Source organism: Sinohyriopsis cumingii, chromosome 11 (genome assembly GCF_028554795.1).
Source record: "Sinohyriopsis cumingii isolate HCF-2022 chromosome 11, ASM2855479v2, whole genome shotgun sequence".
Taxonomy (NCBI): domain Eukaryota; kingdom Metazoa; phylum Mollusca; class Bivalvia; order Unionida; family Unionidae; genus Sinohyriopsis; species Sinohyriopsis cumingii.
Window position 1 is genome coordinate 33,423,907 of NC_142971.1, and position 288,358 is coordinate 33,712,264.

A 288,358-nucleotide genomic window follows, 5' to 3' on the forward strand; every position below is an offset into this window, starting at 1 on the left:
ATTGGACATGACCCACGTTTCTCCTACTCAAGGGACCGGACGCAAAAAGATGTTATTGGTGAACGAGCTTCGCAGCATTAAGCGTAGCCTTGTCCAAATTCACAATCCTCAAGACCAGATGTGTTTAGCTCGAGCCATCGTGGTGGGACGAACCTATGTCAACAAGAACGACACGGTAGAATGGAAAAGAGCCTGGAAAACTATTCAACGATCCGATCGAGCCAAACAGCGAAACGAAGCAGAACTCCTGTTACAACAAGCCGGACTGTCCAAAGACACACCCTGTGGCATTCCTGAGATGCAAAAATTGCAAGATACCCTAGCTCCACGATACACCTTGAAAGTGCACCCTCAAGAAGTGCGCGGACCTCTGTTGTTTCGAGGCCAAGACTTTAAGGACGGAAAATACATTCATGTCTATTATCACGATGAACATTTCGATACCATTACCAGTATCACCGGATTCCTGGGATACAGTTATTACTGTGAGAAATGTGACCATGGTTATAATAATCGAGAGCAACACAAGCATTGCGGATTGAAATGCTCAGGATGTTTGGCCTCTTCACCCTGTCTGAGCGAAGGACCAGTGCCTTGTTCAACTTGTCTGCGCACGTTTGTCAGCCCTACCTGTTACCAACAACATCTGAAGACGCAAGGTTCACAGCAGAAATGCGCTTGTCAACTCCTGAGATTGTGCCCTACGTGTGGACAAGGCATATGTAAAATGCTGCCAAGGCACACGTATGTCGAGGAAAGAATAAATGTAACATTTGTCACCACATCGTGGACTTGGAACACCAATGCTACGTGCAAAAATACCAACCCCCACCAGAGAAAGAGGACGGTCACAAGAAGAAAGACAATTTCATCTTTTTTGATTTCGAATGCATGCAAGAGACCGGTATTCACATTCCTAATTTCTGCGTGGTTCATCGAGCGTGCGAGAAGTGCATTCAAGGACCTATCTTCAGTCATTGCCCTCACTGCAGCAAGATTCCCGGAGGGCGTGAAAAAATCTTTCGGGGACCGAACACGTTAGTCGATTTTGCCCAATGGGTTTTAGACCCCGTCGACAAGACGTGGAGCCAAGAGGACATCGAACGTTACGGAGATTGTCATCGTCATGCCACGGTGATGGCTCACAATTTCTCCGGATACGATGGACAGTTTCTTTTGAGATACTATACGGAACAAGGCACTGAACGTCCTAAAGTCACTTTGAACGGAGCCAAAATCATTTTCATGCAAGTGGGACAAGTACAGTTTAAAGATTCGATGAGTTACTTGGCCATGCCTTTGAGCCGAATGCCTAAAACGTTTGGAATGACAGAAATGGCTAAAGGGTTCTTTCCACACTTTTTCAATACGGAAGCCAATCAACACGCCGTTCTACCCCATTTACCTGAGGCTCACTATTACGACCCCGACAACATGCGTACCGAACAACGAGAAGCTTTCTACGCTTGGTACCAGGCTCACGCCTCGGACCCTTTCGACTTTCAGGAAGAAATGCTAAAGTATTGTCGTTCCGACGTGGACATTTTACGGCGTTGCTGTGGAAAATTTCGAGAACTGTTCATGGAACACGGAGGGGTCGATCCTTTGAAAGAGGCTTGCACCATTGCCAAAGCGTGTTCCTTTGTGTATCGACAACGATTCATGCCTGAAAACACCGTGGCTGTCATCAGCCCTCAAACGACCAACTTTGTCAAACGTCAATACTCGGTCAAAGCCCTACGTTGGTTACATTACTTGTGCGACAAGGAAGATAAGTGGATTCAGCATGCTCGCAACGGAGGGGGCGAAAAGACCATCGGAACGTATTCGGTCGATGGCTGAGACTTAAAAAACCCAAAGATCGTGTACGAGTTTAACGGTTGCTTATTTCACGGATGTCCCGTCTGTTACCTGATCGTAGCACTAAAAATCAGTTTTTACAACGAACCATGGAAGACTTGTACCAGGACACTTGTCAGCGTCGCCTAAAGTTGGAACAGCAAGGATACCAAGTGGTGGAAATGTGGGAACACGAGTACGATCACCGTATGAAAACTGATCCCGAGTTTAAACGCCTCGTGGAAAGTTACCAGTTCATGGACCCGCTGAACCCGAGGGATAGTTTGTACGGAGGAAGGACCAATGCCACCTGTTTGCTGTACCAAGCCGACGAAGAGAAAGGAGAAGAAATCAAATACTTGGACGTGTGTTCGCTGTATCCCTACGTGTGCAAATATTGTCGCTTTCCTGTAGGGCACCCGCAATTGTTGACGGAACACATCGACCTGAAAAACATTCGACAATACGAAGGCTTGATCAAGTGCAAAGTTTTGCCTCCCACGAACCTATACCATCCCGTCTTACCTCACCATTGTCAAGGCAAACTGATGTTTCCATTGTGCCGTACTTGTGCCGAAACGTGCAACCAAGATCAGCCTTGTCAGCACACCCAGGAAGAACGTGCCTTGACAGGAACCTGGGTCAGCGTAGAATTGTTCAAAGCTCTGGACATGGGATACCAACTGTTAGAAGTGTACGAAATTTGCCACTTTCCCAAGACACAACAATACCACAAGGGTAACCCCAGTCAGAAAGGCATTTTCGCTGACTACGTGGATGCCTTTTTGAAACTGAAGCAAGAAGCCAGCGGCTATCCTTCCTGGTGTCACACTCCCGAACACCAAATACAATTCAAAGAGAAATACTATGAACAAGAAGGCATCTCTTTAGACCACATCGAGAAAAACGAAGGCAGGCGATCGTTTGCCAAAGTGATGTTAAATTGCTTGTGGGGTAAAATGGCACAACGATCGTGTTTACCCAAGACGGAGTATTTGACAGAACCTTCCCGCTACTTCCAGATGATTCACGACAAAACCAAATACATGAAACACGTGGACGTCGTTCGCGAGGATTTGATATTGGTCAATTACGAAGAAGATCTGGACTTTGTACAAGACGACCCTTTTGGAAATGTCATCATTGCGGCGTACGTGACAGCCCCTGCTCGCTTAAAATTGTACGAAGCTTTAGAACTCTTAGGGGAACGCGTCCTGTACTTTGACACGGACAGTTGCATTTACATTCATCACCCGAGTCAACAGCACCCTGACATCGAAGGAGACCGTTTAGGAGCCTGGACAGACGAGCATCCCGACGACAAGATTCTAAGTTTCGCGAGTGGCGGTCCTAAAAATTACGGCTACCAATACCGGGACAAACAAGGAGAAGTGCACACGGAGTGCAAAGTGAAAGGACTGACTCTGAATTATCGTACCAGTCGAGTGGTCAACTTTGGGGTATTGAAAGAAGCCTTGCAATCGGGAGAGGATGGAAACTTTAAAGTGACCACTCACCAACCGAACAAGATTGTACGTTTACCCACTCATCACATCGTCAGTCGGCCCTTGGAAAAAGTCTATCAAATCGTGTACCAGAAGCGAGTGCGACTTCCCAATCATTTCACCTTACCGTATGGACACGTCGGTATTGGTCTGTATATAAAAAGGAACCCTAGGCAAGATCGATAGTTCATTGTGACTACCAAGACCGAGCGAACAAGATGAATTCTTTCAGAGAAACACAAAACAAGTTTTTTAGAAATGCTCAATTCAAGTGTGAGGCTTCCGAAGTGGAATGCGATTGTGAGCCTTGCGATGGGTACGATGCTGTACGCTGTGACCTTAGCGATGCCGTAAAGCATGATGGGAACTTTGTTCTCACTACCCCTATCATGGAAAGTGATGCTGTGCGTGTCAAACCTGAGGGATGCGAAAGTGATGCCGCTCGTCCTCTTGGACATTTTACTGGGTTTCGTTTTAAAGGGGAATGTTCACCTTCACGTCTACCCCCCTACGGATGTCATCCAGCCCTGAGCAAACTCCTGTTCATGTCACCCAACCCTCATCGAAACGAAGATGTGAAAGACGAATATTCGTTTCCTGTGCGTTTGTCGGAATACTGCGACTTTGAAAATCGTCTTCAATCGTTCAAAGGAAAATGGCCTAAGTATCTGGGAGGACCGACCCCCGAAGAATTAGCCAGAGCCGGATTTTTCTACTTGGGCGAAGGGGATAAAGTCAAGTGCTTCAGTTGGGGTGTGTCACTTCACCACTGGGATCCGCAAGATTCGGCCTACGTAGAACATGCTCGATGGTCACCGAATTGTCATTACTTACCCTCAGTGGGACCGAGACATTGAAGTAACTTACCATAATCTGTTCATGGATACTTTACAAGAGAACATTCGTGCTTTGCCTGTGGAGTTGAGAGAACGCATTTACCGAGAACTGATCAAAATACAAGTGAAACGCAAACGCAAAGTTATTCAACCGTTTTTAAATTATGCTCTGTTCCAAAGTACAAGAAGACTAATTATGAGTGGATATTACATTAGGCACAAAGGTAAACGAGGCTATTGGCTACCACCCAAGGATTCCAAAAACAGTGTATATACTTATGGATACTTTACAAGAGAACATTTTGGGCTTGCCTGAGGAGTTGAGAGAAAGGATTTACCGAGAGCTGGTGAAATACAAGTGAAACGTAAAGAACAATTGCATCCGTTAGGTCACCAGATCTTTAACCACTGGTACCCGAATGGTATAAGAGGACTGATTCGTCAGAAATTGTTTCAGTGGTCAGACCTTGTTAGTGAGTTAGTGAATGAACGAAATGTTCATCATTTTGGTTACTTCGAGATTCACCTAGAGCAACGCATTGAGGAAGACGAGTTAAAGGATTACCAACATATGTTACGTGGAATCTACTTAGTGGAAGAGAAAACTTCTAATCGAAGTTTGAACTGTAGGTTACAGTATTCTAGATTTCCTACTGGAGAACGAAGATGTGTGGGTAGAATGTACGTATATTGCTTCCGAAACAAAGAGAGTACAAAAACAGGAATCCATGCCACGGCTTATGTCACAAGTGATTGAACACATTCCGTGGAAGGAACTCAATGACCATATTCAAACCGTGGATCATTACCATCGATTATTACAAGAACTGTATCCATTCAATTTGGGTCGACAAGTGGTGTGTCTCTTAGTGACTTGTTTTCTGGGATTTCGTTTACCAGCCGATTCCTTGTGGACTCTTTACGATCAGTACTTACCATACCCCCATGGCCTTAAATGGTCACGAAAAACTCCTTTTGCTCAAAGCCTTGCGTTTTCATCTGGATACTTCTCGACCTCAACAGGAAAAAAAGATTCGTCAACTTTTAGCTACCCAAGACGTGTATGACGATGTGTGTGTAGCTTGTGACTTACATCCCCATTGGACAGATGTCCGTGCCTGGAAAGAATGGGATTTTGAGGTTTGGACCCAAGAAGTGGCCCAGTATGCACGAGAGTTGTTCAAGGAAAAAAGTTACTTTTCAACCCGTGTTAGTGACGGTACCAGAAGAAGAACCCGTCACCCAGGACGGGACTGTCGTGGACAGGCCTGAAAGACCCTTTCGGGAGGACACTTGTGTGAACTTACCCCCTACTATAGAACTGGTTAGAACATTACCCAAAACATGTTGTACAGACACTTGTGTTTATTCCACGTTAATGGTTATCATGTGCCTTTTATCCTTGTACTTAAGCCTTTGGCTTTTATGTATTTTTGTCTTTCGTATTCATGTTTGAAACATTCAATAAACGTGTTCTGAAAAAAGTATATAAACTCTTGTCTTGTTTGTTTTCGTGTCACAAGTGACATTTCTCACACTATGGCTACCTCTGCTGTCTCTGCTCCCTCTTCCTCTACTGTCAAAGTCATCGACGAACACTTAGATCGTGCCAGTTGGGAGGCTTTGTATCTTCGCCATCCCTTTAACATGCTCATTGCTGGACCTAGCGGTTCAGGCAAAACCGAATTCGTCAAACGTTTGATCGAACATAAACATCATTTGATCGATCGGCCACCTCAGCGGATCGTGTGGTGTTACAAAGAGTGGCAATCGGCGTACACCCTCTTGCGAGAAAGTCAAGGCGATTCCATCGTGTTTGTGGAAGGCATTCCTAAAGAAGACGACGGCATCGTCTCTGACTACCGTCAAACCCATCTGGTCATTTTCGACGACATGTTAGGAGAAGACGAAGAAGAAATTAAACTGTGGTTCACGCGCAAAGGGCATCACCGTAATGCCAGTGTCGTTTACATCACCCAAAATTTGTCTCAACAAAGTAAAGCCCATCGCACCATCAGTCTCAATGCGCATTACGTGGTCTTGTTTAAAAGCCCTCGAGATAAATCGCAAGTGCAAGTCTTAGCCAAACAGTTAGGAACGCCTTGGCTGACTCAGGCGTACGACGATGCCACTCAAACGCCACACGCCTATTTACTCGTCGATTTGAAACCTACAACCCCCGAGGATTTGCGATTTCGTACCCACTTGTTTCACCACTGGTGCCAAGACGGAGGGCCTGTCCTGTACACGTCTCCGTCCTCGACTTAATTTCACTCCACATAAAAAATCTATAAAAACCTCAGACCCTTTTTCGTCTGTCTCACACAACGTCAACATGACGTCCCTTCAGTCGCATCTTCCCGTCAAATTGATTCGTGCCTTGTATGGCATCAGTCGAGAAAAAAATCCACAAATACGAGCTCGTGTCTTAGAAGCTAGTCTCAAAGAAGTCTTACGATGGTTCACGGTGACGGCACGTCAAATACTCCAAGGAATCATTCAGATTCCTCATCAAACCAAACGCTTTTTCGATCGAAACAAAGTCGCTTTGGTCCAACTGGCCGATCCCCGCATCGACACTCAAACCAAAAAACAAATCATTTTGAAACCTGGAGGGAGCGGTACTCTAGGAGGGGTCATCATTCGCTCTCTCTTAAGATGGGATCCTAATGCCCCCAAAGTTATACCCAAGAAAAAAGTCCAACGAAGCCCCAAGAAGAAAAAGAAAAAGACCAGGTCCCCAAGGAGAACTTCTCCAGTAGCAGGACCCTCCTCTTACCAGACACCACCCCGGAAAAAGAAAAGAAGCCCTCAGAAAAAGAAACAGAGAAAAAGTCCCCAGAAAAAGAAAAGCCCACAGAAGAAAACTAGTCACAAGAGAGGCACTTCGGCCAGGACGCAACCTTACACTCGCAAACCAGTGACTGCGTCTCCGGCATCCTCACGTTCATCCACTTCTCCGTTGATGACACCAAGAACTGAAGAGTACTTGGAGACGTTGATTACACCAAGAACTTCTCCGTTGATGACCCCAAAAAGAACCTCCCCAGTGGCAGGACCCTCCAATTTAGTGGCAGTGGCTGCTGCTCACAAAGTACCTTCTCCCAAAATCAAAGTCCAAGAAAGATCGGGCATGTTACAAAGTTTACTGGATTTGTCCAAGCAAGATTTAGTCCGTTACGTACCCCTGCACGACGTGTCATGCCTGTCCTCAAACTAATACGACGTAAAGACAATCAGTGGCGACGCGTTCCAGTATAAAAAAGGCCTGTGACCAAGTCGGGGTATCAGTGTTTTTGGTGCTCCTGAAGACTCAAAGATGTCACCCTCCAGAAAACCCCAAGGAAAGAAAAGGAAAGGACTACCACCACGTTTAGTCAAACATGGGGACATGTTATCTGTCCTGTCCAAAGCTTCTCCACCTCTACGAAAAAAATTCATTCAATCGGCCTCCAAAGAGGTCATCGATACCGTGTGCGAATGTTGTTTGAACGTCTTGAAAGGCACGATCCCTTTGTCCAAACACCAGAAACAATGCTTAGGCAAACATCGTCACGTTCTTCGCCAAATGGTTCAAAAGAAAATTCCCATTCGTCAAAAAAAGAAGATGTTGGTCCAACGTGGAGGTATTTTACCCCTCTTGTTAGGTCCCATACTGAAAGGAGTCTTGGGAACCATGTTGGGAGGACTGGTGGGAGCAAGATAAAAAGGCCCTCGGAAGTCCCAAGATCTCAGAATCGACCCCTGACAACCCCATGGAAGGACGAAAACTGGCTTTACTGCCTTACAAACGATGGATGGAATACCATCGGTGGCAAGAACAACGCACCCCACATTTACCTCCCAATCCCCATTTGAGCGAGATGTCCCAGTTACAACACGAATTGCAGTCCTTGATGGATCGCCAAGATTTGTCCGAAACAGAAAAATCGCAAAAGTACGGTCAACTCTTGCAACGACTGCAACTCTTTCACCAGAAAGCTTTAGACGAAACAGCTCTACCCACTCTGAAAGATTTTAAGACCTTGATGAAAAGTCCAGCACCAGTACCAGTACCAGTACCAGTACCACCACTACCAGTGACCAAGACAGAAAAAGGAGAAGAAGAAGAAGAAGGGTTTCAAACTCCACCCGAAAAAGTACGCAAGTTAACAACACCACCTACCTCCAGAATTGGATGGATTAAAAAGATGATGGCCACCCTTTCTTCATCACAAGAGAAAAAGAAAGTGAAGACAGAAGTGAAGACAGAAGTGAAACAAGAACCGATATCCCCCGCTCAGACATCCTCCTCTTCAACACCTATTGCCGGTCGCACACGCAAAGCATTGCAATCCAAGAAAATACCCCAAGAGAAAAAGAGTAGCATCCTCCAAGAGTGGGTGTCTTATTAACACACCAACCAACACAAAAAAATGGAAAAAGTCTTAGCCAGCATTTACTACGATCCGTCGCATCCTGCAGCTTACGCAGGAGTTCAAAAATTGTATCGTGCTGCCAAAACTCGACTGAAAAGTCTCCGTTTACCTCAAGTGCAACGATGGTTACAAGAACAAGCTACCTACACTTTACACAAACCCATTCGACGCAAGTTTGCCAGAAGTTGCACCCGAGTGGAAGGCATCGATCATCAATGGCAAGCCGATTTAGCCGATGTCTCTCATTTGGCCAGTTACAATCGTGGCTACAAATATTTGTTTTGTGTCATCGACGTCTTTTCCAAATTTGCCTGGGTCGTGCCCTTGACTTCCAAATTGAGCAGCGAGTTAGTGCGAGCCCTGCAACGAGTGTTGAAACAAAGTGGCCGTCACCCTCTTCGATGGCAAACGGACAAAGGCACCGAATTTCTGAAACAAGCTTTCCAAAAAGAATTAAAGAAACGTGACATTCATTTTTTTACCACCGAGAATCCCGAAACCAAAGCCAGCATCGTGGAACGTTTTCAACGCACTTTGAAAGAACGCATGTGGAAATATTTTACGCATCACCACACTCTGAAGTACATCGACATCTTACCGCACCTGGTGCAAGCGTACAACCAATCTTACCATCGAAGCATCGGACGTGCCCCGCAAGACGTGACTCCCGACAACGAAGTGTTGGTGTTTGAGCGCCTATTTGGTACGTCCCCGACGAGGGCTGTCCCCAAGGAAAGTGGAATGTTGGCCGTAGGAGATTGGGTGCGCATTGGCAAAACCAAACGCACTTTCGACAAAGGTTACTTACCTAACTGGACGACCGAATTGTTTCGCGTCACTGGACGAGTGCATGGCCGTCATCCTACCGTCTATAAATTGGAAGACATGAACGGAGAAGTGCTCAAAGGAACGTTTTATTTGCCCGAGTTACAAAGTGTCACCAAAAAAGAAGACGACGTGTACGACATCGAAAGCATTCTCGAACGCAGAACCCGTAAAGTGAGCAAACGACGTGTCAAAGAAGTCAAAGTGCGTTGGAAAGGATATCCACCCAGTTTTGATTCTTGGATCGACGCTTCGCAAGTCATCGACTATAAAAAGAAGTGACCATCATGCCCTTTCACACAGACGCAGCTACGTCGACCACTCCTTCACCTAGTTCTTCTGTGCAAGATTTACAAAAACAACCTTTGTGTGTGTGGTGTGGAGAACGTGTGCCTAAAACGCAAATCGTCTTTTTCTGCCAAATCTTCGTGGTGTATTGTGTCATCGGGGCAGCCATTGCCAATTTGAGTTTGCAACAAGGAGACAAACAATTGTGGACCATTTTATTGAGCAGTTGCATCGGTTACCTGCTTCCTAATCCCTCCCTGAAATTCTCCTCGAACGGGAACCACGGGAACCTTGTGTCCAGTGCCAGTGCCAGTCACCACTCCAATAACAACCACAATCAGAACCCCATTTTGGGCGGAGATACGCCTCTGACGTCCAGTAACCCCTCAGACAGCCACAGAACTCTGGAATTATGAGTCACCAAAACCAATTTTATTTAACCTTACCCAGTGACAGTTTCATGGAGGTGTTTCCCCACAACACGTTGTGTTGTTACACAGCCAAATTACCTCAGGCCATCCCCTTAGATCACGAAGCCCATTGGGAAGTGGCTTTAGAGGAAATCATTCACCCGACCCAAGTCCTCAATGTCCTTCCCAATCAAAATAAATTTGATGTAGAAGTTCATGACGAACAAATGCAACAGTGGTTGGATGGCAATGTCAAATATGACAAGAAAACCCGTTCACAAAATCAAAAGTACACCACCTATCACTTGTTCATTTCCCCAGGCTATTATTTTAGCGGTCAACATTTGGTCAACACCATAGCCACCAGGTTTAATGGCGTGTTTCTGAAAGCTTTGGAGATTGCCAAAAAAAGTGTCACCCTGGAATACCACAAAACAGCTCGTCGCTTCCTGATAAAATTTCCTGAGGGGGGGTAAAATCATGTCTTTCTTATTTTGTCCAGAATTGTTTGACATGTTGGGCGGAGACATGAACATGAGAATGACCATGATGAAGAAAAACGAATTACCCATCGTTTATGACAACGAGTCTTTTAGCAAGTCATTTCGTACCCCAGTAGAACTGAATCAAGGACTGAATTTGATGTTCGTGTATTCCGATGTGGTGGAGTACAACGTGGTGGGACACACCTCCGTACCGTTACTGCGTGTCATTCCTTTCAAAGTGGATTCTGCCACGAACGCTGACGAGGAAGGTGGAAACACTTACCACGTCCACCGCGAATTTGTACATCTTCACTATTTGCCTGTCAGCAAGTCGTATTTGGACACGGTCAACATTACTATAAAAGGAGATTTGGGACAAAATATTTCATTCACCAAAGGAAAAGTCACGGTGAAACTCCATTTTCGAAAACGGTTCTCTCACGATTCGTAAGTCATGTATCCAGTGTACCGAGGGGTTGCTCGACAGCGAGGACACGGTTTAGGAGATATGCTGAAATCGGCCTTTCGTTCGGTGGCTCCGGTGTTGAAACCGATGGTGACACGCGGATTGCACGCCTTGAAAGATGCGGCACTGACGCAAGGTAAAGAAAAGAATTTCTCCAAAATGTCATCATCGACAAGCAAAACCCTAAAGTAGCTTTCATGAGGGCAGGCAAAAATGTCTTGCTGCAAACAGGCAAAGACATTTTAGGCCGACGAGACACACCTATAAATGCCCTGCACGCTACCGAGTCAGGCATTCAGCAAGGACAAGGCAGAAAGAGACGACGAAGAAAACACCCTTTCACCAGACTTCAAGCTAGAAAGGCCAAGAAAAGAAGAACCGTTCGAGACTTAGACGTTTTCGATTATTGAGAAAGAGATAAAAATGATTCACCGAGAGTCTTGCGCCTGTTCCAAGTCGGAACTGGATCTGTTTGCCATGCCACCCACCATGATGACCATGCAAGAATCCCAATGGTGGAATTTCATCCCGTCTCCTCATTGACCGATTCCGCTCCCATCGAGTTTGAAATTAAAGGACAGCCCGAAGATTACATTGATCTGAATAGCAGTTACTTGTACCTGAAAGTCAAAGTTCAAGATAAGGATGGAAATGCTATAGACGATGAAGCAGTAGCTCCCGTCAACAATTTCATGCATTCCTTGTTCAGTGGAGTGGACTTGTAGTTGAATAACAAACTAGTCAGTAGCAGCATGGATACTTACCCTTATCGTGCCTACCTGGAAAATCTCTTGACGTACGGAATAGACGCCAAGAACACTCATCTCAATGCCTGTGTGGTATGGGAAGCTGACGATGCAAACCAGTTTGAAGAATTCGAAATTAATACAACCAAAGACCACAATGCGGGATTTGTAGAACGAAGAGACAGAATCAAAGACGGACAGAGTTTAGAACTGATGGATCGTTTGCATTTGGACATGTGGTTGCAAGAAAAGTATTTGCTGAACGGGGTGGATGTCCGCCTGAGACTGAATCGGAGCAGTACCGCTTTCCATTTATTGGCTAATGCTGACAACTACAAAACCAAAATCCAAGAAGCCAGACTCTACGTACGCCGTGTGGAAGTGTTACCTAAAGTGGGAAACGACATCAGTCAGACGTTGAGCAGAACGACCGCCAAGTATCCGATCCGACGCGTGGAAGTGAAAACCTTCACCATTCCCAAGGGACAGCGATCCATGATCCAAGATCATCTGTTCCAAAGACAGCTACCCAAACGTTTAATCCTTGGTATGGTCGCGAATGAAGCCTTCAACGGAGCTATCGCTAAAAATCCTTTCAACTTTCGAAACTTCAACGTGTCCAAGATTGAAGTCAGTCGCGATGGCAAGACCTTGTGTACCCGACCTTTTGAGCCTGACTTTGAGAAGAAGAATTACTTGAGATCGTACTTGTCCCTGTACGACGCCACTGGACAGTTAGGAACCAACACCAGTCACGGCATTACGTACGAAGATTACGCAGGAGGCTACGCTTTGTGCGCTTTCGATTTCACTCCAGACCAAGGCAGCGACGAGGGACATTTCCACCCTATAAAATCCGGCCAGATTCGTGTGGAAATGATGATGATGTAACGTTGAACGTCATCCTGTATGCCGAATTCGATAATACCATAGAAATCAACAGTTTGAGAGAAGTTATTCTAGATTACTAGAAACCATGGAAGACTATTATCCCTCTTTACCTAGTGGAGAAACTTTGGACATGGAATGTGAGGAGACCGTGGAAAAAGAAGAATCCCAAGACAAAGACGAAGAAGTTATCATGATGAAGTCAAGATGGCCAGAACAAGAAGCCCATTTATTCTTCTGTTTTGCCAAACACTTGGCCGAAAAAATGACGGAATTGATCAAAGAAGAGTGTTATGGATGTCAAAACGATCATCCCAGTCAAATTCAACACGATAAATGCCTAATGCTGAGTCAAGAAGAAAAATTGGACGAGTATCTGGACGAAGCTTGGAGTCTCATCTCGGACGAAGTCGTGTTGCATCAGTGGTATAAAGACTTGCGTGAACATTCTTGTCCACCATTAACCACTCAAGAGATCCATCGTATCGAAGCTCTCCTGAATCAAAGTGAGGAGACGAAACGAAGAAACGGTTATTTGTCAGACATTTTCAAGCAAAAAGTCAGGATCGAATTGACGACTGATTATTACCTGTGAAGAAGAAAAAAAACACACAAAACATGGATACCTGGGAACTTTATTACCTTTTGAACCACAGTTCGTATACGGCTTCTTGGAATCCTGTCGTCTGTGCTAAAGATGAACTCCCTCATCGCAAACCTCAAGACCATCAAGCTTACGTGATCAACACGGACGACAGTCATCTCCCAGGAACCCACTAGGTAGCCGTCTACTTTCCTCAAGAAGGATGTGTGGAATATTTCGATTCGTACGGATTGCCCCCTTTGGAAGACGATATCATCGACTTTATGAGAAGAAATGCTCAGACCACCCGATTCAATAATGTGAAATTACAAGGCACAGATTCCTTGGTGTGTGGACAATATTGTGTGTATTTTCTGCATCATCGCAGCCTGGGTTATTCCTTAGAACATTTAGTGACTCATTTTGATCCTCGTTCTTCTTCAAGAAACGATGTGAAAGTAGATCGATGGTTTTGTGACCATTATGCTTATCTTTTGTCTCAAGCTAGGAAACGTAGTGTCCATCAATGGCCTAATGACTTCCAACAGTGGAAATCACAATTTCATTCACAACGTTGTCAGCCCTGTTTAAAGTAGACTGTAAATTGAAAAAAATGTGTTTTGAAAAAATGTTTGATGTTATAGGGTTGGATTATTGTTAAAAAATGTTAGAGTTGTTGTTGGTTAGTGTTAAGTGATTTTTGAATAAAAAATGTTGTGTTTTGAAAAAAATGTTTGATGTTATAGGGTTGGATTATTGTTAAAAAATGTTAGAGTTGTTGTTGGTTAGTGTTAAGTGATTTTTGAATAAAAAAATGTTGTGTTTTGAAAAAAAATGCCTTTGTCTTTTGTTGAACTATAAGAATGTTTGATTCATGCTCTTTAATTTCTTACTATCCCTCTCATGACACTCATTGAACGTTCCGGCTCGAAAACCGTGGAGGGATGTTTTGCTTCACGTCCGCGCTTTGACTTTAAGAACCGGGGTTGTTTCCAGTCTAACCATCCACTGTCGACTCATCCTCCTACGAAGATGTGCTCCAAACTAGCTAAGCTAAACGAAGCCTACGTGAATTTGCATAGGGTCAGACACAGTCTGATACCGAAGCCAGAAGAGATAGAGAATGTGAGAATGTTAAAAGTCACTGAAGACCTGATAGAAGAGCTCTTCAGAGAAGAAGTGAACAGGGAGAAAGAAGAATGGACAGAGAAGTACAGACTTCAGAGACAGCAGCAGCAACAGCAACAACAACAACAGCAGCAACAGCAGCAGCAGCAGCAACCTGAAGCTGACAGAGGCTTTGTCGATTGTCGTATCTTCTTCTCTTTCCGAAGAAGCAGACCTATCGCCAGAAAGTCTATCCTCAGAGGACATCGCATTCTTAGAAACTAAAAGATTGCCATAGCAAACAAAAAAAAAACAGCCCTTTTCAGGGCTACCCAATACTCTAGAAAAGAAATAACCATCGATTTGCCAATGTGTGTAGGTAGAGTAGTGTGAATATAAACACTCTTTTTTTAATAGTGCGAGTGTATGTGTTTGTGTGTTTGTATTTGTAACCGCTCACGTACGTTGGTGTGGATAGTAGATTAAGATGATGTTTTTTTTTGGTGTTTGAGGTGTGGGGAGAGTAGATTTGGGGGGTTTGATTGGATTGCTTTGCGTATGTGGATAGTATATTGAAGTGATTAATGAAAAAAAATTTTTAGAATAGTGATGGGTAGTATAAAAAAGTGAGTGAGTGTTTCTTTTAGGTCCGCGTGTTGTTTGGTCATGATCTAGGTAAGATCAATTTTATGTTTTAGGGGGATGTTTTCCTTCACGTCCGCACTTTTAGTATAAATTGAAACTCGTTCGGCAGTCCAGCTACCCTTGTTGATTGATCAACACCAGAATGAACACAAGACTAGCGAAACTGTTGGAACTTCATGTGCATCTGGAATATGCCAGGCACCTGTTGAACGAACTGGCCGCGGAGGCCATTGTCGAAGAGGGAAGGATGAGAGAGGAGGAGGAAAGAAGAAACAAAGAAGAGGAGGAGAGAAGATACAAAGAAGAGGCGGAGAGAAGATACAAAGAAGAGGAGGAGGAGAGAAGAAACAAAGAAGAGGAGGAAAAGGAGAGAAGAAGAAGAAATTTCAGAATCCCAGAGACAGAAAATTGGGATTCTGAAGCTATTTATCCTGCCTCTGCTCTCTCCCCAAAAAAAGTAAAAAGCAACTGGGGAACAAGATGTGTATGTGGCGCCAGGTCTGGAAGGTGCCACCATTAACCAGGTGTCCATGAAGTTCCAAAAAAAACCAAAAAAAAACCAGCCCTTTTCAGGGCTACTCAATACTCAAGAAAAGAAATAACTATCCATTTGCCAATGTGTGTAGGTAGAGTAGTGTGAATATAAACACTAACTCTTTTTAAATAGTGTGAGTGTATGTGTTTGTGTGTTAGTGTTTGTGTTTGTAAAAGTTCACGTAAGTTAGTGTGAATAGTAGATTATGGGTTTCTTTATTGTTTCTTAGCGTATGTGGAGAGTATAGGTAGGGTTTTATTATATGAAATGAGAAAGTAGGGGATGTTTTCCTTCACGTCCGCGCGTTGTTTTTTGGTCACGATCTAGGTAAGATCAATTTTATGTTTTTAGGGGGGATGTTTTCCAACACGTCCGTGCTTTAACTATAAAACTAACAGTGTTTGCCATTGGAGCCCATTCTACGGAATAAGCAAACAAGAAGATGCCAGCAGCTTCAGCTTTGTATAACAACCTTATGGGAAGTTGGTATTGGATGGTGGATGGATTGAATGTAGCAGAAAGGCTTGAACAGGAATGGAGGCATGCAATGACAAAAGACTTCGTCTCAAGACAAGTAACCAGCCTCCACTTAGCCATCAATATTGTAAAAGAAATGATAGAGGATGAGGAGAAGAGAATCAGAGGTTTAATTAACCCACCGTATGTTAAAGTGGGTAGGTTGAAAGAAGCCATAGTTTATGTGACGAGTGTAAGGTGTTTTTTAGAAGACATTGTAGAATGGACAGATTGGTCTTTTGTGAAGTGGGGCTTAGACAAGCTTAAGAAAGCGGAAGAAGTAATGAGAAATGTGCTGACCGAAGAGGTCAAGAAGATCAAAGAAAAGTGGTCAAAGGAAAGAAAAGAAGAAGAAAATAGAAAGAAAAAGGAAGAACTAGAGAAACTAAACTCAAACTGGATGAAAATCCAAGAGAAGTTCCGAGCCGTGGGTCACCCGGACTGGATGCCGGAAACAGAAAAGAAGAAGAAAGGAATGATGGAAAAAATAAGAGGATGGTGGAAGAAGTTAAGGAGTTAGAAGAAGAAGAAGAAAAAACCCAAAGGCCCTTTTCAGGGCCACCCACATTTCTCGAAAAAAGAATGACTTTCATTTGCCTACCCCTTTTTTTTTTAAAAAAAATTTTTTATTTTTATTTTTTTATTTTTAACAAAATAAAAAATCCCATGTTCAATTCCCCTTGTCCCTAGACAGACCCACACTTTATTCCCCCATGTTTAATTCCCCTTGTCGCTAAAGTGACCCACGATTTTTCTCCATGTTCAATTCCCCTTGTCGCTAGAGTTGCCCACGATTTTTCTCCATGTTCAATTTCCCTTGTCGCTATATTTGCCCACGATTTTTCTCCATGTTAAATTTCCATTGTCGCTATATTTGCCCGGGGGGGGGGGGGGTCTGTAATGCTAATTCCCATTGTCGCTCTAGTGCCCCTATTTACTACTAGTGTTGACCAAGCTGAATGGGATTGCGAGTGTTGACTAAACTGAGTGGGATTGCGAGTGTTGACCAAGATGAGTGGCATTGCGAGTGTTGACCAAGCTTAAATAATATTAATAATAAAAACAAGGCATGTCACTTGATACCTTTAAAATAAGAAGAGTAACGTTTATACCAATCTTGAAGAATGTAAAAACAAAGTAGTTTTTATACAAACCTAGCATCGTTTGATGTTGAGTACATTATGACGTTATAATCTAAAAACACATTTTTCTTCAAATGGATGAGACCATTATGTATCGCTATTATGGAAACAAACTGCATGAGAGTGTAGTTTTTTAATGGTTTTGTTATTTTTACAAATATTTTCTGGGGGTTCAAATTTTCTATTCACATACAATTGTAGGCATCATGTTCACATTCTGTTAAACCAAGCAGGTTTGATGATATTTAAAACAAACAACTGTAAAACTATTTCAGTGAGATTTTAAATCAGTTGTTTCACGATTTTTTTTTAGCCACGACATCGGTTTTTGTGTGTTGCTAATGACTCTGTGTGGTTTATTTTGAACTAGTAGAAAACAAGATCAACAATTAATGAACAAATATGTGTTTGTCTGCAGCTACCAAAGATACTGTTTAAGAATCTAAAACAATTCCCCTGTAGTAGTGCTTCCTGATGCCGATTCTATATGGCATATTAATTTCGGGAAATAATAATACTGACACAGCAATCAGTCTTTCACTTCTAAGTGATGTTAGTGAAACATCTCGCTGACCTATCATCCGATACCCTTCTAAGTGATGTTAGTGAAACATCTCGCTGACCTATCATCCGATACCCTTAGCTTGTTGGAGCAATACTATAACAATTAACTTAACCAATCATACATATTAACATACTTTTAATATAGCTGGTTATAAAAAACATGCAGTTGTGATAATAATACATACCGACCTACTCCCATCGTATATTATAATGATCTTACATGTGTTACCTTTATCTTTTATTTATATATATAGTTAACAGAATTTTAGCATTATTAAGCTTGATATTTTACCTTGTTCTATTAATGTTTACATTTATTTGGAAGGTTTTATCTTCCCAAATTTTGTGGGAATTAGGTTTTCCATTTATCGAACATTTGCTCATACATACATACATCCATAATACATACATACATGCACGTAAGTCAGTTTACACTAAAAGATTCTACTGTACAATTATTGGCAGTGTTTACATATAAAACACATAATGGCTGACCACTACACACTTATGATACCATTTTACATGCATATATATTTTAAATATGCAAAGACAACGAGTTGGACAGACTAAGTACCCGCTTACTGAATGCACACATACACGATTAGTGTTAATCCAGTGAAATTATACGCATCACACCTCAGCTAAATTACGAGCAACACCGAGAACAGTATGCAAGAATCAAATGCAAGCTACAAGCCAACTGCAGAACTAAAAGCAGCTATAAGTTGTAAGTAAACCAAATCGTGATGTCTTGGGGTTTAACCCCATTTCTTTGCGCAAGATAGGCTGTATATGGCGGCCAGTATAACTGGTCGAGGAAGCACACAGGAAAAAACGCTAAGAACCACCCACCCACGGGAAGCTATTAACAGCTTTCCCACACTGGCCTAGGCCTACACTCGTCCATCTTCGCTAGCCAAGGTTCCGTTAACCCTATCTACACATTGGCGTATCGAGCAGATGTTTCTGTGCTTTGGGTCTGTGAATTTCACTGGATGCGGCGGCAACCCACCGCATCCAATCAAAATTACGTTGTTCAAGTTAGAACACTGTTCCTACATGATTGAGACAAGGTGAGCACACAACTTGAATAGACTGATAAATAAGCAATTTTCCACTGCAGGTCCGTGTTTGCATAAGTACATTTCACTCAGATACACATGTAATGGCATCCCACTGGTATATGGTCAGACTTTCGATGTTAAAGTTACAAAGTATCCATTTTAGGTCAACTGCCCCATCGTTTTCGGCCGATGTACAATGCACCATGCTACTGATTACTTGACATTACATACATCATGAAATCCAATAGATGTCGCTAGGACAAAGCACCGATATATCTGTTCGCTCCGCCAAGGTGTAGATAGGGTTATCACGACGGAACCTTGGCTAGCGAAGATAGTACCCATACGGATAGATGTGAAATGGCAGTGATCGGCAAAGACGAGCGCTTTAATTGTTACATAAGTTGTTATATAAAAACTGTAGTGGGTAGAATGCCAACGTACGGGCAAAATATTTATCAGAAAGGGCAAACACATATAAAACACACTTACTCAAAAAAAAAAAAAAAATAGAAAATATTCAGGGGACTCGAAAATTACGTAAAACCCAAACAGAAGTCAACTGCTCTCCTGAAAATATAATTATGAATCGTAGTCTTAGAAAGGAATACAGGTAGTTAAAACATTAGCATAGGCTAGTAAATAACTTTAAAAAATGACTTAATCAAAAGCAATTGTCCAAAAGTCGTATTTGGCTCTCATATCTTTCATAACGCCCCCGTTTGATCACAACATTGGCACACGTGACACGTGTAAAACATGCGATTAAAGGATAATAATACAATATAATTATATTTCTAACTCTCAGAACTGTTTGTTAACAAAATTGTTTATCTTGAAACATAACAACACGCTATTAATATCATTAACTTTGCAACAAGATTACTTGGAAATTTCTGTACATTCATTACCGATGCAAACTACCGAAGTATAGTGAAAAGTACCGTGGTATGTACCGGCATAAAAAATATACAGCGGTAAATCGGTATACCAATAATAACGCACACCTCTGTTAGCTTTACGTGATATCTTAATAAAACGAATAAGATAATCTATATAATATTTACACACACACACACACACACACACACACACAAAGAGAGAAAGAGTTTTACCTTATAAACCCTGTTCAATTATCTAATAAACCTTTCCCTCAGTTTGTAAGGTACACATATGCAAAGTGCACCTTATAATCTTTCGAAAATATATTAATAGATCGCAGTGTATAGAATATCTTGTTAAAAAAGATAAGTAAATAAGTAAATAAATAAATATTTAACGATACCGGAAACTATTATAGATCCAGCTTAGTACTGAAAAAATGTAGACAAAAGCCACACATTTGATAGATTCATTTAAGCATCTAACCATTAGTCGAATCAAATGTACCATAACTGACTGGTTTGCGGAAGTGGTTAATTTCACTGTGGGATATTTTGTTACCATTTTTGAAGCCAATGGTGATAGTTACCGGAAACGGAAGCAAGCGGTTTATATCGATCATAAGACAGTTTTAGGAAGGACTGAAAGGGCTTAAACGAAGATGAAGGGGATAATTGCTTTACTTTTGTTCTTTACCTCAACACTTGCAGAGAACACACCGGTGCTGATATGGTCGCCTTCAAGGTTGTTATAAGCACGCTGAATCTACTATTACTCTTTAAACGCTTCATGTTTCGTTCGTGTATGACAGTTGAATTTTTAATCACATGTACTTGTTTCTATCAGCAAGATGGGTACTGTAGTCCTACATGCAATATCTCTTGCTAATTTGTTTGTATCGTCTATGCATTTAGTTGGTCAGAATGTTAGCCACTGTAAAGAAGACAATTTACCCTGTAGGACTAAATTTATCCCGGCTTGGGGTGAATAGAATCACGGGACAGACCGAAACTGACTTGGAATTCTGTATATGAGCAGGATTTTTGTACTGTATTATAATTTGTGTACTATACTGCACTGTCGTATATGTAATATATATAAGGAAATAAATTTGGAGTATACGTATGCAAACAAGTTTATTATTTTTATATGGTTATGAAGTTGTATTTAAAATCAGTCGACTTGTTTTATTGATTTTCTTTGTACAGCAAGTATGTATTTGGGTTTAAGATTTGTTTCATCTTTTTAATATTTTAGATAGTTGGGTTAGCAGATATCTGCATGTATGAAAACATAATGTATGAACACAATTACTATTATGTATGATAGTCAAGACATTATAACTCACATGGTTTTTAGATAACTTGATGCATCACAGTGGGGATGGAGAGAGAGAGAGAGTAGTGAGGATTAAGAAAAGAAACCCTTCAAATATTTTTCTGTGCATACTGATAGATTTACCGCAGTAGCTCACAGAAAAGGGCTCTGCACACCACACTTTATGTTTGCAGATAACCACCACAGAGTGGATGTGATCTTAAAAAAATGGGTATGTTTAACCATATATGACCCCCCCCCCCGCAAGCATGCTGTAAAGAGGGTCACAGAGAGAATGAGAGATAAGCACAGATTTATCTGTATCGTTATCTTATTTAGGAGCAATTTGCTTACTTTCTGATACTGAAAAATTGTGATAATTCAGCTGATTATAAACATTTTATAGTTCTTACAAGGATAATGTAATAGACACAATGCCAAGTCAGATTTGAGATAATATTAACACAGTGACAATGTCTTGCAAAACTTTGTTAGCATTAAATGTTTCACAGTGAATCTTTTTTTCCACAATGCCATGTTCTCGTAATGTATACACATTAATTTCCTTATTTCTATTCTAGTTTTCACAAAATACTTTGATAATTATCATGAAAGTCAGTGATATAGCACTCACTGCAGTGAAAGAACAATAACAAAAACAAATGTAAAGAAAAATATTTAAAAATTTGCATTCAAACTTGACTGAAGTGAAGCAAGTTCAGATAACTACCCCATGCATGAATTGTCATTAACATAATGTACAACTTCTGATGACTTTTAATCACAAGGTTATAGAGGGTGAGTAAATTTAGAACCATAGTTTCCACACTTGATGCATAAATGTAAACAGATCGTATACTATTCAGGCAATATAAACATAAACTAAGTTAAGTTCATTCTCATGTTGTGAAGAAAAGAAAATGCGTTCATGGACTTAATAACAGATCAGTTGACAGGGACACAACATAAATGTATTTTAGTCTCAATTTCATATACATGGTTTGTTTCCTTTGCCAGTGACGAGTTAATTTCATGTTCAAACTGATGACCTAAAATCACAACAGCAGATGTTGTGCAGCTTTCTTTTCTTTGCTGTTATGTTGACAATAAATAACTTTCTGGTTTCATTGAACAGTGCTGTTTTTTATTACATAAGGATTTGTTAATCAAACTGTATAACACACAGGCCATTTAATTGTTTGGTTCTTGTAAAAGAAAAATCAGTGATATAAAGAAGTAGTTGTGAACTAATCAAAACAGCTAGTATGAAATCTTCATTTAGCATGTTGTTGGTTGCAAGGAGACTTGCAGAATTCAATACATTTGGACCTATTAACATATCTAATTAGTTGGCAGTATCTTGGTTGTACATGGATAAACTCTGCATGACATATGACTTGCTTAACAGTAGCATTGCTAATATTAGTGTCAGAGCCCTGTCGGCATCTGTATTAGAACTGCTAGCATCATTACTCAATATATCTTGAGTATTTTGATTGCTATTACTATTATGTTGAATCACATGCATGCATTAATAAGGTCGTAACATTGCACTGATATCAAAATTTTCTATCTGGTACTGCTTAATATGGGATTTCACATCTGCCCATAATGATTAATCAGTTGCACCTAACATTAGAAAGGCTTTTTTTTTGTAATGCTTCAGTAACAGTTTAGGTATTTCCAGATTGCCAGGCTTTCTGCAATTTGCAGCCTTATCATTTACACCAAGCCAAAAGATGTTTTGGCAGTGAAAGTTTTTCATGATTTTGATAATGGTTTGAAAAATTTTTCACCAATGTTTAAAAAAATAAGGCTAAAATCTTATAAATGCTAAAAAAATAAGGCTAAAATCTTATGTTTAATTTTTCAATGCATGGCATTGACATTTTTAGACAATCATCAGAATTAAAATAAAAAAATTAGATGAACTATAAATAGACATATACAAAATCATAAATTTGGAAAATTTCATAAGTGGTAAGAAAATTAAGACAGTAGTAGACATAATGGAGGAAAAACAAAGAATCAAATTTCCCATCAGTGGGCACAAACTCACAACTTTGTGTTCTAAAGTCAAGTGAGTGTGCATTGGTGTAACACTATCCACTCAGCCACAGTAACTAGCTGCAAACATACAGAAACACGCCAGATGCTATTCAGAGAAATTAGTTTACTTGTTTTTATTTTGTGTTAATAGCCAAATTGCATTCTTTAATATCTGTATTGAAATAAATATACAAATTGGATTGATGTTATGATTAGGTTATAGACAAATCATTTTCAATATGATTGTTAATTTTTTCTATGATGATAAAATTTTTGTCTTTATATGTTCCACATACAAAAACAAGCAAATAATAGGATGCATATGGAGACATCCATTCAGAATGCCTAAAATTTAATGGAACTTAAAATCTCTAAACATCTAACATTTGATAATTTACCATATTATTAAACACATTTCACCAGTTTGTTCAGGTACAATTAATTAGGGAACAATTGACAAATTTCAGTATTTAATGACCATAATTGCACCTAAGTAAAATGTGCCAAGTCAGATGGCTTAGTGTGATATAAATGTGTCTTTCCCAAGCTGAAATTGACGTCATCATTTGATGTTAATATTTCATGACAATGGTGATATTGCTTTGATTTCTGCATAACATAATGAAGTCAAGTTTTTAGTAGGTTGAGGCCATTGAAGTTTCTAAGGGTGGAAGGAATAAATGCTTGAATACTGTTGTCTTGCTATGATTTGTTGTATAAAATGGACACTCTACCTTTCCTTTTCTAAGTTGAAATAAATTTGTCATGTAATGAAGGAAACTACAAAAATATTAAAGTCATAAAGAACAATCTAGGCCCGTAAATTAAATAGCCAATCCCTTACTCTACGCATGTAGTCAAAATTTAACTAGTTCAAAGTTGTGTACATGTATATTTAGCCTCGTGTCTGGGTCAATATGTGGTTTGCATTTAAGTGTAAATTCAGTGTTTTTTTTGTATTTTTTTAAAGCAGCTGTCATTCATTCCTCAGGATTACTTTTCATGTTTAAACAGCTGGATAAATTTACACTGTTCAAAAGAAGCTTAACCAGACATGTGTCTCGTCAAGTCAGTGTGCAAGTTTGCTCAGAGTTCTTTGAATAACCAACAGCATAAACATATAGCAAAATACTTTTTAAATTATTTTTTATTGTCCAAATAAATCAGATTGAAATCACATGGTCAGTATGAGTATTTATAAAAGTTTGTCTATGTTTATTGTGAGATGATATTGCATGGAGGGATGTCCTTCCTAAAAGCCTGTGGCATGATGCCTGCTGTCTTACTAAAAATAGTTTTGTTACTCTTAAGGCACTTTAAATATTTAGCTCCTCTAGTCTTTGACCTTTGAAAGATGAGTCAAAGTTTGTACCTAAAATTCTAATCATGAAAGGAAATGATTAATCAAACTAGTTACCTTCCTTGATACAGATTAAGTTTCTAGGCAGGACTAGAACAAGACGGAATCATTTCAATAAAAACTACTTATGAAATGTAATTGAATATTTTCTCAAAATATGTTATGAATATTTGTAATCAATTCTCAATTAAGAGATAAAGAGAAGATAAGATTTAAAAAATTTGTTATTAAAATTATAAGTATTTAGAGAGGTAATGGTGTTGGAGATAATAATGAGGAACATGATTTTTATTGTCCTGCAGGTTACATTTCTCTCGGTGATTTTGTGTATTATTTTTTTTGTTTTAGTACCTGAATCATATAGTCAGTCATTTAACTCCATACTTGGAATTGAAGCTGGCAGGGCATAGCAAATCCACTTTCCTGACACATGGGACATACTAAAATTTAGCTACGGGAAGCTCAGGTTTGAAAGGTTCTTGCCTAAGGGCAAGCTCACCCAGCCCTTTTTGAGACATCATGTTTAATTGGTAAAGCTTCATATTTTGCAAGTTTTATTTTGCCAATCTTGCCACAGTACATGTATCAGCACCTTTATTTAAATGCCTGCAGTTCATGTATTGCTTCACAAAATACAGTCAGAATCCGTGAATTTTGTCTTGTCACTGTTAAAGACCAGTCTTGCACTTTGTTGTGCAGACATGTACTTGTAAAAGCAAGTTTAGACAGAAAGGAAATCGTTATATTTAACATACCTGTTGCATTTTAATCTCAATATTTATAAGCAGCATGTCCTAACCTAGTCACAGGTAGTTTCTGAATACGTTCTGTGCTGAGTCAACTACAAAATTCAGCCTGCCATCATCAGTGATCACAAATATGTTTCATAATCCTTCATCACCCGTGGCTGCTTTTGCCAAGATTTCCTTATTTTCATGAGTATGTATAAACAAAAATATCATAAAAAACACTGTGTAACAGTCTCACGCACATCAATAAAAAACAGTGTAACAGTCTCACACACATCAATCAAAAATAGTGTGTAACAGTCTCACACACATCAATCAAAAATAAGTGTGTAACAGTCTCACACACATCAATCAAAAACAGTGTAACAGTCTCACACACATCAATCAAAAATAGTGTGTAACAGTCTCACACACATCAATCAAAAATAGTGTGTAACAGTTTTTACCTATATCTGATTTAATTCATATTTATTTTAATTTAATTGTCAGTTTTAAATTTTTTTATTCTATTATATGCTATTATAATGTAAATTTATTCACTGGAGATGATATTTTTCCAGAAAATTGGTTGACCCGAATCATTCTTTTCATAAGGTGTTGGCCTGGATGCTGACCTTGATTCAAAATTAGTAAACAAAGTTCTGTTTTTATTTTAAAATGATTGTTTGTCAAGGTCATGATGAGGCTTTGGGTTTAAGATGTAAACAACTTTTTTTTATTTCTTAGAGAAAATTATTGGTCTAATCAAGGTCATATTCTTTCTACATGATATAAACATGATCATGTGACCCCCCTTCTGATTTTGCAACTTGGGGGAATTTCGAAACTGCATCTTATAATACAATATACCCTTTGTTTCAGAGAGAGAGAGATCTCAGTTTGGGGCTTTTTATACTGATGTCAGGTTATTTTGTTGTAGCCAGATTTTGAGTTATAATTTTCTTCAGAACAGTTGGATTTCAAAATGATTCTTTTTTCTCAGGAAATATTTTGAGGATTGCTCACACAAAAATTTTGGAAAGACATTGCTTACAAATTTAATTTGGATTTCCAACACTGGAGTGCCATTATTTGTATTTCTACAAGGAACTGTAGATCAGCACAGTACTGACTACAGTATACATCATCGTCATCCATCTTGGATTTTCCATCAGGATTTGAACTTGAAAAAATTAGAACATTTGTTACTAGGACTTCTGCAAAACAATTTGTAGATTATTCTTAGATTATTTTTGGATTTGATTCTTGAAACCATAAGTTCTTCTCTTGTTTTCATTTTTACAGAATTTTTCCAGCAAAATAAATTATTTGTTAAATTTTAATTTTTTTGCTGTTGTCACTCTTTCTGTGTTACTGTTTATTCGAGCCTAAACATGTAACAGTCTCCTACATATCAATCAAAAACTGTGTAACAACCTCCTACACATCAGTTAAAAACAGTTGTGTAACAGTCTCCTACACGTCAGTCAAAATGCTCATTTTATTGATTAGTGGCTGTGCTTGGAAGATAAATTTTGATTGGCTCCTTTAGACATTGTGAAAGTCATGTTGGGTCAGAATGGTGAGAAAATTTACTCTAATTCAGCTATTTCATAAACAGGTTTATGCATATTCATGAGAAATGAAGAAATCTTTGATAAGTGGATTATTACCAGTGGCTTGCAGCAATGAAGATTGTTTTGGAGTATGTCATTGATTTTAAAGTGACTTGGGGATAGTTTTATTAATAAAAGGTCTATTATATAAAACACCTAGGCACAGCAATATAAATATTTGTACAAATTATCATGGACTACAATCATCGTAGTATGGTTAATATATGTGCAGAGACAATAAAGACTTTAAAGTAGCCCGTATACAGTGTTGCCCGTTGACCTTGCAAACCTGTGTAATTCTTGTGAGGATTATAGGGCTATATATCAAGGGGAGATAATTTTGTGACCAGACTAGGATTTTATAGTGACTGTTTCTAATATCCAAGGATTGGGGTACATGATAAAAAAAAAAACGAATACATTATTCTCATGAGTCTATGTGCACTTTACACTCGTTAAGTTATACATACATAATAAGAAAAGAATACAGATGTGCATTTCAAATTATAAGAATGATGGCAAAATTACACCATTGAATTTTATGTCTTGGTAATGAAAATCTGTTCATTTTATATTGCAGCTCTCTGAGGGATTTACCTCCAAGTTTTCTTGGTGGCATTATTAATACAGACGACTTCACTTCAAAGTACTTGTCACCTTTGACTTCTAATCGGCAAAACAACTTGATTGTCTTTTTGCAGGATAAAGTAAGAAAATTTCACTTTTATTTATATCATAACATTGCAGTTGAAGAATTAACCAAATGTCAAATTATTGTTTTGATAACTTGTATCAAGTGCAGATTCAGGATTGAAATAAATTTGTCAAGAATATTGCCAGTTTTATGTATTACAAAGTTCATGCTGGAAGTTTGATTTAATTGAGACCATACAGGTTCAAAAATATACTGGTCTCTGTAATTACATACAGCTCAGAGGTCTTGGAAACGCTTAATCATGCGTATTAGGATGCCAGTTTTTTAATCTGTTATGCAGAAAATCACTTAGGTGGGAGTCCTTCATATGCATGTAATAAATGGGAAAAAATTCAAAGACTTTCCAGTCCTGTTTCAGCCACATGCTTTGTGGGAAAATGTGTTGATCAGTTAGCTGTGCTGATATTTACAGTGACAGAACTCAGTGGCTGAAAGACCCTTTGATGTACATACACCCCCACCACTGCAAATAGGAGCATCCTTTTAAGTCTTTTTCTCAATCTCAAACTGAAAAATGTCTGGTAGATTGGCAGTTCCTAAGGGGAGGTAATTAGCATCTCAAAAATATTTACTTCCCTGAGATGTTTTTTTTTAAATATAAAAAGTCTTTATGATATATGCTCTGTGTTTTCTGGTATTGCTGAATTCTGATGGTAGCAGACATTATTCTCCTAAAAATAATGCGATTGTGTAAGTTTTATTTGGAAACACATGATTAAAATGTTCTTTTCTAGAAACCCTTGTATTATTAGCTGCAAATATATTTATGCTGGATGATAAAGTGTTTTGATAATTAGACAAACTCTTCTAAAATTGTAAAAATACACTATACTCAGATGATTGTCTAGATTTTGGTAATTGAATCTGCTACACGTGCAGGCCATGTTTCAAGTCGGGGTTGTCTTGCATCAATAGTTCATGAGAGCATGTGATGTCTTCACTTTGTCTTGCAACCTGTTAAACTAATTATGGTTAGGCTTAGTTTTGGATATCGCACAGTGACCAAGCTGCTAGTTTGTTGACATTTTGTTGCAAAGTACATGATGAACATTGTACTCTCACAGCATACCTTCTGTACTCACTTATAAGTTGAGTCAAACTTCAGACAACAATGATCCTGATCTGCTGTAGCATAACACACTTGCAGAACAATGTCTATGTTGTTTGTTCTACTGGTTACTCCTGACAAACTGCACAGACCCAAATCTGCCAGATCATTATGAATGGCAGATTATGGATGTGTTCAGTATTCAGTTTTACTCATCTTATACGCGAGTATATAAGGTAATTTAATGCTAAATTATGGCCCAACAGTTAGGGCCCTGTCAAAGATTTCCACAATGTTTTATTACCTGGTGTATTCTTTGAAAGAACCACAAATGAGATATGTTTTTATTTCAGTATTCAATCTTTTAAATGGAATGCAGCTTTAAACAAAGGATAGATATAAAAATTAGCTTTCGTGGTACTTTTCTTTCAGAATTTGTATGCTTTCAGCTAGATTTTCATGGTTGCATTGGGAGCTTAAACCCAAATCAAATTTCTGTAGAAATGGGAGCCGGTTCTAAAAAAAGGTCTGAAGTATGAAAAATAGGATGAATTCTGAGTTGTGCACAATTTTCATCTTATAATGTCTCCTTTCAGCTTAGTCTTGAGGACTTTACCAACCATGCTGATGTGTATAACCCTGATGGTGACGGTGGTGCATTTAGGAATATCAAGGTACAAATACTAGTGATTTTGCCATAGTTACCAATATAAAACATGTTATACCTGACACACACTTGACAGAGACCTCCTGTAGACTCAGGGATGTAGAATAGACTTATTGTATACTCCTCTTGTTGCAGGTGGTGACTAATGGAGTCATCTTCTTTTGCTGTTGGGTACATCCTATGATGATGTTTTTTTGGAGAAGGTTTTTTACTTTTTAACCAAATGTGGTTTATATAAAAATTGGTATTTTAAGCAAGTCTTTTTGAGGAGGCATAAACTTGCTTGATACTGTATAGCTGTAACTATACTGATGTGCAGCTAAAACTTATATGTAATATTTAATATATGCCCTTGCAGACCTGCCAACCTTTATGATTTTGCCATCTTACAGGAGTGTTTTAAGATGGCATCTCACAAATGACATGTTGGGACGAAACGGACATAAACATCTTACTGAGACAGTTTTCATAGGGTTTGCAGGTCTGTCTTTGATGGCCAGAAAATAAATACTTACATGTATGATTAAAACTTAAAATTTTGGGAAAAATATTTATTCATTAGCTCATTGACACTGATATAGTGAATAACATTTGTTCAGAAGGATAGTGCTCACCTGTAAATACAAATTTCAGTGGGAAAAAGAAAAACATATGCCAGCACTTATTAATGAAAGAAACTGTTAAAGTCATTATCTCAACAACTTTTGAACACCTCCATCAAGTTAGAACAAAAACCTTGTTACATGGCCAATCCAGTTTTTGTCGTGTTCCAGTATTGAAACTTTTATACTAAAGAATATTTATTTTAAAAAATATAAAAGACATGAGAAAAGAATTTTAGTATTGCTATTTCTTTTAAATATACTGTTATTTACAGTTAAGAATCTAGGTCTTAAACTATATAATGCAAAGAAGGAAAACCAACAAGTTTGGTAAAATCAGTCAAACAATGCATTTCTTTATTTTATTTATTTGCATAGTGAAAATGTAAGAAACACTTAGACAGTATTGTGAATTAAATCCAAAATAATACTAAATGTCCTATCAAAAGTCCAAAAGGTGAGAATGTGTTGCATGAATTCCAATAGTCTTGAATGTTCTGATGTACCAAAATGATGCAATCCAGAATGTCTTTGAATGGGTTTCCAGTAATTCAAAATTAATGTGTTAATCCAAGGTCAATGGGCACTTAACAATTTCAATAAATAATTTAAATAAATAGTTCTCTTGAATTATATCTGAACATAACTTTAAACTCAAAAAGCAAATGGATTCCATGGACTGATCTTAAAAACAGGAATTATTTGTTTATCAGCATGGCAAGAAATTTTGTCAGTTGAAGCCTATCATCCTTAAACTGTCTGAGGACATAAAGAAAATAGAGTACCATACATACAAACAAACACACACACAAACACACACACACACACACCAAAAGAGTTGAATAATTTATAATTTCTCCCCGTGAAATCTTTACAGGGAGTACACCAATTCTGTGTACTTGAAGGTGGATAAATTGTAAATTGAAAAGCTTTTTATGAGCATATATTTTAACTTTAAAAAGGTCAGTATGAAAGTTTACTTGAACCAGTTATTTTCTGTTACCTATATTATGTGACCTCCTGTTTTGGCATTATTTATATAATTTTGGTAAGAATATATTTAAACTGTCAGCAATTTTTGTATGTTTGATCTTTGAACTGTTTCCAGGGGAGGATAACAAAAATTATACCCCTCACACACAAATGGTTACCAAATAGGTATCCTACCTTGCAATAATACTGAAATACAGCTGAACAGATTAATGGATTGTATTGCAGTATTCCAAAACTAGTCAAATGTTTTTTTATTTTTTACTTTAACAGAGCCAAATGGACACGCACTCTTCTATTCACCTGCCAGCAGTCAGAATGCCAGCCAATGCAATCTACACTTTGATGAACTCTTTGAAAGACAAAGTCCACCAAATCAAGGACATTGCAGGCATGCAGCAACTTGATCTTGCTAGTGGACAGGATGGTCACCTGATCTTGGTTTCACTGAAACCCATTCTTGGGAAGGATGAAGCCAGAGCTTTGTCAGAAAATGGTAAATACATTCTGCAAGATTTTTTTTGTAAAGGCAGTTTAGAAATGGATTTGTGTTTATTCCCTGCAAGCAAAATTGCAAGAGTCATCAGCCATAGTTAGTGTCATGCATGCAGCTTCGACATTTTGTTAATTTTTCTAACAGTGATTCAGCAGTATGTAGCATTTTAAAGAAGCTGTAATCTGAATGAAAGGTAATTTAGTAGTCTGCCTTCTTTAGTATATAGTGTCACTCATTATTTCACTAGTAGTGGCAGCATAATATTTTTGTAGTGTTTCTGTTTGGTCCTAAGCTGCAAGCCCCTTACGTATCTATGAATCTTGGTCCTTAGACTCAGTGAGCATAGCCCTTTTAATTATATACACCCCAACCCTTCCATGTCCCAGTAGTTATGATAAAGGACATTAAAATCATTGTAAAGATCATTAATTGTCTCTGTCATGCCAAGTGAGACATGTAAATAAATAGAATTAGTATTTGAATTTATTAACCAATTTCATGACTTGGTTTTATTGGAAAGATTTCACGCTTTCACATTCCCTAGTAAGATAATTACTTTTGGTTAAGCAAATTGGGGGGGGGGGGGGTAAATTCTTTGTATTGTTGGAGTAATTCTTGGCTGGACTGCTAGATAATTTTTGCTTCTTGATTTATGATGTCTGTCTTGACATCTGCCAATCTGTTTCCAAAATTGATGTTATTGTTTTTGTTTAGATCATTTTCTCAGACATTGTTGCTGATATAGTCACACAATTTGGTATGTGAATATTAAAAAGATGAGAACTACAGCTATCACTAAAAACTAGGTCATTGTGACCTATATTTCATGGTTTGCACTCCAGCCATTCTACCATTGGCAGTTTTCTTGTTCTGAGGTGATATTTTGATGATATATTGCAGACAAAATGATAGCATCAGTACTGGCAGAAGCAGACAAGAAAGGAGTTAAGTACACAGCAATGTATACAGCTGACTCCTCATCTGGAGCACCCCAGGTTTGTATGTTTATATCAATCATCCTATTCATGGATTTCTCATATCATAAGCATTCTTACAAGGTTCCCTGGAATTTGTTGACATCTGTATGGAGTCAACACTGCTTTGTAACAGTAATTTATGGAAAGGAAATATTATCAATTTACAACAGTTGAGACACTGCCATCATGTTAAAATTGAAGTTCAGGACCGATTTTCCTCCAAAACTAAGTGTCCACTATAAAAAGGAGTATTGAATACATAAAAACTGAGATTTCAGGACCATCACTGGAAATTCACTGCTTTTGAGTGGCATGATATACAGATAAATACATTAATGAACTTCCACTGTTTTATACAGATACAATCAGCCTTCAGCAGGCCGATACAACTAACTATGGTTTAAGAAGGAGCACGGCAACTCAAGTAGGTTGCCTGAGGACATAATACCACAGTAGCCAACCCAGGCTGATCTGATGGTAGGATTTGAATGCTAACCTTTTTGGTTGTGAGTTCAGCAGACTAATCACTGAGCCACCATGCCTTCACTCAGTAGTATAGGGGAACACTGCACAACATATAACGAACTGTTTATGTGAGCCTGCAGTTGTATGCTTTAGCAAGGTACCACTGTATTCAAGTTTATTATCTTCTTATTAGTTGTACCTTGACAGAGATGTGTGCAGTTGACATGATTTATGAGTTCTTCCTGGCTAGTATTTGATTTCCTTCTAATGGTGAAAACTTGTTTACATATACACAGTGTCTTAATATTGTTTAATGCATCATGTGGAGCTAGTGTGCAAGGAAATCTATATCAGATCAGTTAGAGGAATCTTTAAGGCTGAAAGGGATACTGTGAATTCAGTTATGCTGCTGTCAGTTTTTAGAAGGATCATTATTGATTGGGACAATTAATTTTGTAACAACCATGAAATCAGTGAAAATTGTTACCCTACAATTTTTTTACATTCCAATATTTTTAATTGCATAGTGATTGTTGGAAACTATTTCCAGCTTCTACACATGATCTTCTGAATTAAACTCGGTTGTATTATTACTTATAGCATCCTATCAATTCTATCAGTTCTGTAAAAACAGTGTTACAACTCTGTGCTCTAAAATTAAGTAACAGAAAAGAGCAAAAACCATGTGCTCTAAAATTAAGTAACAGAAAAGAGCAAAAACCAACAAGTTCTGAAAAATTCAACATATAAATAATTTTCTTAAAATACAAAGAAAAGATTTAAAAGGAACTTACAGTATTTTCAATTAAATCCAAAATAGTCCTAAAAGTTCCATCACAAGTCCAAAAATAAAAAAGAGTGCTCCAAATGAATTCCAATGGTGTTCTGAATAAACTCCAATATTTTGTGCTGATATTCCAGTAGCCTCGATTGTGTTAATGTTCCAACGGCCTTTATGTATTGCAATTATATAATTCAAAATACCATTGAATGACTTCACAACAATCTCAAAATGGTGATTTAGTCTGAAAATATTGAGCAATTTTTAATTCCATTGAATAATTTTTTTTAAAAATCCTTGCAAATTATTTACTGACCACACAACTAAAATTGATTTCAATAAGACTGATGTTGTTGAATAAGGAATTCTATTTATCACTACCTTTATATAATAAAAAAACTAAGACATAATAACAGAACCAGGGTGAGGGTCAAAAGTTAATTTCCGGAACAGTTAGGTTGTAAAGAAGTTCAGGTCTCTTACTTGAATCGTAGTAAAGAACATAATAAACATGATGTACTGCAGGTTTTTCCAAGGGGAAAACCAATATCCTCAGCTCATATCTTAGTAAACATGTTTACCTCCAGGTAATAATGATCTTAAGAAATAATCTAAATTCACAGACAATAATTAGCTTTGTTACTTGTTTTTAACAAAAACCTCACATTAGTCAAGTAGCCCCAAATGCCTACCCTCCATTATGGACAAAGATCAATCACACAATACAAATTAAATATATCTAACATTACGATTTGAAATTTGAGTAACTTCTGTGTTCTCTTGGCCTTCATTTGCCTTCAGAGTAAGTTTGGAGTGTGTCGTGTGTGCCCTGGGTTCACAAATGCACTGACCAGAAGGAGAAAATAATCACAGCCAGTTACATTATTACATGAAGATATCATTTGATGGTTTAATAAATATATCCATTTAATAATTAAATGAATGATAAATTACATGTAGCAATTACATTTATTCCATGGATAACATCAGTACTGTTTTGAGATCCACCTTTTTGGAAGATATGATTAGCATTGATGCAAGTTCCATTGTCAATTCTAGGTAAGATATTATAAATATAAATATGTAAAATGAAATGCTTTTAGTAAAATAAACAAATCACACATCATAAAAATATTTTTAGTGTCATAAATGTTAGCACATATTAACTTTAGTTCAGTCAGGTTAGAAGGCCTCCAGGTGGCTAAGGGGTGTATAGTGCTCACCTTTACCTGTCACTGCCATCTCATCTCTGTCCACATGGGTTCAAATCATTTGCTCAGCCAGCATGGTTACATGAGAAAGCTTGCTAGTCTGTTTCTGTTACAGAATGTTTTCATAACAGTTGGCAGATAACTTGATAGTCCATTCTGTTACAGAATGTTTTCATGGCATTTGGCAGATATCTTGATAGTCCATTCTGTTACAGAATGTTTTCATAACAGTTGGCAGATAACTTCATTCTGTTACAGAAAGTTTTCATGGCAGTTGGCAGATAACTTGATAGTTCATTCTGTTACAGAATATTTTCATGGCAGTTGGCAGATATCTTGATAGTTCATTCTGTTAAAGAATGTTTTCATAACAGTTGGCAGGTAACTTGATAGTCCATTTTGTTACAGAATGTTTTCATGGCATTTGGCAGATATCTTGATAGTTCATTCTGTTACAGAATGTTTTCATGGCAGTTGGCAGATATCTTGATAGTCCATTCTGTTAAAGAATGTTTTCATAACAGTTGGCAGATAACTTCATTCTGTTACAGAATGTTTTTATGGCAGTTGGCAGATAACTTGATAGTCCATTCTGTTACATAATATTTTCATGGCAGTTGTCAGATATCTTGATAGTCCATTCTGTTACAGAATGTTTTCATGGCAGTTGGCAGATAACTAGATAGTCCATTCTGTTACAGAATGTTTTCATGGCATTTGGCAGATATCTTGATAGTCCATTCTGTTACAGAATGTTTTCGTAACAGTTGGCAGATAACTTCATTCTGTTACAGAATGTTTTCATGGCATTTAGCAGATAACTTGACAGTCCATTCTGTTACATAATATTTTCATGGCAGTTGGCAGATAACTAGATAGTCCATTCTGTTACAGAATGTTTTCATAACAGTTGGCAGATAACTTGATAGTCCATTCTGCTACAGAATGTTTTCATGGCATTTGGCAGATAACTTGATAGTCCATTCTGTTACAAAATGTTTTCATGGCATTTGGCAGATAACTTCGTAGTCCATTCTGTGACAGAATGTTTTCATGGCATTTGGCAGATAACTTGATGGTACATTCTGTTACAGAATGTTTTCATAACAGTTGGCAGATAACTTCATTCTATTACAGAATGTTTTCATGGCATTTGGCAGATTTCTTCTTGGCAGTTGGCAGATAAATTAAGCACAATTATGCATGATAAATAGTGACTTAGTTGACTTGCCAACAGAAACTCTCCAGATCAGATTAATTATATTTTCTCTAATTTCCTACTGTCCATATAATTGACAATTTTATATTGATTATCAAAATAAATGTAGAGACATTTAAAAGGTTTTAAAATCCTACTCCTTTTACTCTGCCTTCTCATCATCATCAGTGCTTCTGTAATTATAATAATGATAAAAATAATTAATGTTGTTATTATTATTACCATTCCGGTTGCCTAGTGGTTAGAGCATCTGCCTCAGATACAGGAGATCGTGGGTTTGATCCCGGCCGAGTCATACCAGAGACTTACAAAAATGGTACTAACAGCTGCCTTGCTTTGTGCTCAGGATTAAGAGGTTAGTGTTAGGACTGGTCGACCTGGTGTCAGGATAATGTGACTGGGTGGGACATCATGCTACATGTTTGCAGCATGATGCCCCAGGGCTAGACATCACTATAAACTGACACATTGCAGACATCATAGCGATATGACTGAAAAATTGTTAAAGCTACATTAAAAATCAAAATCACATCACATTATTATTATTTTTTATGCATTTGACAGGTAAATCTAGTGAAAAGATCTGTAGATCGTCACCTCTTGGACACAGGGGACAATTCCAGCATTAATGGGACTTTCTACAATGCCACTTGTATCTACTTGTATATGAGGCAAATCAACATCTCTGTGATAACAAATAATACTGCTTTAACCCTGCTGCCATATCTGCCCCCAGGTATAATAAATGCAACAGGAAGTTCCTTTTGTAACTATAGTACAGGAGGAAATGAAACTTACATTGGCAGGTAAGTAGAAGAATAGGGTACAAAAAGTTAAGTTCTCTTTTGCAGGTTTTTCAGAAATGCATGTTTTAGTTTTCATAAATTGAAAGAAGTTTTTAATACATTTACCATAAGGCAGAGTGTATTACATTGTAGTGTCTGTCCATCTGTGTCCATCATCTGTTCTCCATTTCATTTATAGACAATAACTTCAGTTCTCCTCCATCTTTTGTTTGCCAGATTTTTTAAGTAGCTTACCTTTTTGGCAAGCAAGAAAGATTTTGATCTTGGGTTCAAAGGGCATAGGTCAAGGTCACAGGGTTGCAAGATCCATGCAATAACAACTTATGTACTAGATAACATTAACCAAACTTTGTAAATGGTTTAGATTTGAGATCAAAAATACATCCATTGATTTAGAGGTGAAAAGGTCGGGATCACAGTGACTGTAAGAAGAAAATGGTTTCAGCAGGATAGATTGAATTCTTTATCACCTACTGTGACTACATTTTGTGGACTGCTTGTATGTGAGAATAAAAAGCCATGCAAAGGTAGTAAGTCAAGATCACAGAGATTGAGAGAAGGAAACATAATATTTCCACAAAAACTATGCATTTTCTGTACCACATGGTAAGGGGAGGGGGGTCAAATTCTGTCATAGTAACTCCAAGAGGAAAAGCAGTTTCCACAAAAGAACTTAAGTTCCATGCCATAAACCGTGACTGAACTGTCATAAATGGCGTTGGCATGCATTTCATGCGAGAAAGGCATGAGACAGAAGAAAACTTGTCTTGAAAAAGTAATTTGAATTCAGTTTTTTACATTAACCAGATTTTGAGGATGGTCTGCATTTTAGACAAGGAAGACTGTTGATTTTGGATTAAAAAGGTCAAAAGTTAAGGTCACAGTGAGTCCAAGAAGAGTAACTTCCATTGCTAATCCAATATATATTAGTAGCTTGCTTGTTTGGCAGATTTTTGTCTGGTTTGCACACAAAACAAGGAAGAAACCTATTGATTTGGGGATTAAAACTCAGAGGTCAAGATCGCATCAACAATGGCACAGTACAGAAATTAAATGGGTTTTAGATCAGTTATTACCTGAGCAAAATCTGGTTTCATTATCAGCCAATGCTTTGCACTCTGTTAGCTGAATCAGGTTAGCATATATATAGAATTATGGAAATTGTTAGTTAATACCTGTCATCGATTTGGGTTTTGCCAGAATCATGTTAATTTTGTTAAAATTCCAAGTTTTATGTCTTGAAGTTTAAAACAATTGATTTTAAAATCTTAAAGCTGTTTGCTAAACTAACCTGTTTTGCTTTTTTTCTTCACATGCTATTGAGAAAATGGGCATAACTCCACGAGAGCATACTATTGCCATGTTTGCTTCCTTTGTTTTATTGACAGCTATTTGTAAAATTGAGACCTTCCATTAGGCATATATCATTTTGGTGGAATTAGGTTAAAAGTATAAGAATGTTGGACAATGAAAAAAAAATTCGGCAGTCAGATATGGCCATGTGTAAAGCCAAGATGAAAATCAAACATAAATACAATGAGGAATATATGTAGACTTACCCTGATGTATTTGGTAAATAGCACATGGGTGAAACCTATTGTTTATGCAAAATTTGTTGGATCGACATTATTATAAGCTATAGAGACCTCATTGATATGAAGAGAGATGTTTCTACAAAGAAGCACATTACCATGGCAAAAGCTGTGAAATCCAGTAGTAAAATGAGTTCATATTTCATGACTCCTGCACACTACAGTGCAATAAACACTGAAGTATTGTTTGCAGAATTTATTGCTGAACATGGAGTTCCAATATCTGTGGCAGATCATGCTGGGAAGCTCTTCCAAAAAATGTTTCCATATTATCAGATTGCCAGAAAGTATGGATCTGCCAGAACAACTAGCATCATGGGAAATAAGAGTACTAGTCATATGTTAGACTGTATAAACAATGGACCATTCAGACCTCACCACTAAGTAGTATCATGACCAGAAAATGTATGATGGTGGTAACTGATAGTGGTTATGATGTGGAGTCTAGTCAAGAGTTGCTAAATAAATGTAAAAGTGCAACTAGAGACAAAGGGACTGATAATAATATCATAGTAGAACAATTCCTGCTGTGTGAAGTGGTTTATTGTTTAAACTTGTTGGAATTTTTCCTAATACTTTTAAAAATGATATTTTATTTACATGTGATTAGTAGGTATGTACTTTCATTATTTGTGCTACACTTCATCTTGTTTGATTATGCTATAACTGTTCCTTAATTAATCTACTAAATAAAATCAGTCTCACTTAGTTACGAAAATGTTAATGATAAGTCACCCTGTGAATAAAACTGATAACCTGTTCCATGAGTCGGTTGTGTGGTTCCTTTTTTTATCTCAAAAAGTGTCAGGTATGTATCTTTCTGTCATCAGAAAATATTTTGGGTTTGAAGCATTTGATAAATTCTTAACTCTTATGTTTTTAAATCTCTCTTCAGCATAACCTTGAATTTGCATGATGATGGAACAGCTGGAAACAGGACTGGAGTAAATTTAGATGTCATCCTTAAGTAAGTATATTACCATATTTTGGTTAGACTATCAGAAATACGCAATTTTGGCATAAAGACTAAAGACAAATGTCTGAAAATATATATATATATATGTGTGTGTGTGTGTGTGTGTCTTTTAATAACTAACTACATCTCATAACCAACTGTATGTCTCATAACACCCAACTGTATGTCTGTGTTGTTCTGTATGGGTGCATTTAAACACTCTACAACTGCATAAAAAGTGGAGTTGGTGAGTACATGGAAATCCCGTCATAACATGCTCAGTTTTAATACAGATTTAGAGATGCCATGGTCTTGACAAGGGTTGTGATTTTATTGTCTTTTATGTTCCTTATATCTTGATATGACTCAAACATCAGCCAAACTTACTAGCAGATATAAATAATTTAGTTAAATATAAAAACTATAGGTTTTATAATAGTAATTTATATTCTCACACAAAAATTATTTTAATTTTCATCTAGCATGGAGTGATCTGAATTCCAATTGTTATATAAATTGGCAGGTACCAATAATATTACTATACACATTTCGGGTGTTTTTATTTCTCCCGCCCCCCCCCCCCCCCCCCCGATTTTTCTGTAATTTTTGCTGTACTTCAATGCAGTATATGATGCAGTCAGTAATTATGGATGCAAACTAGCACAGTATAGCAAAATTTCAGTGTGCCAGTATATGAGAAGGAAGATGATGTTAATTTGAAGTTATCAGTACTTCACATTTTCATAAAAAAATCAAAATTATAAAAATACTGTACAGTAGTTTAAACCAGGAAAGCCAAATCTGGAAACAGATTAATGATTTTCCTTGCAAAAAATATTACTATTTCGAAAAGAAAGCAATAACCATAGTACATTCATACATTTAACCCTGTCAGTGAAAATTTTGAAAATTTTAGTAAAAATCTCAACAGTACCCATCAATCATAATGATTGGTTACTAAGGTACCCGATCAAAGGGAAATTGCATTAAATGTGTACAGATCTGAACTGCTTTGTAGTAGGTTGACAGAGACATGCGAAAGGATATTTTGTTTCGGTGGTTGAAGTGTACAAGTTGGGGATATTTTTTGCAAGTCAGATCTATCTGAACAGGTCGTCAGTGAGTCAGAGTTGCAGTTTGGAAAAAATAGATAAGTCAAACTGGATCAATAGATCAGTCTATTGATTGATTGATTGATGGATTGATCAATATATAGATTAACAACAAATCTGCAAAATGTAGAGTATATCACAGAATTATTATTTATTGTAATTAAATCCACTAAAATCCACAGTGCTTGACAGTTAAATCCATTTAAATGATAAATACATGAATTCAGTTATAGGTCACTTAGTTGTATAAAAATCATTCAGAATGATCCTATTCATAATATCCTGTAATATGTTAATTCCACACATCTTTCAAAAAAAAAGTTCAAAGTTTTAAAAATTTACAGTATCTAATAAATGTCACCTTCTGATGCCATCCAGTAGAAAGTCCAAGAATTCATCCTAATTATCTGATAAAGTTCTCCAATTCTCCATTGTCATCTAGTAAATTGTCATCATTAATTATCATCCAACTTCATTTCCTTGTCCGCACAATTATATGCAGGTGCTTATGTAGAGACTGAGCTTGTGCTATGTAAGTAATACTTTGATCATACAGTTTGTGAAACCTGTTAAAGGTTGCAACTGAACATGCATCCGATGTGTGGCAGATCAAATAACAATCCTCTGTTACTTGCCACTGAGCAAGTATCACTCATATCTCTGTCAAAGGTCATCACATGATAGAACATGCTAAGAGTACACGTATTAGCGGCTTCATCAAAAGAATTTTGAACTTGAAAACAAGGTGAGTGTTGCCTGTGACTTGTTTTATTACCTGTGTTATTATCATCAGGTAGGTTGCCAAGTACCTGGGTACCCATTCACAGCTTCAGATGTTTTACACTTCTTCTACGGGTTGTGATGTGACTACATTTTGTCATTAATCCATATGGAAGGTCTTCCTGGGGCTGTGATGTCACTACATTTATCATTAATCTATCATGAAACCCTGATCTGCTATCAATAATATGCTGGCAGATCAGGGTCTGTGTTGTTTGTTCTACTGATCAATCCTAACAAACTGCATAGACCAAGATCTGCTAGTGCATTATGTGATGGTAGATTTGGTTTTGTCAGTTTGCAGCAGGATTCAATTTATAAGTGAGTATATATGGTGGAACATGTACAAGTCTTTTGGGGTAAAATAATGTAGTGGACATAATTATTAATTGTATTTCTCTTGGACATTCATTTCTCCACATACATCCTTTCAACACTGCTTGAACAGAATTGTCCTACCAAGTTAGTTTTTTGACATACTGATTTAACTTAAAAGATACAGAGTAAAATATGGATTTAATTTTGTATGTGCATAAAACAAGAAAAATTAGAAGCATGCAAGACTTGTCTAGTTTATATTTTCCTCATGTTATCTGATATACATTATTCTCATTTTTATCTAGTTTGCATTTTTCATATGTAGTGTAGATTATCTTCATGTTACCTAGTTTGTTTTCCTCATGTAATATATGTTATCCTCCTGTTATCTAGTTACATTATCCTCATGTTATGTAATATACATGTTATCTAGTTACATTATCCTCATGTTATGTAATATACATGTTATCTAGTTACATTATCCTCATGTTATGTAATGTACATGTTATCTATTTACATTATCCTCGTTATATAATATACATGTTATCTAGTTACATTATCCTCATGTTATGTAATATACATGTTATCTAGTTACATTTCTTTGTGTGTTTCAGATTATCATTTAACTTAAACAACTCCTATGACTGGCAAGTAAAGGAAGCAGACATTAATATCAGTGGTTCTGTGAATAATACAAGTGTGACCTGGAGTTCCAGATTGAATTTTGAGAGTGTTGTTGTCCCATTGACGTTCTCATACCATTGTTCCAGTGCAGGACCGTATGTCACCTATAAGCAAGATAACACAAGTACTAACAACTTGACTGTTGAAATGTACATCACTGGATTCCAGGTACTACTGCTTATAAAAAACCTGAAATGTTGATTGCCATATTTCTCCTTTGATTGCGTTCTCCAATCACATTATGTTAGGAATATTAGCCTGCTGCCTTGTGAAACCAACCCTGCTAAAGACGAAAAACGTCTTATCCTGTCTATTTTTAGATAGACAAAGAGCAGTAATTCTTGCCCATTACCTTCCCAATGATACCCTGGGGAGATAACAGTCCTCTTTCAGTACGATAATCTTATGATGGTGACCTATCTCCTCATTCAGTGTGTTCTGACTTGACATTTTCTGCAAATCAGACACCTCCTGGCTGCCTCATTGGCTTGGCCAAGAATCTATCCAGAGGTGGTCATGTCCTTCACACAGAATGGCCCCTCCATCAATTGGTCTTCACTCAGATTTACACACTTCAAGGGCGTCAGATGACTGACCTCTTGGTGACGAGGTGGCATTAAAAGCTACCCATCTTTGTCTCCCCTGTTCCAGAGAAAATAGCTTGAGTCATAGGATGCACTGTCAGCCATTTGGGAGGGGGTTATGAGTCTCTGCCACCTTTCCTATGGTGCTGAAGTTACAGGGTCAGAATGGCAGGATGATTCCGACATCCCTTCTTTGCAGAGACAAGCCCTGTATATCCAATCTACTTGTCCAAACAATAATACACCCAGGAAGATTCCGGCCAACCTGAAATGACTGTCCTTTTCTTCTACACACTCAGCTCTTACCAGGACAGCCTTACAGTCAAACAATTCAAACCTTAAAACCTTAATTTGTGGAGACTCTTGAGAGTAACCATCTGCATGCCTCTATTCCTCAACTGGGCAACTTTCTCTGGCTTTTTTTTGTTGAGGAGAAACAGTCTGACCCCAATTGCAACCAAAAGCTACCGCCCCATGATATTGGACATATTTGGGCAACATGTTTGGGCAGTTTAGAGATCTATCAGATATTTTAGACAATATTGGTCTCCTCTTAGGGATTTATTTGTCTACAAAGATATCCAATTGGGGGGTTTTAACATGGCTTGTTTTGAACCCCTTAGAGCCATTTCTGCGAGCCTCGCTTTCAAACACACCACTTCGATCCAATATATAGAAGCTGCTCCCTCCTCCTATTACTTATTCTCCTAACATAATGTGATTGAGGAACGTATTTGATGGAGAATTTTTAAGTAAATTATGTTTCTTTGAGAATACTTACCCAATCACATTACTTAAAAACTCTACCAACCTCCCCACCATTTGAGCATCCATTTTAGTGTCTCGCTCAGCTAGAAAATGAATTTGTTTCATTATTAGAACCACTGGATAGAAGGCATATACCCAGATTCCCTCCCAATTTTCTTGAAAAGGCATTGATGGACCTTGCCTTTCGGAATGGAGAGATGAAGGTGGGCATTTTGTTGTTCAACCTATCATGAATAGGTCTACCATGGTCAGTACCAAAAAACATGTAATCCATGGTAAATGGTTGGATGGAGAGACCACCATATGAAGCATTTGGCCTGTCTTTGATAATGAGTCAACCAGGACATTGAATCTGCCCCGGATGTGTCTGACTTGTACGATGTAAAATAATAATAATAATAAACTTAAATTGCACACTTACACCAAAGTCTAGTTGGTCCTAAATAAAAGATGGAGCCCCTCAGACATCCAGCGTGGCCACCATAATGACCCTCTTGAAAATCTTATTATTGTTACTTCTGAATTGATAGTCAAAGTGTCATGTGGTTTTCAATTATATGTTGTTGGTCAAAGTGAAAATGGTGCTGATCAGACCTTGAATATAACCACTATGGCAGCCATCTTGAAAATTTTGTTCTAGCAACTTCTGAAGAGATTCTCATATAGGTATAGGATTTTCAAAGAAATCTGTATTCTTGTTTGTCTTAAATAAAAATGGCGTGAACAGTTGTGGCCATCTTAAAAATCTTCTTGTTACTTCTGCTGATGATTGGATGGATGGCCACATTAATATTGGGTGTTAAAACATCTCACAAAATGTAGTTGGTCCACAATAAAAATAATGACCTAAACTTTTTTAAAACAAATCTCTTAACAGCTACACATAGCCATTCTAATATTTTTTTCTAGCAATATATTGTTATTCCTAAGTTAAAATAATGCTGATCTAGGCTGCTGATCCTAAAAATCTTTACATGGCTACATTTCCTGATTGTTTGATCTTATCAACGTGGGTTTTTTACTGAAACACTTTAGAAGTATGTAACCTCTTCTGGTTGAAAATAGTGTTCATCTGACTTTAGACATAGCACCATAGTTGCCATCTCAAAAAATCTTATTATCACAGCTTTTCTTGTATGAATTGTGGCATTGATATGGGATATTCACTAAATCACTTTTTTCAGTGTTTAATTGGTTCTGAATGAAAATGGTAAAAATCAGTATATCAATTCGTTCAGAGAGTTTTGAGAATCACACCTAATTGAACTTGGGGTCAATTTTCAGCATTCAGTCACATTTAGACATGGACTCCGAATACGCCATCTCATTTTTACATGATAACTTTAAACAAATTGTTGAAGGACTGTTCCTATGGCCTAGTGGTTACAGCATCTGCCTCGATGCGGGAGGTCATGTGTTCAAACCCCAGCTAAGTCATACCAAAGACTTACAAAAATGATACTAACAGCTGCTTCGCTAGGTGCTCTGTATTAAGAGGTTAGTGTTAGGACTGGTTAACCTGGTGTCAGGATAATGTGACTGGGTGGGACATAATGCTACATGTCTGTGGCATGATGCCCCAGTGCCACACTGCAGACATCTTAGTGATATGATTGAAAAATTGTTAAAACTACTTAAAAAATTCCAATCACACACACACACATTGTTGAAACTTAACAAAATTTTGCATTTTTGCACTTTCTTTTGTTGCCTCTATGCCCATTATAGCTGGATGTAACCAATTTTGTATCCACAAAATTACCCCATCTAAAGTCTTCAAGAGCAAACTTTAGCAAACAGGTCCTTATGATGTACATAATATTAATAATTCTATTTCAAAGTTTAATCTAACATTGCTGTTTTTAACTTGGGTTAAAAGTTAAATTTTGTAAGGTCTATAATATTTTTTGTAATATTTTCATTACTGAGCGTCTTTTAACTTTTGGTTTTAAGGCCAAAAAAATAATGTTTGTGGTTGGCATCCTAGCACTTTACCCCCATGGTTAAATAACAATGTTTTAAAAAGTCACATTAAATATACACATTTAATAAAAGAACTACCTCCCCAATGTTTAAAGCCAGTACAATAGGAAACTTCCTTTACTCACAGTAGATGCTCACATCGGTATCATGGATACTTGGATCTCTTTACAATTCATTCAGCAACATTCTTGTTTGACACTTTTACCTTGCGGTCAAGGTCCCATCAGGGAAAAATTTGTGTTAAGGTTTTATTTATTGTTTTTATTATTTTCATTGACTAATATTTCTTAAACCTTTGATAAGTCTCATCCTACTTTGCATTAATCATTATGAAGCCATGGCTTACTAAGACAGTTCATTCTGTGACATGTCTTGTCCCTATCACCTTTGGGTCAGTGTCACATAGAAACTTTGTGCTAAAGTTTTGGCTGTTGGTGGATTTTCTACACTCTTGGGACGGATCATTTTGAAGCTAAACCATTTTATTCAGTGACATAAATGCTTGCCCTTTGACCTTTTTAGTCTAGGTCATATTCATAGACGATTCTTGTTCAGGATTTGGTGCAAATTTTTTTTATTTGCTTGCAGTTCATAATTCCCTTGATGGGTTTTCTTCTTGCTTGGAATGAATCGTGAAGCTAAGTTGATCATTCATTTGGTGACAGGCATGCTTGCCCCTTGAGCCAATGAGAAAAGTTTTGTTATGGTTGAAGATTTTTTTTTTTTTAGTTTGTTTATATTTACTAAACCCCTTAATGGACTTTCATGTTTGGAATAAAGCATTAGCAGCTAAGAGAAATCAGTCATTGACATTTACTTTCACCCTCTTTGATCCCTGGGTGAAGGTCACAGAAATTTGCATTATGGTCTGTGTTCAACTTTCTTTTTCATTTCCTTACATTTTCTAAATTCCTTGATGGAGATTGTTCATGCATTGGATGAGTTATTATGAAGCTAAAACAATTCATTCTATTACATGCCCACTCTCCCATTTTGATCATGGGTCAAGGTGACAAATTTTACATATATGCTTTTATCATGGGCTTGATATGTAAACCGTGGTCTTATTATAGAAACTACCTGTATACAAAGGACATGTCTTACAGTTCTGAGCATGAATGTACATACAGAACACACTTTTAGCTTCATCTGCATTTTCTTGTTTCACAAAATAGCCTTTTCTTTTCCGTCACAGGTTCAAGCCTTTAACATTACATTGTACAAGTTTGGAGATGGATGGGATTGCATAGGATTCTTCACAACTGGAATTTGGATGGGAATCTTCAGTGCAGTCATATTGCTCATGATCCTGTTCTTTGGAGTGAATATGATCGCCAACATCAAGACCTTCGATCGATTTGATGATCCAAAAGGAAAGACCATTACTGTTAATGTCAATGATTAATCCGATTGATGTCCATGCAGAAAACTAATGAAATTGCAGGCCTCCAAAATCCCTTTATTACAAAAGCATTCAGTTGTTTTCATTGAAAAAAATTCTTTCTGGATGCTAATTTTTTTTCAATTACTCTGCACAGTGCTTCATTATAGACAACTGCTCTTCTGTTTTGGAAAAATTGCCTGTGTTAGCTCAAATATTGGAATGTAAAACTGAATTGGACATATTGTTTTGCATTAAGGTCCAATTTACTGTATACTGGCCTATGAAATAGGAAACTACCACATGTATTTGACAAACATGGAAAACTTCAGGAAAAGAACAACAGTATAAAAAGTATGTCAAAGTAATTGTGTTAAAGTCCAATATACTGTTTAAATTGGCCTATGAAAAAGAATAGTAACTTGCCAAGCTACTCTTTATAATTGTAGACACTTTTTGCTACAAAAGACCTGGAGAATAAGCTTTCAGATCTCATTTGAAATCATATTAAAGGTTTTGCTTATAAATCTATCATCAACACCAGCCATGCATGGATATTGGGATATTTTACTGGATAAACTTAAATATGAACTAAAAGTAATACATTTCATTGTTTTGTTTCCTTCTGGTTAATTTTTTTCTTCAGTTTATAACTACTGTCAACATCAAAACCAGCAATACTGATGACTAGCAGTGTTATCAGTCAACTGTACAAGTACAACTTCTGCATTACAGAGTAGAGGCTAATAGAAATTTTCATATGCATCAGTGTAGGATAGGAAAATTCCACTGGAGCATCAGAAAACCTGTTGATACATAACACTATGAGAATTGTGTTTCTACCACATATTAATGGGCATATTAACCTCACAAATAACATAAACAGAACTTTTTTCTTTTTATTAATGTTTATGAAGTCAAGAATTTTTATTTTTAATGATTAATGTTAGAGATATTGAGATTTTTTGTTGTTGAAATTTCCATGTATATTTTGGGCTTTAAGAATCGTTTTTGTGAACAATATGATTGTCACATTGATTGATGAATATAATATTATAACCAGGATGAAATATATATATTTAAATTTAGTGCATATAGGGTTTAATGGCATGATACAAAATTGACTATACAATGCCAATTAAAAGTTTAGTTCCAGAAAGTTAAAGGAAGAATTTGTGAAGACCTTTAGATAAAAGATGTTATAAAGGATGAGGAACATAAAGATGTTATAAAGATAGATGTTATTAAGGATGAGGAAGTTAAACCCTTCAAAATAAATATTTTTTCTTACAAGACCAAAGGTAAAAGATGCTAAGTTTTGAAATGTTGAAATAGGAATGTTTAGTAAAATGATATATGAATGTACTTTAAAAAATTAAAGTATACCTTCTAGGTGGGTGATGAACCTGGTTTCATTAGACTGGGGGGATGTTGATAACTTTGGCGTAGGAACTGAATATCTGCTAAATTTTATTTTTTTCATCCAAATGTTGATACTTGATTCTCAGAGATATTTTATTTTGTTGCAAAATATATATTCAAGAAAGCAGTTTGCCAACCATTTGGTAATTCAGATACAATATTTTCTCCTGTATAATGCACTTGATATTTTATTTTGTTGCAAAATATATATTCAGGAAAGTATAGTTTGCTGACCATTTGATAATTTGGATACAATATTTTCTCCTGCATAATGCACTTGCAAACATTTCACAGATTTGACCCATATCTACAGTTGGATAATGTACAGGTAGATTGGGGTTGTCTATTGATTTCAAGCAAGCAATGCTAAAATTGTTGGTAGTTTCTTTGTATGTTAGACTTGTGCAAATATTGTACATGTTGTTTAAGACGTTTAGTGAGATTTGTCTGATTTGGTTGTTTAGGCTCAGTATCTTCAGAAAGTCAGAGGTCACACTATGCTTTTGTTTACAATTTGGAGGCTCTGTGCTTTATTATTAGAGCTGTATGCTTGCAATCATAGTTTTGGTGTATCTTGTAGAAGAACCTCTATTGATAAACCACCCCTTCTGCCAAAAAATAATGGTCTTTCAAGACAGGTGGTTTCTCATGACAGGTCATAACACATATATAATCAATAAATCTGCATGGAGATTCTGGTCTCTCAAAACAGGTGGTCTCTCTGGACAGGTTTTACTGCATAGCTGCCAACCTTTCAGGCTTACAGTTAGTGAAAATATGGATAAATAGTTGTGAATTTGGACATGAATTGGTGAAAAATACCATGACAATAACTCCATCCACTCTGACCATCAATACTACACTATATCAAGTTCGCAATATAAAACTAAAACAAAACACATATGCAGAAATATTTATCAAGACATGATACTGTGGCAGACGTGAACTTCCTCAACTGCTTGAATGTAAATTTGTTTTCTAAACAGTTCAGACTTCTTGCCTGCTGGCCAACTGTACTAATTGGCTGTAGATCTACTAATATCGTGACTAGCAGTACTGGACCATTTTGGCAAATGCAGATAGCACGACTAGTGCTTAACAGGAAATCAGTTATTTTATTAAAGATTTAAAATAATTGAGGATTGGAAAATTCATGAATTTTTGGCTTGCAGCATAAATCCGTGAATTGCTGAAAAAGTCCTTAAATTCACAACAAATTTGTGAGGGTTGGCAGCTGTGTTACTGTACTAATAAAGTAGCATGTATCAAGGAGTATACTGATTGTGAACTGGCCTTTAGGATTCTGCATCCATTTCTATTCAATTTTAGACAGCCCTTTGCAATAGATTTTGTACTGAATATTTCAACTCACTTCTAAGTACGAAATTTAATTTGTGTTCCCTTGTCCAGGTTACACAGGTTCCATTTTATGGTAAGCATTTCATTGAGCAGGTATCCTTTATATCTCGATTACACCTAGAAAGGGCTGGCCAAGCCAAATAGGTAAAACTCAGGGTCAGCTCTGTACCTAGAACAGCATCTCATGAATTTTTGATTCAGTGGTTGTAATATTATGCACCTTAAGTAACCAGTGTATTCAGAATTACATACTTTTTGTATGAATGAACAGTTTAATTGCAAAATTTGTGTTCTTTTCTCATTTATATCAAATAAAAAATTTATGTCTGAAATAAAAAATTTATGTCTGAAATAAAGAATTTGTTTTTGAAGTAAAGAGCAGGGATGGTCCTGGCTTTTAAAAAGCTGTCGCCAAAATAATCGCCAACCTCAATATTTTGTCGCCAATTTTCAAAAAGTGTCGCCAAAAAAAGTAGTGTACATTTTTCCAAGTGTTAATTTAGTCTATTAATGTAACAGGCAATGAAAATTACAAAAGATGGATTAGTTAATACTTTAATTACAACAAGCATTAACAAAATGTTACAAAGTGTTACATGAAGATCCGTCGCGATTTTAGAGCTGCCCACTTGTTGAATGCAGTTTCAAAGTCTAATTTTTCACATCTGTACATGCTGATTCTCATTAAATTCTCGAGAGATGAGATGCAGAGCTTATTTCTGATGTCAGTTTTCATGAGGTTCATCTTACTGAATCCACGTTCACAGTCCTCAGTGCTGGCAGGTGACACCAGTAGTCTCTCAGCAGCCCCCCCCCCCCCCTTTATGGATAGCTTCACAAAGCTTGTAGCGAATTGCTTCCTAAATCCCAAGAATGATCACTGAATGCTGTATAAATTTTCTCGACAAGAAAAATAGGATCTCCATTGCCACGAATGAAACTTACACGAGTCAACACCTGGCAATATTGGACCGTATATATAAGCGTAAATTCACACCCAATTTAGGGATTCTTTCACTCCTGTATTTTGAGAAATAAATAATTATTATTAATTATGCAAAACTGTTTTTTTTTTTTTTTTTGCTATTTCTTGTTGCGGAGTTTAAGTCTCTGCAGCCGTAACACGGGACTGATGGCAAAAGGAAAAGATCAATGAGTAAAATGCTGCACTGGCGACAGATGTAATTGTGATTGAGATTTTTTCCATTTGCTTTGTATTTATACACAGTAGTCGGTACTTCAAAGGTTATCAGTTTTCTATGAAGGTTCAGCAAAACTATTGTATTGGTATATGTATAAAAAAAAAAACACAGAAGGATTAGCCATACAATTAATTGTATCTGTTTTATTCGCGTCTTCAGAAGTGGGTCAGTTGTAGGTATAGTGCGGTAGCATGATTGACTGTATCGCAGCATACAGTACTCAGCCCAGATGTCAGCATAAGCAGATTATGATGTAACAATGCACTGTAAAGATAGGGTTGTCAATAAGAACAAAGGATCGTTTGTGTAACAGATTGATTCCAATGCATTGCTTAGTCAAGTTTATGGCTTCCTTTCGTTCTGGCTTTAAATTTATTCAGTCCAAATCCATGATTGTATGTACAAATTAAATAACCAAAACGTATGTCGCCAAAAAAAATCGCCAGATGGGATATTTTTGTCGCCAATAAGGAAAAAAAATCGCAATTTGCGACATTGGCGAAGCCCAGGACGATCCCTGTAAAGAGCATCTTTTTTTTTCTTCCTAACATACTATACAGAGAGGTTATCGTTCTGTATGATTTGAAACCAAATATGGTTTCTGGCTTAACATCAAGAAGACGTGGGTCGGGTTTGTACTTACATTACAATTGTTGTTTCAACTTAAAAACTTTTGAACAGAGTTATTAATTCACTCCTATTATTTGGATGTATTTTGTTATCCGTTCTCTGCATTCAAGATTCCTATTAGATGTAGCCATTATAATTACAGTATCTGTAAACTACATTTTTGATGCATTTAAGCTCAGAGAAACATATACGAGCAAAAAGATCTCAATGCAAGAAGTATTTAATAGCTGCTGAGGCCCAAAAAACAGAATTAAAAATCTTGTTCATGAAAAAGGGCCTTGTGAGGTAACAGAAAATGATATGTTCAAATGCAACACTGCCATGTTTTAGGGTAAGACAAAAATGTATATGTAACATTGCAGATTATTTCCTTATTTTGCCCCGCATTTTAATTTCTTTGTAAATTGTTGACTTACTAAAGACTTTATAGGATGCTAACAAGCATCATGTACTGAGGTAAGTAAGATATTTCCTCCAAATTAGTTAGTATTGAAAGATAAAACAGGAAATTGTTAGAATCACTTTCAGATCACTGCGTGCCTTGGTGGTACTAACCTCCTAATGCTGAGCGCCTAGCGAGGCAGCTGTTAGTACAATTTTTGTAAGTAGTATGACTTGGCAGGGGTTTGAACCCAAGACCTCCCACATCTGAGGCAGATGCTCTAACCACTAGGCCACTGGAGCGGTCTTATTACCAAAAGTACAAACCAGCCACAAATTTACTTATTCCAGAATAAAAGTTTTTCTGCAAAACCCATTATTCTTGAGCTGGTGACCTTGATATTTGACCAAAAATATAATATATGATCAGTGACCTTGATCCTTGATATTTTGACCCCAAAATAAACACTTCTTTTTACCAAATGTGCAAGTCATCAAGAGACTTTGACATCTTAAACAAATTATTCTCCATGACCTTGAATTGTGACTTTTTCACTGCAAAATCTAAAGGTTTCTTCCTTGACCCAAATCCAAGCCATACACAAAATTTGGCCCAGGCCTGTTATGGAGAATTAATACCATTGTGTAGGAACCATTTGTCTTCTTTCAGTCAGTGATCGTGACCTTTGACCTTTTTGCCCCAATTCTATCGGCTTTTTCCCTGCTGAAGAACAAGCCATTCCTAATAATAATATAATAACAATAATGCTTTATTTATAGAGGGTGACTCATTAGTCAAGGACTATTCTCCCTTGAGGCCCTCTTAAGGAGAGTATAACAATGCACATTATATGAAGATGGCAATAATTACTGTTTATTTTAACATGTTTAGTATTAAAATACTAAATTCCATTATCTGTTAGAAACACATACATGCTCATGATATCTTTTCTTAAATACTCTAATATTTTCAGCAGATTTTACATGTAGTGGAAGCTTATTCCACAGAACTGTACCAGAGTATTGAAAACTCTTTTTAAATTGCTCTGTTCTTGGTTTTGATATTAGAAGGTTTCCATGTGATATTGATCTCAACTGGTATTGTGCTCAAAAAGGGCTGAATAAGTCTTGAAGATACTCTGGTGCAGTTCCATGTAGACATTTATATAAAAGAACTGCCTTGTGAAAATCTATCCTGTCATATATTGTGAACCATTTGAATTCTGTAACTAATGCTTTTGAGGGATGATCAACAGATGCATCTAAAATTACACGTGCTGCTCGTTTCTGAAGTTTATAAATCCTGTCAAGCTCAGATTTGGCACAGTTTCCCCATACATTAGAACAATAATCCATTGTTGGAAGAATATATGACTTGTAGTATAGATTGCGAGTTTCCATAGGTAAATATTTCTTGATTCTGCTGAGAAGGGCAATTTTGGATGACAGTGTTTTATGAAGCTTATCAATATGGTCATTCCATAATAAATTATTATCTACAGACACACCTACAAGCCTTTCATGTTTGACATATTCTAATGGATGATTATTTATTGCAAGAGACAGTTTTGGGTTCCCTGACTTGTGTAGCTTTTGTGATGTCCCCAAAATCATACATTTTGTTTTACCTTCATTAATTACCATCCTATTTTGTTGTGCCCAGTTTTGGACTCTGATAAGGTCTGAGTTTAATTTCATTTGGATAACTTCAGTATCAGAACTAGATGTATACAAGGTTGCATCATCTGCAAACAAATCTTTGTTTGTGGATTCATTATTTAATGGTAGATCATTGGTATAGATAAGGAAGAGGAGAGGGCCCAAAACTGAGCCTTGAGGGACTCCTGAATGAATAGTGCGAGTTTGAGAGCTAATATTGCCAATGCTTACTTGTTGAGACCTTTGGTTTAGGTATGATCTAAACCAGTTTAAAGAAGGATTGTCAAACCTGTAACAGTTCAACTTTTGCAGCAGAATTTCATGATCAACAAGATCAAAGGCTTTCTTAAGTCAAGGAAAACAATCCCAGTCTTATGTCCATTATCCATTTCCTTCAGCCAAAGATCAATTAATTTGATAAGTTCTGTTTGGCACGAGTGGTACTTTCTAAATCCTGATTGAGCTTTATGAAATAGAGAGTATGTTTCAAAAAATTTATAGACCTGAATGGCTACATGCTTTTCAAATAGTTTTGACAACACAGGTAGAATTGATATTGGTCTGTAATTTCCTGGATCCTCCTTTTCTCCTTTCTTAAAGATAGGTGTAACCTTTGCACGTTTCAGTGTTTCTGGAAAATTACCACTCATTATACTTAAATTTATGATACGCGTTAGTGACTTTGTTATTACTGGTGCAGCAATTTTAAGAATTCGTGGACAAATACCATCCAATCCAGAGGATTTATTAATATTAACCTTAATTAGCATATCAAAAACATCAGCTTCACTAACATTAGCTATTGAAAAATAATTATCATCAGGAATTTTAGCTCTTATAAATAATAGAAGAGCATCAAGTTCAATTGGGATATTAGTCTGGTTCTGAATACTCTTACTGGAGATGCTTATGAAGAAATTGTTGAACATTTCCACAATGTCTTGTACAGATGTTGCTATATCATCATTTTGCTTAAGTCTAGGGGGAAGACAACTGTTCTTGCGTGGGTTCAGCTCTTTTAGATGCTTCCACAATGTTTTGGTACTCTTACTTTCATTAATAGCCTGTTTATAGTAGTTCTCTTTTGCCTTATCTATCAGGTGCTTAGTTTTATTTCTCCACTTTCTATAGCTTTTCATGTCTTTTTTCTTGTGGAAATTATCTCTTAGGTGCCTAGCCTCATTGATCTCAGGTTGTAATCCACTTGGGTGTAATTTGGTGTTTAACCCTTTTTGTTTTAATTGGGGCATGCTTGTCTAAGGCTGCATTGAACATCTGATACCATTTGTCCAAGGCAGTGTTGACATCAGCTATAGTGCAGACTGATTGGAAAGGTTTGCAAACTAAATCATTTAAGAACATTTCCTCATCAAACTGTTTGATGTCCCTGTATTGAATTTCAATGTGTTGGCCATTTTTAGATGATTTCGGAACATGTCTAGTTATACAGACTGGGTAGTGGTCACTCAGTGCATACACTGGTACCTTAATTTCACTTACGTTTTCAGGTTTATTAGTATAGACATGATAATGATAGTAGCACTTTTATCCGTTACTCTAGTTGGGGTGTTAATTAATTGAGTAAAGTTGTAAGTTTCAAAGCTACTTATCCATGTTAATGGTGGAGTTTTCATATAGTCAATGTTAAAATCACCTAATATGATAATTTCCTACCTGAAATATTCTCAGCATCTTTTTTTTATTTTTAATGTTTTTCTAATTTCATGTTTGTTTTTGTAATAATATTATTATGTTTCTTATCTTATAGGTGTTGTCTAATGTTGTAAAGCGCTTAGAGCTTTTAAAGATTAGGCGCTATACAAAGTCCTCATTATTATTATTATTCACAAAGTTTGGTTCAGCCATGTTATGTGGAACTAATATTATTGTGTGGAAACCATTTATCTTCTTTCAGTCACAAAAACATTTGACCCTGAAACAAGCTTCTTAAATTTCCCCCAAGTGCAAGTCACCTGACGAGTTTAGTAGCTGTATATACAGTGGAGAATTTAAGTTATTGTGCAGAAATTAAATAGGTAACAAACATGGATGGATAGGCAGACTGACAGATATCATAACATAATGTGCTCTGCCGTATGATGGGTGTCTAAACAAATCCTGTATCTAATGCTGTCTGAGGATAAGTTATTTGTAACTTATACAAAATGTTCTTGCTGATTGTGGTTTCATTTTGTTTTTGTCAGTATTGATTTTCATGGTTTTGTAAAAGGATATTGTCATGGGTACTTAAATTTATTTATTAGCCTCTATCAAAGTTTGTATATTTGTAGATATTTAATTTCATGCATTAACTTTTACAAATACCCAAAATAAAAATTTTCAAAAGAACAAAACCATACTGATGAGAACAGTGGTCGCTTGAATGGTAGTTAAAACAATACTAGAACCAGTATAAACACACATCAGACACCTGCCAGGATCAATTATTTGCAATTAAGAGCATCTGTATAATCTTTTACTTGAACCAATGTCCACATAACTGCTTCTGGCAGCATTAGTATTAATGCAATGAAGGAAAAACTGAAATCACACTTCCAATGATATGTAAAACAGGTTATAGAGATAATGTGTGGGGAAAAGGACGACATCACAGGTGAAAATCAATACACTGAATCAGTGGACTTCCAAACATTAAAACTTGAGCCAATTCATGTGAATTAATTGGATATATGCAGTTCATGGGAAATTTTTTTGCAATATTGGATCTAATTACCCAAGGCTTTGAGAAAGCTGTACATGTGTTATTCTACTATTTTGGGATTATGTACACGACAAACCCATGTGTGTATCAGATGACTGGATTGACATCTTTATTATGTGGTTTTGTCCAGATGTCAGTGAACAGTGTGCTTAAGGACTGTGTTTTAATTAGTGCAATAACAGTCCTTGTGTTTCAAGCAATAGTTTTGATATTTTACTGTCTTGTTTTTCAATTGGTTCAAAACATGCTTTCAGGCAGATTTAAATTCAATTAGGAAAGTTTGCTAACTATAATAAGAACCAAAATTCTTGGCATTTATTTTTGTGTGTTGATTCTTCATTAGATGGATCATGTGAAAGAGAATAAAGTGTTTACTTCATAAATGTGTTCTTCGACAGCAATTTCACCTGAATGAAAGAAAGATATAAATAAGCATTAAACAGAAATGTCACAGATCATTCATTATTTATTCTTTCACAATACTAGTACTTAAAATAGTTTTCTCTTCCTCTCTCTACCCTTACTCATCTCACAATACAATGATTTAGGCTGAGTACAAGCAACAATTAATGGATACTCAATAGATAATGTGGACTGGAACAATTTAAAATTCTTTATAATTTGTTTATATTTTTTCAAATGGGTTAAAGTAAAACAAGCACATTTAAAAAATAACACTTTATGATGGTGATAAAGATGAATTAACAAAAAGCTGAAATTTTTTATTGCTTGGAATGAATTACTGTAGTTGGAAAATGAAGGGAGGTGATTCCTGTATCACATGAGACTCATTCTTCATTGGGGCTTTAAATTTGTGTTCTAGATCTAGCATCACTATATCCATGAAAATTAGTATACAGTGAAAAAGAAAACCCTACAGTAAAATAAAAAATGCTGCTTAAAAAACTCAATGTCAACAGAGTATAATTAACTGTGAGGTTTATCCATTTTCAAAATTTTTCATTATAAAATGGAGTTGAGCAGGTGGTCACAGGTTACCTTGGCTTCTCTGGCAGGAGTCATTATATTGTAATAATGCTATACAAGTCCTGAATAGAAAGACTATGACAACCTACTTTTAGTAAGAAACACCTTTATCACAAGATATACCCAAACTAAAAATGCAGACAACAGTTAAAAAGGTACAGCAATTACAACCTTGATAAACTTTTAAAGCAATATTTTAAAGACATTAGAGAACATGTCAAAGTGCCCAAAAGTCTGTATGAGACATCATTATCACCAATATGTATATACACTGCATATTTAGTCTCCAATCTTATTAACATCAGATCTCCATTGTCCTACATGAAGATCTGACAGTGGCTGCTTTGGGATCTTGCTCTGTTGACCTTTGAATTAGCCAATGGAAATGCAGCTTTCAGAAATCTGAAAGTGAATCAAATTACTCAGCACACATTGATCTCTCTGTCATAATGCTCAGTCTCCCAAATGCAAAGATATAAGACTTAATCTGACTGGCTAATAAAAATAGCAATTATGGAAATAACATAAGGTTACCAGAACAAGACCCCTAGGTAGTCAGTGTCAGATCTTCAAGTAGAACAGTGAAGATCTGATATTAATCTGATTTAGTCTCTGATACAAGAGTTATACCCTTGAGAGAGAAGACAGACTAAAGCATATAAATAAAGAAAAATGTAATTCCATGTAAGGCATACCCCTTTTTGAATATAGGGTACAACTAGGTATGTACCAGTCCCCTTGCCAACATAAGTATGCTTTGACTAGACTGCAATGTAGAGAACTGATTTGGGGGGGTGGGATAAAATATGGTAGATGTATGAAAACATGTGAATGGTAGCAGTTTATAAGCATTAGTGAAAGTGAATTACAGAGTAAAATGTGAGCAAGCATGAGAATTAGTGTGGTGAAAAATATGGAATGAGGAAAGAACTTAGCTGTATGCCGATTTGGTCATGTTATGACAGGATTCCTGAAGTATATTTCTTGATGTAATGCAGTGTACTACTTGTACTGTATTTCCATTTTTTCATAAGATCTGGGATATTAACATGTCAAATTTTAAGGATTTGCAAGGCTTTCAGTGTGGAAAGGGAATTCTTTTTTTGGAGGGATATGATTCAATATAGTTCAAGGATCTGAGTGATTTCTGCAGTCAAAATGGAGGCTTTTGGTAACCATCTTGTATGTTTGAATTTTTAACATAGCTTTATCAATTTGAATCATATCACTATGTGGTCTGCAGTGGGGCAGGTTAATGTGATGTCTAGCACTGGGGCAATATACAGCAGACAGGGGGTATCATGTCCCATCCAGTCACATTATCCTGATACCTGACTGAACAGTCCTAGCACTAACTTCTTAATGCTGAGTGACAAGCAAGTACCATTTCTAAAGGTCTTTGGTATGATTCGGCCATGGTTTGAACTCTTGACCTCCTACAGGTAACCATCTTGAAATTGTGACAGGATGCTGCAGTAGCAGCTTCAACCTGGTCTCCATATTGTGAACCATCAGTATCCTATCTACAGATCTATATATGATGTATGGCCTGATTTCATTACAGCTACACTGAGACACAAGGATTGGCAGAGGACGATTTTTAATGGCAAAAATCCATCATTTTCTAGAGTTTAGATGACCATGGGGGTAATTTGAGACATGAGAATTTTTCAGTATTGGCAATATTAATGTTTGCTTCTTCAAGATGAGACTGAATTCATATGCCAAAGATGGAATGAAATTTAGTTTCTGATCAAACACAGATTGGTATTTAGGCCTAAAGATGACATTGTATTCATGATTAAATAGATTAGAATAGTACAGTTTTGAGCCAATTTAATTGGAGAAAAAGTAATGGTTCATTTGCCTCAGCAGAAAGACTAATGAAAGGGAAATTTTAAATGCTCCAATAGTCTCTGACTTGTATAATGAATCAAGCACCTGCAGGTAAGATTTGCAAGCTGATACATACACAATGGAACACAGTCAAGTTTAGGTCTTACTAAAGTCCCGTACAGCAGAGTAAAACCATTTGGTCTGCTTACCAATCTGCAATTTGCATCTGGCAAGATTCACATTTGATTCAGGACTTTTCAGACTTGTCCCTGAGATATATAATATAAAAAATGAAAAATGGGTTTACTATAGAAATTATGTCTTTAAAATTTGGTCTCTTCTATGACTGACATTACAGAACCATCAAGACTGAGTTTTAGGTCATAATGAATTGTATATAACTGGTTGAAACATAATTTTTAGAAAAGAAAACTTTAAAATATTTTCTTTTGACCATTTTTTAATTCTGTCGAGGCATATCTGCCACTGACATTCAACAATATGCATGCTTTTTATTTGTAACAGAATAAATAGCTATCAATGAAAACTGATCAAACAGTTCCAAGATGGAGGTATTTCACTACACTATTTACTTTGATGCTGAAATGAATGACAGCTAATATGACCACTCTGAAATACACCCATATTTAAGGAAAAGTTTCAGAAAGGTTGGGACCTACCTTAAATCCTGAAATTCCTATCTTTTAAGCAGTTTGACACAAAGGTTGGGAAGCAGCCCCTTTGACCATGGCCATATTCAATAAACCAACTCCATGTAAAAAAATATGGCAACTACATGTTCATATCAATGCTTCCTTTAATAATGGTTTCAAGTCCAACTAGAAGGTCAATCATATTTCCCTGTTACATGATTTCTGTTATGCATACATGTTCAAAGTTTCATTAGTAATAGATGAATCAGGGTCCAAAAAGGTATGGAAGTCAAAATGACAAAATATTGGGGGGGGGGATCACTAAATTTTTAATCTACAGACAATAGTGATCTACTTTTGGTAAGGCAGGGTAGTGCTTATGCATTCATATACAATGCTTGATGAGTGTGCATTTAACAGGACCTGTGATGGGGTCCTCGATATGAAGAATGTACTCAACGAATACCTACAAACACAAAAGTCATCCAAGCATAATAAACAGGTCAAAGTAAAAATAATGGATGACTTACACTCCCAAAGATACATATATATGAAACGTTTGAGGAGTCCAAATGCAACTGTATCTAAGCTATGGATGATGTGATGTAATGTACAAGCGAGTAAAATGCTATTTACTCATTTAACTCTGTTGGCAAGGGGATAATAAAATGTATGCATTTAGCTGTATGCAGATATCAACTGACCAATACTGTAAAAATCTCCTGCTTTTACTCTCGCACCAACTTTCTACGAGACTATTCTTAATGTGAAGAACATATCAAAACATACAGACATTTAAAATGATCCAAATAAAATAAATATATAGACAATAAAAGTGGAATGCCCTGAAACTGAGGATACAATCAGGTATCGAGTATACAACTTTTGATCTGAAACAACATTATATTTTAAAGTAATATATCAAGCAATAGTGTAAAAATAAAATAAAAATTTATATCACAATTTACATGAAATTTCATCATGGAAATGAAAACGGATGCAAATACTGTTCAAACCTTCATTGTTTTAGAGTGAAGATTAAACTTCTGCCATCCAAGAATCTACTACCAATACTGTAATGTTGTCCAACTTCAGTCAACTAATTCTGACACTTCAATCAAGGGATTATTTTCTTCAATAAAATCAACCGCATGTAAAAAATAATATCAATGAAGAGAAAAATGACAATATTATGTGGATGCTGAATGTTACAGCTGTTATTCTGATTATTCAATCTTTTATACTGGGCTTAAAAAAAGGACCAAAGTAACTTTTGCATAGTCAGCTGTACAAAGGCAGGAAGACAGGCAAAGTAAAAAATCCCCCAAATGGCAATGTGTGAATGCAGTTCTAGAAGAATTCTTTTCCATCTGAAACTCCGATAATGAAAGAGAAGGTGCAGACCAAATCTCTTCCAACCAGCCAAATGCAGGCACTGCATTGGTTTGTAGAAGTACACTTTGACATAAAATTCACCCAATAATAATGGGACTGGGTAATGTATTCAACTGAGACATTATCACTGTTGCTGCATGCACTTTGAAAGAAACAGCTGTGTCACACCTTTGCATTAATGTGGGCTCAACAAAAGTAAGAAATGGACACGTACATTCTAAGAGAACAACAATTTGATGATTTACTTTACAAAAATGCCTTGTGTGTACTTAGAATTCATGTGGTTTTGAAAATAATTAAAAGTCTTTTTCACTGCCACTTACATTTCTAGATAGATCACTTCCGTCCGATCCTGGTGTCATTTTTCTTTCAATCTTAGATCATTTTACATTAGTACTGTGCAACTGTGGATTGTAATGAAATCCATAAAAAAGTAATTGTGGCAGTTGCTCATTAGTTATCATCCAAGATTTACAATAAAGAGGGCATGTTTTTGAATTCTACCATTGGATCAGCCTGGGTCAGTTACTGCGGTGTTTCCTTGGGCAAGGCACTTTACTTCCATCAGTCTCAACAACAGATAACCTACTTATGTTGCTGTGCACAAAACAACAAACACTACAGAAATAAACTGAAGGCATAAATTGAAGGCATAAAATCATCTTACTATACAGTGGATTTTTTTTAAAGTAGAGAAATCTAAGTGATTTTTATGGCCTCAAAGAGATATTAAGAAAATAAATCCTACATAATTTACTACACTAACTATGTCACTAACTGCTTACATTTTTATATCAATGCAAAATACATGCTTCAAGATATTAAAACGAACTAAAAAATTCTGCATACATATATGTATATATATGTATATATTATAAATTCAACAACCAGAAAAGAGATTATCCCTTTATTTTTGGATGTTTCACAGGACTCAGAGTGATATATTATTAATAAAGATCCCATCTTGTAGTAATAAAATATTATACAATGTGAGGGAAAACATTTCCTTTTTCTAATAGTATAATGTACATTTTTAACCTCCAGTATATCTACCAATTCAAATAAAATTCTCATTTTTACTTGAGATTCTACTCAGACTAGGACTGAAATCTAAAGCAGAAAGGTCTTAGGTGAAACAAATACACTGAGCATGACTATCATTGGTGTAATTTGTTGTGAAGAGTGCAGATAAATTATACAATATTTCATCTTGCATATTTCTAAGTAAATTATATTTGTGAAGACATGATTGGACATGTACAAAACTGAAGTCAAAACCTAAAATTAAGAACTTTCAGTGTACAATAATTACCCAATTACTTGTAGAAAAAATTAAAATTGAAGAATGCAAAATAAAAATGTTACTTCCATACACATGCAAAAGATACTAACCCCGTAAAAAAGTAATTTTTAGAAATGATTTTAAATGTATCGCCTCAATCTTTTTTTATGCATAGAAATATCTGAAATACAATAAAAAAAATTTGTTTAGGATACTTCATTCAACATGGCAGTTTAATCTAAAACTAGAAAACTTTTTGAACAGATGTCTTAAAACTGACTGGCCTTGACCCCAAAGATTTGAAGAAGCTACCAAATTATATGTGTAAGCTTTTGTTCTGCCAAATCTCTAGAGCAGTGTTGCATCTTGAGTGTGGAATTATGGGAGTCACACAACTTTCTGTCCTATGTAACCCTAACAAATCTGGACTCTTATTCACTCACTGAGTGTACTTTTTTGTCATGGAAAAATATGACAACTAATATTCTTTAGTGCACATCTGTCTACATATGCTGACTCTTGCAAAGACAAAATTGAAAGAAAAAAAAACAAAAGGTAATAAAACTGTCAGATGACAGTTTATTTCTATTTTAGAAAACCATTTTTCTCAATCATAACATTTGGGGTTTGTAGAAATCTGTAGAGTTACAGTTCCTATAATGAAATCAAAGAATTACTGACATCCATGAGACAAAAAATGAATATTAGAACTTCTCGAAATTAGGATGTTTTCAAAGAACTCAATTTTTCTCATACTTAGTATGACAAATAAATCTGCAAAAATTCAAATGACTTTTGCTGCAAGATGTGTATGAATTTGGCAAGAAGCAAAGACAAAATATACTTAATCTGTTCAAGTTTCTTAAGTATTAAAATTTTTCAGTATTAGCTTCTTTCTTCATGTCACTTTCCACATTTACCACAAGTCTCACTTTCCAAAGACATGATCATTTCTCTGAATCCACTGATAGCCTTTATCAAGGATCCTGGTCTGTCTGTGGTTATTGAATGCCCACAATGTGGAATTATATCCACTTTAACACAATTGGGGAGCTTTTCTTTTAACAAAGAGACACCAGATACATCTATCACCTGAAAAATATTAAAATAGGATGATATTATAACTTTCAACTTGAAAAATGATTTTTGTTTTAAAATAAAGTTATTTATATTCTCTGGTACAGGTAAGATAAAGTACATGTACCCTTACATGGTCAGACTTATTAAGACTGGTTTCAGGCATGTTCAGGGTTGGCACTGGCTTTAAAAAAGTTGTCAACCAAAAAATTGGCAACTTCAATATTTTGTCATCGATTTTCAAAAAATGTAGCCATTTTCATAATACAGAACAACCCATTTATCTTGACATCATTGGGACCAAGGTAATATTGTCGACATAAGCGGATGTTTTGACAAGTGTTGGGGTGGGAGCTGAAAAAAAATGAAATTTCACATACAGTTTAAATTTTTAAGAGGTGACCTATCGTTAGTGACTAGGATTTTCAAAGAACAAAAATAACCAATGGAAATTTTGATTAAATGAAGTAAAAACTAGGAAGAAGTATATTTGTATATTGACAACTTACATTTGTGTAGCACATTCCACAATGTTTTAAGTATGTGCATGTATATGAAAAATGCATGATTTCGAGTATTAGATCATATGTTACAAAATTCATGTACAGTCATATCCCTTTAAAAAAAACACATGTATACCAAAAAAATGGTAGTCCTCGTTTGATCTATACCCCATTGTCGATAAACACGTCACTAAACAATTCACTCCGATATTCATTGTCCGCCAGTAGCACATGGCTTTATAGTTGGTTCACATGCTACATGTACATGTACTTAACTTGGCCTGGATTTTGGTAAGCCAAAGACAACTATCATCTTGCCCAGGCTACCAACTGGATGAGGCTATTCAAAGGGAAATGAAAAAACGTGAACAAATTAAGAAGTTTGAGAAATATCCTTGCAAGATGTCCCACCCTCAGTTCCCCTGCCAGCCAGATATCTATAGTTTCAAAAGATTGTTAATGTAATATGCGTCTTATGCCACCATTGGTAGTGATTGTAAGCATAAACTTTTTTCTTGCAAACAGGAAACTGTCATGGCACAATACATGTGTGCCAATCACTATGGAAAATGGAACAATTGATCAGATTCCATTGCTTTTATTTGAGTTTGGTGTTGACATACTTTGATGAAAGGTCCTCTGTATTTATTTAACATTGTAGTCCACTTGCTTTGCATGTATTATTGAAGCCACCACTAAAAGGCCATCTTTGGAGGACCAAACAAACGCCCAGTTGTTATTGCGACAGCAACATGAAATAACTGTAGAACATTGATTGGGACATAATTTTGTTTTTCAGAACAATCAGTGCTTCATATGTAACCAGTTTTCCTTTAAGTTTCAGCAAAACTACTTGTTCTGCTACATTTATTGAAACAAAGAATTAGCCGTTGTTGGGTCAATTGTAGTCTTTCCTGTTCCTCCCTTCACAAATGGTCGATTGTAGATTGTAGCATGGCTATTTGAGTTATAACACAGCATACAGTACTAAGGCCAGACATCAACATAAGTGGATTACGATATAACAAATCACTGTTAAGATCATTTGTCAATATCAACAAAGGATTGGTGCATGTAACAATAGATTCCAGTGCATTTTATATCAAAGTTTGTGTCCTTTCATGGTGCCTTTGAATTTCTCCATTCCAAATCCAAGATTGTATATACAAGTTTTACCAGCCAAAAATGTTGTCACCAAAAAAATCGTCAGATGGTATTATTTTATCACCAGTAAGGGAAAAAAATCACAATCTGTGACACTGTCGAAGCCCAGGGAGATCCCTGTAGTGTTCTTTTGCCACGAATGGTTTTCAGATATCAGACTTTCATTGCCACTTTAATTTTCTGTTTATTTCAGGAATGCTGGTTCAGGGACATGTCATGTGAATGGAAGATAAGTCTAGGTAAAGATGATGGTGAGTCAAGGTGTAGTCACTTATGTACATTACAATGCTGCCCAAAATAGTATATTTGTACAAGACTTAGATTTGTACCACACAAGACTGCAAGTTTTTATTGTAGTATTTTGTAATAGAAAAGGCTGAATCTGTTTTAAAATTAACTGATATAGGATCAGTAATGTAAAAGCAACAATTCAGTATGGTTTGTACAATTAAAATAATTTACAAGCAATAAAAAGAGCTTTCATGCATAACGATGCATTAACCTTCTTTGCTACTGCACTTTTTTGTTGGATAAGGCTTGACCAATCTTGGATAATCAATTAATGTGCCACATGACATTATGATATCTTGACAAAACCAAGATATTTTAAATCAGCAAAAACAGATTTCAACCAGTTAATTGGTCATTTTACTGAAAGTCACCAATACTTGACCAAAGTATTAATCAGAACAGTACTAGCAAATACAGACATTTTTGTCCAGCCTAGGAACTTCATATGCATGTATTTTTTTTGGTATTTTATTGTAGCATATCTATTATCTGAATTACTTACCACAATGCAAAATGGGTGGCATATTAGAATGTTTAAAAGTCTGTAGTGTAAAGGAATCAGTTTAACATAGATAATATATGATTAAGTCACCTTCCCTGCACCTTATTTGTTTTATTGCTGATATCTAAACTTACAAGGATCCTCATGAGACTCTTCCACGTACAGTGATTTTTTGTTTGTTCTACTGATAACTTCTAACAAACTTAACCAATCCAGATCTGCCAGCAAAGTATTTAAGAGAATGTGAAATCAATATACCTATATGCTAGAAAAAAACTGGATTATCCCTTCTGGGCCTGAAAAATAATTTTATGTTTCAGGGAAAAATTAATAGAGATAAACAAGAAGCAACTTGCCTGATCATTTTCTCCCCAAATGACTTGAGTAGGTGCTTTGATTTTATGAGCAAAGCTTTCCAGGAGGCAGTGGTTATCTGGATCCACAAGCGTTTTGAACACTGGAATGAACAAAAAGTTTCAGAAAAAAAGATTAAAATGGTGTAATTAGTACGACTCTATTAAGCAAATCCAGTCCAGCCACTTCCTCATTTTTGTATGACATTCCATTATGAAGTAGCAATAAACAAGCTTTTCAAGATGGCCAACATGGTGGCCATGCTGGATGTAAGATCAGCACCTTTTTCATTTAGGACCAGCTTGATATCATATGAAGTGTTTAGGAGAACCCCCCTCCACCGATATGACTATCTATTCAGGAGTACCATAATCACAAGACTTTCAAGATGGCCATTGTGGTGGCCATCTTGGACATAAGATTGGAACCATTTTCAACTAAGACCAACTACGTGTGTGTGTGATTTGGATTTTTAATGTAGCTTTAAAAAAAATTCAGTCATATCGCTACGATGTTAGCAGTGTAGCAGTTTATAGTGATGTCTAGCACTGGGCATCATGCCGAGGACATGTAGCATGATGTCCCACCCAGTCACATTATCCTGACACCAGGCTGACCAGTCCTAAATCTAACCTCTTAATGCTGAAAGCCAAGCGAGGCAGCTGTTAGTACAATTTTTTATAAGTCTTTGGTATGACTCGACCAGAGTTGAACCCGTGACCTCCCGCATCTGAGGCAGATGGTCTAACCACTAGGCCACCGGAGTGGTCAAGACCAACTAGATATCATAAAAAATCTTTTGGTGACAACCCCTTGTCAGTAAGACCATCTATCCAGGAGGAGTAGTTCTAAAATGCTTTTCAAGCACTGAAGATCAGAATGGTACTATTTTCATTTAGGACCAACTAGACGTCATTAAAAGTCTTTGGTGAAATCACCATGTCAATATGACTGTACAGGAGCAGCAATAACAATACTTTCAACATGGCTGCCATAGCGGCCATACTGACTAGCAATGAAATGATTCATCAATATATTGATGCACTGATACTTTTGCTGATACAAAAGACAGAAAATCGATACAAACAATAATTACCAGGACCCTGAGTGGCCAAGTGGTCTAAAGCACTCACTGTTACTGATCACTGTCATCTCAAGTCTTTTCTGCGTGGGTTTGAGTCTCAGGCTCAGCAAACGTGGGTACATGAGAAAGCTTGCCAGTAGCTTCTCATGGGTCGGTGGTTCTTCACGGGGTTTTCCAGTGTTCTTCCTCCACCAGTTATACTGGCCACCAGGTATAGCCTATCTTGTGCTGAAAAATGGCGTTAAAACACACAACAACAACAATACCTACCATGTGGAAGATATTTTAGCCATCACCAGTTGTCAATAATTATTATTAGTTTGCCTTATTATTCTTTAAAATTAGAATTCCTCTGAAACAGCATCTGCAGTAACAGGCACTCAGTTTTAATAGTAAAAATGAAAAGGACTATTGAGAATACTCGCTCGCTGTCAATAAATTAAAACAATGTGGCATGGTTCAGAATTTGACCCCCTCCATTCCATGCTAATTATCTTAACCCAGAAGCATGTTCAGCATATACTATACATTCCAAATGTGTTCCACATGTATAATGAAATACTTTGCTCATAATTTAATAACCACTATTACATGAAGTTACTATATTGACATACTTTTGTTGATTTGAAAGCTACACTACTGTGTGTCACACTGTAAAATGTTACACTGAATTCTCATTGGTTATTGCTTATTCCAGTCCAGGTTAAACAATAACCACCAAACAGAAATTAATGTAGCTTATTCCCTGCATGACAAACAGGAAGTATTGGCAAAGCCATAGAGAAACTTTGTGCAGAAGTCATAAATTGATATGTAAAGTACTTAAACAGAGATGTTGTCAAGGTGTGCAACTGCATGAATTGTGCAAAATTTGTACGAATTCACGCACTTGGTGAACAATGATGCACAAGAACTCCACAATTTTGTTAAAAGACCCACATATGAAAATGTACTTGGTGAAGCATACAATTTTTATTTAACCATTCTTGTCATGACATTTGTTTACTTTACACATCTGGGTACTTCATGCATATCATGACTGGTTGTTAAACTAAATCTGATTGGCACATGGTGCCCAGGAATAAGCATTATGATGGCATAGTTTAAACTTCCATGAAGGAAGTCTAACAAATGCGTGTTTAAAATATGGGCTACCTAGAAAACCCAAAATGTCTGATTTCTGGTGTGGTTTATTACAATTTTGTTCAGCAAAAACTGGCTGATGGTAGCGATGACGACAGTAATTTTTAAAGTTATGAAGTACATCGGATTACTGCAGCTGGGAATGTGTTAATGGAGATACCAGTGAGTGTTTTTGAGCTGTAAATGATGTTAAATACGAGTCAGATGTACATGTTTGATAGACAAAAATATACGGCATGACAGTCAGTCTCCCTTTCCATGGTATTTCGAAATTAAATGTAGAAAGGGCAGAATTCTGAGCCTAATTAAAATAGTTAATTTAAAAGTATACTGCAATTTTCATTCTTTTCATTTAATTTAGCCTGGCTGATCATATGCTACAAAACCATATATCCATATTAGGGTTATGATAAACTGAATAAATAAGGGTAAAAAAAAATGAAATTAAGTAAAGATGTTTATTTGAACACCCTGTCTGTACACGCAGACTATGGCATTGATGATTAAAAACTCCAATATAGCATTATGGAAGAGATAAGAAATCTGGCACAGTAGTCAGTAAATCACCAAGTCAACAAAGTTTATTTTAATGAAAATTCCTATTTTGGACCAGATGTATCCAAATGATAATATCTGTGAGCTCTGGAAAATTGTACATAACAGTCATAAAGATCAGTTTCCCAACATATTCAAGCTGCCAAAGCTAGCTATGTATATTGCCCCTTCAGAACGAAGCAGAGAACAATAATCATACACAGATAAGGAACAGAGTATGCACATAAATAATTAACAGATTATACAACCAGAGGTGACATTTTTTAAAGATGTTGATTTCAGTGGAGCTGGAAAAAAGCGAGACAGGTATTGAAGTGTTAGGTAAATATTGAGCTATGGCTGTTTCTTCCTCTTCCTCCTCTGCTGCCACTCCCCCATTATTTTGTTGACAAAGGGAGAGGTCTGCCTAAAGATAAAATCCTGTCAGTATCTCTCCTTAAAAATGTATACATGGAGAACACATTTGGAATTTTTCTTTTTATGCAGATATATTTAACCAGCAAATGAAGATGGCCTAAAACACTGAATAACACTCACTGTCAACCAACAGGTAGTCTGTTTGAAAGTATTTTTTTAATCTTGTCATCAGTGAGAATAGCATATAAATATATGATAACTATATGTCTGTCTGTAATCTGCATACTGGAAATAAAACCAGGAATGTCAACATACATAAAAGGGTTCCATTTACCCTCCAAAGATAGAAAGACCATCAAGTTCATATGTGTATCGAAATGTATCATATCACAGGCTGTTTATCATGAATCATATCGACATGAGGCACAGATATTGACTCAGATTGATACCATTTTCATATAAGACCATTATGATGTCATAAAAAGTCTTTCTGTGAAAACCATATGCTGATATTACCATCTGCTCAGAAGAAGTATTGATAACAAAATATTTCAAGAAAGCCATTGTGGTGGGCATATTGCACTTCTGAGTGGTACCATTTTCCTTAGGACCAACTAGAGATTGGCAAAAATGTATACATATAGTTTCAAGGCAATCCTCTGAGTAGTTTCTTCAAAACAGCAATAACAAAAGGCCAAATGAACAACAGATGGACAATGGAAAACAGATCCTCCTATAAGCTATTCTGGTCTAAGACCGATAGAGCTTATGAATATTCCAAACTAATGTATTGTAATTAGTTAATAGGCATGAATGGAAGTTGGATATATGAGACTGGAAAGCTTGTATTCCTTGATATTAACTGTATATTTTGGGACCAATGAATGTTATCATCCTGTGTCAATCAAATAATAATGAACGCATCCCAAAGTATACTATGAAAACTTCATTACTATTTTTAGGCATATTTTACATAAACTTTTATGAGTATTTGATCAAGGATCTATCTTTGAGAATGATCTTTGTGTAGGCTACATTCTGTGACCAACCATGTAATCATTTAGTAAAAAGTAACATAAGAAAAACTTGCTAGATTTTTTTTTATTAAGACAAAGTAAATCCAAATGTAATTATAACTTACATCTTTTGTAGAAAGGATAGTATTTCTTCCTCACATCTACAACACCTTGAAGAATCTGAAAATAATTGTATTTACTATACGAAAATTTAGCTTTTGCAGACATATATCCTTTCTCTCTCTCTCCCTCTCATCAAGTGCTTCTTCTTTATCCAAAAGTCTCGTTCTAAACTCCCATCCCAATAAATTTTCCATTCATTGTTAAATTGTTAAGTGACTTCACTGTGAGATCCAATAACCTATGTTACTTATGAAAAAGGCAACATATTTGCTTCTTTAAGAGTCCATGAAACTCACTTTCGTTTTAATTTTTGATTATCAAAAATAATCACTTCTTCAAATGACAGGTAAAAATTGTCCTGTCTCTTTGATATGCAATCAAAGCTATCTACATCCATTTATGGTGCTTAAAAAGTTATGGGACATCAGGTGCAAATGCAAGCAAGAATTCGTCAACATACTGTATTGAAAAATCCTACAGTATCAACACCACAATGTTGATGACCCAACACCATCACTGGCACCAAGGATTCTTGCATCTTACTAGGAGCTGCAATAACTCTGTTGGCAGAGTGCTGGTCTCATAAACAAAGGGTTGATGGTTTGATACCTACCCAGGTTAGCCTTGGTAGGCTGGATTTGTATATCAATGGGAAAGGCACTTAATTCCCATTCTGTCGGCACTAATGTGCTAAAAGTGCCACTAAAACTAACAAAAACACAATTAAAAAAAGTCAATACTCACTTAATGCTTAAGACAGGCTGGGCTGAAACAATACCCTTGACTCTAAATAATATATGCATGTATATAGTAGAGTTTTATGGCACTCCAGTACAATAGTGTCTACATGATGCCAACTAAAGGTAAACTAAAATGAATTGCACAAAAACTTTAGAAAGATAAACCCATTCAAATAAATGTAAACATAATGCACATCAAGATAAAATATAAAATGTACAGATGTAAAAGTTTTGAAAAATGTATATAGCTTAACATAAAAATAACAAATGTAAAATCCTTAAACATATGGTCAGGTGGTACATCATCATACAATTTTCTTCATCAAGTTCATATCAAAGTACTTCTGTCTAACTGGGTGGAAGTCAACATGGATATTTTGCATTGTCAATGGACAATGGCATGATATCAACTCTGGTTGAAGTTCACCCTTCATCAGGCATACATGAGTCGGATATGTGTGGCCAATACACAACTGACACAATACTAACTTATCTCGGCATTTTCTTCCACATATTTTGCCAGGCATTATGAAAATGCTGATTCATAAATATCTGAAGTTTGTGTAGACTTGTGGAGAGACAAATAATGTAATCCTTGACTGGAATTTCCTTGTCTCAGTCCAAACCACTAACATAGATTCACCTTGGAAGCTGGGCTCTTCTACATATTATAAAACTTCAACACTTTAACACAAAATTTTAATATTTACAAACATACTGCTGCCATGGAGAGGACACCTGTCTGTTAATAGGTCAATACTAAAACTCAGTACCTGTGTTGGCACAAACATCTTATGATACTGGACAAAGTCCAGCATGCCCTGCACTTCATCTGAAGTCTGTGGGAATAGGAGGCTGCATGCATCATGAATGTCCTCTACTCCACTCTCCAAGGCCTTCATCATATTTGACCAAAAAGGACTTTCATCTGGGGTCTGCACTATTAACAAGAAACAAAAACATGACTGGACTAGTGTAAATTCATTTTCTCATGAGTATCATTGGTCCTGGTTTTGTAAAAATGTAATGGTTGGGGGTAGGTAAAATAATTTTAATTATGTATACTGGTTCAGGACATGCATTTTCTTATGTCAAAAACAGAATTTTACTTGCTGATCAAATGCAATTACTGTATACCTACCTAATCATGAATTGAGCCAAGCCATGCAAGCATTCTTAATCATTTTGCTATGCACACATCATTCAAATTTAGCATAATTAAATGTGTGTAATTAAATAAATTCCATAAATATTTCCTTCATTTTATACATTTATGACGAGACACAGTGCATTAGTTACAGGCCTAGATACACAAAGACTATGTTACTTATGTTGGGTACTCACTTAAACACACCATACCAATAAACTGGCTTAGGTCATGTTGCATCTTCCAGAAACAAATTTTTCCTAGTAAAATGTTTCTTCGAGAATACTTACCCAATCATAATACCTAAAGATATAACTACAAAAAGTTTCAGTAAAGGCTCACTGACTCAATAAACATAGTGACACCATCAAACAAAATAGAAAAAAACTCCATTTTTGACTCAATAATTTAAAAAAAAAATTTAATAAAATATTGTGTCAGAATATTAGTCATACCTCTGTTGATAGGTACAAATTTTGACAGAATACTTAGGAAAAGCATCTAACTTTCAAACACTCCCCTTTTGTTGTTGCAAGTGACTGAAAATAGCCAATTATATAATCACTAAACAGTCTACCCAACTTAATCTCAACCCTATTTAAGCAATGATCGCAACAATAAAATAAAACAGGTTCTTTTCTTTAAAACTATATGTTGAACTGTCTCATGTTCCCACTGCAATGTCCAACTCTGGATACAATAATATATATATATATCCCAGGCATAAATGTTCTGTGACTCGCTTTGAGCTCATGATAATAAATAGCTGATAAATCAACCCAAGTGTTGTTACGGTTACCTTTTATCTTCTAAGGCTGATTAGCAATTGGTAAATAAAAGCAGAAATGTCAAACATTGAACTTTGTCTTAAGGTAATAATTATCTGACAATTTGAAATGCAAAGGAATTTGCTGGATAAACAAGAACAAACTGTAATGTACATTCTACTTACTGGCAGGACAAATAAGGGTCAATGCTTTGACAGAGTTATACTGGGAGGCATACAGCCCTGCCAAAGCCCCACCCACAGACATCCCCACAAGGTGAAAAGGCTCCTCAGTTAGACCAACCACCTGGATGAACTGATAAAAAGAAAATAATTTGAATAAAAAATGAATAATTAAGGAACAAGATTTACATTATGTAAAACTTTATGTATATTTGACAAAAAGCTTTGTCCATTTGTGTGTATATGGTATGATGTATTTTTGACAAAAAGCTTTGTCCATTTGTGTGTATATGGTATGATGTATTTTTGACAAAAAGCTTTGTCCATTTGTGTGCATATGGTATGATGTATATTTTTAACCTTTGAGTAACCTGAACTGATGAACTTTCCATTGCAATTAAAATAATGAAAAAAAAGTTTTAATGTTTGAAGGTGTAAATTCAATGAGAACATACATGTATGTGCAAAAGAAACAACTCAATTTTCAGGAGTACAAGTCTAAAAACATCAAATACAGTAAAGAACAAGCAAATTCCAGTAACTGATGTCTTCACTTTTCATTGAAAGCACGGGAGTGTAGTTTGTTCACAAAAAAGGTAAGTGATTGTGGTGATATAGTAAATGACTTACTGGTAAGTTACATTTGTAAAGGAAGCCAGTTCTAATGACACAGAACACTGACAATGGAAGCAAGGTGAGGTCTCATCAATATAAAACTGCATACAAAATGTGGATTGAAGATGAGTGGCCATAACAAAGCTATAGGAAACGATAATCAAACCACACAAAAGATAAATCCTTCTACAGTTATTTATAAAACTTTATTGAAAACTTACTGTGCTAGTCAGGAAATCAGTGTGTGGAAACAAAAGTGCCCCAATAATCAGGGAATGTGTGTGTGGAAACAAAAGTGCCCCAGTAATCAGGGAATGAGTGTGTGGAAACAAAAGTGCCCCAGTAATCAGGGAATGAGAGTGTGGAAACAAAAATGCCCCAGTAATCAGGAGCTATGCCAACTAATGATACTGAAGAATAACAAAAAACAAGGTATTGCCAACATGAAGTTACATACCAAGGAAGTTATTGTGCACAAAAGGAAAGTTGTTGAGTCTGACAACACAATGCCATAATTCTAAAAAATATTAAGGCTGCATGCTCAGCATGTACCTATACCATAGCGCCAAACTCAGATGAGGTTTCAGTAACATCAAGCTGCTAACTAAAATTCAATAGGATCAGTCATGTGCAGAAACAAAAGTAGCTTGGTCTGACAGTCAGCCTCAATAACTGCTAAATGACATCAAATACTGATAAGTGAACACAGCTTGGTCTGAGAGTCAGCCTTAATAAGTGCTACATAATGTCAAATACTGACAACTGAACTCAGCTGGGTCTGATAGTCAGCCTCGATAACTGCTACATGATGTCAGATACTGACAACTGAACTCAGCTGAGGTTTCATAAGATCAAGCAGCATAACATTTGTAGATGAAATTCAATGAAAATTTTTAGAGTTTATTGTGCCGAAATAAAAAAGTGAATGGGTCTGACAACCAGGGGTACATTTCTACTAAACATTAAACAGAATGATTATAACTTCAGCCGAGATCCTATCAATATCAAGTTATTGAAATTCAATCATAAATAAAGATCTGATGAGAATTTATGAAAAAAGGTCGGTCTGACAATCAGTGGCTATGACCACAAAAAATGATCATAATGATGTAGAATGCCAATAATAAAACTAAGCCAAGGCTGCATATCAAGCTATCTGCAAAATCTGGTTAAAATTAAATAATAATTCAGGGAGTTATTGTGCAGAAATGAAAGTGGATGGGTCTGGCAATCAGGGACTATAACTCTGTTAAATGATCATGCAAAACATGAACAAAGTCACCTAAGATCTCAACAATATTAAGCCAAATTTGGCTGAAATCAAATAATATGAGAGTTACTGTGTAATGAATGAACAGAAAAATGAATGGACATGTCCAATTTAATTCTCCATCAGTTACATGAAAGTCCTAGAAGAAAAAGAACATCTTCTGAATATGAAATACATGTACAACCCTTTCTGCTTTTAGCAATGACAGGACAAATTTCTTGACAGAACAGAATTCCATACCAATATTTAAATTTTACCCAAGAAATTGTATTCCTCCATGTATGTTGAAACCAAGACTACCTAAAATCATTATACCTGTTTCTTGGAGTTGTTTATAATAATCAAGGTTTAATAGTCCCATGAGTGATTATTCTTCAAAAGTCTGTGTCATTTCAGAAATTTTTAAAATGAATTACTTTATGCAGTTTTTCCACAGTTGTCATATGACTTCGGATGTCTTCATGTTCAGCTGGTGTGTCACTATCCCCATGACCAGGTAGGTCAATTGCTATCACATGGACATCACCCTTCATGCTCTGTATATAAAAAAAAGTAATAACTGTTTCACTTCTTTACTCATCTCACATTTTTCTAGATGTATCATTTATGATGTCATAATGTGATGTCTCTGTATGTGTGTAATGTCAAATTTTTACCAAGCATTTGTAACAATTATTTGGATTAGTTACAATCACATCAAGTGATGCACAAAACTTGAAATTTTTTTGTAATACCAGAAAGGGAAAAATACTTTCACTACTGGTTTTCCAGATTTCTACATTTACCCAGACAGTCACATAGAGATTAACAGTAAATGATTCTGTCAAGCACAGCTAAATGTATGGGAAGTTAATGAAGACTGCTGGTTTTTAAACTCTCTTAAATGATGTATTAGTTTAAACATTTAATGTGCAAATCTGTGTAGATCCAGATTCCTCTAGAGCAGGCCTAATATTGCTCTCCTGGCATATTTAAGTTAGCAGTGAAGTATTTCACTGAGTAGGCTTACGTTGTATATTGTATTGTAAAACACCAACTCTCAAACTGTATATCATGTCAAATTTACATTTTATTAACTATAGTCTGGTAAAGCAAATTTTTTAAGTAAACTATTTTTCTCCGAGAATACTTACCCCATCACATTACATTAGGAATATTAGCCTGCTACTGAGTGAATCCAGCCTTACTAATAGATGAAAATTGTTTTACCCTGTCTATTTCAAGTAGACAAAGGACAAAAACTCTTACTCATTACCTCCACTTGTCAACACTAGGTGTCGCTGGTATTTTGTTGAGTAAGATACTAATGAGGATGCTCGCAGGGCGGTTGGGAGGGATTTTAAGTAATGTGATTGGGTCAGTATTCTCAAAGAAATGTAATTTACTTAAAAATTTGCTTTCTCCTTCAAATACGTTTCCATACCACATAATTTTAGGATAAGTAATGAGCAGAGGGGATGCTGAGCATCTGACCTCAACCTTGGGTATTGTTCTGGAGAAGAATAGCTGGATTCTCCATGTGAACGATAACCCATTCTCCTAATTACATAAGCAACACAGCCTGGGGTCCCTTGACCTGTGACTCTTACCTATGGTTAAGAAGATGATTTTGAAATCACCTTACCTAAAAAATTTCACTGGCGAAACCAGGTGGTGTTGATTGATTTAGTTGGGTCTAGTGTCCATCTGTGCTGCTGCCACTGGTCCAACCAGATCCAAGGTTTGCCTCTGCAATGCTAAATCTCTGGGATAGAAACCTGAGAAGGTCGACTGCATGCCAGCCAACAGCAGCCACTATATCTAGGATCAAAATGTTATGTTCTAATGTGAGGCTCGCAGAGATGGGTAGAATCTCATGAACTATAATCTTCATGAGGTGGTTCTGGTCTTGTGAGACCTCGGTGAATGCAAAGCATATAACTCTCTTCAGCCACGAAGCAAGGGCTTGATGGCTGATGTCATGTTTCCCAGCTTTCACCAGAAGGAAGAGGCATTTGTGCATGCTATTACTTGTCTCTTTGCGTTTTTCTGAAAAGTGAGACTTCTGGACTTGTGATGTCAAAGGCCATCTGATAGCTCCGGTTTCATATCATATGAAAGCTTTATTTCTTTTCTAATACAAATCAAGTTTGTAGTTTTCAGTAAGATGAATTAAAATAGGAAATGACAAAATCTGAATCATACTGGATGCTTACAATAAATTAAAATGAAAGCAGGATTCCCTATCATGATTCATGAAAAGCTATTTGGCAAAAATGTTAATAACAAGCCATACCTTGACAAGCGGCACCCACATAAACTTATCAGCAGTGAAACCATGTACTAGCAGCATACTTAAAACTCCCTTCTTTGGTTTTCCCTTCTCACCATAGCAAATGGTATAACCATCTTGTTTTATGTATTTTATCCTCATTCCACAGGCAAGAACTGAAAATCTAAAAAGATGAACAGTTATTTTCAAAATTACAGACCTTGGTCAAGTCAAGTTTGCCACTTTCAGTAGTACAGTCCTAAATTTGGTACCCATTTCAGCCAACATTTCATAGACAACCTTGTTCCCACTGTACCGCTACTATGCCCTACCCATCCTAGACAACCTTGTACCCATTGCAGGTCCACCTATCTGCATCTTAGACAATCTGGTACCCAATGCACCCCCACCCATCTGCATCTGGTACCTATTACAGCCCTACCTATGTGTATCTTTGACAAGATCAGCACTGGCTACCAAAATTTGTCACTAAATATATTTTTAGAATAAATGCCCATGGGTAATTTTAATAACCATTTTCTTGTAAACATCTATTATTACTAATCTTTCAATATGTGCCTGTATAGACCATAAAAAAAGGGAACACATTTTAATAAATTACCATTAACCAAGGAATTACAAATCCACTTGCTTGATTCCAGGGACATGATCAAATTCAGTTTGGGCAAGTTCAAGTTTGCAAGGCACTTGTCTGTGGGTAAGTCCAAAAATATTTAGAGAGTAATACAAGAAATTTTATTTAATAGTGTTCAGTAAAATACACAAAAACACTAACTCTGTGCAAGCTATTTTACTAACAAAGGGGCCATGTTCAGTTCCAAATGCATTATATTCAAATTTTTCAAGAGCAAGTTTAATTTTACAGTTATCTTACATTAATGTAAATAAATTCTGGATTGAATGAGACAAGTTACAAGTATAGTAATCAATGAAACAAAGTAAAATGGATGAAGAAGAGTGTCACAAAATGAATTCATTTGATTTCATCATGATTTATACCATATATGCAAAAATCCATCCAGAGGTTTAGAAAATCTAACCAAACAAAAAGCTTTAAACAAAATCTTAAATTGCTGAAAATGACAGCTTTGATGGAAAGTGACTGTAACTAATGTTAGTTGGACAATAACAATTATAAATATATATTTTGAAACAGATTTTCACACAATCTGCAAGAAATTCTATGCTTAAGTCTGAATAATGGTGAAATCATTTTTAAAAGTAAAATTACCAATTAGATGATCTAGTTGAACAACCATTTTTTTCTCTCAGTCCAACTGACCTGTGAACTGGACAACCATGTTTTTTGAAACTTTCTGAATTCCAGACTTAACACTGTTCACAAGATTGACCAGCTTTCTTTTTATGCCAGAATTCATAGCATAGTATGGCATATAAGGGTACAAGCTTGCATCAACTGCATTTTTAATAAAAATAAACTCAGTTAAAAATACTGACTGATGAAAATGAGAGGTAATGTACTAAAAAAAAAAGCAGACACCACTACTGGATCCACAAGCAAACAAAAATTGGCAAAGCCCATAAGTTTTGCATAAGGATGGAATGTTTTAATGGGTCAGTGTATATATGCAATGAGAATACAAATTGCTGTCTAATGGTAAAAGCAGTTCTGACTGACTTTAGTTTGTTGCTTATGCACTAACTGTGTGAGATCCAATGTTATCATGAAACAAAGTTACAAGCTAATCTCTATGAGCCATATTCTTTTTCATTTTCAATGCAAGATTTCCAAATGTTTTTACTATTTAAATTCATTGTGGGTAAACAGATAAAAATGAACAATGATTTTAGGTACCACCAATAATAAAATTTAACAGAACTAAATTTTCATATATGCATATTAGTTCAGAACATTTGGATTTTTGTGATACAGTGACTTCTTCATGTAGAAAACAATCCAATTTCTTCTTTCAGGCACCTCCATCAAATGGCCATCACCAATATATTCAGTGGTACAGTATTGTCATTTTAAATTTGTGAACATAATTAGCATACTGTTTTATTTGTGATAGCCTGAAAATTATAGAACAAGGCAAAGATCTTTGAGATAGAAGATAATTATCATTGTCTTGTTTGACTGTGTACTGAAGAGAAAGAAGTAAAGATAATTCAGGGTATGGGAAGAGATTATCAAATCCAGTTAATAAAAAAACGAACAATGCCATGAGCAGGACATTATTTATCCTTTATTTGGAATGAAAAGGTACATAAACTATGCTTACTTGACAGTACACTTCTTCAGCTGGCTGCTCATACAAAAATCACTATACATCTTTTGATATGGATCGTAACCAAAAATTAACATCAGTCAGATTCAAGTTTTAGATATTTGACAAGTAATATTCATGTAGCCACACAACATCCAGGAACAAAGTATGCTTACTGCATGGCTGCTACAGTGTAATACTTTTACAATTTAACCAGTTCTCATTTCTTTTTTAGTTCTGAGAACTTTGAGAAACCTCTACCATCTTTAGCAAAGGCATTTGATGTTTTTGAATCACAGCAAACTTTGTGCAACTTCATCAAGTCATTATCAATTTCCAGCCAATCAAAGTATTCTAACCATTTGCCTTGAATTCCCAATTTCGAACTTTGCTGGGGAATTCATATCATCCAAATATAGTTATTATTTTATTTTAGATTAATGAGAATTCACCTTACAGCCGATAATGATCAAGTCTCACCAATTACATTTAGCCATGACTGGCTGATATTTAAAGTATATCCTTACCACTTTCTGCTCAAGTTAAACTTCGTGGATTTAACAAACAACTAATCAATATCACAAAAATGCAACAGAATTAGCAGTTATCTTAGAGTAATCATAAATAAGGCTTGAATGGTACTGACTGATGCATAAAAAATTGGTCATGTTAACAACTATTGATGAGCAATTAACTGCTAATTGAGAGGATTTGTTGAGATTTGTCTGATTGTGTACAGGCACCACCTTTGGAAGTAATTAAGAAATCCACCTTAACAATCTGAGGTGACCTGAAGAGAAACTGAGAACTATCTTATGTTGGGACCTTCATTAGCTGAATCCCTGGGCAATAATATTTTAAATGTCAATGAAATAAGCTGTCTCTCATAATTTGCCCAAAAATGTTAAGCTCATAAAAATGTAGTATATTATGACAGGTTTGCTGAGGAAGTGATGCGCCAAAATAATTAATAAATTAAACAAGTACGTTTACATACATCTGACTTTGGTTGGAATATAATTCCCATGGGGTTTCTAATGTCTTAGAAACAGTCAGACTGGGACAGTCATAGCAGCACCAAATATTTGGTAAATTATTAATTTAGATGTGTATGGTTACCCTATGACTGCCCAGTTCTTTGATTAAATTTCCCACAATCCCATTCCAAAAGAACTGTCCACTTGAAAAGTTAAAATGTTTTGATGCCTCTGATTAAATTTACTTACCTAAAATAAAACTGGAGTAACAGCACTGGGTACTTGAGATATATAATAAGAGAAGCTGCTGTCACTGTGGTTGCCAGTGCAATCAAGGGATAGAGCAAAACACTTGGGAGTGTCATCATAAAGTTGCTGAAAAAAGAGGAAAGAACTATAGATCATTTTCAGATACTATTTTCAGCTGGCCAAACCTATCCCACAGCCGCATCCAGTATGGTCATATGCATTTTACGTCGGGCAACTTGAGTGATCTAAACATCTTATTTTTTAACAATAAATGACTATCTATTGCTTTATGTTACTGCATCGTGACTCTCTTCAAAACTGCGCCCCCCCCCATGACTGCATGGTAATGAATAATCCAAAAATAAACAAGTTAACTTGTCTAATTAGCAGCAAACAATGAACACCAAAGGTGGCACATCACATATTAAGCAGATTCCTCAAAGGCTTGCCGTTTAGTTAATAAATTAAATGGGAATGAATGTGAATCCCAGAACTGCTTATGATACATCGGATTGGCTAAGAAATTTATTCTCTCTCTCTCTCTCCTTAGTTTGCTAACTCCACGCAAAAATATGGATAATAATTATGAGTTAACTCATCCTGAGATACATATGCAATGGCCAGTTGCTACAGTACTATCAGCTATGTGTAACTCGTGTGGCTTTTCTGACTGGGCTTGGGATCTGATACGCTGGCATTGATAATGCTGTGTTCACCTGTATGCATCCATCCACTATGAAATTAATCATATGCAACAAAGAGATTTGTATGTCCTCATATTTTCACAAGTATATAGTATTGAAGAATCATCTAAATAGATGTTGATTTATATAAATTGTAATTCTGGTTACATACGAAAATTGTCCACCCACCCCTTTCCTTTCAGAAATGGATCATACAACTTTGTAAGTGATATCCAGGACTGCGGACTGAGTAAGACAAATTCCTTGGGACCACAACGGTCAGGGGTCCACCGTTGTTTCAATTTATGATTCACTGGGACCTATTGGATAATTTTTCCTAGGGTCCACAAATCCTGTCTGCTCTCCTGGTCCTTTCTCATGCTTTCTGTGCTCATATCTACTTTTCTGTTTTAGGCAGGTTATTGAACTATTTACTCATGATTTTTAAACGTACTATTTCTGTGAAGGCTGTACAGATGTCAAACCTAAAAAAAATTTGAAACTTTCTTCACGAACATACACTATGTTCATGACAATCGCTTAAAAGTTGCGCTACGCTGATTGCATTTAATATTGGAGTGGAAAAACCCAGATCTGACTTCCTGAAAAAGGTCTATACCATACATCTTAATGCTTAGAAAACTGATATTTTCATTTGTACTAGTTTAAAAAAAGGGAAAAGCTCCATTAATTCACACAAATGTACCTCCCACCATCTTTAACAAATATATGGTCATTTCTTAAACTTTGGCTGAAAACCATCATTTAGGACTAAAGCTGTTATTGTTACTGGTCATGAACAAGCTTGTCTTTAAAAATGTTCAAGAGACTCTTCCAGTATATAACTATAAATTTCAAGTGTTTGGCATTTAATACACCAATGTTAAGTCAAAAGCATAACAAATGTACACTGTAGTTGGATAATAAACAAGCTGCCTTAAGTAGGCAGAACAGAATTCAGATCATGGAATAACAAGATTATCATAAATAGCATATTACCTGCCGACAATGTGTTTAATAGTCTTCTATGAAAGCAGTAGTTGTGAATGGTCACTCTGGAGATTTACTGACCAATGGGTCTTAATTACCAAGGCCTTGGATAAGATACAATGTCTTCAACTAAACTTAAATGTGCAGAAACCATTACTTTCTTATTACACTTAAACAATATCATGACCTGTAACTTTTAGTGCATAAAATGTAGTCTTTTTTATTATACTTAGTGCAAGATATCCACAAAGTTTGGTGAAGGAACTTACTCTAGAACAAATGTTATTCTTCAAAACCCATTTCTCTTTGTACCTTAACTGTTGACCTCCAATTAACAGGTCTCTTTCTTACCTTAAGGAATTATTTTATAATTTACAGAAGGAAATTCAATTAGTAATAACCCTTCCCCTTGAGGCCCCCAACTGTCCTAGATGTAACTGAAACAATGTGCAGCATTCCCATGACTGACACACAAATAAACAAACTGGTACATATGATTCACAGCACTGTCATGTACATTGGATGCCTGCAAACTCAGTAATTATTATGTCAGCATAATTGATACCAGTAAAGACCTTTATATACCAGTAAAGACCTTTATACCAGTAAAGACCTTTATACCAGTAAAGACCTATAATTCAACATACTAAATAAAATCAAAGTATATAAACAGAAACAAAGTTTGGTTCAATTGGTCATAAATAGGTACCTAATTATCCAAGAAAATACTTGATCTTACTTAGCCAGAAATATTTTATATGATTTAAGATTACCAATAACTAAAATAATTTAAATTCCTTTTGTCACTTGTGTAGTATGTCAGCAAAAATCTGGCAAATCTTGACCCCCCCCCATACATATGCATATTTTTTTACACCCCCATCTGCGTACAGATGCTTGACGCACCCCCTGATTTCAATAGAACAGCATATATTTAATCCATGCAGAAACCATAAAGGATTAATAATATTAACGTGTTTAATAAAACAGATAGTCCACCGACACTGAATGTCTGGCTGCATCAAAGAAATAAGCTGCGTAACTTTAAACAGTCTGTCTACTGTCCGCTAAAATTCAAACGCTCACTGAACCCAGTTGAACAGGTTACATACTGGACAAATTATTATCGAGGTTTCACCCCACCCCACCCCATTTCCTATGTGTATGTACATTATCAGTAGACCCCTCCATATGCAAGTATATGCATTTGGGTTACCCTCCTGCCCCTTCCATGCATACGTATTAAATGGACGGCCCTTAGAAGCCATGGTTTTCTATTTTAATGCATCAGGCAAAATATCACTGAGTGGATTTTAGGAGGTTATAGTTATGTAAGTATGCAAGTTAAATTAATAAATGTTTTTTACCTGTTTATTAGAATAATTATCAGATAACACTGCATGTATGAAATCATGAACAAGAATCTACCTGGATTGTAATATAAGAGTAAGATTTTAAATATGCGGCTTTTAATACCCAAAATCCATGCCTTAGTCGGTTGGTTTTTTTCATCTGGGCATTGAATATGTCAAATTTTATTAATCTTACAGTTCCAGCTGGGATTTATTAAGTCCTTCCATTAAGTGGTCAAGTAAGTATCTCTCTGGTTATAACACAGTGGTCTGGTTTAATTACCCATGACCATGTTATATATGGGACAGTGCTATATTGAGAAACACAATACGTATGGAACATGATACAGTATATCGAGCAAAAGCTTAATTAATATACCAATTGGCAGTATGTCTTAATATACCAATCTACAGTATGTCAGGCATTATCAAAATATGATAAATAATGGCATGTTGAAAAGGAAATTAAGATATAAGAATAAGCTTCACCTTGTTTTTGTTTCAACTCATTTTATTATACATTGGTAGCATTTTGGCCATGGGGTCCATAGTGATACTGTGTTATATCTGGAGTTACTTTACAATGATGCATGTTATAATGACGTAAAGCTTTCCAAATATCTGCCATACTACAAAAGCAGTGTTAGATGACAGGATGTCATATGTGTCAAATTAACTTAAAAGCCTGTAAGCCAGTGGTAACTGTAGGGGTCCAGGAAGGAAGTTGGACATTTCAAGTGGAGAAGTGGTCACAAATCACATAGTCACACTAGTTAAGTCCCCAAGTGGTCATGCAACCCAAAGAGTCTTACAGATAGTAGGGACAATGCAACTCTTAGTTTGGAAACATAGTAACTTCTCCTCCTTTCCCCAAGCTGAGTTGACCAATAGGAACTTTAATTACAGCAATAAGTCAAGATCAGTCAGTCACTGAATGTGATGACAAAAATTGCAATAAAAATAGCTGCATGCCTTATAGAGAGAGAGAGAGAGAGAATGTAAGTGAGTTCAATGACCAAGACAGTGTATTATTAATACAGCTCAATCCAGTTTGGTGTAAAGTTATTAGTTCAGTGGAGCAATGACCATATTTGAAATCTTCATTTGTATAAAGTGGATATGAAGGAGTTTTAAATATGCTACTCAATGTAGACAAAAGATATAGTGAAGTTCTGTGGAGTTTGTGTTCACCAAGAGAAACTTCATTTTTAATTGGTCATTGACAAGATGAGGCTGATGTGTAGTCATAATTATGCAATGTCTGTGAATAAATATTTCATAAACTTAAATAAGTGTTGGTAACTAATTCCCCAGTATACATGCATACATATATTCTCATTCACCTGTGATAGATACTATGAGTAGGTGTTGATTAATAAATTAAAAGAAATTTTTAAATGACAACAAATTTTCTTGTTAGCAATATTATTGACAATGGATGTGGTAACCAAAACTAGAAGAAATTGTTTACCTAGTGGTTGGTATTAACTGATCATGAAATATGGTACTGCACTTGTACATGAGTAAGATCACAGTCATCAGGTAAGTGAACAATAAAGATTATGATCGTCAAGACATCTCTCTCATAATGGGGCATAATATTCACTTGATCATGAGGTGCAAGAAGAAAATTGTGATGGAATATCTGTCTTTGTCATGGTTATTCATCTTCTAACTTGTCAATTCTAACACACATATATATGTAATCAAATTTAAACAACATACATTACAAATAACATATTATAAGTGCATGTTTCTTTTGTGCTGCATCTGATGTACATTAATTTTTAATACTGATAATCATGCAATTGTTGAAAATCCTCCTCAATGTCAGGTCCTATATTTTTTCATGCATGATCTCTTCCCCAAAAGGAAATACATAAATATATTGAATGATGATATTTCAGTATTATTCATGTTACTTTCAAGCGATGAAACTCCAGTTATAACAAATACATACTTAAGCAACTGCAATTGCCCTCCTTTGTAAATCTAACTACTATTTGTTGCAAATGCCCCTCTATACCACAATAAGTACTCACAAGCACCTCCACTATGAGATCCCGAGATGTAAAATCAATCATATAAAGAATGTGTCTTACTGCTATTACTGCATATAAGTTTGGTAATGGTAATCAAATATTGGAAAATACCAATGTAATTGAAATTTGTCTACATTTGACCTTTTAACTCCCTCAGGACCCAAGGTATGGGAGACAGTTACCCCAATTGTAATGTAACAACAAAAATTCATGAATGTTACCTCAGCAGTTTAGAAGATGACAGACAGATGGACAAATGATGGCCAATAGAACAAACAATTTACTTTTGTTAATTTGCACCCAGCAGTTAGGAGAAGATGACAGATGAGCTGGTGATGGCCAACTGATCAATTTAATTTTGTTTGTTTATGAAACTTCACACAAAAATGAGAAACCAAAAAGCAACAAGTATACGTAAGAGCAAGTGCAAAAATGTCTTCTCACAACAGCGGTTGTGTATTCAACATTACAACTCCGTATTTTAAGGTTCAAATAAAATATAAACGCAAATGTTTCGGACAATATTTTGCTAAGAAATTATAAAAGGCCATAGTGGGTCTGATATTACTTATGTAACTTACATAACTTAACGCTCCGGTGGCCTAGTGGTTAGAGTGTCCGTCTCGGATGCGCGAGGTCGTGGGTTCGATCCCTGGCCAAGTCATACCAAAGACTTCCAAAAATGGTACTAACAGCTGCCTCGCTTGGTGTTCAGCATTAAAAAGTTAGTGTTAGGACTGGTTGGCCTGGTGTCAGGATAATGTGACTGGGTGGGGCATCATGCTACATGTCTGCGGCATGATGCCCCAGTGCTAGACATCACTATAAACTGCCACACTGCAGAAATATTCACTCAATAGAATTTAACCTAGTTTGACAGTTTTTGCTGCAGAATTATGCCATTAGTTAATGAAATCATATGAAATCAAGAGTTAGATATCTTATGATATTATGTCATTGATGTTTCTTTCTTACATCAAGATAACATACTGATTTCAGATTGATGAACGGTTATAGCGTCAGCCCTGGATATGGCTGAGTCATACCAAAGACTTATAAAAATGGTACTAACAGCTGCCTTGCTAGGTGATCAGCATTAAGAGGTTAGTGTTAGAACTGCTCAGCCTGGTGTAAGGGTAATGTGACTTGGTCATGCTACAGTTTGTGGCATGATGCCCCAGTGATAAATAATAAACTGCCACATTGCAGACATTGTAGCAATATGACTGAAAAACTGTTAAAGCTGCGTTAAAAATCCAAATCACATCACACATATAACTTAACCATTTCATTAAGAAGTCCTGTGTAGTACAGCTTATTTAAATTATTTCCCAAACATTATATCATGTCCATTTGAACTACTTTACTATTGTTGGATAAAACTTCTTTGTAAAGATTATTATTAATTTGGATAGTCTCTCATAATTGAAACCATCTAAGATCTTTAAAAATTATGTTAAGCAAGCTATTAAGATGTTTTGAGTAGGGACATTATTCAGTTTTTCTTTGACAATGCGAGTCAAGTGTCCTGCCTATTTACAAAACATGGCAAAAAACCAGGTCTGATCTGGGATTTGAACCCAGTACTCCTGTCTTATTATTAATGTATCATTATGACAGTGTCTTGAGACTAATAGTTCCTTGGTCTCAAACTCGTATTAAAGGCAAGTAGTCTATCTGCTTAGACCACAACTTCTTGTACCTCTATTTTATATATTTTCTTTAATTATAAATAAAAAAATGTAATCTTAATCACTAAGGTTTATTATTTTGCTAATATCTATTCTACTGAAATGCAAACCTCTTGCAGACTGAACATTTCCAGGTTTGTATTGTTTTGCAAAGGGAAGAACTCAACTTGTGATTCTCAAAAGCCAGTATCATGGGTTACTTCCCTTGCTTTTCTTTTGAAAGAAAAGGAAAATGCTCTGTGTGTGTAATTTGGGTTTTTATTGTAGCGATAACAATTTTTTCAATCATAATGCTACGACAGCTGCAGTGTGGTAGTTTATAGTGATGTTTAGCACGAAGGGCATCATGCCACAGACATGTAGCATGATGTCCCACCCAGACACAGTATCTTGACACCAAGCCGACCAGTTCTAACACTAACCTCTTAATGCTGAGCGCCAGGCAAGGCAGCTGTTAGTACCATTTTTTATAAGCCTTTAGTATGACTCAGCCGGGGTTTGAACCCGCGACCTCCCTCATCCGATGTGGATGATCTGACCACTAGGCCACTGGAGTGGTGGAAAATACTGTAAAATGAGATCTCATTACATAGTAATCTCCCATTCATATAAAAAATCTTAGAAAAGCTTGTTCTATCCCAGCTTGTATCTCATCTAAATTCAAACAGTCTTTTTAGCAATGTACAATCTGCATATCGCCCTTGCCACATTACTAAAACTACTCTTCTAAATGTAGTTAATGTCATTCTCTCTGTGTTGGATAGCGGAAAGATAACAGTCCTCACCCTCCTTGATCTGTCTGCAGCATTTGACACAATGGACTATGATATATTACTTCACCATCTCCAGCATGTATTTGGCATTCATGATACAGCCTTACTGTGGTTCAAGTCCTACTTGGTCAACAGGACACAAATTGTATCTGCAAATGGAATACACTCCAGCCCAGTTGATCTATGTTGTGGTGTTCCACAGAGGTCTGTTCTTGGACCTGTTCTATTCATTCTGTACACTCAGTCACTCTCAAGTGTCATAGATCATCATCCAGTGTCTCACCAATTGTACGCTGATGACACCCAAATACATAAATCTAGCCACCCAACTGAAGTTGATGCTACCATCCAAGGTGTACAGAGGTGCATTTCTGATGTGAAATCATGGATGATATGTAACAAGCTGCAGATGAATGATGATAAAGCTGAGTCCATTCTGATCACAACACAAAGACTTTCTCATTCACATCCTTTACCTCAAACAATAAATATCAGCAACACCAACATTAAATTCACACAATCAGTACGAAACCTAGGTGTTACTCTGGACAGTACTCTCACATTGCACCAACATTTCATGAACATATGCAAGGCTGCATATCTTGAGCTGAGACGCATCAGCTCAATTTGCAAATATCTTTCAGTTGATGCCAATGAAACACTTGTGTGTTCATTAGTACTTTCAAGACTGGACTATCGTAACTCAATTCTGCCTGGTTCATCTCAATATCTGCTCCAGAAACTTCAAAAAGTTCAAAACACAGCTGCTCGGATCATACTTTGAGTACCACGATCAGAGCACACCTCCCCGCTGTACTGTACCCTACACTGGCTATCCATTTGATCCAGAATCAAACACAAAATTTGTTCTCTGTGCTACGTTTCACTGTTGGACTCTAGTCCAACATACCTATCCGACCTCACCTATGTATACACACCAGCAAGATACTTACGCTCCTCTTCTGACAATCGTATACTCATTATTCCCACTATGAAAACAAAGTCATATGGACAGTGTTCTTTTGCCAGGGCCGAGCAACGTGGAATGAATTGCCCACTGAACTTAGACACAAAGACAAAGTGAACTACGCCATCATAATGTTCATTAGTACTTTCAAGACTGGACTATTGTAACTGAATTCTGTCTGGTTCATCTCAATATCTGCTTCAAAAAGTTCAAAACACAGCTGCTCGGATCATACTTAGAGTACCACGATCAGAGCACACCTCCCCGCTGCTCTGTACCCTACACTGGCTATCCATTCAATCCAGAATCAAACAAAAAATTTGTTCTCTGTGCTACGTTTCACTGTCGGACTCTAGTCCAACATACCTATCTGACCTCAGCCATGTGTACACTCCAGCAAGATACTTACGCTCCTCTTCTGACAATCGTATACTCATTATTCACACTATGAAAACAAAGTCATATGGACAGCGTTCTTTTGCATACCAGGGCCCAGCAACGTGGAATGAATTGCCCACTGAACTTAGACACGAAGACACAGTGATCACGTTCAAGAGGGCTCTCAAAACTCACTTATTTCGACTGCAAGAACAAACTTAAAGACCTAATAATGTTTTCTACCTTAAATATTCTCAGCATGTTTTTTTAATGTTTTCTAATTTCATGGTGTTTGTTTCTGTAATCATATCATTATATGTTTATTATCTTATAGGTGTTGTCTAATGTTGTAAAGTGCTTAGAGCTTCTAAAGATTAGGTGCTATACAGAGTCCTCATTATTATTATTATTATTATATGTACTAATTTCTAACTGTGCTGAATCTGTATTTATATGCAATAATCAATATAATCTGTTTAGAATAAAACTCATTGGATATCTTTGATGATATAAGCCTGTTAACTAAATTTTACAGTAAATCTATCAGAACTTGTTACTAAAGTGCTGACAAGATCAGCCAAATCCGATGCAAGATTGCCACATTAATAGACAATTTCACTCATATTTTAACTCATCTGACATACTGATGATATGAACCCATATTCCATGTTTGATCAGTGTGGTACGAAGCAAATGGTGATGGATGTACAAATTATGAAACACACCATCGATGCAGAGCCATACCATATACTTACTTGGCATAAGGACCAGGTGATCTAACAAAAATCTAGGGGAAAGTGATTAAATATGTGAACCTCTAATCAATTACAATAATGTAATCTAGGTACTACCAGTTAGAATTAATTACAATGTATAGTTTCTGTTGTTCATATTGAAATTAATATATATGGTCAACATAAAAAGTGCAGTCAGGGGGGCCTCAGTTGGCTGTGTGATCTAAAGCACTTGCATTTACCGATCACTGCTATCTCACCTCTGTCCACATGGGTTTGAGTCATGGACTCATTCAATGTGGAAATGTGAAAAAAATTGGCAGCAGCATAGATTCCTTTAGGTCAGTTGTTGTTACCAGTCTTTTTTTCCAGGTTCTTCTCTACCAGTTATATTAGCCACCATGTATAGCCTATCTTGCACTGAGAAATGACAATAAACACAAAATGACAAAAACAACAGAGCAGTGACTAAAGTTTGAACATAAGCCTTAAGTCCAGTAAATGACCTCATATTGTACTTTAGGTATCTAGCAACAGATGTAAAACTGCCTAAGGACTTTTGTAAACCTTTCAATATAATCTCTACATGGAACCAGCTTAAACAAAAGCTTGAATCATTCAATCTCACAGAAAAAATCTGGATTACAAACATAATTTATAGGTGGTATTATAATAAGATGGTATACTCCATGGTTGCCATGGACTGTAAATAATGGGATGATAATAATAATAATAATAAGAAGAAGAAGAAGAAGAAGAAGAAGGAGGAGGAGGAGAACAACAACAACAACAACAACAACAGTAGCAGTTCAAGTATTACTTCTGGGTTGACCCTGTCATCATCACGATAGGATGGCGTGACACAGACGTGACTCTTTAACGTCGAATAGCTGAAACATTACTTTTTTCCCCGCCGAGTTAGGAAACGTCTAGTCCTACAATGTTAGACATGGCACATGTTGTTTGTGTTTTAGTGCTATCACCCCCACCCCCAAACAAAACTATCAGGTGATGTGTCTTACGTTGTAGGACTAGAAGACGTACAGTTTTCACTGGTTATCATTTATAAATGCAACGGCATATATTTGCAATTAACAAAAATAATAGAAATTTTTGATACTTTATCACTATACTCATCACACCTCCGTACAAATTCCGTCAAAAGATCACATACGAACAAGCAATATTAAAGTGCCTCATTTATTTCTTTTAACCTTCGTGCATTTTTTTCTACCGTTAAGCAGAATGTACCCTAATAATCTTACCTCAATTCTGAACATAGGTCACATAGTCCATTCAGAAAATGAAAATCCACAGTCACACAAACGGTAAACAATGATTACCTACCTCAAAAATCGTACAAAGGCTTTTGCACTGGACTGGAGCTGCTATATTTAGACATTAACCATCCGTAGTTTAGCCATGTCCAGTTTATGAATCTTCAGACGGGAGGATTATTTAAACCATCTGGTGATCAAACGCTTGGTGATCAGTAAATAGCTATTTGGATAATAAGCGTTTATTTCATGCCAGGGTTGATGTTGAATATTTTAGATTAGCTGTGTGACACCGACGTGTGTGGCAATTTAATTAATTGTATTTCACCATGACAGCAGTTGTGTTTCTACCACCGGCGCCGGAAGAATTTACAACATGTATTACAGGAAAGATTTCAGGTTGTAAACTTATAACTAAGGAACACATGGTAACATGTTTCCGATAATCACATATTTTCGATGATTCATCTGCATGGTTTTAAACATGGTCTTTATATCGGCAGATGTAAATTATAGGACATGATGATTTACTTACAGTAATCAAGAGGTAAAACACATACATTTTGATATTTCTTCGAAGCTGTTCATCCATTATTTAATATAATATGCAAGTATACCGGATAGTCCTTCAGGGTAAGATGTATCACATTGTATTTATGTTTTGGCGCTACTTCTTACTGCCTAAATAACGGCATTGTATAGCGTGTTCCACCGTCAACGGACAGGTGAACGAGAGCTAACATTTTTAGGAATATCTGACACACTTGGCAGGACATATAGACAATCTTCCCCAAATTTAAATCCAATTGATTATACTTACTTTGCTGTCTTTATCCTGATGAAATCAAAATCTGATAGTACCAAACGGACTCATTTTCTTGTTCCATTCAGCTGGTTGGAATGCAATATAAGCCGGGAAGGCTGAAATTGGATTAGGTTGAAGAAAGCGTCTGTAACAAAACAAATACAAATATACTAATAATGAAGAAAGTGTTTAGATAGTTTTGTTTCATTCAAGATATTTTAAAAACCTTTTTAACCAATTTTGGCATTCTCAGCTTTCATCACTCTCCAACCAACTGAAATTTAAGTCTATGAAACTTTAAAACACATCCATTTGCTTGTGTGAGAATTTGAATTTATTTGAAGAAAGACACCAGAGTAAATAAAATTGGACTAAATCAATATAACTTTCATTTGTGGAAAAGCTTCAGTATGTGCTGCCAGGTGTGAGAGATATTCTTGAAAATTTGTTCTCTCTTTCTGATGTCAGTCAACCTCAAAATGTGCTGCATAATGCTGTTATTAGGCAGTAAGACATTGTACCAAAACAAAAATAGGATGTGATATGTCTTAAGTGGTAGGAATAGTATTCCAGAGTGCTATAGTATCATGGGTCCTAAAGTTTGTGATCTGTAAATAAACAAATAAAAACACATACCTTCAAGATATTATATGTCTATTTATGTTTGATCTTTGCTCTATATTAAAATGCATTTAACTTCCAGTTTAAATCAGATGACTGCGGGAAATGATTGATAAACAGACACCATGTAGATTCCAGATAATGGAAAGGGAAGTTACTCTGATATCATGGTAATACCCAAAAAATATTTTTATGATGGCATATACTTGTCTATTGTTGGGAACTTGATGTATATCTTGCACAAAGTGTAAACCAACTTGAAAAATGGATGCTACTTCTATGGCACTCATTCTGCCACATGTGCTGTTCAACAGAATCTTATAAGAGAGATTAAAGAATTAAACAACTGCATTTGTAGTCACTTGTGATGGGGAGAGTAGTGCCAGGATTGTCTCTGAGAATGGACCACCAATGTGAGGCTGAAAGTACATGTTGACCTCAGACTGTTTAAACAACTCCCAATGAAAAATAAAAAATCATGTGCAAGAAGGTTTGAAAATTAACGCCTGTCAAACAACAACTGTCCATAATTCACATTTTGACTCTTATTTGATACCACAGATTCATTCACTTGGTTCATGTGATATAACTCTATGATAACATCATTGGACATTATGAGACAGCAGACTGGTCAACTAATTTATTACAGTGATAGTGATTTTAAGAAGATATAGATTCTATTTGAGAACATCGGGTATAGTCATTATCTGGAAATAGTGATATTCATGGGTATATTTTTTTTACTCGTCAGCAATCCTGAGGTTTTCCCAAAATCAGCTGGTGATGCAGAACTAGTAACTTATGGTCGTGTAGTGTATATAAGATGAATTTACGATTGGTGGTGCTATGCAGAAAAAAATACTGAAAACTTTGAATACTACTATACCATAGAACCCACAATATCATAGGAAGCTACCATACACTCCACATATTAAATTCCCCCGTATTCTTTGTAATTGGGATAAGGACATCTTTTTATGTAATACTTGTATTCCACCCATTGAATTCCCACTTAGTAATTTACAGAACACTTAGATAACCTAGAACAAGAAATAGTCCAATTGTACATGGGTATATCATTATCATTGGTAACATTCGGTTAGGTTCCCATGATATCATGGGTTCTATAGTATTTGGATTTTATAGCAACACCTATTGTTTGCTTATCTTATATACACTATATGACCATAATTTACTAGTTTTGCATCACCAGTTGATTTCAGGAAAATATCGGGATTGCTGGCAAGAAGACCGTTTAAAAAAATGCACCCATGAATATCACTGTTTCCAAACATGGTCATATCCAATGTTCTAAAATGGAATCAATATCTTCTTAAAATCTATATCACTGTAATAAATCGATTAACCAGTTTGTCATTTGATAATGTCCAAAAATGTTATGCAAGAATCAGATCACATGATTACCGTATTTGTCCAGAACAAAGAAATCAAAACTATATTAGCAAATATGAGTCAGGTTGTTAAGTATGGACAATTGTTGTTTTCTTGTTGATTTTGAAATTGACAGGTATTGATTTAATACTTTGTTTTACATGATTTACTTTTCATTGGAACAGGCGGTTGGTTTAAACAGTCTGTGGTCAACACTTTCATGCTCATGTTGGTGGTCCATTCTCACAGACAATCCCAGCACTACTTCTCTATCACAGATGGTTACAGATGCATTTCTTTAATTCTCTGACAAGTTTCTGTTGTTGGAGGATACATGTGGCAGAATAAAGGCCATGGAGGTATCATCCGTTTTTTTAAAAATATTTACACTTTGTGCAGCATATACATCTAGTTTCCAACATTATTACAAGTATATGCTATTGTAAAAATATATTTTCGTTATTACCACGATATCAGATTAATGCCCTTTTGATAACCTGGAATCTACATGGCATCTCTTCATCAATCATTTCCTTCAATCATCTGAATTAAACTTGAAATCAAATACATTTTAATACAGAGCTAAATACAACAACTAGACTGTCTAGAAGGTAAGTGTTTTTATTTACTTATTTGCGAATCACAAACTTTAAGACCCTTGATACCATAGCCACCTGGTATAACTAAAAAACAATACAATTAGGATTGACCTTTTTTCAATTTTGTCAAATGACTCACCACCCAGTACATTACACTATAAACTTTACCCTCAGTCTAATGGCTGTCAGTATAGAAACTCATCTGACATAAGAAAATAAACATGGTAAAAACAATCTACTGGTATTTGCATTAGAGTAAGGAAATGATGATGTACTCCATGTGATTACTGAGGAAAGTTAATATGTCACTTTCCTAATGGATCAAGAATGGTTGATTATGTACTCTTTATTGAAGATTTTATACCCAGTTTCTTATCACTTGATGTGCAAAACCTAAATTATACTCTGTCTGTTGCCCAATAGCCAATGTATTAAAATGTAAAATGACATTCAAAGTGAGTGATGCTTTTTACTTTATGGTTATCAAAGGATTAAAGTAAATGTGAATAAAGATGTGTGTTGAAGAACTCCATCAAACTATACATAGTATCAGAGATTTCATGGGTACCAGTTCTGACTTTATAGAACTGCATACGTAGACTGATATTCACATTCTGACCAGTAATTTCAAATAACATTTTCTTAGAGTCTTTTCTGAAGGTTGTACATGCAACACTAACTCATAAAGCCATATGAAGATAAAATGGGACAGTAAACCATAAATAATATTGCTTCAAACAATGACTAGTCCATTTGATTAAGGGACTTAAAAATCCAGCCTCATTTCAAAGAAAGATAAAAATGAGCCAATTTAAGTGGTAAATTCTTCATATTATGTAAGCAAAGAAAGGAAGTAAATAATAAAAAAAGACAGAACAGAGCTTTTCCATGGCTCAGATTCAAATTATTTTGGTCTTGCTTTTTTGTGTGGTGAGTATAGGAAATATTAACTTGTAAAATACTGTTATAACTGGTAATTAGTTTTATTAACCTATACTGAAGCCAGTTTTTTTTTGGAGTAAGAAGGAACTACGATACTTTTTATCAGTTACAACTATTATTGTTATTATCATTTTGAATACAAAAAGCAGCACTTGAGCAGGTTTTAAGAATAATGGTTTTAAAAAGACCCAAAAATAACAATTATCAACAAGATTTATGTGAACTTTTATGTTGTACAAGAGAGTGTTCTTTTTATTATCTTATGCCAGAGAGGTAGGTTTTGCTGCTGAAAAGTCAGAATTTTGTGAAAAGTGCAAAAAGCTCAAATGTCAAGACAAAAAAGTTTGCAAAAAAAACTACTTAGAAAAGAGGCCAAGAACTACTTGAAGTAGAGGTAAGTGTTGATCACACCCTTGTTGATTACGCTCATAAACAGCAAGTTGTATAAAGATTATTAATTTTTCAAATGTATTTATTTTGTCTTTAGCTCCAGTGAAAGTAGAATTTGAGCCAGTGGGACGGTTTTATGAAGCACTATGTATGCGTCTGCATCATAAAAACACCTTATCCCAGGGATCTGTGTCCAGTTCCAGCTCCTCAGAAAGTGAAGAAGAGGACGACGATGATGAAGAAAATGAATCCTTACTTCTTAGTTTGGACCCCAAGGAATGGAAAGTAAATTAAGATGGATGATGATATTGATAATGATAACAAAACATTTTGAAGCTGATGAATATGGCAATGATAGTTGGGACGACACCTTTCCTTGTGATTTAAAATAACCTCAGATATGCTAGTATAGTTTTACTAGCCATTTGCAATTTTGAACACCATTCAAAAGCTGCCATCTTTTTCAGACATACATTTAGTGAAAACTCAAGGACTTAATATTAATTAATTTTTAAAATAATGAGCTTAGTAATTTTGTTTTATTTTTGTTTTTCTTTTGTAAGCAAGAGAATGAATTTGCTGTATATATCACAGACTGCTTTATCAAAAGTGTTTATTCTGGTAATACCCTGATTCTCCATAAAAATATTTTCAACTTTTTTTCTTTAACCCACTCCTATATTAAAAAGAAAAATCAGTCACACTCTGTATACTTTTTGTTATAGAGTCAGGATCATTATGAAGTTCTGGGCCTGAGCAAATTGCGTCACAAGGCGACAGAGGACCAGATAAAAAGAGCATGTATGATTTTTAACAAAAATAGTTTATTTTGTAACTATCTGTCTGTCTAAATCTTATTGAACTTATATGTGTCTGTGTGTGTGTTTGAGTTTGTATATATATATATATATATATATATATATATATATATATATAAATGCAATAACCTGACAATGAACAGTGCAAAACTAGTATCTAACTAGCTTGAGTGCTTTCGACTCTTTAATGAGTCTTTTTCAAAATCAAATACAAAAAATAGACAAGACAAACAAATAAAACAGAAAAATGGTTATGTTTGCAAAACTTTACATGGCTGTTTCTACAGGAATTAATCCTTTAACTTTATTATGTTTCAACTAGTTTTTTCAAATTGTTGCTGATACTGGAAAATATATGTATTGCCCTAGAAATCGATGAGCCATAAAGACATCTGTTATTTTATGTAAATTTATGTAAGAGCAAATTATATCCCAGATATTTCATTGTTATGGTAGTCATTATAGGCTATTAAGCAAATTTAGAGAATTATTTAAAAGAAAATGTGTTGGCTGCAAAAAACAATTTTATTTATTAGAAAAAGACAGTCATGCACAAATAAAAGCATCTTTTGCAGCTGACATATTTTCTTTTAAAATAATTCTTTTAATCCCTTTTAATCAATCCCTGACACATGTGATCCCTTGCTGGATCCATTGCACTTGAAATGATTGTTATATGCCATATGATTTGTGTTCCTTATATATATATATATATATATATATATATATATATATATATATATCTGCTTTCACTTTCTCTTATTCTTCCTAATGTATGCTATGCATGTCTGATGGTAATATGGCACATGTAGGGATATTTTGTCTGACTGCTAAATACATTGTCAAACATTTGTAATTATGATTTTTAAATCTTTTTCTTTTTCTTTAATATATTTAATTTTTTGTCTGTAAAATCAAATAATTTAAACTCCATATCTAACAAAATAAGTACAGGATGATATATCGCTGTAAGTCAGGTGTCAGATTGCTGTGAGTGTTGATCTTAATTGCTCCAAATTGCCCCTGATCCTACCAACAAAACAGCTGAAGGTATACATTGCCGTGCCCTAGGGATCCTGTCCTGTATGTACTGCTGTGTATACTGTTAAGTATCAAACTGAATCATCACTTTGACAATGTTGACATTGTTATAGCAATAAATGCCATTGTGGCTTTGTTGCAGGTAAAAGAACGGACATAGAAAAATAGGAAAATAAAGCAAACAGAACTTATTGATTGTTCATTGTAACAACAGTCAATTCAGTAAATTTGTTTGCATAGTTTGCAGCAGATTAAGTTCTTTAGAATGAAAAAGATCATATGAAAGACACAGTACTAATGTTTTTCTCTGAGTTATCATAGATCATAAAGCATTAACCATAATGAAGTAGAGTTTGTGAGGCAGATGGGATGAAGATTTTAATCTTGAATAGACAAGAAGTTTCAAAAGTTTTTGGATCATTTCTCGTGGCCAAGATGTGAAAAAAAACATGGAGTACAATGTTTCATGAGTTATGTCAAACACACAAGCAGAAGAACAATTATTTTGGTCCAGGTGTTTCAGATTTTATAAAGTGAGCTTTTTTCAGACCTGTGTGATTTAGTGAACATGCAGATTGCTTTGAAACTGAAAATAAGCAAAAAGCAACTCTTTTGTTATGGCATTTGAAAGACTGGGAAAATGAAACTATGGCAACACTATTTTGAGACACATATTTCATTGTGAAGGAAAATCTGATGATAGATAATGTAACAGTCTCTGGATGAGCTCAGTTAGCTAAATGAATTTTATATTAGACTGTGTTCTATCACCACTTGATTAACCACAAGAAGGGGTCAAAATAGTTATTCTTGCTTTTAAAAAAAAACATTTGAACACTCATATCTTTCAAATATCACAAAATCTGATTTTGAGAAATTCATTTTTATCCTTTACAACATAATCATAAATCTCCTGAATGGATGGTCAAGTTGGCATAACATTTTCAACAAAGCTGTCAAATGGTGTCTGCTTTGACATAAATGAAAATGGTGCCAATCTTACATTCAGTATGGCTGCCTCAGTAGCTAACTTAAAAATATTTTGGTTATCAAAATTGGTTTCAGCACTCAGCAGTTAATAAGACTAAATGGTTTTATTTTAGTTGACTGTAGAGCATCAATCCCTTAGAGGGATTCTTGATTTTACTTTCTCCTAGCTCTTAGATCAGGATGTAAACATTTTTTTCATTGTTGATCTTTCAAATTTTATAGTGGTGCAGTAAATGATGTATGCACCAGTAGTTGACTCAATTATCACATTTGAGGAAAGGAGAACATCACCATCAACAGAATATAAGTCTTGCGGCTATGAAGACTAATTATAAATTACCCTGGATACTGAGATTGCCACTGACTTTTGTACTGTTTTCATATGTTGAGTCTTAAATTTATGATATTTAGCTGCTGTTTTGTTACAGACAAAAAAAAGGTGTTGAAGCACCACCCTGACAAGAGGAGAGCCAGAGGCTTGCAAGTCAAGGATGGAGAAGACGATTACTTTACTTGTATAACCAGAGGTAAGCAAAAAGAACTATAAAGAATAAAATTCTTAGGGAACTATGATCCATGCTATTTTCAGATTTATGGGAAAGTGACAGCCCTAGCATGGGGTGGTATTATGGAAAATATAAGGTGAAGTGAGTTTAGAGAGGTCATAGTTTAGATTGTAATTATAATGTAAAAAACCTCCAAAATTTTAATTTGTTGGTGGGGTGGAGTGAAGAAGAGGTGACCAAGCAATTCTCTCATTATTTTGTTTTGAACAATAGGAACAAAAGTGTATTCTGTTAATGGTTTTATTGTGCAATGCTGTTGTTATAATAATGGAGTGACCTCACAGTAACCAACAGTCTCACAAAATGAGGTCGGTTATAGGAGGAGCATGGCTTTTCCAAGAGAGCTATAAATTCCAGCAGATAATAATGGGGCCTTTACATCTTGGTTTTATTGCTTAACACACCAACATTTAATCATGCACGGCAACACCAGACGGAGAGTCATCTTATCTCTTTGATGGCTTCAGGAGTTGCTTTGACAGCAACTATGAATGATGAGAATGGCTTCTAGACACCCTCACTTGTTAAACTACAGCAGCTATTCAATACTCTGTTTCATTAATTTCATATCTGTGTGAACTCCAGCCCTAACTGCAAGTTGTCCATTTTAACATACCAAGAAGGCAGAATTGTATCGCATATATATTCCATTTCAACACCTGAATCCATCAAAGAGATAAGCAGACTCTTCATCTGGTGCTTTGTTTCTGTTCAAAGTCAGTTGGGATATGGGACTACAGTTGAATGAAAGGAATAGGTCAGCTTCTGGCCAACTCTCATGTTGAGATAGTCAATTTTCAGGATTTAAAACATAGTATATAGTTTGTTTGAACTCAAATAACGACAGACTTATTTTGTTTCCAGTGCAGGGACAGATTTTTAGCAAATACAGGTGTAACAGAATCTCTGCAATTGATAAATTCTAGTGCATTTTATATTCATGTTTGTGGTTTCCTTTTATGGTGCCTTTCAGTTTCTCACTACAAACCCAAGATTGTATATACAAGTTTTAACAGCCAAAAATGTTGTTGCCCAAAAAGTTACATATTAAATTTGATTGCCAATAAGAATAAGAAAAACACAGTTTGTGACATTGGTACATCCCAGTATAATCCCTGATTAAAATATAATGCCTAGACTTCAATTTAAAGATTGATAGTATAATGTCATTGTGTTATTGGTGTATCCAAAAATATCCAATTATAAGCTTGACAGTGCTACAAAAATCCTGAATGAAAGGAGGAAGCCTATTCATTCTGTTATCAAAAGGTCAAAGATCAAGGTCACTTTAACTGAAAGAAGAAAAATTGTTACTGCACAAAATTTAAGTTATCTACATCAAAGACTATTAAACATGGGGTGGGCATATACTGTGCCATTGGTGTTAATCTTCTTGAAGCATATTTAGATTTTAAATGAACCTTGTATGATTTGCTGCATTTATATTTCAAAGAGCATAAATTGTATTGCTTACATTTTGTGTATTTCATTTGTCACTCATGTTACTCATAATTCATAGTATTTAGCGCACCCATCAAAAGGCTGAGTTAACCTATGATGCTGCATCTGTGATGAATCCAATAAGTGCTTTTTTAAAATTCTTCAGAAATGTACTCGACAACCTTTACTAAAAGTTGTTAAATTTTGTAAAACAACTTATTCTAAAAAGCTGCAGAATTTAATAAAATTGAACAGAAAGTGTCCTAGCATGTAGACATTTTAAATTCATACAGTTGATGCTGATCAACCTTCAGACATAGCCCTTATTACTTGCAGATACAAAAAGCCACCATTACTAAAATTAGAGAAAACCTTAATATGACTTCATGACCAGATCCACTGAAAAGAATTTGATCAATATGACGGAAGCTTTAAGGCATGAAAACCTTAAAAGTTTGTTCCAGTGATGATGACCTACCATGAAATATAGCCACAATTACTAAAAATTAAAAATTATTAATTTCCTTTCCCAAACTTCTGTTCAGAATACTTGACAGAAAACATCCTGGAAAGAAAACCTATCAGATCTATCCAGATATAGACAATTTGCCATTAAATATGGCTGTCATGACTAAATATTTAAAAACACTTCAAACGACTTCAAATATTTTCAAAAACAAATTAATAGAATTTGACCAAACTTCACATAATGCATACTGACATGAAGTCCTTTTAAGTTTATGCAAATAATGCAAAGCCACCATCAGATATGGCCAACATTACTAAAAGTGTAAGAATTTTTAACAATTTCTCCAAAACTGCTGAACAAAATTTGATCATATTTGACAAAAAGCTTCCTTGCATGAAGACCATTAAGTATTTTACAAATGATGCCGATTTGCCACTCAGATATGGCTGACTACTAAAAGTAGACAGACTTTTTAAGCCAGCTTATCTAAAGAAACATTCACAATAATTTGACCAAATTTTAGCAGGTTAGGGTTAGGGTTTTCAGTCTTTTGCTGATCAGTCATCAAATATGGCTCCATTACTTTAAAAGATGGGGGCCCTGAGTGGCCGAGTGGTCTAAAGCACTCTTCGTTATGGATCACTGCCATCTCACCTCTGTCTGCGTAGGTTCGAGTCTCGGATTTGGCCAATGTATATGAGAAAGCTTGCCATTAGCTTCTTGAGGGTCGGTGGTTCTTTCCGGGGATTTCCCAGGTTCTTCCTCCACCATTAATACTGGCCACCATGTATAGCCTATCGTTTGCTGAAAAATGGCATTAAACCCTACAACAACAACAACTTAAAAAATGACTTATTCTCAAAAACAGATGAACAGAATATGACCTTATTTGAAGAACCTTCCTTGAAAGAAGACCTTTCAAATTTGTACAATTTTATGATGTGCCATCAAATATGGCCACCATTATTAAATGGAAAAAAAACCTTTAAATTACTTCTTCGTAGCTGATGAATGGAATTTAACCAAATGTGACAAAACATTCAGGCATGAAGACTTTTCATTTTGGTACAAATGATGCTTATTCACCATAACTAAGCATAGTAAGAAATTAAGTGACTTATTCTCCAAATTCACTGACGAAAATTTGATCATATTGGACAGAAAGCTCTCTTGGAATGAAGACCTTCTGGTTTTTGTGGTATTTTACAAATGGTGATAATCTGCACACAAAACATATGGCCACGATTGCTAAAAATAGAAAATCCTTTGACAGCTTCTTCTTTACAACCATTGAATAGAATCTGATCAAGTTTGACATGCATTCTGGCATGAAGACCTTTCAAAATTATACAAATGATATTGAACCACTATCAAATATGGCTACTGTTACTAAAAATAGATAACTGTTAAAAGAAAGGAAATGTTAGAATTTGACCAAACTTGGTAGAAAACATCCTGACCTGAAGACCATTCAATTTTGTTTTTTAAATGATGCTGATCTGCCATCAGATATGGCCACCATTACTAAAAGCAGACAAACCTATACCAGGAAGGTGTTCTGAAACAGAAAATATAATAATGATAATAAATCCTTTGATGTTACTTTTTTTACAGCTTATGAAATCCTTGGTAATCCCTTGAAGCGAAGAGCTTATGACAGTGCAGACCCTCTGTTTGATGACTCAGTACCACCAGTAAATGCACAATCCAAGGAGAACTTCTTAAGTGTATTTGGTCCAGTTTTTGTCCAAAATTCCAGGTTTATTCCCGTTTTTTCTCTTCTTCATAATTAGTAAATATGCATACAGATATTATGATGATATCATGTCATCCATTATGTACCATATGTTAGGCAACATGTACATCATTAGTGTTATTTGTGTTTATGTTTAAAAAAATGATAGAATTCATTTCAAGAGTTCTCAATTAATGGGAGCACATGGTTTGTCTTCATTTAGAAAGGAAAGGCCTGATTTGTCAAGTACAAAATATTTGTACATTTAAATTCAGGAAACTTGCCTTCATACATGCAAGTGAAATTCAAATCATATTTCATGTCAGATTGGAAAGATTTCCTCAGGTAAATTATTGTTTTGATATAGGACAAAAAATAGTAATAATTAAACAAATTTCATATAAATATATAAAAGATTGTTTATTACATTCTTGGGTAGAATGTTTCCTCTGTTATAAAGTCTGAGTTCAAATTCCCTTGCCAGATTCCTAACTGTATAATCCAAAGGCTTTGTTATAATGTTCTTTTGTTACGGTAATTGATTTGTGGGATTTGCCAGAGAAAATTAGCTCAATTATAATGTTTTTATTACCGATGTGCTGATATGTTTGTAAACAGAAACATGGCCACAATAGCTTAGCAAGTTTGAGGCAGCTACTCTGGATGTTTTTGCATTTTTCGTTATATACGTTTGTTGTAAGTATATTACCTGTTGGAATGTGAGAGCTGTTAGATTTTTCTCAGTCATCTTGACCCAGTGCTGCAACAGTCTTTTGTTTTGAACATGACATACTTGCCAATCGACCAGTTTGGGCTATGATGGACCTTCATTAATTGCATTAAATAGCCACTTCTTGGTACTTCATGCTATACTTTGCAATAGACTTAGTAATTGTATTCATCTTCAGTTAAATGAAATAAGTAATGAAAAAAAGAAATATTGTTTTAATTCCAGCTGGCATAGAACAGAACGAAACTTAGTTATCTCCCTTTTGCCATTTCCTTAACATTAATTTGCATATTTGACTATTAATTTGGATACCACAATTAAAATTCCTCTTAAATCATAAATCTTGATGACTGAGTAACCACTGCACATTGAATTATTCAACACTCAGAAAGTAGAACCACTAGAAAGGCGCATTGAAATAGTTTCTATCTTTGGTCAGGGTATTGATGTCTTTTTCTCCAAACAGAAACTTGGCTAGATGCAATGAAATCTGATTGACTGTTGCATTTTCCAAAGTTATCTGTGATTGGAACAACTGTATTGTGTCACGCAAGTTTCATTTTCTACAAGAAAAAGGTAACTTTATTTATGCTGATGATGGCTACCAATGACAGCATAAAATACAAATTAAATCTACAATCTCTTGAAACTAATTATCTATGCATGAAGGAAACTGAAGGTATTGTGTAAAATATGTGTGAAAAATGTTCACTTAATTATAACACACTGTCAAGATTGCTAAAAGCTGCAAAGTCAATAAAAAATACTATTGAAGATATGGAGGAGGCCACAGCAAAATGGTTTAATGAAACATGCACTGCATATTTCTGTCTAATCCATGTATCATAATATTATTTTTTTTAAAGTGAAAGAATTAGTTTTAAAAAAAACTAGGTGTGGTGAGTGTCATTGCTGAAGTGGTTGGTTCAGTCACAGCATTGGTTACAAAAGGATTTGTGGAGAAGCCAAGTCAGCAGATACATCACAGCTTGATAACTGGAAAGCCAGACTTAAAGATATCATACAGAATTATATGTCTGAGGACATATACAATGCGAATGAAGCAGCTTTATTCTGTACATGTACTCCAGACAAGATTTAACTGTTGAAAGGTCAACCATGCACTGGTGGGAAGCATCTGAAAGACAACATCTCAGTTCAGGTCACATCAAACATGACTGGCCATGATAAAATGCCACTTCCTGTTATTGGCAAGTCTAAGAGACCTTGCTGTTTTAAGAATGTACACCATCTTCCTGAGGATTACCGCGTGAACACAATAGCTTGAATGATCTCTTACATTTTTATTAGAGTGAATAAGGAAACTTGACAGAAAGATGAAAGTACAAGGAAGAAAAATTGCCTTGCTTGTGGATAATTATGTCAAAAATCTTAGAAAAAATTGTTCTCTCAATTTGTATCTTATCTGAATTAAATTTGTCTTTTTACAGTCAGCATATCATCCTTGCCATAGTACTGAAACTGCCCTTCTGAGATTTAATTAATGACCTCCCTCTGCTTTGGATAGTGGAAAGATAACAGTCCTCATTCTTCCTGACTTTTTTGTGGCATTTGTCTCAGACAATAAGTACCAGCAATGCCAACATTAAATTCACAGCCAGTATAAAACCTAGATGTCACTTGATACTACCCTCTCATTATCCCAGTATGTCATGAGCATATGAAAGGCTGAATATTGGGAGTTTAAATGCATCAGCTCCATTTGTAGTTTTCATTTGGTAGTGTGTTCCATAGTACTTTCAAGACTGGATTTTTGTAATTCACTTCTATCTGATTTATCTCAGTATCTGCTACAGAAACCTCAGAAAGTTCAAAACACAGCTGCTCATAATATCCTAAGAGTACAAAAACTGAGCACACCTCCCCCTTGCTCTGTAACCTGCACTGGCTACCTGTTCAATCCAGAATCAAATACAAGATATGTTCACTATACTTTATTTCATTGACTGTTTTCAGTCCAATATACCTTTCTGACCTGATCCATGTGTACACCCCATCTATAATTTTACACTCTTCTGCAGACACAGTTATTCTCCTTTTTCTCATTGTTACAATGAAGTCATACAAAAAGTGCCCAGCTATGTGGAACAAGTTATCCTATTAGACACAAGGACACTGTGATCTCATTCAAGAGTGCTCTTGAAACTATCCTATTTTGACTACAAGAACAGACTTAAAGACTTAATAATGTTTATGTCCTTAATTATTGTTAGCATGTTGTTTTTAATTTCATGATGTTTGTTTTTGTGATCTTGTCATTGTATATGTTTTTTATGTTTTATCTAATATTGTAGAGTGCTTAGAGTTCTGAAGATTAGGCACTATACTAAGTCCATATTATTATTATTATTATTATTATTATTATAATGTACAACTACCTGGACAATATTCTGCACAAGCACCAGGTGCATTATATTCTAAATCAAGGCATGAAATCCCTTGTTTCACATCTGCTTTACCATGGATTCCTTATCTACAAGGAAAAATCTGTTGTGGAACCATTTAAAACTTATACCTGTTTGGATATGGAGTTCAAAAAGCGTGTGATCAGATACTGTCTTTCTCTGAATCATCTTCATGGCCTCGTCTATTCTCTCAACAAATCTCATTTCAATTTGGGCATTTTTTTGTTTATTGGGTCTCGTCATTGCAACAGCAAATCTCATCCTTATGGGCTGTCTGTTTATTAGATTGTAAATATTCGCTTTTCCCATTTTCTTTCCCTGTAAACTGCTTTGGAAATAAATGCAACAGATTTGGTACTGAGGAGTTCATCTGTTTTCTCTGATTGGTACCCAGTTAAAATCAGTAAAACATTCAGATCAGCCTGTTGGATTAAATCACATGATGTTTCTTGTGTAAAAGCCATTCATTAAGCCAGCTTGAGTTGCCCTTGCCTGAGGCAGTCTGCAGTTAGCAATAATGATTTTGTATTTTTATTTTCATGGCAACTTTCTTGTGTGAAAATTAAAAAATAAGGGACAGTTATGAAGCTTAAAATCTTAAAATTACTAATGCATTTATTTGTATACACACTTTAGATGGTTATACAAAGTTGGGTAAAGTCATGTAGAATTTACATTGTGGGTGGTTGGGGTGTCTAATGTGCACCAAAATAAATAATTGTCTAGCAGTATTTTGCTGGCTATGTCATCTACTGCCATCACTCTGTAAATTTAATACTTTATTATTTATAAGATGTAAATATTCTTTTCTTAATGTGTTTCTGTATTTTTACAAGGTTGATTGAAGGAAAATATCTTTACTTTCATTGATATTGTTGAAGATATTCTTATAAATCAGGTATTACTGTAGATTTATATGATTGAATTTGTTGATTTTTTTTTCTAGATGGTCAAATAGGAAGAAAGTACCACAGCTTGGTGATGAAAACTCCAGTTATGATGAAGTGAACCATTTTTATTCATTTTGGTAGGTATTAAATTTACCCCCTAATTTACATGTGTATTGCATTCTTGAGAAACCTCATTTAGGTAGAATTTGCATCTCAAATCCATCCAAGTCTTCATCCATGTTGAACACATTAAAAATTGTTTGTTCCAACTTTGGAACCCATGCTGCACATTGGCGTACATACATGAATAACATGCATCTTGGTGGGTGTTTTTCTGCATGGGTGTTAATAATAATTCACATAAACATAAGACATGGGTAAGTGGAATACACAAAAATTGGGAGTTTACTTGTTAAGGAGATATTCAAATCAATAATGTCAAGTGAAGCTTCTTTTTTATTAGTGAGTTGAGTAACAAAAATTTATGTTATAGGTGTAGCGTTATCTGCACTTGCCATGATGTCAAAGTTGTGAGCTTTTTCTACATTTTGTTGAATTAATTATACCATTTGATTATATAATAATGTAACAGATGTCCCTTATTAGAGTTGGGTACTTTGAACAATTTTATACCTCAGGATTTCTGAACATACAGTGATACATACCCTGTTCCATACATTTTGGTGTTACATTTTTTAGAACATATGTATATAAGAATACAAAATGTCCAAGGTGTGTGATGTCACATTATTTGATACTGTGCACTGTACCGGTTTGTATTGGCCTACACAACACTATGACAGTGTTTGAAATTCCACATTACAACTAAACATTACATTGTTGCGATATTTTTGTGAAAAGAAGATTACTGGATGCAGAAATACACATATTTAAGGTAAAGTATTTGTGACCGGATATTTGCAATATTTGATTTGGAACATTAGATTGTACAGAAGACGTAAACAAATCTCTTTTTGAGTCGGACTTGCATCACATATTTACAGCGTAAATATGCTGTGGTTGGATAAAGTTCTATCATTTGGGGAGACTGGTTTATGTCTACATTCTTCTGTGAACAAAGATGAGTTTATTTACAAAGTAACTTCACATTTAAACCTAGCTTGGATATAGTGTGGATTCCATGCTACAGATATACCACCCATCCACCACCCCACCCTCATTATCATCTTAGCCATACTGGTAGTTTTACTTGTTGTTATTTTTCAAATTATGATATGTTATGCATGACATAACAAACCCCTGTGAGTGTCAATTGGCAATATTGAAACAGATGAGACCATTTTTTCCCAATTCCCTTTTGCTAGTTGAATAAAATAATGGCGGCCAAAAATGTTTGATGAAAACAAAAAAATCCAGAAGGCTGGGTTTAAAAAGTTTTCCCATGATCACAGCCAAACAGTAAAGAGAATACTCCACAATAATTTCATGGGTTTATTTGGACCAAACAGAATCACATAAAGTGATATGTTCACATTTATAATATCAAAAATATGAAACTGCACACACTGTAGGCGATATGTACCGACTATGTGATAATTAAAAGTTAAGACATGGAATCTTGAAAATAGAATTGAGGAATTCCTAAGCAGATCTCAGAATTTCATCAGAAATAAAGCAATACTCCTTGTAGAAAAATTCAAGATTTTATAACTTTCTGTAATCCATGATGCATCCTGAATGTTCTTTGGGAAATAAATCATTCTTACCAACTATTAAATAAAAAAGACATTCAGAAATCTAAATTTTGAGGAAGAAGATTTGAGATTTTCAGTGAAAATGGGGCCCTTAACTATCAATGCCAATCTAATTAGAAAATTATCAATCTGGAATTAAGTGTACACTTTTTCTGTTTCATCCACAGGTATGAATTTGACTCATGGAGAGAATTCTCCTACTTTGATGAAGAAGAGAAAGAAAAGGGAGAAAAGTGAGTTATCTATTATGTACACATAGCAGTTGAAGTTCTGCTCCTGCTGCTGATGATTGTTGTTGTTGTTGTCGTAAGGTTTAATGCCATTTTTCAGCACAAGATAGGCTTTTCATGATGGTCAGTATAAATGGCGGAGTAAGAACCAGGGAAAGCCCTGGAAAGAACCACCAACCGACGAGAAACTACTGGCAAGCTTTCTCACATACCCACATTGGCTGAACCTGAGACTCGAACCCACGCAGACAGAGGTGAGATGGCTGTGATCCATAATGGGGAGTGCTTTAGACCACTTGGCCACTCGCGGCCCTGCTGCTGCTGATGATTGCCATGTTGATGTTAGCTTTTATTAACAGGATCCATTTGTCATTTTCCTCTCTTAAGAACTATATGGATAATGTAAAATTTAGGTTTGATAACTTTTGTGAGAAAAGTTAATTTGCGGCAGCAAAATCTTTTATCAAATTTTGTGAATGCCATCAGCATTGAATGTTTCCACAGCATATTATAATTGCTATGTTAGAAGATTAGTTTGAAGAATAGAATCACTCTTTTATGAGAAATATTGGATTTTTTAAAATTAATTGTGAAGATTTTATCATTTTAAAAGCACGAAGATTTATGTTACTAAATTCCAGACTTTGGCTTTGGACTATTTAGTGACAGTTATAATTTATATTGCTCAATTCCAAACTTCGGCTTTGGACCAATCAGTCATTGCAAGCTTATAATTTTAGGAAAGAATTCTTCCTTTATTGATCTATCTCAACTGTTTCATTTTCCAAAAATGTATACTGTAGGTATACATATTTTACCACATTGAAATTCATTGTGTTTTTAGTATTGGACTATTAGCTGTAAAGCAAATAGTTGGACAGACTGTATTTTAGACTAATTTTTTACTTGGTGTACATTTTAGATTTTTACTCATATAAATGAATGCACTGATGGTCATCATAATTCAAATGAATTTAATAAGTTTACTGCTCTGAAATGTACTTTTGAATTATGCATAAAGTTACAGGCATTTTCAAAAGTTGAAGTCAATTCTTTTTGTGTGGATTATGGATTATAAGGCATGGCCCTATTTCCTTACAACTTTTTCAGGACAGAACTAAAGTTCAGAATATGATAATTTTGACATTTTGTATATTATATTGGAGTTAGGTTAGAATCATATAATTTCACAAAAATGTCTTAACTCTGATTCCTCTATTTACATGCAAAATTTCAGTGATGTAATGTACTCAGACTCCCTACATTTTCAAATCTCTTTGAGTTCCAAACTCACCCCATATTCTCAGATCTCTTTGAGCTCCAAACACTCCCTATATTTTCAAATCTCTTTGAGCTCCAAACTCACCCCATGTTCTCAAATCTCTATGAGCTCCAAACACTCCCTATATTCTCAAATCTCTTTGAGCTCCAAACACTCCCTATATTCTCAAATCTCTTTGAGCTCCAAACACTCCCTATATTCTCAAATCTCTTTGAGCTCCAAACACTCCCTATATTCTCAAATCTCTTTGAGCTCCAAACACTCCCTATATTCTCAAATCTCTTTGAGCTCCAAACACTCCCTATATTCTCAGATCTCTTTGAGCTCCAAACACTCCCTATATTCTCAAATCTCTTTGAGCTCCAAACACTCCCCATATTCTCAGATCTATTTGAGCTCCAAACTCAAAGTCATGCTCAAAGTCTAAAACTGCTGATAGTCTTCAGCTGTCATAATAATAAATTTAGACCCATACACAGTCAGGGTTGTTTTGTTTTGCACTACTTGCATGCTTGATTTCCATGACCTAGATGTACTTTAATTATGAATATAATCATATCTGATTTAGTTTTTTTTATAGCTATGAGATTTAGTTCATTGTGCAAGGGTTGTGAGAATATGGGATACAGTTTTGTAGTTTTCAGTTTGAGTTTGAGTCTGAGATGTTTAGCTCACAAAATTTAAACATGTATGGTCAGAGCAGATTCTTTACTCCTCACAGCTCGCACTCTTTCAGAATATGTCATTGCCATGACAACATTTTGACCCTAAGTCATCAGGGGCAGAGTTTCATTGCCTTGGCAGGTTAGTACATGAAAATTGGGCTGGTTATTTTGTTCTCTAAGCATGTATTGAAATCCCGTAAAGAACAAAGGTAAAGAAACCAGTTTTAATATGGAAGCTTATGCATTACATTGTGATATTATCAGGTATATTATGATTTCTAAGTATGTGCTACTTAAATAACTTCATCAAACTTGTGTTGATGCATCTCAGACAGTAAAAAATTGACATGTTAAATAAATTCTTAGGCTACTACACTAAAGACATATAGGAGTTAAAACTAAATTAAATACAATCTAAATCAGGTGTCACAAAGTTATTAAAGAGTATAGTTTTCTGCAGGTGGAATTTTATCACCAAATTTACAATGTTGTAGTATTGACTTTTCTTTACTGAGGGGAGGTAATCTACTGTCAGTAGTATGAGCTTATGCTAGTTTCAATGCTACAAATAGGCTGTGAGTACAAGACTTTCTGTTGATTCAGTGCAAATATATCACAGAATAAAGCACCAGTTCACCGCTTCAGCCTATCTTTTTTGTGACTGTGTGAACTAGCACATGCGGATTTATAGGCTTGTCAATGAAAGCAACAGTATTTAATAAGGTGGGACCAAGAAACTTCTGATCCTGGTACAACAGCAAGAGCCATAAAGTAACACTCATTCATGCAATGTTAAGAAAAAAAATCTGCATTGTAGTCATAACTTGCAATACAATAGCAAAAAGCAAAGGAAACGGTTGTCTCACATCAAAGCCAAATACTAGTTGCATCTTGCAAGTTAATCATAAATTCCTCCATTCACAAGTTGTGCCATTGTTAATTATTTACTGTAACAGCTTCATCTCAACAATTAGGCAGAAAATTTGATTTTAAAGGTATTGTATGGAGTAAGACTTAATTACTCAACCTGTCTCCAATTTCAGTCGAGATGAGAGAAAATGGATAGAAAAACAAAACAAAGTAGCCAGACAAAAAAGAAAAAAGGAAGAGATGGCTAGAATACGACAGTTGGTTGATAATGCATATGCTTGTGACCCTCGGATACGCAGATTTAAAGAGGAGGAGAAGGAGAAAAAGCTGGCACAGAAAAGGGCAAAGGAGGAAGCCATGAGACAAAAGGCTGAGGAGGAGGAGAAGGTGGATATTCCTATATTAGACTGGTCCCTCTTGATTGTTTCGGTGTCTTCAATATATGACTGCCTAAATTTGTGTTGGGTCAGAATCTCAGCCCAGTTGGAACACTTTGTGGCATTGTATCATGAATTATCAGCACAAAACTATTACATTGCACTGGTAGAGAGAAAAAGACTTAAATGTGACAGAGAATCCATTTTTATTTTTCCTGCCATAAGATGGATTTTGCTATAATGTGCCCAACCATCTGTTCCTTATCCGATTTCTACATAATAGTTTCTCCACCATTTATAGTTTCCAAACTTTATAAGTATCCAGCATTTGGGACAAGGAAGATATGTATAAATATTCTAGTTCAAAAGGTCTAAGGTCATTGTTACAAAGACTAAAATAAAGAAAACGTTTTTCCACATGATGACTTGTGTACCTTGTTGAAACTTTACAAATGTAATGCATCTGAGATGAGAAAGAAACCAATTGATTTTGGTGTCAAAGGTCATGGTCACAGAGGTTCTTAGAAGAAACATGGTTTTTGTATGATATCTTGAGTTCTTATCGCCAAATTTGGAAAACTTTGTGGATGGCTTGCTTGTGAGACAAGAAAGATATTGAAGTCAAAATGTCAGAGATTGATGTTGCATAGACTAAAAGAAGAAAAACAAGACAAAACATAATTTGTCTGTTGCTTATAAATGCAAGCATACATATATGAGAAAGTGTTATGTGGCATTTATCTCGTAAAAATAAATTTCTGTTTTAGACATTAGCAGGATGGTATTTCATTGGATGTCATTTTGTGTCAATTTTTAGAGAAGGAGGGAAGTAGAGGAAGAAGAAAGAAAGAGGAGAGAAGAAGAGGAAGAAAAAGCTAGGGCACAGGTAAGTTTGAATCAAAGCTTCCAGGACCAGTCAGAAATAAAGGACAAGTCTGGCATTCTCAAATTTTAAGAGTAAGAAAATTTTACAGACATATTTTGTTAAAAAATACTGTTCATTTATCAATTTCATTTCATTGTCACACTAGTTGTGGATATATTCTATGTATTCATAGCACTGGCATATATATTCATTCCAACTTCTTGTTGGATTTATTGCCATATATAATCCAGGGCCTTGTTGAGGGTAAACTCCTTGACAGAATTAGATTTTTAATTGGTTATATAAAGTACCAAAGCCTCATCTACTACTCCTAGACATCATTTCTGCAGAGCCAAGAAGCCAGCTGACACTTTTATTTTTTACACACAGATTTGTATGAGAAAAGAAAAGAACCACACCTATTGGTTAACATTTAAATAACGCTTGTCATATGGGTGGTTTCTTGCAACAGGTTTGTCCCCCTGCCCGCTACCCATTCACTGATACCTTTAATTTTATTTGTAATGAGTCCCTCTGGGTTAAATTGGCCATATTTCAAGAGACATAATGTTTATATTCTGATGCCACTGGGCAATTGAATCAAAAGATGACAATCGAAATGTTGATAAGTAATAGTAAACAAAAATGTTGCGGAAGGCAGAGTAAGGAAAATTCCCATTCTTGCAGCCAAACAATAAAAAGAATACTGCACAAGAATTTCATGGACTTATTTGAACCAATTAAATTCATATATATATACATGGAGAAAGAGAGAGAGTATGAAGGAAAATAGCATATATTTAAACGTAATATGAACATAGTTCAGTACTTTGTTCTGCTCAGAAAGTTTCTAGATTTTAGTTAATTACAGATAGGTTCTATAATAAATTCTTTCACTTGCTGTTAAGGGGAATATTAACACAAAACACATTAAATGGACAGTTCACTATTTCTCTTACATTCCAATTCTCTCAGGCTGCCCAAGAAAAGAAGGAAAAGGAAGCACAAAAGAAGGCTCTCAGAAAAGAAAGAAAACTGCTCAGAAGCACAATAAAGGTATGTTGAGTCCCATTATATTGGTAACCCAAAAACTTGCTAACTGTACATTTTCCTATGATTTTCATGCCATATTTTTAGCAAGTTGAATGAATGAAGGTTAATAACAAGACTCAACTACACTATTTGCCTACCTCTTTACATTGTTAATCCAGATCTGCCATTGTATAATGGGATGATAAATTTGGGTCTGTGGTACTCATTTTAAATCATTACTTAAACAAACATTATAGTCCCTTATCTACAAAGTTATTTTTACATAGTAACAATTAAATTTTGAACTTTTAAAGAAATAAGACATCAGGAATAATATCTGTTATAGTGTACTTATTTGTACAATGTGTTCTTACACTTCATATTTTGTCATGATCCCATATTATGTTGTGTATTATGTGTTAATCCCATATTATGTTGTTTTATGCCATGATTCTGTATTATGTCAAGAACCCATGCTATAATGTGCTGTATGCCAAGATGCCATATTATGTTGTGTATTATGTGGTAATCCCATATTATGTTGTGTATTATGTGGTAATCCCATATTATGTTGTGTTTTATGTCCAGATCCCTTATTATGTTATATCAAGATCCCATATTATGTTGTGTTTTAAATCATTATCCAATATCATGTTGTATAATGTGTCAGTATCCCATATTATGTTGCACGTTATGCCATTTTTGGTTGTGTCTTATGTCAAGATCCCATATAATGTTGTGTCTTATGTCAAGATCACATATTATATTGTATGTTATGTCAAGATCACATATTATATTGTATGTTATGTCAAGATCACATATTATATTGTATGTTATGTCAAGATCACATATTATATTGTATGTTATGTCAAGATCACATATTATGTTGTATGTTATGTCAAGATCACATATTATGTTGTATGTTATGTCAAGATCATGTATTATGTTGTATGTCAAGATCACATATTATGTTGTATGTTATGTCAAGATCACATATTATATTGTATGTTATGTCAAAATCACATATTATGTTGTATGTTATGTCAAGATCATGTATTATGTTGTATGTTATGTCAAGATCATGTATTATGTTGTATGTCAAGATCACATATTATGTTGTATGTTATGTCAAGATCACATATTATGTTGTATGTTATGTCAAGATCACGTATCATGTTGTATGTTATGTCAAGATCACATATGTTGTGTGTTATGTCAAGATCACATATGTTGTGGGTTATGTCAAGATCACATATGTTGTGTGTTATGTCAAGATTATGTATTATGTTGTGTGTTATGTCAAGATCACATATGTTGTGTGTTATGTCAAGATCACGTATTATGTTGTGTTATGTCAAGCTCACGTATTATGTTGTGTGTTATGTCAAGATCACATATTATGTTGTATCTATCAGAATCCTTAGTTTGCTTAAAGTCTTGTTCCTTTCATTATTTTCCAGGACTTTAATTATTTTGCCAAAGATGAGTCAGAGAAAGTAGCCAACATGGCAGAAGTTGATAAACTATCAGAGCTTCTTGGATTAGTCAAGTAAAGTCTTAGTATTTCTATACACCTTTATGGTATATACCATGTAATAGGGAAATCCTAAATTATTTAATTCATGCAAATTCCTGATTTTTAAAATAAAACAATTCTCTACTATAAATTAATAAACATTTTGGAAGATTAATAGAGGGATTAATGCTGGGAAATTGGGAAAAAGGAGAAATAATAAGTTTCTTCCTGACTAGGAAAAAAGCCCTTTCATTTTGCAAATATTAATCAAGGAAAATCAGGAATTTCAGCTTAAACAGAGCTTATTTATGAACTAATCATGACTTAAATTTATTCAGTTCTTACACAAAATTTTGGAGGTGACAGAACTTTTCAGTCAGTTGAAGTACAATTTCTGTATTTATCATTTGGGTACATACCCTAGACATAACTGTATGATAAGCCATATGACCAGATTGATTAAATATACTAGTTAGCCTGTAATCTGCTCAATATCAGTATCTTTTCTTAAGTAAAAAGTATGAAGACTAGAATAGTGTTGCATTGTGCCAACATGTTTGTTTGCAATGTGTGTTCTTGGTATGTTGAAAAGGAAAATAATATGCCTCATCTTTGTCCATTATTGTTTGGTAGTTTGCATTGTATATAAGCATTATGATCAGTAGTAACCATCATCTCCATTTCCATCCCCAACTCACTTTTACAGTGAATTTTACTATCAGACCTTGCTAAATACCTAGAAATCTACTGACTGCTGGGCAGGGTAATTTCCTTGTAGAATTCCTCACCGACTGCATTACAGTTGGATTACATTGAAAGTAAACTTTAGGGCACCAACCATATATGAGTGGATTTGTAAAAAAAATAAAAATATTTCAGTCCTTCATTTTTACAAAGATATAACAATTTAATGGGCTTTATGTCAAAATTTAAAACAACACTATGCTAAAAACTTTCTTCCTAGCAGCATATTCATTTAAGCAGAATAAAGTTAATATTTTTTGTTCACCTCCTTAAATTAAGCTGTTGTACCTGCCCAAGCAAGAGTCCACACAAATAAAAGCATGCACCTGCTGCCATGTACACCATCACTGAATGTAAACCATTCTTTCTTCCAAGGTGACTGTATGGAGTGGGTTTCATAGTACCTACCAGGGGCAAACCTTTTTCATACATGAAAATTAGGTGTATATTCTTGGTCAAGTAGTCAAGTATTTGCATTTAGCTTGGGTTTTTTGCACATTGTATAAATACTGTTATACCTGGAATCATGAAACTTGATGAATGCATGCATTTTTATGAGTACTACGCCTTTGTAACAAATGTTGGTCACTATGACCAATATTTCCTTCAGTTCAATTGTGTGGTTTAAGGTTATGTCTCTTGCTTTTCATAACAGAATCAGCAAAGTATATGATTGTGTTATCTCTGTTAATACCACACCCTTACTGTAGAGGAAGGTCACTGTGACTTATATTTAACATTTTACAGGCTTAGGTTATGTTTTTGCATTTAGCTAATGACCAAATAGGATTTTGCACCATTTATATACTTGGTGGGGGATGCATCGTGTATCTCGATGAGTACTGCAATCTTAAGGATAGTGCTGAAACATTGTCTTTACAAAAACATTTTCATTTCTTTGGCAAGGTTATGGGCATTTATTTTGTATCTAAAGGATAAAAGTAGGTCATTATGATCCATTTTTCATGTTTCTCTGTCTTTGGTTGAATGTTGTGTTTTATTTCCCAAACCTGTTAAAGCTAAAATGATCAAACTAAATGATTGTATGCGTCTCTGTTAGTACCACACCCTTGTGACAAAAGGATGTCATTGTGACCTGCATTTCACATTATGTTAGCTTAGGTTAAGTTTTTGCATTGATCTTTGACCAAATAGGTTTTCAGCACCCTTTTTTGTGCAAGAGCAGGACAGGAATGTTTTGTTGACCTTGATGGACCAACAGGAAATGGTTGAGATGGCACCTTCTTCTTTTGTGTCCTTTTCCCACATGTCATCTCAGGAAGAGGAGAAAAAATCTGATCTTTTGATAAAATTTACCACCTTATTTCCCTGTATATGTGTCGCATGCTCTCAGGCTCAGAAGACAAAAAAATTGGTTTGGAGAGACTCAGAAGGGGCTGTCTCATGCCTAGATCTCCAAACCATGTAAAAGTTGGAAAGTTGGTTAAGTTTTGGTGGTGTTGTAATGAATGAAAGATGATAGCATATGAAAAAGATTCCCAATAAGTAAATTATGGTTGTACTATCGTCAGTAGTCATGTTTTGAAGTTGTTAAACTTCTTTCTTTTTTATTGTAAAAATTATTTCAGGCTGCAGACCTTAAATGAATCTCTAACATCTGGAGACCCTGAAAAGGCAAAAACAGCATTCTTCAGAGAGGTGAATATTCCTTTAATCCATTTAGTAATCATTATAAACAATCATACTTCATTTTCAAGGAAATGACAATTATAATTTTATCATTCAGTTATATTATTGTCATTGTAATCATTGAAGACAGGTGTCTGGTTATTTCGTTGAGATGGATTGCAGATCTCAAGATTTTCTTGCCATATGGGTTAGAGCAGTGGTTCCCAACCTTTTCAAGAATGAGGACCCCTTTTAGACTTAAGTAAAAAAACATTGCGGATGCCCTCATATGCTAATAGTTTTACTTTTAAGCTCCATTGGAATAATCCCACGGTCCCCTTAGGTCCATGGCCTGCAGGTTGGAAACCACTCGGTTAGAGAAAAGAAACTGTAGTCATTGAGATTGAGACCCATCTCGTAATGCGAAACACTTTTATAGCCTTGCTCATTTGTCAGGGACAATTTCCATATATACTCACTTGTTAGATGTGTCCAGTTGCACACAGTATGTACCAGTATACTCATTTGTTAGATGTGTCCAGTTGCAAACAGTATGTACCAGTATACTCACTTGTTAGATGTGTCCATTTGCAAACAGTATATACTAGATCTGCCATCATGTTATTGCACCTGGCAGATCTGGGTCTACGTAGTTTGTATGGAGGAATTAGTAGAACATACAACATAGACCTTGATCTTCTGGTATATTATGCAAAGGCAGATCAAGTTTTATGTTGATTGCAGTTAGACTTGACTTACAAGTGATTATATTTGGTACATATTGTCATGTCTAAATACAGTAAAACTCAGAAGCTTCAAAGTGTCAGAAGCTAAATGTTTTGTTTGTGTTTTGGGCAGTTTGAGGTAGCTGGCAAGAACTGTCTTCTAATTGGTACGATGAGAATCAGTCAAGTGTTTGATATTTCAGTTATTAAGATCTGCTGTATTTTAAAATATCAGTGCTCAAAAAATCCAATAGCCTGATGCCCATCCAATAACCTGATGCCCATGGTCCTCCTAATTTCAAATCAGGTCCTTCTTGTATCATAATGAGGTGCCAGTCAGGCTTCTTGAGAAATAAATCTAATTTACATGAGAAAAATTCAGTTACGCTTTTGGAATGCAGAAGTTTATTTTCAAGATGTTGAAAGATTAGTAATATATTAATATATTTATCCCAATGTATGCCCCTTACCTGCATGAAGATCGTCTACTTGTCATACTTCTGTCAAAAGCTGTAAACTTTGTGGATAAAGTGAAGCATTTGATCTATGAATGGTGAACAGATTGCATGGGTTACTATGACTAGTTCTCACATGGCTTTAACATAAAATACCATTTTGGATATTTTTGTGCCACAAATCAACCAGAACCAGTCCAGCCAGTACCAGAACTGTTCCAGAAATTGTTGTAACCAGTGCAATAATGTTGCCACATAATGGAATTAGCTGTTGATTGATTACTTTATTGTTTTAATCTAGGGAGTTTAAGCCAAATGCAAGATCTTTTTTAGGTAATATAAGTAGTGATGGATCAATTATGGTCATGTTGGCCATCCTTTGGCAGAGTTGAGATAAAAAGACCAACTAAAAAAGTTTTGAGTAAGTATTTTTACTTTTTTAATGGTCTTGTTTAATTACTATTGTGTTGTTTAAGATATTTCAGGTTAAAGTTTAATAAATATTAATTTGGCTATCCAGTAAACATTTTAAGCAACACCAATGAACAACATAAAAAATTTAAACAGAAACTGCATAAATCAAGACATGTTTAGTACTAATATTAATACCCCCTGCGTCATGAATGCTATGACATCATAGCTAGACATGCTTCCGATGCTAATGAACATGAACACTGTTGATCCACTGAGTAAGAAGGACATTGTTAGGGCAATCAAACAGTGGCTGACCTCAGGACATGGAGGAAAACATTACGTGATTTTTTTTTTTTTTAGAGCCAAGCAAACAAGTCAATTTAATTACAATTTTGTTTTCACTGTATCATATTTGTAGTGCAGCAGTTGCAATGTTGCATGAAAACTAATATGAAAATACGAGCATATTTGGGCATATGGAAATTGGAGACAGGGTTTGTGGAATTTGAGTCCAGGCTTGTGATATGTTTCTAATTCACCAGTCCGGGGCAGGTGTCTAAAACATTTTTCTTGGAGCACAGGATATAAAAACACTAAAACTAATATCACATTTAGATTAAAATATATCGAGATGTGGTATAAAATGCCCTCTTCAAACTTATTATATATAGTACCTGATCATAATTCCTTAGAAGTACATCTGTTGCCTTGCAAATCTGGCCATTCCAAGCTTGTTTTAGCACCAAAAAGTACGTCATCAGCTTACCAAAAAAGATGTATGACAAGAGTTGTCTCCCTTTGCATGGAGATCGGTGCCAAACTCGTCCATACTAAATCTACATCTTCCATTCAAGACAGGAAGCACACTTTTATCAAGATGCCATGTTGATTCAGTTTGAGAAATTTTTTGGCATTCTCTCATAGCAGAGAAAAATCCTGAAACTATATTTCTGTATTTCAGTTAAATTGCTCATACAAGAGTACAAAAAAATGCAATATTAAGGTTGAATACATGCTTAGAATCATCTTCCACACTGCATCAGCTAACATCTTAGTGTAGATTCTGAAGGTGGAAAGGTTCAAGAGAAACTGTGGCAATCCAGGTAATCACCTGCTTCTCATATAGCACAGAGCCACCGTTTCCTCTACAGCCAATGCCAGCTGGTACAGTGGCCCATATAGATATACCTGCACATTCCAGCACTGGCAACAGTGATATTTCCCTAGATAGCCAGTCATCCTTGCTCAACCCAAGAATATCCACAAAGGTCTCAGGCTTCTGCACATTGATCAAAGAGGTTTTCTGATGTCTTCCACCTGAATTTTGCCTGCCACCATCCTAGCATCTGTCAATCTATTAGCCAAGAAAGACCATTCCAACAACTATCATCATCTGATTGAGTTTCTGATTTGCTAGACCCCAATGAATATAGATCTTTCTTTTTGCAGTAGTGACTACCATCAAATTTTGACATGGCTACTTAAATGCCTGTTTCATCAGGATATCACAGCAATTGACTGGAATGTTGAATGTCAAAACCTTCCTCTTTTCATATGGATTGGTAGTCTCTCCTCAACACCCAACAAATTTCAGACTGTTATTGCAGTAGGAGCCAAGCTTGACTGGTTTCCATGACAATCATTTAATAATCGGAGCACAACCTAGACTCTTCTGTTGAACCAAAATCCAGGCGCTCTACTTCTTGTTTGGGATTTTCTCTTTTCTCAAGTGGTGTCACCACTGACAAATCCACATCATAGTCTACCACCTCCAAGACAGACAGTGTATTAACTGACTGTTTGATAGTCACTTTTTTAGTCAAAATTTGTGCCCCTGATTTAACCAGTCATGCAACCAGAGAAACATCTCTGGTCCCTGATCCTTCAACCTCTGTCCAAGCTCCATACCTGAGCAGTCAATTCATACGTCTAGATACATCAACTTTACACAAGAACCCCTCAGATTCTCAGAAACAAGAAGAAATGGGCTTGGGATTCAGAGTGCCATTTGAGCCTGATTGCTTCCCTAAATTATGAAAATCATGGATCATTGATTGAATCAAGTTAGCAGTGGATATTCCTATACAAATATAGGAAGCAACTGCACATACTTGTATTTCACCTGAACTGAGAGTTGTTGTCCCAGCATGTCTAGCTCCTATCATGTGAACCCTTAGGAGAACACAACAACTGGTGCACAAAATTGCTCTGCAAGAAAGCCACTCTGAAAGTATTTGAAGGGAAGTTGTGAGCTTTCTCCCAGTGGAATAAGCAGAAACTTATCACTCCCTGAGGAGGCTATGCACCACAAATAATTAACTTTCTCCTTTGGCTCTTTGAAGTGAATATGTTAGCCCTCATTTCCGTTGGGTTACTGTTCCACAATTTCCAACATATCTCAACATCATGAAAGGGAGAATTTAGACCTCACTGACTTCCAAGCAACTTTAAGTTGACTTGACTAAAGGCTTTGGCCTAGTGTCTGAAATGAATCTGATATTTATTCTGATTTGGCTGAATAAAGTGCCTTTTGAACATTTGTTTTGAACTTCCTTGTTTCACTTTTTGTACAAAACTGCTTCCTAGTTCTAGCTACATCAGGCAGAATCAGTGATGTACATGCCTTGTTGGCTATCCAAAATATTTGCATTTGTACCATGATGTTTTGTTTTCACCAATGATAACTCCTGCTTTCATTGTCAGAAACAGGCACTTATTTATTGTAAATTCTCTTTCCTCATTGTATGCTTTGACACAAGGTTGCCAATGTCACCCTCTATGGGCTTTAAAGTGATACCAGAAGTGATAGAAGCAAATCAGAAGATGGAGAATTCACGTTTTGTTACCCCAGCAAGAAGGAAAGGATATCTCAGCTGAAGTTCACTTGTCCAGGTTTGACTGAGTTATCCCCTACTGCTTACAAGGAAGTAACCCAAGTCCAGGTGAATTTTGTGTGCATATCAGCTCATGAGGTTAGGGTGATCACCACCAGCATGACATCGGAGTGTAACTGTAACATGCCTAATATTATCCAGGCTGTTGGATAGATGTCAGACAGATGGGGGTACCTACTGCAGCCATGCAAGAGGCTGCCTATCCAGGTCCTTATGCAGCTTCACAATAATGCAGCTGTTCTACTTTTGCTGGATTTATGGGAGTCAAGATTTCTTCAGGCTGTGTCCATGCATATCCATATGTTAACCATAGCCAGTTTCTCACATGAGATTTAAATTAATTTCACATATTTTTGGGGACTGGAATTAGGGCCATCTATAGGGTAAGGGAATGTTACTTTCTCGACCTCTAACCTTTATCCTAAGATATTATGATCAGGTGACATATTTGAAGAAGAGAGCTAATGTATATTGATAATACTTACCAATCATAATATGGGCACACCCTTCCTAGTCTCACATCCCTGCCAGAGTTTGCACATCTGCTACAGTAGTAAAGGATGATAATTGGTGCCGATCCATTTACCCAAGGGGAGATTCCTTCATTTGAGCAGACAACTTTAGCTAAAGATTAGCTTGGGAGAGCTGGATTTGTGGTATTATGCTTGGGTAAGTTTTATTAAAGAAAATAATTGATTTAAAAATTGGTTTGTTAAAGCACCAGTGGCAGTAGATATTGCATTATGAACAAGCTTTTATTCTTTTTTTTAAAGTAATGTACCATATATCATAGCATAGTTGTCTGGAAAGCCTGTGTTATGTATGATCCTGTTTAAAAATGTCCTTTTCAGGTTCAAGAACTGAAGGCACAAAATGAAGAAGAGAAAAGAAAGCAGTTGGCAGCCATGCAGTCAAAATCTGGGGGTGACAGCAGTGGGAAGGGCGGGAAGGAGTGGTCTGAAGCAGAGATTCGGACGCTGATCAAGGCCGTCAATGTCTTCCCAGCAGGCACAAAGGAAAGGTCAGAAGCATCATTAGCTGTACACTGTCTTTATAAATCTCATGGATCTTGGAGATAGTATGGCTTTAGAGACAGAGTGGTTATAGAGTGTCCTAAGGTCGTCTGTCATTGGTCGAAATTATTATGCTGGAATATCCTCACAGATTTTCAGAAAATTTAGCTTTTAAAAGCAGCAACAAATGTAGTATTAAGTTACTTTGACCAGGTAAAAAAAAGTTTAATTTTGGTGGAACACTCAGTAGAAAATATCTTGCAAATTTGATTCCATTTTCTACCAGTTATTGCATATAAAAAAGGAGTGAACAAAAATGTCTAAGTTAAAAGTTATATATTGATTTTATTAATAAATGACAATATATTTATGATACTGCATTGACTGGTGGAAAATAATGCTTGTCAGTAAGGGACATTTTTCTCTTTATTTTCAGTCTACTTGTAACTATGACTTTGTCCTGTTGAAAGATTTTTTCTCTAAGCTGTTATGTATGAAAAAACTGTCAAACAAACTAACAAAAAAACCTTCTGTTTCAAAATTAAAAACTACAGGAAAACCTTGCTTACAACCACTAACAGGACTTGGTAATTCCCAAGTGACCTAGATATTAGCATCCAGTTTTCAGCATCCATCATCTAGAAATGGATGAATGTATCTGTGTATATTTAATAGATAGTAGATAAAATCACAGGTAGAATGTTATGCTTTCATAACCATATATACAGAAAGTTATATTTTGCTAGTTTGAACATACAGGCATATATTCCATATATTTCACTTGGTATCTGCCGATGCATAGAAAATAGATTGGTTTGTAATTAGATTTGAGAATCAATAATTAAACCTTGCGGCAGTTCTAACAAAATACACAACTAGAAAATCTATATTTAGCTGTTAAATAACATGGGTCAATGCCTTCATGTGCTCATTGTCAAGCAAGCATATATTGTTGTAAATAATCTGTTTATACTATATGCATTATCTAGATTTGTTTTATTATTGAAATGGCTTTTGACTAATCTTCAAATGCAGTTGCCATTGCTAGAATGTCAGTCAACTAAATGACTTTGACAATCATTTTTGCAGGGTGAATCTTCTTATTATTAGTTTATAACTTATTAAAGCAGGGTGGTTTTAGCTTTGGAATAGGAATAGTAATTCTGAAGTAACATAATTGGTTCTTTTGATTTCTGTTTATTACAAGTATGGTGGTCTTATTGCTGAGGTGGTTGGTAGTTTATTTTGTTTTTCTTACTGTATTGGAAACTTTTAAATGGGGGGAGAGAGTTAAAAATTTAGCACATCAGCACTGAAGTTAAGCTTGATACTGTATGATAGGCTTCATGTATTTTCAAAAGAATACATTAGTATTGCAGTGTTTAAAGCTGATGAAGAAGCTTTGAATATAGTAAAATCAAGGGCAAAATAGTCTTGTTATTAAAGGAGTGGAACTCAGAAAGCATACATCTATATTTGTCTTTATGAACTATCTGTAAATAAGACAGATGGCTGACCCATTTTAGCATTAATTCCTATATTTTCATTATAATGTATTTTAAAAAAATATAACTCTATTCATATAGCTATGTAAAAAAAATTTTCATGTATGTTATTTATTTTATATTTGTGAAAATATATTTTACATATGCAAACTTCCTTTTCACATATGATAAATAAAGTGAAACTATTTCACATATGTAAAATTATTTGTCACACATTTGAGATAGTTTTTCACTTATTTGAAAAAGAATTTATATAATGGAAGAGCTTGCATTTTATATCCACACAAGCAGGCTTGCTTTGTCACAGAAAAGCAGATAAGGCAAAGCTGCTGTTGAAGATCAAATCTGTTACATCTGCATCACAATCAGTATGAACCTACTACAAGGTCAGGACCAGATACCTTCAACTGTTACACACACAGAGGCAGGAAGATAGACATAACACTCATATTTACACATGAGCCTTGTTGTAATCATTGATTGCTGCAACTTGTCAGCCATTGTTGTGTTTCTCTGGAAAGATCATTTTACTCTGTAACTTGGATGTGCTTATGTATATTTAAACAATAAACCAAACTTCACATTTGTTTGGCATTTCAGGTGGGAAGTTATTGCCAATTTCATCAAGCAGCATGTAGCTGACAGTGATAAAAATGCAAAAGATGTGCTCAGCAAAGCCAAAGAATTACAGAGAAATGGTAAGTCATTGCATATTTAGTGACTTTTACATACTATTACAGTTTGATTTAAAAGCTTACACAAGGTTGCATCTAGGATGCACAACTGGAAATATAAAAATCCAATTAAAATGAAAAATGTGCAAAGTATTTGAATCTTTGCAGTCATAATAAAAAAAGAATAGCAATGGGAGCACATTTTCGTGAATCATGCATGCTTTTTTCCCCAAGAAGTGTAGAAATTACCTGTTTGACTCCTGTACAATACTGATGTTGTGGACTTCCATTTAGTTGATTGCAGAGCATTAATTCAAGGAATGCTGAATTTGGTTAAACTACCAGTTAAAATTCTTGTACAAAATGAATATGTCACATGACATTTTGTTGAATGGGATTAGGCATATTTATTTTGCTAAAGAAATTGTGTCTGTTTTTCAACAAAATTCAGCATTCCTTAGGTACCATCATACTTCAAACAACAGAAATCACAGTCAACAGAGTTGAAAAAATGCAACCACTAGATTGTGTCTGGATTTACTTTGATAAAGAGAAAGGCATTAGGGTATGTATAGAAAGGCATTAGGGTATGTATAGTATGAATAAAGCAGTTGATGAATTTGAATGATCAGTATAGACACTTAATGATAATGCCAACACATTATACATGATGTCCAGCTGTATGTTGACTTACAGTACCTTGTTATACTGCTGTGTATATTTTATAATTGTATACATGTTATGATGTGTATATTATATACCTATATACATGTTATGCTGTGTATATTTTATACTTGTATACATGTTATGCTGTGTATATTTTATACTTGTATACATGTTATGCTGTGTATATTTTATACTTGTATACATGTTATGCTGTGTATATTTTATACTTGTATACATGTTATGCTGTGCATATTTTATACTTGTATACATGTTATACTGTGTATATTTTATACTTGTATACATGTTATGCTGTGTATATTTTATACTTGTATACATGTTATGCTGTGTATATTTTATACTTGTATACATGTTATGCTGTGTATATTTTATACTTGTATACATGTTATGCTGTGCATATTTTATACTTGTATACATGTTATACTGTGTATATTTTATACTTGTATACATGTTATGCTCTGTATATTTTATACTTGTATACATGTTATACTGTGTATATTTTATACTTGTATACATGTTATGCTGTGTATATTTTATACTTGTATACATGTTATGCTGTGCATATTTTATACTTGTATACATGTTATACTGTGTATATTTTATACTTGTATACATGTTATGCTGTGTATATTTTTATACTTGTATGCGTGTTATACTTGGATGTACTGGATTTGTTATCGGAACATTTTTTATCACTTGTACTTTCATGTAACAACAAAAATCAAATATTCTCCTGTTTTAAAACTTAAGGATGGATGTGTCTGTCATTGACTTCATGGTGAAAATAAGACTGGTTACAGATTTTCACTGACAAGTTTTGAACAAGACATCCACAAAACCTTTAAAACATAAGCTAAAGAAATAGAATATTAATTTAATTTTCATTTCTAACAACAGTTCATAAATGGGACTCGTTGCTTTCATTTTTAGTTACTTAGTAATGCCCTATTGGAAGGTCTAAAACTGTTTTACAACTTTATGGGGGTGGGGGTGGGAACACCCAAATTTGCTAAATTGAAGATGTAACCCTGGCTACCATAATGGACATTGTAGATTTACTTGGTGTATTTGGAGATTTTAAGTCTCCTTTATGTAATATAAAAAACCTTGTTTATAAATAAGCACTTTTGAGTTTTCCATTTTAGTCCTAACATACTTTTTAAGTTGAAAGTCCATAGCCATTCCAAGAATGTTTTGATGTTACCAATAACAGAAGTGAAGATCTTCATAACACTTTGTACTATATTTTTGAATCAGTTGTTATGCTTAAAAATTTTGTATTGTAAGAATTGTCTATTTTTTAAAAATTTTAGTTAAATATTAAACATGGTTGTAGCTGCAAATCATACTTATTGTGTCATTTGTATTTATTAGGCATTATGTGATTAAAAAATTATTTATTTCAGATTTATCTCTTAAAGAAGAGGCCCAAAAGAAAGCATTTGAAAAGTTTGAGAAAGAACACATCAAAATATCTCAAGCTAAACCCAAAGAAGGTGTTACCAGTGAGAGATATGAATGTAAGTGTAAAACAAAATTGTATAGCAGACTTAGACATTTTTGTGATATTAGGCTTATTCAGTAAATCTGTTTTAAGAAGCAGTCTAATGCTTTAATGCAATAATTTACTTGCGTACTGAAAAATTATGCAATAAAGAGAAAACTTCATAGCTTTTACTTCACTGCATATCAATCTCATGGAGATTAAGGCCATCATGAATACGTTGTACCTGTGGTGGGAGGCATTATTTAGCATGGGAATTCTCATTCTGTCTGACAACTTGACTGCTGTCAATTGCATCAGGAGGCAAGGTAGAACCAGCTCCCTTGACTGCTTAGTGGTTTTGGATTGTCTCAGTTGGTGTCATCAACATACCTAATGCCAAGTCCAACACATCCCATGAAGGTTCATTGTCCTAGAGGATTAATTTTCTCTATAATCAGTCGATTCATACCAAAAGGTTAATTCACTCCAGTCCTCAGTGAAATCTGTAATTGCTGAGGTCAGCATCAGGTCGACTTTTGTGCACCAAGGTGGAATGCCATGCTCTGACCTTCCTATCTCCCATACCAGATTCAGAAGCCTGGGACATCAATGCTGATTCACTGGCATGTAAAAGTCTCATGGCATATACTTTAATAATTTGCATTTTTCCTACATGCCAAGAGTTAATCCTAGTCCAAGCTGCCTCATATATCTTAGGAAAATGGACTCTGGGCTGATTCTGTGATAAGAGGATGTAATTAATTCTCTCCTTATTTCATATATTCTCTTAGCATATTATAGTTGGGAAGATAATTGAAGAAGAAACCAATTTTCAGTGTCACCGTTTCTTCTACAATATTTACCTGACCATAATATAGGTACATCCTCCCAAGCCTTCCCACAAAGTTTCATCCCAGTAGAATATGCACTCCTGTTTGGCTTCCTTCATTGGCAAGCAGAGAACTGAGCACCATTGTTTATAGCCTTGGCAAAGATGGTTTTAATGTCTTTTTTATCCTATCTGTGTGTGGGTAGAAGTTATGGAGAACAGGGCCAAAAATGCTAGGTAGCAAAAATGGCCCTGTTTTAACCACATGTGTATAATTGGGTTTATTTTAAAAATATGTTATGTTAAAGATATTATTGTTTAGTTACACTGAGTTCCAAACTGTTTCTGCTAATTGGAGCAAATGATACGATAATAAAGACTATGCTTTAGACTTATAGACATGGTACCTGCATATCAATTATACTCAAGAACAGATGGTGATTACAAATAAGTATGAAGTTTTAACTTTGTATAAAACTGCTTTGAACTTTACTCAATTAATTAACACCCCAACTAGAATAACGGATAAAAGTGCTACTATCATTGATCATGTCTTTACTAATAAACCTGAAAACATAAGTGAAATTAAGGTGCCAGTGTATGCACTGAGTGACCACTACCCAGTCTGTATAACTAGACATGTTCCGAAATCATCTAAAAATGGCCAACACATTGAAATACAATACAGGGACTTCAAACAGTTTGATGAGGAAATGTTCTTAAATGATTTAGTTTGCAAACCCTTCCAATCAGTCTGCACTATAGCTGATGTCAACACTGCCTTGGACAAATGGTATCAGATGTTCAATGCAGCCTTAGACAAGCATGCCCCAATTAAAACAAAAAGGGTTAAACACCAAATTACACCCAAGTGGATTACCCCTGAGATCAATGAGACTCGGCACCTAAGAGATAATTTCCACGAGAAAAAAGACATGAAAAGCTATAGAAGGTGGAGAAATAAAACTAAGTACCTGATAGATAAGGCAAAAGAGAACTACTATATAAATAGGCTATTAATGAAAGTAAGAGTACCAAAACATTGTGGAAGCATCTACAAGAGCTGAACCCACCCAAGAACAGTTGTCTTCCCCCTAGACTTAAGCAAAATGATGATATAGCAACATCTGTACAAGACATTGTGGAAATGTTCAACAATTTCTTCATAAGCATCTGCAGTAAGAGTATTCAGAACCAGACTAACATCCCAATTGAACTTGATGCTCTTCTATTATTTATAAGAGCTAAAATTCCTGATGATAATTATTTTTCAATAGCTAATGTTAGTGAAGCTGATGTTTTTGATATGCTAATTAAGGTTAATATTAATAAATCCTCAGGATTGGATGGTATTGGTCCACGAATTCTTAAAATTGCTACACCTGTAATAACAAAGTCACTAACGCATATCATAAATTTAAGTATAATGAGTGGTAATTTTCCAGAAACACTGAAATGTGCAAAGGTTACACCTTTCTTTAAGAAAGGAAGATCCAGGAAATTACAGACCAATATCAATTCTACCTGTATTGTCAAAACTATTTGAAAAGCATGTAGCCATTCAGGTCTATACATTTTTCAAAACATACTCTTTATTTCATAAATCGCAGTCAGGATTTAGAAAGTACCAATGGTGCCAAACAGAACTTACCAAATTAATTGGCTGAAGGAAATAGATAATGGACATATGACTGGGATTGTTTTCCTTGACTTCAAGAAAGCCTTTGATCTTGTTGATCATGAAATACTGCTGCAGAAGTTGAACTGTTACGGGTTTGACAATCATTCTTTAAACTGGTTTAGATCATACCTAAACCAAAGGTCTCAACACGTAAGCATTGGCAATATTAGCTCTCAAATGTGCACTATTCATTCAGGAGTCCCTCAAGGCTCAGTTTTGGGCCCTCTCCTCTTCCTTATCTATATCAATGATCTACCATTAAATAATGAATCCACAAACACAGATTTGTTTGCAGATGATGCAACCTTGTATACATCTAGTTCTGATACTGAAGTTATCCAAATGAGATTAAACTCAGACCTTATTAGAGTCCAAAACTGGGCGCAACAAAATAGGATGGTGATTAATGAAGGTAAAACAAAATGTATGATTTTGGGGACATCACAGAAGCTACACAAGTCAGGGAACCCAAAACTATCTCTTGCAATAAATAATCATCCATTAGAATATGTCAAACATGAAAGGCTTGTAGGTGTGTCTGTAGATAATAATTTATCATGGAATGACCATATTGATAAGCTTTGTAAAACACTGTCATCCAAAATTGCCCTTCTCAGCAGAATCAAGAAATATTTACCTATGGAAACTCGCAATCTATACTACAAGTCATATATTCTTCCAACAATGGATTATTGTTCTAATGTATGGGGAAACTGTGCTAAATCTGAGCTTGACAGGATTTATAAACTTCAGAAACGAGCAGCATGTGTAATTTTAGATGCATCTGTTGATCATCCCTCAAAAGCATTATTTACAGAACTCAAATGGTTCACAACATATGACAGGATAGATTTTCACAAGGCAGTTCTTTTATATAAATGTCTACATGGAACTACACCAGAGTATCTTCAGGACTTATTCAGGCTTTTTTCAACACAATACCAGTTGAGATCAATATCACACGGAAACCTTCTAACACCAAAACCAAGAACAGAGCAATTTAAAAAGAGTTTTCAATACTCTGGTACAGTTCTGTGGAATAAGCTTCCACTACATGTAAAATCTGCTGAAAATATTAGAGTATTTAAGAAAAGATATCATGAGCATGTATGTGTTTCTAATAGATAATGAAATTTAGTATTTTAATACTAAACATGTTAAAATAAACACTAATTATTGCTATCTTCATATAATGTGCATTGTTATACTCTCCTTAAGAGGGCCTCAAGGGAGAATAATCCTTGACTAATGAGTCACCCTCTATAAATAAAGCATTATTATTATTATTATTATTATTATTATTATTATTATTTGAAAATGTAAGTTTCATGGCACTTTCAGTTAGATTTATTTTTCTTTCATTCTGTCTCAGATTGACGTATGTACAAAGTAGATGAGTACTAAGTACAGACAACACATTGTATGCAGTTTTGAGTTAGAAGTTGTGCCTTTCTGTCACAGTTAATGTATGAGTTATTTTTACTTTTCATTCAAGTTATAAATTAATCCAAAAAAATTCTGTGACAAGCAAATTGCTTTACATTTAAAATACGAACCATTTACAAAATCATATTTATAACAGGTCAAAAGCAGTTTTTTGTCAGTATAACACTGAAAATCACACTGCTTTATTTAAAGGAAAAAATATGAGAAAGATATTTAAAGCTTAATACCAAAGTCACTTGAACTTCTTATGTTTTACTGCTTTTTAACTGTTGTTTCCTGCATTGAGAGGTATTTTGCTGCTGAGTGACTCTTGCTTTATAGATGACAAAACCTAGGTGTATTTTTTTAAACTGTTTCCAAATTTATGATTACATACATTGCCATAGAATGCCACAAGTCTGCTAAGGAAAACATAATTTAAAATATACATGTTCAATCATCACACACTCATTTGTCTTAAGATTATGAACACTGGTTTGCACATGTACTTGTTAATGGATTTTAAAAATGAACAAAAAATAATAATGCATGATGTTTTTGAGCTTCTCCTCCTCAATGGATGTTCATAACATTTAGAGCTAGAGTTGTAGTGGTGTGAATCTCTTAAAAGTCTTTTTTCAACATGAAGCTAGCAGTGGGTAGAAAAGTGCTGGAGATCTGCACCACTCAGTCTGGTGCAAAAGAAAGATACATAATCTTCTGTATTTTTATTTCTCTGATATGCTACCAATATTATGTGATTCAGGTTCAACATTTATGTTAGTTCAGTCACTCAAGGCTAGTAAAACTGTTGGAGGACTTGTGGAATTTTATTTCTGGGTAGTCTGCAAAATGGGAGGAAAAATAGGACCCCACCACAGTTGATAAATCAAGTTGATCAGGTCATGGCAAATAGCATTAAAATAATGACATCCTTAATGAAATTCCACCTCACATCAGAATATGTTCATAGAGTCTGTTCTGTGATGGGCAATTGCAGAATTTGTATTAGTTTCTCAACATACCCAAAATCAACCAAATGCTTGAAAAGTATGGGTGGGTGGGATTTCCACACCTACATTTTCAACTCCCTAATTGACCGTGTGTTCCTGGTTATCAAGATGGTAGTCTGGAACATGCCACAAATTTCAAGATACTACTTTTTTGAGCACTTAAATTGACTGTGGACTAATAATTTTGTAATCTATACTAGTCCCCTGGTCAAGTGATCAAATTTGGCGGGCATAAATACCTGTCCATATTTACTATTTACTATTTACTTTTAGCAATAAGTTTCTGCTGGCTACTAATTCTCCTTATACAAGTCTTTAAAGCAATTCACTTTTACAATTCTAGCTCCATGTCACTTCTGATAGAAAATTTACTATGCTGTTTCACATATCATAAAGTTTCAAGTGGCTTTCCTTTTTCTATTTCATAAATAGAGTTTAGGTAGACATATGGCAGATATTTGGAGTTTGTATTGCTCTATTTAGAATGAGACACGATATATACCTGGTCTTATAATGACCAGAGCTTGCAGTGAGTTACTGATGTTGGCTGTTGGAAGTGTCTTGCTGGTTGGGGACAACCTGTCCATGATACCTGTTAGGTAACTGGAAACAATGATCCTTTCCGATGCAGTTTTCTTCTGAAATGTGTACAAGTTTTTGATTGGTTATTTGCATAACCTGACAGCCATCCAGATAACAGGTGTATGCTCGAGAGACAAAGAGTAGCATCATCAGAATGAATGAGACTGATAACAGCTCAAGTACAGGGCTAAAACGGCTCAGTTAGATGCACATATCAATTTCAGAATTTTTTTGTTAACACCAGGGGAAAAAAGTTCTAGGGTTAGCAACGAGAAACAAAGATGTTTGACCATCTGGAAAGAGGCATATTTTTTTTGGGGGGGGGAGGGGCTGTAATTATGCTTACATGGACCCTGATTTCCTAATGTAAGGCTCATTATATAAAAAAAACATAGATCATTATTTGAAAAGAGTGGTATTTATAGATAAGTGTTTTTATTTATTTATTTGATTAATAAGATTAAACTTCATATTTTTCTTGCCAGCTGTGGCAGAGCAGCAAGTTAGGGAGACAGGGACAAATCCTGCACCTTGGACAGCAGATGAACAAAAACTATTAGAGCAAGCCCTGAAGACATATCCTGCCAGTCTTCCTGACAGATGGGACCTAGTCTCCTCTTGCATACCGTCACGCAGTAAAAAGGATTGCATGCTTAGATACAAGGTATAGTTGCCACAATTGTAGTTTAACTTATTAGTTCACCTGGCTGTACAGCTTAGTCAGCTTATAGTATGGTAATGCATCCATTGTACATTTTTCAGTTCTCTATCATCCAGCCATGAAGAATTTCTTTTGACCACTCCGTAGTCCTTATGTCTGATTTTAATAAAACTTGGACTGTGGGTTTATATTAATGGCAGCTTAACTTTGCTAAGCTCACATAGTCAAAAGGCCATGTGATGTTTTGGTATGGCTTTGTACCTGTTATGCATCATAAGTTATCAAACTAAGCTTATATCATTAAGATATATGCTGTATTTTATATGAGAAGATCTATGCATATTAATGAGATGAAGTTGCAAATGATTGGCTGTATTTTTTTATCACTCTTAAGACTGCATGTTTTAATAGGATTTTGATCAAATTTTTTAGTCTTAAATTGATTACAACCAAAATCTATGCATATTAATGAAGTAATCTTGTTTGTGATTGATTGATACGTCTGTGGATACCAATTTCCTCTTGGATTTTGCTCCACCTTAAGCTTATGTTATCCGAATTGTAGACAGATCTATGAGAAGTGAGATCTGCACATACAGTGGAACCCCGCTATAATGCGCCCCGCCATAACGCGAATTCGGATATAACGCGGTCGTAGCATGGCTCCCGAAATTTCGTATATTCATTCACACATGGAGAAAAAAAATTTGGAGAAAAGTAAAAAAAACAAAACAAGAAATTAACTTCATTTTGGGCATGAGATTAGTTGTGACTTTTAAAATAATATGATCGTGGCATGGTTCCTGAAATTTGAAATTCATTTACGTGTATTTTTATCGGACTGTGAAAATATTTGTTTAACGTACGAGAAATAGTGTGTAAAACGTTTATTATAATTTGGTGGAAGAATTCGCGTATGACTTTTAATAATAAACGATCGGAACTTAACAATTTATCCAGGTTCTTTAAGTGATTTTGGAGAAGTGATCGTGTATGAATTCTAAAATAATACGATATATATAACGTACGAGAAATAGTGTGTACAACGCTTGGCTTCTGAAATTTATCAATTTGAACAGGTTGTGGTGAAGCTCCGTATTCTACTCTAGAAGAGAAAACTGGTTTCATTAGGTTTTTGAATTGTTAAGCCGAAGTAAACATTATCGGAAGTGTTACTTATTACGGATCCATGAGTAAAGCCAGTAAATCGTCTTTGTGATTGTCTTCCATGAATTCTGTATACAGTCGTTGCTCAAACAATAGCCGACATGGGCTTCTTATTTAACTGCAATCACAGCCAAGCAGCAGACAAAGCTGTGGTTGATACAAGGGTCGCACAATTTAATAAACATCAAAAGGGACGAAAGCCTCCAACATGTATGCTGTGCTTGGCGGTGTGATCAAACAACAAACAGTTGAAAGTAAATAATATCCACTTTATTATCTGTAAATTAAAAGGGTATGAAATTGTACATCCGTTCAGCTTAATTTTGTTTTATATAAAAAGTGATTCGTAACCATTGCAGGCCTTCATTACTTAGTTATCGAGTTTTATCTGTGTACGTTGTTTGCTTACATAAAAAAATATTTTACTGTTATAGAAAAGCAAGTTCAAAAACGAAAGTCGTTTTCTGCTAAAGAGAAACTGTATGCCCTAGATCAACTAAAGAAGGGCAAACAACAAACTCAGCTTGCCAGAGATCTAGGAATCAGCGAGTCCACTTTGCGAGGGTGGAAAACAGATGAAGGAAAGCTCCGTAGTCTACCCAACATTCTTGAAGAGGAAACTGGTTTACAACGTAAAAGGGTTAAGTTAGCTAATGACAATGTCCTAGATTCAGCTTTGTACCAATGGTTTGTACAAGCTCGCTCAGAAGGTGTTCCAATTTCTGGCCCAATTCTGAAAGCCCAAGCAGAGAAATTTGATCGCCGTATCAATGGAGATGATTCCAAATTTAAGGCGAGTAATGGCTGGCTAGACAGATTCAAGAAAAGGCACGCTATCAGCCAAGTTCTTGTGTCTGGGGAAATCCGCTCCACTGACAAAGAGGCTGCCAATTCCTACCCGATTGGGCTTAAAAAGTTGCTGGAGGACGGTTGCTACACAGCCAACCAAGTTTACAACTGCGATGAGACTGGTTTATGTTATAAAATGTTACCCGATCGCACCCTTGCAACCAAGACTGACAGTCACAAACGAGAAGGTTTCAAGAAGAGGAAGGACAGAGTGACTCTCTTATTTTGTGTTAACAAGTCTGGCAGCCACAAAGTCAGACCTCTGATGATTGGAAAATCGAAAGCTCCCAGATGTTTTCATCATGTAAATATGAAGGCACTTCCATTTCAGTACACTAACAGCAAGAATGCTTGGATGAATAGCTCCATATTTGATGACTGGTTTCACAAAACATTCGTTCCAGATGTTCGGGCTCATTTACGAAAACTCAAGCTGGAGGAAAAAGCTCTCCTCCTGCTGGATAATTGCCCTGCCCACCCCCCAGCGGAAAATCTTGTCAGCAGCGATGGCAAGATCAAAGTTTCGTACCTCCCGAAAAACACTACGTCAGAAATCCAGCCACTTGACCAAGGCATAATTTCCGTATTTAAACAAAATTATCGCCGTGAAATGATAAAGGGAATGGTAGCAGATAATAACGCATCCGTCGACACATCATTGGCATTACTCAACTTAAAACAAGTATGTCACCTTGGAGGTAAAGCCTGGGATGCTATCACTGCACGCTGCATTGAACGATGCTGGATAAAGGGTCTTGGGCCAAATTTACGCCCTCGACACAAAATGATAGTGACGATGAGCTTGAATTTACAGGATTCACTGAAGATGACGTACGTTTAGCAGAAGAAGCACTCAAAAAATACGAGCACAGTCATCATGATATCCTTAACTGGTATTCAGTAGATGACATCTGCCCTATATACGAACACATATCAGATGATGAAATTGTTACAAATGTCAGCAGGAAGAATGAAGCTGCACAATCAGAACCTGAAACCAGTGACGATAATGATAACGATGACGATGGCACCCCAACTCCCCCACCAAAAGTGTCTGAAGCAGTAGTACATTTAGAAGCAAGTTTAAGGTGGCTGGAAACACAAGATGTTGACAGCGTCAAAGTCCTTCAATTAAGAAACATTCTTGACTTTGCTAGAACCCAACAGTTCGCGGCAAAGAAGCAAACGTCATTGGATATATTTTTCAAGAAATGATGAAATTTAAATTTGGAACCACACTGACTTTGCGCAACGATTAATTTAGCAGTTTTCACATGTTTCTTTTGATGTTCACAAAATCTGAAATAAAAGTTATTTGCACGCTGAAATCATGCGTTGATTGTTAATTATTCTTGCAGTTGTCGCATATGATAAAATTTTAGCGGTATGAAATTTGTACAGACACCGTATGTAGACCCGGGAATAGCTGCATGCAATGACCGTACGATATCAGACGGCAAGTAAATGGTTTCATTATTTTGTTCATCCTATATTTTACACGACGAATTCAGACTATTACAAAATTATTGAATATTTTAAATCTGTACGATTTTCAATGAAGTTGCATCCATTATGGATGAACTGCATGCCACGACGGCACGGTAGCATACGGTGTTGATACACTTTTCATGATATAGCGATAGTCTGGTATTATCGGTCAATCTGTATTATCGTTCAAACAAATAAAAATTAGTAAATGTTTTTAATGCACAGTAATAACCTATAAATATATTAGCCATCGATTATTTTGAATATATCTTAATTAATGCATTCCAGTTAATATTCATCTGATGATAAGCCGACTTTTGATCATTGTACATGTATACACATATATGTTCTCGGAAAAAAAGTTAAATATTGTAAAACCCCGCATTAACGCGACCCCGCTTTTAACGTGATCCGATTTTATGGACCCAGATCATCGTGTTATAGCGGGGTTCCACTGTATTAGTGAGGTATCTTAAATATGATTGGCTGAGCTCTTCAGATCTAGAAACTATATTTTTCATGCAATTTGGCAATTTGGTTCATCATGTAGATATTAGGTGCAAGAGACTGCATATTAATGATGCATTTTTCTTTAGAAAGAATTTTTATCAGGCTGTAGTAAAATAGATAAAGTCAAAATGATATTAAGGTTGCAATGTGTTAATACAACAGAAACTTGCTTAGTGAAATGGTCAGCTGTTAGGTTCTGTTGATGAGGTAAATGATATCAGGCATTCTTGTGGCACTTCTTAATGTCCCCAAAATGAATATTGCTTAGGAGGTGCCGTCCATGTAGTTCTGTTCATTTCTGTTTTATTAATCAATTGACCTTTGCAATACTTTGTGTGTAAAAGTTAATGAATTGTTGCAAAACTTGTTAGACTTCCAGATGTATATAGCCTTCAGACTCTAAGTTCCAATTAATGTTTTCATATTTATGCTTCTTTTTTCATTGACAGTGTACTGTTGGCAGAAGTGGGCAGTAATGTCTTACGTTACATTTCTTTCATTTAAGGAGGTAGTGGTATTCATTCCTAATACATTTTTAAAGAAACACATTTTTTGTTGAAAGATGTAACAATTTTTTAAAAATTTAATTCCTTTTTTGTGCTGACAATATTGGTTTTAATGCTAAAGATTTTTATAGTAAGAGCAAAGTGAATTTATTTTACTGAAAAATAAGACCAAGTGGTGGTCATCTATGATTAGATGCACATTTACCATACCTACTCACTTATAAGTCATCTAACTGCAAGTAACATTGGTCCTAATCTGCTATTACATAATGCACCAGCAGATCATAGTATGTATTGCTTTTGTTGTATTGATTGCACCTAATAAACTGCACTGGCATAGACATTGTGGAATAGCAGATATGGGTCTGTGCAGTTTGCAGTTGCACTAAAAAGTGAAAATATTACTGATAATTGAAAGTAGTTGACAGTAATTATATTCATTTCTTCTGTTTTTGTAGGAGCTTGTTGAACTTATTAGAGCTAAAAAGGCGGCCACAGAAGCAGTGAATAAAGGGAAGAAATAAATACATCTTGAACTTTAATTCTTTTATGATGTTGATTTTTACTCAGTTAATTATTTATATAAAATACCATATGTACTACTCGTTTATAAGTCAAGGTTAACTGCAAACTGCACAGACCCAGACATCACATAATGAACCAGCAGATCTGGGTCTGTGCAGTTTGTTAGGAGTAATGAGTAGAACAAACAAAATAGACCCCGATTTGCAAGCGCATTATGCTATGGCAGATCTTGATCTTTGTTGTTTGATTTGACTTAAAAGCAAGAATATCTGGTACAGGATTATAAACCTATTTCTCTCCCAAAATTTTCTGTTTAACAACTGCTTGTAAAAGAGCTATTTTTTAAATTTGAAACCTCTACAGCTACTGTGTAACTTTAAACTTCATGTCTGAACAGGTTATGAAACCTTTCCAGTTATAAAGATGTCAGAATATGAATGATAGTTCACAATAAATTTTGTTCTAACAACTTTAAGAAATGTTTGGGTTTTTTGTTTCTCTTTCATAAATGTTGCAAAAGGAGGGGCACATAAATAGCATTTTCAACCCTTCATATCTCTGACCATTGTCCATCTGTCTATTATTAAAATGTTGTTCTGGGTTAATGTCTCATATTTACATCAGAGTAAAGAGATTCAGCCCAAAACTTAATTAGGGGAAAGAAACATCCTTAAAGATGGGTTGCTACAGTTGTCAAAGGTCACAGTCAAAAAGGGTACTTGTGAAATGGTGATGAGATTAAGATTTTCGGATCTGGAAGTATCTATGGTTTTGCCTGAAACACTGTCATCAGACACAGCACAGATCCTGATGGCATATTACCATGCCTGGGTACAGTGTATGCTTAAATGGAACAGCACTCACCAGGGACATGGAATATTTGTAGGAATTTATGATGTTGAAAGGTCAAGGTTACAGTGGTCAGTTTCTTAGTTTTTAGAATGGACAATTGTTACTGTTGCTTTCATGAATAAACTGTCATCAGACATTGCAAGCTTTTCATAGGTGTACAAAGACATCTTTGTCGATGATAGCTCCAAAGGACAGAATTCAAGTTTCATGATTAAATATTTTGAGAGATTTTTTTATAAATTGTTGGCATTATTAAGTCATTAGATCTTATGGATTATTATCAGATTGAGCAATAACACTATCTAGAGTAGATGAAAAGTCCCAAAGCATGAGATGGTCGGAAGATCAGTGGACACGATGGTAGGAGTGGGTAGGTAATATGCTATGAAGACATTTGTATATTTTTCTTTCCCAGTTTAGTTTCATGATTTCTGCTTAGGAACACAAGCAGATACTAATGTCAGGGCCTGCAAGCTAAGTCACAGCCAGGGTAGAAACTTTTACATCCTGAGACAAATGTTGTCTTTGTTGCCATTTCTCAGTGCAAGATAGGCTATACATGGTGACCAATTGAAGAAACAATGGAAAACATGGCTACAAACCACCAACTGACTGTAAGTTACTGGTAAACTTTCTCACATACCCAAATTGGCACAGCCCAAGAGGTGGACAGAAGTGAGATGGCAATAATTGGTAAAGGCAAGTGCTTTAGACCACTCAACCACTCCGAGACAAATGAAACTAGCTTGTATACAGAGAGGAATTAAATGTAAGAGACATTAGGTTAATGATGACAGTATCATAAGAAGAAAATATATGTGCAGGCTTTCACACCTGTTTGCCATGTGTTTTTGCTAGAGTGTTTAAATAATTGGGAACAAAGATAATGATCAAATATATACAAAGATAATTCATGTGTCTTACATATCAAGTTAGCAAACAGTTTTGAGCTCATTTGTCATAAATGTTGGACAAATTCTGAGATCTTAGAATATTTAAAATATTTCACTTTCTCTTTTAAAATCATTTGCTATGGAACGAGAGTGACAAAACTTAATGTTTTTTCTGATACAAAGACCGACTACCTACAACTCTGAGATGAAATGCACAAAGAAACATGAGTTATAAACACAGTATCAGGACACGTGGCTGAGCAATGTAATGCACTTGCACTTATGGATCAATGGTTATATGTCGACATGGGTCAGAGTCTCGGGCTTATCTAACGTGGATAAGTGAGAAGCTTTACCAATAGCTTCCCATGAGTTTGGTTCTTCCTCCACCAAATATACTAGCTACCTATCATGTGCCAAGAAATGGCATTAAACCCATAATAACAGTATCCTTTTGATTTCTTATTGCTACAGACATGCCCCAACACAAAGACTGCCTACCTACAACTTTGATCTTAAAATGCACAGAGGAAACAGGAGTTATAAACACAGGATCAGGACATGTGCAAGCATCTTCCTTCCTTTAATCTGTTCCTCAGCTGTTTCCAATAATTTTGTCATTCTTATCATTTATGTATAACACTGCATTTATTGATTGGTTCTAAGTCACTATGAAACTAATGCAACCTGGACCAAGAGGTTCCAATAATGTAATCTTTACCTTTAGGGGGAGGGGATCAACTGATCAGTGTATACCCATACCCATTTCAGGTTATGTGTGTAGGTAAGTATATGTGTGTTTATGTGTGTGACAGTATACTCTAGGCCCCCAAGAACAGCAATATAATGATGGAGTACTGTATCATGTATTTCAATATAAGGCAATCTCACTATTAACCAGTATATTATATGGCCCCCACCCCACCCCATTATAATGAGTACTGTGTTATGATCTGCATTACAAGCCAGTCTCACTATAAGGCAGTTTATTACTCTATGGCTCCCATTGGACAGCACTATAATGTGGGTGTACTGCATCATGTATTTCTTTATAAGGCAGTCTGACTATTAAGCAGTATATTATATGGCCCCCACCCCATTATAATGAGTACTGTGTCATGTACTGCATTACAAGCCAGTCTCACTATAAGGCAGTTTATTACTCTATGGCTCCCATGGACAGCATTATAATGGGGGTGTACTGCATCATGTATTTCTTTATAAGGTAGTCTCACTATAAGGTGGTACACTATGGTTCTCATGGACAGCATTATAATGGGGGGAGTACTTTGTCATGTACTGCATTAAAAGGCCAGACTCCCTATAAGGTAGTATTATAATGGGGGTGTACTGCATCATGTATTTCTTTATAAGGTAGTCTCACTATAAGGTGGTACACTATGGTTCTCATGAACAGCATTATAATGGAGTGAGTACTATGTCATGCATTTCAAGGCAGTTTAACTATGTGTTATACTCTACGGCACTCATGGAAACCATTATAATGAGGATGTATTGCGTTATGTATTTCATTATAAAGCAGTCACACTATGAGACAGAATATTCTATGGCCCCAATGGACAGCATTATAATGGGGGAGTAGTGTATCATGTATTACATTATAAGGTAGTCTCACTATAAGGTGTATACTCTATGGTTCTCATGGACAGCATTATAATGGGGGAGTACTACATCACATACTGCATTATAAGACTAGACTCCCTATAAGGTAGTATAGCACTCTATGGCTCCCATGGACAGCATTATAATAGGTAAGTACTGTGTCATGTACTGCATTATAAGACAAGACTCCCTATAAGGTAGTATAGTACTCCATGGTTCCCATGGACTGCGTTATAATGAAGAAGTACTGTGTCATATACTTCATTACAAGGCAGCCTCGCTACAAGGCTGTATACTTTATGGCTGACATGAACAGCTTTATATTGGGGGAAATACTGTGTCATGTTAGTTATAAGGCAGTCTCACTATAAGGTGTTATGCTATATGGCTCACATGAACAGCATTATACTGCAGGAATACTGTATTATTTCTTTTTATGAAAATCTACAAAAAGATACTAAATTAGTTATTAGAATCATTACTTTAATCTCATACAGTTCACTGGTCTCCTGGATCATTCATTGCATCTTGAAAACAGATCTAACAGCCTGGCTTACTGGGCTTTCAATAAAGTTTCAAAAATGAAGTCAAACATTGGTCATGACCATTAGACCAAATAAACAAGGTCATTAAGAAATGGTGGTGCATATATCTGGTTAAATCTATCCTTTCTTTTTGTTTCTCAATACATAGGTGGTTGATATATGTATATGTAATGTGGGTAGCAAGTTTGACTGCATATACAAATCTTTGACATTAATTATCATTATTGACATAAATAATGTTCTGTTGATTGGAAACAACTTTCTTCTCCAATTTTGAAATGCAAGGTCTTGTAAATGTGTTATTTGCATTGCATTTTTTTCTCCAAGCAAATATATTACCATTTTGGTGTTTAAAAAATGGAGATAATACATCCATTGGTATATTTAGAAAAAAATAGTCAAGTACTTAACTTGTGATGAGACCATAAAACCTGTCCTAGTACAAGTTTTCAAAATGGGAGGTGAATTTATCAGAACAAACATTCTTTTTATATAAAAAAATTCAAAAATTTATAAAACTGAGGAAGAACTAATAAGTCATGGGTTTGCTAAAGGAAAATTACTGACAGATCATTGTTAGTTTATTGGAAAATTAAACTATCCACTTCCTCAAAAAAATTAAATTGCAAACTGGAATTTATCATCCATTATATGGTCATCTGGTTAGTTATGTATAAATAATGTCAATTAAAGAGTCAATCTGATGATCTACTGTGGCAGATAATCTGTGAACCATTTGTAGATATTGATAAAGGCATCTGCTTCAGAATCAACCTTTATGATAGGGTGTCCATTGTCTGGGTAAGCGATGTATCTGAAAGAAGAAAAAAACCTTCAGTAATAAATTACTGTTCCCATGGTAATTATGCCAATTGATAAAAGCCAAATATTTACATCTGCTTCAGAATTTACCTATATGATAGGATTTCTATTGTCTGGGTAAGCAATATTTCTGGAAAAAATCAATTTTTTTGTAATAAATGACAGAACTTGCTTCATTACTGTTACCGTGACAATTATGCCAACTGATAAAAGCCAATACCATACAGCTCCTTATACATGCTATGCATACTGGATGTTCAACCAATTCTCACAAAAAAATACAGAGTTCACATTTTGTATATTTTTAACACACTGAATGCTTTTCAAAGAGTTAATCCATCTACAAGATATAATCCTTCACCATTTATTTCTAAATGTATTTTTTTTATTCATAATTGCTATGCACCTGCAATGAAATTGCTCTTATGATTTCCTCTGTTTACACTTAGGCATTGTGTTTCTCCCAGCAAAGCAATGTACATAAGACCAATGTAAAGTGATTCGTGTCCACAAATAGTAGAAATACAGACACAAATCATTCTAGCTTGTTAGGTATAGTCACAAATCATTCTAGTGTTTTGGATATATTATCTAAATTTTACATATACTTAAAATTTAAAGAAATCTAAAATAATAAAATTTCAAGATATATGCTTTTTTTTAAGAACCATGACAAGAAAGAGTTGCCAATAAGAAATAGCATGCTTTTTTAAGTCTTTGGTATGACTCAGCCAAGCAGCAGTAAAAGTAAGTAACTGTACTGTAATTCATAGCATATAAGCCAAATCAAGTATGCCATGGTCCAGCAGTAAAAGTATGTAACTGTAAAGTAATCCATAGTACATATGCCAAATGGAGTATACATGATCCAGCAGTAAAAGTAAGTAATTGTATTGCAATCTACAGCATATAAGCCAAATAGAACATGCTTAGTACAGCAGCAAAAGTAAGTAATGTAATGTATACACAGCATGCAAACCAAATTGAGCATGTCATGGTCCAGCAGTAAATTAACTGTATTGTACTCTAAAGCATGTAAGCCAATTGGAGCATGCCATGTTCCAGCAGTAAAAGTATTTATATTGTAATCCATAGCATGTAAGCCAATTGGAGCATGCCATGTTCCAGCAGTAAAAGTAATTGTATTGTAATACACAGCATGCAAACCAAATGGAGCATGTCATGGTCCAGCAGTAAATTAACCGTTTTGTACTCTAAAGCATATAAGCCAATTGGAGCATGCCATGATCAGCAGTAAAAGTATTTATATTGTAATCAATAGCATGTAAGCCAAATGGGACATGCCATGGTCCAGCAGTAAAAGTATTTATATTGTAATCCATAGCATACAAGTCAAATTGAGCATGCCATGGTCCAGCAGCAGTAAAAGTATTTATATTGTAATCCATAGCATGTAAGCCAAATGGGACATGCCATGGTCCAGCAGTAAAAGTATTTATACTGTAATCCATAGCATACAAGTCAATGGGGCATGCCATGGTCCAGCAGTAAAAGTATTTATATTGCAATCCATAGCATATAAGTCAAATTGAGCATGCCATGGTCCAGCAGCAGTAAAACTATTTATATTGTAATCCATAGCATGTAAGCCAAATGGGACATGCCATGGTCCAGCAGTAAAAGTATTTATACTGTAATCCATAGCATACAAGTCAAATAGGACATGCCATGGTCCAGCAGCAGTAAAAGTAATTGTATTCATGGTCTATCAGTAAAAGTAGCATTAAGCAATCCATGTATCCATTAATTTTCTTCAGTTTTAATGAAGTCAAATATGAGTGAATGTTTATCAAGACAATCATATAAACAGGATGCAACATGTTCAAATCCAGCACAGTTTATATGGCATTGTCTGGATATACTACATACACTTGCTTTTAAGTAGCAACTCCAAACAGCACAGACCCAGATGCAGCAGCAGATCCAGGTCTGTGAGGTTGATCAGGAGTGATCAGTAGAACAAAACTACAAAGACCTAGTAGATCAAGTCTCCTGTCTACAGTTGGGCTTAGCTTATACACAAGTCTCCTGTCTACAGTTGGGCTTAGCTTATACACAAGTCTCCTGTCTACAGTTGGGCTTAGCTCATACACAAGTACCTGTCTGCAGTTGGGCTTAGCTTATACACAAGTACCTGTCTACAGTTGGGCTTAGCTCATACACAAGTACCTGTCTACAGTTGGGCTTAGCTCATACACAAGTACCTGTCTACAGTTGGGCTTAGCTTATACACAAGTACCTGTCTACAGTTGGGCTTAGCTTATACACAAGTACCTGTCTACAGTTGGGCTTAGCTTATACACAAGTACCTGTCTGCAGTTGGGCTTAGCTTATACACAAGTACCTGTCTACAGTTGGGCTTAGCTCATACACAAGTACCTGTCTACAGTTGGGCTTAGCTCATACACAAGTACCTGTCTGCAGTTAGGCTTAGCTTATACACAAGTACCTGTCTGCAGTTGGGCTTAGCTTATACACAAGTACCTGTCTACAGTTGGGCTTAGCTCATACACAAGTACCTGTCTACAGTTGGGCTTAGCTCATACACAAGTACCTGTCTACAGTTGGGCTTAGCTTATACACAAGTACCTGTCTACAGTTGGGCTTAGCTCATACACAAGTACCTGTCTACAGTTGGGCTTAGCTCATACACAAGTACCTGTCTACAGTTGGGCTTAGCTTATACACAAGTCTCCTGTCTACAGTTGGGCTTAGCTTATACACAAGTCTCCTGTCTACAGTTGGGCTTAGCTTATACACAAGTCTCCTGTCTACAGTTGGTCTTAGCTTATACACAAGTATATATACAGTAGTAATATTTTCATGAAATATTGGTAAAAATTTCCTTAAAGAAATGAGCTAAAACAAACATTTCTGTTTTGCCATCATATGCTAAAACCGAGAGATAGAATTCAATAAACATTTTATTTTCTGTTTAGGCTTTGATACTGCTTTCTAATATATTTCTTCTATTCTGTACAAGTATTATTTCCACTTATCAGCAAGTCTGATGAAAAAAAGCATGATCATCTAACCTGACTGGTACATTCCTAGCCTTGAGAGCTTTGTAGAGCTCATAACTCTGTTTTGGAGGAACTCTGCGGTCATCCAGACCTATCATTAACATCACGGGGGTCTGAATCTGGAAAGAGAAGAATCTGGCATGTAGAGAATCATCAAGAAATGTCCATATTTTAATTACATCTGAAATATTTTGAAAATTAATCTTTATGCAACACTAGAGTACACCCTCAATTTATCTATTTCACTAAAGAAGCAAAATGGCTTAAACTGAGGGTGACAAAAGACCAAGGTTTGACAGCAATGTTTAAAGTTATGTGCTGTACATCTATATAACAGTAACAAATTAGTTGTAATCACTATAAATTTGTACTTTAAAAATACATTAATTGATATCCACATATTGATACTTTCCATTTTTCAATGGAAAAAAGTATTGCTCAAATTTAAATATCTTTCTCTTGGAAAGACAATAAACAGGCCTGCCATCATCTTCTAAAGCATTTATACAAGAAACATCTAGAAAATCACATCAGAATGGTGTTTATCCAACAGTCACTTGTATCTGTATTTATGACTGGGAATGTTCTCAGTCCATGAGACTAGTTATGCTTGCATGAAACATTTAGACTTTGAGGGGGTATTCAACTATGATTTGTTACAATACTTCTGATTCTAAGTCGGGGGGCCCCGAGTGGCCGAGTGGTCTAAAGCGCTCTCCGTTACAGATCACTGCCATCTCACCTCTGTCTGCATGGGTTCGAGTCTCAGATTCGGCTAATGTGGGTATGTGAGAAAGCTTGCCAGTAGCTTCTCGTGGGTCGGTGGTTCTTTCCGGGGGTTTTCCAGGTTCTTCCTCCAACATTAATACTGGCCACCATGAATAGCCTATCGTGTGCTGAGAAATGGCATTAAACCCTACAAAAACAACAACAACAACTGATTCTAAGTCCATGGGGCCACCTTGTACGTTTATTGAAAAGTTGGGAATAGGCTCAGGGACAGTTCTAGTAAAACTAACATTACACACTGGGAAGATGAATTCAACTCTGAGTTGTCACTCATAGGTGTGATATAGACTTATGTATGATTTTCATTTATACCCAAGGTCTTCAGAGTAAACTTAGACACTTTTTTAAAAATACCCTCACCCATATATCTTTATAAATCTTCACCCTTTATCTGAACTAAAACTGCAGATTTTTAAGAACTGTCAGATGAGCTTGTGACCAAGTATGATTATGATCAGAGACTTCCATTTTAATTAGTAAGGTGGTATAATGAAAGAGGATGTTCTCTGTTTAAACTGGTCACCATGGAGATGAATTTTACTACCATATACTTGCTTACGAGCTGAGCTGGCAGATTCAATTCTATGCAGTTTGTTAGGAATAATTAGTAGAACAAAACAACAGACCCTTTGTACTGGTGAATTCTGCAATGGCAAATCAGGATGTATGTTGTTTGCAGTTGGAGTTCACTAATATGTAAGTATATATACAACTTAAGTATATGCTATTCTCTCATCAATCAAAGAAAAAATGTTTTTTAAATCACATTTTATGAAAATACTTGTATATACTAAATTATGTATGAATTATTCAATAGTACATACCACAGACAGTTGATTGGATTTAAGACTTTCCAGCAAATTATGGCAGAATATAGAGTGTGACAGACGTAATAATATATGCATGTACTTTAAAACAATATGAGGAGTTGATAATTTCTCTGTAATTGTTGATTACTAATTTTATGTTCTTTTAAATGAATAAATAAACTGAATTGTAAACTAATGTAACCTAAATATCTGTAATGTATAATTCAAACAGTTACAACAAATATTATAATTAACGATATCAATAAATTATTTAAATTATAGCTTTAACAAAGATTCTACAGAGGTAAGGAGTTCTGATTTGAGAACATTTGAAGTTATGAGAAATGAAGGCAGGACTTATATCCTAATATCAGTGTATGCCTCCCACAGAAGTGCATGGGTATAAATCATAACTATAATGCACTGTAAATCTATATATACATAGAGAGAGACAAACAGACAGACAGAGAGAGACCTTTCTCATTTAGGACCAACTAGACATCACTGGAAGTATTTTTTGGTGTAAGCTCCATGTCGATATAACCACCCATTCTGTAATTGTGACGGCAATATTTGATTAAGATTGGCAAAATATTTTCATATAAAACAAACTAGACATCATAAGAAGTTTTCTAGTGAAAATCACATGTCAATATAGCAACCTATTCAGGAGAAGGAGCGAATATATGATTTTCAAGATGATCCGATATGGTGGCCATAGTGAATGTCAGATTGGGATAATTTTCTTTTAAGACCAACCAGATACCAAGTCTACTGGTGACTTGCCTATTAAAGGAGTAATGATAACCAGATTTTCAAGCTGGCTTCCACAGTGACCATACTGAATGTCAGATAAGCACCATTTTCATTTAAGACAAATGTGACATGATAAAGAGTCTTCTTGTGTAAACATCATGTTGATATGACTTTCCATTTAACAAGAGTAGCAGTAACAAGATTTTCAAGATGGCTGCCATATTGGGGTCAGATAAGCACCATTTTTATTTGGATCAACTAGACATCATTGGAAGTCACTATGCGAAATCACCATGTCAAAGAAGAGTAGCAATAAAATGATTTCCAAGATGGCTGCCATACTGGAGGTCAGATAAGCACCATTTTCGTTCGCATCAAATAAACAATAAGAAATCAACTGGTAAAAATGCCACGTCAGTATAAGATTTTCTGTGAAGGAGTAGTGATAACAAGATTTTAAAGATCACTGCTATTCTGGATGTCAGATCAGCACCATTTTCATTTATGACCAAATAAAAGGCATAAAAAGACAGTTCATTCAGCAATAACCAGACGTCCTCGGTGGCATCTATTCTGAATGTCTCATGGGTGCCATTTTTATTTAGGACCAACTTGATCTCAGGATGGATGTGTATATAAAGTTTCTTGGCAATCCTCCAAGACGTTTGAGACCAGTAGAGATAACAATGGACAAAAAGGCATCCCTTAAGCTCTTCTGGACTATGGCCAGAATAGCTAATAACAATATTAACTTGTATCATTACAGAGGGTTGATTTAAATCAGTTAGTTGAATACAACATATATCCCATGAGGCATTCTACCATATGCAGAATTGATTTATCACTTATATAAAGGAAAAGTATCATTGTGTATGCTTTCTTTCTCTATCTCTCTAAAGTTAAAAGATAATTATTACCTTGTCAACATACTGTAAAGGGGACTTGCTCCACATTATGGACATTGAGTTGCTATCTGCCAGAGACTTGTATTCAAATTCCAAACCACATTCTGTAAAGTTCCTTAAAAATAATGACATGATGTGAATTTTGGCCATTACTGATATGATTCGTCATTCTATCTATGTGAAGAACAGTTAATGTGTTTCAATGCACATTTCTATATTGTCATTATTACATGAAGTATGGGTCTAACAGATTTATACATAATGATTTAATGGTGACTATGAATGTAACATAATGTAAACCAACATAATAAATACTGAGAAATTTTATGAATGAAAATTTGAGCTAAAAATAAAATATACATTTGTCAATTTCTTTCACATTAAATTTTTCATGTTTTAGTTAAATGAATAAAAATTGCCTGCTTAAAAGTAAATGTACTATTATAGTACATATAATTGTTATGGGGGGTGGTTAATGTCAAGATAGATTACTATGTAAGGTAAGCAAGGTATTATGAGCTAAGTAAAATAAAAGTGTGATATCAATGATTATTATCATAAATTTTGTTACCTAAAAAATAATATAACTTACTTATCTGTGATATCCCCACTTACAGCCTTGGCTGAAAATTTTAAGGCAAGTGTAAAAGGTGATTAATCTCACGACATTTTCTATCAAACAAAGCAGGTCACTGCTAAGTAACACACTGTAGGATCAGAAAAGACAATCAAACTCATGAAATTTTCTACTGATCAATGCCAGGCGCTGTGAGTAATACTACCAACAAAAACTTCTTAAATTCATGAATGCAATCAATGTCATTAAATTTTCTACACGTTAAAGCAGGTCACTGTGATCTATTCTTCCAAGTAAAACATCCTTCAGATCATGAAGGCAATCGATCTCATGAAATTTTCTTCTTATCAAAGCAAGTCACTGTGATCCACACTACCAAGTAAAGCATCTCAAGATCAAAAAGGCACTGAACCTAATAAAAGTTTCTTCTGATAAAAGCCAGTCACTGTGATTCATACTGCCAAGTAAAACCTCTCAGGATCAAAATGGCACTTAACCACTGAAATTTTCTACAGATCAAAGCAGGTCCCTGTGATCAATTCAAAGTAAACCTTAGATTCATGAAAGCAATCAACCTAATGAAATTGTCCACAGATCAAAAAAGAACACTAATCTATACTACTGAGTTAAACATTCTTAAGATCATGAAGGCAATCAGCTTCATAAAAGTTTCTACAGATTAAAGTAGGTCACTGTGATCTATATTACCAAGTCCTCATGAAATGTTCTACAGATCAGAGCAGGTCCCTGTGATCTATACTACTGTGTAAAACATCCTAAAGATCATGTTGGCCTTCAACCTTATCAAATATTCTATACATCAATTAAGGTCACTGAGTTATACTACTTTGTAAAACATCTTAGAGATCACCAAAGTGTATTACATCTGGCACCCATATTCTTCAAACTAATGAACATCTTGACACTTTCTCCTCCAGGGTGATTGTAACATCCTGTAAAAACTGTAAAATCACAGGGAGTCACTTTGAACTTTATGCAAAATTTTAACCAGCAGATTTAAGCAGTATTAATCTTCTCATCACAGACCCATTTAGGGGATATATTTGTAGACACTGTATATGGGTGTCAATAACAATGATGTGAAACAAAATAATGAGTTAATGTATTTTATTGGCAAATAATTTCCTTTCATTGGAAAATAAATAAGATGTTATGTTTTTCTAAGCTTTATTTTTCATCTTAATCACAGCATTTGATATCTTTGTGAATATATGGTGATAAATGCTTCAATGATTCAAGTTTTCATGGCAATCAGCACTAATTCAAGTCTTATCTAGGTAAGTTTGTAATTGATTTACTTTTGTCTGGAAAATAAACTTGGTCCTTTGCTTTATTAATTATCTTTTATCAGTCTTTGATACTTCTTTGTGACTTGGCATGGTATTTTTAATTGTAATCAGCACTAGCTAAAGTTCTGATGTACCAACATAACTACGATGCATTTTCTGTGTAAATTCTGTCTTGGGCACTGAGATACATGGTCCAGATAAGTTTAAATACTGGACTTTGTGTGTTTGATCCTGAACCTGAACAAATAAGGACAAGTAACAACATGAGGATGTGTAAGACACTCAAACTCGGTGAAATACAAGAAAACTGTCATAGCCTAAGCAGAAGTTCATGGTAAAAGAGCCGTTGGGAGGGAGTTTAATGCATCATAATTCATCCTTTCCAAACATGACACATCTCAAGCAAAATGGATGGTTTCATGCTGGAGGATGGTGCTAAGCACCAACACTATCCTCAGAGTGAGACTGATAATATAGGTGAGAACTATTACAGAGCAACACCCAGAATGATTACAGATTGACAGATAAGGCCATCCCATAAGCCCTTCTGGTCTGTAACCAGCAGAGCTAAATTGAATAAACACTAAAAGTGTTTTTGATAATATAAGAACCATAAAATATAAATATAAAGGAAAAGAAACCCCATAAATTTTATAATGAAAGACTTAATTTAGTTGTATCATCCTAAATTCACATCAATTCATGACACCACATCTACTTACCAATCACATATATCCGTGCTTCCACTCATGGCTAAAATAAGGTACATAGAAATGAGACCTTTAAATGAATGTTTCTTTGTAATAAACAAAATATATTTTGAGATTGCACTTGGCCAATGATATCTTACAAAATATGACAGTTTGTAAATATTTGAGAGATTGACCCAGTTGATACATGTTGCCATTACATTTTTTTATTACTTCTAATTTCGCAGTTTTCTGTTAGTGGCAAGGAAAAGTTATGCCCTTCATTAGGTGTCAAGTTCCGCTAATAAGAAAAAAATACTATATCGAAAGTAAATGCAAAACCAGTGGCAAATGATTTTGTGCAGCAGCTGATGCCAATTATCTGTCTTTAAGGTCTTTTAAAATTTATTATTCAGTTCCAAAAGATTCACAAGTTTTTAATTGTGAATTTAGGAATCATACCACAGTATAAATAATACCTAAATCTTTTTCTTCTGCACAAACATATAACAATATACTGATCCTTAAACAACTTTTTTAAAAATGTAACTGATATGGAAAACATAGATATCCATAAAGTATTTGCTGTAGGTGGGAATTAAGTGTGACATATCCTAATATTTGGCATTGAATATATTTCTGGATAGATATTATAAGCTCTTTAACTGCCTCCCTTGGAATAAATATCCAACTTTTGGGCCATTTTTACATTTATGTATGGCTGCTCTTGGCAGATGTAATAATCTTCAAATGCTTTTGTATCTTTACACAAAAATCACATTACACAATGATTTAAAGTACATGAACAAAAAACATATTCAAGACAACATTGTAATTCTGTACACAATAACATGTCAAAAGAAATACTTTGGAAGGTTGACCCTATTGATTTCTCCCAGAGGAGGTAAATACGACTGAAACTTATGACTGTTACACATTCTTCTAATCACCACATCTACCAATGATTTTGAATGACATCCCTTGTCGACCAACTGTTTGAAGTCAGGGGAGATAATCAATGCAAGAACACATAAATCCTGGTTAAAATGCTGCCTGATTCATTTTCTTTCATGAATGGACCAAATTTACCTACAGCTTGAACTTATCAGAATATTCATCACTACTTTGTGCAATGTAGGTGTAGTAAATTTAAATATATCTTCAAAATTAGTTTTTGGCTGACCAAAAAATCAAGTCCATTAACATTCAAAAGTGTAGAAAAAACTGATAAACTGCTATAATGGCATTATATATAATCAGGTCTTCTGAATTATGGATAAAATCTGCATATCAAATTTCATTTCTTTTCCTTGCATGATCTTTGCAACATAATGCTGACAAGTTTTACTTTTGCTAACAAAAGTGCAAAAAATGTAAAAATGTATTTCAAAGAAAGAAAGAAACAAATAAAAAATTGCTGTAATGGCTTGAAAATCTAAACAGGTAATTAACTCATGACCATCAGGGTTGCATCTATGATGTGGTAATGTGAGCACTTACCCATACTTAATCTGAAGAAAAGGTGGGCAGGGCAACATAGTAACATGGGGGGCATCCCAGTATAGTGTTAAAAAAATTCAAACCATAAAATAGCAGATATAATATGTGTATTCAGTTCATATCAGGTGTTCTCTATATAACATTTAAAACTGAAATCAGTCTTGTCTTTTCTATTAACAGTATTTACTCTATACACTAACCATTAAAGGATCCAACCACGCTGGGATGCCACATTAATGTTTGAAGAAAAAAAAAATACATTTATAAATTATACTGCATGTTGAAGGCATCAATGAATCATTTTCAAAAAGGCTTTATTTTTTCATCTATTTTTATTTTTAAGAGAGATAAGGTCATTTGAAAATTGTATCCATTTTAAGATGTTATTTATTTTTTTCGTATTAGATTTAATGTGATTACTCTGATTACCGTGTTCAATGACCAAAAAACTATACTGAGTATAAATATACATTTTATTTAGCATTTAAGGAACTAAAAATATGATCAAAAACAAAAACTGTAAAGCATTTTAACTGATCTTTTTGCAGGTTGCTGGCATTTTCAGTCATTACACTAACAGTAAGTGGAAACAACTCTTTACAGATGATACTCTATTTTTTTTTAAAACCACATTTTCTGATGAATACTTTTTATTTTTGAAACTAATAAGGTCATACTAATTAAAAGCAATATCTAAACAATCAAAAACAACTTTTTTCATATTAATCTGCAAATTTGTTCATGTCATATTTTGCATCATCAAATTATTCTTTAATTTTCAGCTTCAACTAAAAACAACTATAGGTAATAAACATAAGTATGTTATGTAGTTAACTGTATCATGCACTGATATCATTAAGAAAAGTCAAATAACAAAACACTAATGTAATCCTGTCTTTTAATCTTAAATAAGAGTCCCTTGTTACTATTAATATATAATGCAATAGTTACTGCACTGTTAAAGCTCAGGAAGTCCATAAATACAAGCAATGATTTGTTTTATTTCACCCCAAAATCAATAAGGTCTGGTTTTCAAAACACATTCACAAAAAGTAAAGATATGTTTGCGGTTAGATCTAATCAACATTAAGAACCAGCATCAGAAAATGTAATTTATGTGAAAAACCACTGTAAATAAACTATTCGTGCATTTAGTTATAACAAGATTTTCCAGATGGCCACCATCATGCAGAAGAGCACTATTCTATTGAAAACCAGGTACATATTGATAGTGTTTTAGTAAAAAGGAAATTTTGTAATAAAAATATATTTTTCCAAAATCACTTAACCAATCACACAAACATTAGGGAATAAATACCACTAATTCAGTCTTCCCACAAAAACAAATATTCATCTTTTCCATCTATCATTATCATATAGACCAAGAAAAGTAATTCTTACAAATTATCTCCATTTGCCAGTGTTAGGTGGTTCCTCGTATACAATGTAGTTTAACACTAGACTATCATCTATCTCTGGTTGCTAAGCATATGGGCTGGTCCGATTAGTGTCAGTCAGAACAGCAGAAGACAGTCAAACAAGAAAAGGCGAGGAAGATCTGAATATAACCCCATGTACCAAATCCTTACAGGCACAAAGGTAATGCATGGACATGCAAGGGGACTTATGCTACATGCAGTAAGAAGTGTTTTAGTGAAAACTCCACGTCATTATGACCATCCCTCAAAAAAGAGTTGTAATAATATGCTATTTAATCTGACCACCATGGCCTTCCTGTTCGAGGTCTCATCAATATTACTTCGGACCAGCTAGATATGATAAGTAGCCTTTGGCTTAAAAACTCAATCTAACCATCTATTCTATAACAAGATTTTCATGATTGGTATGATAAAAGCTACAAAGGAGGTCTGATTTTCATTTATGACCACCCAATCATCATAAGAGCTATTTTAGTGAAAACCTCATGTCAATACAACCATCCAATTATCATAAGAGCTATTTTAGTGAAAACCTCATGTCAATACAACCATCCAATCATCATAAGAGCTATTTTAGTCAAAACTTCATGTCAATACAACCATTCAATTATCATAACAGCTATTTTAGTCAAAACTTCATGTCAATACAACCATTCAATTATCATAAGAGCTATTTTAGTCAAAACCTCATGTCAATACAACCATCCAATCATCATAAGAGCTATTTTAGTGAAAACCTCATGTCAATACAACTATCCAATCATCATAAGAGCTATTTTAGTGAAAACCTCATGTCAATACAACCATCCAATCATCATAAGAGCTATTTTAGTCAAAACCTCATGTCAATACAACCATCCAATTATCATAAGAGCTATTTTAGTCAAAACCTCATGTCAATACAACTATCCAATCATCATAAGAGCTATTTTAGTGAAAACCTCATGTCAATACAACCATCCAATCATCATAAGAGCTATTTTAGTGAAAACCTCATGTCAATACAACCATTCAATTATCATAAGAGCTATTTCAGTGAAAACCTCATGTCAATACAACCAATCAATCATCATAAGAGCTATTTTAGTGAAAACCTCATGTCAATACAACCATCCAATTACTGGAAGTCAGATCAGCAACAGTTTCACTTGGAATCAGTCAGATGATACTACAATAAGTCTTTTGGTGAAAAACCCACATCAATGTTTCCATCCAGTCAGAAGTGGCAGCAAGATTTTCAAGATCAACACAATGGCTATGCTGGATGTCAGATTGGAACCCACTTCAGTTAGGATAACCTAGACATTATAAGAAGTCTATAGTGAAAACCCATGTCAATATGACCATCTGGTCACATGTAGTGATAAAATTTACAAAATGGACATCATGGTGGCCTTAGCGGATGTCTAAGGGTCACAATTTTCATTAAGTACCAACTATACGTTGGGATGAACGTGTCTGTAATGTTTCATGGTATTTCCTCCTAGTAGTTTGGAAGAAGTAGCATTAACAAACCTGTGCTACTGGATGAATGATGGATGACTGGCCACTGAATAACCTCTAATAATATATAACCGGTAAAGCTAACAAGGAAGGGTACAATAGCTTGTCAGCCAAAATGACCAAAACAATGACAATTAAGAGTCATCCACATTTCTAAGAATAAGTTAAGCAGATAAATGTTCTACTTACAAGCTATATTTATGACTGGATTCCTGCATACAGCTGCCTTATAGAAACTCTGAAATGACGAATATGTATATTTGTTTATATGGCAAGAAAAGAAACAGAGCACAACTTTCAAAGAATATTTTTTCATGTGAAAATATGCAATGAAATCTATCTAGAATAAACTTTGTTTCCTTAAATACTTGATACAGTAGCATTGTAATTTCAGTTCAAATTATTTTATTATAAAATGATTCTGTCCCATTTTCAATGAAAATATTTCAGTAGTCAATAGACCAGTTTCACATAGGTGAAAATAATATCCTCAAGTTATTTTGCTAAGTTTCAACGTTTCAAAATGAGGTTCTCACTGCTGGGGCACTCACAATCAAAATATCAGAATGTGAGAAGTATATAGATTACAGCCAACAGGATTTACAGTATTTAACCATCAAACAAATAAAATAAATCTTAAATCTGAACAATGAATGTCAGCTGACACACGGTCAAGTTATCGTGTACCTACACCTTAACCTGCAGACAAAAGGACACCTCACAGTCTAAAAAAAGTTGCTGTGTGATGTTGACATTAAACATTTCAGAATCTGTTTTGGCTCTCAAAAAAAATCCTGAATAAACTTTAAATGTTTTATCAGAAACGAATTTCCATCAGATTTATGACTATTTAGTTTAAAAAATCAAAAGTCATGAAAGGAAAAAACTTTGCAAGACAAAAATTTCATTTGCATTTTTTTGCTGAAAAGCAGGTCATTGAGATTAAAATTTCAAGTAACAGAGACGTCATTTGTGTATAGAATGTAATTTAATTTAAAGTACCAAAGCTATAGAATAATGTTCTTTCAGAATTAAAATACCAAAACTATAGAAAAACATTATTTAAATTAAAATGCCAAAACTAAAAAATAAAGTTATTTTAATTAAAATACCAAAGCTAAAAAACAAAGTTCTTTTAAGTAAAATACCAAACCTATATAATAATGGTATTTTAAATTAAAATAATTAAACTGTAGAGTAATGTTTTTAAAAAATTAGAAGACCAATATTATAGAATCATGTTATTTAAATTAAAATACCAAACAAATGATTAAAAACCAAAACTACAGAATAATGTTATTTTAATCAAAATACCATATTACAGAATAATGTTATTTTAATCAAAATACTAAACTATAAAATAATGCTATTTTCATTAAAATACCAAAACAATAGAATACTGTTATTTTAAATTCAAACTGTTTAGACAATTGTCAGACTTAGATCCAAGGTTTATTTAGACATTTTCAGGGTTTAAAACTAATATTAGTTTGCTAGTTAGAGACTAGAAGATTTCACTACAGACTAAAATCTGTACATTGGTATTACATGTAGTCTAATGGGACTAAGAAAACTTTTACTTTAAGTTTAAATTCAGCAGAAAGGGTGGGAACCATATGCTGCCATCTAAATCTGCAATAGTAGTGTTTGTGTTTCTACTTTATTTTTCCTTTAATCACTGGTTCTTAAAAAAAAATATGTGTGTGCATGTGTCATTCAATTCTTTTCTAACAAAGAAAGCAATATTAAAATATTCATAATCCCTTTAATAAAAATATTTAACCAGTTTTTCTTGCTTCAATAAGTCCTCAGAAAAGATTTTAAATTTCAAGCATCAGTCTAAAAGATTCAAATATGTCTTAGATTTGAAATGAAAATGAATAAATAAACAATAGTTCTATTTTTTGTTAAAAATAAATGTGATGCATGTTTGTAAATGTTTTGACACAAAAGATATTAGCAAAGATTGTCAAACAACTGATTTTTCTCAGAACAAAATCCACTAGTTCTTGTTGGATGAAGCCTGCAAAACTCACTGGGTATTGGCCAATTAAATGAGCTGTCAGAAACCCCCCATGGGAGCCTCCCCAAATGACAACCCTATTGGGGTCAATGTCCTCTGTAGAAATCACTTCCTCAGCTGCTGCCTGAAATGAAAGAAGCACTAATATGATAAATTCCTACATATTAAAGCGGTTCTAAATGGTTGCCCCACAAAAATCTGTGTGAAATTTGCTATTTTCAAATTCAGGAATTTCATCTGCATCTTGAACTCATCTTTTTTCTAGCAAAAGAAAACACCTTAAGTTGGTTTTTTGTAAATAATGGCCTCATTTGGTGACTGTTAACTGCAGCCATGTGGGTCTATGAAAACCAAGGCTTGTTTTGTCTGCTGTTTTTGATCTTGGAACTGTGTTTTTCAATCATCATTATCTGAAAACCTGACATGATATCACATACATCTTGACACAGCTCCATGGAAAAATATGAAAAATAATGCCAAGTTAACATTACTAAATGTAAAGCAGTCAAAACATGTTTATGTATGAAATATTAAAGGAAGACAAATGACAAATTAAATAAAGTGTTAGAACATGAGTAATTTACCACTGCTGAAATAAAATGTTAAAGTGGGAGAATGGACAGAAGGTGCTACTTGCATCAACAATGGGACTGAAATTCTTAAGTTTTTTTAAACTTTCTGTTAGTCTGATGATAATCATATCATATATCAGTTTATGATATTAATATGTACTAGAGGTTTACCAAAACACTAGAATATCTTATGAATCGAAAATGCCCCATATTCAAACTGTATTAGGTATTTGTGGCACCAATATTCAAATGATTTTGAATACAAATGGTTTAAATAAGATCTTAATGTGTATCCAATATTCCAGTACTAACCATATTTAAAAATACTGTCAACCTTTGATTGATTTAAAGCATAGTATGTTGTTTCTGTCACAATATAACTGTATTATGTCAAGTTGTTTTTACATGAAATGAAGACTGTCTCATTTACTTACGCTTGTGACATTAAATTAAATTAATAAATTATTAATTTTACCATTAATGAATATTAATTTTATCAGTATTGTTAAATAATTATGCAATTATTGATGAAAATTTTGAGTAAATTTCATTCTCCAAACATGCGTTTTATGGTCAATTTCGTTCTCCAAGGACACATTTTATAACAATCAAAACTTAACCTTGCACTTTCTGCAAAAATGCCAGCCGAGGTTGAAATTTCATATCCATCAGCTAAATATAAACTGGCTGTATGGAAATAAGTTTTCCAAAGTGCAAAGAGGGCAATAATGAAAGAAGCTGAATCTATTTGCATGTTATGTAGACACATTATCAGGTATTTATTACAATTTATTTATTACAATTTAATATTTATTTATAAACTTTAGTTGTTGATGCTGTAGATCATTGCTGCCTATAAAGGTGAACCTTTACTGTCTGATATTCATAAGTGCTTTCAAAAACAATCTTAGCAACATGGGTCTATTTATTTAATTCACTAATTTCAAGCTTAAAATGTCATAAAATATATTTGAAATCATGTCAAATGAGAGAGTGTTCAGTATTGGGCTGCTATCAAACGAGAATGTTTTGATATGCTTGTCTTTTTAAAGAAGAATATTATTATTTGAACTGGTTTTATGTTACTAAGACTAGTAACTAGACACTGAGTAAGATACTAAGTAACCTGTGAGTCAACTAACTTTCAGATTAATTGCTGTTCTACTTATTGGTTCTTGTTTTTCTTTACTGAAAATTCATGAATAAATATTCATATTTGTCACCCTGTATTCATGATATGCATCGTATTCGTCACCCTCTCTATTCGTTACAGCCCTAGTTAATACATAATGTATCATTAGGATACATACAATTTATCTCCATGATATCATTCACAATTGTAAATCGGTATTGTTCACTTACCTGATGACTCATTTTACTTGTGTACAAGTGCAGTACCATATTTCATTATCAATAATTACCACTAGTTAAGCCATTCCTTCTAATTTTTGTTTCCACTTCCATTATTACAAGAATCACATGGCTTTGTAGTGGTATTTACATGCTAATTAAATATGATACGGCTGTATTCAGTCATTTCAAGTTAATACCTGTTTGAGGTCAAGATTCTGCAGACCAGATACTGTACCATATAGTTAAAGGAAATGCCAGGTGGTTACTATTGTAAATTCCTCAGCCAGTGACATTTATGAACTTGCCGATGGAACCAACAGCAATTTAAAGTATATCTAACATGAGCAAAGATCAAAATCAGTTGCTGCCTAAGTAAAGGAAGAGTACATGCACATTAAACAAAATCTTAATTGTTGGAAATGGAGAGGTCGTTATACTTGCAAAGAAAATTAGACAGCAGGCAAAATGGTCATTCTTGGATTTAACCTAATGGAGACTATATGGATATAACTAATGTGACTATTTAAACCCTGAAGGAGTATGGTATGTATTTTCATAGTTTACATTTACTCTTTCATTTATTAATGTTTTCTATCTTTGACAAAAGCTTCAGCAACATGGGGGCAATAAGTTAAAGAAAAGAACCAAAAAGTCCACAAAGAGCTGAACTCTCTCTATATATTGGACCATATTTGATTTTGATTATGAGGTACAAAAATAAAAATGCGATGGAATACATATGCATCCTTTTCTCTGTATCTCTCTTCCCCTCCCCACCCCTGGAAAATACAGAGCCAGATCTTCAATCAAACACTGGGCCTAACCTACATCAAATACAGGGCCAGATCAACATTGAATACACGGCCAGACCTACATCAAATACAGGGTCAGACCTTCATCGAATACAGGGTCACACCTACATCAAATACAGGGCCAGACCTACATCGAATACAGGGCCAGACCTACATTGAATACAGGGCCAGACCTACATCAAATACAGGGCCAGACATACATTGAATACATGGCCAGACATACACTGAATACGGGGCCAGATCAACATCAAATACAGGGCCAGACCTACATTGAATACACAGCCAGACCTACATCAAATACAGGGCCAGATCAGCACTGAATACAGGGCCAGACTACCATCAAATACAGGGCCAGATCTACATCAAATACAGGGCCAGACCTACATTGAATACACAGCCAGACCTACATCAAATACAGGGCCAGATCAACATTGAATACATGGCCAGACCTACATTGAATACAAGGCCAGACCTACATCAAATACAGGGCCAGATCAACATTGAATACATGGCCAGACCTACATTGAATACAAGGCCAGACCTATATCAAATACAGGGCCAGACATACATTGAATACAGGGCCAGAAATACATCAAATATGGGAACAGACTTACGTCAAATACAGAGCCAGACCTGCATCAAACACTGGGCCTGACCTACATCAAATACAGGGCCAGATCAACATTGAATACATGGCCAGACCTACATTGAATACAGGGCCAGACATACATCGAATACTGGGCCAAACCTACATTGAATACATGGCCAGAACTACACTGAATACATGGCCAGACCTACATTGAATACAGGGCCAGACCTACATCAAATACAGGGCCAGATCTACACCGAATACAGGGCCAGACCTACATTGAATACAGGGCCACACCTACATCAAATACTGGGCCAGATCTACATCAAATACAGGGCCAGACCTACATCAAATAGAGGGCCAGATCTACATTGAATACAGGGCCAGACCTACATCAAATACAGGGCCAGATCTACACTGAATACAGGGCCAGACCTACATCAAATACAGGGCCAGATCTACATCAAATACAGGGCCAGACCTACATTGAATACATGGCCAGACCTACATTGAATACAGAGCCAGACCTACATCGAATAGTGGGCCAAACCTACATTGAATACATGGCCAGAACTTCACGGAATACATGGCCAGACATACACTGAATACAGGGCCAGACCTACATCGAATACAGGGCCACACCTACATCAAATACAGGGCCAGATCTACATCAAATACAGGGCCAGACCTACATCAAATACAGGGCCAGATCTACATCAAATACAGGGCCAGACCTACATTCAATACAGGGCCAGACCTACATCAAATACAGGGCCAGACATACATTGAATACAGGGCCAGACCTACATCGAATACAGGGCCACACCTACATCAAATACAGGGCCACACCTACATCAAATACAGGGCCAGACCTACATTGAATACAGGGCCAGACCTACATCAAATACAGGGCCAGATCAACATTGAATACAGGGCCAGACCTACATCAAATACAGGGCCAGATCTACATCAAATACAGGGCCAGACCTACATTGAATACACAGCCAGACCTACATCAAATACAGGGCCAGATCTACATCAAATACAGGGCCAGATCTGCATTGAATACAGGGCCAGACCTACATCAAATACAGGGCCAGACCTACATTGAATACAGGGCCAGACCTACATTGAATACATGGCCAGACATACATTGAATACAGGGCCAGACCTACATCGAATACAGGGCCACACCTACATCAAATACAGGGCCAGACCTACATCGAATACAGGGCCAGACATACATTGAATACAGGGCCAGACCTACATCAAATACAGGGCCAGACATACATTGAATACATGGCCAGACATACACTGAATACGGGGCCAGATCAACATCAAATAGAGGGCCAGACCTACATTGAATACACAGCCAGACCTACATCAAATACAGGGCCAGATCTACATTGAATACACAGCCAGACCTACATCAAATACAGGGCCAGATCTACATCAAATATAGGGCCAGGTCTACATTGAATACAGGGCCAGACCTACATCAAATACAGGGCCAGATCTACATCAAATACAGGGCCAGATCTACATTGAATACAGGGCCAGACCTACATCAAATACAGGGCCAGACCTACATCAAATACAGGGCCAGATCTACACTGAATACAGGGCCAGATCTACATCAAATACAGGGCCAGACCTACATTGAATACATGGCCAGACCTACATTGAATACAGGGCCAGACCTACATCGAATACAGGGCCACACCTACATCAAATACAGGGCCAGACCTACATCAAATACAGGGTCAGACCTACATTGAATACAGGGCCTGACCTACATCAAATACAGGGCCAGATCAACATTGAATACAGGGCCAGACCTACATCAAATACAGGGCCAGACCTACATTGAATACACAGCCAGACCTACATTGAATACACAGCCAGACCTACATCAAATACAGGGCCAGATCTACATCAAATACAGGGCCAGACCTACATCAAATACAGGGCCAGATCTGCATTGAATACAGGGCCAGACATACATCAAATACAGGGCCAGACCTACATTGAATACAGGGCCAGACCTACATTGAATACATGGCCAGACATACATTGAATACAGGGCCAGACCTTCATCGAATACAGGGCCAGACCTACATCAAATACAGGGCCAGACCTACATCGAATACAGGGCCAGACCTACATTGAATACAGGGCCAGATCTATATCAAATACAGGGCCAGACCTACATCAAATAGAGGGCCAGATCTACACTGAATACAGGGCCAGACCTACATCAAATACAGGGCCAGATCTACATTGAATACAGGGCCAGACCTACATCAAATACAGGGCCAGATCAACATTGAATACATGGCCAGACCTACATCAAATACAGGGCCAGATCTACATCAAATACAGGGCCAGACCTACATTGAATACACAGCCAGATCTACATTGAATACACAGCCAGACCTACATCAAATTCAGGGCCAGATCTACATCAAATACAGGGTCAGACCTACATCAAATACAGGGCCAGATCTGCATTGAATACAGGGCCAGACCTACATTGAATACATGGCCAGACATACATTGAATACAGGGCCAGACCTTCATCGAATACAGGGTCACACCTACATCAAATACAGGGCCAGACCTACATTGAATACAGGGCCAGACCTACATCAAATACAGGGCCAGACATACATTGAATACATGGCCAGACATACACTGAATACGGGGCCAGATCAACATCAAATACAGGGCCAGACCTACATTGAATACACAGCCAGACCTACATCAAATACAGGGCCAGATCAGCACTGAATACAGGGCCAGACTACCATCAAATACAGGGCCAGATCTACATCAAATACAGGGCCAGACCTACATTGAATACACAGCCAGACCTACATCAAATACAGGGCCAGATCAACATTGAATACATGTCCAGACCTACATTGAATACAAGGCCAGACCTACATCAAATACAGGGCCAGATCAACATTGAATACATGGCCAGACCTACATTGAATACAAGGCCAGACCTACATCAAATACAGGGCCAGACATACATTGAATACAGGGCCAGAAATACATCAAATATGGGGACAGACTTACGTCAAATACAGAGCCAGACCTGCATCAAACACTGGGCCTGACCTACATCAAATACAGGGCCAGATCAACATTGAATACATGGCCAGACCTACATTGAATACAGGGCCAGACATACATCGAATACTGGGCCAAACCTACATTGAATACATGGCCAGAACTACACTGAATACATGGCCAGACCTACATTGAATACAGGGCCAGACCTACATCAAATACAGGGCCAGATCTACACCGAATACAGGGCCAGACCTACATTGAATACAGGGCCACACCTACATCAAATACAGGGCCAGATCTACATCAAATACAGGGCCAGACCTACATCAAATAGAGGGCCAGATCTACATTGAATACAGGGCCAGACCTACATCAAATACAGGGCCAGATCTACACTGAATACAGGGCCAGACCTACATCAAATACAGGGCCAGATCTACATCAAATACAGGGCCAGACCTACATTGAATACATGGCCAGACCTACATTGAATACAGAGCCAGACCTACATCGAATAGTGGGCCAAACCTACATTGAATACAGGGCCAGACCTACATCAAATACAGGGCCAGACATACATTGAATACAAGGCCAGACCTACATCGAATACAGGGCCACACCTACATCAAATACAGGGCCACACCTACATCAAATACAGGCCCAGACCTACATTGAATACAGGGCCAGACCTACATCAAATACAGGGCCAGATCAACATTGAATACAGGGCCAGACCTACATCAAATACAGGGCCAGATCTACATCAAATACAGGGCCAGACCTACATTAAATACAGGGCCAGATCTGCATTGAATACAGGGCCAGACCTACATCAAATACAGGGCCAGACCTACATTGAATACAGGGCCAGACCTACATTGAATACATGGCCAGACATACATTGAATACAGGGCCAGACCTACATCGAATACAGGGCCACACCTACATCAAATACAGGGCCAGACCTACATCGAATACAGGGCCAGACATACATTGAATACAGGGCCAGACCTACATCAAATACAGGGCCAGACATACATTGAATACATGGCCAGACATACACTGAATACGGGGCCAGATCAACATCAAATAGAGGGCCAGACCTACATTGAATACACAGCCAGACCTACATCGAATACAGGGCCAGATCTACATTGAATACACAGCCAGACCTACATCAAATACAGGGCCAGATCTACATCAAATATAGGGCCAGGTCTACATTGAATACAGGGCCAGACCTACATCAAATACAGGGCCAGATCTACATTGAATACAGGGCCAGACCTACATCAAATACAGGGCCAGACCTACATCAAATACAGGGCCAGATCTACACTGAATACAGGGCCAGACCTACATCAAATACAGGGCCAGACCTACATTGAATACATGGCCAGACGTACATTGAATACAGGGCCACACCTACATCAAATACAGGGCCAGACCTACATCAAATACAGGGTCAGACCTACATTGAATACAGGGCCAGACCTACATCAAATACAGGGCCAGATCAACATTGAATACAGGGCCAGACCTACATCAAATACAGGGCCAGACCTACATTGAATACACAGCCAGACCTACATTGAATACACAGCCAGACCTACATCAAATACAGGGCCAGATCTACATCAAATACAGGGCCAGACCTACATCAAATACAGGGCCAGATCTGCATTGAATACAGGGCCAGACCTACATTGAATACAGGGCAAGACCTACATTGAATACATGGCCAGACATACATTGAATACAGGGCCAGACCTTCATCGAATACAGGGCCACACCTACATCAAATACAGGGCCAGACCTACATCGAATACAGGGCCAGACCTACATTGAATACAGGGCCAGACCTATATCAAATACAGGGCCAGACCTACATCAAATAGAGGGCCAGATCTACACTGAATACAGGGCCAGACCTACATCAAATACAGGGCCAGATCTACATTGAATACAGGGCCAGACCTACATCAAATACAGGGCCAGATCAACATTGAATACATGGCCAGACCTACATCAAATACAGGGCCAGATCTACATCAAATACAGGGCCAGACCTACATTGAATACACAGCCAGACCTACATTGAATACACAGCCAGACCTACATCAAATTCAGGGCCAGATCTACATCAAATACAGGGTCAGACCTACATCAAATACAGGGCCAGATCTGCATTGAATACAGGGCCAGACCTACATCAAATACAGGGCCAGACCTACATTGAATACATGGCCAGACATACATTGAATACAGGGCCAGACCTTCATCGAATACAGGGCCACACCTACATCAAATACAGGGCCAGACCTACATCGAATACAGGGCCACACCTACATTGAATACAGGGCCAGACCTACATCAAATACAGGGCCAGACATACATTGAATACATGGCCAGACATACACTGAATACGGGGCCAGATCAACATCAAATACAGGGCCAGACCTACATTGAATACACAGCCAGACCTACATCGAATACAGGGCCAGATCTACATTGAATACAGGGCCACACCTACATCAAATACAGGGCCAGATCTACATCAAATACAGGGCCAGGTCTACATTGAACACAGGGCCAGACCTACATCAAATACAGGGCCAGATCTACATCAAATACAGGGCCAGATCTACAATGAATACAGAGCCAGACCTACATCGAATACAGGGCCAGACCTACATCAAATACAGGGCCAGATCTACATCAAATACAGGGCCAGACCTACATCAAATACAGGGCCAGATCTACACTGAATACAGGGCCAGACCTACATCAAATACAGGGCCAGATCTACATTGAATACAGGGCCAGACCTACATCAAATACAGGGCCAGATCTACATTGAATACATGGCCAGATCTACATCAAATACAGGGCCAGACCTACATCGAATACAGGGCCAGACCTACATTGAATACAGGGCCAGACCTACATTGAATACATGGCCAGACCTATATCAAATACAGGGCCAGACCTACATCAAATAGAGGGCCAGATCTACACTGAATACAGGGCCAGACCTACATCAAATACAGGGCCAGATCTACATTGAATACAGGGCCAGACCTATATCAAATACAGGGCCAGACCTACAATTTCAATTAAACTTCTACCATGATGAATGTAACATATCTAGATTATAAGATGATGTATTCATTCCTGAATAAATATAACTGTGCAAAGCATTGACACTGACAACATAATACACCAGCACTGACACTGATAACATAATACACCATCACTGACACTGATAACATAATACACCAGCACTGACACTGACAACATAATACACCAGCATGACACTGACAACATAATACACCAGCATGACACTGACAACATAATACACCAGCATTGACACTGATAACATAATACACCATCACTGACACTGATAACATAATACACCATCACTGACACTGATAACATAATACACCAGCATGACACTGATAACATAATACACCAGCATGACACTGATAACATAATACACCAGCATGACACTGATAACATAATACACCATCATTGACACTGATAACATAATACACCAGCATTGACACTGACAACATAATACACCAGCATGACACTGATAACATAATACACCAGCATGACACTGACAACATAATACACCAGCATTGACACTGATAACATAATACACCAGCATTGACACTGATAACATAATACACCAGCATGACACTGACAACATAATACACCAGCATTGACACTGATAACATAATACACCAGCATTGACACTGATAACATAATACACCAGCAGATCATAGTCTACCCTGTTTGCTTGAAATTAATTGTACAAAAAAAAACAAAAAAAAACAAAACAAAGCCTGATCTAACAGCACTTAATGCAATGCCACTTCTGGGTCTGCTGTTTGCAGCTGTTGGCTGTTATTTACAAATACATTAATTTCATCCTATATACAAGCCATGTTGCAAACTAGCTCAAACCCACTATCTAGAGCTAGGAGAATTCTTACTCATAAATACCATTCCCATAAAATAAGATTGAAGTTCTGACTTCACCTGAACATCTTTGACATCCTGGTCACCAACATTTCCTAGCAGGGAGAACACACTGTCATCACCAAAACCTAATGAGCCACGGTAATTCACTGAAATTAGTAATGTGTACAAATTATGACTTCCTGGCACATTATGGGCTAAGGAAATTCCAAGATTAGCTGATATGCAGAGACCCTTATGAAACAGGAATGATATAATCTATATGCTGGATCTACGAACTTACAAGTAAGACTGATAAACATTATGTTTTATGATATTCCAATGCTAAATACAATAACACTATCCCCTGCATAAATTTTAATAAATATGTGCAAACATCAGGAAATCTATGTAAAAACATTCTTAAATAATGCTCAACAATTGCTAAGGAAATGTATACAGAGAATTCATTAAATAGCACTGTCGAGTTAGCACATATTATTTTATGTTATACATCATATAATATTTTAAAGTAACTATAATTTATGATATACCAGTAGTCAATTTTGCCACCTAAATCTATCCCTTTATTCAAGTTGTTTTAGTTACTATAGTTACTATAAATATTGGAATGTATGTGCCAGTTATGCTTTGCAAAGATGGCCAGAGCTGCAAAATCAGAGTCCTAAAATTGTAATACTATAAAATGATGCTAACAATATTAAATTTTGATGGTATAGTGAACAGTACATTATACACCCACCCTGTTTAATATATATGACTGTCTCTGAGGATTACGGACTAATGGGTCTCAATGAGCACATTGATTAGTGTGTGATCTTAAATGATACTTAATGGGTGGACAGACAGATGGAAATGGTGGTTACTTTAGACTTCTGGATCTCGATACAGGGCCCTACTTAATTATTCAACAGCTATAACAATACTGTATATTTTTAGTAAATTAACAGAGCATAAAAGCAGAAAAGTCAAACCCATACAAACCCATAAGCACAGAGAAGCCACTCTGACAAAATAAGGCAGCATACAGCATGAAATCTGTGGTAAAAACTGAGTGAGGCCCACCTGAAATAAACAGTACCAATACCTAATAAAACATTTATTATTTTTCTGCCTCTGTATTATTATTAACAATGATTCTGTACAATGTGGTGTCTCCATAATGAACTATGCTCGACTGTACATGCCATGCCATATGCCATTGTGTATTACTATCATAAAGTTTAATAGTGTTCCTTCTGTATAATGCAATATCCCACTGTATATTACCAGCATAAAGTTTAAGTGTTCCCTCTGTATAATGCCACACCCCACTATATTACCAGCATCAAGGTTAATAGTTTTCCCCTCTGTATAATGCTGCTGCTGGGCACCATATAAGCAATATGTGTTACAAAGTGAGAGCCTTACATTGCGGTATACTCCAACAAGGTTGTGTCCTTAACAGCAGAAAAAAGTTAAGAGTCCTTCGATGGGACTGATGCTTTGCTAACCAAAAAAGAACTTCCAGGAATACAAGAGAAGTAAATTTTAGTCTTTTTAACTGCCGAGTATTGAAACCATCTCTGATACTGCTCAGAAACTCCAAAATACTAAATGGGAGTAACAAAACTATGTTCTTATGTTTGAATTATCATGTTCAAAAGACATGTGTCTAATTGGCACTATTTTCATTCAGGACCAACTAGATATCACTGCAAGTCTTTTAATGAAAAAACTTGTATTGTTAAAGCCATCTGTTGTAGAGAAGTCATGATAAGATTTTCAAGATGGCCACCATGTTGACCATACTGTATGTCAAATCAACATTTAGAACCAACTAAACAGGATAAGATGTTTTCTGGTGAAAACCACATTTAGCTATGGCCATCTGTTTCGGATTAATAGTGATAACAAGATTCGGCAGATATGTTGAAGGTCAGATCATCACAATTTTCAATTAGTAGCAAGTAGCCATCATAAGTCTTTTGGTGAAAACCCCATATCATAACTGCCATATTTCCAGACAACTGAAAAAAACTTTGTGGTTAAGATTCCTGAAAACTGTGATTTGCAAAACACAACAATATCAAGGGTTCTGAAATGCCAAAATTGTTTTACGTGTGACATGGCATGTTATGGCAGGTATGCCATCCAGATATGACCATCCATTTAGGAGTAGTGACATGTTTTTCATCATGGCCATATTGGATGTTAGATTGGTACCATTTTCATTTACGACCCACTAAACATTGTCTTAAGTCTTTAAATGAAAACCTCATGTCAATATGACCATCCATCCAGAAAGAGTATTGATAATATGATTTTTAAAATGGCCATCTTAGCAGCCATGTTGACTGTTTGAGGGCATGTCTGATAGGCACCATTTTCACCTAGAACCAACAGTACATCACAACTCTTCTTGTGAAAATCACAAGATAGTAAATTGAAAATTGTAAAGCTTTTCTTCTCAATTACCATTATTTATTGTTATTGTAGATTGCCAAAGACAAGATGACATGCTTAATGATGCCACATGGCTCATATGATATGTACTGTCTTGAAGTGAAACAAGTACTTTTTTCTAACTTTACAGGTAGGATAATGAATGAAAAAGAGGCATTACCATCATAATCAAGAGTTTAATCCTCAACTAATGAGTGATCATTCAACTCTACGGTACCTAACAAATGCATACTAGCTTATTTCAGTGTTGATATGGAAAGAATCTAAATAAAAAGAGCTACGAATTAGGATTCTGAAAGTATTTATGACAGAAACATTTTGGTACCAAGAGTAAGAATACACATATGATAGTCTTAAAGCAATCATAGTGAGAGGCTCCATAGGGGTTTGTGTTGCACACATGCCAAGGAAGATTACATAACAGGCAAGTAGCAACATACAAGTCAGTGTGATTAATTGTTAATAATATAAATTGTGGGATTTCTTTGACAGGTGTGTTTGGAAGTAAAAGGCAGCCATCTAGATTCTGTTAAAAGCACACCTGATGTACCAAAAAACTGAGTACACACCATCAATGTGTGTCTTCTACTATTGTTTAGTTGTTGTACAAAGCAAAGTGGTGTATCAGCAGTAGAGAGTTGAACAGTAACTACTGGAATGCCTAATCCTCAGGGATAATGGGTTTGTTTTGTTGCACAATGCCAATGAATTTACTATTCCATACTGACTCTAATGTATTGTTTAATGAGATTAGGTAGTGGTCATTGTTATAACTGACATACATGCGTGAATGATGTACACATTGACAACCAATCATATTTCTGTTCACTGAATCAAGCTACCAGTAGTAAAAAAAATAAACAATAATAAATAATTATTCAATACAAACTGATAACCAACCAACCATGAAAATATTATAGGATGAAGTATAAATAGGGAATTGCCAAATCCTTTTGAAAGTGCTGTATCAGCAATGCCATGGATGGCACTGAGGATGATGCCATATTTGATTCAGACAATGATGAGAAGGACACTATCAGAAGATTCTAATGACAATGATGAAGTCTACGATGACAGCTTGCCCATAACGGAAGCCAACTGTTTGGCAATTCAGATAATAAGCCAGATTTTGAAGGATTCTAAGTGAAAGAAGCATTATAATTCAGGATTTTAGTATGAGGATTTTATTATTTAAATTAAGACTTAACATTTAAGATTAATCATTTTTAGCTTTGTTTTTGACTTTCAATATCCACATTAACTTTCATTTTCATTAGGTTTGATGATAATATTTTAATAATGTGATTTGCTTAAATAAATGCGTTTTTAGCTCACTTTGTGCATCTTGTGATGTAGTGAAGGAATTATGGATCGGCTTATGTGCGGGTCAAAAACTTTTTAATGGTTTTATCTATTCAGTTTGGGAAGAGGTGGCTTATATGCAAATGAGCTTATACACGAGTGTATATGGTATATCCTGATTAGCCACAATTCTGAAAATAGGTGGGGTGGGTGACTGGCTTAGTTTTTATTCCTTTACATCCTTTAAATGACCTATGAATTAAATTTTTGAAGGCTGCCATTTTTGTGTCCATACTAAACACTGAAAATAGCATATCTGCATTTACCCAAAGATTTTTCAGGATTAATTTTAAGAAATTATGCCAATAAAACATTGGAGACATTCAGGAAGAATGCATGAAAACAGGAGGAAACAATGCCTTTATCTAAGAGAAAGAAGGCTCTAACCACTGTGTTAAAATCTAGGATAAAGATTTTAGAGTAAACTCACCATGAGGGAACACAACCAGAGATCCTGAGGACTGTTCAGCTTTGGCTGGTTTGATAAAAACACTTTCATAATCTAATGCATCTGTGAAAAAGAAGCAATATCATGTAAGATTAGCATTAAAAATGTCTTAGGCCTTCATGTCAAGCCCACAATGGAAGCAGTCATGTAAAATGTATGACATGAAACAAGGTCTAAAGGTGAGTGTGCATGCTGCAAAAGGAAGTGTCTTTGCTTTAAAATGATTCCTCACAAGTATCAACAAAATAATCCAACAAGGGGTTTAGTACATGGAAGTAAAAATAAGAAAAATTAATTTTACCAAAAACCTAAAACAATATGACTATGACCATGAACACAAGGTAAAAGCAACATGCAAGCATGTCACAGGATGAATTGCACAAGTTTCATAATGATTCCTACAAAGTATGGACAAAATCCATCAAGGGGTTTAGAAAATAAAAGCCAATAAAATAAAACTTGAACCAAAACCTAAATGCAAATTTTTCCAAGGTCAAAAGGGCAAGCATACATGCTCTAGAATGAATTGTCTTAGATTCATAATGATTCACTGTAAGTATGAACAGAATCCATTGCGGGGTTTAGGAAATACAAGCAAACTAAGCAGTTTTAGCAAAAATACCCTAACAAAATTTCATATGCAACTATTCTATGAATGTCACCTTGGCAACAAGGTGAAAAGAGCACACCAATATGATATGCCATAGAATGATTTTTTTATGTTAGCTTTTTAATGATTCAACATGCATATGAGCAAAATTTATAAAAGTGTCTGGAGATATATGCACATAAAATTGCTTTAATATAAACTTAATTCAAATTTTCTATGACAATGACCTTGACTCCTTCATCAAATGGACAAGCGAGCATGAAGCAAAATTAACTGTCTTAGATTCACTGTGATTTATCCAGTAGATGACAAAGTCCAAAGTGGGGTTTAGGAAACAAGTGAAAAGGCCCTAAAGTGAACTTTTTCTACTTGTGCCTCTTTCCAAAATCTCCATGCAAAATCTTATACTTACATTTCTTTTTAAGCCTGGTTAGCAATATTATATGACATTCTCTAGAAAAGAAGTACTATGTTTATCACCAAACAATTTGTCAACTTTAAGATTTAATCAACTGGATGTTTTACCAACCAACAGAAGCTACACCTGTTTCTGATGCATTTGGTTAAACTTTGCTACAATTGAATAACAGGTCATATTCTGTATTAACAGCTCGGGCTAATTCTTCCAAATTCTGCAAGCAAAGTTCTTATATACAGACCTGTAATCCAAGGATCACAGGTTCAATACCTTCCCAAGCCAACCAGAACTGGTTGTCTTGGTGTGTTTTGTGAAAGGCATTTAGCATGAAACAGAAAATAATGTGTTAAAAGTGCCATTGAATTAAACCAAAATAAATCTAACTAGTCATCACAAAACTCCAATTGGTCTGAAGTAAAATATAAAAACAACCTGAAATTTAAACAAAAACATGGATTATATAAACATATTTTGATATTTCCAGATTTGTGTTTAATTTGTCAGTTCTGGCTAGTACTATTACATGTTAGTCAAACAGGTGCTTACCTTTTAATGCCCTGTACACTAAATATCCATTAAACACTAATTAGCTATGTTCAGATAATTAACATGGCTACCTGTCACATCAGTGTGCAAGTCATTGTCTATTTTGATGTGTTTATTTAAGGCAGTATGTATGGACAATAGAAAAAATTCTAAGCGTTGCATATCCTGATAGAGTCTTTTTTTGTTTGATTAGAAATCATTTGATTACAAGGACCCCAAGACAGTGGTAACTATTATCCGCTAGATCCGAGACTTGTTTCTAAACAGGAAATACTAGTAAGTCATTTTTATATTTCTATGTATGTGGCTACTGATCAATATAGTACTGAAATAAATGTTTATATTTTATAAAATTATATTTAATGCTGTTTGAAGTGCATTTTAACCCACTTAAACCCATGAGCCAGTTGAGTATAAGTGTATTAGCTATCACCATTATTGATCAAAGGGCCATAAGAAAAAAGGGATTTATATTAAACTGAACTTTACATTACTCAATTCATTTTAGGAAAGCTTTTAATATTTTTCCTCAAAAGATTAACAAATAATGTGAAAGGATGACAGTTTGTTGACAAATTATTCATAATATAACAAATAAGAATAGCGTGCAGGAAAAATATCAACATCATCCATTGCTAATAATAGCAATGCTACAATGAGCTGCCATTACTTCTTGGGAAAAGGCTCAGAAGTCACTGGCGTATTGTCCATTTAGGACTCAGCTAAAAGCTTGAGCTTGATCTGTCCTTGCAAAATGGTCGAGCTGTTTGTTCTACTTGAGATTTCAAGTTAACAGTGTAATCTGCTGGTATATTATGCAATGACAGATCTGGTTGTATACTATTTATAGTCAGGTACACATTATATGCAAACAAATGCAGTATCCATAACCACTCCTTCACTCAGTCATCTAATACAAGATGGCAAAATTGTCCAAGCCATACCTTACAGATGAATCCATATTTTCAAAGCTACCTGATCATCTTAAGACTGCTGACACGTATATGTGGTTCTAATGGTGCAAATTTAAAAAGTAAGGCGTCAGTAGAAAGATTAAAATAGTAAAACCACTTTGTATATCAGTAAATCTGGAAACAATATGTATTGTAAAACTTTGTCAAAAAATAGCTGACAATGTGGCACTGCATCACTGGGATAGTTATATTATCACATGGGGGGGGGAGGGGCAGAGTTTCTGGCTGCATATTGTGGATTCTACTACCAGATAGGTTTATGTTCAGCAACTCAGAAATGGCATTACATCTGCAGATTTGTTAAAATTCCAAGTTTATTCTAATGGTGAAATCTCTATCCTTAGCAGAAATGCAACATGGTCTATTCACAAACTCACATATGCACAAGGCATAATTACATAGTCTTTACTTTGTTTTTGGGGGCCCCCGAGTGGCCGAGTGGTCTAAAGCGCTCTCCGTTACGGATCGCTGTCATCTCACCTCTGTCTGCGTGGGTTCAAGTCTAGGATTCAACCAATGTGGCTATGTGAGAAAGCTTGCCAGTAACTTCTCGTGGGTTGGTGGTTCTTCCTGGGGTTTTCCTGGGTTCTTCCTCCACTATTAATACTGGCCACCATGCATAGCTTATCGTGTGCTGAAAAATGGCGTTAAACCCCACAACAACTTTGTTTTCAAGTATAGAGATAATACAAATATTTAAGTGTTTAATACTTAAGTTTCACTTTTTATCCAAGAACTTTACACATAATGATAAAAAGAACAGTAGAGTGAAACTAATTAAAAACAATAGTGCTGTAAATGGTACATAGTACATCTGCCATGTGGCAGCTGCATTATTATTTAAAAACAACAATGCTGTAAATAGTATATTATACACCTACCTAACATTATTATACCTTTTATATGTAAAACCCTGTTTCATTTCTAGGATATTAGACTTTACAAATCCAACATCAGTAGGTATCATCATGGTCTCAAATCCAAGCCATCCACAACATTTTGTCAAGGTAAAAGAGACAAAATTCAAGTCAATTTGTAAAACCATTTTCTTTCAGTCTTGGTGACCTCTCATCTATTAGCCCCAAAAGTTATTGATTTCTTTCTTGTCTCAAATGCAAGCCATTAACAAGTCTGGTCATGGTTTGTGGCATAGGACTTCAGTTATTTTACTTTCCTTCTTGGAGTCATTTTAATCTGGATTTTGACCTTAATGTGTCCTACTTGTCTCAAATGCAAACTATCAACAGATTAGTGAGGCATGTAGCCCAAAACCTTGTCTCAAATGCAAACTATCTACAAGGATTAGTGAGCATTTGGCTCAGAAACTTGTCTCAAATGTAAGCTATCTACAAGGATTAGTGAGCATTTGGCTCAGAAACTTGTCTCAAATGTAAGCCATCTACAAAGATTAGTGGGCATTTGGCTCAGAAACTTGTCTCAAATGTAAGCCATCTACAAAGATTAGTGGGCATTTGGCTCAGAAACTTGTCTCAAATGTAAGCCATCTACAAAGATTAGTGAGGGATGTGGCAAAGAACTAGAGTAGTTCTGTGGAAATCTTTTAACCTTGTTTCAGTCTCTGTTCCCCTGAACTCTGACATTTTGACTCCAGATTAATAGGTGTCTTCCTCATCTCACATGCAAGCCATCCGTTAAATTTGGTAAAGTACATTATAAAGAACCAAGGACATTATGAGGAAATCATTTTTCTTGTTACATTCACTATGATTTTAAGCATCAACCTTTCGATGCCAATAATTAACATATGTCTTTCTTATGTCAGATGCAAATAAATTTACAGAGTTTGGTCCTGGTATCTGGTATACATGTAATTCTGTGGAAAATGTCTTTTTCTTTCAGTCCCTATGACCAAGACTGTTTTCCATTAGAGCCCAAAACTGACCTGTTTATTCACTACCTCAATGCAAGCTACTTCAAATTCTGGTAATGATACAATGGGCAAAAAACAACGGACTTGTGTTTGCACGGATGGACAAAATTGTAACACATTCAATTTTATTTTTTTGCTTTTGCAGAAATGAAATTTTTTGGAATGAGACATGGGTACAATTGTTTCCATATAAAAACCATTGTTTATTGGGTCTTCCGATTCATAATTGAAAGCAAGCATAAAACTGATGAAAACATACCGGACACAAACGAGTAAATTCACAATAACTGTAAAGATGAATAAGAAAATTAAATATTTGAAAGAACTTAGGTTAAATACTGTTTCAACTTTTTCTGAATATAAAATGTCAGCTAATATTTACCTACAAAGAACTATACAAAGATTACAGTCAAACATCTTGGGCAGTTTATGTGGTAAAGTGTCCATTACATGTGTATGCTGAGATGCCAACTCCTACCTTGTCTAAGTACCCAAAACTCAAAAGTGAATTTTTTTTAAATACTGTAATAATTGCTGGAAAATCTAATCAAGATGACTACAAATGCATTGCAAATTTCATTCACCTACCAGAAATATTTGTTTGGGGGGATGGTGTGTGCTAATTATATATGTTTAAATGGAACAGCCCTTACATCACATTTCAACAATAGGCAAATATTTTCTCTTGGGTTAAGGTCTGGATCCTGTTCATGTTATCATTTACAGAGCGAAAATTACAAACACCATTAAAGGTTTAAAAAAAACAACACGCCCACATCATCAATTTCAACTGTTTGTCAGGACCAATGCTGAGGTAAGCAAGACAGTAGTCTTCCCATATCCCACAGTTCTTTCGCAACAGTTTAATTTTTCATCAGGTTTCACAACACTGGACATCTGATCAGTCAATAATACTTTCTTCCAATCACCCTCAATACTCTATGTAACCTTTCGCTACATCATGAATGATTTTCCCTTTTTCAAGCATGCCTGATTTTTTTTGGTAGAGTTCTTTGCAAAAATCTCAACAATTGTAAATGTCACTGGACAGTTCCCCTTGATATACTTTGAGGCATATAAACACATTCTACATGTTGGTTGTTTCCAGCAACAACTTCCCATGGTTCACTTTTACAATCTGCAAACGTTTATTCCTGCTCTGCTTGTTTTCTAGTATGAGGTTTGTTTTCCAAATTACCGTGCTTCCAAAATCTTTTTAAAAATTTTCAAAATGGAGAGGGCTAAATTTCTAATCCATGATGTACCATTAAAACATTGTTATAACTTTCCTGAATCAGAGATACAATGGTTTCACTCAATAGTTTTCTGTGACCTACCATGTTGAAATATATCACTGCTACCATGTTGAAATATATCACTGCTTACTGTACATACATGTAATGTAGACAAGTGCATGGGAAACCTGAATGGACTTGTTTTTTTCCCCCACTAGAAACATATATGGCAGGTCATCAAAAAATCTAAGACAATTGAGTCATGAATACAAATATGCCTATCAAATTTCACTGCCTAGCTCATGGAATTTTGCCAACAGATTTTTCATTTTTTCTTAATCTAGAAAATACGTAAAACAATGAAAAGTAATGGGCAAGATCTAAACAGTTATTTTCCATATTAATGGAAATCTGTCTACCAAACTTTTTCTAAACAGGCTAACAAGATTATTGTCAACAAAAAAATTCTTAGTTCAATCCTACCATTAGACCAGCCTGTATCCATTACAGTTGTGTGTCCTTGGCCAAAACACTTTCTTTCAGCTGTCTTGGCAGAAAATAATATATTTTACCTTAAAACACCAAACCAAAAGCACAATGTTCAAAAACATGCACAAAAAAGGCTGAATACTTGCTGCAATTGCCTGAAAATCTGACATCTGCACATGGACAAAAAAAAATACATAAAAAATTTACTTTGTCTATCTTGAGCAGTTTTTATGTGATCTTTCTTACAAGTTTCTCCCAATGGACAAAAAGAACAACAGACATTGGATAGAGGTTTGGACAAGTGCAGACAGTCAAGCTTAAAAAGAAAAAAATGGTGTTATGTTGTCAAGAAAGATCCTAAAATATCAGTTATAAATCTTAGACATGCAGTGTTCGTGTCCTAAAGTTTCAGTCGAAAAGCAACAATAGTTACAAAAATAATACCCATGTCTTGCCATCCAGTGTAGACAAAAATACAAAGACAATTTTGTTTCAGTTACCATATTTGGGATGGATCCTTTCTTTAGTTGGCCTATGCACCAGTGTTTTCCAATGAATATCTCCAAACACAGCAGATGGACTGTCCAAGGGAGACCACTGAATGTTAAACTCCTGACCCTCAGCAGGAAGTTGACCTATGACCTAATATAGTAAATACATATGTGGACAAGTGGAAACCATCTTTGACATATGTACTTTCTGTTAAAACTGCAGACAACACATCTTACAATTAAATATGATGAATTTCATTTGTCATCAATTTTTCTGAATTTTATGGATGCTTTAAAAAGCCATGAATTTCAACAAAAATTATCCTTCTGTGGAAACATAACGACCCCTTATTCAATCCATGAATTTAGGTACATGTACCATAATAATCCAATGTTTTGCAAAATCACAAAAATTTATACCCAAAAAGACAAATAAATTAAGAGTATAACAATGTTATATAAAAGGGTGCCATTTACACAGCATTCCAGTTCTTGTGTTGATGTTATCCCTGTATCCAGTCATCAATTTAATTAGTAAAGCAAGTATCAGATGTTTCGTTGAGCCCTAAACTAATGTTATAATAATTACTAAGCTTTGATGAATAACTAGTCTTCTATTATAAAAGCTGAAATGTTCTATTGAGTGTACTTACCAGATAGTGTGGCTGGTTTGGTGCTGAACATACGGCTACTATCACATCATTCCATACATCATATACACTGATATCCCCTCCACAGTCTGACAAAGAAAGAAAATTGCATTCCTTTTTAATACTGTAGTAAACTATCAGTTAATGACACACCTAGATAAACTGTATTTGTGCTTGTAAGGCACACATGTCCCTTCTGCAGTCAAAAAATGGCCAAGTCAGTAAGTCAACAACAACAAAACATTTGAAAAAAAATCACTGGAATGACACAAAACTGTAACCAGAACAAAGTGTGATAGTCTAAGTAAAAAAATGTTAGAAATAAATAAAACAATGCAAGCACTGAAATATCTTGAAAATTCAATTAGGTCATCTACATTTATGCACATAAACATGCTTAACAAATCTGACTTGCTTTCACCTTGAAGTGTCAGCATACTCTTGCTAACAATGCTTTCAATGAAGAAGTCCCAAGAGTTTTTGCAAGGTTTGTACAACCCCAGTGAGTAGTTTTTCAAGGACTTTTAGAGAGTTTTCAATGACGAAGTCCAAAGAGTTTTCACAAGGTTTGTACAGCCCCAGTGAGTAGTTTTTCAAGGACATTTACAGAGTTTTCAATGAAGAAGTCCAAAGAGTTTTCACAAGGTTTGTACAGCCCCAGTGAGTAGTTTTTCAAGGACTTTTACAGTTTTCACAAGTTTATACAGCCCCAGTGAGCAGTTTTTCAAGGACTTTTACAGGGTTTTCAATAAAGAAGTCCAAAGAGTTTTCACAAGGTTTGTATAGCCCCAGTGAGTAGTTTTTCAAGGACTTTTACAGAGGTTTCACAAGGTTTGTACAGCCCCAGTGAGTAGTTTTTCAAGGACTTTTACAGAGGTTTCACAAGATTTGTACAGCCCCAGTGAGTAGTTTTTCAAGGACTTTTACAGAGGTTTCACTAGGTTTGTACAGCCCCAGTGAGTAGTTTTTCAAGGACTTTTACAGAGTTTTCACAAGGTTTGTACAGCCCCAGTGAGTAGTTTTTCAAGGACTTTTACAGAGTTTTCAATGACTTCCAAATGTTTTAAAGGAGTAATTTTTATTTTAGAAATTAAACTTCATTTTGTTTATCCCAACATAAATAGGTACAAAAGTAGAAAAAAAGAACAACATGCAACTACAGTAATGAGATGCTACTCCAGTTAGTAATTACCCATGTCATGTGTCATTCGTTCCCCCCAATTTTATCCCATTTTATTTATTCATTATTGTTCAAAAACAAGTAATAAAACTTCTAATTTAAAAAGCAATGTATCTTTTTTAGTTTGAAATCTCTGTACTGCTTGTGATAAAAATTTCCAAAACTCAGGAGTTTTTCAACAAATTCAAGGACTTTTCATGGATAAACCTTTCTCAAATTTCAAAAAGGTTTCCAAGACACTGCCTCATATTTAAGATCTTTTCTAAGTTGTACAAAACTCTGTTCATTCAGGATATAAAACTAATTTTAATGATGTCATACTTACCTGTCAATATTACATTGCTTATTTATTCTAAGACAAAATTACCCTCTTTCATTTAATATGAATGCATCCTTCCATGGCTGAAACTCCAAACAGAATTCTGGAAAGAATCCAGAACATAACACATACCCAGTCAGCTGCTCTAGTCAGTGGTGCATGCACCACAGTCCTCATCTTTATCCAGTACCAGTCTGCTCACGGGACATACGACCAGGGTGGGGAGGAGGGAATTTGACAAAAGCAACAGGTTAATGCCAAATAATTAAAATTAGTTCATATATATATATATATATATATATATATATATATATTTAAAATGAGATTACCCTCTAAAAGAAAAGAAAATATATCACCATCAATTTAATGCAGCCTTATTTCTTTATTCCAGCACATCTACAGTGCACCAACAATTCAAAATATCCAGTTCAATTGTAGAAACTGAAATAACTAGTAATCCACAATCTACACATTTTTAAAAAAAGAGAAATAAAATCACACTATGTACACATTTACAATCTACCTTTGTAATCTTCCTACTTCTATAAACAATGAAATTATGCCTCCTTTAATTTATCCTATGTCTGTGGATCATGTTTTCTCTCCAGAAAGCTTTCAGGACCAGCAATGTGCCTCCAAAGGCTCTTCCAACAAGCAGAATCTCTGTGTTGTTACATTTTTTCTTTAACAAGGCACGCTATTGTATGGGATACACCTTATCCCACACATGACCTTGGCAAGAGGCTTCACTATCAGTGCCTCTTCCCAAACTACTTTGTTTCTGAATCATTGCTGCTATTTTGAAGTGATACTAAATCTCTACCAAGACTGACAGGATGCTTGGTAGCAGGACTTTGTGACCACATATCACTGTGAGGGTGACATCTCTCTTTCATACAACGTAGACCTAGAGCTAATGGAAGCCTCAAACCGAGACTCATCCCACAGAACAAAGGGACCATCCCTAATCCTCAACTGGAGGATAAGGATGCCTTTTGACTTTCTTGGGGTGTATGGGTGAAGAGGGCCTTCCTCTCAGGCTCCACCTTGTAAAGGGGTGATGTGTCAGGCTTTGCTGGCAACATCCAACTATTTCTTGATGATAGGACCATGATGTCAATGGCAGTATGAAAGTGAAGGGTAAGTCACTTCCTTGAAAAGGATGAACCCCAAATACCACTATGAAGAGGGGGGGTGCTGATTTAATCTCCTTTATCACTGGACATTGGATGCCAGCTCTAAATCCCCAAATGAGTTTAATGGTAGACTGACCAGTGACTGGTAAAAGTTGCCTGGTGCCTGTTGACTGGTCAGCAGTCAATAACTGATCAGGCAACACTAAGTTGAAGGGGATCCCTCCAAAGAAACAACTGAACATGACTAGCTTTTCCAGGGAGGCACAACCTGCCAGTTGCCTCAGGGCTACATACTCTAGTGCTGCTCCTCCCTCATGAGGGAAAGGTATGTAACTGTCTAAAGCCACTGAGCTATGAAGCTGGTGGTTCTAAGGCCTTAAATATCTCCAAAGAGACTGATTGCATATGGAGAATCTATGTAATAAGGGGCTAGATATTTTCTTTCTTATTTCTGGGGAACACAGAGGGAACCTAAGTATTGAGATGATAGAAGGAAGGCCATTTCTTCCACCCCTTATATGTATAATGGCTCTAGGAAAGGTCCCTCGGTGGACCAGAGACAGCACAGTGGACACCTATCTTTCTACAATCCATGCAAGAAAGGCATGTAGTGTGAGTGGGCCTTTTTATGCCCCCATTTTTCCACACTTTGTTTAGACATAGTTCTTGCAAAACAAAGTCTGAAAATAAGAATAATAATAAAACAATGAATATGAAATGTGAGTACTTTAAAGGTTACATAATGTATTGATGAAAAATATTTCATCTACCTCTGCAGGTAAAAGATGATTAGTGGTGTGAGACCTGTAACCACACCATCTAAAATTACATCATTGAACCTTGTTATGCCATTGATGGGTTATAAAGACGATAAATGATTGGTGTGCAACCTGGAAACAGGCCAATCTAGAATTAAAATATATAACCTGAAAGTGAAAACAGACAAAACTAATTACCTGCATGTATACAGCACTCTAAGACAGTATGAGTTGACTCCCTCTAATGTGATAATTTTTGACACCCGTGGTAACCCCTGTCAGGAAGGTATTACTGACACAGCATACTAAAGTAAGTACTAGAAATAATAAAACCAGCCCAATATGATACATAAACCCAAACTATCTGACAATTTCTAAACACACAAAATAAAATGCTGGTGTATCTCCCTTATGCAAGACCAGACTTAAAGTAAATCATAACGAATGATGCATAAATAAATGTTCATTACCTAACAAAGAAATGTTTGACAATGAAAGAAATATGAAACCTTTCCAACAGCCTGTATAAAATATAATTATGAATGAAGCTATGTATCACCCACACATCTCATAGGGAGAGGGACATTTAACAGGCTCTGCTGAACTTAAAACAACAATTGCCTGCAAAAAACTCATACAAGATTTTAAATCAACAAACAGAACTGTAATGGACTGATGGCATAGACTCAGAGAATTATGGAAACCCATTTTGAAATGCACAATGCATGTTCAGAAACAAGTTGAAGATAAACATTCTGCAGAGTGAAGTTGCATAGAGTGCAATGTATATAGCGTCCAAAAAAAGTACAAGGACTATGGTGTATGATGCAAGAGTGACTTGAGCAGTTATAGGTCAGTGTTATGTTTTGAATTCTTTCCAGATTTCTTTAAAGGGGTTCATCCATGGGAGGATGAATTCTTATTATAAGTTCTGAAATAATTCCATCTCCAAATAACTAAGCTATATAATACTGACAGGTAATGTATCACAGATATTATGTGACTCATGCAGTGATGTATCCTCACTGTTACTGATCTACAAGAATGTTCGCACAAACCTCTAACAAAGAATCTTAAAACTGATTCCACTGCTGCCATGAAAGTGATGCTTATGTCTGCTCAGGTGAGACAACAAAAAACAATAACTTTCAAAAATCATCTAAATGACATAAAAATTAAATAAGTTCAACTATATATGCATATAAACATACAAACTAAATTACATTTGCCCTGTCAGGCTTAATTTGAGTAATTGTGTTAGAAAGATTTTAAAGCAATGAAGAAAAGAAAAGAAAAAAGCCAAAAAAAATAAGATTACAAATTGCTTAAATGGAATTACAATATACAGTAACCTGATGATTTACATACTCATATAAACATGCCTACTAAATTCCATCTTTTGGTGATGTACATGTGGACTGACATCAACAAAACAACATGCTCCCTGCTGCTTTGATTGAAAATATTACACACACATGCACACTTATGTGCATGCATGAGGGTGCAAAAACACAGACACACGTAAACACTATTAAATCTAAATAATGAAAAAAAAGTACAAGTTGAAGGTAAAAATAGCCTGGTTATAAAATAAATATTCAATGTAAATTCTAGCATATCAGAGTCCAACCTTCAGACATAGAGTAACATAACATTAAAGTAGGAGATATGTGACTTTCAAAAGATTTAACACAAAACTGTAATGATCTAGTTCCTAATGCTGCCATCATACAAAAGATGGAAATTCAAAGCATATTAGGATATGACCAATGAAGAACATTATGACAATCAATCAATTTTAATGATTATCTCTTATGATGTTGTTGTTGTTGTGGGGTTTAACACCATTTTTCAGCACATGATAGGCTATGCATGGTGGCCAGTATTAATGGTGGAGGAAGAACCCGGGAAAACCCCGGGAAGAACCACTGACCCATGACAAGCTACTGGCAAGCTTTCTCACATACCCACATTGGTCGAATCCTAGACTTGAACCCACGCAGACAGAGGTGAGATGGCAGTGATCCATAACGGAAAACACTTTAGACCATTTGGCCACTCTGGGCCCCCTATTTCTTATGAAATATTAGAGTATTTAGCATTTGGAAATTTGTGATCAAGTATCACTTTAAATGGTTTAAGTTGGTGTGCATTTTTTCTCCCAAGTATGGGCCACTACATAAAAAAGTATGGAAAAAGTTCACTAACTGTCCATAAAAATAATACAGTAGTCCCCCTGACAAGCAGCCACCCACTCCTTATGGCCATAATCTGTTGGAACCGACCAGTTTCTGCTTAAATGTATCCCTCATGAAAGGACAAAAACAATAATATAAAATTTACCCCTCACAAGTGGCTGCACTTTATTTTAATATGTATCCAGAACCAGTATTTTATTCATAACGTGTGTAATCTGATTTCTGTTTCCCGATGTCAGGCTTTCATTACTGAAAGAAGTGTTGACTAAAGTACATGTACCACTAAGGTTAATATATCATTTACACCTCATGAGAAGCCACATTTATTCCATAAAGCCGAGAAAGACTCAAATTTTAATTCATACAAAAGGGTAAATACATGTAATCTGATTAGCCTTACTGCTGTGTTATCATAAGATGTCTGGTTTAGTCACTCTGATAATTGTTAAGATTAAAATTATTGAACAGTAGTAACAGCTGAGAAGTGGCAGTATCGATATACAATACACAAGTCAGCAGGAAAATGGTTTGATAGCCTTTATGGCTTCCCTTAGTAAGATGATGAGCTTGTTCACTTTGATAATTAGTGGCTATTACTACTGATAATAATTGTCAAGATCACAAATCCTAATGGCCACAAGGTCAAATCTGCGTGATGTTTATGGTACATAACGAAGCCGTTTTGGCTTCTCTCACTTAGTGTAAAGAAATGTATAAAAACAAGACTACAACCAATGAATCACGTGACAAGATCACTTTCTTTAAAAACACATGGCAATTTGTTTGAATGCATAAAAACTGTTTTATCAGTCTTGTAGTTGGCAACTTGAATAACTTACTGCAAAAAGATCAACATGTCATCATGGAAAAGAAAAATTCTCATTACAGAAGAGAAAGTGAAAGTAATTCAAATGACCAAAATGGTGGGGGGGGGGATGAGGATCCTTGCAGAAAACTGTAATGTTGGAAAGACTCAGATAAACAATATCATGAAAGATAAGGAAACAATTCTGCAGAAGTAGGAAGGTGGAATGGACAGAGAAAGGAAAATTGCTTCTGCCAGGAGATGTTTGTATACTGATTTCAATGACAATGGTTTTGCACTGCACATGCTAAGAAAATTCCACACACCAGTCAAATGATCCAAGAAAAAGCAACAATTTTGTCTGTTGAAATGGGATATGATGACTTTACCGCAAGTAACGGATGGTTGCACAGATTTCAAGTCCAACACAATATTAAGTGTTCTGTCCTTAGTGGAGAATCAGCTGATTATAATAACGAAGGTGACAAAGATTGGAACAAAAGACTAAATGATATATGCAGGGGATATGACAGCAAGGATATTTTTTTTATTGTGACGAGACTGGTTTGTTTTTTAGGCTGTTACCAACAAAGTGACAGATGATGTGATCTGTAGCATAATTATAAAGACAGTTTTAAAACTATATCAATGGTTATTCATAACATTTTTTTGAAAATGATGAAACAGTTTGTTTTACATTTATTTCACAACATGCATCTAAATTTTAAATGAAAAAATTAAATGTTTTAGAATTAAATGTACTTGTGACTTTCTTCATATGTATTTACTATTTGCTTCTGTCATCTCCTCTAGAAAAGCCACCCTCATTATAAGGCCACTTCCCTGCTGCAATAGGGGTGGTCTTATAAGAGGGGGACTACTGTAGTTGCATGAGTATTTAAATATTCATCAAATTTGCACAGGTCAATGATACAGACATTTCATTACACAAAGAAAAGTGTATGTTGGTGAAACATGCAACAATTAATGAAATTCACATCAATTTTCCACAACAGAAAGCCTGTATGGCCAATTTTATGGAATGCTGTAAATCCATAATGATTTAAAATTGAATAAGCATTTTTTTCTTTTCATTATTTAATAAGAGACAGATGTTACAGTCACATTATGTTAAGTCCAATCTCTCCCAGAGTTCTTGGGGCAATGATTAATGATACAAGTGAATAAAAATTGACATTATATCAAGCATGTTATAATGCCATCACATCGAGCTACACAGTAAACATTAATTTTACAAAAGCATATATGCTTAATACAAAATATAAATGCTGATACCATATATACTGGCTTCCAGTTTGATTCTAACATAAATCCATATCTGCCATTGCATAAAGTTCTGGCACATCATGGTTTATGTTGATTGTTCTACTCCTAAAAAACTAAAATGGACCCATATCTACACACATATTATGCAACAGGAAATAAGAGTCTACAGTCTGCAGATGGATACGATTTATAAGCCTGTATATATGGTACCTAGAGTGTATCATTCGCAGGCGAGACAAAAAACAACAGCAATGACAACAGCATGCTTCCTAACGTTCATCAGGGCTTTCTAAAGTCATTCCTTAACTTTCTCTGACTAATCTGATTTTCATTCCAACAAGTATGAAAATGTTCTGAATTTTAACTTGAATGATCTTCTGGGTAACAAGTAATAAGAAAGTTTTTTTCGCAAAAGGATGTGTAAACGTAACAACTTACCACTAGGCAATCTTATTACAGCCTTTGTCTCTGTATTAATGACTAGAATAACCTATAATAAAAAATTAGATGAACATGTCAATAAAAAAATATATCCAATGCAATCAATCCTAGATACGTTTTCTAAGTCATTTTCTCCAGATGAAACATTTTCCTTTGAAAATAGTCAAACTTATCTAAACCAGTTTTCTCTGGGTAGTGAGAAAAATTGCCTCTAAAGACAGGAGGCTTAATTCTGCAACAAAGTAATTTAAAGGACGTTGAATAAATAAATGTTTACAACGGCTGACTTCAGGCATTCTTTAAGACAGGTTTATACATCAAAGAATCAGTATTGAATTCCTGAATGCATCATTTTACAAAACAAAATTATAAGAACCAGATAAAAAAACTTTAAAAAATTCATTTCTGATAATTATTTATAAGCTTTATTTTCATTATCGGATTTGAACAACCTGAATGAGGATGACTTCAATCACAAATAAAGATAGAGGTCTCCTGTAAATAGGCAAGCCTCTGATGTCACAATCAAAATTAATTTAGCATTTATATGAAATGCCAACAAATATCAAAGTAGTGATATCAAAGTAGTGGGTTATGATCACTATTCTTAAGTAGCCATCAGAACTTAATTATTTTCTTTTAATTAATGAAACAAAAAATATGTTCGTGGAACTAAAATGCCCCACAACAGTGCCTGAAAACTGACCTAAACACAAAATTTAACCAGATGGACAAGAAAAAAACTGCATATGATTGCATAAAAGTCTTGAGAACCTGACCTTCATTTGCATAATGAACAGCCAGATAAGGGTCTGTATTTTTGTGTTTTACTAATTAGTGTCAATAAACTGCATCTATTAAGGTTTGCCTGTGCATTCAGTGATAGCAGATCTGGGTCTGTCATTTGCAGCTGGATGAAACTTGGATGCAAGTATATTTTGTATTAGAGGTGGGGCATAAAAACGTGTTCTTGACCTTTGATATCTGAACAATATTTTATATGTTGAGTTTGAAGCCAATGAGTTTTACTTTGCAGTGTACTTGCTTGATAAGCCTCTAAATAGGTACATATCTTTGACTGTAAGTGGAACTCAATATTTGAAATCAACTAACATATCACAATACCATTTTGCATAGAACCTAAAACTGGCTTCATTACATACAAACTGGTTTTAAACAACAAGTAAAAATCAAACATTTCAGTTTCATTTTGGAAAAAATCAGTCTGAGATTATTCTGGCAGCCATAATGCATTGGTGTGAGTGAGAATTCAGGCTGGCAGTGGAAAAAATTGTTAGTCTCTTTAGACTTCTTAAGAATCAATGCCAATTATGAAAAAACCATTCACTTATTTGCTTTATGGACATTAATTTTTGTGTTCTTGTAAAAAGTGACATTTTTATTGTTACTTAAATTAGTGGATAAGCCTCGAATTGTTGGTTAGTTGGTATTTGACAGCACTTTTAACAAACATATTATGGACTACATCATTCTCAAGAAGTGGGAGCAAAGTGCCTCTTTCCAAGGACACACCACGACATCTGACCTGTACTGGCATGGCTTGGTATCTAACAGGATCATTATTATTTTGTCACTGAAATTTGTGGCAGTAGCAACCACAAATCATGAAAATTGGAATGCCAAAAATACATGTAAAAATGAGTTCAACAAAATTTGTGTTTTGAAAATGATGCAAGTTTTCAATGAATTTCAGTACCAATTTTCAATTACAACATTGTAATCTAGGTTTTCCTATCAATTAAAATTAATTACAATGTACAGTTTCTGCTGTTCTCATTTGATGTCATATGGCCAAAATATATGTGTGTCATGAACATGTAAGGCATACAGATTTTAAGAACACATCAGCACAATGTTAACTATATAGTGCCAAGTTCAGATATCCCCCAAAAGGTATTTAAAAAATGATAGAGATGAAAAAGGGTAGAATTCTTGAAATTACAAAGGTAGATTTTAATATAAACTATACTCTTTAAAAAAAAGTCCATCAGCAGAGCATCATCACAGGATTCATCCCATTAGTTGCCTTTAATGACATGCAGGAGTACACACTGGGCTTACTGTTAAGCCCCAAGCCTGCACACTTAATGAAACATTCACAGTGGGCCTATTCTTAAGCCCCAAACCTGTACAACTAATGAAACCTTCACACTAGGCCTATTCTTAAGCCCCAAACCTGCACACCTAATGAAACCTTCACACTAGGCCTATTCTTAAGCCCCAATCCTGCACAACTAATGAAACCTTCACACTGGGCCTATTCTTAAGACCCAAACCTGCACAACTAACGAAACCTTCACACTGGGCCTATTCTTAAGCCCCAAACCTGCACACGTAATGAAACTTTCACAATGGGCCTATTCTACAGCCCCAAACCTGCACACCTAATGAAACCTTCACAATGGGCCTATTCTACAGCCCCAAGCCTGCACACCTAATGAAACCTTCACAGTGGGCCTATTCTACAGCCCCAAGCCTACACAATGAATGAAACCTTCACACTGGGCCTATTCTAAAGCCCAAAACCTGCACACCTAATGAAACCTTCACACTGGGCCTATTCTAAAGCCCCAAGCCTGCACACCTAACGAAACCTTCACAATGAGCCTATTCTACAGCCCCAAGCCTGCACACCTAGTGAAACCTTCACAGTGGACCTATTCTACAGCCCCAAGCCTGCACAATGAATGAAACCTTCACACTGGGCCTATTCTAAAGCCCAAAACCTGCACACCTAATGAAACCTTCACACTGGGCCTATTCTAAAGCCCCAAGCCTGCACACCTAATGAAACCTTCACAGTGGGCCTATTCTACAGCCCCAAGCCTGCACAATGAATGAAACCTTCACACTGGGCCTATTCTAAAGCCAAAAACCTGCACACCTAATGAAACCTTCACACTGGGCTTATTCTACAGCCCCAAGCCTGCACACCTAATGAAACCTTCACAATGGGCCTATTCTACAGCCCCAAGCCTGCACACCTAATGAAACATTCACAGTGGGCCTATTCTACAGCCCCAAGCCTGCACACCTAATGAAACCTTCACACTGGGCTTATTCTACAGCCCCAAGCCTGCACACCTAATGAAACCTTCACAATGGGCCTATTCTACATTCCCAAGCATGCAATCCCCATGAAACCTTCCTGTTGGGCCAATTCTACATCCCAAAGCCTGCAAACCTAATGAAACCAAGAATTTCATGGCATTATCTTTGTAAATGCATCCAAATTAGCTTGTCTATGCTTGTAAATTCTGTTTCTTCTACTGTCTCTTACAGGGTCTAACTGATGTTCATGGCGTTGACACAAAGACATATATAAAAACAGACAAAAAATGAACACATGATTCTTTTGTGTAACTTTAAGAAATAACTGTAATTGTTTAAGAAAAAGATCTATTTACAGCTTGACTCCTCCACAATGAGCCAATGACTATCCGCTTGTTATCTGTTGACCAGCAATCTCTTGGAATAGTCACTTCATACACACCAGGAAACCCATTATCTATAACAATAAATTCATATGCAAAAATACATCAAAGTTAAAAATCACTTTCAATTTATGGGAATCATTTAGACAAATATGGACTGCTATTATTCACAAAATTATGATCTTTGAAGAAGAAAAACCTCCAATAAAAATATTCTACTTTAGTCCTGCTTAATTCTAATGAAATATTCAATATTCATCATTTTGAAAAACAGACATAAATAAATTATTTTAAATTGAAAATAAAATAAAAGTTCACACTGCAGTATATTATCTGATTAACATATTTGACATTACAATGACAAACATTTGCTTTTGTTTCTAAGGTTGTATTTTGTGATGTGATGTCATCTGGATTTTTAACATAGCTTTAACAATTTTTCAGTCATATCGCTATGATGTCTGCAGTGTGGCAGTTTATAGTGATGTCTAGCACTGGAGCATCATGCCACAGACATGTCGCATGATGTCCCACCCAGTCACATTATCCTGACACCAGGCCAACCAGTCCTAACACTAACCTCTTAATGCTGAGCACTAAGCGAGGAAGCTGTCAGTACCACTTTTTTAAGTCTTTGGTATGACTCGGCTGGGGATCGAACCCACGACCTCTCACATCCGAGGCGGACGCTCTAACCACTAGGCCACCGGAGCGGTTAAGGTTGTATTTTTACATGCTAGTTTGTTAAGCAATTCATAATGGACCATATTTTTACTCAAAATATTCAGCTGAAAATAGCAGCCCAGATTAAGCTGCTTTCCTTTAGCAGTATGCTGAAGCAGTTATAATAGCTGTGGGTACAGTAAACTTTTATAATACAAACATTATATTGTAAAACCTCAAAAGAATCCAATAAAAATGGTAGTTGAATAAGAGAAAGAAAATGCTAGGTTCTGCATACCTTTAGGTGTTCCAACAATATCACACACCATTGTTGCTTCTTTCTTCTGCCAGTCATACTGAGACAGAAAAAAAGCAACTATGATTTACAATAATTTGTATGCATCACTATACCAATACCTCTTTTTTTACTCTTTTTTTTGTTGGTTTAACGCCATTTTTCAGCACACGATAGGCTATATATGGCAGTCAGTGTTAATGGTGGAGGAAGAACCCGGGAGCTTTCTCACCTATACCAATACCAAAGTCATTCATCTATAATATGCAAGGTAACCTCTCTACTGGAAGTTATGTAACGTTTAATTCACAGAACCATGTTTTTTAATAGCTGCTAATTCCTCTTCTATCATCCCGAGTCACAAGAGACCAAAAATGTTTTCTGAAATTGAAGAGTAGTTTTCAAAATTGAGACATATATGGCAGCAACAGTTGAATCAAGGAGGAATTTATTTTTAAACACCATCATCCTGGAAATGCATTACCAAAATTACAGTCTTTGTCATTCAAATGCTTGATGATATTGCTTTATTTAACACCACTGTGGCAAAATTTTCTCATCTTTCTTAACTACAAATTGCAATCTATTACAGGGGCCCTGAGTGGCAGAGTGGTCTAAAGTGCTCACTGCCATCTCATCTCTGTCTGTGTGGGTTTGAGTTTTGGGTTTGGCCAATGTGGATATGTAAGAAAGCTTGTCAGTAACTTCTCATGGGTTGGTGGCTCTTTCCGGGGTTTTCCGGATTCTTCCTCCATCATTTATACTGGCTGCCATGTATAGCCAACATAGTCAAAAATGTCATTAAACCCTACAACAACAACAACCTACAACATTTGCACTTATTTGCAAACATTCTGTATTTGAAACATTTTCAATGTATGTCCTTCCATCGATATGTACAGTGGAACCCCGCTAAAACGTGATGATTGAGGTCCAAAAAATTGGATCACATTAATATCGGGGTCACGTTAATGTGGGGTTTTACAGTATTTTATTTTTTCAGAGAACAACTCGTTGGCTCATATACGAGTATTCAAGTCTAATGTATATGATGAAGAGGGTATCAACACTGTTTACTATCGTGCCACTGTGGCATTTAATTCAGCCATAATGCATGCAATTCCATTGAAAAATTGCACACAGATTTATAATATTCAATATTTTTTCCCCAGATCATTGTGTCTGAATTCAACATCTAATATACAGCATGAACTGAGTATCAACACCATTTACTTGCTGTCTGATATCGTAATTTTCGAGCTTGCAATTAATCCATAATACATGGAATTTCATTGCAAAATTGCATACATATTTAAACTATTCAATCATTTTGTCACATCATTATGTATCTGAGTTCAATGAGAAAAATTAACAGCAAAATTAGGTTAAGAAAGATGAAGCATGTGTACGGTTCATTATGTTCCAGGGTATGTGAACGGTGTCCGAAAAAATTTCATACTGCTAAAATTTTCTCATATGCATTTCTGTGTACATTTATCCATTGCAAATTTCCAATAATTAATGTTTGTATGCCTATTCATTTGAACAAATACAGCAAGAATAATTAACAATCAACACATGCTTTCAGCGTGCATATAACTTTTACTTCAGATTTTGTGAAAATCAAAAGAAACGTGAAAACTGCTATACTAATCATTGCACAACCTGCAGAGAACTTGCTTTTCCATAACAGTAAAATATTTTTATAAAAAATAGGAAATTAATAACGAGTTCACAAACAAACACCATACCCATGTAAAACCAGAGAACTAAGTGCAGTAGGCCTGCAATGGTCACGAGTCACTTTTATATAAAAAATTAAGCTGGATGCATGTACAGTTTCATACCCTTTCAATTCAAGCTAATGAAGTGGACATTATTTACTAGTCAACTGATTACATCTAATAACACTGCCAAGTCCAGCAAACATGTTGGCGGCCTTCATTTTTTAATGCTTATTAAATTGTGAGAATCTTTTATCAACCACCATATTGTCTGCTGCTTGGTTGTGTATGCAGTTAAAGAAGAAACACATGTTGGCTATTGTTTGAGCAACGATTGTATACAGAATTAATTGAAGACAATCACAAAGACGACTCACTGGCTTTAAGCATGGATCAGTAATAAGTAACATTTCCAATAATGTTTATTTTGGCATAACAGTTCAAGAACCCAGTGAAATTGTTAAATTTCAGAAGCTATCCCATGATCATATTATATTAAAATTCATACACTGACTCTTCCTCAAAATTATAATAAACATTTGACACACTAATTCTCGTACAAGAAAAATGCATGCATATGTATTTAAAATTTCAGGACCCATGCCATGATTGTATTATAAACGAATTCATATGCGAACTCTTCCCCAAAATGATAATAAATTGTTTATACACTATTTCACATACTAGGACAAAAAAATATTTTTTCATGTGTGACAGTATATGTGAAATTTCGGAAGCCACGCCACAACCGCGTTATATCCGAATTCACATTATAATGGGGCGCGTTATGGTGGGGTCGCACTGTATGTGCAATGTCCATGAGCTCCTATTATATCACAAAGTCTGGCAGCAAGTATGTCCCACCAGCCAAGATGATATCTGAATGGATTGTGATTTCTGGTTGTGGGGCTTCTAAAGGTATTCTTGCCAGAAGCTGCTACCTGTCTCACCATTGAATTAAGAAGTGTCTGATTTTATTTTGAGACCATAATGTGAAGATCTAAAGGACTTGAGATCATGTGCCACTGTGCCAGAAGGGGGCACATGTATAGGTGGCAAAAATATAACAGGTCTGCCACTGTGTTGAGCAGACTGAGAAGTTGAATAAACTCCCACACCACAATTAATATCCTAGTGGAGGCTTTTCCAACACAGGAATGATACTGTCAATGCATTCGAGAGGAAGATGAACATGGCTAATATGAGTTAGAAACTCCATACCTTGATGAACAAAATGCTTAGCAGAGACAAAATCTGACTTCACACTGACTATCAAACTTTAGCTGTGAATGAGGTAGAGAAGGCTGTGCATATTGACAATCAAAACTGAACTTGCCAAATGTTTTGTCCAGGTATGCGACTTTTGCTGTGGAGGAGGATGTACTTAAGAGGGATATGGTGCAATTAAATATCTTGGTGATGGCTCATGTGCAGACATTAAGGCTGAATGGAAAAGCACCAGAATTGGTATACTACCCCATGGTAGCTGAAGCAAAGGTAGTTGCATGACACTGTGCAAATAGGTATATGGAACTACACACTGCTCAGGTTAAGACTGATTCCATATTCATTGCACAGCACAGACAGATGGATGGACATTGCCGTTTCCTTCCTGAACTCTGTGCAGTAATAAGCTCAATGAGTCTGCTCAAGTCTGTCACCAGTCTCAATTTTCCATTGGTTTTTGTAACCAGAAAAATTCTGGAACAGAAACCTTGGGAGTCCAGTTTTCAGACTACTACCACCTCCTGCTTTATTAGCAAAAGCTCTATCTCCTGTAAAATATCTGCCTTAGCAGAAACACTTAGGATCACCCTTGGTACTTTGATTCCCAGGCATGGTCTCTGCCTGTTTTCTTGGCAAGGCAAAATATCATACGAGATGGCAAGTTGAATAGGTAAGAATTTAACATATCATTCCTGGCATAACTTAAATGAGGCACTAAACACTTTCAGTCCACAGACTAGAACAGGCATGTTTAATATCCTTGTCTACTCTAGGTACACCTGAATCATAAATATCGGTATGTGATTTGTACCAGTGTAGTCAGAATGTTGCAGGCAACTGATTCACTGAAAAGATAGCCCTTGAATTACAGGGATCATAAATTATAAGCAAGAAATGACAGGTAATTTCTGCAATCTTTGACAACTGTGGTAAAATTCAAAAGTATGGATGTTTGTAATTCTGTACATCTCTTTGACAGCCAACTTAAAACTGAAATCTGTCCTTTTGCATATTTGGATTGAAATTTTCAGTCAAGTCAATGTTGCCCCAATCGCTGACGGGGGGACTGTAATCTTCTTGTATGCTCTGCATCAAGGGGTATAGCATTCCATATGATGCTAGGTTCTACCTGTTGGATATGTTAATAGGGCCCAGCCAAGTGATGTTCAGCATGGAGCATGGTCCAGCTGGAGAATGCTGGTCTGGTGTGGTTAGTTGGGTGGAATGGACAGCCCAAATGTGATGCTCGATTGCAAAGTACTGGTATCATGGAAAAGGTATGTCCAGCTGGTTGCCATGCAGTGAATGATATCTAATTTGTTGGCAGGTCCAGCTGGAAAATTTAAAATGGAATTCTGCAAGCCCAACTTGCAAAGTCCCATGCACAGACAGGATGGGGACTTCTGCCCACTGTGCTGCCAAATTGGGGTTTAAAAAAGTCCTATTTGTGTATGACTGACTAGTTGCCATTTAAGATGACGGAGCTTCCTGAAATATGCATATTTATCAGCACTTCCAAAAAAGCATTAGTGGAATCACTTTGAAATGGCTTCAACTGAATCTTAAGTGACTGTTGCCGTAGGCACTATTTTGGGTTTCTTCACTGTGGGTGGAGGTGACATTTCAACTTCTCCCACAAAACTGGGCAATGATTTCAAATCTGGATTAATAATTAATATTTCACGCTTAAAAATTTGGAGCAAGCCCTTTATTTCAAGGCCCTCCATTTATCTTTTCATGATGATGGACCAAATGTCTTTAAACCACATTACACATACACACACACACACACACACACACTACAAAGGTGTGAGGAAAATAATTATGTGCAGGCAAGGCACATCTTGTGGTTGTCATCCACAATTTCAAAGTGTCTGCACTTCTTGCACTTGACTGACATCTTTGTAATGATAGTGAGATCAAAAATCATACAAGTACATACAACAAATATAAAAATTGGTATTAAAAAATGCTTGAAATCTATGAAAGCACTGTTCACTTTCAAGTGAAAGTTTAAACTGGTAAACATCTGGGAAATAGGTGGCCACCTAACAGGAATGAGGGTGTGTGTGTGTGTATTTAATATGTATTATGTGTTAGCTTTTCTAAATGATTATATGTTATAATCATTTGTCTAAAATCAAGGACACTGTGCACATAACCAGGAACATTTATTTTGTAAACAATAAAATTCATAGCTAAACTTCTCTCTATGAATGTAGATTAAATATTCAGATCATTATTAATGGAAACATTTTAACACAAATTAGAGTTAAAAGATACAGTCTTGCTTCTGACCTCAAAACCTTCTAGAATGAAAAATTCCATTAAATGACAAGAGTTTTCTCAGAAAATTGTTATTGCAACCTAGGTAAAGTAGGAGTATATAATCTTATTTATCTAAAAAATTCTTACCTTAACAACTTGATTTGTTGTTTTTGTTGTTGTAGTAGGGTTTAACGCCATTTTTCAGCACACAATAGGCTATACATGGCAGCCAGTATTAATGGTGGAGGAAGAACCCGAGAAAACCCCGGGGAGAACCACCGACCCACGAGAAGCTACTGGCAAGCTTTCTCACATAACCACATTGGCTGAATCCGAGACTCAAACCCACGCAGACAGAGGTGAGATGGCAGTGATCCATAACAGACAGCGCTTTAGGCCACTCGGCCACTCGGGGCCCCCCTTAACAACTTGAAACAGAATCAGACTTATTGTTGAATGCAGTTCTTCAATTGGGTGGATTTTTTACCTATTCAAATTATTATTCACTGAAATTACAAAGTGCTCAATAATATTCTTGGACCGAAACATTAATTTAATATAGGGCATACAATCAAGGCCTTTTTTTAATTATATCATTAGCAGTTAGCACATCATCACAAACCAGGCAACTGGCACATTAACACACTTGAGACTACACAGCATCAACATTGGAATTTATTTGGAATATTGCTGGAATTCAATTTCAACTTCTTACATTTAGACTTGTGATAGACTTGTGATAGAACTTTTAGGACTAATTGGGATTTAATTCACAATACTGTATGTTCATTTTAAATTTTCATTGTATTCTAGTGACATAAATTATCTGTTGAATTTTACAAAACTTGTTCTATTACTCATTTTAAAATCACTGAGTCATTATATATATATATATATATATATATATATATATATATATATCTGTTTACCTGAAATAAGCTGCACCATGGAACTTTTTAATGCAGCACTTGCTCTCATTTAACTTTAGTGTTCACTCATTATCTACCATCATTCATTATAATGGAGATGCAAAAGCTTTGTTTAAATAGTCAAAATACTTGAAGTAATTGGATAATTTTCATGCAAATTTTACAAATACTGATCACTTTTATTAGTCACATGCTTATTGGTACAAGCAGTAGAGGGTCTTGTGAACTTAACCTCCATTATACATTCCCAACAAATGGCAAGGTTTAAAATTACTTTTCATAAAATACCAAAGACAAGTTGCACTAGAATATGCATGATGTATGGCTTCATGTCCTCCATTGTGGTCACTGCTATGCAACAAGTATAATAGAATATTTTAGAACAACAAACAACAACATTAAAAAAAATAAAACACTGATATAAAACAATTAAAGGCTGAAACAGAAATTTTACTTTAAAATATTTATAGAAATAATGAGAAATTTGGTTCATTAGCAATGTACTGCTGTATATGTACTAGCTGAGTCTGAACCACTATATAACAATATACATATAAAGCCCCAAAATTGATGGTCTTCTTTGGGTTTTTGTTTTTTAATACTTCATGTCAAATGAAATCTACTTATTGGAAAAGATATCTCTGCTAACCTTGCAAAGACAAGAGCAGTGGTTGTGGGGTCCTTTTCTGTTACTCTGCAGGAAGACAAAGGAAGCGTCATCAGGACTGAACACAGGACACCTGGCAGCTCCATCTGGATCAGTGAGGGCCTCTGTAAATGCAAGGTGATCTCGTTAGTTCCATATGTTTGTTTACAAACCCCAGAAAACTAATATTTCACCAATTTTTACTTCATAAACCTTTTTATTAACATATCTGTGAAATATATTTTAAAAGATGAAGATTAATGTGTGCAATGACATAAAGGTATTTCTTTTTTCTATCACACCAATCGTACATGTAAATTTAGTGCTAATGGCACTAAGCCAACTCCCAGAGCAAACTTACCATAAAATTAAAAATTCAACAGCTTTAAATTTCTGAATGCTCAAGATCAAACCTATATTTATAAGTACAGACATATCCTTGATGATAGCTTCTGTTTAAAGAAAACCATATGAGCCACTTCATTTCTGGATCTACATGTGTTTTCAATTCCACACCAAAGAGTCTGGTGCTTATTTCAGTAATGAGTATTCTAAACTGAAGTCTGTAAAAGGACTGAAATTCCATCAATAAAATATTGACTATCATTTTCAGTTACAACTAGCTTAAACTAGAATCATGTCACTAAAATTGTACTTTCATTATAAACCAATCCTGGCCAGTCAAACCCATAAATGTTGCATTCTATTTTATGTTCAGCCATCTCTAGACATGTCCCCATTCTTTCATAAGTACTGCAAATCCTTCAAAATACTGGTTATGCGAGTTATTTCCCTTTAATCATACAAGTCTTCATCAACAGAATACTGTGCCCCAGGAACTTTGTAAAAATATAGTGTATTCTTTAGGATTATTTCCCATAATATCTACAGATACCTAAAAGTTTTCCAATATAAAGTTAAATCAATTTACTTTAGAGTTAATTTTTCCCTTAAACTTCTGAAGCAGAGGTTTTTGGTCATTTGTCTTTCCCTAATTAACTTACATGTTGCCTGCTATTCTTGTGATCTAATTATAATTTGCTTGGATGATTCTTACACCTTGGGACTTTTTATACAGACACATTTTTCTTAAGGATCTCTGATTTGGCAAGTTAAATATTCAGAGTGCTAAACAAATACAATTTCAAATATTTAATGTGAAATCTGTATAAATGTAAAATAATTTATCACAAAATGTAACAAGATAATTCTGTTTAATAAATTTTGCAAATTTTTCCCCAAGATTGCTCATCAACCTCTGTGTGCGTGTGTGTGTGTGATTTTTGGATTTTTAACGTAGCTTTAAAATTTTTCAGTCATATAACTACAATGTCTGCAATGTGGCAGTTTATTATTTATCACTGGGGCATCATGCCGCAAACTAGCATGACCAAGTCACATTACCCTTACACCAGGCCTACCAGTTCTAACACTAACCTCTTAACGCTGATCACCTAGCAAGGCAGCTGTTAGTACCATTTTTATAAGTCTTTGGTATGACTCAGCCACATCCAGGGCTGACGCTATAACCATTCATCAATCTGAAATCAGTATGTTATCTTGATGTAAGAAAGAAACATCAATGACATAATATCATAAGTATATCTAACTCTTGATTTCATATGATTTCATTAACTAATGGCATAATTCTGCGGCAAAAACTGTCAAACTGGGTTAAATTCTATTGAGTGAATATTTAAGAAAACTGGTTTGCTACTTTAGCAGCAGTAACCATATTGGAATGCAGATTTATATAATTTGTTTATACTTGAAACTCCTTAATGTCTCTGTCAAATTCTGGTCAAATTTCATTGAGAGGATTTCGATAAGCAGTGATAGTTTTAAAAAAATTATTTTAGTAATAGTGGTCAAACTTGATCACAGATCAAGGCCTTCATTTAAGTATGCATTCAATCAAGGCCTTCATTTAAGTATGCATTCAATCAAGGCCTTCATTAAGTATGCATTCAATCAAGGCCTTCATTTAAGTATGCATTCAATCAAATTTTCTTAAATTCTGTTGTGCTGTTGTGATGCTGTAGCTGACAGGTTGTCTAACTTTTTACTACTGGCCATAATAATGGCAGACAGGAGCAAACTTGAAAGGGCTTTATGAAGAATGTTCTCTGTCAAATTTGCTCAAATGCAGCAAAATGATATTTTTAAAAGAAGCTGGTTGCATTCAGCAGGTGGTCGCTCATAAAAGAGCATTTATATAATAAAATCGATCCATGCATTATGATTGTGGTCAGAAATGTTGTTGTTGTTGTTGTTGTTGTAGGGTTTAATGTCATTTTTCAGCACAAGATAGGCTATATATTGTGGCCAGTATAACTGGTGGAGGAAGAACCCTGGAAAACCCCGGAAAGAACCACCGACCCATGATAAGCTACTGGCAAGCTTTCTCACATAACTACATGAGGTGAGATAGCTGTGATCCAGAACAATGAGTGCTTTAGACCACTTGGCCACTCAAGGCCCCTGGTCGGAAATGACAGGTGGTCACTCATAGCAGCAGTGGCTCAAAGCAGTTTTTTCTGTACTAGATAAATGAACTTGTACATTAATTCATTATTTTGAAACTTAACTGTAAATTCTTCAATATGACTACCAAATCATGTTGACAACCACCAAATGCCAACATTGACACTATTAAAAATATTTACTCTACCTTGTAAGAACTTGTATTTACTTTCAAATTCTAATGTGCAGAAAAAAATGACAAATGAACATGACATTGGTTTTCTTTAAACTATGCATATTCAACATTTGATTTGAATCAATTAATCTTTAAATGTTATGAAATGGAAACAAAATTCATGAAACAATAGCAAATGCTCAAGTCAAATAGGCACCATTACTCTGTCACTTTAGAAAGAAAAAAGTCAAATAGACTCATTACTCAGTCATATTTGGACAGGAAAAAAGTCACACCATTATTCAGTTACTTTGGACATGAAAAACTCAAACAGACACCTTTTCTCAAGTCACATTTGGACAGGAAAAAGGTGAAAATCAAACATTATCTAGGTTTTCATGATGCTTGGCCTAATACCAAGTAAGGTTCTCAGTCCATGATTTATTTAAACATTGAGTCGATATGCAATTTAGAACATGCAGAGGTGTGGTTGCACATATGCAATGCTTTCTACCCCCTTCATATAAAAATGGGGGGGGGGAGACAAAATGTGCAAATAATTATCAATTACATACCACAAGTGGCTTTCTGGAAGTCAAGATAGTACACAGCACTCCTGCAAAGAAAAATGAAATGAAATTATAATAAAGTAAATATAATTCTAAGTCACAAGAAAATCAAGATAACAAAACTATACTGGAAAAATGACTAGTCGTGTGAATCCAAATAAGAGATCTGAAGCCTTCACAAATATCACTGGTTATCTTTTAAGCAACTAAACATCTCTGACTTGGAAACATTCTAGTATCTGACAGTTCACTTATGAACAGATTCATTTTAATTTAAAAAATGCACAGATGGGCTATTCTCTATAAGCACCATTTCCAAACAAATAACATAAAACAAAACACATCCTAGTACTGAAATGTTTGTTTTAAAATTTTGTAAGAATCATTATTAGCTGACAATGAGATGTACTGTATATATCTCATAATTAGTGTTGAAATTATCGTTGTACTTATCAGTCTTTAAAAATGTTTACATTTAATTTTAAGATTTTCAAACTTAAATCATATTCCAGATGTTGGATGTATGAGGGCATGTCCAATGGGTACCAATGTAGGTGAGACGTAGGATTCCATGAACAATTTCTTTACATATGTAACTGCCTATAAAATTAACAGGCAATTTATTTTGCTTTCATTAGGAAGTGTGAGTTAAGCTTACTGCCTATTTATGCAGTAAACGACCCCCAGTCTGTATGGCTCATGGCACCATCCTGTGAATACTACTCCACTGTCATCTGGGGCCCACACCACCTACAAATGAATAAATCAAACTCTGAACAGATTCAGCAGTAAGGATTATGTACAATGCATTTTAATCTTTCCTATCGCAATACCAAAGAAAGGGTTCAGTGTCGTCTGAAAGCTTCTAATAAGTGCTGTATCAATCATAAAGAACTGCTGAGATCAAAATGTTACCTTCGGTTATGTTGTTTTCCATTGGATGTATCATGTAATCACTGCAAACAAAGCTGCAAGGGACTAATGGAATCTATGCATTGGTTGGTGTTGAAACTAGGAATCTCAGCTGAGGGAATAAACTATTTATCTTCTGTAGGCTCAGTCAAGCAGAAAACAATAAAATCCAAGGCTGGGATTTCCTTGTCTTAGTGCCAATCCATATGTTAATTTTTCTAATGATTGCTTTTGAAAGAGGGCACACATAAAATTACTTGATTTTAATCGATTACATCATGGATCCGTCTGATTTGGAAACATTTAAGTTTAGAATTGTGACATCATTACGGTGTCACATACTACATTATGACATAATTATACTGGAAAGTGATGAGTCAAATGTTAACCAACCGGACTGAGACAAGGAAAAAAAAGGGTCACAAACTAGTGGTGAAACGATTCAATGATGCACTGACAATTTTGCCATTTCAATCCACATATCAACAAATAATGTGAAGAATTTATACAAAATTATCCTTACTGCATAAAAGCTTTTTTACCCCCAACAATCATGAATAATTAAAAGTTGCTTGTCTTTCAACTGGTTCAATTGAGAATTCATCGGCATGAGCCATTACTCTGACTGTATTTACTGAAAATTACACTGTAGGGGATTCAGTTACTAGTCATCTCCGCTCTGCACCCAGATCTGTTCTAGATAAGAATTTTGTTGCACAAGGAAATTAAACTATTTCTTCTGTTTCTTAAATAACATCATAATTTCTTCCAGGTGCAAAACCAGCAATATAACTGATGGTCACCAGTTAACCTTAGTCACTAAAGATACTTGTCATGCATTATAAATGCAAAAGAGACAAACTTTTGCAAACAGGATAATTCCTGCATCCAATCTCATAGAGCAGCCTGAACTGCTGAGAAGGGTGAATTGGAATCAGTGACAACTAGCAGGTGTCAACCTGGAAGTATTTTGGTTATCCTGTAACGTATGAGGCACACATCAGAACAGCTGATAAGTCCAGGTCCATCTACAATCTCTGTAACACAATCCTAAGCATATATGAAATATGACACAAATGAAATGGCAGCACCCTACTAATAACATTCCATCTAAAGATGACATGATGTTCAAGTTGGTTTAAGTATTGATAATACATCATGTTGTAAATCCTGTATTCCAATACAAATTCATACAAGGAACATGCATATCATTTCATCCCTATCACAAAACTATGCTGGGACTAGTACCAAACCAAGGAAATCACTATTGAGGTACACATTTTAATTTATTTTCTGTAAAACACTGCATTTCTGATGGCAAATAAAGTAAATGTAACTAGGAGGGTTGTTTTTCAGCATATTTTTCCTTGAGATGATAGAAGCAAAATTCCATTATATTTCCATCAAATCATTGACATACTTTACTTGCAAACACTAACTTGAGTTTAGCACCAATACATCAATGAAAAGTGTCATACTATATTACATTTCTTCCAAAATTTGAAACTATATCCCTACAAAATTGACTAAATCATCCCATACCAATGACCTTTAACACTGAATTTTAACAAAGCTCAATCCAATCATGTGAGTACCTGACTTCTAGATCAACTGACAAAATCAACTGCTTTATGACTTTCTGCAATTAAGCAATGATATATTTTCATTGAATATTTAAATATAAAAAGCATTTTACTATTCGTTGTTGTTCTAGGGTTTAACGCCATTTTTCAGCACAAGATAGGCTATAAATGGCGGCCAGTATAACTGGTGGAAGAACCCTGGAAAACATAGGGAGGAACCACTGACCCACGAGAAGCTTCTGGCAGGCTCTCCCACATACCCATGCTAGCTGAGCCTTGGATAGACAGAGGTAAGATGGCAGTGATCTGGAATGGTGAGTGCTTTAGACCACTCGGCCACTCACGGCCCCCATTTTACTATTTGCACTCGCAAAAGTATACAATGGTGGACATGCAGTTTTTGGTACAGGTGATGCTTGATTTATGCTACAGATGCATTCCAGAAGTTATGATATAAATCAATGTAAACACACACAGGTGAGCTGCATGTGAATCACAGCACGTGGCACATGCGATGGTTTAAAAACAAGCACAGAGGCTCAAACTGAATCTTATTTCTTATAAATGGTGTTAAAATGAAAGCAAATAAAGTGAATTGGCATAAATCGAGTGTCATCTTTATTCAGTGGTAATGTTTCTGCTACTACATGCATTTCCAATATACAGAGTGTAATACCATTGTTACAAAACACAATCACAGCCATTGTGCTGATAATGAAGATCAAAAACAAAGTTTTATCTGTATACATTATTTATCACACTGTATTGCTAAACTATGTGAGAGAGCTATTCATCAATACTGTTGTTATAGGAAAACCACACATTTAAAAAACTGACCCACCCAATGAAAATATCATTCATCCATTCATCCATATTGTGAAAATCCCTGAGAAATCACTAATATTAATCTGTCATGAAACCATTATGACACCTCAAGAAAAGTGACAAGAAATAACTGAATGAAAAAAATGTGACAGAGATAAGAAAAGCCAAGGTCACAAATTTACCAGATTCCTCTGTAATATTGGTAAGTAAAAGTAACTAAAGGATTTATATCTAATTGTCTCTAATTCTCACAAATTTGTTCATCAATGATAGGCTTTGATATCTATGTCTAGATGATATACTGATACACATTTATATAAAATCGATATACTAAGCCAGATCAAAATGCACATAGTGACAACCTTCAAGGGCTATAGCGATATTTCTTGGCCAAACAAGTATGACATTGGAACTGGATTTAGCGACTAAGTGTCTGAGGTGAAAGCAGATAGTCACCACATCCCTTTCCAGCCATGCATTTCAACAATATAAAATAAAGTTATGACAATATTTCCTCAAATATAATGTTACATTACTGCAGAAGAAACGGTTGACATCAAGACTTGTTAGTTCTAATTGATGTGCTTTTGCATGAGATCTTTCTAAGCTGCTTGAATTGTAGGCACTAGTTCATTTGTTTTCATATAAAAATAGTACTATTTTTATCTCAGTTAACACATTTCCTACTCAGATTGGTACAGTCAACATTGTTTGGGTGCGGGTAGTACAACCACCCCAACACTGACTGACTGTACTTTCACATCGTAAGCAACGATTTTAATGATTGTGTATTAATATATTAGGACTTCGCTTATTGATTATCATTATTTCTACATTCAAATGTCCATTCGTTGTACACTAGTTCAGTATCATATGATTTCAGTCGGTACTCAACTCACCCATCCCTGATTTCTCTAAATAATAATGATAATGATTGTGATAGAATTAAATCACTAACTAAACAATTTTTAGAATTATATTTAATCAAGAGTTACATATTACACACTTTTACAGTTTGTTTAAATGTGTAATAGGTTGGGTGACAATGAATTTTCATGTTTAATCAATGGCAAACTGCATTATGCATGTGAAAACAAAGCCAATACTTGAAACCTACATGTTATTTGGAGTTTGTTTCCAGTTATTTTAATGACACTCCAGATTACTTAAGTGTACAATGTTGGCATATTTCTGTAGTTGTTTATCCCAAAGAGAGAGAGAGAGAGAGAGAGAGAATAGAACTGAATTAGGGCTAAATAAGGAAATATACCATATATAAGAGCAAATACAAAAACTGTGCCGAAAATTTTTACAATCAAATGATATATAACTATATTGTGACATTCCCCAGTGATGTATCAAAAATGAGATTTCCTATCAATTGCAGACCTACATGGACTAGGTACTTACATGTCCTGGAGAAACATGGTCTGGAACATTGTCCAGGACTCGTATATCTCCTGTATCTACATCTAGAATACATATCACAGGGTGATGTTTTCCAACCATTCCTTCTCCCCACTCCTCCTTCACCACATATTCTTCTCCCTGACAATAAAAAAAACATTTGAAGGAACATTTTCTCTGATATGAATATAATGAAAAATCTTGAATGTTTGGTAAATAGAATACTAAATAGAAACCTGTGAAAATTACCTTGACACCTTTTTCCTTGGTTTCATCTTTCTTAGTTTCATCTTCTTTTTCATCACCATTTTTCTTGTCAAAAAAGGATAGAGCTTTTGGAAGCTTCAATTCAGCTACATAGAGGAGGTGACCCTCAGAATGTGACCATTCAACACTTCCAAAATATCCTGAAATTAATTGGTTCAAAAATTTAATTAATACTCCATTCTAAGTGATTATATATATATATATATATATATATATATATATATATATATATATATATAAGCTTTTTGTGAAAATACAGCAGACAGCACAAAACAGATTAACAAAATGATGACAAAGGTGATAACATTATGTATTCTGAACCCAACAGTGGTAACAAAAGTGAATACAGAACCCTTGACAATTATTTAGAAAACATACAAAATGGTGGAGCAGATCAATATACCAAAACACTAAGTACAAACCACAATCAATGGACTCTGAAATAACAGCCAAACAGACCTTACTTTTACTGAAATATGAAGAACTCCACAGGATACATACAAATACAATCTGTTTGATCCAACCAGTAATAATGTCTGTGAAAATTACCTAAACACAAAGCATAAAAGAGAACTTAGCTAAATGCAAATATTAACCAAAATCAACAGACCATAAAATATAGGTCACAGTGACCTAGTTTTCATTAAACTTGTACTACTCATGACACACTTATATACTAACTTATGTGATTATGATCAACAGTGTCAAAATAGCTGGTTCTTTGTAATATCTGCAGATAAATCTAGAACATTTCTCTGGATCAGTATATCTGGTTAGATTTTTAACAGGTACCAAAATACTTTCAACAGGCTACAAAAGAAACTAGAGTATTTAGCTATTGGTGCATTCCAACAGGCCTCACTGACTATAGCTTACTTTATTGGGCTCTGAATAGAGAAACATGTGTTGGGGAAACCAAATTTAGAAGAATTGGAACTCAGGGGTCATAACTCTAAATGATGATGTGGAATGCTGGAAATCCAGAAATTAAAAATATCATCAATACTTAATCCTTAGACCAAGGAATCATAGCTGTCCTACCAATATAAAGCCACATTCCAGATCTGATTAAAATACAACAATCCTTTGTAAAATAAAAGTGCAGAAATGAATATCAGACGATCAGAAAAGCAGGCTTTATAACTCTTGTAAATTGGGTTGTCAGATGTTAGAAATGAAACTAATTAAAGGTCTCAGTAATATAAAACTTCAGGCAAATATCTGGTTTAAATCCAGGAATCCACTGTAAAATTATCGTCCAAAAGCCAAGTTAAAAGGACCGAAAATGGGGTCATAAATTTTCTTAATAACATTGCTACATGTTCTTATCCATACAGAGCAGCATTAAAAATCTGCTTGACATCCTACCATCATTGGTAAAGCTATGCTACAGGAACCAAAGCTGGGAGCATGGGCCATCATGGGAAATAACCTATGAATCACACCATGGAACAATGGAAATCGAAGTAATTCCAGGTTTCAATAATACAAGACTGCATGCAAAATTTCACTGAACTCCAAGAAATTATCAGAATGCTGCAGAAACATGACATAACTAAAGGCAATCAGGTGGCATAACTCCTACATATGATGCCAAAGAATACTGGAAGATTCATTAAAGTTATCATCAGCATAGGTCTGGCTTGGTTTTGTGGGTTTACTGACATTTTTCAGTACATAGTAGGCTTTACATAGCAACAGGTAATTTTGGAATAAGAGCCTGGGTCGAACCACTGTCCCACGGGAAGCTACTGACAAGCTTTCTTGCATGCTCCTGTTGGCTGATCCAAGTCTTGAACCCACAAAGAAAGAGGTTAGATGTAAATGATCTGTAAAAGCCAGTGCCTCAAACCTCTTGGTCACCTGGAACCTCATCATCAATATAAAGTAACATCTCAAATCTTACTGAAATCCAACAATCGATGGCAATGTTAAGCTTTGATGAAATGAAAGTTAGAAACACAAAAACTAAAGCTCCTCTAAAGATGCCAAAGAAGACTGTAAATCAAACATGATTTGATCAAGATTCCATCATGATCTGACTAAAGACCCCAAAACACCCTAAAAGTACCAAAAAAGACCACAAGACTCCCAAAGCACCCTGAACTACATGTATATAGTAAAATAAAAATGAACAAAAAACAGTGATCAGTTTTATGTGACAAAATTAGTCAAATTCTGCATTGAATAATTATTGAGTGATGTTGGTAGAGTTTTTTCCCTGTTCAGTAATTCCCAAGAAAAAGAGATCTTCCTCTCCAAATACAGGCTAGACAAAAAATATGACATTTTCTCAAAGAAATAAAGAAATAATGTTTTTTGAAAAAATATATAGAATACAATTACTGTTTAAGTCTGATAAATTTATGATAACTTAAAGAAATATGTGAGTTCCACAGCATTCTCTCTCTCTCTGTCTCTTTCTCAGATGGTAGATAATGAAAGAAGTATTCTAGAAAATTAACACTTAAAAAATCATAAGAAAACCACTTTAATAAGACTAAGTCAGAATCTAAGGACGCTATAGTTGGATTTCTTAAATTCCTTACAGAATATACTAAATCTTTTTAAGTGACAAAAGTGGCATAAAGTCAGAATCACAGGACTTGGCATTAAATTTTCATTCATTTTAATTTTATTTTATTAACTAAACCTATCAGTACTTTTAAAGACAAAGACTAATATGATAAATCTTATCTGTTGCACTACACTGATACTTTCAAACTTCTGTAATAAACCTGTAAGAATAAATCTTGCAAATATTGTTCATAATGGTAGATGTGTATAACAGTAATCCTGTGGAAAAATGAGAAAAGTATGAGAAAAGTGAGCATTCAATTACTTTGCAGTGCATATGGTATGCAATTATCCATATGATACAGAACACTTTTATTCAGTACTTAGAATAAGATGCACAAATAATAAATCTTTCATCGCCGTGCAGGACTAGGTAATCAATATAAAACATTTCTTTTATTTTTAATTTCCAATTTTTAGGTTATCTAAGATTAAATTAAATGTCTTTTACTCAATTGAGAAAAAACTTTCAACTGTAAAACATAATTCAAGGTGTCTTGGGGTGTTTTCAAGAGTCTTGGGTTGTCCTGGGGGTAATTAGTTACTCTTGTCTATCAATATAAAGATATACATCACAATTTAGTTAAAACCCTACAATTACCTGTAAAGTTACCCTTCATAAACTAAACTGTTGATAGCTATATATGATTCCCATAGAATTCTGCCAACTTTTTGAGCAGGATCCTAATAATTAAACATGAAATTATGCATTTTGAAACAGGAAATGTGTTCATTTGACACAGATGGTCACACCAAAGTGATGCAATGAAAGACAAAGTTCTAAGTAAATCAGGGGCCATAATTCTGCTAAATTTTGTTGGAAAACTGTGAAAATCAAACTGTACCAAGATCTATATTAACCTCACAATAAATTTGTTTCTGATCATGTGGTCCTTCAAAGATAATGACCAGAAACAAAATTTCATAAAAGAGATGTATGATGTGACTGATGGACAAAAGCAATAACATATTACCCCTCTATAGATACCACTTTAGTATTAAAAAACAGACAACAAAAAAAATCATCATAAACTGAACTTTACCAGCTGCTAGCTTTTTTACAAGCACACTATTAAAACAGTAAGAACATAACCTTAAGACCCAAATAAAATTTTGATTTCAACAAATTTATAGTTTTCATCAGCTAATGATATTTAAGGAAGGGATGTGAGTTCACTATTTCTTGCAAAATACCAAATTTCAAAAGATTTTCTGGTTGCTACAAACCATGAAAATAAAGAATTAAGGAACAATTATATTTCTATTAAACAACAGGGTCCTTTTCATATACATGGTCTTTAGAGGGGTTTCATCTACTGAGGTTTTGGCCATGAGAGGTTTCAATGTAAATTAATTTCAAGTCTTCAAGTATCAACAAAAATAAAAAAAAATCTCTGAAACCACTAAACTTGATACAAAAAGATAAATTCACAGTATTTAGTTTTAAGGACATTCAGGTTACAGAGGTTCTCAAGAGAATTTTGTTTTAATATGGTTTTGGTCTCAAGAGGATTTCTGTTTACTGAGACTCTGGTCTCATGATAATATTGGTTTATTGAGAGTTTGATCTGAAGAGGATTTTTGTTAACTAATGTCTTGAGGATCTAGGAGTTTAGTTTACTGAGGTCTTGGTCTTGAGGGGAGTACAGTTTAATTAGGTTCAAATTGAGTGGATTTAGATTTACTAAGGTTTTAGGTCTTAAGGGGATTTCAGTTTACTGAGGTTTTGGTCTTGAGAGGGGTTTCATCTACTGAGGTTTTGGCTATGAGAGGTTTCAATGTAAATTAATTTCAAGTCTATTGAGTAGGTTCAGAATATATCCCTGACATTAAACTTATTGTTATATGAAAATATTAACAAAGAAAATATGTTAAAGATGTATGCCTTATTAAAATATATAAAACATCAGGCTAGATGAAAACCCTTCAGTTCCTAAAGACTGCTGCAAGCTCACTGACATGAAAGAAAACATCAACCATGGTGAAAGCACTACCATCAATTCTTTTCTTCATAATCTTTTTTACCATCATTATCATAAATCTTCCCATGCTTCTCAAGGCCGAGTACATCTATGTTCTGAAGTTTCTGGCTGCCATTCCAAATCTATGAAACAAAAAAAAAAAGTTTACAATATTTTTAGTTTTACAGCTACCACCAACTATTAAAGTGTAATATACAGATATTCTGGTGCTCTAGATTAATGGCAGTGTTTGAATGCTTGTTTAATGGGATCGTTTTGGTGCTTATTTAAAGGCAGTGTTGTTTAATATCGTTGCTGGAGTGCTTGTTTACTAAAAGTATAAATGTGCTTTATATATATCTTTCGATAAAACCATATATAATAAAGAAATTCCTTTTCTTAGTGAATGACTGAAATACTGTTTTCAACAAATAGGAGAATGCATGGTATTATGGATGACAATGACGTCATGCTTATAGTTTTTGGTGCTTATTTAAAGGCAGTGTTGTTTAATATCGTTGCTGGAGTGCTTGTTTACTAAAAGTATAAATGTGCTTTATATATATCTTTCGATAAAACCATATATAATAAAGAAATTCCTTTTCTTAGTGAATGACTGAAATACTGTTTTCAACAAATAGGAGAATGCATGGTATTATGGATGACAATGACGTCATGCTTATAGTTTTTAAATCCATTCATCTTACCGTACATACTCACTTATAAGTGGAATCAAACTGCAAACAACAAATATCCTGATCTGCCATAGCATGAAGGGGCCTGCAGATCAGAGTCTATGTTGTTTGTTTTACTAATTACTCCTAACAAACTGCACAGACCCAGATCTGCCAGCATATTATGCACCAGCAGATCTTGGTCTGTGCAATTTGCAGTTGGACTCATCTCATATGCAATTATTTACAGTATATCTTAGCAATTTTTGGATGCAGGAATGACAGAAATCATCTTATTGCTGAACAGAATATTGCAATATAATTTCTTACTATCAAGGATAGCTGACTCACCTCAACAAATTGCTTTTCTTCATTCTTTTTGCTTGTGATCTTTCTCACTATGGCTCTAAGATTCCCTGAAGGAGATTCAACATTCCACTGTCTGTAATAAAAGTGAAAAGATGTTAAAGGGAAAGTCTGTCCCTCTAACTTGTTATTAACTTATTAATCCTCAATAAATTCTAAGCTTTTATTTTACAAAAATTTTGGTACACAAAATTTATTGAGGTTGAAAAAAAATGAAAAGGCATGCACATGAATTCTTCATTTTGACAAATGGTAAATAAAGTCTTCTTCACACTGCAAGTAAGAAAAATCTACTTTTCTCAATCCCAGTAAATGTTGTCGACCGATTAAAAATAAAAAGAATTAGTTATCTGTATTCATTTACGTAAAAACATAAATACTATTAATACAATGCTTCTTTCATCTGTTGTATAAGTTGGTCTGAACACAGTATGCGCATGACCTGAGATGCTGAATCACACTATTAAAACCTGGTCTACTAATTAATCAAAGACAGAATGTGTAATCCAACATGGTTAACTGGTCTCACATGTCAAAGCAAATCACCCAACTTTATTTTTTTATTATTACACCTACCTATTCTTTATATCATATATGTTCCTTTCCAAAACCAAGAATCCAATAATTTGCAACTGAAAATGCAATTTTATTACACACATTGTCTTTTCCTCTAACACATGCACATCAGGACAAGTTCAAAAGATCAGACAGAACTAACATGGCATTGAACAGAAATACTAGTTACACATCGTAAGTGTAGCACCCTCTACAAGAAAGTGCATCGCAATGGACCCCACTCACTATAACTTACTCCACTGGACTTAAAAAGGAGGAACTTGTGTTGGAAAACCAAAGTTAGAAGATGAGCATTCTGGGGCCATGACTCTTCTTAATGATGACATGAAATGCATCTGATCCAACTCCTTCAAGGCCTCATATCCCAGGTAAAGATATGCATTTTATCAACAAGTGCCATAACTATGCCAGAATGGAATAGAACAAAACCCATAGCAAATACACATATGGGTCTGTGAAACAACATTCCAATTAAATTGCATTAAAATATTGTAATTGGTTCTTAAATAATAATGATTACATGCAACATAATATTTTATATTTTATATATATTTATGTGTTCACAGATGCCTGCGCATATGTTCCAGGCTTGATAATTTGATTTTTATAATCACTTAATTATCTAGTGTCAAGCCAGTTTCTTCACATCATGTTGTAAATGCTGTATATATTGTAGATAACAGATAGAAGGCCTCAAGGTAGATTAGTTCTGTAACTGAGTTACCTTCTCTAAATAAAGTCTTTATTATTATTATTATTAATATCATTATTATTATCATTATTATTATTATTATTATTATTATTATTATTATTACATGTATTATTATCATTATTATAACATCACATTTAAAGATATGAAGCTGAGAGACAAATGCCAAAATTCTATCCAAAATGGTGTAGCTGAGAAATAACCTAAAAAGCATATCTTGTCAGAAGAGACAATGTTATTTTCAAATTCATCGTAATGTGTTGAATGGTTCCAAAGCTATGCTAACTGCAAGCATCATTCCAAGTTTCTATGCAACAAGTATTTGCTTGACAAAGGGCATAACTCTATCCAGCATTAGAAAAGATGAGAGACTAAATCATATAAAGGCATAACTCTAATCTAGATTAGAAAAGATGAGACTAGATCAAAAAAGGGCATAACTCTATCCTAGATTAGAAAAGATGAGACTAGATCAAAAAAGGGCATAACTCTATCCTAGATTAGAAAAGATGAGACTAGATCAAAAAAGGGCATAACTCTATCCTAGATTATAAAAGACGAGACTAGATCAAAAAAGGGCATAACTCTATCCTAGATTAGAAAAGATGAGACTAGATCAAAAAAGGGCATAACTCTATCCTAGATTAGAAAAGACGAGACTAGATCAAAAGAGGGCATAACTCTATCCTAGATTAGAAAAGATGAGACTAGATCAAAAAAGGGCATAACTCTATCCTAGATTAGAAAAGATGAGACTAAATCATAAAAGGCACATGTAAGTCATGTGACAAAGTTCACACAAAATTGTATTAGATAAAGCTGAATGGATCCTAAGCTGCATATGCAGGTTAAACAAAACATCCTATGTAAAGATATGAATTGTCAAGGGCTAAAACTCTATCCAAAATGGACCTGATGAGAAAAACACCTATAAAACTCAAATCTAGGTCTATGAGACAATGTTCATTCCAATCTGTATCAGAATATGATCAATGGTTCTGTTTGAGCTTTGCCTATCACAAACAATGTCCATTGCGAACAAGTTTCATGGATTTTGTTGCTACAAGTAATGCATTTAAAACCATATGAAAAAGAATGGACCTATACAATAAATAGAGCCATCTGCTGCTGAGACATTTCCTCAGATTTTACTGCAAACAAAATTAAAAAATTTTTAACCAACAGAGCTATAGATACAAATTTAATGAATGGGATACTTATTCCCAGGTGTGGAACAAACTGCAGTAATTAAAATTGAAATTAAGTATTTTGTAAACACAGCAAAACACAAATTACAATACTAGACTGAATCCTAATCATCAAGATATTAATATGCATTTTATGATGCAAAAATGGCCTAGTGACCATGAAGAAGTCAGACTGCATTTATAATGCACAAAATGGCCTAGTGACCATGAAGAAGCCAGATTGCATTTATAATGAATAAAATAGCCTAGTGATCATGAAGAAACCAGATTGCATTTATAATGCACACAATGGCCTAGTGACCATGAAGAAGTCAGATTGCATTTATAATGCATAAAATGGCCTAGTGACCATGAAGAAGCCAGATTGCATTTATAATGCATAAAATGGCCTAGTGACCATGAAGCCAGATTGCATTTATAATGCATAAAATGGCCTAGTGACCATGAAGAAGCCAGACTGCATTTATAATGCAAACAATGGCCTAGTGACCATGAAGAAGCCAGATTGCATTTATAATGCATAAAATGGCCTAGTGACCATGAAGAAGCCAGATTGCATTTATAATGCATAAAATGGCCTAGTGACCATGAAGAAGCCAGATTGTATTTATAATGCAAAAATGGCCTAGTGACCATGAAGAAGCCAGATTGCATTTATAATGAAAAAATGGCCTAGTGACCATGAATAAGTCAGATTGCATTTATAATGCATAAAATGGCCTAATGACCATGAATAAGTCAGACTGAATTTTTGAATATGTAAAATGGCCTAGTGACCATGAAGAAGTCAGATTGCATTTATAATGCACACAATGGCCTAGTGACCATGAATAAATCAAACTGCATTTTATAATGCATAAAATGACCTAGTGACCATGAATAAGTCAGATTGAATTTTAGAATATGTAAAATGGCCTAGTGACCATAAGTACATCAGATTGCATTTATAATGCATACAATGGCCTAGTGACCATGAGTACATCAGATTACATTTTATAATGCATAAAATGGCCTAGTGACCATGAGTACATCAGATTGCATTTTATAATGCATAAAATGGCCTAGTGACCATGAGTACATCAGATGATATTTTATAATGCATAAAATGGCCAGGTAACCATGAATACGTCAGATTGCACTCATTTATTAGGCTCTAGTTACTGTCATCAAGCACTATTATTTCAAACCTGCATGAGACATCCAGAACAAACAGCTTAGTTTATACTGACTGGATGTACCATGATAACACATGGACTGTTCTCACAGCAGGAGAAATGCACAAACAGCTTTTATACTCAATTAAAAATTTAAATTAAAATGCATTTTAAATTGTGTCCATGTTGTTTTTGCATAAAAATATGTAAATATGCTGCTTATCTAATGCTATGCACAAAACTATGAAACAATGATACCCACAAAAATGTGATTTCACAGTAAAACTTTTAGGTTACAACACCTACTTTTGTGAATAATAGTTAGCAATAATAGAAGACAAAAAACCACTACAAACTCATTGGCAAGCTCCTGCGGTCTAGAAGTGAAGGTCACTTCATATTTTGCTTCAGATGTTTTATTCACACAGTACGTCTTGGCAAATTGGACCTTGTCTGCTCTCTCCAGATCTCTATAGGTCCAAACAGAATTGACAACTGCACAAGACCCAAGACTCTTGCTTATTCTGGCCCAGCTCGGCTGTGGAATCCTTGCCAGCTTCCTGTACAACTCAACTACTTCAGCCACCTTTAAAATCAGTTAGAAAAATAAGATTGACTTTTTTAAAACAAGTTCATATACTCAAAGAAAATTTTTTTTTTTTTTTTAAATCTATGTAACTCTATGCTTTTGATCATATTTTGTACACTGCCCTGCAAAAGTGTTCAAGAAATACACGGCACTGAATGTGTTCCAAGAAATACAGTGACCTGCAAATGTTCCAAGAAATACACTGCCCTGCAAGTGTTCTAAGAAACACACTACAGTGCAAAAGTGTTCTAAGAAATGAAGTAAATTACATGAGAAGATATTTAACAAATCTGAATAGTGTAAACTGGTATTTCAGGAAAAATGTAGAACCAATAATCATTGAAGTTTTATATGACAGCATTGGACCAAGAAAATTTAACAAGTGGAGCTTAAACATGTACCAGATTAGACATGAAGAAAACTTTCATTATCTAAACTTGTCATGAATCATGATTCCATATGTACAAAGCTGGATCTATGGACATAAAGTAATTAAAGTTATCAATTTGCAGTTCTAATTTCACAAATTTATCTTGAATTTCTAAACATAATTCCTGTGAATTTGATCATTTTGCTAAAAGTTATTTTCTGCCCACTGAACAAGCTGGTTTTCATGCACTTCAAAGCCTTTCCTTACTAGAAATTGAGTTCCATTATGGCATGGGTTCAATTTTTACACAGAATGGATTATAACTCTCCAGCAGGTTCCACTGCAGATTTGCCAAATGATTTCATCTCAACTAGGCGATTATTATACCAATGATCAAACCTCTTTTAAAAAACCACCTCTATAATATGACCATTGTTAGAGGTATCAACAGGATTAAAGGAAGTTTCACTATATAGGAAATATTGGCTAGGTTAGGGTTAGGGGTGCATGATGATGTCAGATAGCTGTGAATCTGGTTAACTGAGATCTGGGTAAACATGTCACTTCCATTTTAAACTCTAGTCTCCATTATCCAACTTATGTTCATCCAACTACCACTGACATTAATCTGGTAAAATTAATGGATTATTTACTGCTGATATTATAGTTAAATACTCTTTTCTGATAAGTGGAGGACTGACTGGATCTTACAATGAAAGTCAAGGTCAGGTCAAAGACTCTGCCATATGGTCCACATGTGTTGAGTAAGTCAAACTGGTATTTTAAATTCATAACTTCCTTGACTTTTCCAGTGAATAGAAAATGTTGGAAGTAATTTCCACTAGCATTAGAAGAGACATTATAAATTATATGTTTCATTTTCAGCTCAGTACAATTCAATTCTTATTAAAACCAACATATATATATATATATATATATATATATATATATATATATATATATATATATATATATATATATATATATATATATATTTCCCTAGAATACAAAGTGAAACTGTTTTAAGAAAATGACAGTATTAGGAATTAAATCTCAAATAGTCCTAAAAGTTCTATCACAATTTCAAATGTATAAATGTTCCAACTGAATTCTAGTGGTATTCCAAATAAATTACAATATTTAATGTGTTGATGTTCCAGTAGTCTTGAACACGCAAATGAGCCAATGGCCTGGAATGTGGTAATGTGCTAACAGTCATTTGATGTAGCATAATAATATAATACAAAATGTGCTTGCCTGAATTCACTATAATTCATAATTATGTTTTAGTCCAATATTACTGAGCACTTTGCAATTCCAGTGAATAATAATTTGAATAAATAAATCTACTCATATTGAAAACTGAACACAACAATAAGACTGATTCTGCTTCAAGATGTTAAGGCAAGAATAAGTAAATTTTCAAGTAAACAACATTGATATCAAAAGCTAAGACACAATAATACAGTCAGGATGTAGGTCAGTCTCCTCTATGAAACATTCCAAGTTATCAACATGTTTAGGAATTTCCAATGGAAAACTGATGTATTGGACTCAGATTCAAATAAACATGTTTAGCTCCATTAATAATGATCTGAATATTTAATTTATAATCTTTGAGAAATGTTAGCTGCGTATTCTGTTGTTTACAAAAAAAATGTCACTGATCTGGAACACCATTAACTTAATTCTGAACAATGGTCAATTACAAAATACAGATATACAGGTCAGCTACTGTAGTGTGTCCTTATCCTTGGGCAAGGGACATTACTCCACTGCCTCAACACTAAATAACCTACCTGTATTCCTGTGCTACACACATCAAAACCAGCCAAACAAAAAGACATATATTCATTGTTTAATAGGTGCACAAATACTCATTCAGATCTGATCACTAAGCTAATCAATAGAGATTATGGATAGCTAATCAAATCAGCTGTTGTACAGCGACAATCACTGGGGAACAAGTCAACTTCTTTAAAAGAATACAACTTATAGCAAAAAACAAAAAACAAAGGAAATAGTGTCTAGCTATTGGAATCTTGGCAAGCCATTTAGATGCACCTTAGTTTTCATTATGTGCCATCTGCAATTTTAATATAAATTAAATGCAAAAACTCAATGCAGTGTGATCTTTGCCTCAACATACGGCATGCTTTAAAACTGAAAATGTGATTTAAAAAAAGAAAGTGAGGTAAGATTTACTTCTGCATCCCAATACAAATTTTGAATTAAATATCTATAAAGGGTGTGTACCATTAGGGTGTCCCAAGTGGCGGAGTGGTCATAAGTGCTCACCGTTCCACATCACTGCCATATCACCTCTGTCTGTGCGAGTTCAAGTCTCAGACTCAGCTAACGTGGGTACATGAGAAAGTTTGCGGGTAGCTTCTCATGGGTCGGTGGTTCTTCCCTGGGTTTTCCAGGGTTCTTACTCCACCAGTCATACTGGCTGCCATGTATAGCCTATCTTGTGCTGAAAAATGACATTAAACCCTACAACAACTACAACAACCAACTGCCATACAGACACAGTCACTGAATAATCATTTCTTATTCTTGATTCTGAATGCTATTTTTGTACCCTGATGACAAAATGTTCCATACCAAAACTTGATAAGTGAATAAATGTTACTTTGCCAGTTTCAATAATAGTACAAACTATTAAGAACAAAAAACTCCATTTTTGTCAGGTCCAGTTTTAATTTTTGTATAAAGAAACAAAAGTTAATATTGAGTTCAATCAACAAAAAAAAAGACTAACTACAGTACTGACCTTATACTAGGGATGCCAGAGCTAACAAATTATCTTATTCTAGAGATGTGAAACTTCTAGTAAGGCAGCCTTGACAATAAGTAAAGACAGGGTTCTTCCTGAGATTTGCTCAAGAATCATCACAAGAAGCCAATCTATAAAATATTTCAATTAGTACTTCCATCTAAAACATGCTTTTTCTTTTAAAAGACTTCTTAAAAATTAGTTTAAAAAATTCAAATTTAAATGAAATAAATGAAATATTGCAGTTACCACTTTCATCTAAAATTTAAATGAAATTAATTGTTATCTTCTAATCATGATCAAGAAGCAAAAGAAACAAAATAAAATTGCTTAGCAACAGAATATAACCAATATTATGTTTTGGAATATTTATTTTTTGTCTCTTCCTCCATCTTCCCTCACATGAACCAAGATGATTCTTAGCAGAAACATCTTTTTTTTGTAATCACAGTGTATCACAGACACTGATCTAGATTCTTTCGGTGTTCATAATTCAGAAGCTCTCATTAACTTTTAATAAATTGGATTTTTAACTTCCTTGCTTCAAACTAATTCTATCTTTATTTAATTTGATATATGTGTGTTGCTAGCAATACTGTCTTTGTCCTTGTTGACTCATACATGCGTTTCCAGCCAAGGGTTGGGAAACCCCAGAGATGTATATATGCATTCCATATTAAAGCTCTGCATTGGATAGAACTGTAAACATCCAATCTCTTTAAAAATATTTAGCAAATAAAATTAATCCTTACATAAAATTATTCAAGTGTTCTATTAGTAGTTTTACAGCCTATAAACAGGAATTACCACACAAAATAAGGTCCATTGCAGAAAGTAAGCAAAATGGCAACCTTCATGTATATTCTGATGATTTTGATGCAAGTTTTGAAGGATTTAAAAGTCACAACAGAGCAACTGACATCAACTTTAATGATCAGATTCGAGATGAAAGATTGGACATTAATATATAAGTCCTGTTTCTAAAACAGATATTCCAAGGATGAAACAAGTGACCTGTATGGTCAGAACATGTGAGGCCTTACAGCAGCTTCACAGTCAACATTTCCTTTACATGAAAATGCAAGAGAGATTGATTTTTTTCCACAGTTTTTCCCAAAGAAATATTCCAGTCATTGGTAGAAGAAATGAACAGATATGCCACAAGACAAATGAGTGACACGATGATCCCAATATTAACAATATGTGAATATAAACATTACTTCCTGAGGATTATATGTATTTGTTGGCGGAAATGAGTGGGGCACACAATTTTGGTGAGTGTTTTAAAGCTTATTTCTCATTAGATAGTTTGCATGGAACAAGACTGATACAGAAAATGTAGACAGCATGTGCCTTCATGCAAGTAGTTCTCATTCAGGCAGCCATTATGTCAATCTGTGGTTCAGTCTAGCTGCTAGGAGGCTGGCTGTTAAGCAGGTTTAGTAGCCAAGGACTCATTACTTGCAGATGATAAAGAGTTAGGAATACTAACATGTACACACAACAAGCTGTTAATTGATTACCTTAAAGTTGTAATTCAATTAAGTCAAATGCAGAATGTTTTTGGAGGTGTTATAAGTAATAAAGGGACAGTATTCCAAGCTGGCTTTCAAGTCTTTAATTAAAATTAAACCCTCTTTTTGACAGAGTTAAAATAAAAAGGAGAGACCGACCAAAAGATATTTCGAAAGAAACTCTTAATTGATTTCTTAGCACATTGGAATTTGATTAAAGACTGTTTGTTTTTTTTTTAAAGTCACTAACCCTGTGCCTGCATCTGAAAAAAGTGTTATTTGAGTACTATAAATATGTAACCCGTATTAAATGATGTTACAGTATACTTATTATTAATTATTATTATTATTATCATCGCAGCAGAGGGCTTCATTCCAGTGTCCAACAACGGCAGTGCTTTAACTAATTCATGTCATGCTTCGTTAAATGGCAAACACATTTCAAATAGTCGTGTACTCGCAATAAATTACGTCACTTAGCAACCTGTAATGTGCTTTTACTGGCGCAATACATTTAATATCTTCGGAAATAGGTGACTCTCAAAACATCCTATGAACTATACTGTACTGTACAGTATATATGCTAGGTCATAAAGTGTGACGAGTATTTTGAGCACTTTCTGTTGGTCTTTTTCACAGAAGAACAAATCAACAATATCAACAGAAAATATCGATATAAATGGTGTGCTTATTTCCTACTTTCTTCATCGTGATGAAGCTGTCAGATACGCTACTGTATAGTTAACCTATCTTCGACCGCTCTCAACTTCCCTTCTACTTCCTCTAGTCTGATGGGCCAATATAACTTCTGGTTCAACGAATTTATTTTAGGACCAGTCTGTTACACTCATATTTCCGTCGTCTGCACATGCCATCGTTTCAATTCTAAAGAACGTTTGTTAATGGTATTAATTTAAGAAGTTAAGTCAGACTGTTGCTCAGAGAAATTATGTCATTTTGAAAATATGTTACTGTTTAACAAACAAAATAATATTGCCATTCATTATATTACTGGGGTATGTTTTCGAGCCAAAATATGCATTATTTTGATTCAACCATTATATATATATATATATATATATATATATATATATATTACTCATACTTGCTGAGATTTATCTAAATGCTGAAATTATGGACAATACAAACCATATTCTGAACTAAAAAAAACTCAAAAACGTTAGCAGGTAATGTATACAGTATATACCGCCATGTCGGCAAATTCTGCGCGTCGGGTAATTCTGCGCAACGATATGTCGTTTCTGTAAACATTGGATCACGTGCTATTTTGGGTCAAAAATCCATTTTGTATTCAGAAAGAACAATCGTATATTAATTAAGAAAAGTGATATTCATAAAGTGTACAAAAATATCCCACATTTAGACTCGAAATGCACATAAAAATGTGATTTCTAAATGGCAACATGACCTTCTTGAACCTGTAACCCAGAAAATTCGATTTACTATGCATCTTTTAGAATAATATAAATAAATACATTATATAAAAGATGGAAATGTGTACATGGTACCTTAAAACAAAACTGTATTTTAATCCAAGTTTCCAATTTTGAAAGAAGTCCCACACGTACAAAATTGTCTGCTACCCAATGTATCTACTTGCCACTATAACATAAATTATCAACAAATTCCTCAGCGTATAGTCTGTTTCTAAATTCTGTAGTAATTTTTCCCCGTCAACAAGACGTTGTAATCACATTACATCCTATTCATTGTTGTTTCTCTTCAACGTAATAGCTTATTTTTCATAAAATGTTGAACTTTACTAACTTTTTTACCAGATCAGTTTAGCTTGCTTAATACCTCTTGCCATTTATTGGCATTTTTACGTTGAATTTTGTAAAACTAGCTATAAACCTGACCTAATTACTCGACTGAACTGCTGACAGAAACAGTCCAAAGTAATATATTTCATTTCTGTGGCCCAAATGGATAAACATGACATATTTTCAAAGCTATGCACAGAAAAGGCAGACATATCGCAAGTCAGGAAAACAGGGGGATGGTATCCTCTGTGTCCAAAATTAATATTATTTTGAACAGAATATTCTGGTGACCATTGCATCTTTTCAAATGGTAAACATTGCTGTATTTTATTTTTGTCGAATTCCATATGCGTTTTGCTTCAATATTGGAAACGAAACCTTAGGTGCACAGAAATGCCAGTAATTCTGCGCAACGATACAACTTCCCTGTAAACATTGGAACAGGTGTAGTTTTTGGTTGAAAATTCAATTTGTATCAAGAAAGAACAAGAACGGTCTTCCTTTAATTAAAGAAAGTGATATTCATAAAGTGTGCAAAAATATTCCACATTTCTACCCTAATTGCATATGAAAATGTAATTTCTACCCTAATTGCATATGAAAATGTGATTTCTAAATGTCAATATGTAGACCCACTCCATGACCTTCTTGAACTTTTAACTCGGAAAATCCTATTTACTATGCATCTTTTAGAATCATAAAATAAATAATAATAATAATAATGAGGACTTTGTATAACGCCTAATCTTTAGAAGCTCTAAGCGATTTACAACATTAGACAACACCTACCGGTATAAGATAAAAAACATATAATGATATGATTATAAAAACAAACACCATGTAATTAGAAAACATTTAAAAAAACATGCTGAGAATATTTAAGGTAGGAAACATTATTAGGTCTTTAAGTTTATTCTTGCAGTCGAAATAAGTGAGTTTTGAGAGCACTCTTGAATGTGATCACTGTGTCTTTGTGTCTAAGGTCAGTGGGCAATTCATTCCACGTTGCTGGGCCCTCGTATGCAAAAAAATGCTGTCCATATGACTTTGTTTTCATAGTGGGAATAATGAGTATACGATTGTCAGAAGAGGAGCGTAAGTATCTTGCTGGTGTGTACACATGGGTGAGGTCAGATAGGTATGTTGGACTAGAGTCAGACAGTGAAACATAGCACAGAGAACAAATTTTGTGTTTGATTCTGGATCGAATGGATAGCCAGTGTAGGGTACAGAGCAGCGGGGAGGTGATCTCTGATTGTGGTACTCTAAGGATGATCCGAGCAGCTGTGTTTTGAACTTCTTGAAGTTTCTGGAGCAGATATTGAGATGAACCAGAGTTGAGTTACAATAGCCCAGTCTTGAAAGTACTAATGAACACACAAGTGTTTTAGTGGCATCAACTGAAAGATATTTGCAAATTGAGCTGATGCGTCTCAGTGCAAGATATGCAGCCTTGCATATGTTCATGAAATGTTGGTGCAATGTGAGAGTACTGTACAGAGTAACACCTAGGTTTCGTACTGATTGTGTGAATTTAATGTTGATGTTGCTGATATTTATTGCTTGAGGTAAGGGATGTGAATGAGAAAGTCTTTGTGTTGTGATCAGAATGGCCTCAGTTTTAGCATCATTCATCTGCAGCTTGTTCCATGTCATCCATGATTTCACATCAGAAATGCACCTCTCTACACCTTGGATGGTAGCATCAACTTCAGTTAGATGGCCAGATTTGTATATTTGGGTGTCATCAGCATACAAATGATGAGTCACTGGATGATGATCTATGACACTTGAGAGCGACTGAATGTACGGAATGAAGAAAACAGGTCCAAGAACAAACCCTGTGGAACATCACAACATAGATCAACTGGGCTGGAGTGTATTCCATTTGCAGATACAATTTGTATCTTGTTGACCAAGTAGGACTTGAACCACAGTAAGGCTGTATCATGAATGCCAAATACATGCTGGAGACAGTGAAGTAATATATCATGGTCTATTGTGTCAAATGCTTCAGACAAATCAAGGAGGGTGAGGACTGTAATCTTTCTGCTATCCAATGCAGAGAGACTGTCATTAACTACTTTTAGAAGAGTAGTTTCAGTACTGTGGCGATATGCAGATTGTACATTGCTATAAAGACTGTTTGAATTCAGAGGAGATATATGCTGGAATAGAAAAACCTTTTCTAAGATTTTTTATATGAATGGGAGATTAGAAACAGGGCAGTCGTTCTTTAAATCGTTATGGTCTAGTGTTGGTTTCTTCAGTGGAGGCTTTACAATGGCAGTTTTGAAAAATGATGGGAATTCCCCAGATGAGAGAGAGGTATTAATAACATCAGTTAGTGAAGGCAATACTGGATCTAAGCACTCAAGCAGCAGTGATGTTGGAATTGGATCAAGTTCACATGAGTTTGGTGCACTCTTCATCAGGTTTGTACGTACAATATCCATAGAGACAGGTTCAAATGCTGCTAATGGTTGCCACTCAAATTCTATATCCCAACTGTATGGTGATGATGAGTCAATTGAAATATAAATAATGAAAATGAATACCTTAAAACAATACTGCATTTTAATCCAAGTTTCCAATTTTGCAAGCTGTCCCACATGTACAAAATCATCTGCTGTCAAAAACATTAACTTTACTCTTGAATGGGATTCTCAAGAAATTCCCCAGTGTATAGTCTGTTTCTTATCGATTGTTGGTTCTCATTATAGCTTATTTTTTAAAATATAAAATCTTGAACTTTACTAATGTTTTTACACAATCAGTTTAGTTTGCTTAATATCTCTTGCCATTTATTGGCATTGTTATGCTAAATTGTGTAAAACCAGCTATAAACCTAACCTAATTACTTGACTGAAATGCCGACAGAAACAGTCCAAAGTAATGTATTTCATTTCCATAACCCAATTAATAAACATTACATCTTTTCAAAGTTATGCACAAAATAGGCTGACATATCGCAAGTCACAAAAACACAGATGTGGTATCCAAATTTAATATTATTTTGAACAGAATATTCTGGTGACAATTGCCTCTTTTTAAATGGTAAGAATTGCAATATTTTATATTTGTTAATCAATCGAATTTGAAATATGTTTTGCTTCGAAATTAGTGACAAACCTTAGGTGCACAGAAATTCCGGACAGCAGTGTATGTATGTGTACATATATATATATATATATATATATATAATGATTAGCATATATAATGTACTATAAGCACTACTATCAGTACTGGGCTAAATAAGTTCAATTAGATGCACAAATCAATTCTTGGAATTGTTTGTTCATTTTCTTGAACATATGTAACATCATGATTATTATATTTTCATTAGTATATATAATGTGATAAGCACATCAAGTACTGGGCTAAACCAGCTCAATTAGTTAAGTAGATGTACAAATCAATTTTGGAATTTTTTTTCATTTTAATTTTGCCCTAGGAAAAATAGTGCTAGGGTTGGAAACAACAACAGACATTCATCTGACTGTAAACATATTTATTTTTTGGTCTGTAGTACAAGTCACATAGCTCATGTACACAATCTAAGTCACTTTTTACAACTACAGGTGTCATTTTGAAGAATTTAATTACACATACCTTTAAATGGTGTTCATTCACTTTATTTTGCTCTTTATCCATCCAAATTCCATTGAAGATTATTATATAAATTCTTAGAAAAATACTTAACAGCAATTTCAATGATAACGCACTTCAACATTTTTAGGCATAGTCAAGAAAGTTGAGGGATCTCATTTAAACCAGTTTCGTCGTGTGCTATGACGTAAGAGTTAATGTGCCTACAGTAGGGACCAAGTTGTACTACAAACAAAAACAGAGATGCAACAATGTCATCATTTATAAACATAGCCTGAGAAAACACCGGCAGGAAAAAATTGGCAAACAAGTCCAATAAATTTGAGGCAATTATGTAACCTCTTTTATATCTTCTGTATCGTATGTGTTGTAGCTGTGTAGGGTAGGTGGCAGCTACAATGGGGAATTTGCTGGTAGAACTAACAACAAACATCTAGGTTACATATTTATTGAATTCAAATTCAAAAGATCCCTCTAACCATTTCTGCTTCTGTATATATATCAGCCTAGCGGAGTTCACAGAAGACATCCTGATATGATATTTCTATAACTGGCTTGATTGTTTCTGGTACACAGATCTGTGCTTCCTGCATTAAACTAAACATTTGATATCTCACTAATGAGTTGTCTAGAAGCTGATTTGAAAACATAAAATATAATATATCTGATCAGACTCACGCTCACTTTCAACCTCTTCCTCAAAATATAAATGTTAAATAAATGTAGTTAAGTGTAAGGTTGGCAAAGATTGTCAGAGTTCAAGTATGAAATGTCTATTTCTTTAAAATCTATATATAAGATATTCTTGCTAATTAGAGAAACTTAATCTACTATTGTGTCTCTAATATCATCAGCATTTTCATAATCTAAAACTAATTGTAAGTCCTGTAAATAATCATTTAATTTATTTGCATAAACACAAATGCCTGTTCTCACTTACATAGTCCATAGAGCTAGACCTGTAAAACCAAATTATTAATGTCCATAAGGCCATGAGGTGAGTGTGCTGTAAAGATTCTGCTTGTATTGTTTTGGAAAATGTGGATTCTATTCAACATGACTATGTACAAGACTAGAAAATTGGAAAACAGATAAAACATATAAAAATTCCCTACTACGTATGTCACATCTTTTATTTCAATTCGTACATAATACCTATTTTTCCCATAAAAGTGTCTGCTTTCATACACATAAAAGACTAGAGGATAGCTGTCAATTCAGACTTACTTTAGTTAAATTTTAGGTCATGGTTGTAGAAATGTCATATGTATATGCTAAGAATAAAACTTATTGTATGTTACTCGCCTATCCCATTCATAGTTGAACATCCATACAGGAGATGATTGAAGATGCACACAACTTCTTGTTCATGCGTTCATACACTTGATTCCCCCAGCACTAGTAATAGTTCAATCCAGTATTGACTTTTTTTACCCAGCGTAATGTCTAACTGCCATTGTAAACGTCCATAGCGATCAATAATTTTCATCTGGAATTTTTGTTATGACAAATAATGTGTAGATCACTCAAAATTCATGATTGAATAAACTTTGTTATAACAATATTACAATTAAATTTTAAAAATAAAATTATTTTTTAAACTAATATCAGTAAATGCGCTTACATGACCCATGTGACTTGTACTATATAGTATTCTCACACTGTCCCATTAGTTTTTATCCCACTAACAATTTTAAAAACGAGGCATCAAGGATATAAAAAAATGCACAAAACTTGGTCATTTATTAAATGATTTATAAGTCAGACCTTATTGTCACCAGGGTGTCCCAAACACTGTCAGATTTGTTGGCATTTAGAATCAAATGGGAGTTTCTTAAGACAATCACCATGTTTGCTTGGGCTAATCTATGTTTTCAAGAAACATATTTGACATAGTTCACCATCTTTGAAAATCTCAGTAATTCCATAAATTTTGGATTTACATCTCTTTAACATATGAATACAAGAGTTTCTCCTATTTATTTGTTCAGTTTGTTATAGAATTATTGAAACTAGACATCGCAAATATTGAACACAGTTGATACAGTTTTTACTGAAATAAACTATTCTAGAAACCAGAATGGACAGCAAGTAGGCTGTTTGTTTACATTGGGAGCTTAGGTTAGGTACCCCTTGGTGAAAAATCAGTGAACGAAATGTCTAAGTTTTATGCATCTTTTTTATATTTTTGATGCTTTTTGTTTATAAAATCAGTAGAGGGGCACAGATAAATTGGATGCTGTGAGAATACTATAGATTTTAATTAAGGATTGTCAATGAGCATGAGTGTGACTACCGTGCCTATAATACTATCTACGGTAGAGTATATACAACCATATCCATATGGTAAAATTTTCATGCTTTTTTTTTAAACAGAAGCAAGACATTTATCACCTGCTGCTGACATCACAATGGAAAAAGAAAAATGCTGTTCTAGACCAGTGGCTGAAACTGAAGTTTTGGCTTCAAATGAAAACATATTCAAATGTGAGAAGTTCAGTGGAACCTTGCGTGAAGAAATTTGTGCCATGGACCGGAAGAAGGCCCTATTGACAGAACAGTTTGGATGTGATAGTTGTGGCAAATTTTATCCATCAAAAAATGTCTTACGTCATCAATGTATAAAACATTATGAAGGAGAAGACCATAAATTTGTACCCTCAGAAAAATTGCCTTTTAACACTGATGTTGAAATAAAATTCAAAGGAAATTGTTTCCAATGTGATTTTTGCAGCAGAGTATTCAAAACTATGCATTCTCTTGAGATACATATGAGAACTCATAATGGTCTGAAACCATACAGTTGTAGAATCTGTGGTAAGAATTTCTCTCAAGTTTCTACTCTTAGACAACACACAGCCATTCATACTGGTGAAAAATCTCATTTATGTTGCGAATGTGGGGCATTATTTCGTAGACGTGGAGACCTTACTAGGCATAGGAAAATTCACACAGGAGAGAAACTTTTCAGATGTGAGACATGTGACCGAACATTTGGTCGGCTTGGGAGTCTGCGTGAGCACTGGGTAATTCACACAGGAGTTATGGCATACAAGTGTGAGAACTGTTCGAAAAGCTTTCGACTTCAAAGACATCTAAACAGTCACATGAAACTGCATCAAGTCAGTTTCAAAAAAAACTTTCAGTGTAATTATTGCGGGAAATTTTTTGCTGAAGCCAAGAATATGAGGGTTCACAAACATATCCATATGGGCATTAAACCATTTTCTTGTCCACACTGCAGCAGGACATTTGCAGAGAAGAGCTCCTTGAAAAAGCATTTATTGATCCATACAGGCAAAAAACCACACCAGTGTGATAGATGCTTGAGATGGTTTAGACAAATAAGTGCCATGAAAAGACACAGAAACAGATGTTGCAAATAAAGTGAATGAAAGCTGAAATTAACATCAGAATGTAGTCTGAACTACTTCAGTATATTTCAAGCAGCCTTTTAGAATAGACAGAATTGCCACAGGATGAAAATTGCTTTTGATTATTTCTACGCAAGATATTCATATTTTGCACAGTAATAGTTGTTTTTTTTTTAAAAGGGAATTTAAAGACAGGAAACCATGTCTTCCTCTTAGAACAGTCACACAGAACATACAGAGAGAGAGAGAGAAGGCACTCCTTCAGAGTTTGAAATTTCAGTCAAACTTTGAAAAATTGAAGTGCTGCTGCATTGAAATTTTACTTAGAGTTTTCAGTTATGGGTAGTTCGAGCTTAGGATATTGATAGCAAAACCTTTTGTATGAAGTTTTTTACCAGAACCATATTTCAGAATAAGGATATATACCATTAGAAAGTGATGTGTATTGTCTGTTAATAACCAGAAGAGATTTGATGCAAGCTATTAGCACGATATCAATATCCAGCTTAGTGTGACCTACTATGTACATCAATGCGAGGAGATTGTGTTTCAGGTGTGAAGTGGTGGTTCAAAATATGTGCATTTTTGGCTCACCATTAAACCTTTATTTTGAAAAGCAAATTAAAAGTTCAGACTGTAACATAATTCTGATGGATGGTGATGCCTTGACTACTGACCAAACAAAGTTTGTTAAAATCTTCAATGAGTACTATATGTTGTAGTTTTGAGTTTAACGCCATATTTCAGCACATGATATGCTATACAGTGAGGTTAGTATAATTTGTGGATGAAGATAAATTAACATTGCAAAAAACACTGGGTCAAATGAATTCATAGATAATTCCATTATTCACCATAGCATGCAAGCTATTCGTGACAATAAAGCATCTCAAAAATATCAAACTCTTGAAGTGTAATGGTATTCTGTAGTGCCAGAATAAGCTTTCAGATTATGAAAACCCTTGGTACAAAGAAATCTTCAGGCACTGACAACATACCACTAAAATTCTCAGCTTATCTTTACCACTTGTATGCTCAGAAATTAACATACTCTTTAATATTTGTGTGGAAAATGAAAATTTCCACATCTTAAGGAAGCACCAGTTACTCCAATCTACACAAAATGTCAGAGGTTATGGATAAGGGCAACTAGAGACCAGTCATTATTTTATATTGCACTTCCAAATGTTTTGTAAGGCTTTTATGTAATCAGCTCCAGTTCCAATTTGATAATACCATGTGAGCACTATATGAAGCTACTTGGAGTAGATTTTGACTCTCATCTAAACTTTAGAAACCAAATGTTTACAATCTGTCATAAAGCAGCACATCTAATTACTCGTGCAACTGGTCATCTGGTCACATTTAGAAACTAATATAATATTAGACACCAATATTTGGTAAGAAATTCTACTGAAAACTCTAAGAATTCAACAGATTGATTCTGTTATGGCCAGAACCTAATTGTAAATGTGCTTTATGTCATTCTTGTTGGCTGTCAGTGGCAAGTCAGCTTTAAGATTACCTATTTCATTGACTTACTTATTCTAATTATTTACTTACTTAGATATTTATTTAGCTTTAATTTTGATGGGGTTTTTTCTCTCAATATTTTAGTTAACATGGCCTGTATGCATGCTTTTAATAACAAAACTGTCATGTTTCATTATCGTAATTTTCAAAAGTATGCCTTTCTGTGATGGGTCATGTTTGCGCTTACGGTTAAACAATCTTTGCAAATTATACACCATTGTCTTGTTTATTAATCCATCATTACTGTTGGCATTGTAATGAGGCATATTATTTCATTGTCAGCGTGTACTGTAAGAGTACCTCTCTGAAGAAACATGAAGTATTTGAGTTATGCCATGTTGTTAAAATGGCTTGTTCAGAGCTAGTGTTTTTATGTCAACCAGCCAACCGACAGTAAATAAAATTTGTCTATTATTAAGTGGTTAATATTCGCATCTATGTCTGCATCCAAGATAAAATTGTCACTACAAGAATCAAAGACATGAATGTGCTTGCTTTACAAAGGAAAGGCAGTGGAAAGATGTAATAATAATAATAATGATAATAAATATATGTCACTGAAGGATAGTGAAGATGAACAAATTGACAGCATAGAAACTGATGGGGGCTGGGTTCAAGAAAACACTAGTGGACTGGAATTTTTCTTTGAAGCCAAATTTATAATGTGTTCGCATTTGCAGTATCCAATGTATCTCTTTATGATCAACTTTAGTGTTAGTCTATGTAAGATTTTACTCAGTGGGTAGCATTTCAAGGTTCAGGACTGAGTGTCTGACAGAAATAAAATGACTGTTGAGTGTTATGTGGTTAGTGTCTATCTCTTCAGTTTACTGAGCCTGGCTCTCCTTAGTGATATGGTTTTTATTTGTACTATTGTTGTGACCATTATTATTACTATGTTATTATTTATGTATCATTAGATATTTCCATCATCAGCTATTATAATGTAACTACTGTTACATCATTGTTTATCATAGTGACACCTATATCTGGGATGTAAAGCTGAAGTGAAAAATAATTTGCTGCTATAGTTGGCACCATGTGTAACACAATCACTTCATTTAATAATGTAGATAACTTGGTCACACAAAGCAGTATAGTGTTGTTGTGTGTTCTTTATAGTCCCTTGAAGAATACTCTGTTATAGCTTTAAATATTTGTAATTCATTTCAGCTTCATTATATAGTCAGAATTTTATAAAACACATGCTGACATTTCTATTAAAGTAGAATGCTTAATATTTTATTTGACACACAGAGATACAAATAGATAAATGAAATAGATGTTACAAAATTATGGTTACAACTATAGCAAATGATACCATTGTTTGTGTCATATTTGCTGTCCATTATTGTTACTAGTCTTATTACATTTGTTGCCTTTTGCTCCATTGTTTGATATTTTCATATTCTTTGATATTGTTCCAGTTATCAATGTTATTGTTAGAAAATGACCGTTGATTTACCTAGTAGTTTTGTTAATGTTCAAAAGAGATCTGTATGAAATAAATTCAGCATTACTTCTCTGTTCAATAACATTCTTATTTTTATAAATATGTATTTTATGTGAAAGCAGAGTCAACAAGAAATTTGATCTTGACACAGAAGAATATAATAGATGTCAGTTGATATTTCTACTAATTTGTTGTTCTTTTATGGGGTGGGTGGGGGAAGGGTGTTTGATTAACTTTTTTGCTTTTTTCCCCTGTTATTTTTTTAAGTTATTAATGTACATTGTACATTTGGGATCTATTGACATACAAAGTACTGATTATTATTTTTAAAAAAGGGATCTGTTTGACTTCTATTTTTAAAGTGCACCATATAGTTGACAACTTCAGGGTAGACTTACTCTCACATGTTACACGCATGTATTAGTGGAGATGGTAGAGAAGATATTATTTACAGTAAATTCCTTACATTATTCATTCAATGCAAGACTTGTGACCATGTGGTAATGCATTTCCTTTTATCTTTTATTCATTCATTGCAGAACTGGTATTTTCTTTTATCCTTAGGTGGCATAATTTCTGCAGTTTCACATTTTGCATAGGGTTAGATTTTTAATGAAAAAGAATTGTTCAGGTTTTTCTCACTAGCTCTCCTGGTTATTTGCAAAAGGACCTTTTGTCTCTTAGGTGTTTTTTTAAAGAACTTTTAATTCTCTTTATTTTGGCGTATGATTGATAGGTGTTATTAGGGTTATAGAGTATACAGTTTGGCCTTCCTTCAGTTGTGCACCTGTCAAAAGCTTGCATGGTAAATCGTACAAGAATGCCAATAACTTTTTTCACTCTTTATATATCTTGTAATTCACTTGTTACTCTTTCAGAAACTGGTATTGTCTACTCAGCAAAATTGGTTTATCCTGTTTTAATAATTGCAAAAGATTGTTTACTTTAGACTAATTCAGGCTGATTCTTTTAGCTTTTATTTTTGGGGAGGAGTCTGTTTGGTTCACTGTGTACTTAGATAATGTACAGTTTCCACAAATACAATATCCAAAGAAATTTCAGCCATAGTATATGAAAGAAACATATAGGTATGACAAGATTCTCTCCATTACTTCATGTTGTGAATGAAGACAACTTCACCTTACACCTGTCATTCTCTTAGAAGTTCATAATATATGTATATAGCCCCCATATTCTGTCATATACTATCACAAGAAGGAAGGGGTGGTTAAGAAATTATGTGCTTTTGTCTGCTTGCCCTCATAGAGGGTGGCTTTCATTTTGTTTCAAGACAAATTTTGAAGTTTACACTAACTCTAAACTTGTTTAAGAAGTCGGAGTTTTATTTTTTATTTAATTATTATTTTCATTTATTGACTAAAATAATGCCAAGGCAAAGGTTGTGAAGCATTTTTGATAATGATCCTTGGCCTTGGCATGAATGTCTGCAAAATTATCAACAAAAAAGTCAAGAATCCATGACAAACCATTTTATCACACCTTTTCAGTAATTCCGGACAATGAATATTAATGAAATAGTGACCAAAAGCCAGAGTTTTTAAACCCTAGGGAGTACATTTAATTATTACCACAAAACAAACTAGAAAGAGAGTCCCTTACATGAGCTACTTAAAATCATTGCCATTTTTTATTTCATGTAGAATCAAATTATGAACAGGACTTAATATTATGAAAAATATAAAGGTCAAAGACTGTTCAAAGACTTTTGAAATACTTAATGCTCTAAAATAGGAATCAGTACCATGTCCTGAAAGAAATAATGATGTGGATCAAAAGAAATACGAAGGATAAAATAGGACTGCAATATTCCTGGTAAGTCAAAGATTGCATTTGCAAGACCACTCAGTTGCAGCATATCACGTGGCACAAATACACTATCTCTCCAGACATGGGAAACTGGTCACCCAAACTGCAGCACACATTTACATACAAATAAAGATTCTTACAAATAAAGCTATTAGCTGTTATGAAGAGTTATAATGGCTTGCCGATTTATATTAATCAGCTGCTATATACAAGCCATACTTCAACTGAAGTGCCTTTTGAACCATTGCTCACTATCCCTGAAAGAAACTTGTATGGAAGTAAACTAATGCATAAATGTGAATCCCACATAACCCTACATGAATAAATGTAACATCACAACATGAAACACTTGTTATGTGACCTTGCCCTCAACATTGAGGTCAACTATAAGGATGATCACAATATTAATGTATCCTATAACTTTGACCTTGACCTTACCATCAATGTTTGCAATAACATCCATGAAAAACTCTAGATTCCAAAATAAACTTTTGAATAACACCTTTGCAGTTATTCATTTCAAATAATGTGCATTTTGAACCCGCCCCACTATGTCCATACAAAAATAAAAGAAAGAAAAAAATACAACTCAAAAAATGTTGTTTTTTTTTTTTAGTTGGATCTATCCATCAATTTTAATCCTACATGTACCAAAACCTTTACGCCCTATGAAATACTGCTCGTTAAATTCAAATCATAAACATAACGCTAACATACGTGTATCCAAGTCTAGAAAACATATTGTAAAGCCCTTCCTGTGATGTCTAAATAATCATCGTTATTCCCAAACCTTTTGTTTAAGTTCGATAAGTAAGAAAAATGCAAAGTCATGCACCAGAGTTTCCTAAAGCAGTTTGGAGCTCAGATCAGAAACGGTACAAATATTGCGTTATGTACCTTAGATATGCATTCTGGCATTAAACGCAAACTAAAACAACAAAATCACAAATCAGACATAAATATCCAAGTTTTCCTATCGTACTTGTAGGCTGTGCATTGTCTCTGCAAACTTCCTTACTTGCATATGTAAACGTTTTAATAGGTACAGCTAGTCCCTACTCATCTCTCTCCCCAACTAGTCCAGGCCTCCAAGAATACTACCTACATCTATAAGTAACCTTTACTCCTCCACCCCATTCCTGTCGTCTCATTTCATCGGCATATTTTCCAGGCACAACGCTTAATCCCGATCACCAACTCCTTAGACCGATTAAATTTTTCCTTTTTGAAACACCTGGAACCATGCCAAAAATGTAAATGTTTAAAACCCGTGCTTGAATAACAAGCCCTAATTATCTTGTATGGCATATTTTATGTAATAGCCAAAGTGCAAAGACACATGTTTGTTTCATTTTGGTCTGGTAATCCATTATCTCCTATAATCTCTTTTTGTACAGACAGTTCCAGCTTATATTGATTATGGGCAGATCACCGTAACGAATAATAATAATAATAATATAGTTTATTCGGTAATTTAGGCCACCAACCCATATTACAAAATACAATACAAGTAAATATAATGTGCGCCATGGTATAAAAAGTTAAACGTGGCGTTTATCATGAGTAAACATATGAATTTACGATAATGGGTGCATAATGTTAATACCTCTATGTATATTTTTCACCATTCGTTGAGTTGTCAAAGATCGTCTAAGGCGAAAAGCTGAATTGATATAGTAAGTAAAATTTCTTTAATTAATATATTACTATGACTCGTGCGGGATATTTAAAAAAAAAAATAATAATAATAAGCTTTAATAAAATATTCCTTCTTAGATGGTCATAAGCTGGGGAACAACAACAAAATTAAATTCATCTTCTACCAAATAAACATTTTCCTGTCATAATTCATAATATCAATTGTTTCTCTCAATCCCGCTATGGCTACCTGTCTATATTCAGGGTATGTACTGATCATCTAAATTTAGCAAGTAACTTTCTAAGAAAATATGATAATAAACATGACAGGTATTTTTCCGATTCTAATTTGGTCAAATCACTGAACATTGTCTTCAGTAAGACGAAAATATTCCATGTAGTAAAGGTACGATACAAGTATCAATCTTAATTTTCTGTTCATCACAATACGTTTGCTGGTTATAAACATTCACTGTTTGAAAAGGTTGCCATAGTTTCTCAATATCTTGGAAAATGTGTTGATTCATCTCATGCTCTACTCCAAAGCTGGTAGATGAAATATAGTTAAATAGTTCCGAAGAACATATAATCAACAACTGGCCTTTTTTATTATGAGCCTTCCATTAATAATATGAATATTACAATGTCTGCATAAATCTATTAAGGATAAGCCAAAATTGTGATACACTTTATCGTTTTTTAATGCCTCTGCATTGAAAAATTATCTGAATCTGTGTTAGCATTGCAGTCATACACAAAATCATGTGTATCATGGGGGGGGGGGGATTCTTCGAAATTCTTGTTTCTAGTATTAAAATCTCCCAATAAGAATAAGAAAAGATAACTATTTTGATATTGACTTTTGATTATAACTAACTAACTTCTCACTTAATATTTCAATTCAGTCTTCATTACTACTGTATTATATTGAAGAATATTCGGCGGAAATGTACGTAATTACCATGAGTATATTTTTATCAGTATGCAAAGTTGATGACTTAAATAGAAGTACACATTCATTAATCAAATAATATTTACAAATCTTTCGTTCCGACATATTTGCCCACAAAAATAGTTACTCCTCCCGAATTCTTACATTTACCCACCGTTTTACGAATACAACTAAAATTGTCAAATTCCGCTAATGTTTTTCCCCAAGTTTCATATAAACCAATAACTAGTCTTAATCAAGTTGGAATAGTCACCATCTTACTCCTAAATAGGGCAGAAAATATTACTTTGCATTCTTTTCCTTCTACATTGACCCTTGTTTATTTTCATTATGTTGAGTCCTTGGTGGTAGTAGTGATCGCAGTTGTGGTTGCTAGGGTGCTCGTTCTATGTGGGTCATTCTGATCTCTCTCTCTCTCTCTCTCTCTCTTCCCCAGGGGGCTTATTATCTCTCTTGTGGTCATATCCATCGTATTGTCGTATGATTAGGTGCCGCTCCTCCTAAGTTCGCTACTGTCTATGTGGAATGTGGCAAGACTTTTTCTTTCATTCGAACTTGGATTAAATATGTATATAGGCCATCCAGACATTTATGTCTATACCCTTGATGCATGCAAAGCATGCACTTCGGGGTTGATTTGAGTCTATACCCCTGCTGCACGCAAAACACACACTTCGGGTGTTGACTGTACGCGCAGCACACTCTTTAATTCTTCTTTGAGTGGTAACATATGCCAACTCAATGCTTTAGGGTAGGGGTCTCAAATTCCAACCATCATGGGGGCCGAATGATGGCATTTTTGATGTCCCAAGGGCCGCACCACCTTTGTTATTTCTCATGACACCTTGTGACACCAATCATTTTGCTGGCCACGTCATACGGCTTGGCGGGCCGCACGCGAGCCGCGTGTTTGAGACCCTTGCTTTAGGGTATGCACAACATACTTCTCAATTAATATGTCTGGATGAGGAAAATGAGTGTATAGTTCAGCTGGATTTACCAAGTGACAGCAGAATCTTTCTGAAAAATTGTAGATGTACTTTTGATCAAATACTGCCCAGTTACCTCGTACGGGCTGGCTCTAACATCCAATTGTGCTTAAGCGGCACATTGTAATAGGAACCAGACTAACTAGTTTAAAATTGTTACTTATACTGTTTTTAATTTAGTGTGCACAGTGTTTGCATTTGTTCCGAAAATAAAATCGAATCTGGTAGACAATCTGATACGCTTTTTGTAAAGGTTGACTGACAGTTTTATGACTTTTTAAACATACAAGATTGCGTGGATCCAATGTTTTCACACGAAAATCTGGATAGCTTGCCCAGACTGTAAAACTTCATTTCACCTGTCAAAGTTGACTTCTTGAAATGAACGACAATTTATGCTTAATCCTTGGACTGTTTATGTAATATGCACCTATCTCTATCAGTCTTGTAGTGGTATCGATAATTTTGGGATCACCGCTAGAAAAACTCACAATAGTGTGATGTAGGTGTTCGAAAGTCCATGTTCCTGCTCCTAAACGGTCATCTTCAATGCCCGTGTGATTGCTGTGTTGGAGATCGATGTAGGTGTCAAAGTAAATGACTCATTATCCTAAAAGTTCCAAGGCATCACACAATTTTAAACGGGCAGTGTCTGTCGTGTATGTTGCAATGATAACATTTCAAAACGCATCTAGTGTGTAAAAAATCCGTCTCTTCTTCGCAATTTACCAAGGTCAGTTCTTTAAGGACAATCTCCGCGTATTTCATTATCTTTTGTTGTCCACGAGTTGAATGTAGCGACTTGGATCGGCCAAGTATCCTTTCTTGGGTAATATGGTACATGGAACTAGTTTTCCCTGCAAACAATTTTACACCACTTTGGCAAATAACAGTCTTATTTCGGTCTTTTCCACGTGTTCCAAAGTAATGCCTTCTTTTTTTCGGTACCTTACTTTGAAATTTTCTTTGTTTCTCGAGATTATTCTTTCATTGGAGTCGTCATCCTTTCGGTATTATGTGTTATGAAAGTGTCACATTTCAAATTCTTTTAACACTTGGTATCCGCGATCAAAAGAATGAAACAAGTCAGCATTCACGCACGTTCCTATCAAAGTATATTCTTCACCTTTGTAGCGACCAGGTTGGTCTTGATTACATGTTTCAGCACATACGGAATAAATGACAATTGGGCTTTTCTTGGCATTGATGTGGTAACGCAGGATGGTACAAGTTGGTTGGGAGGAGGTAACACTTTGAATTTGATCAAACCCTGGTATTGACCGATGTGTTCCATGTTGTTCTGTTCTGTCAACAGTTCATGGTGCCTAGTAGGAATTCGCTAATATTTGCACATCTAATGATACAAAGAACAAATATCGATGTATCATATTTCCTCTACTTGAGATTCATCATCGTCGTGCAGTAAGCATATCTCATTTGTTCGTCCTTGAAACAAACTATCACACGAATTCAACGGTCCAATATCCAACACATCGCACTCTTTGGGAACGCATCTAAATTCTGGATCGGTTTAAAACTTCGATCATAACCATGCGTTGGTATATTTGCTTTAAATACTGTTCCATTGTGATCTCTGAGAAAGGACTTGTCAGGTTTGGCTGACGAAATCAAGTAAGGTATCCATGAAAGAAAAAAAAATATCCCTAGAATTTGTGCACCATCTGGTGGGTTTCTAAATCTGAGCCAACCACGGAAAGATTTTCAATTTTCTGTTCTCCGTTGTTTCTAGCATATTGTGTCTAATTGTCTTCACTTTGCATAAGCAATTGACCCATAGCACAGTTTTAGTGGAGTATCAACGTCTGAAAGATATGACTGAGGAGGTATGATAGCTAGTTTGTTTTCAGACTCGAACTTCTTCTAATTCACGTGTTTTAGTCTGTCAGAAGCTTCCTTCTCATGATCCATATCTCCGTTATTCAGACATAATTGTCAACATTTTCCACTACAGCATAACAAAATGTCCACAATAAAGCGTCAATATTTTAACATTTTTTTCTTGAAAGTCAAATGGGTTTGAAGAGAGAGTTTGGTACCAAGCGTCGAATGCCTCATTTTATTTGTGCCAACTTGATTGAAATCGAATCTCCATTGTCGTGCATGAAAATCAGATAGCGAACGCTTAGGGTCATGTTCAGGTGACCTATGTCGTTTCGACAGATGCTAATTTTATCAGCCAATCATAGGAAGTCTTGTCTCTTCGCACTTTGGAGACTGAGCAGTATGGTTCAAGAGCGTCAACGTTTTGCGGAACGATTTTTTTATTCATTTCTATATTTTTGAAAGCTCCGTGTCCATTGGCTAAGTCAGACGTCATGAACATGACCCATACCGAGTTGCTGTCAGATCTTCACGTAGGACAGTGATTTAAATGAGATTGTTCTGTGTGCATAACGTGTTTATTAGCTTCGGTACTGAAAAAGTGGAAAATGACCGTTGGTCATTTCTGTCATTCCAAACTTACTATTCTTTCTAGTCAATAAGCATAGCCAAAACTGTACTTGTCCTACCTATATGTAAATCAGTCTCCGTTCATGGTCACTGTTGGACATTTAATATCTGTGTTCTGAAAATATTTCAAAATAAATTGTCAGTTTTATCCTGAGAAAATGTGAGCCGTCACTGTAACAAATAGATGATGGTCAACATAACGTTAGATGTCCTCTTCGCTCCAAGTGTCATCGGTAGGGGATAAAATCCATTCGGCTAAATCAGTATGAGTGTGGGGTCCACAAAAGATCTTTTTTCGTACTCTCTAGATTTTGTCTACACCTGTCACAAGCAAGATGAGTTACGCACGAACTAGGGATGTGAATGACAGTCTTTTGCTGACAAAAAGATAAACTATAATTGCTTGTCTTTGTCCGACTTATGGTCTTCCTCGAGTTCCTTCTCTTACTTTTAATGTAAAATTGATGCTCAAATTCTACACCTTGGTCACAAAAACCGGCATCTTTTGTTTTCTGGGCAAACATGTGCCTTTGCGTTATTCATCTGACTAAGATTTTCACAAGTGTAAATAATTCGTAATCACTTTTCTGTTGTTAAACTAGTTTCATGTGATGTAGTTTGTAACTATTGGGACTGACAAAGGCTTGCTAGCAAGAAGAGTAATGAACTAGTTGTTTTCCTCCGAGAATGCATGGTTTGTGAACTAAACGCACAGGACATCTCTTCCAGCAATGAATGTGTTGATCTCGAGTGGTGGTAATACGTGGTCACATCTCTTGCAATATTAACTGTACCCAAGAAATCCTGTGATACTGGTGATTGCATTGAAATGTTCTCGATGATGATATGCATGAATTTGTGTTTATTAGGAAATGTGGTCCACAAAACACACGAGCTCCGCGAACGACATGCGTGCATATTTTCAATGGGGTTTGTATATTTACCACCGAAAATATGTTTTTAGAAAATAAAATGTGAAACTTATATAATACATTATGAAATTTTGTAATGATGCTGTTAATTTTACACCCAGTCCGATCTGCAGCTGTAAAGTCTTGTTACGATATCTCCATTTCGTTTTTCATAATCATTAAAACATCCATTACATTCATAATACCAATATTACTGGCAAACATCCGGTTATGTTCGGACATCATTTTCAAACAAATTTAACCTAATTCATATGTCACTAAATGATACAATATTGTATTTCAGCCACTTGAATCCTACTTAAAATTCATATACAACAATATATAATTGAAATAAGTAACTTTGTCTTTGATTATAAGTAGTTCATGGGGATAACCTACGTACAATGGGGATTAGCATTAAAAAAAAACCTGGGACACTCTACGTACAATGGGAATTTAACATGGCGAAAAATCGTGGGACACTCTAGGTATAAGGGGAATTTAACATGGCGAAAAATCGTGGGTCACTCTACGTACAAGGGGAATTTAACATGGCAATAAATCGTGGGTCACTCTACGTACAAGGGGAATTTAACATGGGGGAATAGAGTTTGGGCTTGTCTAGGGACAAGGGGAATTGAACATGGGGAATAGAGTTTGGGCTTGTCTAGGGACAAGGGGAATGGAACAGGGGACTATAGTGTGGGTCTGTCTAGGGACAATGGGAATTTAACATGGGGAATAGATCGTGGGACTGTCTAGGGACAATGGGAAATTTAACATTACGGAAACCCCTGGGGGATATAGCCTCAAGGGAATTTAACATATGGAAATTGAACATGGTGGATCTGTATAGCGTCAAGGGGAATTGAACATGGTGGGATTATCTAGGGACAATGATGGTAGAGGGTCAAACACAACAGAGACAGAAACATACATACACTAGTACAAGCGTGGGATTTATATATAAAGCATTACCAAGACCTGAAATCTTGCTGGGGTGTTCAAAAATTTGCATAATTGTAATGATGCTATAAATAGCTATAATCAAGGAAATGCTCAACGACAAAATGGATGTGACTAAAAGTAACGTTAAAATGACGAAATTGTCCCAGAATTTAAAGGAAAATAAACATATCCCCGAAAATTAAGTTACAATGGTTTAGACTAAAATGGATAAAATTAGTAACTACTTACAATATCAACTTCTGTGACGATCGTGGATAAATACCTATGTATCTATAATCAGCTGAAATTCCTATGAAATCCCACTATCTATTTATAGCTCCAACTTGTGGGTTTTTCCTTTGGAAAATCCCACTATCTTTTTATAGCCTCAGCTTGAGTGACGTTCCTGTTTATGAATTCTAGTATATATGTATAGCTACAAAATGTGGAAATCCCCAAGTCGATATTTATAGTCTCAAAATTTCCAGCGTCAGTGACGTCACTGTACTGAACACTAGGGGATAAATGGCAACAGTGTTGCAAGTGGCTGACCTGAATACGCGCTACTGTAGGTAGGTAGGTAGAGTGTATCTGATAGGGATAAAGTGAGTTTTATAGGGACAAACAGAGACCAATACACACACACACACACACACACAACATACGCGCAGACACACTCACACACACACACACACGCACACACACACACACACACACACACACACACACACACACACACACACAACATACGCGCAAACACACTCACACACACACACACACACACACACAGAGGGAAGAGGAAAAAACAAACCCCAAATCTACTATCCACACTCGGGTATAAGAAAAAAAAACAACCAAATATACGATCTACACAACGTACGCTAACACACACACACACACACACACACACACACACACACACACACGCACACCACAGAGGGAAGAAGAAGAAAACCATTATACACTATCCACACGGAGTGAAGAAATAACCCTTTATATATACTATCAACAGAGAGTGAAGAAAATAACCCATTATATTCCATCAACACAGAGTGAAGAAGAAAAAGTTTTTTGAAAGCACCTAAGCCCTCACCTGCAATGACCAACTCTGCCAAACACCTACACCCCACCCCACCCCCACTCCCAACACTACAAAACCCATTTAACCCGTTATTTTATGGCATCAGTGTGTGCTTTAGGAAACATCAAGACACAAAAATGATGGATGAATAGACTGACTATTGTTTACGGACTTGCATGCCTAAAGAGCGTGCGTGAAGGAAAACATCCTTCCATTTCAATTCTAACTAAAACATGATCCAGAGGGATAGAGAGAGGTGAAAGAGCACAATTTCATAAAGTGTGAGTAAAAACAAAACACGCCATCCTTATTATACAATGTCAAGACCAAGAGACACTTACGTTTTCTTTCTAGTCTATTCTCTTTTAGAAGGTAGTATGAAATTTCACATCAGGGCCAACGCATCGGCTCACATTGTCAATTTTTCCATTTCCATGTCTTTACTGGTACAAGTTCTTCATCATCTTCAATTTCTTCTTCTTCTTCTGAATCCCTCTTCTCTGTTTCGTCTTGTTTTTTGTTTCTTCTCTTTTCTCGTAGGGCACTCTGAATTCCAGTGTCCTTTCCCCTGACAACGATATTAGGTATCTTGACTTTTGTCTCTCTTTCTTAGACGAAGCAGGTATTTTGGAGACAAATACCCATTTATCTTTGCAGATATAGCAAACTTCATTAGCACACACTTTCGTATGACTCTCATCAAATCAACGACCAAAAGAGTAAGTTTTGTTGCCACTTTCGCCTGTGAATTATGCTTTCGTATGACTTTTAGCAAATATTTGACCAGCAGGTCGATCTGTGCTGACTCTTCCATCTTCGTGATCGTTTGAGAGCGGAATGAATACTCTGACGCTAAGACACTCTCCTTATATACAGGGACCTGCTGCGTATGAAACCTAGTCAAATGTAATTTTGCAATAAGATGAAACGATTTCATTGAGGAAGTAAAAGGCAATGATGTACCGTATCGCCTCACACAAAACCTGAAGTGTTAGCTCAGATCCGTGTCAGCGATTTCGAAGACGACATAACTGAGCTTTCATCAATGCTCTCCAATTATGCCACAAAACCACGAGTCCTGATTCACGCCAAAAGAAATTTCGTTCGGTCCATAAAAAATAGTATCACATCTGAGAAACGCAAAAACGAACTTCCAGAAAACTGAGAACGACGGCTTACACCTACAACGTAAATGTATGAGTTCAAGTAGTACGTAAAACTTAGTCAAATTAAATTTTTATAGTCAAGACGAAACGATCTCTTTTCGAACAAGAAAGCAGACACCAAGCGACAATGGCAATCCGTGTCACACAACACTTTTCAAAATGTATATTATCAGAGGTTTGTTCTAGCGATCTGCACGGTTAAATTAAATGTTGATGTATTTTGCAATAAGACGGACACAATTTCCATGGGATCGCCCATGGTACGATTGTTCGTGCATTAGTTTAATTTTTAAAAATATTTTTTATATAAATCGCCAATAGGATAGACCCAGTAAAGCATGGCCATTCTCGTCACTGTCTGAATAGCTACTCAAGTCAATTCGAAGTGAACGCGGTAAGAAAATAAGTATAGCCAATGAAATGGCTTACACCGGGTGATGCATTGTTTTGTTCTAGGACTGTGTGGCATAATAATCCCTATGTTCTTGCGTTGTTACCATTACAGTGCAGACAGACTGAAATGTGAACTTACAAGCCCTCTTTGTCTGTGCTGTACCATTTCTTCTTACCACATCAAAATACTGAGCGTCACAGTATTGGTTCGCGTTTTCAAGCTGACCATTTTTTTTATATCTCACTTAAACATTTTAACATAAACACTCACACTCACATCGGTAGAGTCAGAACAGATGTGTTACAGTATTGAGGGGCATGTTATCTTTTTTTTCAAACTAATAAATTTGGGGTTTGTATGAAGTAAAGAACCGAAAGTACAGTGAAACTCAAGGATGATGACCCAATCTGTCTGTCTATTGATGCGTGTATTTACTTAAGAAGAAATATGACCTCTAAAACACAAAGAGATACGGCAAGCATGATTAGAATGAATATAACGATGTTTTCCTTCACGCCCGTGTAATTTAGAGCTTCAATCCTCTTTGAAGACAAACTTGGTCTCCTTTTGTAGGGCTTGAAATAATAAAAAACCTGAAAAAATCTTAAGCACTTTGCTATAGATAATTTCATCAACAGACTAAACAACATAAATACCGTTACAACACTAGAAAGCCTTAAATCTTCTATCAAAAAGAAATGCATCAAAAAATTAAAGATTAACGATAACTAACCAATGAAACCGAATTTAACAAAGGCAGTGACATGTGAAGAAATGGCTCTCACTTTGGAAAGGTAGGCGAATGTACTCTGTCATGCACCATCAACTTGAAAAAAAATTATAAACAGAGAGAAACCTGAATTCAAAATTCAGTTGTTTTTTCTTCAAAATTGTTTCGTTTCTTTTTTCTTTTTTGGAACAAATCTAAGCACTAATATAGAGTGGAAAAGGGAAAATGCACATACAAGCTTTGATATTTCTGAAAAAATGAGGGGATATTCCTAACGTTCATAACCACCTATATATGCTTGGACTTGTCTGTGACTTATCCACAAAACAAGATGTACATATTTCTGGTCAAGCTGCAAGTGTGTGCGTGTTTTTGAAAATGGTAAAAATTGGATATACAATTTTCTCGTGACACTTATAAAGTGAAGAGTCTGTGCAAGTGTCAAAAGCCAAAGTCATACAAGTTTTGTATTTTGTACGGCTTGTAAAGATTTCCACTTTAGAAAATGTGAAGTATCACAAGTTATTATCACAAACAGAAGTGGAACACAGGGGCTTGCAAGAAAGAAAATAACCCAGACAGTTGGTGTCATCAAGAGTGCTAGAGACGGTACCCGAACTTGCTTGCTTGCTTACTTGAATTAAAGTGATTTTCGCTCTAATGGAGCATATATCACTGGTTTAATAACGCACCGCGTGATTTTTAATTACTCCTGGGGAAGGAAAGAGAGCCTCATCCCCCAGGCTTTTATGTACTCACAGACTACTTTTAAATTTAGCCACTCAGGTGTAGGACTAACTAGTCCTTAACAACCTGACTGAAAGGCTTTAAACATGAGTGGGAATAGTCTCACCACACACTCATTTTTCTGTCCGAGCGTGGTAAAGGAGGGAAAAGGTGCTCAGCAAGACAGCCATGGGTGTTAAGTACTCAACAAAACGCTAGCCCGTACTTATTTCAAATCAAGTCGTGTCACCAAAAAAGACGACGTGTACGACATCAAAGGCATTGTCAAACGCAGAAACCGTAAAGTGGGCAAACGACGTGTCAAAGAAGTCAAAGTACGTTGGAAAGGATATCCACCCAGTTTTGATTCTTGCATCGACGCCTCTCACTATAAAAAGAAGTGACCATCATGCCCTTTCACACAGATTCAGCTACTGCGATCACTCCTTCACCCAATTCTTCTCTGCAAGATTTACAAACACAACCCTTGTGGGTGTGGTATGGAAAACGTGTGCCTAAAACGCAAATCGTCTTTTTCTGCCAAACCTTCGTGGTGTATTGTGTCATCGGTGCATCCATCGCCAATTTGAGTTTGCAACAAGGAGACAAACTCTTGTGGACCATTGTATTGAGCAGTTACATCGGTTACCTGCTTCCTAATCCCTCCCTGAAATTCTCCTCGAACGGGAACCACGGGAACCTAGTGTCCAGTGCCAGTGCCAGTCACCAGTCGAACAACAACAACCACAACAACAACAACAACCCCAATTTGGGCGGAGACACTCCTCTAACTTCCAGTATCGCCTCGGAGAGCCACAAAACTCTGGAATTATGAGCAATAACAACCAATTTTACTTAACCTTACCCAGTGACAGTTCCATGGAGGTGTTTCCCAAGAACACGTTGTGCTGTTACACGGTCAAATTACCTCAGACCATCCAGTTAGATCACGAAGCCCATTGGGAAGTGACTTTAGTGGAAATCATTCACCCAACACAAATCAAAAACATCACCGAAAAGCAAAACACTTTCGAGGTGGAGATCCTGAATGCCCAATTGGAGGAAGAAATCAACAAATTCGGGTTTTTAGGGGACACAAGACCAGCCAGAAATCCAGCCTTCATTATCTACAAATTGAAACTTCCCTCAGGTTATTATTTTAGTGGTGAACATTTGGTGGACACTATTGCGGACAGGTTCAACTTAGCCTTTGGCAAAGCACTGAACAGAGCCAAAAAAAGTGTGAAGATTGAGTACCATAAAGTGGCTCATCGTCTCGTGATCAAATTTCAAGATACGGACACATTGTCCCTCAGGTTCAATGGTAGTTTGTTTGAAATTTTGGGTGGACATGCAGAAATGGTCGCAAACAATATGAGCCCCAAGATCAAAAGTAATATGGATTTTTACAGAGCTTTTGGAAACCCGGTAGAACTGAACCAAGGACTTAATTTGATCTTTGTGTATTCCGATGTGGTGGAGTACAACGTGGTGGGACACACCTCTATTCCGTTACTGCGTTACATTCCTTTCAAAGTGGATAGTACCACAAACAATGACCAGGAAGGTGCAAACACCTATCACGTACACCGTGAATTTGTACATCCTCACTATTTGCCCGTCAGTAAGTCGTATTTAGACACTGTCAACATTGCTATAAAAGGAGATCTGGGACAAAATATTCCATTCTCCAAAGGGAAAGTTACAGTGAAACTCCATTTTCGAAAACGGTTCTCTAACGAATTGTAAGTCAAGACAGCAAAGAGGGACATTTTCACCCTATAAAATCCGGCCAGATGCGTGTGGAATTTCAGTTTGCAGAAAATCTACGCGCAGATAATACGGTGAACGTCATCCTGTATGCTGAATTGGACAATACGATATAAACCAACAGTTTGAGAGAAGTCATTCCAGACTATTAGAAGTCATGGAAGACTTTTATCAATGTTTGTATGGATTCTTTGGACATGGAATGTGAAGATCCTGAGGAAGGAGAACCCCAAGACAAAGACGAAGAAGTCATCATGATGAAGTCTAGATGGCCAGAACAAGAATCACATTTAGTTTCCTTTTATGCTATAGTCTTGACAGAAAAAAAATTAAGGAATTGATCAAGAAAGATTGCTATGGATGTCATAACGATCATCCCAGTGAAATTCAACACGATAAATGCCTGTTGCTGAGTCAAGAAGAAAAATTGGACGAATATCTGGACGAAGCTTGGGGTCTCATCTCGGAAGAAGACGTGTTACAACAGTGGTATAAAGGCTTGCGTGAACATTATTGTCCTCCATTAACAACTCAAGAGATCCATCGCATCGAAGCTCTGTTGGATCAGAGTGAGGAGACAAGGTGAAGAAACGGTTACTTGTCAGACATTTTCAAGCAAAAAGTCAGGATCGAATTGACGACTTATTATTACCTGTGAAGAAGAAGAAAAAAACATGGATACCTGGGAACTTTATTACCTTTTGAACCACAGTTCGTATACGGCTTCTTGGAATCCCGTCGTCTGTGCTAAAGATGAACTCCCTCATCGCAAACCTCAAGACCATCAAGCTTACGTGATCAACACGGACGACAGTCATCTCCCAGGAACCCACTGGGTAGCCGTCTACTTTCCTCAAGAAGGATGTGTGGAATATTTCGATTCGTATGGATTGCCCCCTTTGGAAGACGATATCATTGACTTTATGAGAAGAAATGCTCAGACCACCCGATTCAATAATGTGAAATTACAAGGCACAGATTCCTTGGTGTGTGGACAGTACTGTGTGTATTTTCTGCATCATCGCAGCCTGGGCTATTCCTTAGAACATTTAGTGACTCATTTTGATCCTCGTTCTTCTTCTAGAAATGATGTGAAAGTAGATCGATGGTTTTGTGACCAGTATGCTTATCTTTTGTCTCTAACTAGGAAACGTAGTGTCCATCAATGGCCTAATGATTTCCAACAGTGGAAATCACAATTTCATTCACAACGTTGTCAGCCCTGTTTAAAGTAGACTGTAAATTGAGAAAAAAATGTTTGGTATTTGAAAAAAATGTTTGATGTTATAGTGTTGGATTATTGTTAAAAAATATGTTAGAGTTGTTTGTTAGTATGAATAAAAAAATGTTGTGTTTTGAAGAAAAAAACGCCTTTGTGGTTTGTTTGGCTATAGGAATGTTGATTCATGCTCTTTGACTTCTCTCTATCCCTCCCATAACACTATTTGAACGTTCCGGCTAGAAAACCGTGTAGTAATGTTTTCCTTCACGTCCGCGCTTTGACTTTAAGAACCGGGGAAATTTCCAGTCTGCCCATCCATTGTTAACTCATCCTCCTACGAAGATGTGCTCCAAACTAGCTAAGCTCAACGAAGCCTACCTGAATTTGCATAGGGTCAGACACAGTCTGATACCGAAGCCAGAAGAGATAGAAAATGTGAGAATGCTAAAAGTCACTGAAGACCTGAAAGAAGAGCTCTTCAAGGAGGAATTCAAGAAGGAGAAAGAAGAATGGATGGAGAAGTACAGACTTCATAAACAGCAGAGAGAGCAGCAACAGCAGCAGCATGAACCTGACAGAGGCTTTGTCAACAGTTGTATCGACACCAAAGAGTTCTTCTCTTTTCCGAAGAAGCAGACCTTATCCTGTGAGAAAGCCTGTCGTCAGAGGAGGTCGCTATCTTATAACCTAAGCGACAGCCATAGCTTCAAGTTCCAAAAAACAATATTCAGGGCTACCCCATACTCTCGAAAAGAAATAACATTCCATTGCCTATGATATGTTAGTCAGTTAGAAGAAAAAATACAGAAGTGAGTCTATCAGCACATGATTTCTTTATCTTGGTTAGAAAGTGCGACTCTAAGTCCTTCGTTTTCGTCGCTTATCAAAATTTTAAAAATAGTAATGTTCTGTAAAAAAGTGAGTGAGTGTTTCTTTTAGGTTTGTGCTTTTTTTTTTTTTGTTGGTGATAATATGGATAATGTAAGTTCGGGTACAACGAAATTAAAAGAATTAGGCCCAGAACTCGGTGTGGAGGGAAGAAATATACACAACAGTAGCGGGAACAAGAAATGCAGACCTAGCCAGTTAGCACTCCACCCACCTCGAGAACACAAATAACATCTAGTCGACATCCGACTACACCTAACAAACAACCTGCCCCGGAAAGAGTGGTGGCAAAACAAAAGACCAATTATGTTAGACAAACGGTATGGCAAACTCAAATGTAATTATCGGAGGCACTACGTTCTTTTCTGGGGCCCCGAGTGGCCGAGTGGTCCAAAGCGCTCTCCGTTACGGATCACTGTCATCTCACCTTTGTCTGCGTGGGTTCGAGTCTCGGATTCGGCTAATGTGGGTATGTGAGAAAGCTTGCCAGTAGCTTCTCGTGGGTCGGTGGTTCTTTCCGGGTTTTTCCCGGGTTCTTCCTCCACCATTAATACTGGCCGCCATGTATAGCCTATCGCGTGCTGAAAAATGGCGTTAAACCCTACAACAACAACGTTCTTTTCTCACTCCGATACTACAGGCAATCTCAGCTGAAAGAACAACCACAGCAACAATAACAGCGACAGACACCATAACAGCGGATTTGAAATTATCTACCTCAACTAAAGAATTAGTATCAGAACCAGAAGAGGAAATTGAGGCGATTGAGGAGGAGGAGGAGGGCGACGCTGACACTCGTTGAGAAGTACACCGAAATGGGACTAGATCAAGCATTGTATGACGTCAACAAAGCAGGGTAGTTTATTAGAGCCATACAATACGTTGCCTACAAATCTCTAGACACCTTTAAACCAAGACCTTCTCAATGGGGATTAGGGTCAGAGTTCTTCCCAATTCTACAGACAAACCTACACTGGATACCCCCTCAGTCAACTGGTAGAAGCCGCTGCTTACATTGCCGCCCATCATGGCTACGCATTTCCTGATATCAAGAATCATGAGACTAGGAGTGCGGGAAAGAACGTGAAAGCAAAAGAGAGACGTGTTACCTTCTAACAGAAAAAACAGCCTTTTTTAGGGCTCCAAAAGATTGCTTTTTATTAACTAGGGAACCATATTTGGCTTGGTATTCCTCCTTGACTAAACTATTCTCGAAACAAACTTGACCCATTGGAACACCGCAACAAACCTAACTTTTTAAACGTAACACTGACCAAACTGGCATATGTCGCTTAGACATAATAATTTAAATAAGATCAGTATGGCTATTTTTATGTACACTAAGTACTAATATTAGATAGATATGTTAGGAAGTAGGAAATTTAACAGAATCGTTAGATTTGAACTAATTGCACAAGTGGTTAACACATTATTGGTACTTTTTACTGTCCATTAGCAAAAACGGGACTTGATTTGAAATAAGTACGGGCTAGCGTTTTGTTGAGTACTGAACACCCATGGCTGTCTTGCTGAGCACCTTTTCCCTCCTTTACCACGCTCGGACAGAAAAATGAGTGTGTGGTGAGACTATTCCCACTCATGTTTAAAGCCTTTCAGTCAGGTTGTTAAGGACTAGTTAGTCCTACACCTGAGTGGCTAAATTTAAAAGTAGTCTGTGAGTACATAAAAGCCTGGGGGATGAGGCTCTCTTTCCTTCCCCAGGAGTAATTAAAAATCACGCGGTGCGTTATTAAACCAGTGATATATGCTCCATTAGAGCGAAAATCACTTTAATTCAAGTAAGCAAGCAAGCAAGTTCGGGTACCGTCTCTAGCACTCTTGATGACACCAACTGTCTGGGTTATTTTCTTTCTTGCAAGCCCCTGTGTTCCACTTCTGTTTGTGATAATAACTTGTGATACTTCACATTTTCTAAAGTGGAAATCTTTACAAGCCGTACAAAATACAAAACTTATATGACTTTGGCTTTTGACACTTGCACAGACTCTTCACTTTATAAGTGTCACGAGAAAATTGTATATCCAATTTTTACCATTTTCAAAAACACGCACACACTTGCAGCTTGACCAGAAATATGTACATCTTGTTTTGTGGATAAGTCACAGACAAGTCCAAGCATATATAGGTGGTTATGAACGTTAGGAATATCCCCTCATTTTTTCAGAAATATCAAAGCTTGTATGTGCATTTTCCCTTTTCCACTCTATATTAGTGCTTAGATTTGTTCCAAAAAAGAAAAAAGAAACGAAACAATTTTGAAGAAAAAACAACTGAATTTTGAATTCAGGTTTCTCTCTGTTTATAATTTTTTTTCAAGTTGATGGTGCATGACAGAGTACATTCGCCTACCTTTCCAAAGTGAGAGCCATTTCTTCACATGTCACTGCCTTTGTTAAATTCGGTTTCATTGGTTAGTTATCGTTAATCTTTAATTTTTTGATGCATTTCTTTTTGATAGAAGATTTAAGGCTTTCTAGTGTTGTAACGGTATTTATGTTGTTTAGTCTGTTGATGAAATTATCTATAGCAAAGTGCTTAAGATTTTTTCAGGTTTTTTATTATTTCAAGCCCTACAAAAGGAGACCAAGTTTGTCTTCAAAGAGGATTGAAGCTCTAAATTACACGGGCGTGAAGGAAAACATCGTTATATTCATTCTAATCATGCTTGCCGTATCTCTTTGTGTTTTAGAGGTCATATTTCTTCTTAAGTAAATACACGCATCAATAGACAGACAGATTGGGTCATCATCCTTGAGTTTCACTGTACTTTCGGTTCTTTACTTCATACAAACCCCAAATTTATTAGTTTGAAAAAAAAGATAACATGCCCCTCAATACTGTAACACATCTGTTCTGACTCTACCGATGTGAGTGTGAGTGTTTATGTTAAAATGTTTAAGTGAGATATAAAAAAAATGGTCAGCTTGAAAACGCGAACCAATACTGTGACGCTCAGTATTTTGATGTGGTAAGAAGAAATGGTACAGCACAGACAAAGAGGGCTTGTAAGTTCACATTTCAGTCTGTCTGCACTGTAATGGTAACAACGCAAGAACATAGGGATTATTATGCCACACAGTCCTAGAACAAAACAATGCATCACCCGGTGTAAGCCATTTCATTGGCTATACTTATTTTCTTACCGCGTTCACTTCGAATTGACTTGAGTAGCTATTCAGACAGTGACGAGAATGGCCATGCTTTACTGGGTCTATCCTATTGGCGATTTATATAAAAAATATTTTTAAAAATTAAACTAATGCACGAACAATCGTACCATGGGCGATCCCATGGAAATTGTGTCCGTCTTATTGCAAAATACATCAACATTTAATTTAACCGTGCAGATCGCTAGAACAAACCTCTGATAATATACATTTTGAAAAGTGTTGTGTGACACGGATTGCCATTGTCGCTTGGTGTCTGCTTTCTTGTTCGAAAAGAGATCGTTTCGTCTTGACTATAAAAATTTAATTTGACTAAGTTTTACGTACTACTTGAACTCATACATTTACGTTGTAGGTGTAAGCCGTCGTTCTCAGTTTTCTGGAAGTTCGTTTTTGCGTTTCTCAGATGTGATACTATTTTTTATGGACCGAACGAAATTTCTTTTGGCGTGAATCAGGACTCGTGGTTTTGTGGCATAATTGGAGAGCATTGATGAAAGCTCAGTTATGTCGTCTTCGAAATCGCTGACACGGATCTGAGCTAACACTTCAGGTTTTGTGTGAGGCGATACGGTACATCATTGCCTTTTACTTCCTCAATGAAATCGTTTCATCTTATTGCAAAATTACATTTGACTAGGTTTCATACGCAGCAGGTCCCTGTATATAAGGAGAGTGTCTTAGCGTCAGAGTATTCATTCCGCTCTCAAACGATCACGAAGATGGAAGAGTCAGCACAGATCGACCTGCTGGTCAAATATTTGCTAAAAGTCATACGAAAGCATAATTCACAGGCGAAAGTGGCAACAAAACTTACTCTTTTGGTCGTTGATTTGATGAGAGTCATACGAAAGTGTGTGCTAATGAAGTTTGCTATATCTGCAAAGATAAATGGGTATTTGTCTCCAAAATACCTGCTTCGTCTAAGAAAGAGAGACAAAAGTCAAGATACCTAATATCGTTGTCAGGGGAAAGGACACTGGAATTCAGAGTGCCCTACGAGAAAAGAGAAGAAACAAAAAACAAGACGAAACAGAGAAGAGGGATTCAGAAGAAGAAGAAGAAATTGAAGATGATGAAGAACTTGTACCAGTAAAGACATGGAAATGGAAAAATTGACAATGTGAGCCGATGCGTTGGCCCTGATGTGAAATTTCATACTACCTTCTAAAAGAGAATAGACTAGAAAGAAAACGTAAGTGTCTCTTGGTCTTGACATTGTATAATAAGGATGGCGTGTTTTGTTTTTACTCACACTTTATGAAATTGTGCTCTTTCACCTCTCTCTATCCCTCTGGATCATGTTTTAGTTAGAATTGAAATGGAAGGATGTTTTCCTTCACGCACGCTCTTTAGGCATGCAAGTCCGTAAACAATAGTCAGTCTATTCATCCATCATTTTTGTGTCTTGATGTTTCCTAAAGCACACACTGATGCCATAAAATAACGGGTTAAATGGGTTTTGTAGTGTTGGGAGTGGGGGTGGGGTGGGGTGTAGGTGTTTGGCAGAGTTGGTCATTGCAGGTGAGGGCTTAGGTGCTTTCAAAAAACTTTTTCTTCTTCACTCTGTGTTGATGGAATATAATGGGTTATTTTCTTCACTCTCTGTTGATAGTATATATAAAGGGTTATTTCTTCACTCCGTGTGGATAGTGTATAATGGTTTTCTTCTTCTTCCCTCTGTGGTGTGCGTGTGTGTGTGTGTGTGTGTGTGTGTGTGTGTGTGTGTGTGTGTTAGCGTACGTTGTGTAGATCGTATATTTGGTTGTTTTTTTTTCTTATACCCGAGTGTGGATAGTAGATTTGGGGTTTGTTTTTTCCTCTTCCCTCTGTGTGTGTGTGTGTGTGTGTGTGTGAGTGTGTTTGCGCGTATGTTGTGTGTGTGTGTGTGTGTGTGTGTGTGTGTGTGTGTGTGTGTGTGTGTGTGCGTGTGTGTGTGTGTGTGAGTGTGTCTGCGCGTATGTTGTGTGTGTGTGTGTGTGTGTGTATTGGTCTCTGTTTGTCCCTATAAAACTCACTTTATCCCTATCAGATACACTCTACCTACCTACCTACAGTAGCGCGTATTCAGGTCAGCCACTTGCAACACTGTTGCCATTTATCCCCTAGTGTTCAGTACAGTGACGTCACTGACGCTGGAAATTTTGAGACTATAAATATCGACTTGGGGATTTCCACATTTTGTAGCTATACATATATACTAGAATTCATAAACAGGAACGTCACTCAAGCTGAGGCTATAAAAAGATAGTGGGATTTTCCAAAGGAAAAACCCACAAGTTGGAGCTATAAATAGATAGTGGGATTTCATAGGAATTTCAGCTGATTATAGATACATAGGTATTTATCCACGATCGTCACAGAAGTTGATATTGTAAGTAGTTACTAATTTTATCCATTTTAGTCTAAACCATTGTAACTTAATTTTCGGGGATATGTTTATTTTCCTTTAAATTCTGGGACAATTTCGTCATTTTAACGTTACTTTTAGTCACATCCATTTTGTCGTTGAGCATTTCCTTGATTATAGCTATTTATAGCATCATTACAATTATGCAAATTTTTGAACACCCCAGCAAGATTTCAGGTCTTGGTAATGCTTTATATATAAATCCCACGCTTGTACTAGTGTATGTATGTTTCTGTCTCTGTTGTGTTTGACCCTCTACCATCATTGTCCCTAGATAATCCCACCATGTTCAATTCCCCTTGACGCTATACAGATCCACCATGTTCAATTTCCATATGTTAAATTCCCTTGAGGCTATATCCCCCAGGGGTTTCCGTAATGTTAAATTTCCCATTGTCCCTAGACAGTCCCACGATCTATTCCCCATGTTAAATTCCCATTGTCCCTAGACAGACCCACACTATAGTCCCCTGTTCCATTCCCCTTGTCCCTAGACAAGCCCAAACTCTATTCCCCATGTTCAATTCCCCTTGTCCCTAGACAAGCCCAAACTCTATTCCCCCATGTTAAATTCCCCTTGTACGTAGAGTGACCCACGATTTATTGCCATGTTAAATTCCCCTTGTACGTAGAGTGACCCACGATTTTTCGCCATGTTAAATTCCCCTTATACCTAGAGTGTCCCACGATTTTTCGCCATGTTAAATTCCCATTGTACGTAGTGTCCCAGGTTTTTTTTTTTAATGCTAATTCCCATTGTACGTAGGGTATCCCCATTAACTACTATTATATTTGAGTGCACTTTAGTATCTATATGTATATTTCTTTTGTCATTATTATTATTTTTATTATTGCACAAAAGTTTGATTGCGCTAATGATTGCAATATATGTCAATTTTGTAACAGAAATGTTTATATTTTTCTGTTTGTGTTAAATTCTTACAAATTAGTTTAAATGTGTTAACCATATGGTTGTGTATTTGTGGTTTTGTTTTGCATTTTTAGCGTAACTTTAAAAAATTTAGTTATATCATTGTGTTGTGATGTCTTGCACTTATGCATCATGCCACAGACATGGAACATCATGTCCCACGTAGCCACATTATCCTGACACCAGGCCGACTGTCCTAGCACTAACCTCTTAATGTTGAGCGCCTAGCGATGCAGCTGCTAGTACCATTTGTATAAGTCATTGGTATGACCCGCGATCTCCTGCACTCGAAGCTGTTAACTATTTGGACCACCCGAGCGTTCTGATATATGTTTGAAAAACACTATATAACTGTTCGGAATAAACTACTGCCCCATGATCCATGTCTGTTACTGACACTGTTGTAAAAACATGCACATATTCAGATTCATTAGAGAATTTCAGATTTATTTGAGTGCATCTGCTCAAAAGGAATCTTATTTCTCTTGTTGTTTGGCTCTGTCTAATTTTTTAATGCCCTCCCATTATCTTTATCATTCAACTGTATCGTTTTCTGCATGAGTTTGACCCAAGAAAATGGACAGTGCTAAGCACATCTAGTCTTGTGATTTATCAATTTGGCAATACTTATTTTGGTAGTGCGAATTTCATCTGCCAGTAATACTCTGCGTTGGTGGCTGCCTCTGGGAGATGAAATGTGGATCATTTGAAGAGTGTCCTTTTCGTTGGCCATGTTAAACTCGCCATTTGATTTCTAAAGGTGTTAATTCTGGTGATGTGGTAAAGTCAATCGAGACAGGCGACTTTAAACTCTCATTGCCGACGAAAATTCTCAAACTAGTCAAACTCTTGCTTTTGATACCTCGGTTGTGGTAGTATTCATTTTTACTACTGCTGGTGTCTCAGTGGCAGTCGGATTGGATGTAGTGATGGAAGATTTTCTTTCTCTAAGGGGAAATGTCTTTTTACAAAATCTCTACGCACTCTGATTGAATTTTGTAACGCTAGTTTGATAGGTGGAACTGTTCGATGCGTTTCAAATCTGATCTTAGGTTACTGTTACACACGCATTGTCCAAATGTTGCGTCTGTTCTTAAAACAACCGAAATGTGGACAAGTGTAGAATCTTTAACCATAATTTCAGACATGCTGTTTACCTCTTGTATGTGCAGGCATCCTGGGCCATTACAGGTACCTCGATATAGAAAAGAAGAATTTATGCGGAGAGGGAAGGGTGTCTGAAACGGGTATTGGTTTAAGGAACTGCCTTGAGAAGAAAACCAGTGAAGCAGTTCAACATGTTTTGACCGACTTTGTTTAACATACCATAATGGCCTTTTTCATTGCCACCCAGATCTCTACAAAATGGAGACACTAATCATTTGCTAAACAGTTATGTATGTATTTGTGTGTGTCGATCACTAGGTTGAGAACTAAAACTTAAAACCCCTTACCCTATCTCTCTTATATGTGATGGTATGCTTTTATATGAGAGTATAGTAGTGTGTTTTAATTCCTTCCTATCCTTGTTTGATAGTATATTTGTACATTTGTGCGAGAATGTGTTTATTTTATGCCCCTTCCTTTGTACCCTACCCACTTTGTATGTAAGTGCTTATCAACACTCATAACCTTTTCATTGGATAACAGGGGTGTATGTGTTTGTATATTTATATAAAAAAATGGCTGTGGGATAGTATATCCGTGTGTTGGATAGTATGGGTTTATGTTAGATTGCAATCAAAAAGCTATTGCTGAATAACTGGGGCCTGTGTTTGGATTTTATAGGTGTGCATTGGTTTGTGGATGCAAATATTTGTATTTTCCATAGTCCCCAGACTGACACATCTGACCAAAAATGTATAGGGCAATACGGGGACAAGATCAATCCGATGTTGAATTCTCCTTGTCCCCACCTCGCCTCATAACGTAAACATACTGGCTAATGTTAATTTCCACTTGGCCTCAGAGAGATTCATACAGTATCTGCCAGTCCAAAAGGCATGTTGGATAGTATATAATCGGGTATTGGACTCTAGATAACTTGGCTTTAATTTGTACAACAAAAACTGGAATATGACTTGTCCATTATTATTATAGTACTGTATATAATGACAGCAGAAATATGTAATTTCTCTAAATTTGTACATATTTTTATTTTATTGCGTTTAGTAAACGTCAAGAGGAAAAAATGCTCTCTCCGAATATTCAGATTTTCCGACACATCTTACGGCACAGTGACAGTTTACACATTCAAGTGAAACGTAAGGAAGCATTTTACTGTTTACTGTGGGACATAATTATAAACAAAAGGTATTTTAACGCTCTAAAATGACAGAGTTTGAACAAAGTTGAACGATATAAAGTATTTCTTCTATGTTTTGTGACAATACTTTTCTGTGAACAAGTTGTACGACTCTCATGATAAGGACCCCATTTTAAGAGGATATTACATTCATGCAGTTTGAATTTATGAAGATGGAAAATCCGCATCAGATGATAATGACCACAACAACAAAGTAAATGAACCTATTAGATAGGAGTAAAGACTGATAAACATAAAGATACATGTTATCATTGTAGATAATAATATTGGTCTACCGAATTTCCCAAGAATAAGAAACAGAAGAAGAACCCATATCTGACAGAAATGTAAAGCGAGAGAAACAAACGTTAATTCAGAATGAAGTATCTTAAAGTTATTATTTTTGCTTAAAAAGTATGGATAAGATATTAAAACACATAATCACACACTTCACACACTCCCTCATTCACACGCAAATATTTTAGAAGCGAGTGATTTTGTATTTCTTTTATCCATTTGGCAATTATTTGAGTATTATCTCTTTACCAAGACATGTTGGGGAGCTTTGAGAAAAGGAGGTTCAATCACTTTCTTCTCCCTACTAAAAAAGGAGATGTTTATAAGTAAGTATTACTGAAATTGAGTAATATCATTAAGCAGTGCAAAATGAATGTTTTATGGCTTATGAACTTTGGATAATCCAAGGGTAACATTTTCATAAATTTAATAGAGAACTCGATGACACAAATATATCAGGATCAGAGTCAATTCCTTTACTCGAACATTAGGAGAACATTTTCTTGCCGGGAAAGGAAAAATGATTTTTAAAAATTAACTATTAGTGATTGCATTGGTATCATGACGGAAGGTTTTCCTCTGTGCGAAATTAAAATTTGTCGTTGGATTGAAATGAGGAATTGGTCTCAGTCTACCCTACAAAGAAAGTAAATATGTATACATGTGCAGCATTATTTAATATGACAAAGATGGAATATTTCGATTCCTATGGATTATGTCCCCATAACTTTGGAAGAAGAATTGCTGTATCCACTCAATCAATAATGTACGATTACAAGGATTTGATTATAAAGTGTATGAACAATAATGTGTGTTTTTCTTCATCACTGCATTTTTTATTTACATTGGAACTGTACTAAACATATTTCTCTAGAAAGGATGAAATTTAGAAAAGCAGTTTATTTAATCATCTTGGCTATCAACTTCTTACGCGCAAAAACGTAGTGTGTATCGATGGTACAATGACATTGCACTGGATTATAGGAAGTCTACTTTTACTCCACAACGTTGTAAACCTAGTAAATACGTTCGTGTTTAACATTTGTTATTCTACATGAAGAGGACGGTCTTGCCCTAACCATATCTCACCATTTACTGATGTTTGAGTTAGATGGTCTTATTATATTAAATAAAAAGATGATGTTAACTGGTTGTGTGCAAACATTCTTTGACCTTTTTTTTTAACTTTAGCTCACCCTCCATCTCTCTCGATACTTGCGTTTGGCGCAACAATTCAAACGTGTACGACACATTGGACCCTTTTTAAACATGAACAGCGCTACTCTGCATTTTTACACAAAGACAGAAAAGGACTCTAAAGGTCATAACGTACACTCAGTGACCTCTTTCAAAGCAAATTTTATAGGTTCTGATGCAATATCTTGAGAAAAAAGTATAATGAACCCGTTCGTCTCCTACAGATAAACTTCGAAAAACATTTGACTCGGTTGAATGAGACTTCTGTGAAAAGGCATGAAATTGTTTACTTCGGAGAATCTAGTTTTCAGTGGTTCAGAGTATTCTTCAATAAATTAAAAAGTTGTTTATTAATAATGGACATTTATCCCCATTTCCTAATTTGGAGTGAGGTTGTCATTAGGAAGACCCTTTAGCACCCAACTTCTTTATTATAGGAATTGAAACTATTGCAGTAGAACTAAAAAGAACGCACATGTTACATGTATATTCTATAATCGATTGGAATTTAAAGTAGGGCCGTAAAATTTTTTCACCTTTTTTATTGTTATACAGTTCTCCTTTGTCATTGAAGACAGAGATGCATACGTTTTTAAATCAAATGCTATTTGGATTGGAAATAGAAATTTTGGCTAAAAATACGTCCAGAAATCCATATTAACTGGCTATGGTCCATTTTTAGATTACGTGTAATACATTTCTCTTTGAATTTGGAGGATATGGTAGAACTTAGTTATTCTACGAAGTTGAAGGAAGTAAAGAAATTGACCAGATGGTGGAGCTGAAGAAACGTATCCCTTATTGGGTAAATCTTTTTGCTGCCATACCAAGTTTTTCACCCCATAGCGAAAACAAACCGAATAGATTTTGTTTTCTCAATTTTATTTGGGGTGTAAGTCTTATAACTTCCTTCACGGATCGAGGATTAAATACAATTCACTTGCACTCATTCGTGTGTCATATAAAACCTTCCTGGACTTGGAGCCTTTTACTACACGAAGGTGGTTTATGGTGAAAACTGGTTTCTGAACAAATATTTGGAAAATTTGGAGGTATAATGTTATTAAAAGTAGGAAATAATAAATTGATATAATTCTCTTAAACAATTAGAAATATCTTTTGACGTGACGTTATTTATGCTTTATCACAGTGGGAAAAGTTACCATTGACTGTTCATGAATACTTGTCTCAAGATTTTATCTATTTAATACTTTCATCAATTTTAAATCATGCACAAGATGGAAAACAAACGGTATTGTACTTATTAAACACCTTTTTATGCACATGGATCTCAAAAGTTTTGATGCAATAAAACAAACATTACAAATTAATAATTGTATACATTTCTTTGCTCTTATCTCAAAGATATCAGTAAAGTGGAAAGAATTTTTTTTTGAAGTGAAATTAGTTTCCATTTAATACTCGACAAAACTTGACTCCTTAGATAAAATAGCAAGAATAACTTTATTTATAAAGATCTGAAAAGAACCAAGATACAAAAACTTGGTACAGGCAACTAGGATGTGCAATTGGTGCAAATTAATAGAACAATTCTTTTGTTTGGGCTAAACTTTGTACAAAAGACACAAAAGTGATTAGCATTAATTTTAGATTTCTACATAGAAATATTGCCACAAACCAGTTTTAATAATGATTAATTAAATTGATAATGATAAATGCACCTTCTGTAAGGAACGAATAGAACAAAATGTGTCACTTATTCTATGACTGTTCAGTTATTGTGCATTTTGGACATTATTTGTGGAATGGATCCAATCTCAATGACCCAAATTTAAAATTACACAAAAAGATGTCTATAGGAAATAACAACTTTGATGATCTTATCCATTTCCCAATTTCGCTTGCAAAATATTTATATACAGATCACGTTGTACGGGAACTAAAATCTCTTATATTATAAAAATTGTGTTGCATCATACAAAAAGCTGGAGAAATATGTTGCCAAAGTGAATAACAGAAGTGATGAGTTTTAAAAAAGAGGACCTTTTTGTCAACTTTTGGTTTGATTTATAAGTAATGCCCCATACACCTGATGATATAGAGGAACATGTAAAAATCCTGGCATCTAATGTTCAATAAAAAAGGTCTTTTTGAAAGCGAGTTTTTTTGTGTGTGTTTATAATACCTCAAACATAAACTTTTACTTTTCTTCTCTGTCAAGCTGTGGAGAAATAATGCTATCCAACGTGTCACAAAGAATGAACTAAAATTGGATTTGAAATTTGTAAAAACTTTGACAGAAAAATGATGCAACCATATAAAATAAATTTACATCAGCACTCCTAATTATGTTTTGCTTGATATTGTAGCAAAAGAAGTCTGGTCTTAATAGCTCATATTATAAATGTTCGCCCAGATAACGATAAACAACGCTAGTAGTGAAGGGGGATATTATAGGGTCTATGGGATTTATCATTAAAAACACCCTTGGGAACATATAGGGTCTATGTAAATTTAACATGGAGAAAAATCGTGGGAACATATAGGGTCTATGGGAATTAACATGGAGAAAAACCCTGGGACAATATAGGGTCTATGGGAATTAACATGGCCAAAAACCCTGGGACAATATAGGGTCTATGTATATTTAACACGGCCAAAAAAAACCCCTTGGGACTGTATAGGGTCTATGTAAAATTGAAACATAAAAAAATAAAAAATAAAAAAAGGGGTAGGCAATGGAAAGGCTATCTCTTTTCGAGAAATATGGCTGGCCCTGAAAAGGGCCTTTGGGTTTATGTTAATGTATTCATTAACATAAATGGCACCGCATTGGTCTTCTTCTTGTCCTTAGTCTGCGTCTTACTGTTGGTCCGTACATCAGCACTCTTTTCAGGCATCCTTGTCTTTCGACGTAGATCCTACGTATCCACAGGCTGGTGTTTGTCCTGTGGACAACGGTCCACTTGGATCGGACATACATGAGCAAGTCTGTCCGAAACATCATGGAAGACACAAGGGTGGATGACTCAACTGTAGTCCACATCTTGAAGCGACGAGAACAGGTGAATCAATGCATTGAACGGCGCTTATTTATAGGTACAGGAAGGATTGAAACGGATTGAGTTCATTCACCAATCCGAACACGCGTTACAGAATTCAGTCAGCCCGCATCCAATCCGAAGAGAGCAGTCTGTGACGTCACGTAGTCTATATAGATTCGCTAGCGCTTGTGTGCAGTCAATCTATGCGACAGTGATTCAACATGACGGAAACTCAGAAAACGATCCATTGGGGTGCACCAGCAGGGGAGACTGCCCAAGGGAACTCGGACTTACTTTCAGAAGAGGTGAATTGGGATTTTGTGGATTTTCTCTCCTCGCAAGAATTTGTTCCGGAACCTTCGTTACCTTCTTCATTACCGCAAGTGGAGAATTTTAGACAGAGACAGAAAGAAGAATTGGAGAAATTTATACAACGACAAAAGGAAGCGGAACAGGCTTTTCTCCTACAGCAACAGCAACAAGAAGAAGAGGTAAGAAAAAAACAACAGCAAGAAGAAGTAGCAGCAAAGAAACAAGAGGGTGAAAATCAAACGGTCACGGTACTGTTGGACATTTTAGCGGAGTTAAGAAGTCTGAAACAAATGTATCAGACTTCTTTATCACGACCGAAGAGAATACGACCTTCCCGAGCTAAACACGTCAACCCTGTGACTAAGCCTACCGTACCACCCTTAGTGATTTCAACCCAATCATTATCATCATCAACATTACGCAGTCCAGAAGTAGGCCTTGGCCGTGGCAAAGGCATAAGGCAGTTAAAGTTGATTGCTTAAACTCACCCCTTCACCATGAAGAAAAAGGCCCTTTTCTCGAAAAGAAATACAATTTCAATTTGCCAATAACTCAAAAAAAACCCCACCCATTTTACCCTTATAGTACGTGTCTGTGTATGAGTGCGTGAGTGTACGTTCTTATTTTAAAATCAAAACTCAAAGACACTTACCTTATATCATTCATTTATTCTTTTATCCATTTTTTACAATCCAATTCACAACACAACACTTTAATAAAAAGTTCATTGACTTCTTCTTTCTCCTTGTTTACTCTCTCTGTTTTTTAAATTTCTTCACCGTCTTTTCCTCATTTTCTTCCCTTCTTCTTTTCTTCTTCTCCTGTTTCTTTGCCTCTTGTAAATAGAATTGTCTTTTTTCTTCCTCTTCTTCCTCTGAAGAATCCCTCTCTTCTTCCGAAGAATCCCTCTCTTCTTCCGAAGAATCCCTCTCTTCTTCTGAAGAATCCTTCTTTTCTTCTGACTCCTCTTGTTTCTTTTTTGGGCAATCTGGAGACCAATGTCCTTTTTCTTTACAATAATAACAGGTATCTCTTGACTTTTGTCTTTTTTAGTCCCTGTTTTTGTTCTTTTTTGACGGTCTGGACACTCTGAAGACCAATGCCCTTTCTTCTGACAGATATAGCAAGTATCTTGACTTTTATCTCGAAAGGAAGGAGAGTAGTCCGTAGGCTGGTCTGAAGAGAATTTTCTAATGACCCCTCGCAAAGCTCTGACGAAACGTTCCATCTGGTTAGTCTCTTCCATCGTTGTGCTCGGCTTGAGAGTGAAATGAATAGTGAAAGGATAAGACACACACCCTTTTATATACGCTGGTCTGCTATGACTATAAAGTAGCTCATGGTGTTTGAACTTGAGTCATTTGACTTTTTGCTTTCAAGATGAAACGATCCCATTCTTTTGAGAAGAAAGAAGAAGAAGAAAGTAAGAGGCAGAAACGTGATCTATCGCCTCGAACCAGGGGTGAAATCTTGGCACAAATTCATGCCAGTGATTTTGAAGAGGACATGAGTGAACCAGAATCCGAACCTTCTAAACCAAGTTCACCACCCTTAGTCAACCCTGAAAAATACTATTCCATTCGAGAGACGGAAAAGCGCTCCTCTAGAAAATTTAGAACCACGGCTTACAAATACACGGTGAAGTTTAAAGATTTCAAGTCCGAAGTACCGTTAGAGAAAGCAGAAGGGTTCATCACCGGAGTGTGGGATTCTCTGCTCACTGCACTCAAGCGACAATGTCAACCCAAAGAAGACGATCGCTTGAGACTTTCCATACAACACGACGGTTTGAAATCCCCTGTTTGGATCGAGTTTAGCACCCCTGCAGAATTGACCGCTTCCAAAGTCATGGACAAGATTCAACACGTGCAACAATCTAATGACCAGTTTGACATCACCGATGGAAAAGCCACATTGGACATGACCCACGTCTCTCCTCCTCAAGGGACTGGACGCAGAAAGATGTTATTGGCGAACGACCTTCGCAGCATTAAGCGTAGCCTTGTCCAAATTCACAATCCTCATGACCAGATGTGTTTAGCCCGTGCCATCGTGGTGGGACGAACCTATGCCAACAAGAACGACACGGTAGAATGGAAAAGAGACTGGGAGAACATTCGACAATCGGACCGAGCCAAACAACGAAGTGAAGCAGAACTCCTGTTACGACAAGCTGGCATGTCCAAAGACACACCCTGTGGCATTCCTGAGATGCAAAAATTGCAAGATGCCCTAGCTCCACGATACACCTTGAAAGTGCACCCTCAAGAAGTGCGCGGGTCTTTGTTATTTCGAGGGCAAGACTTTAAGGACGGAAAATACATTCATGTCTATTATCACGATGACCATTTCGATACCATTACCACTATCACCGGATTCCTGGGATACGGTTATTACTGTGAGAAATGTGACCATGGTTATAATAATCGAGAGCAACACAAGCATTGTGGATCGAAATGCTCAGGATGTTTGGCCTCTTCACCCTGTCTGAGCGAAGAACCAGTGCCTTGTTCAACTTGTCTGCGCACGTTTGTTAGCCCTACCTGTTACCAACAACATCTGAAAACGCAAGGTTCACAGAAGAAACGTGCTTGTCAACTTCTGAGATTGTGCCCTACGTGTGAACAAGTCATACGTACCAATAATACCAAGGCACACGTATGTTCAGGAAAGAAAAAATGTCACATTTGTCACCACATCGTGGACTTGGAACACCAATGTTACGTGCAAAAATACCAACCCCCACCAGAGAAAGAGGACGGTCACAAGAAGAAAGGCAATTTCATCTTTTTCGATTTCGAATGCATGCAAGAGACTGGCATTCACATTCCTAATTTCTGCGTGGCTCATCGAGCGTGCGAGAAGTGCATTCAAGAACCTATCTTCAGTCATTGCCCTCACTGTAGCAAGATTCCTGGAGGACGTGAAAAAATCTTTCGGGGACCAAAGACGCTAGACGATTTTGCCCAATGGGTCTTAGACCCCATCGACAATACGTGGAGCCAAGAGGACATCGAACGTTACGGAGATTGTCATCGTCATGCCACGGTGATGGCTCACAATTTCTCCGGATACGATGGACAGTTTCTTTTGAGGTACTATACGGAACAAGGCACCGAACGTCCTAAAGTCACTTTGAACGGAGCCAAAATCATTTTCATGCAAGTGGGACAAGTACAGTTTAAAGATTCGATGAGCTATTTGGCCATGCCTTTGAGTCGAATGCCTAAAACGTTTGGAATGACAGAAATGGCTAAAGGGTACTTTCCACACTTTTTCAATACGGAAGCCAATCAACACTCCGTTCTACCCCATTTACCTGAGGCTCACTATTACGACCCCGACAACATGCGTACCGAACAACGAGAAGCTTTCTACGCTTGGTACCAGGCTCACGCCTCGGACCCTTTCGACTTTCAGGAAGAAATGCTAAAGTATTGTCGTTCCGACGTGGACATTTTACGACGTTGCTGTGGAAAATTTCGAGAACTGTTCATGGAACACGGAGGGGTCGATCCTTTGAAAGAAGCTTGCACCATTGCCAAAGCGTGTTCCTTAGTGTATCGAAAACGATTCATGCCTGAAAACACCGTGGCTGTCATCAGCCCTCAAACGACCAACTTTGTCAAGCGTCAATACTCGGTCAAAGCCCTACGCTGGTTACATTACTTGTGCGACAAGGAAGACAAGTGGATTCAGCATGCCCGCAACGGAGGGGGCGAAAAGACCATCGGAACGTATTCGGTAGATGGCTGGGACTTAGAAAACCCCAAGATCGTGTACGAGTTTAACGGTTGCTTATTTCACGGATGTCCTGTTTGTTATCCTGACCGTGGCACTAAAAATCAGTTTTTGCAACGAACCATGGAAGACTTGTACCAGGACACTTGTCAGCGACGCCTAAAGTTAGAACAGCAAGGATACCAAGTGGTGGAAATGTGGGAACACGAGTACGATCACCGTATGAAAACTGATCCCGAGTTTAAACGCCTCGTGGAAAGTTACCAGTTCATGGACCCGCTGAACCCGAGGGATAGTTTGTACGGAGGAAGGACCAATGCCACCTGTTTGCTGTACCAAGCCGACGAAGAGAAAGGAGAAGAAATCAAATACTTGGACGTGTGTTCGCTGTATCCCTACGTGTGCAAATATTGTCGCTTTCCTGTAGGGCACCCGCAATTGCTGACGGAACACATCGACCTGAAAAACATTCGACAATACGAAGGCTTGATCAAGTGCAAAGTTTTGCCTCCCATGAACCTATACCATCCCGTCTTACCTCACCATTGTCAAGGCAAACTGATGTTTCCCTTGTGCCGTACTTGTGCCGAAACGTGCAACCAAGACCAACCTTGTCATCACAGCCAGGAAGAACGGGCCTTGACGGGAACTTGGGTCAGCGTAGAATTGTTCAAAGCTCTGGACATGGGATACCAACTGTGCTGTTACCGTTGGAACAGCCACAGTAGTTCTTTAGATTTGTCTCCCTTTTTAACTCTTCTTCATAAATATCAGTTTCCTATTTTTCGTTTGTAATACGTCCAGGCAGGAATGTGAACGTGCCTTCACAGCTCTTTTCGTTGAATCTGAAGCCCACCACAGTGTGAGTAAATTTATGAATTATTGTTAATGCCTCGTATATTTAATTTCGGATATGGATGTTAATTGAAAATGACAATAAGTTACGACATAGGGATAGTTAACTATACGCAATGCCACGTGGTTTGCGAGTGCATACGATACTCTTTATTTGTGTGAGATTCATCTCATAAACATTCCTTTTGTGTCATCATTTAAACTCCCTTAGTAACAATCTTTGTTAAGCTACGGTAGAAATATTAACGGAAATGTACCTTATTGAATTTCAAAGTATGGAAGCACATGCTGGACATTATTTCGTTAGTAAATTTAAAAGGATGGAAAGACATAAGAAAGCTTTTACTTTCAATATATGTTGATGTAGTAATTTCATGTTTTGTAATGGTTGTGTTTCCATTTATTACAGCTTTTTACCTCACCTAATTTCAAGAGAGTTCTCGCCTACGAATAAAAACAGTATTTAAACACATTGTGTTGTCTTGTGTCTTGGATGCTGTAGAACTCGGGGTTATGCTAACTGTAATTCCTCCAGGGGAAAGGCAGTATAGTAAAAAGACTGTGATCAGCAACTTCATGGAAAATTCTTCGTAGGGATAGAGATACAGCTGCCTGGTTCATCAAGACCGCTGGATAGCTACGCCTTCTATTTACACACATGTGGAGAATTACTACAGGCACAGGACAATCGTCAACAGTCACGTGACACTGACATTTGGTCGCCGCCTATACAGTATATTCTTATGTGTTGAGAAAGCTAAATGAGCACACCTTCCTTTTAATTCAAGGATTAAAATTCACTTACACTACAGAACTAGGATCTGATCAGTACAACCGTTTACCTATGGTCACCAAGAATTTGAATTATGAGAAGAACTAATTCAAATTTGCTAGTCTATTAGTCTGTTTAATGTGAAAGAAACAGTGATTCAATCAAAGCTACATAACACGTTTACAACATATTCTACAGAACTCAACCCGTTTGGAAACAATTGTCATTTGTTTCATCAACTTCTTGTCACATAGCCTTCTGACATCTAACAGATTCCATTTTTTCCATTTAGTGAAGTTCTGTCATCTGTGCAAATGGATCCAATTGATTCAAAATCTGTGGACCTTGAAGCAGTTTCATCGCAGCCTACTGAACGGCGAATCAGAACATTAACTGTCAAAGGCATGGAAATGTACGAGACGGCCCGAGGAGAGTATAATGTCAAACTAGAGAAAGCTTGGAAAAACGTTGAAGATGTTTTGTCAATATTCGCTGATCGTCCCAGTGATACAAATTCTTTACGCAAAATAGAAAATGATCTAGTCAAGTGCTATGACAAATATTGTACTCTGTCCGCAGAATACCTCGATTTTCTGTCAAAAACAAGCATACAGGAGAGCCTTAAAGAGTTGGAAACACATGTTACGTCAGTGCAAGCATATAAATTAACAGTCGAAAATACCTTAAGACGACTTCACACCTTCAAACAACATGCGTTGGAATCTGGGCCACCTCATTCTAACTCCTCTATACACACAGCAAAATCTAAATCTAATGGTTCGACTGTATCCAACATCAGTTCCGTGCTTGCTAGAAAACGTGCAAAAGCTGACGCCGCACGTGCACGAGTGGAATTCGCCGAGAAAGAAGCAGGGATACGTAAACAACAAGCACTTCTTGACGAATAAGAAAAGTTGTCTAAAGCGATAGCTGTACGTAAGAAAGCAGAACTGGAGGCTGACCTGGAGCTTCTAGCACATCAGAAGGAAGCTGCAGCAGCTGAAGCTGAAGTAGAAGCTTTACAGTCGGTTGGTGAGGACCGTGGTGACTCCAATCTAAGTGAATTTGATATATCTCGTTCTCTGGACCCCATGGAACGTGTTAAACACTATGTTAATCAACAAACAGAACTGCCAGAAAATAATAATGTTGCGCCTGACTTCGATAAGGACAATACGAACATCAAGTGTGATGTTAAACAAGGCGTACACCACAGTGTCGGTTTCATACCTGCACCACTTGTGTACCCGAATTTCGTACCGACACCGCAGCCTGTGATTCAGACCTGTCGCCGTGTCAACCGTTATGATCAAGGATGTGTATCTAGTGTAAGCTTAGACTTGGACCAACTACACGAATCAGGGATGCATAAGAACGCTTCTTTACCTACATTTCGACCCACTATGTTGAATGCTGATGCACCTACCTACCACCCCAATATTGGACAAGTCGATTATGCTCCAGCAGCATTTCAACCACAGGAATGTAGTAGTCACTCTATCAGTACGGAACTGACTCGTTTTCTTCTGAAGAAAGATTTGCTCCTTTCACGTCTTTCAAACTACAATGATCGACCAGAATTTTATGCCGTTTGGAAAGCTTGTTTTCTCAGTGTTATGAGAGAATTACAGGTTACCACTAATGAAGAAATAGACTTATTAGTAAAATGGTTAGGTCCTGAATCCTCAAAACATGCACTTAGCATTAGAGCATCAAACGTGAACAACCCTTCTAGAGGACTACAAAGAATCTGGGAGCGTCTGGATGAGAGGTATGGTTGTCCAGAAATGGTTGAGGCGGCCTTAAAAACTAAATTAGCTAACTTTCCGAAGCTGACTAATAAGGACAATAAGAAACTCTATGAGCTATCAGATATTCTTTCTGAAATAGAGTCTGCCAAGGAAGATAAAAAATACCAGTCGCTTTTGAGCTATTATGACTCGTCTTCTGGTGTACTTCCCATAGTGAACAAACTTCCTTATGGTATACAAGAAAAGTGGACTACACAAGCAGTGAATTACAAGAAACACCATGACGTTTCTTTCCCACCGTTTTCCTTCTTTGCTGAATTTATCCGTGAGATTAGCAAAGTGAAGAATGACCCCGGATTCACATATGAGGCCAACACCAACACACCTACTAAGAAGGAGACTACCCCTCTTAAGAACACTGGTAATAGACCTGTTATCTCGACAAAGAAAACACAGGTATCGCGACATTCGGATGTGAATGATGTTGAACCAGACAAACGATGTCCATTACACAAAACAAACCACTCTCTGAACAAGTGCAGAGGTTTCAAAGTCAAACCTTTAGAAGAACGTAAGAAACTTCTAAAAGAGTACGGCATATGTTTTAGATGTTGTGAATCAACAAGGCATATGATACGTGCATGCAAAGAAGTAATACAGTGCACGGATTGTGGCAGTGATCGTCATCCCACAGCTTTGCATGTCACCGCTGCTGTAGCAGAGAAGCTTATATCTCAACCACCCGCAATAGGTCATGGCGGGGAGAAGAAGGATATTTCAGATTCCTCACCCTTACGAGTAACATCTAAGTGTACACAAATTTGTGGCGAAAGGTTTATTGGTAAATCTTGTGCTAAAACTGTCCTTGTGAGAGTATATCCAGATGGCCATCCATCAAAAGCCACAAAGATGTATGCTATCCTAGATGATCAAAGCAACAGGTCATTAGCCAAGTCAGACTTTTTTAATCTTTTTGACATACAAGATGAACAGGTGGAATACACGCTTTCTTCGTGCACCGGTTGTGTAGTGACTTATGGTAGAAGAGCAAGTGGATACATTGTAGAGGCACTAGATGGAAGTGCAAGGTTGGAACTTCCGACGTTAATTGAATGTAACCAGATACCAGACATTAGAGAAGAAATTCCCACTCCAGAAGTAGCGGAACACCACCCTCATCTCAATGATATTGCGAGACACATCCAACCATTAGATGGTGACTCGTCTATACTACTACTGATTGGTAGAGACTTGACTGAAGCACATCACGTTCATGAACAGCGCATCGGTCCACGGAACTCTCCATATGCCCAGAGACTTAGCCTCGGATGGGTAATAATAGGAGAAGCTTGTCTTGGTAAAGTACATAAACCCGATTTCGTTAATGTCAATAAAACTTACCTGTTAGGAAAAGGACGTACGTCTATCTTCAGACCATGCCCTAATGGTTTCAAGGTAAAGGAAAACCACACCAGGAATGTATGCACAGACGACAATATAAAATCGTATTTTTCATCATTCGCGGATGCAGAAGGTGACCTTGGTGCCTCTGTTTTCGAGAGAACAAGAAATGATGATAAAGTTGGGATGTCAATAGAGGACAAAGAATTTCTTAGGATAATGGACGACGGGTTCTACAAAGACCCACAGGGAAACTGGGTTGCGCCCCTTCCTTTCCGTACACCAAGACAAAGACTACCGAACAATAGACCGCAAGCCATTAAACGGGCTAAGACATTAGACATTAGTCTTCGTAAAGATCCGGTCAAAAAACAACATTTTGTGACCTTCATGCAAAGAATCTTTGATAGTGGACATGCGGAGTTAGCCCCACCTTTAAAAGACAACGAGGAGTGCTGGTACTTACCTATCTTCGGTGTCTATCATCCGAAGAAACCGGATCAGATAAGAGGCGTATTTGACTCCTCTGCCAAATACGACGGTGTTTCATTGAACAATGTTTTACTGTCAGGGCCGGATATGACTAACAACCTTTTGGGTATTCTTCTTCGTTTTCGGAAGGAACCAATTGCTATCACAGCTGATATTCAACAGATGTTTCATTGTTTCTTAGTCAGAGAGGATCATAGAAATTTTCTAAGATTCTTTTGGTATCATAACAATAATCTGGACGAAGATCTGGTTGAGTATAGAATGTGTGTACACGTCTTTGGTAATAGTCCATCTCCTGCAGTTGCGACTTATGGACTGAGGAGAACGGCGCAAAACAGTGAAAAGGTCTTTGGAGTTGACGTTAAAGAGTTTGTTCAACGGAATTTCTATGTGGATGATGGACTTACATCACTCCCTACAGGTACACAAGCTATTGACCTAATGAAAAGAACACAGCGAGCTCTTAACGTTGAAGGCAACCTACGTTTGCACAAGATTGCTTCAAACAGTGATGAGGTGATGAATGCCTTTCCTTCCAATGATCTGGCTAAGGACCTGAAGGATCTCGACTTAAGTGTAGAAACACTACCCTTACAGCGAAGTCTAGGCCTGACCTGGGATCTTAAATCAGATTCATTCACATTTCAAGTGTCATCTGAAGAGAAACCTTATACACGGCGAGGAATTCTGTCGACTGTTAACAGCCTGTTTGATCCTATAGGCTTTGTTGCCCCTGTTACTATTCAAGGGAAGATTTTTCTCAGAAATCTTGTGTCAGGAACTACGGATTGGGATGAAGCTCTATTTGTTGAACATCAATCAGAATGGAAGGATTGGAGAGATTCGTTACAACTCCTTGAACATGTGAGAATTCCACGCACATATTTATCTATGTCTCTCGGTACTGCTGTAAAAAACGAGTTACACATATTTTCAGATGCCTCTGAAAAAGCTATCGCCGCAGTAGCTTACCTCAAGACTACAGCCGCCAATGGTAGTCAACAAATTGGTTTCGTTCTAGGCAAAGCTAAAGTCGCTCCTATGCATGGACACACTATTCCTCGTCTTGAGCTCTGTGCAGCAGTACTGGCTGTGGAAATTTCTGAGACTATATTGGATCACTTAGACATTATAATGGATCCAGTCCGGTTTTACACCGATAGCAAGGTCGTTCTAGGATACATACACAGCCAAACGAGAAGATTCTACGTATATGTCAGCAATAGAGTGGAGCGCATCAGAAAATCCACTAGACCAGAACAATGGACCTACATTTCGACGGACTTGAACCCGGCTGACTGTGCTACCAGGTCAATTCCAGCTGCACGTATACAGGATAGTCCTTGGATGTTAGGCCCATCACATCTACTCCGTAAAGACGAAGAATCTTTTGATGACACATTCCCTCTCTTGAATGCTGACGAGGATAAAGAGCTGAGACCGAAGGTTGACGTACTAAAAACGATTGTGTCAAAGAAAAGCTCACTGGGTTCACATCGTTTTGAAAGATTTTCATCTTGGAAGAACTTAGTGGAAACTTTCGCCCGTCTTAGACACATTGTTCTATCCTATTACAGCAAAGGCCGTTGCAAGGGATGGCATATGTGCTCGGAATTTAGGACTGTGAAAACCTATCACACGACTGAGCATTTCATAATCAGAGTGGTGCAACATGAGACATATAGCAGCGAATTAGCCTGCCTCGAGGAGAAAAAGCCATTACCAAGAGACAGTCCAATACTATCTCTCAGCCCAGTCATTGATAAAGATGGCGTACTTAGAGTGGGAGGTCGCCTCAATAGAGCGGATCTTAGCATTAACGAAAAGAATCCACTTATCATCCCCGGACGACATCATATCGCGACGCTACTTGTACGTCATCACCATGATACTGTAAAACACCAAGGACGGCACTTCACAGAAGGAGCAGTTAGAGCTGCCGGACTTTGGATTATAGGAGGCAAGCGGTTGATATCCTCGCTGATCCACAAGTGTGTGAAATGTCGCAAATTGCGTGGAAAACAAGAGTACCAGAAGATGTCCGACCTACCTCCAGATCGCATTGAACCGGTACCTGCTTTCACCTATGTAGGAGTGGATACATTTGGTCCATGGTCAGTTATAGCACGACGGACTAGAGGAGGTTTAGCTAACAGTAAGCGTTGGGCCATACTCTTTACATGTCTTACGATTAGAGCCATCCACATTGAGGTGATTGAAGATCTCAGTACGTCTTCATTCATCAATGCCCTTCGGAGGTTCATTTCCATCAGAGGTAATGTGAGGGAGTTACGATCAGACCGAGGAACCAATTTTATGGGTTCAACTGATGACCTGAAAATTGATGCCATCAATGTGGAGGATCGTCCTCTTAAGGACTTTTTGTACAAAAAAGGAGTTACCTGGATATTTAATCCACCCCACTCTTCACACATGGGAGGAGTGTGGGAGCGCATGATCGGAATCACCCGTCGAATTCTAGACTCTATGATGACTGAAGTGGAATCCAAAAACCTTACAAATGAAGTACTAATCACCTTTATGGCTGAAGTTTGTGCTATTGTTAACGCCCGTCCTATCGTGCCTGTTTCATCCGACCCAGAGTCTCCAGTGTTACTAAGTCCTTCAGCGCTTCTTACTCAGAAAATAGACACCATTACAGAACCCTTTGGACCGTTCGAAATGAAGGATTTATACAAGGCGCAATGGAAACGTGTACAAACTCTGGCTGATATATTCTGGAACCGTTGGAGGCGTGAATATCTCCAAACATTGCAAAAAAGACGGAAGTGGCAGATCGATCGGATTAACATTAAACAAGGAGACATTGTACTCTTAAAGGACAAGACCGTTTGTAGGAATGAATGGCCTATAGGCGTGATTGTGAATACGATTCCAGGTGGAGATGACAGAGTTCGTAAAGCTGAGGTTCGTGTTATAAGAGAAGGCAAGCCGACAACCTACACGAGACCAATTACCGAGATGATTCTGTTGTTAACGGAGGAGTCTACCGTGAAATGATTTACGCCTTCCTGTTATATGTGATTTGAAATGACCTTAAGCCATCACATAGATTTGTTTCCTCTAACACTGATGTTGAGACTAAAGAGGAACTTTACACTTACAGTGCACATTTGTATATTTCTTTATAGTGATATCTGGTAGATATCAGGCGGGGAGTGTGCTGTTACCGTTGGAACAGCCACAGTAGTTCTTTAGATTTGTCTCCCTTTTTAACTCTTCTTCATAAATATCAGTTTCCTATTTTTCGTTTGTAATACGTCCAGGCAGGAATGTGAACGTGCCTTCACAGCTCTTTTCGTTGAATCTGAAGCCCACCACAGTGTGAGTAAATTTATGAATTATTGTTAATGCCTCGTATATTTAATTTCGGATATGGATGTTAATTGAAAATGACAATAAGTTACGACATAGGGATAGTTAACTATACGCAATGCCACGTGGTTTGCGAGTGCATACGATACTCTTTATTTGTGTGAGATTCATCTCATAAACATTCCTTTTGTGTCATCATTTAAACTCCCTTAGTAACAATCTTTGTTAAGCTACGGTAGAAATATTAACGGAAATGTACCTTATTGAATTTCAAAGTATGGAAGCACATGCTGGACATTATTTCGTTAGTAAATTTAAAAGGATGGAAAGACATAAGAAAGCTTTTACTTTCAATATATGTTGATGTAGTAATTTCATGTTTTGTAATGGTTGTGTTTCCATTTATTACAGCTTTTTACCTCACCTAATTTCAAGAGAGTTCTCGCCTACGAATAAAAACAGTATTTAAACACATTGTGTTGTCTTGTGTCTTGGATGCTGGAGAACTCGGGGTTATGCTAACTGTAATTCCTCCAGGGGAAAGGCAGTATACCAACTGTTAGAAGTGTACGAAATTTGCCACTTTCCCAAGACACAACAGTACCGCAAGGGTGACCCCAGTCAGAAAGGCATTTTCGCCGACTACGTGGATGCCTTTTTGAAACTGAAACAAGAAGCTAGCGGCTATCCTTCCTGGTGTCACACTCCCGAAGACCAAATAAAATTCAAAGAGAAATACTACGAACAAGAAGGCATCTCTTTAGACCACATCGAGAAAAACGAAGGCAGGCGATCGTTTGCCAAAGTGATGTTAAATTGCTTGTGGGGTAAAATGGCACAACGACCGTGTTTACCCAAGACGGAATATTTGACAGAACCTTCCCGCTACTTCCAGATGATTCACAACAAAACCAAATACATGAAACACGTGGACGTCGTTCGAGAGAATTTGATCTTGGTCAATTACGAAGAAGATCTGGACTTTGTACAAGACGACCCTTTTGGAAATGTCATCATTGCGGCTTACGTGACAGCCCATGCTCGCTTAAAATTGTACGAAGCTTTAGAACTGTTAGGGGAACGCGTCCTGTACTTTGACACGGACAGTTGCATTTACATCCATCACCCGATTCAACATCACCCTGACATCGAAGGAGACCGTTTAGGAGCCTGGACAGACGAGCATCCCGACGACAAGATTCTAAGTTTCGTCAGTGGCGGTCCCAAAAATTACGGCTACGAATACCGTGACAAACAAGGAGAAGTGCACACGACGTGCAAAGTGAAAGGACTGACTCTGAATTATCGTACCAATCGAGTGGTCAACTTTGGGGTATTGAAAGAAGCCTTGGAATCGGGAGAGGATGGAAACTTTAAAGTGACCACCTATCAACCGAACAAGATTGTACGTTTACCCACTCACCACATCGTCAGTCGACCCTTGGAAAAAGTCTATCAAATCGTGTACCAGAAGCGAGTTCGACTTCCCAATCACTTTACGTTGCCGTACGGTCACGTCGGTATTGGTCTGTATATAAAAAAGGAATCCTAGGGAAGATCGATAGTTCATTGTGACTGCCAAGACCGAGCGAACAAGATGAATACTTTGAAAGAGGCATCGTTCCAGTTTGGGGATTGTAAAAAAGTTGTATCTTCCTCTAGTGTGACTAATACTGGATGGATAAGACCCAGGCATTGCGACGGAAAATGTCCGGAAGGAAACTGCGATTGTCCATGTGGTTACCATTGTAATTGCGTAACGGAGTTTGCAGACGAGTGCGATTGTGAGCCTTGCGATGGGACCGATGCTGTACGTTGTGACCTGAGCTATGCCGTAAAGCATCATGGGAACTTTAGTGTCCCTACCCCTATCATGGAAAGTGATGCTGTGCGTGTCAAACCTGAGGGATGCGAAAGTGATGCCGCTCGTCCTCTTGGACATTTTACTGGGTTTCGTTTTAAAGGGGAATGTTCACCTTCACGTTTACCTCCCTACGGATGTCATCCAGCCCTGAGCAAACTCCTGTTCCTGTCACCCAACCCTCATCGAAACGAACCTGTGAAAAACGAATATTCGTTTCCTGTGCGTTTGTCGGAATACTGCGACTTTGAAAATCGTCTTCAATCGTTCAAAGGAAAATGGCCTAAGTATCTGGGAGGACCGACCCCCGAAGAATTAGCCAGAGCCGGATTTTTCTACTTGGGCGAAGGAGATAAAGTCAAGTGCTTCAGTTGCGGTGTGTCACTTCACCACTGGGAACCGCAAGATTCGGCCTACGTAGAACATGCTCGATGGTCACCGAATTGTCATTACTTACCCTTAGTGGGACCGAGACATTGAAGTAACTTCTTACCATAATAATCTGTTCATGGATACTTTACAAGAGAACATTCGTGCTTTGCCTGTGGAGTTGAGAGAACGCATTTATCGAGAGCTGGTCAAAATACAAGTGAAACGTAAAGAACAATTGCATCCGTTACGTCACCGGTGTTTGAACCACTGGTACCTGAAGGCTATACAAGGATTGATTCAATTGAAAGTGTTCCATCGGACAGACATTGATCAACGATCCTCTAGTTTTAAAAAGGATTGGTTTGGTATGGACGATTGTAGTTACATCATTGTAAACGTACTGCATCGAATTCCAGAGGAAGAGTTAACGAATTACCAACATCTTGAACACAATGTCAACTTGGTGAAAGAGGAAACTTCTGAACGAATTGTAATGTGTAGATTAGTGACTCAACGATTTAAATTCGACACTGAAGTAAAACCATGTTTGTGCAAAGAGTACATTTCTTGTGTCAGACCAAAGAGGATTTAGTATGACCTATTCATGGATACTTTGCTAGAGAACATTCGTGCTTTGCCTGTGGAGTTGAGAGAACGCATTTACCGAGAACTGATCAAAATACAAGTGAAACGCAAACTCAAAGTGATTCGTCCGTTTTTAAATTATGCTATGTTCCAAAGTACAAGAAGACTGATTATGAGTGGATATTACATTAGGCACAAAGTTAAACGAGGCTATTGGCCACCACCCAGCGATTCCAAAAACAGTGCATATACTTATGGATACTTTACAAGAGAACATTTTGGGCTTGCCTGAGGAGTTGAGAGAAAGGATTTATCGAGAGTTGGTGAAAATACAAGTGAAACGTAAAGAACAATTGCATCCGTTACGTCACCAGATCTTTAACCACTGGTACCTGAATGGTATAAGAGGACTGATTCGTCAGAAATTTTTTCACTGGTCAGACCTTGTTGAATACTTTCAGTATATGAATGATGATGGGCCAGACGTTCGTAATTTTGGTTACTTGGAGATTCACTTACTGCAACGTATTGAGGAAGACGAGTTAAAGGATTACCAACATTTGTTACATGGAATCTGCTTAGAAAAAGACGAAACATCTAGACAAACTCTGACGTTTCAGTTACAGAATGTAACATTTAAATTCCCTACTGGAGAACGAACGTGTTTGGTTAGAAATTACCTTTATTGCTTCCGAAACAAAGACACTATAAAATCAAGTTGCCATGCCACGGATTATGTCACATATCATTCAACAGATTCCGTGGAAGGAACTCAATGACCATATTCAAACCGTGGATCATTACCATCAATTATTACAAGAACTGTATCCGTTCAATTTGGGACGACAAGTGGTGTGTGTCTTAGTGACTTGTTTTTTGGGATTTCGTTTACCAGCCGATTCTTTGTGGACTCTTTACGATCAGTACTTACCACCTCAATGGCCTTAAATGGTCACGAAAAACTCCTTTTGCTCAAAGCCTTGCGGTTTCATCTGGATACTTCTCGACCTCAACAGGAAAAAAAGATTCGTCAACTTTTAGCTACCCAAGACGTGTATGACGATGTGTGTGTAGCTTGTGACTTACATCCCCATTGGACAGATGTCCGTGCCTGGAAAGAATGGGGTTTTGAGGCTTGGACCCAAGAAGTGGCCCAGTATGCACGAGAGTTGTTCAAGGAAAAAAGTTACTTTTCAACCCGTGTTAGTGACGGTGCCAGAAGAACCCGTCACCCAGGACAGGACTGTCGTGGACAGACCTGAAAGACCCTTTCGGGAGGACACTTGTGTGACCTTACCCCCTACTATAGAACTGGTTAGAACATTACCCAAAACATGTGGTTGTTGTACAGACACTTGTGTTTATTCCACGTTCATAGTTATCATGTGCCTTTTATCCTTGTACTTAAGCCTTTGGCTTTTATGTATTTTTGTCTTTCGTATTCATGTTTGAAAAAAAACATTCAATAAACGTGTTCTGAAAAAGTATATAAACTCTTGTCTTGTTTGTTTTTCGTGTCACAAGTGACATTTCTCACACCATGGCTGCCTCTACTGTCTCTGCTCCCTCTTCCTCTACTGTCAAAGTCATCGACGAACACTTAGATCGTGCCAGTTGGGAGGCTTTGTATCTTCGACATCCCTTTAACATGCTCATTGCTGGACCTAGCGGTTCAGGCAAAACCGAATTCGTCAAACGTTTGATCGAACATAAACATCATTTGATCGATCGGCCCCCTCAACGGATCGTGTGGTGTTACAAAGAGTGGCAATCGGCGTACAGCCTCTTGCGAGAAAGTCAAGGCGATTCCATCGTGTTTGTGGAAGGCATTCCTAAAGAAGACGACGGCATCGTCTCTGACTCCCGTCTAACCCATTTGGTCATTTTCGACGACATGTTAGGAGAAGACGAAGAAGAAATTAAATTGTGGTTCACGCGCAAAGGGCATCACCGTAATGCCAGTGTCGTTTACATCACCCAAAATTTGTTTCAACAAAGTAAAGCCCATCGCACCATCAGTCTCAATGCGCATTACGTGGTCTTGTTTAAAAGCCCTCGAGATAAATCGCAAGTGCAAGTCTTAGCCAAACAGTTAGGAACGCCTTGGCTGACTCAGGCGTACGACGATGCCACTCAAACGCCACACGCCTATTTACTCGTTGATTTGAAACCTACGACCCCCGAGGATTTGCGATTTCGTACCCACTTGTTTCACCACTGGTGCCAAGACGGAGGGCCTGTCCTGTACACGTCTCCGTCCTCGACTTCATTTCACTCCCCATGAAAAAATCTATAAAAACCGCAGACCCTTTTTCGTCTGTCTCACACAGTGCGAACATGACGTCCCTTCAGTCGCATCTTCCCGTCAAATTGATTCGTGCCTTGTATGGCATCAGTCGAGAAAAAGATCCACAAACACGAGCTCGTGTCTTAGAAGCTAGTCTCAAAGAAGTCTTACGATGGTTCACGGTGACGGCACGTCAATTACTCCAAGGAATCATTCAGATTCCTCATCAAACCAAACGCTTTTTCGATCGAAACAAAGTCGCTTTGGTCCAACTGGCCGATCCCCGCATCGACACTCAAACCAAAAAACAAATCATTTTGAAACCTGGAGGGAGCGGTACTCTAGGAGGGGTCATCATTCGCTCACTCTTAAGATGGGATCCTAATGCCCCCAAAGTTATCCCCAAGACAAAAGTTCAACAAAGCCCCAAGAAGAAAAAGAAAAAGACCAGGTCCCCAAGAAGAATAACTTCTCCAGTGGCAGGACCCTCCTCTTACCAGACACCACCCCGGAAAAAGAAAAGAAGCCCCCAGAAAAAGAAACAGAGAAAAAGTCCTCAGAAAAAGAAAAGTCCACAGAAGAAAACTAGTCGCAAGAGAGGGACTTCAGCCAGGACGCAACCTTACACTCGCAAACCACGACCTGTCACAGCGGTGACTGCGTCTCCGGCAGCCTCACGTTTGTCCACTTCTCCGTTGATGTCACCAGGAACTGAAGAGTACTTGGAGACGTTGATCACACCAAGAACTTCTCCGTTGATGACCCCCAAAAGAACTTCCCCAGTGGCAGGACCTTCCAGTTTATCGGCAGTGGCTGCTGCTCACAAAGTACCTTCTCCCAAAATCAAAGTCCATGAAAGATCGGGCATGTTACAAAGTTTACTGGATTTGTCCAAGCAAGAACTGGCTCGATTTAGTCCGTTACGTACCCCTGCACGACGTGTCATGCCTGTCCTCAAACTAATACGACGTAAAGACAATCAGTGGCGACGCGTTCCAGTATAAAAAAGGCCTGTGACCGAGTAGGGTATCAGTGTTTTTAGGTGCTCCTAAAGACTCAAAGATGTCACCCTCCAGAAAACCCCAAGGAAAGAAAAGGAAAGGACTCCCACCACGTTTAGCCAAACATGGGGACCTGTTATCTGTCCTGTCCAAAGCTTCTCCACCCCTACGAAAAAAACTCATTCAAACGGCCTCCAAAGAGGTCATCGATACCGTGTGCGAATGTTGTTTGAACGTTTTGAAAGGCACGATCCCTTTGTCCAAACACCAGAAACAATGCTTAGGCAAACATCGTCACGTTCTTCGGAAAATGGTTCAAAAGAAAATTCCCATTCGTCAAAAAAAGAAGATGTTGGTCCAACGTGGAGGCATTTTACCTCTCTTGTTAGGCCCCATACTGAAAGGAGTCTTGATAACCATGTTGGGAGGACTGGTGGGAGCAAGATAAAAAGGCCTTCGGAAGTCCCAAGATCTCAGAATCGACCCCTGACAACCCCATGGAAGGACGAAAACTAGCTTTAGTGCCTTACAAACGATGGATGGAATACCATCGGTGGCAAGAACAACGCACCCCGCATTTACCTCCCAATCCCAATTTGAGCGAGATGTCCCAGTTACAACACGAATTGCAGTCCTTGATGGAACGCCAAGATTTGTCCGAAACAGAAAAATCGCAAAAGTACGGTCAACTCTTGCAACGACTGCAACTCTTTCACCAGAAAGCTTTAGACGAAACAGCTCTACCCACTCTGAAAGATTTTAAGACCCTGATGAAAAGTCCAGCACCATCATCATCATTACCACCACCACTGCCATCCCCAAGGGTCACCAGAGATGCTACCCCACAAAGACCTGAGGAAGAAGAGATGCGCGAAGTGTTTCAAACACCGTCAGCAGCTCCCATTTCGAGTAAGATTGCAGCATCCTTGTTGACCCCGTCCCCCACACCCCAACGAGAAGAAATGAAAGCTTGGGTTAAAAAGATGATGTCCACGCCTCCTTCGACAGAAGTGAAAAAGAAAGAAGGGAAACCAGAAGTGAAAAAAGAAAAGAAAACCAAAGCCATTCCATTGCCACCTCCACCTCCACCACCACTACCTTCGACTTCTACTCCCGTAGCCCATCGGACACGTAAATCCGTTTCCAAACCACCCTTTCGTCCCACCCAAAGTAGCATCACCGAAGAGTGGGTGACTTATTAACACACAAAAAAATGGAAAAAGTCTTAGCCAGCATTTACTACGATCCCTCGCATCCTGCAGGTTACGCAGGAGTTCAAAAATTGTATCGTGCTGCCAAAACGCGGCTGAAAAGTCTCCGTTTACCTCAAGTGCAACGATGGTTACAAGAACAAGCTACCTAAACTTTACACAAACCCATTCGACGCAAGTTTGCCAGAAGTCGCACCCGAGTGGAAGGCATCGATCATCAATGGCAAGCCGATTTAGCCAGCTACAATCGTGGCTACAAATATTTGTTTTGTGTCATCGACGTCTTTTCCAAATTTGCCTGGGTCGTGCCCTTGACTTCCAAATCGAGCAGCGAGTTAGTGCGAGCCCTGCAACGGGTGTTGAAACAAAGCGGTCGTCACCCTCTTCGATGGCAAACGGACAAAGGAACCGAATTTCTGAACCAAGCTTTCCAAAAAGAATTAAAGAAACGTGACATTCATTTTTTTACCACCGAGAATCCCGAAACCAAAGCCAGCATCGTGGAACGTTTTCAACGCACTTTGAAAGAACGCATGTGGAAATATTTTACGCATCACCACACTCTGAAGTACCTCGACATCTTACCGCACCTGGTGCAAGCGTACAACCAATCTTACCATCGAAGCATCGGACGTGCCCCGCAAGACGTGACTCCCGAGAACGAAGTGCTGGTGTTTGAGCGCCTGTTCGGTACGTCCGCGACGAGGGCTGTCCCCAAGAAAAGTGGAGAGTTGACCGTAGGAGATTGGGTGCGCATTGGCAAAACCAAACGCACTTTCGACAAAGGTTACTTACCTAACTGGACGACCGAATTGTTTCGCGTCACTGGACGAGTGCATGGCCGTCATCCTGCCGTCTATAAATTGGAAGACATGAACGGAGAAGTGCTCAAAGGAACGTTTTATTTGCCCGAGTTACAACGTGTGACCAAAAAAGAAGACGACGTGTACGACATCGAAAGCATTCTCGAACGCAGAACCCGTAAAGTGGGCAAACGACGTGTCAAAGAAGTTAAAGTACGTTGGAAAGGATATCCACCCAGTTTCGATTCTTGGATCGACGCTTCGCAAGTCATCGACTATAAAAAGAAGAAGTGACCATCATGCCCTTTCACTCAGCAGACGCAGCTACGTCGACCACTCCTTCTTCCCCTAGTTCTTCTGTGCAAGATTTACAAAAACAACCCTTGTGGATGTGGTGTGGAGAACGTGTGCCTAAAACGCAAATCGTCTTTTTCTGCCAAATCTTCGTGGTGTATTGTGTCATCGGTGCAGCCATTGCCAATTTGAGTTTGCAACAAGGAGACAAACAATTGTGGACCATTTTATTGAGCAGTTGCATCGGTTACCTGCTTCCCAATCCCTCCCTGAAATTCTCCTCGAACGGGAACGTTGTGTCCAGTGCCAGTGCCAGTCACCACTCCAACAACCACAACCAGAACCCCATTTTGGGCGGAGACACGCCTCTGACGTCCAGTAATATCCCCTCGGACAGCCACAGAACTCTGGAATTATGAGTCACCAAAACCAATTTTACTTAACCTTACCCAGTGACAGTTCCATGGAAGTGTTTCCCAATAACACGTTGTGCTGTTACACGGCCAAATTACCTCAGGCCATCCCCTTAGATCACGAAGCCCATTGGGAAGTGGCTTTAGTGGAAATGATTCACCCGACCCAAGTCCACAATGTCCTTCCCA

The 288,358-nt window shown here is 36.1% G+C and overlaps 5 protein-coding genes across 8 annotated transcripts; 3 read left to right on the plus strand and 2 right to left on the minus strand.

The window, feature by feature from the left end:
* The first annotated feature begins 20,339 nt into the window (after window positions 1-20,339).
* On the plus strand, window positions 20,340-50,088 carry LOC149787881 (V-type proton ATPase subunit S1-like). Its single transcript, XM_089974124.1, has 9 exons — window positions 20,340-20,488; window positions 27,395-27,521; window positions 29,174-29,251; window positions 31,110-31,332; window positions 32,233-32,327; window positions 36,550-36,791; window positions 39,279-39,350; window positions 42,163-42,400; window positions 46,763-50,088. Exons 1-9 carry the CDS (start codon window positions 20,406-20,408, stop codon window positions 46,970-46,972), a joined length of 1,368 nt encoding a protein of 455 aa, XP_089830250.1. The 5' UTR covers window positions 20,340-20,405; the 3' UTR covers window positions 46,973-50,088.
* Window positions 50,089-56,771: 6,683 nt separating this feature from the next.
* On the minus strand, window positions 56,772-92,184 carry LOC149787882 (monoacylglycerol lipase abhd6-A-like). Of its 2 annotated transcripts, none has more exons than XM_089974125.1 (9): window positions 92,050-92,184; window positions 81,093-81,218; window positions 77,642-77,801; window positions 75,783-75,902; window positions 73,485-73,614; window positions 72,159-72,325; window positions 70,648-70,702; window positions 66,370-66,470; window positions 56,772-63,568 (listed from the first exon to the last, which is right to left on the minus strand). In XM_089974125.1, exons 2-9 carry the CDS (start codon window positions 81,209-81,211, stop codon window positions 63,380-63,382), a joined length of 1,041 nt encoding a protein of 346 aa, XP_089830251.1. In that variant the 5' UTR covers window positions 81,212-81,218; window positions 92,050-92,184; the 3' UTR covers window positions 56,772-63,379. The 2 variants fall into 2 exon arrangements, with proteins under 2 accessions (XP_089830251.1, XP_089830252.1); XM_089974126.1 differs by having other exon boundaries at window positions 91,968-92,060.
* Window positions 92,185-92,238: 54 nt separating this feature from the next.
* On the plus strand, window positions 92,239-140,323 carry LOC149787883 (dnaJ homolog subfamily C member 2-like). Its single transcript, XM_089974123.1, has 17 exons — window positions 92,239-92,378; window positions 96,826-97,013; window positions 97,454-97,529; window positions 100,006-100,104; window positions 103,667-103,811; window positions 107,890-107,970; window positions 109,716-109,781; window positions 112,769-112,982; window positions 113,790-113,858; window positions 114,813-114,893; window positions 116,330-116,418; window positions 118,719-118,788; window positions 124,098-124,267; window positions 126,365-126,462; window positions 128,529-128,642; window positions 134,624-134,802; window positions 139,778-140,323. Exons 1-17 carry the CDS (start codon window positions 92,309-92,311, stop codon window positions 139,841-139,843), a joined length of 1,875 nt encoding a protein of 624 aa, XP_089830249.1. The 5' UTR covers window positions 92,239-92,308; the 3' UTR covers window positions 139,844-140,323.
* A 3,351-nt stretch (window positions 140,324-143,674) lies between these two features.
* LOC149787884 (acylamino-acid-releasing enzyme-like) lies at window positions 143,675-225,096 on the minus strand. 3 transcript variants are annotated; one of them, XM_089974121.1, is made up of 23 exons: window positions 225,032-225,096; window positions 218,987-219,216; window positions 214,969-215,059; window positions 214,008-214,086; window positions 209,388-209,545; window positions 209,142-209,279; window positions 205,070-205,161; window positions 204,418-204,458; window positions 201,208-201,329; window positions 194,414-194,471; window positions 193,426-193,526; window positions 189,995-190,046; window positions 181,877-181,962; window positions 181,233-181,374; window positions 174,552-174,632; window positions 171,299-171,379; window positions 170,375-170,463; window positions 159,937-160,047; window positions 158,090-158,138; window positions 151,475-151,505; window positions 150,895-150,997; window positions 147,636-147,742; window positions 143,675-144,571 (listed from the first exon to the last, which is right to left on the minus strand). In XM_089974121.1, exons 1-23 carry the CDS (start codon window positions 225,032-225,034, stop codon window positions 144,466-144,468), a joined length of 2,151 nt encoding a protein of 716 aa, XP_089830247.1. In that variant the 5' UTR covers window positions 225,035-225,096; the 3' UTR covers window positions 143,675-144,465. The 3 variants fall into 3 exon arrangements, with proteins under 3 accessions (XP_089830247.1, XP_089830246.1, XP_089830248.1); XM_089974120.1 differs by lacking the exon at window positions 151,475-151,505 and adding an exon at window positions 153,492-153,522 and having other exon boundaries at window positions 225,032-225,092; XM_089974122.1 differs by lacking the exons at window positions 151,475-151,505; window positions 225,032-225,096 and adding exons at window positions 153,492-153,522; window positions 224,582-224,698.
* Window positions 225,097-273,453: 48,357 nt separating this feature from the next.
* Window positions 273,454-279,027, plus strand: LOC149787885 (uncharacterized). Its single transcript, XM_089975590.1, has one exon. The coding sequence runs from the start codon at window positions 273,454-273,456 to the stop codon at window positions 279,025-279,027; it is 5,574 nt and encodes a 1,857-aa protein (XP_089831716.1).
* Window positions 279,028-288,358: the final 9,331 nt, after the last annotated feature.

Bases quoted from the DNA above. Each gene is read 5' to 3' on its own strand.
- LOC149787882 (XM_089974125.1), bottom strand. From the start codon at position 81,211: ATGATGACACTCCCAAGTGTTTTGCTCTATCCCTTGATTGCACTGGCA. The intron at 77,802-81,092 runs GTAAGTAAATTT...TCATCTTTTTAG, and splicing joins TTACTCCAGTTTTATTTTAG to ATTTTCAGTTCTTGCCTGTG. The intron at 75,903-77,641 runs GTATGGCTTGTT...TTTTATATACAG, and splicing joins TGTGGGTGCCGCTTGTCAAG to AGCATGAAGGGTGATGTCCA.
- LOC149787884 (XM_089974122.1), bottom strand. The intron at 209,546-214,007 runs GTAAAAAAGATT...AATTAATTTCAG, and splicing joins GAAGATTTATGATAATGATG to GATATTTTGGAAGTGTTGAA. The intron at 205,162-209,141 runs GTAAGTACCTAG...ATTCATTTGTAG, and splicing joins ACCATGTTTCTCCAGGACAT to GTGGTGTGGGCCCCAGATGA.
- LOC149787883 (XM_089974123.1), top strand. From the start codon at position 92,309: ATGACAGCAGTTGTGTTTCTACCACCGGCGCCGGAAGAATTTACAACA. The intron at 113,859-114,812 runs GTAAGTTTGAAT...CAATTCTCTCAG, and splicing joins AAGAAAAAGCTAGGGCACAG to GCTGCCCAAGAAAAGAAGGA. The intron at 116,419-118,718 runs GTAAAGTCTTAG...AAATTATTTCAG, and splicing joins GAGCTTCTTGGATTAGTCAA to GCTGCAGACCTTAAATGAAT.
- LOC149787881 (XM_089974124.1), top strand. From the start codon at position 20,406: ATGAAGGGGATAATTGCTTTACTTTTGTTCTTTACCTCAACACTTGCA. The intron at 27,522-29,173 runs GTAAGAAAATTT...GTCTCCTTTCAG, and splicing joins TTGTCTTTTTGCAGGATAAA to CTTAGTCTTGAGGACTTTAC. The intron at 31,333-32,232 runs GTAAATACATTC...GATATATTGCAG, and splicing joins CAGAGCTTTGTCAGAAAATG to ACAAAATGATAGCATCAGTA.
- LOC149787885 (XM_089975590.1), top strand. From the start codon at position 273,454: ATGGAACGTGTTAAACACTATGTTAATCAACAAACAGAACTGCCAGAA.